At 47.9% G+C, this 277135-nt stretch overlaps 12 protein-coding genes, 2 long non-coding RNA genes and 1 other non-coding gene across 30 annotated transcripts in view; 9 read left to right on the top strand and 6 right to left on the bottom strand.

Moving 5' to 3' along the window:
- Mmy (UDP-N-acetylglucosamine pyrophosphorylase mmy) overlaps window positions 1-15384 on the bottom strand; it is a 78543-nt gene extending 63159 nt beyond the window's left edge. The window contains exons 1-2 of the mRNA XM_077694186.1: window positions 15245-15384; window positions 3745-4156 (exon numbers count right to left, since the gene is read on the bottom strand). Coding sequence (XP_077550312.1) covers window positions 3745-3803 — 59 coding nt within the window. The 5' untranslated portion in view covers window positions 3804-4156; window positions 15245-15384. The remainder of the gene's footprint in view (window positions 1-3744; window positions 4157-15244) is intronic.
- The window catches only part of Cdc50 (cell cycle control protein 50A), a 50879-nt gene extending 20248 nt beyond the window's left edge, over window positions 1-30631 (top strand). For 2 of the 3 annotated variants that reach the window (XM_077694189.1, XM_077694191.1), the window contains exons 2-9: window positions 15265-15485; window positions 15904-16037; window positions 16124-16258; window positions 18597-18789; window positions 21711-21839; window positions 23068-23274; window positions 24924-25089; window positions 29124-30631. In XM_077694189.1, coding sequence (XP_077550315.1) covers window positions 15265-15485; window positions 15904-16037; window positions 16124-16258; window positions 18597-18789; window positions 21711-21839; window positions 23068-23274; window positions 24924-25089; window positions 29124-29166 — 1228 coding nt within the window. In that variant the 3' untranslated portion in view covers window positions 29167-30631. Of the gene's footprint in view, window positions 1-8267; window positions 8354-15264; window positions 15486-15903; window positions 16038-16123; window positions 16259-18596; window positions 18790-21710; window positions 21840-23067; window positions 23275-24923; window positions 25090-29123 lie in introns of those variants that run through there. The other variant, XM_077694190.1, reaches the window with a different exon arrangement.
- A 5352-nt stretch (window positions 30632-35983) lies between these two features.
- Window positions 35984-39493, top strand: LOC144161787 (uncharacterized). Its single transcript, XM_077692388.1, has 2 exons — window positions 35984-36441; window positions 38639-39493. Exons 1-2 carry the CDS (start codon window positions 36175-36177, stop codon window positions 39491-39493), a joined length of 1122 nt encoding a protein of 373 aa, XP_077548514.1. The 5' UTR covers window positions 35984-36174.
- Window positions 39494-41178: 1685 nt separating this feature from the next.
- LOC144163287 (uncharacterized) lies at window positions 41179-59690 on the top strand. Its single transcript, XR_013320877.1, has 6 exons — window positions 41179-41567; window positions 43789-44023; window positions 47748-47815; window positions 52548-52710; window positions 56733-56856; window positions 59533-59690. It is a non-coding gene; the product is annotated as an uncharacterized LOC144163287 (long non-coding RNA).
- Window positions 59691-65302: 5612 nt separating this feature from the next.
- LOC144163283 (uncharacterized) lies at window positions 65303-107304 on the top strand. 3 transcript variants are annotated; one of them, XM_077694181.1, is made up of 21 exons: window positions 65303-65406; window positions 66425-66696; window positions 69983-70059; window positions 70335-70383; window positions 70512-70566; window positions 71691-72245; window positions 73895-74233; window positions 76815-77141; window positions 77239-77511; window positions 79484-79729; window positions 81591-82412; window positions 89035-89268; window positions 90764-90982; window positions 91811-92524; window positions 94738-94995; window positions 96536-96652; window positions 96762-96880; window positions 97727-97875; window positions 97973-98067; window positions 105807-105909; window positions 106277-107304. In XM_077694181.1, exons 3-21 carry the CDS (start codon window positions 70047-70049, stop codon window positions 107032-107034), a joined length of 5445 nt encoding a protein of 1814 aa, XP_077550307.1. In that variant the 5' UTR covers window positions 65303-65406; window positions 66425-66696; window positions 69983-70046; the 3' UTR covers window positions 107035-107304. The 3 variants fall into 3 exon arrangements, with proteins under 3 accessions (XP_077550307.1, XP_077550308.1, XP_077550309.1); XM_077694182.1 differs by lacking the exon at window positions 69983-70059; XM_077694183.1 differs by lacking the exon at window positions 91811-92524.
- Window positions 107305-114477: 7173 nt separating this feature from the next.
- On the bottom strand, window positions 114478-128332 carry LOC144163286 (RING finger protein 11-like). Its single transcript, XM_077694192.1, has 4 exons — window positions 127683-128332; window positions 121680-121834; window positions 118155-118390; window positions 114478-117157 (listed from the first exon to the last, which is right to left on the bottom strand). Exons 1-3 carry the CDS (start codon window positions 127791-127793, stop codon window positions 118219-118221), a joined length of 438 nt encoding a protein of 145 aa, XP_077550318.1. The 5' UTR covers window positions 127794-128332; the 3' UTR covers window positions 114478-117157; window positions 118155-118218.
- A 1529-nt stretch (window positions 128333-129861) lies between these two features.
- On the top strand, window positions 129862-141367 carry LOC144163282 (uncharacterized). Of its 6 annotated transcripts, none has more exons than XM_077694177.1 (3): window positions 129862-130128; window positions 132317-132927; window positions 137701-141367. In XM_077694177.1, exons 2-3 carry the CDS (start codon window positions 132813-132815, stop codon window positions 138030-138032), a joined length of 447 nt encoding a protein of 148 aa, XP_077550303.1. In that variant the 5' UTR covers window positions 129862-130128; window positions 132317-132812; the 3' UTR covers window positions 138033-141367. The 6 variants fall into 6 exon arrangements, with proteins under 6 accessions (XP_077550303.1, XP_077550302.1, XP_077550306.1 ...); XM_077694176.1 differs by having other exon boundaries at window positions 129862-130147; XM_077694180.1 differs by having other exon boundaries at window positions 129862-130206; window positions 132317-132629.
- Window positions 141368-142795: 1428 nt separating this feature from the next.
- Brm (ATP-dependent helicase brm) lies at window positions 142796-175623 on the bottom strand. 4 transcript variants are annotated; one of them, XM_077694170.1, is made up of 23 exons: window positions 175466-175623; window positions 174863-175026; window positions 172780-173065; window positions 171122-171313; window positions 169542-169874; window positions 165462-165835; window positions 161948-162163; window positions 161025-161198; window positions 159455-160831; window positions 158963-159076; window positions 158732-158845; window positions 157804-157911; window positions 156675-156808; window positions 155982-156124; window positions 153680-153867; window positions 153363-153593; window positions 152111-152188; window positions 149796-149903; window positions 149599-149709; window positions 146450-146748; window positions 145969-146074; window positions 144777-145040; window positions 142796-143751 (listed from the first exon to the last, which is right to left on the bottom strand). In XM_077694170.1, exons 2-23 carry the CDS (start codon window positions 175004-175006, stop codon window positions 143692-143694), a joined length of 5154 nt encoding a protein of 1717 aa, XP_077550296.1. In that variant the 5' UTR covers window positions 175007-175026; window positions 175466-175623; the 3' UTR covers window positions 142796-143691. The 4 variants fall into 4 exon arrangements, with proteins under 4 accessions (XP_077550296.1, XP_077550294.1, XP_077550295.1 ...); XM_077694168.1 differs by having other exon boundaries at window positions 142796-143362; XM_077694169.1 differs by lacking the exon at window positions 175466-175623 and adding an exon at window positions 175154-175329 and having other exon boundaries at window positions 142796-143362.
- Window positions 175624-175841: 218 nt separating this feature from the next.
- On the top strand, window positions 175842-176842 carry LOC144163281 (phosphopantothenoylcysteine decarboxylase-like). Its single transcript, XM_077694173.1, has one exon. The coding sequence runs from the start codon at window positions 176157-176159 to the stop codon at window positions 176760-176762; it is 606 nt and encodes a 201-aa protein (XP_077550299.1). The 5' UTR covers window positions 175842-176156; the 3' UTR covers window positions 176763-176842.
- LOC144163280 (prolyl 3-hydroxylase OGFOD1-like) lies at window positions 176843-203787 on the bottom strand. Its single transcript, XM_077694172.1, has 11 exons — window positions 203502-203787; window positions 201876-202024; window positions 201752-201798; window positions 201537-201637; window positions 198743-198902; window positions 198068-198245; window positions 190893-191006; window positions 189708-189787; window positions 188124-188440; window positions 180885-180943; window positions 176843-177092 (listed from the first exon to the last, which is right to left on the bottom strand). The coding sequence occupies exons 1-11, from the start codon at window positions 203665-203667 to the stop codon at window positions 176940-176942; spliced, it is 1524 nt and encodes a 507-aa protein (XP_077550298.1). The 5' UTR covers window positions 203668-203787; the 3' UTR covers window positions 176843-176939.
- Window positions 203788-206738: 2951 nt separating this feature from the next.
- Window positions 206739-251883, bottom strand: LOC144163275 (uncharacterized). Of its 4 annotated transcripts, none has more exons than XM_077694162.1 (11): window positions 251706-251883; window positions 237448-237511; window positions 219114-219211; window positions 216646-216712; window positions 213829-213938; window positions 213138-213204; window positions 212655-212762; window positions 212331-212428; window positions 211891-211951; window positions 210219-210395; window positions 206739-207639 (listed from the first exon to the last, which is right to left on the bottom strand). In XM_077694162.1, exons 1-11 carry the CDS (start codon window positions 251724-251726, stop codon window positions 207569-207571), a joined length of 942 nt encoding a protein of 313 aa, XP_077550288.1. In that variant the 5' UTR covers window positions 251727-251883; the 3' UTR covers window positions 206739-207568. The 4 variants fall into 4 exon arrangements, with proteins under 4 accessions (XP_077550288.1, XP_077550290.1, XP_077550291.1 ...); XM_077694164.1 differs by having other exon boundaries at window positions 251684-251879; XM_077694165.1 differs by lacking the exons at window positions 237448-237511; window positions 251706-251883 and adding an exon at window positions 234688-234825.
- On the top strand, window positions 220264-229585 carry LOC144163277 (uncharacterized). The gene is made up of 8 exons (XM_077694166.1): window positions 220264-220438; window positions 223377-223446; window positions 225293-225510; window positions 225609-225638; window positions 227212-227280; window positions 229033-229098; window positions 229238-229309; window positions 229405-229585. Exons 3-8 carry the CDS (start codon window positions 225426-225428, stop codon window positions 229569-229571), a joined length of 489 nt encoding a protein of 162 aa, XP_077550292.1. The 5' UTR covers window positions 220264-220438; window positions 223377-223446; window positions 225293-225425; the 3' UTR covers window positions 229572-229585.
- LOC144163278 (uncharacterized) lies at window positions 230196-233095 on the top strand. Its single transcript, XR_013320876.1, has 3 exons — window positions 230196-230478; window positions 230574-230702; window positions 230809-233095. It is a non-coding gene; the product is annotated as an uncharacterized LOC144163278 (long non-coding RNA).
- On the top strand, window positions 235323-248030 carry LOC144163274 (GPI alpha-1,2-mannosyltransferase 3-like). The gene is made up of 7 exons (XM_077694161.1): window positions 235323-235499; window positions 235568-235709; window positions 237585-237702; window positions 238617-238849; window positions 241295-241441; window positions 244459-244716; window positions 247311-248030. The coding sequence occupies exons 1-7, from the start codon at window positions 235475-235477 to the stop codon at window positions 247873-247875; spliced, it is 1488 nt and encodes a 495-aa protein (XP_077550287.1). The 5' UTR covers window positions 235323-235474; the 3' UTR covers window positions 247876-248030.
- Window positions 251777-251900, bottom strand: LOC144163440 (U4atac minor spliceosomal RNA). Its single transcript, XR_013320940.1, has one exon. It is a non-coding gene; the product is annotated as a U4atac minor spliceosomal RNA (small nuclear RNA).
- Between the last annotated feature and the right edge of the window lie 25235 nt (window positions 251901-277135).

Raw genomic sequence — 277135 nt, 5'->3', positions numbered from 1 at the left:
CTCGGGTAATACGGAAGGAGCGTGGCGTACTTCCGTAAACTTACGGGTGTAAATTCGGTTCTGTATTATAGCGGTCGTTTGGTCCGTAATATGTCTGTAAAATTACGAATTGTTTTTTACAGTGCTGCTTATCGGTGGTCGATTCGTTCTTCTGCGTCGGAATAACTCCAACTTGTAACAACGAGACCGCGAATGAACAGAACGGTCCGATATTCTCATACAGCAATTGAATACTATAACTTCGTAGAATTTCGCAGAATCATAGTGTAGTTAGCTGTCCGCTCTCGAGTTACGCCTGATAGCTTGAAAACTTTGGAAGAAGATGTTGAACCCGATGAAAAGCAAGTCTTTCGTATACCAACCAGGCAGCGCACGTGTGTGTATATGCGCGAATGTGAATAACCGTGACGATTGTATACTCGCAGGCTCAAAACATATTCGCTATTTTCACGCACGGAAACTTCCTGGTTCCTGACAGCACACATTCAGAACGCGCGTGTACGCCTTCTATTTTTTAAAGGGGATTTCCATCTGTGTATTTCGCACACAAAACTTCCGCTTTCGAACCGACACACTTTGAACGCACGCTATACAGACCGCTCAGTCGTGATCGCAACGTGTACACGAACTATTTATATATTCCTCACTTAACCGCAAGATATCTTGCCTGAGCTTTTTTGTCGTTCTAACACCAAGGACAACACCTGGTCTATTAGGAATTAAATCAAAATACGCTGTCACAATTATATTTCGTTGACTCTCATCAAGGCGAGAAGCACAATTTCAATGAAACAATCTATATTTTATCGGGAACAAGCAAGCCCGACCTCTGACGGAAATAACAAAAAAAGTTACATTACGAATTTATCACATGTTTAACTTTTTTTAAGACCGTCATAACCCAATTCTACACATATAGGTACAACTTCCCGGCTCATTGCAGATCAGATCTTTCTAGAGTGGCTAATACTGAGGACGAAAGTTTGCTTTTTACGCAGTTTTAAGTTGAGAACGTTGCTCTACCAGGTCCTAGGGCAACGGAAACTTTCCCATTGAAATATATGGGCAATGATTTTTGGCAGCGAATTACACGAAAACTATTGATATTTCTGCAAAACTTATTTGTTTACATCCAAGTCGACTCCCTGTCCTGTGGAAAATACTTTTCTGCTACGGTTTTGCCAGGTTCCTGAGCGGTGGGCTTTTTGAGCGGGAAAGTTGGGATCGCTTTAATGCTTTCAACCAGAGTCACCGATTAAACTACAGTACTGTTAACGTTGCAACGCGCGGCCCCTCTGACGCACGAGCCAGTTTTTGTCACCCCGCCCACTATTGCACTGTTTCTCGGTTTCCTTGCCACTGCTGACAGCTGTCACAACTCGGCGTTCATATACACACAGAACACAAATAAGCCGGAATGGGAGTAAATGGCTTGTGTCATAACTCAGTACCAATTCGGAGTTTTCAAAACTCCTTCCAATGGGAGTTTCGCATTACTCCCATTATTTCGGCAGTTTTTTCAGTAGCATATGGGAGTTTCATTTTACTGCCACTACAATGGGAGTTTCCAGGGGTACCATTGGGAGTGTATTGTTTCCTCCAACTGGGAGTTTTCAGGGGGCGCATTGGGAGCAGTGTTGACCTGCATCCGAGGTTTTTTTGTGTGTGTTTTTGTGCGCTTCATATATATGCGCTGCAGTGGAATGTATTACTGCATTTGGGAGTTCTTAATAAGGGCACAGGCCGCATTTTTATTTTTCGTTGGGGATCACGTAATTTCTAGTCTTTTTCCGCTTCAAACGTTGAATGGCGAAACGTGAAAAGTTTGTTTTCTGCACAGTCAATTTATTGCATAAAAATTACATGAATACGATATACGTGCGAACACGTTAATAAGACAATAAAAACACAGAATCAACAAAACACCTACATCGAGAACACATGGTATCTTGGAAAGAGCTTTATCTACTACAACACTCCTCAACGAAACAAATTTAAGCCATTTGCAAACAATGAGGTCAGCATGTCGTCGATGCGCTGTTTGCTTGCACCAGCCTCCCAAACGCTGACGTTGCCGCACCCCCTCGCGAATTCCCCTGGAAGCCACAGCAGCACATTCCTTAGAGGGATAGCAAAACGCTTTAAATCTGCGGTAACAAATACAGAGGCATATTGGGCATCTGACCTGAAAAAAAAAAAAAGAAACGGCACTGTAAAGACGCTGCACTTGTCACTCTTGTGTCCAACTTTCCGAATGTCTGAATGTTTGTTTAAAGCTACGCGAAATTGCACTTCTGTCCGAGACACCTGCGCGCTCACTAGTTCGTCAAAACGAAGTGTTCTGCTGTTCAAAAAGGTGCGCGACCCTTGTGGCGACCAACTTCTCAAAATGCTTCCTTTCCCTCTTTTCCTTGCGTGTAGTGTTCTGGGAACGAGCTTCAGGTTTTACCCCCCGCACTGCCCCTCTCTCCCCTCACCGAAAGTTAAGGAAAAATTTCGGTCGGTGTGACACCTGCGCGTGCCCCCCTTCAAAAAAAAAAATAAATAAAATAAGCAGTCGTCTGTCGACTCTACAGAATGCTCCCTCGAATGGCGTTTGCTGGTTATAGTTACACGCGCCTAGCGTACGGAGAGCTCCCACGGGGCCCCGACCTTCTCCCTTTCCAGTGAATGCAATTAATCGCCGGCGGCACGCGGCAGTCACCCTCCTCGTAGCAGGCGAGGCTGGCACCACACCTACTTCTCAGGAAAAGCGGCCGCCCTGCGACGTTTGACCGGCCAACTTCACCCTCGCTTGCCAGTAAGCCACAGACACAGCCTAACAAAAACACCTAACAGCCGTCCAGAGTTCGGACAGTTTTCATTCTGCTTGCAAGTGTGAATGAGTGAGTGTTCTGCTCGAGACCCGCGCAAATACGCATTGCGTTCACACCGTTCGGCCTCCCCAAAGACGGCACCATGACGTTCCGGGCATGGTGCCGTCTTTCAAGCACAACGCTCACCTCGAGTGGCGGAGAATCGCCCGTGCAGTGGCGCGGGAAACACGTTGAGTTTATTTGACGCTAGAAGGGGCACAAGTCTCCCAAAATGTTGCGTACAATAAAAAACGTAAAAATCTTACCTTCAACCACCTCGCAGAGTCACAACCGCGTTGTTTTTAACGAGCCACTCTCAGCGATCACTGAATTTAGGCCTCGCGTCGGCTCGCTGGCGTATTCCGTCGGCTCGAAGGTCGGTGACTCGGAGGCGACGTTGCAGTCCGTCGCACGTCAGTCCAGGCTGGTTCCACAATGTTCGCAACGAGCTTCGGTTGTTGGGAAGCACTTCACATCCGTTCGTCCGGCCGCAAGTTCACACTGGCAATAAATGTTCGGGGACGCTGGAGCTCACACGACACACGACACCAACTGGCAGCCATTTTGTAAGGACGCGTAGAGGAGGAAGGGGTGAAGGAGGAGGAGAAGGAAATGGAGGTGGCGTGGGAGTTTTTAATACTCCCATTAGGACAAACGCAGTAATCACAGCCAGATACTGCGTTTTGTGAAGAGGTACAACCGTAGTAAATGCGCTTATTTACGACGGCTTGTGGCCCCCGGTGTAAACTGGCAGTTTTTCCACCATCATACTACCACACGTGGGAGCAGGCCGCCTGTCGTGAGGAGTTTAAAAGACGTATCCCAGGCAAGAAACTCCCATTCAGGCTAACTTGTGTTTTGTGTGATAGTGGCCACGAAAGCAACTCACCTTTGCTCCGTGTCGGCGTGGCGTTTGACGGGCTCCAGTCGAGTCTGCGTCGTCGGCATGTTCTCGTTCGCCTCGGCGAAGAAGCACCGCCGCCGTTTTTTCGTCCGACACGGTTCGAGTTCGAACACTATTTCGACGCCGTCGTGGACAGGAGGGCGTCAATTCTCGGATCGACGCCGAGTTTCACCGAGATGTGATGGCAGCAGACGACACACAGCGGGTCGTCACCAGCCGTCGTTGATCGCACCACGTAGCAGACGACGCAGGCATGTAGGGTCGGTGCGCGCGCGCGCAGGCGGCATCGGCAGACGACCGAACACGTCGACGCAGAAGGAAATAAAACGAAGCGACCCCAGCGCCGCGCACGTCACGGCGCGCTGTCGGCGGTTCGCGACGCCGTATCGTCAGCCATCTGCAGAAAGATAACGGTGAGAGATATAAAAGGTGTGAAATTACGTCGGCACTCGACTTTCCTTAAACATGTCTAACAAGGTGCACTTAGCAGACGCAGAAGATATGAAAAAAATTTAGGTAGACGTTCGGGGCCGAATTTTTTTTCAGCTACGAAGTTTCCTTTGTCATGTCATCTGGGTGTCAAAACCGCAGAAGTTTATTCCTCCTCGATAATTTCCCATAAATCTGGTCAACTGGAGGAAAATAAGTTCCCAGAAGACACTGCCTACAAAGCGCCGCTCCATCTTTATAATGACACAAACAAAACGTTTGCTCGAGTTTCGCCCGAAGATCCGATTCCATTGTCTACTTTTTCTCTAAAAATTCAATGTCGACGGACGTACTTACCTGGATATTTCGCAAACGAATGAAAGGCCGTGTACACCGCGCAGGGGGCCGAGCTAACGGGATTGACCTCTTGTTGCATGTCAAGTTGATGCCAAGTAAGCTCGTGATTGTTGCTGAACAAAGTGGACCATGATGACCATGAAATGCGGTCTCCGTGCGAAATTTGAGCGCGAATGATCCAGTGATTGTCCGACGCCTACAAACAGTTTAGAGAACAGCTGTTCAATGTGGTTGAACTGCTCTCGCAGGGGCTTTATAAAATTGCCTAAACCACTTGTTCGCTCCCATTAAAATGCTGCACAAAAGACTGTTCTCATATATTTTTTTTTAATTCTGGATTTTATGTTCGGCCACAACACCTGCTTCCTTTTTTCAAATAAAGGGTCTCGCGGAGAAAAAATCTGCCGATCGGATTTACAGCAACAGGCGTTCTATTATAAAGTCGAGCTGAGGTTGTTGATTTAACATTCGAAAAAAAATGGGATACAAGATCAAGACGGACAGATGGGAAAGACGTCCGCCCTGATTTTTAGCGCATTTTAACAGCAAAGCTGTTTAAGCTTTTAGTTCCGCCATGTAGCGTTACCAGAAAACTCAGCCCAGACGAGCGCACGTAAGGGTGCGCCCCGTGAGGAGCGCCCGGCATCGGCCAGCTCGACCTTCGAGAACACTCTGCCCAGCGTTCGCGGCGTGATCTCCCGCGTGCTGTTCTCTTCGCCAGTTCACGTGCGTTAGCGCCTGAAGTGGGGAGTACAGACGCCGAGAAGCCGGTTGCCGCCGGTTCTAGCGCGTGGTAACGCGGTCCACTTTGGGAGAGATGAGAAAGGCTGCGGACAAAAAGTTCCGGGTCTGCCAGTCATGGAGAACTTTCAGCGGCAAGTTGGGAAATACATGTGAGGTGCAACATCCGGGTCTCCGACGAAGGGAGCTGGGCCGCCAGCTCTGCTGTTTCTCCAGCCTTGCACTACCAGTGCAAGCTGCACCATTTTTTTTTTTTTACTTACTGTAAAGTTGACTTTGCAATCCTTCGTAAGCTATAAATCTACGGAAAAGTTGCGCTGAATTTCGTTCTTAGCTCCGGTCAGCAATCCCTCTTAAAACCACCAGAAACTGTTTTTCCACCTGAGGCTGCAGAGTATTTTAAACTTTATATATTCTGCGGCGAAAATAAGAGCACGAAGTGCAGACGGGGCACGACGCCGTTTCCAGTCTACTTCGCGAGTCCTCTGCCCTCTTATTTCCGGCCTGATCGACCAACTCGTCCAAGAAACCGCACTTACATTCTGCGCACGTCAATAATTTTCAACGGTTCACTCGATTTATCTGTTCAGTTCGGACATTTTTCAGAGTAGAGCCTCCCTCTTATTCTCTCCCATCGAACTGTGTGACAAATTATAGTTCATTATTTCGCAGATCAGAATATACTTTCTTTGGTAGCAATTACCTTTTTTTGTCTGCTTAAGTCGTTTCGTTGTCCTGCTGTTTTCCTAGTATATGTTTTTCGTACTCATTTTGCCACGTTAAGCTTTGTTGCGCGCACGCTATACACGTTCGTCTGCATACAGTCAGCATATGTTATTCATCTGTATGTTATTTTTATTGTTGAATCGTAACGCTTTGGTTCACGTTTCATGACTTAGTCCATGCATTGTTCGTGTTAAAAGTCTGTCGTAATCAGGGCCGTAGCTATAAATTTTTTTCGGGGGGGGGGGGGGGGTTATGAATTTTGGGAAGGGGGTAGTTTTGCTGAAAGCAACAGTAAGCATTGTTTACGTGCTGCCTGGAAAAGATTTCGGGAGGGGTTCGAACCCCCAAACCCCCCCTCTGGGTACGGCCCTGGTCGTAATGTTTTCGATTATTTGCGCACCCAAACAAAGGCTTATTGGATGTCCCTGGACCAGTTAATAAACTATCGATTATTGTTATTATTATTGCTATTATTATTACTATTATCTGTAGACTTCAGAGTTTTGCGTCAGCTAATTTCCTTGCGTTTTTCAACTTTATTCCGATACACCTTTAATCCCTTCCGCGAGTTCATGTGCATGTTTTTGTGTTTCTCGCTTCATCGCGAGTTTGTTGCTTGCGACCATTTATTGTACCAAAATGTGCGCCAGCGTTAAGATCTTCTGGTTGTTCCTGGCCTCTATAATAAGTACTTATTGATTGATTGATTGATTGATTGATTGATTGATTGATTGATTGATTGATTGATTGATTGATTGATTGATTGATTGATTGATTGTGCTCATGTCCCTGACTACTCCCGATCCAGCTTCCAAAATGCCCCCTCTGTAAACTTTTCATTTTTCTTGAAAAGAAATGTTCTGCCCGTGTCCAGCCCTATAAGTTTCCCCTTCCGTGACCTCTCACGTAAAAGAAAAAAGAAAAGAACAAGTGGCACTGGGCGCAACGCCGAAATCAAGACTAATACACAACCGAAAATGGAAGATGAGTGTAATATTACCCAGCGATAAAAAAACAACAAGAGTGCTTCAGCCTGAAACAAAAACTAACAAGAAAAGTCCGCCCTAGGACGCTCGGCCGACTCGTCATCGCAATCACTTTAGTTGGGAAGCGCGTCACATGTGGGCCTGTCCGTAGCATTCCTTCCGCCCAGTCAATTCTGCTCTGACCCGAAGACACAGATGAACATCATAGCCCGGGCTACAAAGCTCACCGCACAGCTCCGGCTGCACCCCCCCCCCCCTCCTAATCGGTCGTCTCCAATTGTTTTTTTTTTTCGCTCTATGAACGAAGAATTTACAGGTACACGGTGTATGGAAAGAAGGGTATACTTGCCCGCAATATGAGACGTCGACATACCGTGAGATAAATGGCGTATCAAACGACATTTTTGTACTTTAGTCACTCCGGCAATCATATTGCTTGGGGACCCCTAAAATCAGAAGCCCGCGGCTGTAGTTCCCCTCAGCCCACACCTTAATCTAGCACTGAGAGTGACAAAGTAACGGATTTTCAGGGAAAAATAAAATATGTTCGGTTGCCACACGTTCGGAGCACGTAATTTTCAAGGACCTTGATTCTGCAGTCAGCGGACGCCCACCAGCCGATGCCGATAACGTCGTTTCGGCTTTCCTGTCACACCACAGCGCATTCCCTTTCTTTGTTTTTTCCCCACACCGCGTGTCCAGAAATGCTTGGCAGCTGGAAAATAAAATAGCGGGAGACGGCGAGCAAAACCAACCCATACAACTGAACGAGAACTTGCGTGGTCGCCATACCCAATGGCCTTCTGCTCGCCCCCCATCTTCATTAGCTTTGTTTCTGCGGGTCGACCTCGGCAACGATCGGTTCCTTTTGTGTGTGTGCGCGCGCGTGCACGCGCGCAACAAATAGAACGCGATACAGTTCACGCTCCGATGAACGCGGCAGAAGCTTCGTGATCTCTTGGCAACGGCGTTCTCCCCACGACCCTCCTGCTTCGACGCAGGCATTGTAACAGAGTCCGTAGGAACTTACAACAAAACACCCTCGACACCCCTCGGCGCGATAAGTATTCGCACTGCATTTTCATTAACGATCTAAACAGCAGGGAGCGCAGAGGTGCACCAGTTTTCAGCATACATATCTCGCCCTTCAGTCTGTGCGGTTATGGCGTTTCACGAGGGCGTATTCACGCTCGGAGGTACATTTTGTTCCACGACCACGTGTGCACCCCTTCGCACGTGTTCGGGTCGCTCCAATGAGCGGGGCACAGTAGTAGATCAGCCGGCATGCAAACAGGACACACCGGATTCGCTTGCAAAGCGCTGGAACATGCAGAGGGACTGCGTAGGAAAATCGTGTGAGTTCTAAGCTCTCTACCGTTACAGTTAGTTTTAAAAATGAAGTTTGAGTACTTGACGGCTCACCCTAACAGTTATAATCATGACGGGTATGATGCAGCGCCTCTAATGGTTGCCGACGGGCGTCGAGTGTACTGTGGAGGCAACGCGGAGCAAACGTTACATTTTTACCGGCCGAATTTGTCAAAAAAAATGCGATAGCATTTCCGTGTGACGCGAGGTGTCCGCAGTTGTATGGCGAGGGAGAAGTGCGAGGAGTGGAAAGGGAAAGTGTCGCGCTCAACGACGCTTTGCAGGCAGGAAGGAGAGCACGGTCTGGCCTGGCCGCTGCTTTTCAGTCCAAATGAACAAGATTTCATTCACTCGTTTTCCCTGTTTTTTTTTTTGTTTATCTCCGCCGTTAAAAAAAGTGAAACGCTCATCGTCTGTCCAACTACGACGGAGGCGGAGGAAGAAGAAATAAGTTAAATAATGGGTCCAATTAGATGTTCCATTTGCAGGTGGTGGGACTGAAGCTGAGCAGTGCGAAAACGAATTGGTTCTATCAAAGCCTTTCAGAAAAGTCCGATCGCGCAATGCAGTCGGGCTATCCGACCGGATATTCCATGGTTGATTCAAAGGGGATTCCCACACTAACAGCCCACGCGGTTCCACACGTCACGCTGTTCAAATTCGGCGAATTCCTGACACACCTGACCTAGTGTCACTAAGTGACACTAACCTGACCCTACAAGCGAGGTCGAATTAGGAACACTGGCTCCCATCCATGTACTACCAGCAAAAAGTAAGTGTTACAGTAACAGTTCCCAAAGTAAAAAAAGTAACCGTTACAGTTACAGTTACAGAATTTCTAAATGTAACTTGTTACAGTTACTGTGGAAAAGTAGCGTCGTTACTTTTCCGTAACCGTATAAAATTAATAGATCGCAAAACAAATGATGGAGTTTATTTAGTGTTAACGTACGAAGGGGTCCGGGTAGTCAAAAGAAGTGCACGTGGCAAAACCCCAGACGAACGGAACCTAAAAGGGGCTGTTAGGATCGGCCAACACGGGCCTGGGAAAAATTCCTCGCAAGCTCTCTGGCAGGGGGTACGTGGATGAATTACCCATGGACGGGCACGAGGCGGCAAGAACCGCTGGCGCCAACGGCGGCGGCGGTGGTTTCAAGTGGCGGCTTCCCTCCGTTCGCCGGACGCTGCGGGCCACTTCTTTCCTTCATACCCGTATGATAGAAGGGTCCACCGGTTGAAGGATGCTGCGGTTTCAAGTGCCCAAGCTCTTCGGTTTCCAACCGTCGGCGAGAGACCCGTCTTCACGTGCTGGGAGACGAGTTGAAATTCCGTTCTCACGGGGCCTCCAAAATCAAGACTTGCGCAAAGTGGTGCAACTCCGGCACAAGACATGATCGATGACGTGGACGTTCACCATTTCCATCGACCGAGTGGCCCGTGTGCATCAGCCCCGCCTCATTCGTGGGCGGTACAACAAGTGTCGTCAACTGCCCACCTGATTGGACCACTTGTGTGAAGCTGAATTCCCTAGCTGCAGGGATCTGGGGAATACGAACTCTATTTAAAGGGACACTGAAGTGAATTTGTCAAGCTCCCGTTTTTGCTTGCACTGCGTAGACTGGCTCAAATTAGCACACTTTTCATCGTTTATTCGGTTGACAAATCGGTAATTATTTTACAAAGCGCGAAAGAAGAAAAACTACCATGCGCGGTTTGCGGCGGCCGCACCAACTAAAGCTGTGACGTTAGGAGGAGCCGCACCGTGATTGGACGATGCCCAAGGTGAGCAACCAAACAAGTTTCGGTTTCGGTTCTGTAAAACACAACCATTGGCGTTGTATATGGGCATTCTCAAAAACTCAGTAATCATCGTACCGCGCTTCTGCCATGTTGTCAGCTGTAAAAATGCATAAAGATAAGCCTCCTAGGACGGATTGGAATCGTAGCATTCACTAGCCGAAACCTACGCAGTGCATGAACGCCCTCCGCGTACCCGCAGACGCCCAAATGTCATGCGCTTTTCCCCCATATTTGGAGCTTGCCTCCCTCATGCCTGTGTCGTAAAAAGCGTGTTCGCACCAGGCCAATGGTCTGTTCATTCTGGCCTGTGCCCACTGCCTGCAAGCAGTCGGTGCTTATGGCAACAGCACGCCAACGAGAACTCGCTAGCCCGCCAGTGCCAGCCTGCGCGCGTTTTGTGAACTAGTTCGTGGAGCCATGAACGTTGCGGCGCAAAAAAAGGTGAACTCAATATAGAAAACATCGGCGGAAAACGAAAAAGTTAACTTACAAAAAAAAAAAAAAAAGCACGTACCCGCGGGGATTCGAACTCGTGACTTGCAAAATACTTGCGGCGGCACACCTAGCAACTCAGACCGCTCGGCCACGAAGCTGGCTCGGCTGGCACCGGTAATATAGGGTATATATTGTACAACCAGTTTACACTTTTCTTTAGTTTTGACATTTCAAGCAGCTTAGGTGACTATTTGTTGTATTGCGCTCGTGCAGTAAGCGTCGCCCGAGTTTCCACAATAGCTCACGTCTAGCAATTGCATTTCGTAGACGGAAAAGCGTTCGCAGATGTGTAGTCGTGCTGCTGACCGCTGTGCTTGTTCGCCCAGCGCAAAAAAGTGCTTCCCGCACCCTAGTTTTACGCTGTACGGTAAAAATATCAGTTGATTTTATTTCCTTAGTACCTATATTGACTTCGCTGACTCTTCTCCCGCCTTCAAGAGGCCTTATATTTTCCTACTGGCGTACCAGTCAGCGAAGCGTCGCATGTGCGCTTGTGCAGCGCTTGTGTGAAGCGACCTTGACTTGGAGCTAGATACAGTGTACAAACTAACAAGTAAAGAAAGGCAAATTCTACCATTCACAAACGTGTCCTGGCTTCGTTTCAACTGAGCAAACGAATTGCGACGACCCGTCGGCGGCCGGCGGACGAAACGCTGGACCGACTGACTCTGTCTGAAGGCCGGGGAGCCGTGCAGTAGCGCGGCCAATTGTCAGCTTATCCCCTCCTGACGTCACACGAAAACGCCGCAGAAAATGGGCGAGCGTAAAGAGAGGAGGACAGCATTTTCGAATTAATTTTTCTACTAAATAAAATCGCGTAAACGCGCCCAGGGTGGTCGAAACATGGCCTGGGGACTCCGGACTACAATTTGCGCTAGTAATCCCGCAATGTTTACATATCACTTCAGTGTCCCTTTAAACGATGTGTTATTCTTGTTCTCCTGTCTTGACTGTCACCACGTAGAATAAACCTACTGTACAGTTTCCTCCTAAGCAGCCATCTCGAGTTTCCAGTCCGACACCATGCCGAGCCGGGACCTGCGGGCCTGAACGAATCGGACAACCCAAGGGCCCCTCATCTCAGGGCGCACTCCAGCCCAACACCAACAATCGTTCTGCACGCCTCATTTTGTTGCATCAACCTCTTTTGCTTATGCGCCCTTGGGGTCGGGGAATATTTTGTGCAAAACTCACTCTAACTTAGGATGAGTTCTCTATCAAAGTTGGCACCCGAGAGCTCCCCTCTTTTCAGAGGTCTACTTTCCAGTTTTCTTTCCTTGTTTTTGGTCGCTCAAGAGGAAGGAATAGTTTTGGACATCCCCTCTAAGACCGACCTCCGACCACGGTCTTCTGCAGGAAAGATAATCCATCCTCGTAGTGACCTCTGCTAGGAAAAGTGAAAGGTGGAGAGAAAAAAGTCCGAAAAAGGAGCACGCGCAGTCTGTACGCCGGCCTTTATATGTCTACCTAATGGATTCTATAAAAAAAGTAACTGTAACGGTATTTCCAGTTACGTTACTCTGTAAAAAGTAACAAAGTTACAGTTACAATTTCCTCTAATTAAAAGCCACTACTTACAGTTTACAAGTTACTGAAAAAAGTAACCGGTTACCGGTAACGCGTTACTAGTAACTAGTCACTGCCCAAGACTGGTAAAGATCTTATTTACGTCGTGAAAGTCTGCTTTGGACAAGTCGCCAATAAATGTCCCCCCTGGGGTTTTCCTCACTTCGCATGGTGCGTAAATTTCGCCAAACCTGAAAATGATGAAATGCACTAAAGTGGCTATTTTGTGCTTGTAGGTTGAACATACTTGGGTACAACAGCGCAGCTTGCATGAACACGGACAGAAAGGAAGAGATATAGACACACACGAGCGCTGGGTGTGTGTCTATATCTCTTCCCTTCTGTCCGAGTTCCATCTGCGGTGTCGTCCCCTGAAATTGATACTGTTAATTAAGCAGAACTGAAACTGGCCTTCACATATGCTGAAAATTCTTATCTTATTCATTCAGCTTTGCAATTTATCACGCTCGATCCACCGGAGGACTTAGCTGAGCTATAAAGCGTTAAACAACGTCAATGACCCGCTCACCTGGAACCGTTACATGCTTGGGTGGATATCAAGATTCTTCTCGACGATTATTGAACCAGCAGCATTTTTTGCCCTGTTCCGCGTAGAATGTTACTATGAACATCGAGCACAGTGCGTGATATGCATCCTGATGTTGATGGGGGGGGGGGGGGGGGGGGTAATGAGAGGGTTAGGGGGATACCGACACCAGCTCTTCGGGCGTGTCCACCAGAGAAAGAGGGTGCACACTTTGTCGCTTTAGCAGAGCTGGCCCTTGTTGTGGTTATCCAGGTTAACGGTAATCCAGGCGCCGTTATTAACCGACAAAGCTTGAGTTAAACACAACAAAAACGGCAAAAAAATTAGCGGTGGCTTTGCTCGGCTATGCCAGGATATACGTAGCGTGAGCTAAGGTTCAGCTGGTTATTCTTAGCGTTCCTGGTTGTCCAGAATTAGCTTGATTATCATGCTTACTGCTGCTAAAACGATTTGCAATCCAATACAATCCAATCCAATCGCGGCGGCGGCTCCGGCGCGCCAGCTGCGCGCCGTGAAACGTCACTGCTCCTCGCGCATGCGCAGCACGGCTCTCCAGGAGCCACCCGAAACTGCTCAAAAAATAGACAGGCCTTTGGCACCATTCTAATTGCGTGGCGAGGGAGTTTGCGTTCACAGCACTTAGCCCTCGAAATTGGAATTCCCCCTCCCACCCCCCTCCCCTCACTACCTCTCCCCTTTCTAGATCCCTCTAAAGCGCGGATACATTGTGTGACGGCTGAGTACGGGAACCATTTGGGAAAGCAGGGAAGAGAGGGATTGGGAAAGCAGGGAAGAGAGGGAACAATAAGAAATATAAAAGTGGGGAGAAGGAAATAAATGAAGTACGCTCGCACTAATTACTCATGGAGCGTTTGAAGCGGTGCTGCGGTGCTTGGTGTGGTGCTTCAAATCTAACGTCCCCACGAACACTTGAAGGTAGCGAAGCTGTGCGCAACCTTCACGACCACGATCAGTGCATCCGATTTGCTTCTTCGCTGCCGCAACTACCTTTTTTTTTTTTTTTTTTTGGAAATGATAATCATTGGACATTACCTTGGAGGGACGTACGCTTTGACGTGTCTTTCTCGTTTCGAGCAAGTGTTGCCACGACTACGACGAACTCTGTTTTTTTTTTTTTTTTTCAATCTTGGCCAATCTCCCTACGTAGGTATGCTTGGCTTGACAAACGTGCGCGGGGGACGCTGGGCTGTTGGTGCGAGGAACGTACATACGAGCGCTCGGCATTTTCTTGGTATTTTCAACTGCGGACACCATACAGTAACGATTTGCTCAATAGCTTCGTTGTTAAAGGCAGTTTTTAAAACAATGGATCAAGAATTAAAATGTGAAAGAATCTTCAGATTGCGTAGACCCATGCAGTCCCCGAGACCTCCTGATTGCTTTTTTTTTCTATTGTTGAAACCTGGGTGGATACCTGCCGATACAAAAAATATTTATCGGCAGTAGCATTTTGGCGATACGCAAGTTCAGTAAACCAGTGCTCCACTACCCTCCCCCTCCCCCTCCCCTCCCCTCCCCTCTCTCTCTCTCTCTCTCTCTCTCTCTCTCTCTCTCTCTCTCTCTCTCTCTCTCTCTCTCTCTCTCTCTCTCTCTCCGTCTTTTGCGCATGCCAATGACGGTTATTTACAGTAAGTTTCGCTTTGCCTCGCTGTGGTTAAATACGCAGTCCCTTTCCGTAATTTTAAGGTAACTCGAACGCTTATATTACTCTCCTAATGAGTCCAGTGTGGCATAACCGAGCACGGGTACTATACGCGTGCACTCTGGTTGCAGGCATCAAGAAAAAAAAGGTTTGCCGCGGAATTCCGCTCGCTAATAAACCGGCAGTTTTACCATACTGACGCTGGTACATACAGTACATATCCAGAAAATGTATATAAAACAATCTTTCCCAGAATGTGTGCTCGCAGCCAACACGAGTGAAATACCTGCTTGTGACATAGGCGAAAGCCGGTCGTGGTCTAAATTAAATGAAGAGCCCTGTGACGATACCGCGAAACAAAATCTAAAATTTAAACGTTTTTTTTTTCGCCATAGAGGTTGTTCGCCAGGAATTATTTCATTTATTTCCACCTCAAGGGCACTGAGGGCATTACATAACCATAATTATTATGCAATTGAAGCTTTGCCTTCCCAGATGAAAATTGAGAACGTCATTCATGTTTAAATGTGCGGAGCGCTAACCTTTTCGTGTCACTTGCTTAATTACTTGCTTTTGAGTTAATACTAAGACAGATCTAAGTAGTGCTTATAAAAAACCACGCACTGGGACGTAATTCAACGCTGACACTGAGGTTAGTTGCCGGCGGTCGACCAGCCGGCGAGAATTAAAGCACCCCAACCCTGCCCGCCGGTTAGCTGGAACGGCCATCAATCCCGCGCGACTGCTTGGAGTCACTGCCACTGCGGAACAATTGGCGATAATCGCGGCAGGAACTGAAACACCCACCTATTCCGTTTCTCGTGTAGAACCCGTCAGACGACGCCTTCCTTTCCATTGGGGCCTCCGCAAAAAGCCACGCTCGCCGCGGCAGACGAGCTCTCCGAAGGGACGCCCGCCGCCGCCGGAAGCTGTCACGACCCGTTCTTGTCACGTGGTCCCCTTGACGTCACCATCAACACGGTCAACATCCGGCGCCGTGGAGGGAGGAAGATGTCGAACCCCGAGCGCAAAAGCAAGAAACCTTCGAGTGAGCTTATTTATTTGTCTTTTCGGTGTGATTGATCGACTCATTATCAGATGCTCGTCGTAAAAGACCTGCCTTGAAACATGGGTACCAAAGAGATACCTTTTGTAGCTTCAAAGCGGTTCCGCTAACTTCGTGTACGGTTGACCTGGGCGTGAATTCCCGTTTTCCGCAAGCGAGATAGCTGCGTTTGCGTTAAGGTTTGCATGCCTCGATTGCAACAGAAAAGAACAACTCACTTATCCTGCATTACCGGAAGCACGGTTAACAGCGGAGACGTGTGAAGTATAGTAAGCGGCGACAAAAATTGTTGCAACGGTTCTAACAACCTTATCGGCCATACGTGCCTTATTTGTGGCTTTGATACAGTTTCGCCGATCAGTATACTTACAGGTATGTTTACGCGCGTTTCTTATTTCAGGCAGCGCTTTCAAGCAGCAGCGGTTATCAGCATGGCAGCCGATTCTGACGGCTGGCACCGTGCTGCCGACTTTTTTCGTCATAGGCCTTGCATTCGTCCCCATAGGAATCGGTCTTCTAGTTTCGTCCAACGAGGTAATGGTCGCAGCGTTTGAGCTTCGAGTAGCCGCTACGCTGCCACGGTCTTATGCCTAATGCCGATTCGTGGAACCGTCTTACAGGTTCAGGAGTTCCAGTTTGATTACACAGAGTGCAAGGAGAAGGGCAAGAACGTCACTTGCGCATCCGTCATCCAGGCCGACATCAGGAAGACGTGCACCTGCTTGGAGAGAATAACACTGCCCGAAGATTTCAAGGTCAGAGCCCGAGACAAAGCATTTCTAGTTTGGTACTAATTTAATGACAGCGTAGTCATGTCGCATAAATATTTTTATAGGACGCCCCTGTCCCAATTATTTTTTTTTCTGGTGGATAATTACGTACAACTTGAAACAGTAGCTTGTAGTTACCATTCCGTCCCACATCGACTATTTCCTATCATAATTGCATAACATATTGAAAAAAAAAACATCGTCATTAGACTTTATGACAAACAACTCGTTTTACTGTTAATTAGTTCGCATAATATCGTTTTTATTGGCATCTTCGAGGGGGAGTTGGTGGACATTTATTAATCAAAAGTAACTCAGTTCAGGTGTTGTTTCAGTGCAGGTTTTGAACTCGAATATAATGTTGTCATCGACTATTTGCTGTAGAGCCAAAATCACTTTAAGCGCTCCCAGTAACGATGCTGTATTGGGTCTGCCAGTCTCAGTGAATGAGACACTGGAGTGATTTCGCAGCCAAGGGGTGACAACTAAGGTTGAACCTAAATGTGCCAAAAGCATCTGTACATGTCTTGAATGCAACAAAATGCGATCTTGAATGTGACAGGTGTACATTCAGTGCCACCGTACAGATTTGAAAGATTTGAATGTGTGTGCAGCACCACAACCAATGCCAAGAAATCGACGAGGACATTGGTGTGTGGGAAATAGCACCTTTGAACTTCTCACATGCTGAAATGCATGAAAACTTCCTGAAAAAAAAAATGTTAACATTATAGTTTGGTGATGTCAGCGGCTCCCATTTGTGCCTTTTTAAACACTGCAGTCAAAATACAAGTTGCTGTAAATCGATAGATTAGCTTGCCGGGAACACGAATATGCCACTCTCACGCGTAGCTTTTTTTTTAAATGAGGTAGAAAATTGCAAAAACGTGAAGACAGGTGCCGCCGCCACTGGCTATACCGTGAAACTTGAATCGTCTGGCGTGTGCAACGTCTTTCGTGGCGCTACTTGATGCATCTACTCGTCCATATTTGGGGTGGCGGTACTGCTTTTCGAGTAAAGCGTGCAAGCTACACAAGAGAGCGGTTAGTTTGACGCCAGCATTCGTGTGGCCTCAAAGGGACAATATCTTTTCCTTCAACAAAGCGTCACAGGCCCCATGAAGGAACGTTCTGCGTAGTGGCCCAGAGCTGCGAAGGACGTGGGAGTTGGGAAAGCACAACTGATTTGACCCAAAACTGACCAAACCGCTCGATACATGGTAGCGTTGTGTTCTGTTGCTCCTATACTGCTATACGTCACTGCTGTCTCACTTCCTTCCAGTTTATTGCAACACAAACAGTGACTGCAGTCGCTGTTTGTATCGTTTGATTAGCGATTTCTCAGCAATTAAGGCATTTTTTGGCACAGAATCAATACTAAAATGACTATGGGAAGGTCAGGTTTTATTTTGAAACCAACTTGCTGGTTGCCTTCAGTGCATCTTTAAAGGGGCCATGCAGACAAAATACAAGTTTGTTTTATTCGAAAGATTTCGTGTTTTATAGTTCCCCCAGCACTTGTCCGGCAGCAAATGATGCCGTATTCACTAAGAAATTAATCAGTTTAGGTTAGAATTTTGATTTCCCACAAAATTGTGTGTTTTCGTGACATCAGCAATGAAAGCATAGGTGCACGTATACAAACGAACTTCCACTGCGTCATTTGGGTTTTGCAGCCTTGTTTGCTGTCAGTCGTCCCAGATGGCACTACCATACTCGTCCACGGACTGTTGTTTGCTTTTGCTTTGTTTTTGACCGTATTTGCACCTGGATTGGTTTTGTTACTGCGGAAACATGAAACGTGGGGTATCCACGACAAACATGGCCACGTAAGACGTCACTTATGCCAATCGGCCAGTGTCGTGTGAGACAACTCCGAAGCGGCGGGCTGCTGTGCAGCTAAAACAAGCATAGTGTGCCCAGTACCAACAGCAGTGCGCATCGGCACTTCTATGCTTACGTGTTTTTTCATAACTTTCACTGTTTACCACACCATTCTTACTGCTGTAAAATGAATATGCATTACATATCAGTGTCAATATCTCGTTCGGCAAGCTTATAAGCTCTGCCTAATTTGCGTTTGCTTTTGCCGGCCTCAGCCAATCGCACAGCTGGGCACGTATGACATCATAGTTTCTGTTGCGGGAAATGAGCTAGTGGGTCACATGGCCATTCCCTTTTTTCTTAATGATATAGCTTATTTGAGCGGAGTGTCCATTAAAACTAGTGTCAGTATGATTCTAACGAGGCAATCTTTCGAATGAACCAGACTTGTGTTTTGTCTGCATGGTCTATTTAAACCACGCTCATGTTTGCACCGCAGTCGGAGGTCTACGTGTACTACGGCCTGACGAACTTCTACCAGAACCACCGGAGGTACGTGAAGTCCCGGGACGACACTCAGCTTCTGGGCAAGCCCCTCCAGACGAACCTCGACTGCGAGCCTTTTGCGCAAGATCCCAAGACAGGCTTGGTCATCGCACCTTGCGGTGCCATTGCGAACAGCATCTTCAATGGTTGGTGGTTCTTCCCATTCAGTTAATTACTTCTTTTTTAAGTTAACCGTGACGAAAGTTGTGGCACAACCTGTTGTGTTCTTGCTCTCTCCAGCCATTTCCAGTCTCAAGAAGTCGACATATCCACCGTAAGCCTACAAAAATCAACACCACCCATGTCAGTGTACCAAGCATAGAAATATGCCGCTTTCATTCAGATGTGTGCAGTGTAACTCTGCGTTAAGCTGAAGTTGATGAAAAACTGTCTTGTCTTATTTTACTTGTTGGAGACAATCTGCATACCTGTCAGGTTTTCCAAATCATCCGGGAGACTCTTGAATCATCCGGGAGACTCCCGAATTCTAATAGTTTTGTATGATTGTACGACCAAAACAAAAATCATCCAGAAACGCACCCATGTTTGGCCTAATTTCTCTCCCAGTCGGACGAGATTGTGCCAGAGCGACTTGACAATGAAATCCAATCCTACACCAATTGACATAGTTATCAGCGAAGACCTTAGAAAGTAGTCGGTGATGCACCGATGTTGAACCGGTCGGTACTACAACAAAGCTGAATGCGAGAGGCAGTTCAGCATAGTAAAAAAAAATCGCACCCAGTTGCAAGTATTCCTTGTCACAATCCTCAGTCACGTTCTTTTGGTGAGGGGGGCAAATATTGTTCCGCTCGACAGCATTCCCAGGACTTCCTGAAATGAGCGGTGTCAGCCACATCGCAGATTTAGCAACTTACCAGTGGTGCAGCTTATTAGTAGCTTGGACGAAACATTTCAGTTCCTACTCTGTTGTAACTAAACTAAAAATGGGTGTAACATATTCCCTTCTGTTGCTACTATTTGTTTTTCTACCCCCCCCCCCCCCCCCCCCCCCCCGTCAACGGATCTCCCCGTTGCCATCTCAGCGAACCTGGCAGGTATGAATCTGCAATTAGGAAGTTTAATTGCTGGTTGCAGGCTTTAAAAAATTAGTGGTAGCTTCCCTGATAACTGAGGGAAAAACAAGACATTTATTCCCTCTTCGTTTTAGCCTGCTTTCTTGAATGCTTTAGTAAGGTAATGCTACATTTGAAACCGCTGTTTATCCCGTACTCTCCACAGGGCTGCTTTAGAGTCATTGTACCTGGCCAATTCTCACTTGGAATCATTTGTATAGTTATGCAGAGCATATGCTAGCACTTCTACATAACTTTAATTCTTTTAGTTTCGGTTGTCCGGGTGGGGAAGCATCGAATAAATAGAATAACATGTCTAGAAATGCCTTTAATAGGAGTGCAACAAAATGGAGAAATGAAACAACACTTTTTCACTGTGTCGGCAAGGAGGATAGTGCCAGTGTCTTTTTATTGCTTTGCAGCAACGTTATTATTGCAGAGCGGCAGTTGATATCGTAAGTATCGCAATTAATCTTAGCAAAAAAGCATTGGTCTGATATTCAACGCTGTTGTCTCAGCGCGTACATTTGTTTGCCCATCCAAAGTTCAAGCATGCTGGCTGCTTGCGTTCCTTTGCACTTTTGCAGTGTAGCAGAATGACATATAGGTAGCTAGAAAATAAAAAAATGAAACGAAATTTGGGGAAATCTGAAAAAAAGATAGACTGAAATCAAATTTCATTAGCACTCAGTCACTTTAGGCAATAGCTGAGGTACAAAAATTAACACTTACATCAAACCCTTAGCAAGGCTTCTACATTCTAGTTTTGTCTGAAAGCCGAAACTATCTGCTGTTGTCGGCCAATGGCACATGGGCAAACCACTGTAGGCAGTGATGGTCATTCTACTCTCTATTAACGACACTAAAGTTGACAAAAAGCAGGTTCACTCCTTTTCAGTCCTTGCCTCGGGTTAGTAAGGAGTGGATGAAAACACTGCTGAACTTGCGGCTAACTTGTATGTGTGGTTGGTGACATTAGTGCTAATTTCACCAGGATCACATCCCCTGGTGAAAGTGGCACCGAGAGCTTTGCTGTCAAACAAGCTGTTCTCCTAGCATTTCGTCTGACTGTTTCGGTGTCATTTAAACGGGCAACTTTTGCATTCTCGTGCAGCTGTGTCACTGATGCACCCAAATGTTTTCCCTCTTTATGGGAAAATGCTTTTGTAGAGGGGAGAAAATGAACACCTGTCACCCCCGGTCAAATGCAACTGTGGAGAGGTAGAAAAAATTGGCCGCGTGTCTGCTCCTTTCGTTGCAAGTTTTGTCGCAAAACGATAGTCGACTGGCGCCCTCGGCAAGCAAATGCCTCCCTTCTCTTTCCCGCTCACCTCTCATGCTGTTCATCTCCCCTCTCATTCCTCCCAAGATAACACGCTAGAGGTTTGCTCAAGTCAATTTAAATTTACCACGTTCTACTGCTCCAAGTCGGGTGCCTCGATGCCAGCGCTGCCGTATGGCGGAGACGCGTTAATCGAGGAACCCGACTACAACGTTTATAGAACCCTGTTGCCCTACTCCACGAGCGTTCTAGACGGAACACGAAACCTATCTAGAGGAACCTTTCGTTGCTATTGCCATTTGATTTTTTAAAATGCTGCCAGGTAGCGCGGGCAACGGCAGAGAACGGTTTTCTGCAGTTGATGTAGTCTTTCATTTGCTATCGCAAAAACCAAGCAACCATGAATTGTTTTAATAAAGGAACACTGCAAATATCACTCATGTATTGATTTTCTGCTTTACATTTGTACAATGTCTTGTTCTTGTTCAACAATGTTGGCAAGTATGAACATTAACACCGGACTTAGACGTTTAGATTTTGCAGTGAGTATATGACTATTGAGCAGCTTATATTTTACTTTGGCCAGGTGGCTGAATCACGTCACAGACAGACAGACCAAAATTTCTGCGTTTAAGTAGCCCAAGAAAGGCTGTCGTCTTTAAAACTGGGACAACTCCCGAGTAGTGAGCCGTGGTGTCGCGCTTTGCAGACACGCTGACCCTGAGGTACCGGCACCAGCCGGAGCCGGGCCCTGTTGAGGACCCCACCACGGTGCAGCTGCTGTTCGACAAGATCGCCTGGCCCACCGACCGCAGGGTCAAGTTCAAGAACCCCCCAGGTGTGTGAGGTCAAAGGTCGCCAGGCCGGCTTTGTCCTAAAGTACGGCACTCTGTTTCCCCAGTGCTCCAACAGCACAGCTATCTGACACTTGCCAGACACATCCGAGTTTGCGCTATGTGTGGTTGCTTCAGCACTGCGTACCAGCCGGTACAGAGCTTCTGATTTGTCAGCGGTACTCTGAAAACTTTCTTTTAGTGAACTCTATGTTTGGTAGGAGTCTCTCCAACTTTGCTACGCCTTCACGTATCGTCACTAAGCAGGACGTAAGAGGGACAACAATGCATAGAGTGGGGCTTAAAGTCATGTTTCGGCATTCAGAATATATTCTCTGCAGAACACAGCAGGATGGTGACTAGTGACTTGTTCTAGGGTAACGTAACTCGTGTCACGTTGAAGATTTGTCACTGCAGTTTGCTCAGCTTTATAGTTCAGAATACGTGACTGTCTGCAACAACCTGCGGCAAAATGAACACCTGTTTACTCCTGGTAGCAGTGAGTTCAAACGAATCAAACACTCTCACTGAGTTCTTTAAAAGGCTTCAATTTTGTTTTATACCTGCGTGAGGAGTAGAGGTGAAGAGCAGTGGATGGAGACCACACAGCTGCAAAGCAACGTCTGCTATTTGTAGGAGTGGAGGGGCAGGCTCAGACATGAGTTGTCAGAATTTTTGTCCGCACTTTGAGAATGGAAAAAAAAAATGGCAGCATCTCCACTCCCTGGATGTAGGTGAGGGTGTGGAGTACGGGGACTCGAAATGACATCGAAGTTGCGCCCCGAGTGACATTCGATTTGAGCCGTGAGTTGCACCTTGATTAATCGAAAATTAAACTGCATCACGGCTCAAATCGAATTTCGCTTGATTTTTGCTTGATGGTGGTGTGCGCACGGATGGATGCGGACCGACATTGCGGGGCCCTAAGGTACTCCGCACTGTTACAGGCGAGGGAGTAAGCCGTTTCACTCTCGGGCACTAGCTCACGGTCGTAGCCCAATGGGTAAGACGACTGACACTAACTCTGTCTGTTCTACCAGACACAAGCTCCAATCCTGCCGGCGCTTGTGTGATTTTTTGCGATTGTAAATGCTATGCGCACGGATGCGGACGGAAATTGTGCGGTCCTAAGGTACCCTGCACCTAAAAAAAAGAAAGTTTCGTAAGTTTGTGCTCATGCTGGTTGCCCGAGCCTTGCGTGTTGATTGGACCCCTGTTCCCCCCTGGCGGCAGGCATGAACTTCAACGGGACCACCAAGCCCCCGAACTGGCCCCTGCCGGTGGAGCAGGTGGGCGGCTTCGAGAACGAGTCCCTGATCGTGTGGATGCGCACGGCCGCTCTGCCCACCTTCCGCAAGCTGTACGGGCGCGTGGACCACTCACGCGAGTTCTTCGTCAGCTCCCTGCCCAAGGGCGACTACGACCTGGAGATCCAGTACCGTATCCTTGGCTGCGTCGCTTCGATGCGAGCATCGCTTCGGTGCTGTCACCCACCGTCCTGGCCACACTCTCAGTTGTTGGGGCCCTGTACACCCTCGAATTACTTTTAATCGCATCACTTCTGTCCCCGTGATTGCAATGCCGTTTTTAGTATCATCTGCCGTTACCACCTTCGTCCTTTAATGTGCCCACAAATAACTTTGAAATTGCATCACGTCCAACTCGTGATATGTAGCTGCGTAACCGTCCATTAGTTTGACCTATTATCTTTGAAAATTGCATTCTTTGTCCTTTGCTGCCCCTTGCACTACAAAACACAAATATGCACACAATTACTAGGAAGGCAGCTTCCATTTCGGGCTTTACGGTCTCGGCCGTGAAACAGTGCCTGGATTACTGCACTCATGGTGGGCACCGTTAGCGGAAAAATGGGTGTATTGGCCCAGTTTACAGGTAGGTATGGATCAGTGCACGGCCCGTGTGAAGGTATGGCCCATGCATAGGTATGGCCTACCCAGGGGTGTGGCCCAGTGTACGAGTACACATAGGTAGAGCAGGACGTACGCACAGAGATAGACTGCCCCATTGAACCAGCTAATCAAACAAGTGATATCAGTTGATTGCAAGCTGTCATCTCAATCAATCACTTTTAATCAATAACCAACTCTAGCTGATGCTGAAATTCACAGCACCCATATTGTTGACTCTAATATTTTTGAGAGAAAAAAGTTCTTTTCAAGGAAATTGAACATGCTAGAGTAAAATGTAAGGTTTCTTGCTTGTGTTGGACATGGAGGTTGCTACTCGACAAAACTGAACATGCAATAAGAGCTCTGTTCACGGCACCAGTAATAAAAATGTGGTGCTTGTCCTGTAAGAAAGCAAGTTCTCATTTACGGCTGTGTTTTTAACCTACAGTGGGTGTGTGCTGCAGGTGGAGAGAAGAAGGCTCATTTTATGTTTCCTGAGCACTTCTGAGGAGCTAGCATTGTAGCTGTGTTTATGTTTGCGTGTTTACAGTGGCGTGTTTAAGCACTGTGCATTAAGTATATTGTTCATCGTTGGTGTGCCCTAAGAAAGGCGAGAAATTGCTTAATTTTAAAACACAGTTTATTATTTTCATCTCGCAGTTGTGGGAAAAAAACCATGCCAGTCAAGGCAGCGCAAGTTCATTCAAAGCAATGTAGCCTTGGCACATTAAATGTTTAATTGTAGTGGGGCGGCCACTACTGGCAAGCAGGAACGATGCAGTAAAGAGATTACTGCGGTGCAATAGAAAATCGCTCACTGGTGATTAGAGTCGTGAAAAATCACTCACTGGTGATTTCACACAATAATCGTAGCTATAGCCTGGCACTGCTACGACGTGCAACACGCAAAATTTAATTTTGGCATGCCATTAATAGCTGCGCTAGGCTTAAACATTGGTGGATTCTTTTGAGAGACGACACACGTCATCGCCGTGCTACAAAGGGGATACCGCTAACAATCGATCAGTTGTAATTACTCGGTACTTCACAGTTCACATACCTTTAGAAGCCATCCGCAAGTTTAGCGTGCTTCTGCGAGCCTGTCTCGCGACGCAAAGGCACGTCAGGAGTGCCTTTTCCTGCGGACAGCGGCCCTTTTCCTGAGCGCCTGTTGCCCAGGCTACCCCGTGCTGCCGTTCAAGGGCAGCAAGCGCATCATCCTGTCCAACACGTCGTGGCTGGGCGGCCGAAACCCCTTCCTGGGCATCGCCTACATCGCCGTGGGAAGCCTGTGCCTGGCGCTGGCCTTCGTCTTCCTCGTCATCCACAACAAGTTTGGAAAGAAGTGCGTCTGCACCATCTCCTCCCCCCCTCTGTCGCCCTGCTGCTGCTGCGCTCTCTCTGGTGGTGGAACTTTCGAGCCGAGCCTTCCGCATGCTCCCATGCCTAAAACGGCCTCGCTCGACTTTAGCTTCGTGCCTTCTCCTCCTCCTCCTCCTGAGCTGTGCGCATGTGCCTGCACGTGTGCTCTTGGTAAGCGGCTGTGTGTTGCACATGCTCCTTTTCCGTCTGCACTGCTTCCTGCTTGCTTTTCTGGGCTGCCTGTAACCCTTTTCGGTTTGCTTTTGGTTGCTGTGCTTTGTCAGTGATGAGCGCACTTCGATTTTTATGTCTTGCACTGTTTCTAGTGATGCCTGCGCGCGGTGGTTCAGTGGCTAAGGTGTTGCGCTGCTGAGCCCAAAGACGCTGGTTCGATTCTTGGCCGCAGTGGCCGCTTTTCAAGATGGAGGCGAAAAGCGAAAACGCCTGTGTGTTTCGAGATTTCAGCGCACGTTAAAGATCCCCAGGTGGTCGAAATGACAGAGGGTTCAGGTTTTGTGACTTATGCCAAGGGATGTAAGCTTCCATACTGTGCCGTTGCCTCCGCCTGATGTACAAGAAATCTAACTAAGCCTGCTGAATTTGCGCTGTCATACTAGGCACACGGATAGCTTGCTTTTTAACTGGTGATAGAATGCAGGCTCAGGGATTCATAATGTACGCACGAGGGTAAAAATCAAAGCTTTTCGTTAATTTGCACCGGTGTGCTACCCAGATGTGCTACCTAGTCGTTTCATTAGGCTTACATCTATTTATATGAACTATGCATTAATGCAAACATTGCCTCACTTACAAAAGTGACAATTTGGGCTAGTTGGTACAACGTTTTCAATGAGAAAGTAGCGCTGACACAGACAAGGACAAACCATGTGCACACCCCTCGCTTCGTCCTTGTCTTTTTCATTGCAATGCTTTAGCTCAGACATTTTTCTTTCTTCTTTCTTTTTCTTTTTTTCTTCTTTTTTTTCTAATGCTTATCTAACAGCTCAATCTCTCGTACTTCGTAAGTTTGGATTGCTACCTGCATACCGTGTGATGTGCATACCAGTTGTTGCTTCACACCCGTTCTTTTTTTGTGTGTGTGACAGAAAATAGCGAGGATAAACATGAAAGAAAGAAAAACTTGTGTTGGGTGAGGCCAAGTTTAGCCCGATTTTACAAGGCCATTCCGGTCAGTCCCCGCCACCGGCAGCTGATCCCGGAGGGAAGAAGCTAGGACAACCCCCAGCTCCGCTGTTTCTCCAGCCTTGCGCCACCAGTGCGCCACCAGTGCAGCACCAGTGCAGGGCTGCCCTTTGAAATGGCATAGTAAGGGGTGCACATATGCCCTTTGTGCTCACACTCGAGCAGGTGTAAAAGCTGGCTTCGCTGTTATAATACCCTATCTGCGGTGGTGCACCCTTTACATACGGCGCAGATTTCTTTCTTCTTCTTTGCTAACACTATCGCACCAAGCTGAAGCTTAAGAAGGCTCGGCTGTTAAAAGCCAGCTTGTAGTACTACAGCATGCATCCACAGAGTCACTCAGGGTCGCCTCCTCGTGGCTGTGTGCTGCTGCTGTGCCGATATCTGTGCATCTAATGTGTCTTGCACCCTCGTTGCATGGCAAGTGGCACTCCCTTGTGTGCACATCGCTCTCACTGGCCGTTCCATGCGAGTCGCTCTCCCCTGTCATGTGGTTTCTTTCTGCCACCTGTTTTCCCCCACCACTCTCTTGGGAACAACCTGACAAGCAGTCTTCGGGTGTCTGAGCCATAGCACCTAAGCAGTGACCAAAAGACACATCACATGGGCTAAGTAAGGCATAAGCTAGGGAGTGGTGATGATATGACTTTGGGATGACTTGTTGCATTGTCATATATGGGTGCATTGGCCGTTTGTGTGGGCTCATGGAGCCAATTCGTTAGAGCCCTTGCATGTCCCATCTCCTGTCGGCAGCTGGCTTGGAGACAACTAAGTTGCTTCTGTGCAAATATTTTTGCGTCTGTGATGCGATCATTTGTTGTATATGATAGTTGTACGTTCCGCATCTGTATCGGACACAATGGGGTCGATCTTCATTGGTCTCTGTGGCAGTGGTGGATTTAATGGGGAATAAGGGGGGATTGCCCCTCCTCCCTCCCAAAGCCACTAATTCACCCCCTCCCCCCTTCTAAACCACTCGACCCTGATTTTTGCGCACGTGTAATTTTTTAGACCGCGGCAAGCAAAGCTCCCCTAACTTCCAACTCGTTAGGCTCACTGTTGGCTAACGCAACCTCTGCCTTAGTGGGAGCATGCTACTAATCGCTTTTTCCTCACAGCGGCAATTTTTCCCCTTCGAGGAGTATTGGCGTGGCAGTGAGGAGGGAGCCTTTTTTAAACTGGTGACACGGTTGTCTGCAAGATGTTGATGAAAGAACCACTTGGTGTGCAAATGAGAACAAATCATGGCGTTTTGGTTGGTTGTGCCCCTGTTCGGTAGCATGAATTCGTGAAGTGACATCTCCATTGCGGCACACCCGAAGGAGCGCAAATGATTGGCATTGATTGGTACTGACATTTCTTTTCAGAACTTTCATTATTACTGTCTGTATACAGCTTACTCGATAGCTCAGGCCTTAACCCTTTAACTACCACTACTGAGACAACTCGTGAAACCACCCACGCGCACCCCCTGCTACTCCCGAGTATACTCGTATTGCTTTTTAAACTCGCTCCCTGCCACTCCAGAGACAACTCTTGCGGAAAAAAAATTGCGGTCATGTCCCGTTATCTATGGAGAGGTCACCTAAACACATAGAACTTTAAAATCAAATTTTAGACAACAGATGGAGCGCACGTTTTTGCACCCGCGTCGCTTCGTCTCGGCAGAGCGCAGCTATGGCGAGTCAGCGCACCACGTCGTCCGCGCTTTGACGGATGAAGAAATTCAAGAACTCCTGATGAATTCTGACTCAGATGTAGTATCATCTTGGGGAACAGCGCGAACTAACAGGGACACAATAAGAAAGAAGTGGACAGGACTAGCGCTGACTTTCAACTCAATTTATTGGAAAAGACGTGACTACTTATACATACACAGAATCCTCCTCCCCCACACCACGGGGGAGGAGGATTCTGTGTATGTATAAGTAGTCACGTCTTTTCCAATAAATTGAGTTGAAAGTCAGCGCTAGTCCTGTCCACTGCTTTCTTATTGTGTCCCTGTTAGTTCGCGCTGTTCCCCAAGGTGCAAGTACACCAACTCGCCCAACTCGCCACCCTGCTTCAGATGTAGTAGTATCATGTTGCATTACTAGCATAAAATTTCCGCACAACCGGCATGAAAAAAAAAAATACCCGGCAGGGGGTGAGGAGCAGTCAGATAAAAACCCGGCAGTGAAAGGGTTAAGGTGACTAGCTAGTTTTATACGTAAAATCTCCCCCGTCGACATAGATTTTGAAAATACTTCTATATTTATTTTTCAATTATTTCTTTGCACTTCCTTGAGTGAATGACTACTTCCTTTTTGATGGCAGACTTTGCAGGACATTTCACAGCACCTGTTTTCACGGAAGGGAAGTAACCATAAGAGTCATAGTAATTATTCCCGAGTAATTATAGAAGGGAGCTTCATCGCGCACGTAGCAGATGTTCATCAATGCTTTCAACATTGTTTGCTGATGTGCTTGGTCGGGCCAATCGTCGCCACGCTAAGCTGCAACTTCCACGGCATTACAAGTGGCGCAGAAAAGGAAAGAGATGCGCCCTGTTCGACTGTGCTAACTTCGTTATTACTGATGGCAATAACAAAATTCTTGCTGGGGAATGTTGCTTGAACTAAGCATTGGAGGAGGGGACTTCAGGACAACTTTTTAACTCTTACGCACTACAGCCGATGGTTTGTAGATACCTGCTGGGGTTCTGGGAGGCGCGAGTACTTTCAGAACAGGGAACATCATCTTCTTTCTCCGGGGAGCGGTGTGGTGGCTTTGCCGGAATGCATCTTGCTGACCGTGTTGCAATTCACCTTCCAGCACACACGACCTGGTGAACATAACCCAGAGAACACCCTACTGATGGAGACAACGTGAAGCCGTCAGCGTGTCCACGCATTCCACAGCTCTGGTCGAGGGCTCCAGGCCCTTTCGCAGCGAAAGCGACACCGGACTACCACTCTGCATTTTACTGCCTATTCTCGATTCAAGCCCCCCTCCTCCCCTTCGACGGTGATGTGTGGCTACCTTTCATGTCTTTCGTGATGTTTGTACGAAGAAGTATGATGAATGTGGGGTTCCGCCATCGCAACACTATCAGGGCGCATCTGCGTGGCTTTTACGGACCGCCTGCTTTTTTCAGGGAAGTAACTTTTGAAGTCTACTCTGTTGTTTTGATAGAGAAACGCGACAAAACGATCGACGCAGTCCTTGGACCGGTAATCAAAACTGCCACCGTAATCCTCTCAAGGCTGCACCCGAAACTTTTAGGTACTAGCGGAGCAGAAGAATAAGTTTGCTGTATATGGCTAACCTTCCCGTTGATCCGGTGATTGTCATCTATGTTTGAGTGTTTTGTTACTCTTCTAAAGCAGAGTGAAGGTGTGGCACAGAAGATTGTTGCTCTGCACTGGTGCTTTGTTCTAGTATGAGTGGTACACCAATTTTAAGCATGGTGTACTAGTTTGATTATTAAGGTACAATTAGCGTTACACGATGTGCCGAAGCACGTCAGGTTAATTTGAATGTTTGATGTCTTCTTGTGTGCTTGATGGAGACAAATGCTGGTGGAGAGATTTGGCACCACTATTTGTGCTAACCTTTAGCCTAACATCGAAGCAGTGCAAACCAGCAGAAATTCGGTGTAAGAGAACGCATTTCTTTGTGGCCTATTGCAACGGAAATATTCCAATCTCTCTTTCTTTTTCATTTTAGCTCGTTTTGTGTTGCTGTAGCAGCGGAATATCCGAAACTGCACTGCTGTTCCTTGTTATTGTGGCCTATAGGTTGAGATTGACGCTCATGTGATTGCCTTCAAAAATTGCTGTCAAGTGTGTTAGTATGTTTCCAGTAGTTTGCGAATTGTGTAACGGTATGTGCGCACAAAAGCTTAGTTGGCCTTGGCTTAGCTTCGTGTGATATTTTTAAATATCTAGTAAGAGCAGAGAGAAGCGTGTGACAATGGCCAAGCATCGGTTCTCTGTTGCCTCTCGGTCGGAATCGCAAGGAGTGAATTTAGTTGCACAACTCGCACGCTTTTGGTGTGCTTTGTCGAGAGAGTGGTGGCAGCAACCTCTAGTCACGTGTTTTGGCAATCCATCTTTTTTTTTTCCACTGTGCATGCAGGCATAAAGTACTTCACGTGGGTTTTGCATAGAGTCGAGTTTTTCTACTGCTTGTACTACCGGGAGTTCAGTGTGCAGAGGTTAGTTACGGCTTGATGCAATTTCGTTGTTAAAGTTGCTTTTCTTTTTTTGTACTTGTTGATTCTTGTAAATACCCTGTAATTTATTTCGCAGACACAATAAACGGCCTGTTTCTTTACAGAACTTGTGCTTGTTCTTCGGTGCGTTCTCTGTTTTCTTTCAATGCGGGCTTTCCAAGTGAAACAAAAAATTTTACAGGCAGAGGAAAACCATATAGATTCACAAGCATGACACCAGACATAAAAAGCTAGAGTAAGGATTCATGTTGCAAATGGGTGCTAATTGGTCAAGAGTGCTTAGTACAGTTGAACCTGGTTATAACAAACACTGATTTAGCGAATTATGGGCTATAGCGAACTAAATACAAACTTTGGTTGGCCCCACTTCATTTCAATGACACTTATTCTTTTATAGCGAAAGTGAAACTGTGAAAGTCGCGCGCACTATCGGATATAATGAAGAAATATTTGACCAGTAGGCTGAGAGCTACTTGGAACAACCCCCGGCATCCAAAACGGCAGTAGTAGAAAAGGCCGCTTTGTTCGTGGACACTGGGAAACTACATCCTGCTCAGTGCTGTGAGTAGCCACCAGACAAAGATCACATCCTTCCCCCCCCAAAAAAGGAATGCAGGCCTGTCTTGTTTAAATGATGTTTGTTCTGTTGCAATATCCAGTTTCGTGTTCTGGTTCATTGAGCTTGAAGTGCCACAAGGAGAAAGATATGGGTTACGTTGTTTATAGTAGGTTAAAAGATTAAAATAACGCGTTTTTGTATCGAGGATTTTTTGCGGGCAACAGATTGCCGATTGGTTTGAACCGATTTTTAGCGATACTGTTACAACGAATATTGGATATAACAAACTAAATTACTGTCCCAATACTACTTTGTTATAACAAGGTTTGACTGTAACAAAAAAGGTATTAATAAAAGCTCCTGGCATGCAGACAAACCTTGTTTCTGTTCAACAAACGTACGTTACTAGACAGTTCCTACTAGTGAGTAATGAACTACTAATTAATACGATCAAGCACCTACCATTTAAACGAGGCTCGCTGCTGCTAAGTACAGGGGTGAGACAGCTGCGCATATTGCGCAGTTTTGATACAAATTGGTTTTGCTGCGCCAGGCTGCTCCAAAAGCTTGAAAATTGCAAAAATTGCGCCAAACTGCTCCAAAACAGCCCGAGAGCCAAGGATTTTAAAGGGACAGACAACCGATTTTTGTCGAGTATATATTCTCTATCCCAAATGAAAGGGAATCACTTAAAGCACCTTGACGAGAAACGGTTTTGCTGATAACGCCCTAGAACTTTTTAAATAGAATTTTTTTATCTACGAACCGTATGTGTCCCTCCCAAAACTAATGCTGGCAACCATGACATGGAGTAGCTCGGCAACATACTTTTGTCTGTATGCGAAATAAAAAACACTATTTAAAAACTTGTTCCCAGCTAAAAAAGTTTGAATCGCAGGCTTTCCTGTTCCTTTATGTGTCTTTTTAATGCAACAGTCTATTTTGCACGAATGCGCCATCTGTTGGGATAGACGATAGGTAGAATCTGGCTTCACGTTGTGGAGGCGGGAAGTTCGATTCTCCCCGGGCGCGACGTTTTTTTTTTTTTTTTTTTTTTAAGCTGCCGTTGGGCCGTTGGCGTATTTGGAAAGTGAAATCAAATATTTTGGCAGAAAAAACGCCTCTGCCTCAGGCAGAATCGTCAAAGCTCCTTCACTGGGTCTGTTTACTGAACGCTGCCGTTGATTCTGGGAATGGAGACTCAGTTAGCCACACTGAGAGCAACCCAGCGGCGGCGGGCGGCGTGTTTAAAAAAATTTCAAAATAATGCTAAAAAATACATATACAATTTAAGTTTGTACAAATACTTGTGTTAAAAGGTTTCCAATACGTAAATAAACATTTAGGCAGTTACAGTAGCTGCTAGGTTTGCAGGTCACGTGACAGGGACACATATTGTAGTGCCAAGTTTCGACACTACGAACCGCCACCCTTCCGTTTTCAGGAAGTTTGCTGCCAAATTAAAATTATTTCCGCCAGTTTGTTTAGAAATTGCTTGTGGTTACCGGGCTATATAAAACGCCTGCTTTAATATGAGCTAGAGAACATATACGCGGCAAAAATCGGTTGTCTGTCCCTTTAACGCTCCCGTCAGTTTCAGTGGGGAAAAATGCTTTCTGACGGCATAATTTTTCAGGAGCCCCAAGGTGACGCTGTTTGTAAAGGTTTAATTGATTGATTATTCAATAAAAAACCCGCATAAAATTGTCCCCGAGACAATTTTTTCAAAAATGACCATGTCGGGTTGCACATGTTATATTTTGTGAGTTTTTAATGTTTTCCCATCGAAAGCCATTGCAAATTCCTGCAGAAAAATTACTTCTGTGTACGGAGGCGACAAACTGCTTGTGCAAGTTGATGAAAAAACAGCAATTTTCGGAGCGCCGTATCTCCGGAACGGCATAACTGGGCGCCGCCATCTTGGTGTGGTGAAGATTGGAAAACATGGCCGCCGGGCGAAGAAGTTGCTCGGGGTTCAGGCAGAGTGCTCTTCGTAGATTTCTGCCGTGATTTTGGTTATGGGGGTGGCTGGGTTTGCATTTAGTCGTTTGAGTTGTTGGGGGAAGTTGCGCGACTGGAAAGACGGGAGTTCATCAAAAACAACGTGATGCCCGCGAATTCGCCATGTTTCGGCCTTGAGTGTGAGGAGCAGTGCGTGCTTGAAATGAAATTTCGGACTCATTGCAGTGTTACAAAACGCTGAGTTATTGCTGCCTTTGACAGCGAGCTCGTGAGCCGCGGGAATGGGGCGATCGACACTGCCGAAGTGGTGGAGGCTACATCGCCGCAAAATGTTCAAGCAGTGTCCGATAGCGGGACGAGATATTATTGCACGTTAGAGGTAATGGTTCATCTATCTGAAGTGAAATAATACCAAAAGAAAGGTGGCTAAACATACCACCGTTACTGAAATTACGATCGTAGTGAACGTGCACCTTGGGGATTGAAATGGGAGGGCTGGTGGGGTGCGACGACTGCCAGTGACCCTCGCTTTGCGCAACTTTTGCCGGGGCTCTCTACTCTTGTGCATAAGGGCGAGTATGGGATTACAAAAATATTAATTTCGGGATCCACATGATAATAAAAATGCCTTACGATTGCTTAGGTTTTCAATCCAATATCTTCGACGGCACTCTATGCTGTCTATGCGCAGAGTCTAAGAAGTAAAAAAAAAATGGTTTGTAAAAAGGTAGTGCAGTTCGTACCTTGTGATGCTCCGGTAGAAAAAACTTTATTGAAAGGCTGTTTCAGTGTTATGCACGTTCGAAACCGATTAAAAAGTGCAGTTTTCCCCTTCAAGTTGCCAAAAATTCGATATTTTAGGCTCCTAAGGTGACATAATAAATGTCGTTCTTCTGCTCCAAATCAAGGTTCTTCTGCTACAAAATCGAAATTTCGCTGCTCCAAAAACTGCTCCCAAAACAGATTTAGCTGTCTCACCCCTGTAAGTAACAACTTATGTTAATTACCAATAAGTGCGACACTCAAAAGGTGGAGAAATATGCCTGGTGCTTTCACTTTTCCTCGTATCGAGATAGATAAAATCAGATATTGCCCCATCTTGGCCCCTTCCATTTGTAAAACCGGAAGCTAGCTTCACTGAGTGAGCAGACGTGGTGCTTGGGCACGTCCACCATCCACCTTGGCCACCAAAGCCAGGCATTTGGGACAGGTTCCTGGATCTTCTGGTGTAAGTCCCCGAGTCTTCGGTGATTGATCATGTGCAGGCCACCCCAGCCTGAAGCTTCCGGGGAGGGGAGCAGACACATGAGGGAATTTGGGCATGTGTGTCTCATTTGATGAGCGGCTTATGACAGAAGCAAGCATAAGGTGCTAATGTCTGTATTACAGACCCTAAGGGACGAACGGCCTGTGTAGTTCCATTGGGTGTAATACCTGTTCTTCACAGTGGCAGCAGATTAAGGGTTCTCTAGCAAGCAGTTTTTTTTTCACCTGTTTTGTTGGACGTACTGACGGGCGTTCCTATGCATTCACGTGGCCACGTGTTTATGCTGATTTTACTGTTGTAGAAAGGAGCCGTGGACTTGGTATGCTGTGACCTCCTACGTTTATTTCTGGTGCGTAAACCCAGCAATACAGGGCGGCGATGACAAGCCCAGATGCACGGTTGTGTTTCATCTCTGATGTCACATGGCACCGCTGAAGCTCATAATGTTGCCGCCACTACATTGTGAAACGTCCTTACTTGCTCTACAATTTTGTGGTGCACAGAACCTGGTGACTCATCCTCTGTATCGACGGTCTAAAAAACCTTTTCTTCCCCTGGTCGGTTTCGAATCATGAATTCTTGATCATCAAGCAAGCACACTAACCGCTGGGCCACAGAAGCCATATTTTTTGTGAACACCAAGAGCCGGAGGCGACAGCTGCGCTTCACTGTGGATGCTGCTGTTGCTAGAAAACACTAAAGAATGAGTGAATAATTTAGAATCTCTCCAGTTAAATGTGTGCAGCGCTGCTCTAGACCCCATTGCCGCCAGGTGATGTACGCACGGTGCACACTATTGTGGACACTGTGGTTGCTAAGGCACATTGCAGGCTAGGGGCTGAGTGCGTAATTTGCTTGGATGGAATTGGACTGCATCAGAGTTGACCGTCAAGCTAGCTTGCTAGCCACTGTGTCACCGAAACGGTCAATTTCCCTCCATTTTTGCTTATGGTCAATGCTTTAACTGTGGGTATGGGTTACAGATGAAGAAAAGAACACAAATGGTGCTGGCAAATGGAAGATCCGATTTGCTAATTGAGTTTGGACCAAATTTCTCCTTGGCAAATCCTCCTAGTGTGCCATTTTGTGTGGGCCATCATCATCCAGAGACAGCAGGGCACAGAGAGAGAAGCACATTTTTATGATGAAAGGAATGACAGAGAGGAGGTTGTCCTGAGGAGATCCACTGTCCAGCTGCTCTTTTATAGCCTTTTGCCTCAGAAGACTGTTAATACATCCCCTTTCCTGCCTCTAGCTCAGTCCACATATACGTGGTACCGTCAGCACATTGGTCCACAGGCTGATCCGTTAAGACATCTTTAGAAGTGCAAGAAGACCTAACCATTAACTTATGATTTGCCATTTTGGACTGCCCAGAAGTGCTTTAGAGCAGCTTCGTACGGTTTTGCTAGAGTTCCCACTGCTAAAGCAGTCCTGGACTGCCCACTGGATTGGGACAAGAGAGACTATATTGTCACGCACGTGAAATGTAGTTCGGCTAATCTCGTAACTCCATCCTCCAAGCTGAAGAAGAAGAAGAAGAACGGGGGCGTTCGAGAAAGAGAAGAAAGAAGCTGGTTTGAACAATCGGCGCACCAGTTTTCCCTCCGCCTCCAGAGCCAACGTTGTGCAAATAAAATAATCCCGGACGTGTCACACGCCCACCTCACTGGCGGCCGGCCGTCCCCTCACTGCATGCCCTTCACCCTTTGGCGATGAACATCGTCATCACTTTGGAATGCGCGCGCCGCTCGCGCCGTGGCCGGCGGCAGCCCCTCGAGGCGACCAGCAGCAGCGGCGGGCCGAACCCCGCATGCAGCCGAGCTCCTGCGCTCCGCTCTGCCCGTGAGGGCGGCGGGGCATGGTGTTGTGGCCGCCGTCGCTGCTTGCTTGTACCATAGTGCTGCGCCTCGCGCTCGCCGCCGCGGTAGGCATGTCTCGCCGGCGCCTCCAGCAGTCGTCGTCGGCCCGCGATGACGAGGATGGAGTCGCTGCCTCCCCGCCGGGGTCCCTGCATCTGCCCGAGCTGCTCGGCCGCATGCTGAAGGACGCCGCCGCGGCTGAAGACGAGGGCGCCTTTCGACTCGACGACGGCTCCGTCTGGAAGCCCCTCCGGGAGTCTGACCAGGTAAGCAGCTGGTCCGCCAACCTCGTCGAGCTGCGCGCTTTGGCTACGCAAAGCTCGCTGTTCCCGTGCGTAAACCCGGCGGCGTAAGTTTCCAGGACGCGATTTCGATAACCTAAGATGACGATGACGAAGATGAGATGATGATGTCTCGACGCGTGGAGGAAAGAAAGCTCCGAAGCCTCGCTGACGAATACAAAACTAATAAAGCGCTGAGCCATCAGGCAGCAAGAGGTTGACTTTGACCGTTGAACTTACGGCCTAGAAACTTTTGTCGCTGGGTGTAAGCAGCTCAAACTCTTTTGACGGTGTGGCTGTTACTGTATATGCCCCCATAGGGAGTTTGTACGTGCAGTAACTCTAGCTGGAGTTACTACATGGTCATACTCCCTACGGGAGCATATGCAGTAACTCTCAGCATGATCAGGTTCCAAGGATCCTCGAAGAGTTTCGAGGCCACGTTCCGAGCTGAAACATCACTGAGAATGAGCTCTCTAATCAGTGCCCAGTGTCGCATCTAGAAAGCTAACCCGCCCCAGCCGTCCACCACATGCCTAAAAAAACGCAGCTGCACTGTTAAAAGACGACAGTCGATTACACGAACGTTTAGCAATTACTCATGCGATAGCTTTTCTTGCAGCCGAATTCTGCGCCCGCCATGTTTTGCTATACGCTTCAGCGTAGCAGCCAACGTACCTTAGCTTCCCTAGCCAATTAAACTATTTTGATATTGTCGCACGGCGGCAGAATGAAGATGAGACGAACCATGGTAGACGAGGTGGTGATTTAATGGCATCCATGATAGCACGAACGAACACCGAGCTCGGTCTTGCCACACTCAGAATATCGTCGTTTTCTGTCGGCCTCCGCAGTGTGCCACTGCCCACTTCTTTATTGTCTCGTAACAATACCTTCAGCGTAGCATAGGTGTACATGCAAACCTCGTTTCCGATGATGACGATGAAAATGGCACGGACTTTGAGGTCATCTAAATTACGGTGCAAGTTCCGAAAAAAGTGTGGACGACAAGCATATGCCGTACAACGCATTCCGAACAGGTCTGCCCTGTCAATCGACACGCTGACCGTCGCTGAATGAATGATTGATTGATTGATTGTGGCGCCGAAACTACACAGGTAATGAGGCGTGCCGTACTGGAGCGCTCCGGATTAATTTTGACGACTTCGGGATCTTTAACGTGCGCCGAAATCTCGAACACACGGGCGTTTTCGCTTTTCGCCTCCATCAGAAAAGCGGCCGGGAATCGAACCCGCGTCCTCATGCTCAGTAGCGCAACGCCTTAGGCACCGTGGCGGGTTAATTTAAAACTGACCAGCATGGCTGGTGTTTTCCACGAAAAAGCGATTCGGTAATGAACAACGGGTGCTTTTAACTTCTTGCCTATATGCCATCCTGGAACGGACGCAGCAAAATGAGCCACCGCGGCGGGTGGCCGTCGCTGAATCACTATACGCAACAAACCACGCTATCTTGTTCTTCAGTGTGAGTGCAGAATTCAGCAATAGACTGAACTGCAGCCGCTCATTACCCTCTAGAATGCGCGGACAGGTAAGCATGCTTTTGGGGGTGGCTTTTCGTGGCGGCCGAATTCGGTGGAGTTAAGGCCCGTTCACACTTGCGACGAAGCGACGCGATTTCTGTAGCGGCGACAAATAAATAAGGTACTCCGCGCACCTAAAATGAATCGCTCAAGGATGTGACTTCAAAAGAGGCAGCACGAAAAATTGGCTATGCATGGTAGGTGCCACACCCCTTTCATGTAGCCAATCTCCTTCTCAGATAGGGCCACGGACGGTCGGCGTGCTATCTCAGCCGCCTCAATGATTTCTCCTGACTTATGATTGGCGTGCCCAGCAATGACGGCACAACACTCAGAGGGGCGTTAACAGCCATCATCGCGGCAATGAATGCCCAAGTGGCCTTTGACTTTGATTGTGACTTTGTGTCTGCCCCACAGACCAGCTAGAATAGACCAAACCCCAAACTCTGCTAAGACTTTCCTGTAACGTTCGAGTGCGAATGAAAAAGCGGATTTATCAGAAGGAAGTATAGCGCTGCAGACCAACCCCCGTGTCTAGTTTCAGTTTCACTAAACTTTATTCCTCTCTCCTCTTTGCTCGCCCACATCGAAACTCGAGCGCGTTGTGCAGCGAGTTACTGGACCGTTGTAATCCCGCAGGTCAGGGCTGCCGGCGAACGCGTGGGAGACCTCCCGGAGGTGAAGAACGAACTCGGAGCCATCGACCGCGCAGCCTCGGCCATCGAGAACGAGCTCGTGCATCGGCAGTCAACGTTAGACGGGGAGCATCGGCTTATAGGTGCTGTCAACGAGGGCGTCGGATACATCCCCATGGCCGTTGATCCATCCGACCTTCCTGCGGGCGCGGTCCAAGGAACTGAAGCCAGCGGCCACAACAAGGGCCTGGCTCGCCCGCGCAGCCAGACAAGCCTCAGTCCAGCGGCGAAAGGCGGAAACTACAAGGAACTGGAGCGTCCAAACCTCGTGCCAAGCCAGGCGCGCCTGGAACAGAAGACTGAGGCCGACGACCGGAAGAATTCGGGCCCATCCGCCATTCCCGCCGAGGTCGACATGCTCGAACCGACCGGAGCTTCGGAGAGCAACTCCAAGTCGACTCAAACCGTGACTGTGGCGGCAGATGCGAGCGCGCAGACGAAGGCTGAGGAGCCAGAGTCGAAGCTAGAAGCCAAGCCATCTGTGGACCGGTCGGTGCAGACGAGTCGCAAAGCTTCCCGCGACAGGCAGTCGCAGACGACAGGTGCGGTGCTCATGTCCATGGGGACACAGACGGACATTGACGCCGCGCCCTGGTACCTCTTTCGCACGTCTGTCCAGAAAAAAAAGCTCGCCGCTGCCATATCGGTCTTCTTCATACTCGTGTACTTCGTCCTCTGCTACGGCGTGTTCGCCTGGGTGCGAGACTTCTACGAGGTCGAGCTTATCGAAGAGTTCGAACCTTTCGAATTCCTAAACGGACTCGCCGCTCGGGTCCGTGGACAGAATGCACCCGTGTAACACTGCCTGCATTCGAGTGAACGCTAGGTGGAACAGCAGAAGCTGTCCGCATACGGACATTTGTCAGTGCATCTGCCCATTTGCACAGACAGAAAATTTTATCCAACGCACCATGCATATATAAGAATACCTTCGGCTGCAACAAAGTTGACGTCGATGCGCTCATGAATGCAACATTTGCCGCACTGTGTTCTGCGGCAGGTTGCAACATCTGAATAAAATTTGCCAATGTGCGCGCGAGCGCAAAAATCTTGGTTGGATCGCCAATTTCGGTTATATACGCTTGCTATATTTACTTGCAGGTGCCGGAGGGGTCAAGGTGTGTTGTTTGCCCTAAGCATAAGTAGGGTTAAATGCAAAGTAGCACTTATTACGCATATTCGAAAAGGGGCGTGTTCTGGCAAGCCGTGTTCTATCGCACGCACAATGGTGGTCTTGTAACGTCTGCCGGCCCTTACTTCTTCCGTTATTTCGTACTTTTCCATACTGACAGGAGGACAGTTCGTTGCACAGATTGCCGACAACGATCCATACGGTCAACAATGCACCTTGAGACCCGCGAGTGGGCAAGATTTTGACGGAATATAACCGGTGGACCACCAGGGTATATACAGAGGGACGGGTCTAGAAAAAGCGGAAGGCCAGTAACTCCATAGAGGGACGAAATAGGGAAATTTGAGGGTAAAGAATGGACTCGAGCCATTGGAGGTCAATGGGAGAGGCCTTCGTCCTGAGGGACGAAATAGGGAAATTTGAGGGTAAAGAATGGACTCGAGCCATTGGAGGTCAATGGGAGAGGCCTTCGTCCTGCAAATATTTCTAGGGACCATAGTCCTGCAGTGGACCCAAATGGTATAATAGGCTGATGATGATGATGATGTTTCGCTGCAGGGCCTCTTTCGAACTGATCCTAGCATGCACTGTCCAAACCACGCCACCAAACGTCCCCGTCTCATTCCTCTGGCGATTTGTTTCTGTAAAAAGCAAGGTAGAAACACGAATAAATGGAGGGAAAATTGGAATCGAAAATGTCGTTACAGACGTACAGATTTGATGTCGGGAAGAAAAATGCATATTTTTTTGCTGCGTCATTGCGCATCAAAACCAGGCTTTCTAACGCGTGGATTGTGAAAATAGAGTTTTAGCATAGCGTTACCGTGTATACCGTGTTTGTGGGAGTCGACTGCGCAGCGCGAGAGTTACCGCGAACGGTAACTTACCGGCACAGGCTTCACCGTCGCCAGCGGCTTCCGGTAACACGGAAAACGGTAACGCAAACACGGTAACGATATGCTAAAACTGCCTAATGTGGCTGCACTAAGCGTACGTGTTGCAAACCTCGCTCAAGCTTGTAAATTCGTGCGCATCGCGTGCGATAAAGTGTGCGCGCGCGTGTATATATCGGAAAAGGAATGGTATATAGAAGTAACGCTTATAGAGATGGGGGAAAAAATAGCTGTGGCTTAGCTCGGCTATGCCAGGGTATACGTAGCGTGAGCTAAGGTTCAGCTGGCTATTCTTAGCTTTCCTGGTTGTCCAGAATTAGCTTGATTTCATGCTTACTCTGCTTCAATGTCACACACACACTGTTAGAAAAAACCGTAAAATTACAGCGAACTTTACGCCACTGGAGCCGTAAACGCGCCGTAGGCGCTGCGAAACCGTACGTTCCCACTTACGGTACCTGTACCGTATTTTCAAAATACGGACGTTCAGGCCTTCCGGCCCCTTATTTCTGCTTCATTCAATTATTAGCAGACATTTCCATAGCGTATAAGCAACGTACCCAGCATTTTCACTTTATTTCGGCAACATTCTCATCAAATTTCTCGTCTCTACGTTTCTTCTCGGCGCAACGTGACCGGAGCACCAAGCGGGAACCACGCGGCTGATCGCGGAGCGAGACACGCATGCGCAGACAGCCCAACGAAAATTTTTTTCGCGCCGTCCGTGCCGTTCGGAAGCTTGCGGGCTCCATGACAGCGAGGTTCGTCAACGGCGTATAGTTTCGAGATTTGTTTGACCGCTGCCAACGCTGGAACAACGAGACTGCTTCCACGAGACTGCTTCCACGGTAAGAAGTCTCCCGTGAATGTGGATGATTTAGAATTGTTTGGCTGGTGTAAGTTGTCCATGTCGCGAGCGTTTTAACGCCGCCGAACGGTTGACTGAAGGTCGCGAGCTAACCCTCGCGCAGGCAGCTTGGAGATGCGAGATTAGACTACATGTGGTCGCATCGCGTCCCTTGAGATAAGGAGCTGGGCGTTATAGTAAATAAGGTATACGCGGTCGCATTGCGTCTCTTGAGATAAAGAGCACGGTGTTACTGTAAATAAGGTATACGCAGCGTGTAAACAGCCAGTTGGCAACGAACAAAAGGCAGCTTAGTTTACTCGCGAGTGTAGCCTCTACGAGGCGAAATTAATTTAAAAATTGCGTTGTGGGCAGTTCTGATGCAGTAGTATGATATAGCGCATTCTGTATTGCAGAAATATGCCATGCACTTTACGCAAGCTGCACGTTTTGTTCCCCCTGCTGCGTCCTGACTCAGCCTTCACCGCTAGGCATCTAGTTTATGCGGGAAAGCTGTAGCTGGGTTTGACGCAACGAAAAATGAGAGCGTAGGATGTTATGGGGCTTTTTTTTTTTTTTTGCCTGGTTTTTAAGATGAAGTTAAACTACGCAATTTTTATCTAGACCAACTTCACGAAATAGATGTAACTTCAAAAAAATCTTTCTGAAAAATTTTTGAACAATGTCATTTCTGCTGGTAAGTATAGTAGTGTTGGATAACATAATATGTATGATAATTTTATTACAGTGCTTGTTTTTCAGTGTTGGCTTTATGATTTTTATCATGCATAATTGTTTTATGGAACATGTAATTCTACTCAGGAGCCAAGACGTTCGCCGCGTCGCTTTATTTGTTCTAGGGGCGCAGCTCTTTTTGGGATGGAAGTGTGGAATAAAAATACCTGTCTTGAAATCTCGCTCACGTTAAAGATCCCCACCCCAATCATTAATTTGCTGCCCTCTATTACTATGCACCCATAGATTAGTTACTTCAACGTATTCAATCTCAACAATGAAACCTAATTACGTAAAAAGCAAATAGGATATCTTATGTAAAGCTTAATGCGACTTTGCAATTTATAAATGGGCAAGTTATGTTTGCAGTTCAGAATATGTTTGTAAGGATGGTTTGTGACGACAGATGGTTTGTGACGACAGCGTGACGACAGATGGGGACAAGTGGAAAGACAAAAAGCATGCTATTATGTCTATTTATGATTTTATTTTATTGTAAAAATCCCACAACCAGAATGTAGCTGGCCACTAAAAAAAAAATCTAGAAACCCAGGCCTGCTTCAGAGCAATGTTAATCTGCATCGCGATCCCAAGCCGCATATTTCCTGATGACAACATAACATTTTGGTTCTTTTAAGGCAAAATGCAAGGAGCACTTATTCATTTGTTATTGTCTATCTCAGTTTATTTCTGAAGCATGCTTGGGTTTCTAAGTTACATATTATTTTCCTGTGACAGTGCATGTGCTAAAAACACGATCTCTGAAATATATATACGTGTGTGATCTTTTTATGATAACATTTTCAAGTCAGACCGTGTTCATGGTTGAAATACGCAGCGCATGAAGATTGAGATGGCGTTAAAGAGACCTCTTTCACTGAGCCTTTGTCATTTTTCTGCATATTTCATTCATTTGACCCCTTGCCCCCGGGTGGGGAACAGGGGGATCGCCGTGTGTTTCGTGGGTCTAAAGAAGGGAAGTTTCCCGGTGCCGGAAAAGAAGTTTTGGAGTGCCTTGATAGCACGCAAGACGGTGCGCTGTGGGCCGACAGCAAATGTGAGGCGGCAAGCAACTTTACTAAGGAGGGTATAGCTCCATGGCGAGTACGAACCCACTAGCATGTTGCGAATAAAAAAGAAATTTGATTACATAATTACCTACGTGTTTCCACGAAAATGGCAAGGCTCTGACAGTGCTTCTCTGAGCAACTTTATTGTATGAAATTTCGACCTTTAAAACTGTGGCAATTTTGTCCTGCATAATCAACCCTCCCCCCAAATTCACGCCGAATTTTCTGGAAAAAAAGTGGGTTCATTACGCGAGTAAGTACAGTATGCTCAATCACCTAAGAACAAAGGTTTTGTATAGTTCGAGTGGGTAAGCTCAAGCTAGGCATAAATGCCTTGCGTGTGAAAGAAAACTCCAATGGTAAATGCAATTTTGTGTTATTGAATGTTGATGCCATGTTATTATATGAACTCTTTAGGCTCACAGGTGTCAGCCTCAGGGGGAAGCTCTGCGGCGTGCCAAAAGAGGAAGTGGCCGAGCTGGTGTTGTTCATTCGGTCCTCCTCCAAGAGCGAGTGCGTTCTGGAGTGGGCCCTGAAGATGGAACAGCCTGGAACTAAGCTTGGCAAGGAAAATGCTGATTCAATCTGCCTGATCCCACTGCTGGTGTCCTACTTTGGTGACGACCTGGAGAAGATAATGCAGCTGCACGAGGTAAGAGTGCTCCCATGTCTTGTATTGTAGCTGTATATCTGTGCGCAGTGATGGTTCAGCTATACAAAACAAAGAAGGCAATGCATAGTACTTTTTTAAGTGTAACCTTTTAATGATATTTATCTGTTACAGCTAAAAGAGGGTGGAAGTGAGATGGGAGAAATTTCTTCTCCCAACTTTGGGTGTGAGGATTCCAATTAGCACAGCCGTTAAATAGTGGTACCTTCTGCTGCACCCTCCACGACAATCGAGAAAATTTTAATAAGTGCCAATCCATCAGGAATGCTTGGTAATTGTTTTAAGTAAATGAGTAAAACATTCTTTGCAGTAGAGCACTCTTTGTTTTCAGATCCACATTCATTCAGAGAGGTAAAAGTTGTTTTTTCTAACCAGTTTGCGGGCATTCTTTTTGCTCACCAAAATGGATGGGAAGGTGGGAATTGGGATTTCGGAGCTTCAGTTCCTTAGCCAATAACTGCACTTCGATATTGAAGCACTTGGGGTGATATATACCAAGTACAAATATTGTTATTGGTTCCTGTTGCATTGACGCAAGGCAAAAGTTCCTTGAATACTCTTCAGCTTGTTTTCTCCTGCATGCACAGAAAAATGCTGTTACACTAATAAAAAAAAGATTTTCCATGTTTCTGTGTTAATACTGTCAGATAACTTTTGAAGTTTGTGAAATGCTGCAGCCAAGATGGTGTGGCAGAAATTCATTTCAACATGGGTGTTGTAGATTCTACACTCTGGCATTCACCCAGGCTCGTAGCAGCATCTGACAGGTTGGCTTTAAGCAAAATGCTATGTGTTGCTGACGTCGTGCCATAAAACACCTCCCACTTTCTTTTCTGTCATGCTGTGCACTAGTGGCGTAGGTAGACCAATATTTCAGAGGTGTTATACACCAACAGGAAAAAAAAAGGTGTGACTGCTCTGGTTGCCCAAACAATATACGTCATTTTTCTCTATGCATAAATTTTGGGGGGTATTCTGACATCACAACAGCTGCACCCCCCCCCCCCCCCCCCCCCAGGCTACACCCCTACTGGGCACTGTTTTAGATGAAACAGAAAAATGTGGGGGCTGATATCATGTAAGAAGTATAGGCATGTCTTAAAAAGCTGGGATGACTGAAATGCACCAGTCCTTGGGCACAAAAGTGAGATGCAGAGAAGAGAAGAATAATTCTGGTACAAGAAGGAGTGGTTGATAAACGTTAAGAAGCCTTCGAATGTTTGGAATGTGGCTAGCTGAATCCTCCAATGACCACATGTGGGCCTTTTCTTCACCAATCCCAAAACTTCAAGACTCCAGTAACACTAAAGAGAGGCCATGCGTTTCCACCTTAGCCAGGACCTAGGAACTGTTTCTTGGCTGCATGAAACCTCAGTACGACCATTGCTTACCTGTCCACCATTAGGACATTTGAGCTGACTCGGTCACTAGCAATAACCAACAACCTTGACCAGGCAACACTCTCACTCCAGGCCCTCATCTAAGCTTGCACCATGTACATCCCACAGATTGTGTAGTGGGAACTGTTAAAAGCTTTAGTCTAACTTGTTATTCGACATTTTAGGATGAAAGCTTTAGATATCTCTGTACCAAGCGCACACGGCGTGGAGTGCCAAAAAGTAATGGTACAAAAAAGTGGAAGCTGTGGGCAGAGCAAGTGCATGCTGGTGATCACATACCAGAAAAGGGAAATAGCAGCGCAGGAGGAGGTTTGAAGGAGGGCTGGGAGAAGGAGGAATTGAACGCGCCTCAAGAAAGTGGAACACCAAAGGAGTGTGGGGGGGCTGCCACACGTTATATACAAGCCGCCTTGAAGGGTAAATGTATGGACGGGGACTAACAAGGACGCTCCTGGCAATAGAGAGCGAGTGGAACGAGCTTTTGAAGATGCAATATATGTGACAGGGTGCAGCCACAAATTTCAACAAGAGTTCAACAAAAGGCCCAAGTAGGCTTTCACATTCTTAAAAAGTTCACCCAATAATTTTTTCTGTTGCTTGTGAGGAATTCGTGTAGTTCGGCTCTCCCAATGCGTGGCTACTGCATTGCAGTCATATACAGTTACAAGTAGCGAGGACTTTCCTGCAGGACAGGGGCTATAACGTGTCACCGAAACATTATGCACAGGGATTGTAATTTTTCTGCTTCCGGATGGCCTAACATCAACGTTGCGTGAAATGTGACGTGTGCGTTCTCACCTCTTACATGCATGACAATTAGTGGACCACCTGGAGTAAATTATAAGATGTCTGCATATCACCCAAGCTTTTGGCAGTGCTACACATGCTGCCTGCAATAATGCGTACATAAATATACAGGTACATACAGTCTATGCTCGTTACAACGGATCCGGCAACAACAGACTTTCGGTTACAACAGTCCATTTCTGTTGCTTTGTCTGGTCCCCATGCATTTTAAATGGAGTCCACTTTGCTCATAATGGACCCGGCTAGAGCAGACTATCGGCTACAATAGACTAAATTTTAGGCGAAATTTTTCGACTGAATGTTTAAATCGGGCTTCCGCAGGGTCGGCATGCTTTTTCTTTGTTTAATTTGGCGAGAAAACCTATGTCTGGCAACATTGTTGGCAGCCGGGTAGTTGGCGTAGCGAAGTTAAACCAGTGCCAGTAGACTTGTCTTTTTTTTGTGTGTTTGCGACCAGCGGCATGAGTGGCAGGGTAGCTGATTTCACTGTCGGATAAATTAAGCCCATTTTAGCGCTGTCAAACATTGGGAAAAACAGGCCAACATCACGAGAAGTACAGGCCTGTCTAAGCAGACGGTCCGCTCGACCATCAAGAATGAGGCCGCTGCCGATAAACGCGACTCTGGTGAGATTGAACAACAGTGCTACGAGTGCGCGAAGTGGTGCACCTGGAGTTAAGTCTTCCCTTCGTCACAGTTTTTTTTATGTAATTAAGAACCCGGGTTCAGTGAAGGTCAGTATTTATTATTCCCGTGCATGCATCAATCCCGTTTCGTTCGGTGAAAAAGGTAAGAAAGGCCTCAGGGGGGTTGGTTCCCGTACATTGTATGCAATCTGCCGGTGGCCGTGCGCAGTCCAAATGGTCTAACTTTCTATTTCACAGCTGTCCATCATCAGATTATTTCATTACAGCTGTTTCAATGACCTGACTAAAATCATAAAAACTGTGGAAGCTGCTTTGGGGGAACGTCAGGCAGCGATTGGATTTGTCTGACGAATGGTTTCTGGAATTCTGCCTTGTCACGAAGGGATTCAAAGCGCCCAGCTAATTCTGATGGGCGCAACTGATTTTTGTAGCTGGTTAATAATTGCTCCTAGTTATATTCTTGCTTCATTTGTTCTGCTTATCATGCATCTTTACAGACTTGACCGCATGCAGTAGGCCTTTTCCAAGTGCTGGTGCTAAGCTTTGGAAATGATGTTTAGGCGATTCTTTGCCCGTGGGCAAACACTGAGGTGCTGCAGGCGTGTAAAAACAACAGTGTTTGTACTATGTATATGCAATATCGGTCAAAGTACCCAATTTTGCACTCATAACCCCTCCCCTTCCCCTCCCGTGTCTGATACTGCATACTTCGGCTACAGCAGACGTTTTTCTGAGGATTAAGAAGGTCCGTTGTACCTGTAAAACAACAGAATAGATGAAAGGCCTCTAGATATTTGGAGACATCTTTAAAATTTGTTCTTATTGCCCTTCTATTTTTTCATTGTGTATTAGGCATCAACAGAACTTACAGAAGAATTCCGGACCAGACTTCCTTGAATTGCCAATTATTGGAGCGCTGGGTAAGCTTTCCCAATTCATTTCCTTTTATCCCCTTTATTTTTTTGAAGGGTTTTGATAATTAGCTTTAAACTTGTTGAAACTTTGTATAAAATGTGATACATTTCAAGCCTCCAAGTTTGGCACAGGAAATTGCGGCATTAAAAATGGCTGGCATGAATTACATATATTGGCCAAGCATATATTCTGTTGGGTTGTAGGTTAGCCACCCATCAATCAAAAAGAGGTTCAGGTAAATATTATGGCCACCTTGATTGTTAAGAGTATCGTATCGTGATCATCAATTTCAAAAAGAGCAATGTGGGCATGCAGCACCATTGTTTTCATTGATTCAACTGGTGTTTGTATTCTGCCAGAAAAACGTCTTTTCTCTTTGCCAGATTACTCATTAAATTTTTTTTTGTGTGTAGTAATACAATACTGATTTTCTGATAAAACACCATATTTCCCCACGCATATAACCCGCCCCTGCATATAATCTGCACCTCCACTTTGAGATGCCGAAAAAGATAAAAAATATCCTCGCGTATTTCCCGGACATTTGATTCCCGGACTACTCAAGAAAACGCGTATATTTAGCAAGTACAATACACTGACTGCAAACCGAAAGTCACAATTCGCCATCCTTGTGTTTTCTTCCTTGTATGTTTCGTGTAATCGAAGGCTTAGCCTGTGTTACACCACGCACATTGCCGTGAACCTGCACTAAAGGGAGAACCCCATGCATTATCTGCACCCTACTTTGCCACTAGAATTTGGGCATTTTTGGTGCGGGTTATACGTGCGAAAGAACGGTATCTATTTCAAATGTATTCTTTGCTTCCATCTGTTTTTGCTCTGTAAGGTAACCTACACATTAAGGTAAAAGAAAAAAGCTTATGCGCACCTTTTCTCAAACTTTTCTAGGCCAATCCTAAGCCCTCTCGACCACAAAGGACTCAAAGAATCGGCTTTACCTTTAAATGTGACAAAAATATTTTATAACAGTAAGAAAGAAAGGTGTCTTGTCTATATATCCGACATAAAATATTTCAGCCTCGCCCGGTACACAAGCTTGTAAATTTTTTTGCAGCGTGTACACTTTTGGCTTGGCCTAGAAAATTTTGACAAAGACTGTGTGCTTCTGTTCTGTGAAATCTGCCCGACATTTGCTTTGCGCTGCACAATGCGGACATGTATGAGCCATGGTAGCAGTTCTAGTAGTTTTGAACGGTCTGGCCTATATATATATATATATATATATTTATATATATATATATATATATATATATATAGTAAGGAAATGAGGGGCTCGTTGAGGAAATACAGAAAGATACGTCAGCAGTCTACAACGCCAAAGGAGGCATAGGGGTGTGGTTAGGCTCTTTTCTTTTTTACTATGGTTAATGAAAATAAACTTTTTTTTTTAAATATACAAGAGAAAGAAAGAAAGAAAAACACGCGCCCAGAGTGGGGACCGAACCCAAAAGGCGTGGGTTCGGTCCCCACTCTGGGCGCGTTTTTCTTTCTTTCTTTCTCTTGTATATTTAAAAAAAAATGTTTATTTTCATTAACCATAGTAAAAAAGAAAAGAGCCTAACCACACCCCTATGCCTCCTTTGGCATTGTAGACTGCTGACCTATCTTTCTGTATATATATATATATATATATATATATATATGTATGTTAAAGCAAAGCATTTTTCCACCCGGTTTGTATTCTTCGATCCCTTAAGGCGCGGTCACACTTGGCTGACACGGCAGTGATGACAATGCGACGGCAACGTTTACGAGTCGCTGAACCATTGGCCAACTGCTCAGTTGCCAGACTACGTTGTTATACTACGCTGACGGTGACATAAACATGTTGGCCGATGGAAAGTGCGGGTAGTGTAGCTGGCTTGCCGACCGAAGGCGCCAGCAAAACCGTTAGCCCGACCAGTCGCCTGACGCGTCGTCGAGAATAGACCGAGAAGCGAAAACTGCGCCCCTACAACATTCGTGCCACAATGAATGCAGCTCTGTTTGGTTAGTTTCTGGAGTGTAATAAACTCAGTAACGTCCATGAAGCTCATGCAACTCAACACTAGCGCTAATGCGATCCGTAGTTTGGCTTTAGATGCTTCGGCCGTGTTCTTCGGCAACACCGCTCTCCCGAACTGCAAACTGCACATGTGTGTGCTATCGGCTCGCCTGTACAAAAAAAAAAAATCAGTTTCATGCAGAAAAAAAGTTACGTAGGGTAATTTGGGTAATAACGGATAAATATCGGCCAAGGTTTTTATCGTAAAACGCAAAACCAAAGTACGGCAAGCACTATCCCTGCAGTGTGAAATCGCAGTCGCAGCCGGGCACACATATTTTCGCAAGCGCTTTCGCGAAGCAGTGGAGTTGATGCCGATAAGCTATTGTGGGGGCTTCGGGGAACATTGCTTTCAGTTTACCAGCCAGGAGTTCTGTAAACCAGCTAGTAAACACCGATGTACTATACGAAGGATGGACCTCCATCTAGTACACAGGCTAATTGGCAGCTGGTCGGCATTTGTGTTGGGGCACAGTGGTGTCATGCGTCGCGCCGCTCGCTCGCTCGCTCGACGTTGCGGGTTCAATTCCTGGCGGGGTGGGTTTTTTTTTTTTTTTTTTGCGGTTTTTAAAGGAGCATGGTCTGTGTATCCAATTTTCGAATCATTTTCTGCGTGATTTTGAGAAGCAACTACCTTTGTTATGGAAAATTTCCTTCGAAACAGCGAGTGGCGTCTGGAGCCACAATTAAGCTTACTTTTCTTGCACCGCGTTTCTCAAAAATGCGGTACCATGGTGCACTGTAAAGCCTTCTCTATTAGAGGAGGTTAAATTTCCGCTGACGTACGTACTAATTTAGATGCATATTCTACGTGCTACAGAGGTCTTTTTGCCGGGGTTCATCCATAAAATCCGTATTATTACTGCCACGGCAGCAGCGAACACAGCTCTTTTATCTTTGTTTGTGATCTAACAAGAAGTTGAGAAGTACACACAGTACAAGCAGCGCACACGCGAGTACACACAAACGGCTTATGTCGCGGCAGTCGTGACACGATACTCTAAGTTTGACTAAAGAAAGAAAGAGATCCCCAGTGGAGAGGGTCGCCGTGCGGTCGTCGGCGTGGTGTGACAAGCGCGTCGGCCGACATCGTGCAGACACCGAGGCCCCGCCGATTTCTCGCTGACGCAGACGATTGGCCAACGGTCGGTGTCAACGTGGTGTGACATGGCTGCCGACAGCTCGCCGACACGGTGTTGGCCGATCAAATCGTCCGATGGTCAGGCTAGTGTGACTGCGCCTTTAACCATTTTGTTTGTTGCCAGTGTGGCAGTTTTCAACCTACCGAGTTAAAAAATGCTTTCACATTAAAACAAGACAACTCCGAGTGCACTCGACTCTTTTACAGTCTGTGAAGACAGATCAACCAGAGAGCTAGCTTGTCTTTAGCACCTGATGGCAACAGAAACAGTAATGCTTTATTTGTGTGCTTAGCAAATTAGCATCCTAGAATAAGCATGGAGAGGACAAGGATTTGTACTGGCACCTTGTTTTGCTATTACAACTCTGAGCCCGGAACTCTGATTCAGCGGATTTTGTTTTTTTTTTTCTTTCAAAGTTCTCCATTATGATAAATGAAGTGGGAAGAGACTGCTCTACCACAAAAAAAGTGTAGAATGCTTGGGTCATGTTTTCAGTTTTTCAACTGATTTACATGCAATTTTAGCAGAAGTGTATGCTAAAGTGCCACTTCCCTTGCACAATCCTCTGAAATCGTTCTCACATTGGCTCGGACAACATGTTAGCAAGCCTGTATGGCTGAGTATGGCCAACTAGTTTTTACCTTTTGAAACTGTGCATAAAATAGCACGAACAGAGTACAGAACTTGGTTTTAGGAAGCAGATGCGACAGATACAAGTGCCAAATTGACAATACCTGTTTACCTTATCAGAAAACAAGATATCCTGGTGTAAGTGTTTTTGCCACGGCATGCTCAAGAGTGTGTCGATTGACTTGACCACCCCTTTTCTGGCTGCCTGAGGCAGTTCACTCCTCCTATTGTCCTTGCAGCCCGCGATGCTTCATTTATCCTCCTTCCTTCTGTTTCAAAGCAAGTCTGCCTGGCTGTCGTGGCACTGGGCTAGCTCAGCTCAGAACAATTGGAACCTTGAGAAATGGTTTTCCATGTCCACCTAATTTCAATAATTAAAATCAAATTAGATTCTTGAGTGTATAGTTAACTTCACATTCGCAAGGAAAATCTAACTAGGTGCATGAATCACGTACGTCATGGTGGCATAGAAGGAGCCGAAACGTTTATTGAGAAAAAAAAAAGAAAACACATCATATAAATGCCTGTAACATATACAGTAGACTCTCGTTGAGACGAACTTGGTTATGACGAATTTTATGGGTAAAATGTCCACCTCTTTTGCTCTCTTGCCACATGCACAAAATTAGGCAAGCGTCTGCTTAAGACAAATTTTTAATAATATGAACAAATATTCATGGTTCCTTCGAATTCGCCTAAATGGGAGTTTGCTGGATATCGGGGGACCGTCTGAATTGTAATGTAGCATTTGGTATTCAGATGTATTCTAATAACACTTGTCTGGGGGATGTTCATTGAGACTATCTAAGCGATTTAAACAAAAGAAAAAAGCAGCTGCTTCAAGCACTTTTGTATTATATATTTCCAGTTGTACAATTATGACTTCTTTGTCTTTCTCAGGCCAGACACTCTTTAACTGCAGCTGCCACGTGTTTGTCGACCGGGCACTTGTCGTGGAAAATATAAGCTTCCTGCTTGGGGTGGAGCTTCTTTTGGCTTTGTACTTCTGCCTGAACATCAAGTATCCCAGAGGGGTTGCTTCGACAATGGAGTTCATTCAAAGGTAGGTTGTTTTCTGTTTAGTTTAATACTCTGCTTATTGTTGGTGTAGTAGCTTCTGGTGGATCTGCCTTGCAGATAACAGCTGTATTTTGTTAAACTTGGCATCCTCATAAGCAGTGGTGCTGAGCAACATAGTCGTGATACCACCTACTTATACATCTGATGCGGCCAATCAAGTTAAACTGTGAAGACAAAATGCAACTGTGGGGAATTCAAATTATGTACTGCATTGACCCAATCACTACGAGGCCAATTTTAATGCAAACTTCCAACAACTAAGCTGAATAATAATGGCAAGAGATGTAGTAGTGGTATGTCACCTGCCACTTTCTTGCCGAGTCCATATGTCTCTCCACTAGCGGCTGGAGTCTAAAGCCATTGCCATGAAGCATGACTGTGGGATAGTAGTTGTGCGTCAGTTGTGTTGCAAGACATAATTCGAGTTGTAATGTGCAATTAGCACGCCATTACCTCAATTTATAGTATTACTGCTACTATTACATCACTTCTGTGGTTTGTAACCGGAAATTTTAAGATCTTTCACTATTTTTGTCATTCTTCAGTTTAAAAAAAACATCTTTCAAGCATGGAATGTAGTTGAGCGAGCTACCTAAGGCTAGTTCTTTCTGACCCCTTTAAGCAGCACTGTAGAGGGGCATGCGGTGTCTGAATGAAATATTTTATGCCACAAAATCAAGGAGAAAGTCAGTTCATTGCAGCAACTTGAAGAGAAGAAATGACAACTGCAGAATAAAAGTGCAGATTCAGCAGGTGTGTCTGTTACCGTATTATGCGGAATAGAGATCGAACTGGAATATAAGTCGACCTCCTGACCTTGTAGCCGAAAAATGCAAAAAAAAGAATTAGTACACGCTATTGGTTTATTGAGGCTACAACCTGTTTCGTCTGAGATTACTCTTTGGGGTTGTCATCCATGGTGCAGACCAGGGAATTGCTTATGCAGCACTTTTTAAACACTCACAAGACCGTCTCATCGTGAAGCAAGCGCAAAGCATGGGAAAATCGTGTGCACACCGTACTGATAGCCAGTCTGTGCAGGTGGCTAGCAAGCATCTCAGGGTATCCATTCATAGAGATGTCACACGGCGCTTGCAGACAAAAGTCGCCAATTTGTACAGAAGCACAAGTGCGCATAGCAGCGCTCGTGAAACAAGGTCTTACGAGCATTGCATACAAAGAACTGCCCTTCAGCTAACACCAGTAGCACACTGTAGATGGCCTTCAGCGACACCAAACTGGCGCAAGCCAGACACATCATGAAAAACTTCCAAATTTTCGTTTAATTGCTGCTGTGAAATGGCACCACGTGCTTAAACTTATTTTGAGCGAGAAGGAAATGTATGCACACATTCACTGACAGCGAGAGAAGCAAGAAAACAAAGATTGTGGTGCGTCCGAGTTGTTGAAGAAAAGTACTGTAGAAGTGCAGCTTGCTGGGCCAGTTGGTGCATATCGAAAGAACGGGAACCAGCGAAAAAGACGCAAAACACGGGGAGGGACGAGACAACACAACGCCGGACTAGCAACTGAAATTTAATGAAGAAACCGACACACTCTCTGAACAACCAAGTCAACGCATGCGCCAACACGTACGTGTGAAACGAATGAAGATGCTGTTGTTACTAACTACCTCTACTTTCGTATCAACACCACTCAAGCTTGAACGAAGCCAATTCCTTTATCGCTGAGGATGATAGACGGTGCACTAATGCAGTTGCCTTCCTGCTGTTGTCTTATGAAGAACGCCTCCAGTATTTCCCTCTCATTCTTAGTCCTGCCTTTTCCAAGGATCGTTACACTATCAAATAATGGTTCGCACTTGCACTGTCGACAGTGAAAGGCAAGGTGTCCAGCTCCTTGAGAACTAACTAATGCACAATGCTCCTCCAGCCGCTCATTGACACATCGGCCGGTTTGGCCGATGTAAACCTTCCCACACCTCAGCAGAATTTTATAGATGACACTGTGCTCACACTTAACGAATTTCTTGGCATGGTTTGTCTTACACGCGCATTTCTCTTTTCCCATATTTTCAAAGCACGCGCACAGTCTGGAGAGTTTACACGGCGCGGAAAAGACCACTTGAACCCCGTGCTGTGAAGCAATTTTCTTTATGTTGTGCAACACTTTATGTATATACGGCATTACTTCAACCTTCCTTTTTTTCCTTCTTTTCATCTGGTCCCTGTGACTAAGAATTAGAGGGAAGTACTGCAGGACTAAGAATTAGAGGACTAAGAATTAGAGGGAAGTACTGGAGGCGTTCTTCATAAGACAACAGCAGGAAGGCAACTGCATTAGCGCACCTGCATCTATCACCCTCAGCGACAAAGAAATCAGCTTCCTTCAAACTTGAGAGGTGTCGATACGAAAGTGGAGGTAGTTAGTAACAATAGCATTTTCATTCGTTCACGCGTACGTGTTGGCGCATACGTTGACTTGGCTGTTCACAGAGTGTGTTGGTTTCTTCAATTAAATTTCAGCTGCTAGTCCAGCGTTGTGTTGTCTCGTCTCTCCTCGTGTTTTTCGTCCTTTTTCGCTGGTTTCCGTTCCTTCGTTGAAGAAAACCACCGGTAGTATAAAAAAATTAGAATATACAATTTGTAGGGAAACATTTCAAAACGCGCCCTAGAAAAAATGTCGACTTGCGTGGAGCAGTTTGTCAGATATATAAAAAAATTTTAGTTTGCATTGTGCTCTTGCCATGCAGTGAAGCCCAACCTAAATTTCAAAATGTGCAATTTCTGGCGGTTCCCTGGAAGAAATCTGGTGGTTTGACATTAGCAGCGGCAGCAATTTGCCCCCACGTAACATAAAAACATCTTGTCAATGACCGACTTAGCATTTCCGGCCAGCAGAGTATTTGGGGCAAGCGCGCAATGCGGAAAAACATGCATGATGTTGAAAACAAAATGAAGTTGATGCTTGTTGACGCTCACCGTCAGTTATGATGTTCTGACTCGCTAATGTAGCCTTGCTTGCAGCAGTGAGGTGCAATGCGCTAGAATCGTGCCCTGCAAACTTTTGCTGTTGTGTGATAAAAAAAGATCAGCATTACCAGCCTCCAGTGCCACCTAAAATTTTTGAAAAGAAACAGTACAAAACGTATTGGAGACTGTCCGAATAGAGGGTTCAACTAAGAAACAACACTACACTCTGAAGATAGCCTCGTATGAAAACGAAACTGGCAGGCGGTGTGTAAGGTGGTTTGAAGCACTCTCCTCGTCGAAACTGATATCTGGTGACTGGGTGCTATCGTTTGACTTGCCTGGGAAGTTCTCATCACAGAAATTGGGTTAGGGTGGGTGAAATCAGGAACGGCAGGCTTTTTTCAAGGATTAGTAGCGGATGCTCAAGGCTTGAAGTTGGGTAACTGCGTGGTAGCGCCTATATGAATTTCGCCATGCAGAAATGAAAACGAAACAGTTGTAAACTGTTCGTTAATGGTCCTGTGGTAAGTGAAACTACAACACACCTTAGAACAACATACGCAGAGGGAATAAAACTACCTAAGCAGACACTGCTTGACATTTTCCGCCAATTTCTGAGATTATTACTGTCAGAGTGCAAGCCTGACGATGGAAAATCGGCTTCTGATTCACCATTATAAAGAAAAACAAACGCTGATGCAGACTAATTACCAGTGGCACGTATTCTTCTTCAGTAGCGTTGACCACGCCCCTTTTCCACACCCAGGTAATGCAAACGCTTCTCAAAAATCACATTTTCATTGCAAAAATGAAAACGAAATGGATTTTGAAAGGGCATTTTCTGAGCTAACTCCAGATCGTTCCAGAAACGGCTGGAATGCTGTGAAAAGGGGCTCCCAAGGTATCTTTGAAATTGAACGGTTTTGAATAGGTGCGGTAAAGAAAGAATTAAGTCGCTGTGGTTAAGTCACTTAAGAAAGAGGCGTCACTGTGGTAATAAAAGAACAGGCTAAGCCAGCAAGGAATTTAATGTGTTGGCTGGACTGACTGTTATCTGTTTATTTTGTTTTAGGTACCTAGTTGGCATCACACCAAGTGAAGGTACCAAACAGGAGGAAGCGCGGCCCAAAGGAGCGGAGTCAAAGGCCATGAAAGCCGCCGCAGAGCTTGAGACATTCAAGAAGAAATGGAGCAATGTGAGTTGCAGGCCTTTATAAGTTGTGTGGTGAACTGTATGCGTCTGTTCTGGAACTTATACCCCCCCCCTCCAAAAAAAAAAAAAGAAAGACTCCACAACCACGAGAACCCCACCCAGGGGGATATACACAGCCTCCCAAGAGGATACACAATATGGGGGGTTGTCGTTCTCCCCAGGAGGACGACAACCCCCTCAGGAGGATTTCGACACCCCCTCAAAATCAAAATTCTGGATTAACCCCTGCGTCTGTTCATATGACTGAAAGTACTACACCCAATAAGTATTCTTTTAATCTGGGTATATTTTAAAGGAGCCATGAAGAGAAAACACAAGTTTGGTTCATTCAAAAGATTGCCTCGTTAGAATCATACTGACACCACTGCTAACGTAAACTTCGCTCAAATAAGCTATATATTTAGGAAAAAAAGGGAATGGCCATGCGACCCACTAGCTCATTTCCCGCAGCAGAACCTATGACGTCACGTTACAGTTCTGGGATTTGCGGAGGGCGGCAAAAGCAAACGCAAATTAGGCAGAGCTTACAAGCTTGCCGAACGAGCTATTTGTGCTTAAATGTAGGGCAAATTCTTTTCAAAGCCGTAAGAATGGTGAGACAAACAGTGGAAGTTTCGGAAGCACACGTAAACAGAAGTGCCGATGTGTACTGCTGTTGGTACTGCGCGCGCTATGCTTGGTTTAGCTGCACAGGACTGCAGGGCTTTGGGGTTGTCTCAGACTACGCTTGCCGACTGACGCAAGGAATGGTGTTTTACGTGAGCATATTTGTAGAGCGAGCACTATGTTTCACGAAGCAATTATTTTCTTCCTGAAGAAAACCAAGCCAGGTTTAAATACGGTCAAATACAAACCAAAGGCCACGGAGAAAGAAATTCTTGCTCCGCGCCAAAGGCAGAAAACGGTATGCTACGGTATGGTGGCGCCATCGAGGTTCACTAACGGCAAACAAGGCCTCCCAATTGGCTGGAGAGCTATGGTCCCTAGAAATATCTTTCTAGGGACCATAGAAGAGCGCTCAATTCCTGTGAAGTCATTGCGGACCACGAGAACACTCGATTTAGTGGGAAAATTAAAATTTTAACTTAAATTAATCAATTTCTCAGTGAATAAAACATTGTTTGCATTTGGACAAGCGCTGGGGGCACTATAAAACATTAAATCTTTCGAATAACACAAACTTGTATTTTGTCTTCATGGCTCCTTAAAGGGGAGACATGGATGGATCCTAAAACTATTCCTTTTATTTTTAAGTAAACTCTGTTAAACTTGTCACTCTTGCTGCTTCTTTTCCACTGATTTCAAATATTCCGTTATTTTTTTAGTTTGTCAATTAGTTCCCGAGATAATTAGAGGCAATTAACCATTTTTGGAGGAACAAGGGACAAAGCAGTGTTGGTCATAAAACTGTAATCTTTACATTTTCCAACATTATGAACCCTGGTGAGTGCAATAAGAGAATCAGTTTTTTGATGCATCGCTTGGAACTAATTTTAAAGCCCATTAAACTTCAGTGTTTGAAATGGGCACTCAAAATGGTTCCTTGCCACTGGTGCCACCAAGGTGTAAAGAAATCAGTGGGGGAAAGCACCAAGTCTTAAAAATTTCACAAAGTTTACTTAAAAATTAAAAATTTTTTTTAAGAGCAGTGTCCCCCCTTAAAGATATATCCTGTACTGTACTAATCTGACTTGTCATGACTTACTTATCATGACTTTGACTTACCCGTACGTTCTTACAGGTAAATCTGGCATATAATTTGAAATTCCACTTGCTTTTTGCCCCAGTCATTTGGGCCTAACTTGCTTTCCCTTGGTTTAGAATTGCTCCTTAGGGTGTTTTACTCCACATAGTAATGAGCAATTCTTGCCATTTTCAGCAAACTGCATACAAATTACAGTATCCCTTTTCACAATGTAACATGTCACAGTGTAACATGGCACACTGATAATGGAAAAGATGAAAGCAGCTGGTACTGTCATTATTTGGATATATTACAAGACACGAATACATTGATAAGAACGGCCATTGAAGAATCTCAAAGGCGAATGTCAAAGGTGATTCTCAAAGGCAAGACAGGCACACTCAAGTTAATCTTTATACCATAATTACATGGTATAAAGATGCTGCACCCTTACAAGTGAGAATCTTCTTTCCCTGCTTCCTCTGTCACCTCCGCGTGCCGTCATGCCGAGGTTCTCATTCTTATGCACGCGCTATCTCCCGCAGACGGGCGGCAATTTCAGTACATTTCGAAAACAGAGCAAAATGTACTCATACAATTATTAGCCCAAGCCGTTCACGAGGTAGTGTCTACTTTTCTGTGAGAGACTAATCAATCCTTTTTGGTGGTAATGATGGTAAATTACTGGAAGCTATCGTTTGTAAGTACGGTGGCCTCTGCACTAAAAAAATGCAGACACGTCTGGTAGCTTGTTATAATCAAAGGTATGTTTTAAAGGTATATCAGCTTTTTTTGGCCTTATTTTTTATGTACCATTTCATGGTCGTCCTCAAATATACAAAATAGGTCTACGGCATGCATTTTCACCCAGTTTTAATGAAGTATGAAATTAATATTTTATTGGTAATGGCTTTGGTAATTGTCCAGGCTTTGGTAATCTCCCAAATAAAAATACTTTCTTGTTTTTGTTTTCAGCTGCTCTGCTAAACTAGTTTCTGGACCGTCCACTGGACAACTGGACAATCTGATCCAGAAATGTTCGTCATGCAAGCCCGTCAAGTGATACGAGACAAGTTGCAAGTTGCAAGTCCAGAATGATGTATTATACAGTTCTCAATATAGCCTCAAAAGTACCCTTGTTGCTGTCAGTCTTGCCAATCTATGTCGATTTGTGTCATAAACAACACAAATTCTGTACACCAAATATGTTTCATTGCAGCAAAGTGGTGGGTGGAAATTGTTAACAGATTCAGTGCGCATGCTTGAAGTTACATGCTAACTGCAGAATTTCTTCTCTTCTCTATTGTGTTTTAGTAGCGTATTCAAAAATAGTACCACATGTGCCTCTTAAGAGTTAATTGCACTGAGAAAGCTAAATGAATCTGGAACAAAGTCAAACGGGTCAAGAAAATACAGTATTTATTAAGGGTACCAGTGATTGTGATTAAACTTCAAACCATTAATGAAATACTAAACAGATTAACGATGATAAATGAGCATCTCTTTAAAAGTTTTTTCTGAACTTCTGCACTGCTGTGCTTGTGCTCTAAGTTTACGCAAAGGTCACATTATGTAGTCTATCTTGTTTGACAGTAAGAATGCCAGTGGTACCTGCTTATTTAGAAAATGAAACAATTTTGCCTATGAGAAACTGTAGCCATTTCAAATGGCCGTGGCCAACTAGTGACATTCCCAAAGGCAAATTTTTTTTCTTTTCTATATAAGCAGGTTTTGTGTCAAACAGAATAGACCGCATAATGTGACTATCGCGTAAGGTTAGAGTGCAAATGCAGAAGTGGTTTGTTCAAAAAAACTTTTATAGGCGCTCATTTTTTGCCGTAACCCTGCTACTGCTGCGACAGTTGCGATACAGTTAGCATGCTTTACGGTTCAAATTCATCCGGTAAATGCCGTATTGATCTTTTACAGTTACACTCTTGTGAAAGTGCATGACAGCGTCAAACCGTAATGGAAAATAATGGTTTGTTTTCCATAAAAATGCAGTACGGTTTTGCATCATCAAACAAAACTTACGGTTTCTGCACTGCACAAGTGTGCTACAGTTCCTGTTCCGTTGAACAGAACTTACGGTTTCTGCACTGCACAAGTGTGCTACAGTTTCTGTTCCGTTGAACACAACTTACGGTTTCTGCACTGCACAAGTGTGCTACAGTTCCTGTTCCGTTGGACAAAACTTACGGTTTCTGCACTGCAGAAGTGTGCTACAGTTCCTGTTCCGTTGGACAAAACTTACGGTTTCTGCACTGCACAAGTGTGCTACAGTTCCTGTTTCGTTGGACAAAATTACGGTTTCTGTTGCGTATTCTGGGCTAACAGTGAAAATGCCGTAAAAGGAAGGAACGGTTAAATTAGCGCAACGCATAAATACGAATACATGCCGGCATCAAGAGTTAGCGGTCATTATTACCGTAGATTTACGGGAAAATTTTTAACAGTGCAGGGTGTACGCATTATGTGACATGTATATTTATCAAGCGACTCCGGGGCAGCGTCACCAATCGCCCCAGAGCTAAGCTGGTTCCACAGGCGCACGCCGGTATTGCTGCGACGCACGAGCCATCAGTTGCACACCCGGCCACCCTGGCCACCCCTCGCATGATCATCAAGTGGACCGGGCCGCCACGTGCGGAACGGAGGTCGGCGAAGACGCCCGGCAGCGAGCAACGTTCAGTGCGCCGTGTGACGTCACTGCTCCCCGCGCATGCGCAGCACGGCTCTCCAGGAACCACGCGAAACTGCTCAACCTCGGCCAGTGTAGCTCACGTTACAAAAGCGCCTTGGATTAGAGGGCGAAGTCGGGCAGACGATATAAAGCAGTGCGGTTGTGATGGAGATGTAATTGGAGCACCATACTTACGGAGTGGGGAGCGTGGTCACCGCGAGGAGGGGAAGTAGGAGCATAGCAACAAATCGATAGAAGAATGAGACGGGGACATTGATTTGGTGGCATGATTCGTACAGTGCAGGCCAAGATCAGTTGGAATAAGGCCCTGCAGCAAAACATCATCATCATCAATAGCCTACCCACCGTATTTACTCGATTGTAAGCATCCCCCCCCCCTTTTTTTTACGATTGTGGTGCCCAAAGTGAGGGGCGTGCTTAGAATTGAAAGACCTAAATTACCCTCCTCCGCCACTTTTTTCGCCGCCGTATGTAGACGAGACCGGCGCGAAGAATATTGTTTGATTTCGCCAATCTTAAAAAAAAAAAATGGTGCAGACACTGAACCAGCCGTTTACGTGTGGTGCTCAGTTACCCTCATCACTTCCAGCTGAGCACGAGGACGCGGGTTCGATTCCCGGGCGCAGCGGCCGCTTTTCCGATGCAGGCGAAAAGCAAAAAACGCCCGTGTGTACGAGATTTCGGCGCACGTTCAAGATCCCCAGGTGGGCAAAATCCGGAGCCCCCCACTACGGCGCGCCTCATCGCCTGCGTTGCGTCGGCGCGTTAAACCCTACTATCAATCAATCAATACCCTCACTTCCGTTCGAGTCCGTTGCGCCGCTTGGGCCGCCGCTTTCAGTATTATCCCCCCCAGCAGGTCGTCTTCTGTTCCGATGAAGTGGTTTGTAATTGAAAACTTCATAAAGGACTTAGCCACAATGTCATCTTGGGCCCTCTTCCACAGGTCTGAAAGCCGCCTTGCGATGGTTGCTTAGAAAAGGGGGGTGTACAGGTACGCATGCTAGCAATTTTTTTTTCCAAGATTTTCCCCCCAAAGTAGGGAGGGGGCTTAGAATCGCAAAAAAATACGGTTTACTGTTTAGGTCTACTGCAGGACGAAGGCCTCCCCCACTGACATCCAACCGCTCCTGTCTGCAGCTAGAGTCCATTCTTCGGCCCCGAATGCTCTTGTTTCGTCCCTCCCCTTCTAGCATCGCCTCTCGGTATCCAACTCTGTTACCCTGGAGGCTCCACCGGCTGTCATTTAAATTTCCAGTCCCGGCATACTCCGTCAAAACCTTGGCCACTTGCGGGTCTCAAGGCGCGTTGTTGACATTCATCGTTGCTGGCCGTCCGTGCAACGAACTGCCCTCCTGTCTGTCTGGGAGGCAGAGGAGCGAAATAATGGCAGAAGTAAATGCCAGCAGACTTTCCGAGACCGCCATTGTGCGAGAAGACAGCTTGCTGTTCGTTGTTAAAGGCAGCGCAGGTGTCAGCGACACCTCGATTGTGTTGTTCACACATGCATTTTCGATGTCATGACACGAAGTGCATGCTCCTTAGTTTTTATTTTCGTTGTTTTTAACCTTCCGTTCTACGCCCTTTTCGCATACTTTCCCCCACCCCGCGTGGGCGAGGCATAGCAAGAGTAGGATAACTGAAATTAACTTTAATTTTAGGTACTGCATGTTCTTTTGTGTGTCCTCACTCATGCCGACATAAACATTAGTTGCGCTTCATACTGTTAAACTTAACTAACAAAATGTGGAAATTGTTTTTAACCTTTTGTGTGCGTGATTTGTGTGGACATACTTTGCGTACGCGCCCTCGGAGATAAGTCACTGCAATAACTCATGCTGTTCATCTCTATTTTCCAGCATTATAAACCAATAACTTACACTAATACCAGCCAATGCTATTCGAGGCACAAAGCTGTCGTCCTGTTTTCGCGACTTCGTTGAGGAATGACATGAAAAGAGGGTGCCCGCCATTTAAGAGCTAAAGTTTTACTCGCCAAGACTTGCACGAACATGATACCGCCCACAGCAGTTCTGGGGTAATTTTTAACAATCCTGGAATTGTACAATTATGGTCGAAGGTCTGGTTTTTGTTCGAACTTCAGTTGCGCTATGAAGTTTCGTAAAAAGAAAAAAAGTGGTTGTGCGGTGGATAAACGTTTATGCTGACCACTGGATCCAGCTGAAGTAGACTTCAGCGCAAGGGGTGGAACGCAAATTGAGGGGGTTCGGTACATAGAAAAAAATTACTGATCATTTTCATCCCAGGGTAGAAAAAGAAAGACTGCGAAGAAAAGGCGGGAAAGTACTTCTCGTTGGAAAATTTCTTAAAAGTCAAAAGCAACTTTCATCCCAGAGACGCCACTGGTTTTTCTCGGGAACAGTGGACGGACGAGCAAATGCGGCGGCTCGGTATACTTGGATCTTGAAACTGTGGTCGTAAAATGAAGACCACTGCCCATGCAGGCGAGGGTAGAGAACGAAGTGTCTGAACATTTCATGCCATAACAGCCCCTCGCGGAGTCTTTAAGGAAATGGAACGGGAGCAATCTCTCCGGAAGGACTTCCGGTAGGTCGACGATGACAGTCTGGACAATTCGACGGCTTTCGCTCACCGGCCTTCTTCGGTTGAGACGGCTTTGGTAATTTCGGAAAGCAGTCCGACAATGCTGTCCTCAGCAGGTACAACTCGCACTTCTACTGTGCGAAAAACACGCCATCGGCACCTTTTGAAGCAGAACTCGGCGATACCGAACCCGACGCACAAATTTCGGCTCAACTTGGCGACCAACGTCGTCGGCTCGGTGCCTTCGGCAGAAGACCGGCAGTGGCTGCGAGCTGTACGGCAGATCCCTGCAAGCACTGGCCGTACTACTACAGCCCTGCCCGAAGGCAAGCCGCCCGGGATTCCGAAACGACAGGACGACGGCGGAAAGGGAAGCCAGTCACCACCGAAACTGTAAGAGGGGGCGGGGTCGGCTCATGTGGACATTACGCCGATCTCGCAACATTTCTAGCGTCTTCCTGGTATGTGTATGTTGTTGTTGGTGGCGAGGGGTTGGCAGATGCGAGGGAAGGGGGGAAGGCAGACGCTGGAGACGGAGAAGGAAGTTCCCTTCCCTCAGGAGGGCTGGCGCACTGTCTAGCGCGAGGCGGAGCCAAGGTTTTTTGGGACCGGCGCTGGGCTTGGCTTGCTTGTTTGCTTCATCGTGGGAGAGGGCTGCACAGCGCCTGGGAGAGGGAACAGAAAAGATACAGAGGGCGAAAGAAGAGCCAGCGCCGGCAACAAACAAAGAGCACAGAACTGGCGGAACCTCGAGCAGGGTTCAACGCCGCTCCTCTGCCCGCGCACTGCACTGTGAAGGCAAGAACGGTTCACTAGCATACGCGCTAGGCAAAAATACCCCGCCCACCTTGGCGAAGTAGCGCGCTAACTGCAACTCGCACTTCAAGCAACGTCTAGGCAACGTAGACGTAATATGGTTAGAATAAACTTTCAAAGTACTCTTTGATAAAGAGAGCACCGATTGTCAGCGTCGTCGACCAGACGTGTACGACAACGACGTTCGAGAGAGAGAGAGAGAACGGAAATAAAACAAACATACTGACGACGGTCGCCGACACGAGAGTCGAATCGGGCTCCACACAGCAGCAAACACTTCGGCCAAGAATTGGCACGGACGACACGTTCCAACCGCAAAAGCAGCTTCGGTCGAGGTAGCACGTCGCCAGCGAAATCCGTGGAAGCTTCCACCCGCCGTTCACTCACGACGCCATCTGAATCCCGTGGGAGAGCCCGAGGCGCAAAAATATGTGACGTCACGCATTTTAGCCAACAGTGCACTGAAAACCCGAAATGGCGCCACGCAAGGGGTTAATTTTTTTTTCTGGAGTCATTTCAGAGCCAAATTGCGACCGGTTAAATTTACAAAACCGTTAATGGGCCCCAACGCTGCTCGAAAACGTTCTGACGCTCTCGCCAGGCCCCGCCACGAGAGCCTTCCAGAAGCCCACGTTACGCAAATGCCCGCGTGACGTCACACGCCTTCCAGCCAACCGCGTGCCCTCAAAGCTTCACCACAGGGTGAAGCTTTCTCTGCGCCAGCCAATGAGAACACGGTCGGATATTGGCATGTTACATGACGGGTGAGTGTGTTTCTGAATATTATTTTGCTGATAAAATTTTCGGGGGGAAAACATCGCGTACCCGAACCAGCCGAGCCTCGGTTTAGAAGGGTTGTCTCGCGATCCTAGCGTGCCGGGCGGCGCGCAGACGACGCGTTCGCGCGAGTGCCCGAGCCCGACGACCATCCCGTGGCGTTTTCCTCGAATCGCGCCCGAGCGCGGAGAGAAGGAGGGAGAAAAAGAAAGCTCGCGCTGAGATCGGGGGGGTCACGGGCCAAATCAAACCAACAGCCCTCAGCCTGCCCTTGTCCCCTAGCGCACCTCCCACGGCCGATTGCCACGGCTCGAATAGCGGCCAGGCCAATGGGGCTCGCGTCACTGGCAGCCCTCGAGCTCCCGTGCGCGGAAGCCAGTCTGCAATGGCGATCGGCCGACAGGCCTCGCCGTCAAGGGCGCCCCGCGCCTCCCCTCGACACCCGATCGTTCACGCGATCCGGGCTTCGCGCACGCCGTTCAGGCGCCCATCTGCGTCTCACACTCGGGGCTTCTTCCTCGCGCTCCGCACGCGATCATTTTATTGCCGTACGTGACGGTCGTCCATTCACGGCGTACAACTCGCACGCCCGCCCGCGCCGAGCGGCTAGCCGCCGCGGCGCCCTGGTTGTCAAGAAAGTGTGGCTCGTTCGGACGTTGAACCGCGATAGCCCCGCAGAAACGGTAGTCACCCTTAATCCATCAATGAGGCAGCTGCAGCGCTTTTTGCTCTCCGCATAAAACACCCCGCACTCTCTCACCCACCACAAAACGTATCGCCAGGTTTCGGACTACGGCGGCTCGGGACCGCCACGGCGGTCGCACGCCCTGTATACAAACGATTAAAGCGTTAAAACGGGAGTGTGTTCGTGTGCGATTGCAATAATTTGTGTCCGATTCGATGCCCACCTTTTCCCCTTCGCTTCCCCCATTTTTTTTTTTCCTCAACACCTCCCCCCCTTCTGCCACCAACCCGACGGCCGTCGCGACCTCGTTTGGTTCGCAGACGGACGCAATGGCCAACGGTGGCAGCAGATGCGTAGCAGCATAACAAACATGGCGGCCACCTCGGCGGAGGACTGCTCGGGCAGGGCTGGCGCTCGCCGTCGGCGCTGGTGCGGCTTCGGCTCGTTCGCCAAAGTGTCTCCGGAGTGACGTGACTGCTTCTGCGGAAAGGTGCCCGCCGCTACGCCCGGGAACGCCGTCGAGCCGCGGCTGCGCGTCTCGGATGGCCCGAGACGTCGGCTCAGTGTAGCGCCCCAGTCTCTACCAACGGAGGTAAACGCAGCCACGCCGCGTTCCTATTCACGCGCGCGCGCGCTTATGTGTCGAAAGACAAACCACCTTGTTGCGCCTGGACCCCCATCGCCCGCCCAAAAATAAATCGCGGTTCCCCCCCGCCGACCTTCGTGTGGCGGGATCGCGTAAAAAAGAGCGCGCTCCCCGACATTGAGGGGAGGAAAACCGATTTCGGAGGCTCGAGCTGTTGGTTTTAGCGCGGTAGATGTACTCGCACACGATTTGGGACCAGCGTGGGGGCCGTCCTGGAATCAAGGGCGCCAACAGCGTCGCGTACGAGCCGTCTGTCTGCCCGACGCGGTGTCGGCAGGCAGCATGGCTTCGGCGATCAGCTGCTTGGCCGATCATCGGTGGCCGGATGGCTTGCTGCTCTGAGTTGAACGTTTAACCTCACGCGGGAGGGAGTGTATTAACATTTGTACAATCCGCACCTATCCGTACAGCGTTTCGTAGCGCCACCCGTCTTGATTACGCGTCCGCGCGCTGAGTTACAAATCGTGTGCTTTCGAGGTCTTGCATAGCGGCGCATAGTTTCTTGCTAATGAAGCCAGCGACCACTGGCCACCTACCTATTGGCCAAACAGTGCAGATTGCAAAGTATGCGGAACTTGTTAACTTGTAATCTTCGATCTTGAATGAAGATTCGTGTTCTTCATTCCCTGCCTAGCCGAAGAATATTTAAATGGCTAAGGCGGGTGTAGTTTGGTCGTTTAACTACCCTAACTGAGCGTGATGTAAGTGTGGTAAGATCTGTTGCCCAAGATGCAAACAAAACAAACTGCACTAGTTCATTTTCTTTGCCAGTGCAGGAAAGTTGCAGCTCTGCTGAGCCGTACTGGCAAGAGCTGCTTTATGTCACAGCGTTATGACCAGCCTTGCACTGGCCTGCACAAGTTTGCGGTAATAAACGTAGCTGTTCCACCATGGTGACCACTCAATGCTAAACCTCCGCAACGCTTATTGTTCTGGAGTATTCGCTACACCCAGAGCAGCAGCAGTAGCCATGTTATCGCTTACAGCACTGGCTGTTGTGCAGCCAAGCTTCTGAAAAGTTATTTTTACAAGGACAGGTTAATCTTGTGAGTGCCGTAATAAAAAGAGTGGATGTTCCCATCGCTAAACCAGCATGCGGTATCTGCTAAACACAGTCGATATATTACACTTTCCCGCTGCAAATTGTTTGTAATTGCATATACGGAATCTCTGTGGGCTTATGCAAAGAAATACCGGGCTGGCAATGCATTTTCTAAGGGATTACAGTAGAACCTCGCTAATAGGTTTAAAAAAAAAAAAGAAAACGCGTGGCAGAAACGTACTACCTGGGAAGAAACGTAATGGGGGCATTTTTAGCATTCACAATTGGGAGCGTAGTGGCTGGGAAATTGCATGAACCGGAAACCTATCAAAGGGGTTCTAGTGTGTTTGTATTCGGTGCCGTTGTAGAAATACCTTAGAAATACGTTGTAGTAATTTGTAGAAATACCTTAAGCATCCGTATCACGTGAGAGGTCGTCAATACCAATGCACATTCAAACATGTCTTTTCGGGATCGGAATAATAGGGATGCGTGGTAAACAACTTTACAGGTTGATGCATTGCGGAACTACCTCAGCAGCATAGAAAGTGCTTGCTGTAACATGCAGGTCAGGTTCGGGGATTCCTGTATTGCATTTCTAGTACACAATCAGCTCCTGCTTTGCCTGACTTGTGATATAAAACAACTAAAGCAACAAGTAGTTTGAATTAGTCGAATGCAATCAATCTATTTCGTTCAGTAATCACCTCAGTTGACATGGAGATTTGTGGCTCTACTGCGTGTTCACTTGTAAAATCTTTTAAACTGCAAGTACACTTGATTCGCAAAAAACATTTCAGGATTCACAGGAAACATTGAATTGCATGCTATTGATTTAGAATTGAAACCCGTTGGCTGCCTGTCCTGTTAACGTGTTATTTGTTGTGGTTTGTCTTGAGTTTTGCATGGTTACGTCTGCCATACAGTTAGCTGGGAATATGAAGCATAGCACAAACACTTTGGAATTATTTCAGCATTACTGAGCTCACACTAGCTGTGCAGGCTCGTGATTTTTTTAAAGCAAGCCGGAAACAACAGCCACTGTTCATATTTCAAATAATACAAACAATAGGTGTAAAGTATGTTGTGTTCTTTTTATTTGCACTTAATATGAATGATTGCTCATGTCACTGGCTACCCTTTATACGTACGTGTTTCATATGAATGGTCACATTATTAAATGGTTGCCCTTTGTGTGCAGTTTCCATGAATGATTCCCTTGTAGAAATGATGGCTTTTTATGTACATTTCCTTTATTTTTTTCTTTTTTTTTTTCACACCTCGTGTCTGTTTATATTCTGTCACCCAGTTTTGAGTAGCAAGCAAGAAAGAAGAATGCAGTCTTCCATTCGACGTGTATAGAGGACCGCCTCAACAATCTCAATGGTCGTTTATTTGAAGTATGACAAATAGCAAGTTGAAAGACACTGGCTCTTGTTTACAGTAGAGACCAGAAAGATGATAGGCCTCTATTTTTAGCAAGCAAAAAAACCCGTACAGTTGCTGACCGATTTTTTGGACCTGCCTGAATATCCGGACGCTGCCGTGGCACCGTCACGTACTCCATACAGTTAATGTATGACACTGACCAAAATTTTGGGCATTTAAAACCCGTCTCGTTTGATTTTTCTGGGCTTTTTCTTTCGATAGCAAGACAGAAGCTACCAAAAATGGAAACAAAATCGCTGCCATCTTATTTTTCTGCAGCCGCGAACCCGCGTTGTATGCATACAGAAGCTTCAAAGTGAGGAATTTGAAGCATCGCCATTATCAGGCAGATGCAAAATGGCTGGTTGTAAGCAGACATCTCAAACCAATTTGTAATCTCGAAGCAGACAATCTCAGGTACCTAAATAACAAGGTGAGGAGTCTATAAAGAGTTGGGAAGTCATCCAGATCCAGAAACAGGTTGAGCTTTTCAAAACAGCTGCTCGATAAATAAAACTACTTTTTGTTTTTTTGTAAATTAATTTTTTCGGACTGCCCAATTTCGCAAACGCTATCTCGGCCCCTTCAGGGTCCGAAAAATCAGCCGGCGACTGTGTAACTTTTTTGACCTTGTGTGTGCTATTTTTGTGGGGCCAGAACGCAAGCTCAAGCAGTGGCTCAGTGTACAACCAGCCGCAGGTTGTTTTGTCCCCATGTCAATGTTCGTTTCCCCCTTGTTTTTCCCCCTCCCTTTTTCCCCAGGCCCACAACCAATTCACCCCAGTAGCAAATCACAGTTCTGCATGGCCTATTCCATGTTTTCGGAATGTTCAACCCAGGTGATTTTTTTCCCCTTTCATTTGAAGTCCTCCCTTTTGTTTCCCACCGCGAACCCTTTTCTCTTCGGCGACTCTGCGTGCCTGACGTCACGCCGCAAGTCTTCGCAGCTCGGTCGTGTCGACGTTTTTCGCCTGCCTGCACCGGCTGCAACTAACCGCACTGAATGCAACTGTGCTCTTCTCTACCTCCACGGTCTCAAAACTAACACTAGTTTGTTTTGTTAAGATCACTCGTGCTTTCTGCTCCTGACAGTGGGTTCTGTTGGCTGTTCCAGGCACCTTTGCAATGGATGATGGGGGCCGATGTCTGCTTGACGTAATAAAGTGAGTACTGCGCTACGGGAAACATCCTTGCATTACCACAGTTTTCATTCCTGACCTAAGGGAGTCGTGTGAGCGTTCCTTGTGGCTGCAGCTTGCTGAAGTTTATTTTCCCCTTCTGCTTTTTGCAGCGACCCCCTACTGCTTCAGTCGTTCCTCGAAGACAAGGACGAAGAGAGTGCAAAGGTGGGCGATTTTTAAAACCCTCTCGGTGGCGTTGTGTGTGCAGCAAAATAACTTGGACTTCTTGCTCTTTCCACGCGCAGCAGAGTTCAATGTGTGCGTCAGCTCCAAGTTTGTGTGTTGCTTTGTACGGCTGCTTTCTCCACTGTTGATAGTTTCACTGACACACTCGGCCGCGCTTGTGGCTGTTGCGATTCAGGTTCAATTGGTGAATCTTTCTTTTTCTTTGTTAGAACGCGCGTGATAACAGCAGTCGTTAAGCCAATTAGTTGGAGGAACGAGTTAAAAAGAGCTGTGGACATCAACTTATTACAGCGTATGAGGAAATGTGCATCGTGTATCTGTAGTGTTTACTTGAAATATCTTTGGAAGTGTGTATTTGTGAGCAACGAACACAGACGCTCCTTTATTGGAGTTGGTCCACCGACTGCGAGAATAACATTGTGAGGAAGTTTTAGTGAAGCGCTGAGGCTTCTTACTTTGCCCAAAAGTATGAGTGTGCTGATTTTTTTTTTTAAAGCGAAAACTTTCTTAGTATGACCGATGGCGCCGTGTCGAAAAACTAATGCATTTCCCCATAGACTGGTTGTCCGTCAAAAAGCTCCGATAAGATCTGTGGACAAATGGCGTGTGTGAAACCAGCTTCTGTCAAAACAGTTACTTGGATACTGCAACAGAGGAATGGTTCTCGATGAGACAAATCACGCATTGATCATGAAGGAGGAGTACAATAGTATACCTTTATCTCATAAACCATGTATCGGTATTCATTGAGGTCGTTCGTAGACGTGTTTACTTAGTGCGCAAAAAATCTTCGCATGGATTCATTCTTCCTTCTCAGATTGGGGTCTTTGAAGGTTTGAGGATCGATTGAACGCACTTTCAGGGAAAATTGGAAGCACTTTTAGCTTTCGCGCTTCTCTAGACTTTCTTGAGGAAGGGATGGCAATTATTTCCTTTAAAAAGTTTATTTTATGAATTAAGTCAGGTTGTGAGTGTGGCACTCGGGACTTGCTGCGACTGTAGGCCTTCTCGAGTTGCACACGGCAGTGGAGTGCCCGATTGTGCATTGGACGTGGTTCGGCTCGGGAGCTGTCCGTGAGGTGGGGGACACTTCTCCCGTGCAGGAGTTTGGCCATTCCCTGTCGACGGCCGCGCTGGAGAATGCCCTTCTCGGGCAGCAGGACCAAGTGAGCAGCACGACCACCGGCCTGGTGCCCCGCCAGTCGCCGGACTCCATGGGCTACGGCTGCTCGAGCGCCGCCGCCGACAAACCCGTGGCCGCCCTCGCCTCCGCCAGCTCCGACCTCGTCTCGGCCGCCCCCTCGCCCCACCAGCTGCTGGTCAGCTCCACGGTGCCCCCTCCTTGCTCTGCAGCCAGCAATGGACTGCCGGGCGCCACGCCACATTCCACTCGCTCCTCCCCAGCCGCCACCGGCCGCCCGCACTCGGCGTCCCCACGCCCCGCCCCCGCCTCCTCCACCGCCACCTCCTCCTCCGCCTGGTCCTCCTCCTCCTCATCCTCCACCTCCTCAGTCGGGGGTCCCACCACCACCCCCGCGCGCAGCCAGTCGCTGCCCTCAGCCTCCTCGGCCACGCCCACCACCAAGGCGACTGCCACCGTCGCACCTCTGCCCGCGGCACCCCAGCAGGCTCCACCTTCGCGCCCCAGTGTGGTCCAGGTACGCCGTTCTTTCTTCTTCTTCTTCTTCTCCTCTTTTTTTTTTTCTTCTTTAAATGCCTCTATGCTGACCCTCACAAGGCACCAGCGTATCATAGTTAGAAGGTAACTTTGATATGGAACACGCAAGCCGTGATGCTGTGAGAGGGACTAATGAAATTTATGGGCTGTAATCTTCTCATCCCACATATGCAATGTTCAACTTGAACTCGATCTACTTCCATTTACGCATCGAGAAACTGGTAAATACCAGCCAATCTTCTGTGTATACCCCCCCCCTCTAGTGCTGGTGTTAAACACTTGATTTGTAAATACATACGGACTGTTCGGCTTTACTCTTGTTTTTCATTTGCCACCCTCTTGTGGAAAGTGGGTCACACTTATGGCTGTGATTCCCCTACCTGTCTTGTCTCGCATCATTCCACCCCTGGCATTGAAAGTTGGTAGTGTCGCGCTGCTTCTACAATGAGATTTTTGCTGTGTGGGAACAGCTGTGCATCGTGCGTACCTGCCAGGTTTCCCGCCTTGCCTGGGAGACTCCCACATTTTGGTGGTTTTGACGATCGTACAACCTAAACAAAAAAGTCTCCTGAAAATGTACCCGCGTTTGGCTAAATCTGTCTCCCAATCTGGACACATTGCGCCGGAGCTACCTGACAATTCAATCCAATCTTTACCACTTGACATCGTTATCAGTGAAGAGCTTAAAAAAGCATCGTGGGCAATGCAAACAGGTTGCATTGCCAACTAAAATCGCACCCAGTTTGGAGAATCCGTGTCTGACAGCCCTCGGTCAATGTGTTCTTTTGGTGAAGTGTCGTAGGGGCAAACATAGTTACGCTCGACAGTATTCCCAGGACTTCCTGCTCAGGGCGGCGTCAGCCACGTTGAAGGTTTAGCAAATGACCAGTGGTGTAGCTTGTCAGTAGTTTGGACGAGACAGTTCAGTTCCTGCTCTGTTGTAGCTAAAATTAAAAGGCATGTAGAATATTACATGCCTGCCGAATGCATTCGGCAGGCACTCTCAGATGATGAATGGCAGCCTACCATTGTCCCTGAAGAAGAAAGTGTATGACAGCTGCATCTTACTGGTACTCACCTACGGGGCACAAACTTGGAGGCTCACTAAGAGGGCTCAACTTAAATTGAGGCCGACTCAGTGAGCAATGGAATGGAAGATGACAGGGGTAACATTAAGGGACAAGAAGAGAGCGGAGTGGGTCAGGGAACAAGCGCGTGTCAAGGACATATTAGTAAAAATTAAGAAATGGACGTGGGCAGGGCATGTAATGCGAAGGCAAGATAACCGTTGGTCATGAAGGGTAACAGAGTGGATCCCTAGAGAGGGCAAGCCTTGCAGTGGGCGGCAGAAAGTTAGATCGGCAGATGAGATCAAGAAATTTGCGGGGATAAATTGGTCGCAGTTCGCACAGGACTGGGATAATTGGAGAATAATGGGAGAGGCCTTTGCCCTGCAGTGGGCATAGATAGGCTGGTGGTGATGATGATGATGAAAATACTACATTCTGTTGCGACCAGTTCCCCTCCCCCCCAATAAATCTCCCTAATGCCGTCCTGTTGAACCTGGGAGGTGTGGTCGTGTCCCGCGATAGCGCAAAATCTCATCCTCTCCCCCGCTGCTGCGCCCAGGTGGTGTCGGCCAACCCGACGACGCGCACGACCGGTGCCCCGCGCCTCATCCAGCCCAAGCAGCAGCCGCAGCTGCTGCCCAAGCTGTCGAGCGGCAGCGGCAGCATGGCCTCGCCCGCAGCCACCCCGGGCGGGGGCTCGAGCCGGTCGCAGTCCCCGCGGGCCGCCCCGCACAAGGCCGCACCGCAGCCCTCGCCTGTGCCTCCGCAGCAGCAGCAGCCCACTGCCGCCGCGACGGTGCAGCGAGGGGCCGCGATGGGGCTCAACGCGGGAAGCCCCCTGCTCATCGGGAACCCCGCCGCCGGACAGCCGGGCATGTTCCCCGCCGGACCAGCCCAGGTAACGGCCCGCCTCCTCCGGGCAGCGGAATGTCGGACAAGATGCGGCGAACGACGGCCGGCAGTGGCCGCTGAGCCACCAGCGTCGTAAAAACGGCTGTTTGCCGGCGACCTGCATGGGCTACAGTATTTACTTGAATCTAACGCGCACCTTTTTTTCCGGAAAAGTAGGTCCCAAAATCACATGCGCGTTACAATCAAGTATGACTCAAAACTGCGGCACCGTATCGCCGTCGACGTTTCAAGATAGCTGCTTGACTACTGAACGCGTAGCCAGCGCTTCGTAGTCGGCGCTTGTTTGCCTTTGTTGTCTGCGTAGTCTTTTTTCGCGTTTCTCTGTTCTTTACGCTATAGAATTTCTCACTGCGAAGACGCGGCGGGTTCACCATGATGCTGCGTTTAAGAAGAAAGTAATCTTGTGCGCGGAAAGCTATGGAAATCGGGCTGAGTCACGTGTGTTCAGTGTTCCGGACACTTGCGTGCGGGACTGCCGCAAACAGAAAGAGAAAATTTTCGCAAGCAAGGTGACACGGAAAGGGTTCAGCGGATCAAAGAGGGGGCGATATCCCTAAATAGAAGACCCGCAGGCGGAGTACGTGCAGCAGCAGTGAGCGGCTGAGAGACTTGTAACGATAGAGCTCATGGAGATTGTCTTGCCATGAATAACTGCCACATTTCATTTTGGGCCACCTTTGGAATAAGCCTTGCTTGTTCCAAATGAGAAAAAGTTGCATTTCTGTATTAAATAATGAAAGTCCAAAGCGCGTTACAATCTAGGACATTGCGTTTTTTCTTCTTCTTCGGACCGCAAAAAACGGGTGCGCGTTGCAATCGAGGGCGCGTTAGATTCGAGTCAATACGGTACATTTCAGACAAGCGGCAGTGAATGTGACCGGAAGCGGCAAAGTGTATTTTGAAGCTGCAGCCAATCACGACTTTCTTGTCTGCGCACTCAGCAACCAAAAAGCAGACGCTCCTTTTGCACCTTTTTCCTGTGTACAGCCCTTTTCTCGTGAACACCACCACGTCCAGAAAACTGCCACAGTACCGCAGTGGGTGTGTGGCCGAAATGGAAAAAATGATGGTCGTGTAGCGAAGTTCAGCTCATCGAACTGAAAAGTGGCTGCAAAGCTAGCAAGCAGGCGAACAGTGCAAACAGTTTCACCCATTGTTGCCATGTGGTAATGCTTCTGTGCTAATTATGACGCCCAATTTAAAAAAACACCGCTCTCACAATAAACAAGTACAGTGGAATCTCGATGATACGATTCTGGGTGATATGGATTACGAATTTCTCATTAGTCCCGGCGAAATTGCATCGTTTGCAATGGGAAAAATTTTGGCTCTTGCGAGCGGACCTGCATGTGGCGATTGATACAAACGGGTTGGCAAGGCGCCTGACTGTCAAGCGAGCAAGCGACAGTGACGTACGGCCAGCCGGCTGTCTTGAGCGCTTCGAAAATGCCGCCATGAGGCGCACGCCTCCCCATTGGCGAAGTAGTCAGGCTCCTCCCACTGTTCTGCGCGTCGTGCGCCATTTACTGACCGAGGCACAGGCGGCAACGCCGACTTCACAAATTGCATGCAACAGCGCGCCATGCTGTTCATTTGTTGACTGTTGCGGCATGTAGTGAGCTTGGGCACTACAAGTGAGGAGACGAAAGTCGGACTGGTCGGCAACGTGGAGGTTTAAAAAAAAGCAGAAAAATGTCACTGGTTTCTTCATGTGAAAGTAAGAAAAAAAATAAATGGAAACTTTTTTTAGTGCTCAATTTTTCGGTCTGTGTTGGTTGATACGAATTTCGGATGATATGAGTATTTCTCGCAGTCCCGCGAGATTCGTATCATCAAAATTCTACTGTAAATGTTATTCAGGTCGTTTATATCAAGTTACACTTTGTTGGAGACAACTTATAAGCAGGGTTATATTTACGCGCTTCTTGTTTCGGATTTTACACCTGGTGACCTGATGCAAGCAGCTCGCTGGTCGGCGGCATTTGTTGCTTCGTGTTGTATGGAGGTTGAAGTTGATGTAAACTGCGTGGCGAGTCGATCATGGGTGGCCGTCAAATTTCGCTGCATGGAGGTTGGCCTTAAGGACGCCACTGGGGTCTTGAGGCAAGACGTAGCGGGAACTGAGAAATTAAGTTCATCATGAAACATGCATGTCGCCCAGGTCAGGCGCTCGATGCTGGACTGCGCAAGGGGCAAGCCTCATGTCGTGAGAAGCGAGCTCCAAGTGCGAGCTGTGAGCTCAGCCTCTCTCTCACAACCAGCTGGCTGTCTTTCTCATAATCTTCAAGTTCCAAAGAAACATGGCAATGATAGTTTCCACGGGGGGAAGGAAGCTCTAAGGCACGGCTGGAACATGGGAGTGGGCTGTGCCAATACTTCTGGGGCATTGGATGGGCAACAGGCGGGAACCATACGAGTAAATGGTTGGGAGACGGGATAAGCCGAGCGAGCCACATTCGTAGGGGGTGGTGGTGATGATGATGATGACTCCATTCTGCTTGGTACCTGACGCGAGAGCAGAACGACCAGCGAATGTCCCTCTCTCTCTCCCCCCTCCTCCCTCGCAGGGCACGTTCCTGCTGAACCAGTACATTCCGGGGCTGGGCCAGAGCCCAATCCTGATCCAGGGCTCCCTGGGCCAGATCCAGGGGTCCCTGGGGCAGATCCAGGGCGTTCAGCTGGCGCTTCGGCCACCCCAGGCGGGGCTCACCCTCGGGCACCACCAGGCACCCAAGCACCACGGTGGCCACCCCGGCCACCCCACCCTGGTCATACCCGGGCCCCGGCCCAACATCATCCTGGCCCCGCGCATGGTCTCGTCGCCGCTGTCGTTCGCCATCGCCCCCGGACAGCCGCTGACCCTGCAGCAGCTGCAGGCCATGCTGCCCCCGCAGGCGAGTAGTCCAGCCCCACATTGGCTTGGCTCGGCTCGTTGAGCGAGAGAGAGCCCGTGGCCAATCCACCCCTTCAACCCCCCCCTCCCTTTTGCAGACCATGCTGGCCCAGCCGACCTTGGGCGCGTTCCAGACGGACCAGCACCACCAGCCCCTGATGCAGATCCCCACCTTCACCCAGCCGCAGATCTTGACGCACGACCACCACCATCACCACCACCACCACCATGGCGCCCTGTCGGGGCCCCTCATCTCGGCGGCTGGCACCGTAGTGTCCTCGGCGGCTGCCAACCTGGTCACCCACCACCCGGTCATGACCACAAACACCACCGTGCTCCACCCAGTGCCAATGCAGCAGCCCATGGCTGTGGTGGGTGCTCGATTGAGGAACTGTTCCATTTCAGGCCTGGCTGTGGCTGCAAACTTTCTTCTTCGAGCGGAATTTTGTAAAATCAAATTTGAAGTAATTTTATGTGCTTAGAGGTATATGGAAGCCCTTTTGAGTTTTATGTTTGTCACTTCAAAGCTACTCGGTGAAGTGCGTGGGTCTATCTGGCACCACAGCTTGTACTTTTTTTTTATTTTTTTATTTTGCTTGTATTTTTAGCTTGTACCGGGAAACATAACTACGTACATTAAAGCTGATCTAGGGAAGATATATTCACTTATAATTAGGGGTGTGCGAATATCAATTTTTTAATTTCGAAGCGAATTCGAATAATAAAAACAGTTCGAATCGAATCGAATATTTTTCTAATATTTTTCGAATTCGAATACTTATTGTTTTTTGTAAAATTAATGTTTTCACCATCTAGAGACACAAAAACTGCAACTTTATTGCACAACAAATCACACAAAGTAAAATTAGGAATTACACAATACCATTGCACTCAACAGGTTAAGGTCTGCACTCACTTAAATGTTAACATGGAGAAAGTTTAACTGCTTGACATGTTCGGGGAGCAGTGACAACCTTCTGCTCGTTACCACTTTACCAGATACCGAAAACAGCCGCTCACTTGAAGTAGCTGGCATGCCTGAGCCCGTGCACATTGCCGCGCGCTGATACAGTAAAATCTTGATGATACTAATCTCGCGGGACTGCGAAAAATATTCGTATCATCCGAAATTCGTATGAACCAACACAGAACAAAAAATTGAGCGCTGAAAAAAGTTTTCGTTTATTTCTTTTCTTACTTTCGCGTGAAAAATTCGTGATTTTTTCTGCTTTTTTTAACACCCATGTCGCAAAGCAGTCCTTTCTGGAGCACGTAAAGCTTCGCGCTTGTCTCCTCACTCGCTGTGCCCAAGCTCGCCACACGCCGCAACAGTCAAGCGTGAACCGCATATGGTGCGTTTTTGCACGCGATTCGCTCGCCTCGGCTCTGCGAGCGCTGTATTTTCACGCCCGCATCGACGATTTCGCGCCCGCGGTAGCGCCTACCTCTGTCAGAAAATGACGCACGACGCGCGCGGCAGAATGGAAGAGCCTGACTACTTGCGATGAGATCGAGACAGCCGGCTTGGCTCCTCCGGAGATGGTTAGGCTTAGCACCACGGCAAATATTTTATGGGCGCTTTCACTAGCGGCGCGGATGATCTTTTATAGTACCGTTTTCGCATGCATCATCAGCTCCTTTACCGCACAAGCAACTTCATGTCTCCCTTGAGCCGCATTTTAAAGAGCGGTTAGAAGCGGTCGCACGAGCGCCCGCGCCACTTCGCGGCTGGAGCCGACGCCATGTTGACGCCGCCGGCCGCGCCGCGCGCAGCGTGGGGGTGGTTTCCCAGCGGTGTCAGCGCGTTGGGCGTGCGCAGAGCGTTTTCGCGAGCAGAAAACAACAGCCCGGCCGTTTCTGTAGAAAGAGTGACAAACAGGAGAGCGAGAGCCGTCACTTGCTCGTTCGGCAGTCGGGTGCCTCGCCGGCTCGTTCGTATCTTTCGCCGGGCCGCGCAGGTCCGTTCGTAACAGCCGAAATTTTTCCCATTGCAAACGATGCGATTTAGCCGGGACTTTTCGGAAATTCGTATCATCCAGAAATTCGCACCCCCAGAATCGTATCATCGAGAGTCCACTGTAAATAAACACCGATACAAACACGCTCTGAATTTTTTTTTTTTTTTTTTTAGTTTTGGGTGGTTCGAATATTTCGAACAATAAAAGTGTCGTTCGAATCGAATCGAATACCAAGAAATTCGAATCGAATATTCGAAGTTTCGAATATTCGCACACCCCTACTTATAATTGCTGCTGGTGCCAAGTCAATTGAGAAAACAAATGTTTTGCTCTTTCCCCCCCCCCCCATTTTCCCCCCCACTGAATTACCCTTTCTGCATTGCAGCCTGTCTCGACGCCCATGACGTCGGCAGCAGTATTGCACCAGCCGCAGCCAGCTACAACGTCGGCACCCGCCCCGCCCCCTGAGAAGCCGGTGAGGGTGGCGCCCACGGTCAATCTGGCTGAGCTGCTGAAGGAACACGGGATCATGCCGGAGTCCACACCTCCGCCCTCTCCGACGTCCAACCAGGAAGGCACCATCTCGGTTGAAGTCCCCGTTACACCAGCCCCGGTTACAGAAAACGTCCAGGTGAGGGTTACAGTCGGCACCACTAGGGTCGATACGGAGCATGAAAGAATTCAAGGTTGATTCTCGGCTATGCACTGCCAAAAGCTGTTAGCAGGGCAAAATATGCGCGTTTGATAGCGAAGAGAGCGCCTAATGAAGCACCGGCTTTAACCCTTAGAGGGTCGAATTTTTTAAGAAAAACTTTCCCATGTGGTCAAATTACTTTACAGTGATAAATTACGGAGATAAACAAGTAAGGAGCAGCGCCAATGTAGATGGAAATCAGTGCCGATACAGATAAAAATCATTTTGCGCGCATCCGTTGCGTTTGCGTGGCGAAACTAAAACCACGAAAGGGCGTTGACACAGACCACCTGATGCGCTGAAGCTAGGGAGTTCTGTTTGTCTCCGCTAGAAGGTAGCACAATCAAATTTCAAACGCTTCTTGCAAGTCATAGGAGGAGGCAGCTAGTAAGCATGCATCGTGATTATGGCGCGACATTTCAAACGGAGTGTCAAAGCCGTACCTTTATGGCAAAGACCTGTGGTACGGAAAACTGCTGCCGTACATATATGGCAAAAACCCTCAAAGAGTTAGTATTCGAGACCACGCGAGTGCGTGGCAATAGTGCCGATGTGCACCCTGGAGGCCTGGCACGTGTTGTCGAGACTGTCCCGGCGCTCGCTATCTCGCTTCCTGCAGTGGTGTAATGGTCACTGAAGCACCGCATAGCAACACCTTTGTAGCATTCCCTCCATCCCGATGGCATATTTGCGGCCTAATGTGACGAATTAGCCGGCTTTGGCGCCAGTGCTCCTCGCATCCTGGAAAATACTTACGCGGATTGTTTTGTTTTTGATTTTCCAGTTTTGTGCCTTATCGTTCATACACGATGAGACTAGCGGCTTGCAAACGGCGTCGCCAAATGAACTGAACTTATCTTTCAGCTCGCTTTCCACTGCCAATAAAGCAGGCGAATTTGACGAATGCTGACGTGCGGAATGTTGACATGCCATTTAGAATGTATGCCGACGTGCAGAGCGAACAGAATTTATATGAGTATGGCTATGGATCATTTTTTTAAAATAAGGAAGTAGGCAGTAAAAAGAAAGAGAATTTCTTTAAATAACCTTAAAAATTGCCCACTGAAGAGAGCTGAAAGATAGGTTCAGTGGTCAAGGGGTATACAAAATAAACAAGATGAATACAGGTTCGCGATTCATCTTGCTGGCATTTTGGTGTCGATAGCGCAACACTCTGTGATTGTGCTTCACACACGCAGTGGAAAGAGAGCTGAAAGATAGGTTCAGTGGTCAAGGGGTATACAAAATAAACAAGATGAATACAGGTTCGCGATTCATCTTGCTGGCATTTTGGTGTCGATAGCGCAACACTCTGTGATTGTGCTTCACACACGCTTCGTTCGCAAGCCGCTACTCTCATCGTATATAAACGATAAGGCACAAAATTGGAAAATACCAAACAAAACATTGTGCGTAAGTATTCATCACGACACTTGGAGCACTTGTGCCATCGGGATGGAGGGAGTGTTACAAAAGCGTTGCTTTGCAGTGCTTCAGTGACCGTCACAACACCACTGCCGGAAGCGAGAAAATTGCATGCCTGCTAGTAAAAAAGGACGCGCATGCGCGCCGGTCTCAACAAGGGGCACTGGGTCTCCAGGGAGCGCATTGGAGGTTTCTGACATGCACTAGCGTGGTCCAGAATATTAAGTCTCCGCCTGTACCTAGCAATCCACGCAGTTACTAATACTCTCACTCGTGCAATCACGTCATGGCCGGCTTGGTTACAACTTCTGTAAATTGTGACGTTTATGTCTTGTGGGGAATTTGCAAACTGACGGGTGTTTCTTCCGCGCAGGTGGTGGTGAGCAAGTCGCCACAGACCGTGGCGGTGTCGCCGCAGCAGCGGGTGCAGCTCTCGCTCGCCCACGATGGCAGCGTGGTGCTGCACCCGCCGGGCGGCATGTCCTCGGTTCCCGCGCCGGTGCAGTCACCGGGGCTGACGGTCACCCCCACGTCGACGAGTGCGTCCGGGGCGACTGCTCTCTCGCGGACCCACTCGGCCCTCCTGGAGCGTCTCTCCGCGGCACCGCCCGTCAGCGTGCCGGACCTCGCCTCCCTGACGGCGCCGCGTGTGACCGTGACGGCGCCGACCGTCGTGGCACCGTCCCTCGTCGCACCCTCGGTCGTCACGCACCCGCACCAGCTCACCCTGCACACGGTCAACAACGGGCTGGTGTCGGCGCAGCAGCTGGGGCAGCAGTCGTTTGTGACGTTACACGGGTCCGCCGTGGCGAACATGCTGTGTCACGGAGCGAACAATGCGCGCATCAACCACATCGTCGTCAGCCCGTCACCGATGGGGCATCATCACCAGCAGCAGCAGCAAGCGCACCACCAGCCGCAGGCTTTGCATCACACGTGTCACGCCGTGACGAACACCGTGGTTAGCTCAGTGGCGAGTTCTGTGGTGCCGACCACCACGATGACGACTGCGGTGATGGCGCCCATGGGCCGGACAGCAGTGCCGCACACGGTAGTGAGTGTGGCGGCGAGCCCCGTGGTCACGACTGTGACGCCCACAGTGACGGTCACAGCGTCGAACAGTGGTAGTGTCGCACCGCACACCAGCGGGCACAGTGCGAAGTGTACAGCGCCCATGAACTCTCAGAACCAACAGGTGAGAGGAACGTTTTGCTTGCCTTGGGGGCCTTGCCTTTTTGCGGGCCGTTGAGAGTGGTTTGACCTCTTCTCCCAAAATCCCATTGTATAATGCAAGTTGTGTGTCAGCACGGTCGTCTCAGGCGCATTTTCTTTCTGTCACTTTTCTCGATTCAAAGAGTTTGGCCTCCTTTGTAAGTGCAAATAAATTATCTTGCCAAACTGAGTGAAACTTTTGCTTGGCCTTAAGGCATTTTGTTTTGGAGGAGCTACTCCTTTGTTTTTATGTATGGTTTTGATTAAATTTGTATTGTGCTGTACACTACTAAGCTAGCTGGCAATTTTAGACTGCTTACAACTGCTTATTGCCTCCGTTACTGAGCATGAGAGTAGAGTAGTGTTGTGGCCGGCTTATGCGATCTTTGCTACGTGCCTTATGATATTCAAATAAATGTCACATTAAATGGGTGCCTATGGAAGCATACGGTCAGCTCTTGGTAGTTTGACTCTCTGCTTAGATTAATTAGATTGTCTGCTAAGTTGTGCCAAATATTAGGAGTCACAACAGGGACAAAGTAATAGAGTCAACTGTACATGCACTTTTTTTTTTTTTCTTTTTATTATGCCGACGCATGTGAAGTTTGATGACGTTGCAGCAAATTGATGGTATCGCAAACGCCGAACGATATCACAGTCACATTAAAGGGACACTGAAGTGATATGTAAACATTGCGGGATTACTTGCGCAAATTGTAGTCCGGGGTCCCCAGGCCATGTTACGACCACTCTGGGCGCGTTTACGCGCTTTTATTTAGTAGAAAACTTAATTCGAAAATGCTGTCCTCCTCTCTTTACGCTCGCCCATTTTCTGCGGCGTTTTTGTGTGACGTCGAGAGGAGCCGTGCTCGCAATTGGCTGCGCTATCTGCACGGCTCCCCGGCCTTCAGACAGAGTCAGTCGGCCCAGCGTTTCGTCCGCCGGACGCTGACGGGTCGTCGCAATTCGTTCGCTCAGTTGAAACGAAGCCAGGACATGTTTGTGAATGGAAGAATGGGCCTTTCTTTACTTGGTTAGTTTGTACACTGTATCTAGCTCCAAGTCAAGGTCGCTTCACACAAGCTCTGCACAAGCGCACATGCGACGCTTCGCTGACTGGTACGCCCGTAGGAAAATATAAGGCCTCTTGAAGGCGGGAGAAGAGTCAGCGAAGTCAATATAGGTACTAAGGAAATAAAATCAACTGATATTTTTACCGTACAGCGTAAAAATAGGGCGCGGGAAGCACTTTTTTGCGCTGGGCGAACAAGCACAGCGGTCAGCAGCACGACTACGCATCTGCGAACGCTTTTCCGTCTACGAAATGCAATTGCTAGACGTGAGCTATTGCGGAAACTCGGGGGACACTTACTGCACGAGCACAATACAACAAATAGTCACCTAAGCTGCTTGAAATGCCAAAACTAAATAAAATGTAAACTTATTGTACAATATATACCTTATATTACCAGGGTCAGCGCAGCCCGTCTCGTGGCCGAGTTGTCTAAGGCTGCAGGTATGTCGCCGCCTAGTGTTTTGCAAGTCACGAGTTCGAATCCTCGCGGGTACGTGCTTTTTTTTTTTTTTTTTTGTAAGTTAACTTTTTTGTTTTCTGCCAATGTTTTCTACATTGAGTTCACCTTTGTTTGGGCCGCAACGTTCATGGCTCCACGAACTAGTTCACAGAACGCGCGCAGGCTGGCACTGGCGCGCTAGCGAGTTCTCGTTGGCGTGCTGTCCATAAGCACCGACTGCTTGCGGGCAGTGGGCACAGGCCAGAATGAACAGACCCTTGGCCTGGTGCGAACACGCATTTTACGGTACAGGCATGAGTGAGGCAAGCTCCAAATAGGGGGGGAAAAGCGCATGACATTTGTGCGTCTGCGGGTACGCGGAGGGCGTCCATGCACTGCGTAGACCTCGGCTAGTGAATGCTACGATTCCAAGCCGTCCTGGGAGGCTTATCTTTATGCATTTTTACAGCTGACAACATGGCAGAAGCGCGGTACGATGATTACTGAGTTATTGAGAATGCCCATCCAACAACGCCACAGGTTGTGTTTTACAGAACCGAAACCGAAACCGAAACTTGCTTGGTTGCTCACCTTGGGCATCGTCCAATCACGGTCCCGCTCCTCCCAACGTCACAGCTTTAGTTGGTGCGGCCGCCGCAAACCGCGCATGGTAGTTTTTCTTCTTTGGCGCTTTGTAAAATAATTACCGATTTGTCAACCGGATAAACGATGAAAAGTGGGCTAATTTGAGCCAGTCTATGCAGTGCAAGCAAAAACGGGAGCTTGACAAATTCACTTCAGTGTCCCTTTAACTCTTATGTTAAGTAAAAGCATGCTACGGTTTTAGGGTTGCCATTGTCTGCTTGAAGAAATGGGTTCAATCATCCGTTAACGAAAAGAGTGGCAAAGTTGAAACTCTGGATAAAAGAGGAAGCACATTGATTCAACACAGTGAACTGAGAGCTCAGGTTCATAAAGAACCACTTGCTATGCCCTAGCTTCTGTATTCCCAAATTGTGTAAAAACAAGTGCAGACCCAAGCAAGTTCTAGGTAGTGACGTGCTGCCAAAAGAGCCACTGTGAATATTGGGTAAATCTTTAGTGCAAGAGCAGTTGTACCCGTACCTTTCTGGGTTTGGTGGATGTAAGGTAAAGCCTTCCACTGTTGCCAAGGGGCCAGCCAAGCTGCTCCAAGAGGCGGTATGTGCCATTGACACAAGGCCTAACGTTGCACTTTGATGCGTAACGTTGTCGAACAGTACCTGCAAGTTGACGTGCAGCGGCTTTGGTGTGACTTGGCCAGCCACTAAACTTACCATTAGGGCTGCCAGACGTTAAGCCTAATCGTTGGCCTAACAAGGATATCTGCTGGAGAACGGTTACTGAGAACGAGGAAATAACTCAAGGAGGAGGGCCGCATCTTAAGCCATACAAGTGTAGATCTCTTCTGCAGCTCAAATCAAGCTTGCCAAAAGTGGCTTATACCTGGAGAGGTGCATTGAACCACTTTATAAAATGCCTAATCAACTCAATCATTTCAAAGAAGTTCAATCAATCAATCACTTTGAGCGCAAGCACTAGAAGGGTCCACCACAAGAAACCGTCTCGTTTTTTTAATGCTTCACTCTTATCTGTCGTAACGTAGCGTTACAGGCACTTTTAGTGCCCCATTTCGATGCATCAATAAAATGCTCACAGCGCTCTATTTTTGTACAAGTTGTAGCAGCAAAATACGGCGTAATGCAAAAAGGAAAGGGACTGCAGGAAGACACTTCCTCATGGTGTAAGCAAGTTGAACTTTTCACAGGGTGCCAAACGCGCAACCTGTTTGGAAGTCTTCAGTGCTTGTACCAAGAAGATGCTTACAAAGTAGCCCGAGAATAAAGTTTGGAGGGCAGTAATTTGCGGTCACGTGGGTATTCAGTTGCCTATTCTTTGTTTGCCGTTTTCGATGGCATCTTGAGGCATTCGGTGCATTGTGAGAAGTGATGCCTGTAGTACCGCTTTAAAGATTTCCGAGTCTTGGTGTTGCACCTGCAAAATATCCTTGCGTAAGATTATGTTTGAGCACAGTGGTGAGTTGTGGTATGCTACCCCTACCACTGCATGGAACAGAGGTCCCCCTTGTATTGGAGGTACTGCGCTCAACATAATCTAAAAAAACTACAGTGGGCACTTAAGTCTGCCATCGTACTTTGAATGAAAGAGAGCATTGTGGCAGCAGCAATTGGAGAATCAACCGTAAGCCTTTGATTGAAGCTGTCATCTTCACTGGCCAATCCCCCAAAGTGGTTTGGTAGTATTTGTCGGTGGGTATGCTAACATCGCAGCCAAGCGAGAATTGGTTAATCAGCTGCAAGCAATTGATGGCAGCTGTCAGTCATTAGCCAGTCCCCCTCAGTGGGTATGTGACCAGTCCCAAGATCATTCAGAACTCCGTACTGAAAATGTACGAATGTGTAATGTGGTAGCTTGATGAAAACAGCATGACGCACACACAACGAAGTGGTAAACTATCGCCAGGAAAGCCATAATGCTTTCGCAGTCGGGGCGCGTTGAAGTGTACCTCAAAAGCCGTGTTTTCTGTGGCATCTAACCATCGCCTTCTGTATTTTTACAATGCCAAACGCATCGCGCGCTTCCCAGTGGTAATAAGTGGTGCGCCTGCAGTGCCCATATGTCGCGAGGTGGGGCTCCGAGCTGAACCGGGATCACGCAACCGTAACCGACTTTGAGAGCGGCTTGTGCCTGGTTGCCAAGGCAACCGTTGGTTGAGATTGTCAAAGAAATGGCGCTCGCGCCAGCGCTAGAAAGCTCAGAGCCGCAGCGGAGCATGTTTTGCCTACGCTGCCGCTCTCCACCATGCATCGCCCCAAGCTGATCTGGTCACATGATTGAAGCACTGGGAAGGCTACGGATTGGGGAAGAGTGGCCGGAGTAGAAGGAGAGGGCTTGGTTGGCCGGTCTGGGCTGATGCGTTTGGCATTGTAAAAATACAGGAGGCGATAACGTTGAGGTCTAACATTGTCAAACGATACCCGCAATTGGACATACAGTAAGTTTGGTATTACTTGGCAGGCCATTAAACTTACCATAATGGCTGCCAAATGTTTTGGTATTACTTGGCAGGCCACTAAACTTACCATTAGAGCTGCCAGATGTTAAGCCTAATCATACGCCTCGCCTCTCGGACCTCGCTTCCCCGGCACCTTGTTTTCCACCCATAAGAGTAGTGGTTAATTAACTTTACTGTCACCACATGTTCCTGTGTTCAGTTCTTGTTCTTGCCAGGTTTTTTTTTTTTTTTTTTTAAGTCGAAAATGCATAAAATTTTGGGACCAGCTGCTGCTAACAATGCCCAGTTTTTCATTGCTTGTGATACATAACGTGTTCAAATTAAAATGCCGCGTTAAAGGTAAGGGTCTAGCACAGTTGCCATACGTGCAAGGTGGAAATTGTACCGACTATAATACCCCTGTTTTGGCATTTAAGGCCCGTGTGACGTGTTTGCATAGTGCTTGTATAGTTTCCCCAGGGTAATTCAATACATTGAAACATCAGTTTTAAAGCATAGATTACTGACGACTTCAAAAAAAAAAAGATGGAGAGGGAAAGTACTAGAACACCTCTTTCATGCAGCATCCATTCATTTTTTTGGTGAGGTGATAACATGTAAAATGGAGCATGGGGACCAGCCTAGTCACCATGTCTATGGCCAGCATGCTCGTAATTCCTACACCAGGTGAAATTGGCTATGCTCAATATTAAGCTTAGCATTTGTTTGCGGCCCCTACATCGTTCTCTAAACTGTTGCTACCGCAACAGTGCCTCAATCACCTACTCTAGGCCCGCATTTTAGTGTTCTCTCGCACGATTAGTTGCACAATGTATCAGTGTTCCTTTTGGGTGCGAAAGCCTCTGAAGCCTCCTGTATTTCCAGTTTTATAACTTGCTTGTACAAAATTTCATGGGTGGTAGAGAGAGGGACCGATGCAGGTATACGACGGCCCAATGTTAGGCCTAACATCACGTTCTGACGCCTGTCATCAACTGATAGCTGCAACGCAGCATGCAATGAGTACGACGTCGATTGACATGACGTAAGGCTCAAAGTGAGGCTTACTTAAGGTTAAGTCTAACGGCATGCTTTCAGGTTTGACATTGTCAACCAGTACCAATTGGAAAGACACATTGTCCTCGTTTTACTTCATCAAGGTGCAGGTGTGGATTAATGTAAAACCTCAGAGCGAAACATTAGGCCTAAGCTCTGGCGTTTCAGCACACAATAGGCTGTTGATGCTGTTATTCTAGCAAAGTGATACATGCCCATAGTTGGGTATTATTGGGTGATTATTTATAAAATGCAGGCTGCTACAGGTGCTACTGGCGCGTGCATCAAGCAATGAGTAATCAATCAATCAATCAATTACTTACAGCGTAAGCATTCATAGGGTCAACCACGAGAAATCTGGGCCCGTGCTCTTACTTCTATATGTGTAGTCACAACCATGGCAAAGCATACCTGCTTTGGTTTGCTGGACACCGCTTTATAGGCGGAAATGTATGCTAGTTCCACTTGATATTCTGTGACCAGTGCAGCCAAATTGCCTGTCCATTTTTTAAGTGCAATGCACTTCTTAAGCGACCCTGAACCTGCGTCCACCGGCGATGTCCGCATCACATACCCACGTTGGGGATTGGCCAGGAATCTCCTCGTCTTCCTTGGCACTGGGGGGAGATGGGCGCGCGCTGCCTGGCCGCTGACATGGCACATACCCACGTGGGGGATTGGCCAGGAATCGGGCGTGAGAAGGGCTAATGCACCCGCTTAAATGCATCTTTCTTTTTTTGTAGTTGTGTGTGTGTGTGTGATCTCTCTTTCGCGAACATTACCGAACCGCGCAAATTCAACTCGTGCATTCGCACTTTCACATTCTTCCCCTCGGGGAAATGCGGGGAATTTTTTTAACCTTGATTCCTCGCACTGCCAAGGTGGCACCTAAGCCCCCGTGCTCTTTCCTCGTGGTATCAGCACTTGCACCCATCAATAAATGCCTATTCTCTCTCTCTTGCGCTCCCCTATACTTGCAGCTGTACGAGCAGCTGCAGACTCAGATCACCTACCTGAACTCCCTCAAGAAGCCCACGCCACAGCAGAAGCTGCTGCTGCAGCAGATGATTTCCATCGAGGAGAAGCTGCGGGAGTCCAACAAGCCGCAAGTGAGCTCCTCGTCGAACGACAACACGGCCACCGTTGCACCCTTGCCACACCAGCACAGCATGCAACGGCACGAACCACCGGCCAAGCAGCAGACCGTCATCTCGGTGAGCCGTTTGGAAGAATGCGCCACACCCAATGCCTAGGCACTCAATCAATCAATTCAATCAGAAAATCTTTATTCCAGAAACAAACTGGAAAATCTTCCAGGGCTAAAAGCTGCGTTGCGCAGCTTGACGGGGCCCCAGAAGCCATTACAAGACATGTAGGCGACACTGGACATTGATATATCATGGAACACGGCAGTTAATATTGACACTGCAGTTAATATTGACACTGCAGTTGAACCAAACACTTACATTGTAGCAATACAAAACATGTTGAAAGCAATAACAATTTTACACGAGTAAGCATACACACGATCTATTTGTACAAACAGGACAGCACAGGTCTCAACGAATGGAGTCCTCCAAGTTCACAAAGCATTCGCGCAGACGCCCAAGTGTGAAATTATCAGCGCACCTGTACTGAAGCATTTGTAATTTATAGTTTGTTCGAAAGCGAGGTATCATCCAGAAATCTGTGTTTCGTGTGTGTACAGGATGAGTGTGTTGTTTTAAGGATGCCACAGTTGGTACAAAATCCCTCGCAGTGGCTGTTTGAAGACCGCGGCAGGGACACTGTGAAAAGCAGAAGGAACACTACACTAGGGACGGAAACGAATTACCCTGTCATTTTCATCCATTCATTTAGAAGTTCCGCCCATAAGTTTGCATTAATAAGGACACTGAATGTCTTGTAGTTTGAACTGAAGTATAACACCTGTCGGCTTGTGTTGGGTGGCAACTGATGCTTTGTTTGTTTATAAGTATATGACGTTAGCCATATTTTTCTCATCCCCAGTGAATAGATAAATAAAGCTGGCTATACCCGAGCCCAGCAGCAGTCAATAACGCTGGCTGCTGAACAAGTTGCACGTCCGGTGTGCCTGCGATTTCTGACTTGTGGCGCTGGTTTTTGCGTGTTTAGATGGCAGGAAAAAAAAAAGGACGGTAGCTGTCGTGTTCGCCTGTGCAAATCTTCTGACTGTACTTGCTCAAAACACTCGACAAAGTGCAGCAGGACAAAACACATGATGGAAATGGGGATTCAAATGAACTTATTGCTAGTAGTAGGGGGGGGGGGACTGGTCTCTTGGATTTACCAGCTCAAAAAAGTTCTGTATAGTTCGCGGGCAGTGTAAGGACTGCACTCGCAGTAAGACCCCGTAGGCACAAAAATGAAAAAAGAAGAAAAAGCCACTTTTGGGTGGTTTTTGGGTAGTCCAAAGTGACAAATTGAGGAGACATAATGTTTGAAAGCTAGAGTTTGCCTTTTTATGACCCTGAGCTCAGCAGAAGCCGCCATATACATTTGCACATTCCTGCCTTTTTGGTATAGGGGTGCTGAATTCACAAAAAGAGAGAGGGCAGAGACAGGGTTTTAAGGGAGCAGTTTTGTTCTGCTAGGGTGGTGAAACCTTTCTACCTGCTCGCCGTGCCGTGCTTCTCATATATCCCCACTTTGGTGGTTGTCCTCCTTCCCTCCATATTTTACAAGCAGCAGCCCATCTCCGTAGCAGCAACCATCATTACGGCAAAACCGTCGGTAGTGACCTCGGTGCAAGCGCCCACCGTTGCTGTAGCCACAACAACGAGAACCACCAGTCGCTCGCATCACAAGGCCAACCACCACGCGGATGTCAAGCCCAAGGCTTCCATCTTGCACCACGGGAACGCCACCTCGATAGTCGCCACGCCCAAGATGAGCACCCCGCATTCCGTGAGTCCCCCTCTTTTCTGAGTATACTACACTCAGCTGCCGCATCCACCGACTCCAAGAGCAGTATTTCATGCTTATGGGTGGCGTGACTGACGTCGGCGTAGCTGCCGTGTCTGTGGCCCACAAGCATGGCACCAGGCTGTGCACTTATCTGATGCTCTTATCTTTGGGAGCGCTGAAAAAGCTTGTGGTGTGGTCATGGGCAAGCTATGTATATGTGTGGGCACATTCAGAGGTAAAGAGAATTTAAAGCTTTCCCCTCCATCGACACATTCCCACCGCTGTTTCATTTCCCCACTGAGGAGAATCCACAAGGTGTGTGTATGATATGCCACTCTTGCAAATGCCTAATCTAACGAGTGTGAGCGTGTCTGTCAGGTGCTGGCTGTTAAGAGCGGTATTCTCAAATTTGATATGCATTGGGAGTCGGTGTCATTTTTGTAGCTACCCATTTGATGAATAAATTCAGTAGCACAGCACATGGCTATGGCAAGGCCTGCTCAGTGCTCACCAGTCTTGCATGTGGTGAGCCTGTTGACATGCTTCTTGGGGCAGCGGGAGCCACTCTGGAGAATTCTCCCCCGCCATCGCACCCCCTTGCGAGGGCGCCATTTTTCCATTGACCTGTGGGTGGTAGAGGAGAGCTTGAAGCTTCGCTGGCATTCTCTGTTAACTGCGGGATCGCTGCTACTGCCGCTATCGCTGTGCCCAACTGGTGTAATAATCTGCTGCTGGGCTTGGTGGTGTCGCCTGCTTTTCTAACGCCCTGCTCCTTTGCTCTCCCCTTCCCTTTTTGCCTCCTCCCCCTTGCTGGCTTGCCCACTACAGCAGGGGCCGGCGCGAATCATAGCTGCCACCACCACCACCACCACCAGCGTTGCTTGCGCCTCCTCTTCCGCCTGCTCCTCCGCTCCTCGCTCCTCCACACCGGTGCTGGTATCAACGGCCCCACCGCTATCCTCGAGCGTGCCGCTGGTCCCGGCTCCGCCGCTGGTATCGTGCGTGCAACCGGTGTCGGCCGCACCACTGGTGTCATCTGCGCCTCGCGTACCGTTGGTGTCGAGCGCGCCACTGGTGGTGTCAGCTGCGCTGCATGCACCACTGGTGTCATGCGCACCATTAACATCAACTCCGGCGCTGGTGTCAAGCACACCGCTGGTGTCAGCAGCACCCCCGGTGTCGTGCGCACCAATGGTATCCTGCGGGGCACAAGCGTTGAGCGCGCCACTGGTGTCAGCTGCGCCGCTTATGTCGACTGCGCCACTAATGCCAACTGCATCGCTGGTTTCGAGCACACCCTTGGTGTCCAGTGCGCCGCTGGTGTCCACCACACCCCTGGTATCCACCACGCCACTGGTGTCGACCACACCACTGGTGTCCACCACGCCCCTGGTGTCTACGACACCTTCAGTAACAAACATGCCTGTGGTGTCTAGTGTGCCCCTAATGTCACCGACTTCTCACGTGACGGCAAGCACAGCTGAGATGACCATGCCGTCGGTCCCACATCACCCTGTTGTCACAGTGGCCTCTCACATTCGTGTAAGTCACCGGTTCTGCCATAAAAGTAGATGATTCAAAACATGCCGCCCCTCAATCAGGGCCCTGTGGCATGCTCAGTTAAGTTTGTGGATGTTCAGTCTCAGCCCGCGACACTTAACTCTTTTGCGACCGCAAAAAAATGGCCGATTTTGAGTGCTTCCAGAAAACATTTTTTCCCTCTTGAGCTACTGGACACATTTAGCATTGCTATGCATGAAATTGTAGCTTATAGATTTCTCTTTCAAACACATAACTAACAGCAATTTTGTGAAATTGTAATTATTGAGAGTTTATTGGGCAAAAAAACAAAAAAATGCGCAAAAGAAAAGTATACACAAAACACAAATAGGCAATTTTACTGAACCTAAAAATTAATTTGGAAATTCTAAGATATGCGAAAAGTTTCTACATTCCTAAGCTATCATTCAATATATACATCAACGCTGTACACCAAGTTTGGATTTTTGCGGGCCCGCCAACCTAACGGCCCTGACGGCTGTGCCACTCCGTGAAGCCACTCGAGAGTCAGTCGGTCTCTCTAAAATATGCATCTAAGCATACCTGTTTGCGTTCTGACACAAAATCATTGTCACTTCAGCGGTTAAAAAAAAAAGTGCTCTTAAGAAGCAGCGTGCATAGCTCGGCAGGGCTAATTTTACACGAGCGCAGGCTATCTTAAAGGTATAACGCGATATGGCGCAGTGCATTTGGCAAAATATCCCTGCCGCACGTTGTCCAGACCCTACACATGAAAGTAACACCGCAATCGTCAGATGTTAGGCACACTTTGTAGCGCGAAGTCAAAAGTAAACCTTCCCTGGCAGCACCTGCCGAAGTCTGAGCCTGTTGAATGGGAGAATCTTCATCAGAACTAAAATCTGAAGAATCCACGTCGTCGCTGGAGTCATCACTGCTGCTGGGGTAAAAAAAAATCAACAGCAGCAGTGGCCGAAGTCCCTGATACCGCTGTCCGCCTTTCCAGAGTGCGCAGTGAAACGGTGCCATTTTCACCCAACTCGCTGCTCTTGGGTTCAAATTTCACTTGCGACAGCCTCTACCCACGTGAAATGTAAACAAACGGCAACGAAACTGGAAAAAGGGTTTCCGGTGAACACTCCAGATGGCGTCAGTTGCCCGAATAGCGTCGTTTTTAGTTCTTGTGGGAAGTTCGAAAATCATCGTTTCACCCCTGAACAGTGGCCTATGGCGCGGTCGCAAAAGAGTTAAGCCGTCTTGCCTAACCAATCCACTACCTGTTGCATCATCTGTTTAAGCATTTTGTGGTTGTTTCGTTGCACTCTAGCCCTGTGATTGTAGCACAAGCCACTGAAATGTTGCGAGCACAAACGCAGGGCAATCAGCGTGATGTGTCACAGCGAGGAGAGAGAATCATCGGCAGTGTGCAAAGCATCCACACGCCTGTTTATTTTCAATAGCACCAATCATGATAACCACTTCTGATTTGTAGAACATTAAGTTTGCTGCGAGGCTCGAGGGAGAGTCTCATTGTATTGAACTATTCCCAGTGGGAGCTTCAAAGCGAAAGGAGGGAGTTCTGGGCTGTTTGAGCACTTTCTTTGCTAATTATACCTAACTGCTTGCCAGTAGCTGGTAAAATCTCTGAAGGTTAGCTGAAATATTTTGTTTGTTTTACTATATTTGTTGCAGCTGCATTACAGCAATAATGTAGTAGGTGTAACTGATGACTGTCAATGTTGTCAATCAAAGGCAGTGGTTGTTGTCAGCTGAAAGCCTAAGTATGTCTGTGTTTTGAAGCTCGGTACAATGTATACGGACAGGCCAGAAATTTTCAGCTGAAAGCTTAACTATGTCGGTGTTTTGAAGCTTGGTACAATGCATACAGACAGGCCAGAAAGTAACTCGAGTTCACAACCGCCTATTGAAGGTGTATTACACGACAGCCCGAAAACTCCCGCATATTGTCAGGCGATTCTTCTTTCCTCAAGGAATCTCGTACCCGCTTACAGGAGCAGCATACTAATGCTACAGCAATTCACCTTCGTCTAAGGATTCCGTGTTACGTTCACCTTTTTGTAGCAAGTGTGCCTTAGGTGAAGAGACCCAAGGGCTCGCCCTGGTACCCATCATGTTCGAAATTTTCCCCTGTTCATTCTGTAAGCCTTGTGCACCGCTGTTGAGCGTTTGCTCAAGGTGTGGTGCCAGCCTTGCTCACCGACTCCCGCATTGCGCAGGCTCCCCCGAGCCAGGCTGGGAGCAAGTTTGTGCCGCAGCTGCACAACACCGTGCACCACCACCACCACCTCCACCTGCACCACCTGCACCCCCCGACGGGTGCCGGGGTGTCGCCCGTGAACCAGCGCTCGCCGCCCCAGCCCCGGCAGCAGCCGCCGCCCGTGGTGGTCCGGCTGCAGCACCCGAGCAACCACATCCTCTCGCCCACGCCCACCAAGCAGATCCTCGTGCAGGTGCCTTCAGTCATCAACAAGCCGGTGCGTACCGGCCGGCCGGTTGGCCAAAGATCGAGTTCCGCACTGACGACAAGAGCCTCAATTTATCAGGGAGCAGTGTTTGCAGAATAACAACTGTTAAAGCAAAGATTTCTATGTCTGACCGATGGCGTATGTCACGTTAAAAAAACACACCGCAGGAAAGCGAACTTTCTCTGATGATGATAATGATCGTGGGTGAAAGAAAAATCGCTTGTGGTCGGAATTGAACCTGGGTATTTCGCGTTAGGAAGCCAACGTCTATCCGATTACGCCAATCCGACACGCTCAAAGCAGTTTGGATTTGGAGAGGGGTGGGGTGCTTGGATGTGCAAAATTAGACTGAAAAATCGTGCACCCCTCGATCTAACGACGACGATGGTTGAACGCGAAGCTTTCTTGGTGTGAAATCAAATGGCGAAGGTAGTCGAAGCTCAATGAGTCGAAGTTAGAGCCGTCTGCGTGTCCAAACTCGGACGACATCCAAGGGATCCCTCACGAGAAAGCTTTGTGTTTAACTGTTGTCCTTAGCCGGAGGGGTGCATGATTTTCGATTTGATTTGATTGTAGGGTTTAACGCGCCAACGCAATGCAGGCGATGAGGCGCGCCGTAGTGGAGGGCTCCGGATTTATTTTGACCACCTGGGGATCTTTAACGTGTGCCGAAATCTCGTACACACGGGCGTTTTTGCTTTTCGCCTCCATCAGAAAAGCGGCCGCCGCAGCCGGGAATCGAACCCGCGACCTCGGGCTCAGCAGCGCAACGCCTTAGCCACTGGGCCACCGCGGCGGGTCGGTGCATGATTTTTCCCCATCATCTGCCTGTGTTGTGCCACAAGCAGCCATTGGTAACTGCTGCGGACTAGGACAGTAGTAGCGCCACTTCGCTGGTGAGATGAACCTGTTAAGGTCGCGGTGACAATGCAAGCCTTGGTGCGTTGCCAGGTAGGCACCGTTGACAGAGGCAAAACTACTTATTCCTCGCTCACCTATCGCTTTCCATTGATAGAAAATGCGCCTCTGGTTGGCAGCTGTTGTAAGGAAGGCGCCATCCGAGTAGCAGCGACCCAAGTAAAAGAAAACCGATAGGAGGGCGAAAGTGCTTTAGCGTAAGAGTGAGGGGAAAGCGATGCAAAATCTGGACATGTGTCGTTTGAGTGACCTCTGGGGCCCAAAGTGAATGCATTGCCAGGGGTGTGAGCACCTCATTGACTCGAGGTCAACGCCAGCCTTCTGGCATTTCTTGCATTAAGCTACATTTGTCCGGGTACCAACTCGTACAGTGTTGAGGGCTCGTCTCTTTTCGTGTGTGACACAGACATAGAGTTGAAGGAGTGCCTGGCATTGCGGCTAGCTGTGGGATTTTCGGTCCTTGGTTTCGCTGTTTCTACCTGATCCTTTAAAGGCAGAAGAAATGAAATGTGCATATATTTATTTATTTTTTTCCTTCCAGTGTTTTGTTAGTGTTGCTTCACACTTGTTGGCCTGATAATATTAGCGCAGCTCGACGTTCTTCACTGACGACGACCGTGATTGCTTCCAGCCCTCAAGTAAAAGCTCCGGCAGCGGTGGTGGCCACTCATCCAAGTCTGCCGCGTCCTCCTTGCCGTGCAAGGCGGAGCCCATCCCACCCAAGCCCTGTTTACCGCCTCCAGAACAAGTGAGTGGGAGCCCGGTGCTCGCGACACGCTATTTGGGGAGTCTGGCAAAAGCTGCTGGCCACTTCATTTCCCCTCATCTAATGTATGCCCTCTTGTTCCTTCTTGCAGCCTCCCAAACCACCGCCAGCACCAGCGCCACCGCCACCACCTCCCCTCCCACCTCCACCTGCGCCCAAGCCGGTCGTTGTTAAGCCTAAAGTTCCTGACCGTGTACAGAAGATGCACATGTAAGTCTACAGCAGCAGGAGCGAGCCCAGCTTCACACTGTATTACCCACGCCAGTTCTTCTACAAGCACGTTACAAAACTACTCTTCAATGTTTTAGGTGCGGAGAACCTTAGGACCGCACAATGTCCCTTTGCGTCCGTGCGCATAGCATTTACAATCGCAAAAAATCACCCAGGCACCGGCAGGATTCGAGCCTGTGTCTGGTAGACCAGACAGAGTTTGTGTCAGTCGTCGTACCCATTGGGCTACGACCGTGAATCAGTACCCGAGAGTCAAACAGCCTACCCCCTCGCCTGTAATGGCGCGGAGTACCTTAGGACTTCACAACATCCGTCCGCATCCATCCGTGCGCACACCACCATCAAGCGGAAATCAAGCGAAATTCAATTTGAGCCGTGATGCAGTTTCATTTAGGGATTAATCAAGGTGCAACCACGACTCAAATCGAATATCACTCGGGGCGCAACTTTGATGTCATTTCGAGTCCCCGTACTCCGCACCCTCGCCATCATCCATAGAGTGGAGATGCTGCCATTTTTTACTTGCATTTGAGAATGCTAGTTTTTGCATGTTGTGTCAGTGGGCAGTGTCTGTTGAACAAAGCCCTCCGCTGATGTGCCATACGTGACCATGTGATGCTTATGTGCAAGATTTTGGAAACATTGGGTGGTGTTAGTAATCTGCAGCCTGCAGTTATGGTCTGCTGCATGCGTGAGGTTTCTCTGCAGCGCTTCAAGCGCCGAAATTTCGGTTATTGCAAAAACATTACGCAATGCAAAAAACGTCAGCAAATTGACGGGGGGGCTTTGTGAAACCCAGTGACGGTGTGTTGTCTCCGACACCAGGTTTCATCAACGACTTTCGGAAGACCAAAATGGTGCTACAGCCCCGGATTGCAAAAGCGCCTTCACCTCGCCGCACGACGCCTGCCAAAGGTTGTTGCGGTACCACGTCTACAACTCGAGGCTACCGAGGGAAGAAGACCTGCAGAAGAGTACGCTCTTTTCAACCACCACTCTCGCTTGTCCTCTGCCCAGCTAGTCGTTTCTGGAGAAGTGATGCCTGACTGCCTGGTATGTTGTGCGTTTCAGCGGACGAGCTGTTTGCAGACGTCTCGGAGCGCTTGCTGGAGGAACAAAAGAAGCTGTACCAGAAGTATCACTACCTCATGCTGTTAGAAGGAATGGTGAGTCGTGCTTTCGTTGGTGGAATGTTTGTTTGTTTGTCACTGCCAGCATATACCGTGTGGACCTAAAAGGTGATATGGGATGTTTCACAACGCACATATGGATTAAAAGGCTTAGTTACTTATCTATAGAGTATATACAGTGGAACCCCCGATAATACGACTTTCAAGGGACCGCGGGAAAGCATTGTATGACCGGGGTGTCGTATGAACGGGGTACGACGTAATGCCGGCGTGTTAGACAGTCTCACGTGACATGTCATCAGCAAAGAACTCTTTCGTTACCACGCCTATTCAAATCGATCACCGGTGATCGATGATTTATATTGCCTATTTCGACATGTTGTAGTCATTTCTCGTACACCTAATGCGGTCAGTAGTTAGTCTAGGCACTGCCCTTTTAGAATCAGTTTAAATTTTCCCGCTCCGGCGACATTGAGATTTTTGGCGGCGTTTTTTGCGAGCTGAGGTGCGTGTGTTTTTGGGGAAGGGGGCATGGCAGCTGCACTTGAGAAAAAAGGATGCAGGTCGTGGTTAGGCTGCATTACCATAATATTTTTTTTTGTCAAAAGGCTCCTGGCAAGTCAAATACCAAATAATGGGGTCAGCTTTGTAATCCGACAGCGTTAAGAGGTGATAATTACTTGAAAATGGCCCCAGCTATTCACTAATGATCTTTGGTTTGGACAAAGGGCAGCTTTAGTCTCCCAAAGTTTATTTCTGATGGTCCCCCGCATGTCCAGCAAGTGTGCCTGACATTTTCAACCAGTTTCCAGCAGTTTCGGTTTCGTTTTCGCATTGCGAAATTTATATTTGGCGCTACTACGCAGTTACCCAACTACAAGCTCATTTGCCATGGCGCCTCCGTTGCCCGCTACTGCTCCTCAAAACAAGCATGCCGCTCGCGCTTCCACTTTATCTACGCCTTGCTTCTGCGATAAGAGCTTCCGCTGAAAGTCAAACGATAACGCCAAGTCGTCGGGTATCAATTCAGACGAGGAGAACGCTTCCAATTGGCCTTGAACACCGCCAGCTGTTCACCGGCAAGTTTCGGTTTCATATGAGGGTATTTCCGGAGGTCTAGTGTCGTTTCTTAGTAGTACTGTCTATTCTGACAAAGTCTCCAACAGCCTTGTATTTGTTTCTTTTCGAAATTGTTAGGTGGCGCTGCAATGTAGTAGGCTCGTAGTGCTGAGCTCGATTCACAGCCCGACGGTGGCTTGGTGAAAGCTTGCTGGGCATGATTCTAGAGCATCGTACCTTAGTCCTGCAAGGAGGGCTACCATGTGTGAGTCAGAACATGATAATAAACCACAAATGAAAATTATGACTGATAAGTGATCATCAGAACGTCAACAAGCATCCACCAAAAAGTTTGGTTCTCAACTCCAAGCGGATTTTTTCACATCAATTGCTTGCCTTCAATATTGTGCCAGTCATAATCATTGACAAAGTGTTTTTACATCACGTGGAGGCTTGATTAATAATGTCAAACCACCAGATTTCTTCTAAAGAACTATCCAAAATAGCAAAACTTGAAATAGAGGTTGGGCTTCACCACATGGCACGGGCACCATGTGGGCTAACATTTTCTTTTATATCTGACAAATTGTACTGCGCAACTCAATTTTTTTTTGTAGGACGGGTTTTTGAAATGTGTACCTACAAAATGTATATTCTAAATTTTTTCTACTACTAGTGGTTTATTACACACAACTTACCTTTTTTTATTTTCTTCGACGCGTGGACAAAAATTTCGAATTCGATAATTTTTTTCGGAATCATTATTTAGGAAAACATTATTAAAACTGGTGTCGTCGGAAAGCACGTGGAATAATCTGCATGTTGTGTCACTGCAATGTCTGACTAACCAATATGTATAGCACAAAAAAATGTTTTGTTAGACCCTTCAAAATTGGTCAATTTCCCGCGGTAACGAAAGAGTTAAAGGGGTCCTGACACAAAATTTTGAAGGCGAGATAACTTTGGAGATAGATTGGTGTGAGCACACATACATCATCTGCAAAATATCAGCGGCTAATACAGCCTAGAACATATTTAAAATCAATTTTAAAGTGTGCGAAACGCAACCGAGCAGCCAGCAGAGGACCTCGCGCAATCGATATCCCCTAGATATTTTGTAAATAAACATCCAAACACGTCGGGAGTTTGTGTTGGCCGCTTCCGCACTGCCGGCGTTTTCCGCCGGCTCGCCGCTTTAATTGGAGGTCGGAGCTTCCGCTATTTGAGAATGATCGTTGGCGGCGGAGGCGCAGTGATTTCGTCGGCTCATCGGGCAGCTGGCTGTGACCAAAGTTCTACAGCGATTCCAGGCACTCTATTTTAATTACTTTTTGTTTACAATGGACGCGAAAACGCGTCGGGGACATGAAAAGCACACTGAGCGAGCCGCAAGGTCGCTGTGCAGGCAGCGGTCACGGCCGCGAAGGGGTGCAAACCGGTGCAGGTAGCTTGAGCCAATGCCTCCTGAGGCGTTGCTCGAGCGATAGCTTGTTACCGCTGCACGAAATTGTACCCAAGTCCCAACCGGCAGCTTATATGAGAAAGGAGTTAATGATGCGATAGCGGGTTGCATTAAAAATTGTCATCTGCATCGCTTACGAGAGCGGCAATTGAATATCCGCCGCAGTTCTAAGCCGAACACATCTGTAGGCGGACCTGTAGGCAGACGGGCCGGCTGCTCACAGCGCGCGTCTTGACACCCACTGTCTCGAGCGTCACGCGTCGTTTTTTTAGCCGCGGTAGCATTTGCACTCGCAGCGCCTGCGTCACGTCCACAGTCGCTTTTTAATTAAGCGGCTCACAAGATCAGTACGTGGGGGCGTTCGCAGAAACTGGCAGCGATGCGGATTCAACAGTGCTATGGCAGCTCTGCTCTGATATCCCTTCGACGGTCACGTGGTCAGCTTTGTTCGCACAGAATCCATCGTTTCGCGGCCCCCGCTGAAACCGAAACTGCGACTGGCTGCATTGAAAATGCCTCTAATTAAACAACCTTCGCACGTTGAAGCAAATGAGGTTTCCACAGGTCACTAGCTACTTATTGCCAAAAAAAAAAAAAAAAAAAAAAAAAAAAAAAAAACAAGATGCGAACTTTTTGTGTTAGTGCCCCTTTATTTAGCGTGTCCCCGCGTAATTTGCGAACCCCTAACTGAAACTTTAAGTTTCTAAAAGTAATACGTCTATTTTGTGCCCCCCTTCCCTCCACGGCGTCTGCGCTAGCCTGGTGGCCATCTCCGTGCAGTATGCGATCCCCGTACCGTCCAACGCTATTTATAGCCTGCCAGCTTTGTGCCTCGCGCGCGCAAGATAAGCCAACGTGGTTGAGGAAATTGGGAGGGGAAACGGTGAGAGTGTGAAACTCCAAGGCCAAGTAAAACGAACGATAGTACGAGGCAACGACAGAAAAAAAGCGGCAAAGAAAGAAGCAAGGGGATAACGTGGCGTTGAAAGACGCTAATAAGCAGGGATAGGGGGAGAGAGAGTGTCGTGAAAGGAAGAAACTTGGATCGAGTGGGCGAGAAAAACGGGTGTTTCATGTTCGTTGGCTCCTTGGGGGTTGTCGGCTCAACGGTAGCTCCAAATTCGCAGTTCGCCGACCACCTGGACCTTGACTTTTTGTGGCTGGGGTGTTGGCACGTTGGCGTTCTGCTGCCGCGTGAGCCGTCAGAGGTTAACTCTTTCGCTACCGCAGAAAATTGACCAATTTTTAGGGGTCCAAGAAAACATTTTTTTTCCTGCTAAAAAATTGGTTAGGCACTAATTGCAGGAGCACAAAATGCAGATTATTTAACGGCCTTTCCAATAACACCAGTTTTTTTAAAGGTTTTCATATATCATAGTTGTGAAAAAAAATGATAAAAAAGGAGTTGTGTATATCAAACCACCGGTAGTAGAAAAAAATTACAATATACATTTTGTAGGGAAACATTTCAAAAACACACCCTAAAAAAAATGTCGACTTGTGCGAAACAGTTTTTCAGATATAAAAAAAAATGTTAGCACGCACGGTGCTCGTGTCATGCGGTGAAGCCCAACCTCTAATTCAAAATGTGCAATTTCGTTTGGTTCCCTAGAATAAATCTGGCGGTTTGACGTTATCAGAAGCACCAATTTGCCCCCACATAACGTAAAAACATCTTGTCAATGGCTGACTTTGCATTTACAGCGAGCACAATATTTGGAACAAGCACGCGATGCGGAAAAAAACATGCATGAAGTTGAAAACGGAACGCCGTGGCTGATGCGTGTTGTCGTTCACGGTCAGTTATCGCTCAAAACATAAAGCTGAGCTTTATTATCATCTTCTTACTCGCAGTTGTAGCCTTGCTCGCAAAAATGAGGTACGATGAGCTAGAATCGTGCCCTGCGATCTTTGGCCGAGTAGCAGTTGCGTGATGAAAAAGTTCAGCACAACGAGCCTCCTCTATTGCAGCGCCACCTAACATTTTTGAAATGAAACAGTACAAAAACTTATCAGAGACTCCGTCTGGATAGACAGTTTAACTAAGCAGCAACATTAGACACTCGGATATACCCTCGCATGGAAACGAAACTGGAAGGCGAACAGCTGGCAGTGTAAGGCCGGTTTGAAGCTCTGTCTTCGGCGGAACAGATATCTGGCGACTGGGTGTGACCTTTTGACTTGCATCTGAAGTTCTTATCGCAGAAATCGGGTTAGGGTGGGGGGAAATGAGGAGCGCCGTGCTTTGTTCGAGGATCAGTCGCGGACGCTTCAGGCGCCATGGCAGGTAGCCTTGAAGTTGGGTAACTGCGTAGTAGCGCTAAATATGAATTTCGCGATGCAGAAACGAAACCGAAACTGTTGTAAACTGTTTGCGAATGCTCCTGGGGTAAGTAGAACTACCACAGTACTTAGAACAACTTGCGCAAAGGCAATAAAACTGCCTAAAATCATAAATTGGCTTTGCAACCAGGCACTGCTTGACATTTTCAGCCGATTTCTGGGATTATTACTGTCAGAGCACGAACCTGACGATTGAAAATAATTTGCTAGTTCCCCATTCACGCCCTCATAGCAAAAAAACAAGCGCTGGTGCAGAGTAATTACGAGTTGCACGCATTCTTCGTTGGTAGCCGTGACGCGCGATGACCACGCCGCTTTTCCACACCCAGGTGATTCAAAAGCGTGTCAAAAATCACGTTTGCGTTGCAGAAATGAAAACAAAACTGATTTTGAAAGGCCATTTTCTGATCTAACTCCGAACAGCTTTACTTGTTCGAGAAACGCCTGGAACGCTATGAAAAGGCTCTCCAAAATGTATCGATCAAATTGATCGATTTTGATAGGCGCGGTAGCGAAAGAGTTAACTCCAACCCGCCAGTACCCGCCTGCTTGCTTGCGTCTGTTCAGCAAGTGGTCTGGCCCGCCTGGACCTTTGCTCATCAAGCAGCGTTAAATGTGGGTTAAGAATAAAGAAAGGTAGAGACGAGGCAGCGAAGTGGCGTCAAAGACGGGAAGAACACCGGTTTATTTCCGTCAAGGTCCATCGTGAGAACCGGACCACGTGCACCTGGGCACTGTACCATCAGGGTTTTTAATGCCGGGACCGCGGCGGGTCGTCGTAAGTCTGGGGGACGTATCAGCAGGGTTCCCCTGGACTAAAATCCACAGGCACAGCAAGTTGCGCAATAGTAGCCGCACTACTTTCAATTGGCAGGCTGTTACGCCAACTCAAGCGCCCGCCCCTTTAAAATTTATGGACAATTTTGATTAAACAGCAAGGAGGCACCCAATTTCCACTGCAACAAAAGTTGTAGCCAAAATGTAGCTGAAGTTATGCGCTCTGTTGCCTGCTTCACAAAGTGTCTATTTACTGCACTTTTCAATAGCTTTCTCTCAACCTATGATGGCGTTTGTGACTGCCCCAGTCTAAAAACAATTTGGAAGCAGTGAACGTAACAGTTTGCTCCTCTTTTAGCATAGGTACTGAAACGCAGAATGAGATATTAAAATACTTGGCATATTTTTCAGAATGAATACATCGCAACTGCATGATATAGGCCGGTTAAAAAGTGATGGGTGGAAGCACGGAGCAAGATATAAAGAGGAGCGCCGACTGTGGCCCAGAAAAAATGTTTTGCTCTGATATGTTTTATTCTCTATGTTTTATTCTGACATTATGAAGACCCGCTAAAAATATTGTACTAACCCAGCAGATGTAAGACGCAACTGAACGACGACGACTTCAGAAGCACCAAAGAATGAGCAAGTGTAATATGGAACGCCACAACATACATTCTAGTGTGATTCTGCTTGCGACAAATCGATGCAGCGCAAAAATTACCCTCTATTATTAGCCCGGTCTCCGGCCGTGTGCTTAATTATTTATGCTGCTTCTGCACACGAACAACGCTTACAAGGGTCGCCCGGAGTCTCCATCAGCAAAGGGCAATGATGCGCATTTCTGCGCCAATAACTGAATTGGACGGCTGCCCTGTTGTATTAAGTGTACAAAAACACTGTCAGCTTGATAAGGCACCCAAAAATATCAAACGCAATCTTCATTTTAACTCATGCCGCAACTTACCGCCCGATGTTCACTATCGCTCTAAGGTCGTGTTCTCTCGTCGATAATGCTGCGGACTCCAAATAAAATGCTGCGATTTGTATGGCTGCAATTTTGGGCCTACCAGGGTTTCCGGCGTTTTTTTTTTTCTTTAAGTGGCTGACCGGAAAAACAACCCGCTTGTTAAACCTTTCCTTTCGGCCAGTCATCACCACAGAGATATAGGGTCCGGATGAATTCAAATATCGCGAAATCAAGGCCTGTGAAAAGACCGCACTGTCACGGCCTTGATCTTGAGCAGATTGCTACGTCGCCGGCAGTCGCGGGTGATGTTATCGCATTTCTGTTCTTTTCTGATGAGCGTGTGAGTGCCGGTCCGTGTTCTAGGCACACTCTGTTTTGGACGTACGTTGGAGAACTGCGAGAAAGCTGCGGAAACTTTTATAATCGCTATTGATCAAAACCAGTTGCTCCTTCGCCTTTTGTAAAACCTGTTAAAACACAGCCGGATTGGTGTTCACAAATTTACAAAACGGAGTCGCATTTTCGGCAAGCACTGCGCAATAGGTAGTGTTTGTATAGCAGCGATATGTCTATATGTGGTCTCTACATTTTGTTTTCCCGCCATGCAAACCAATCCTTAACGCATCATTGCTTGGGTTCCGGGTTACCCAGAAGGTGCTGTCGAACAAGTTAATCAATCCGTGCGAAGGAGGAGCGAAGTGAACGCGAAGCAGCCCCAAAGCACTCCGTGCCCAAAACTACCGTCGCCGAAGCAGACGACAAAAGCCGACAGAATGCGTTCCGCCAACGCGCCCGCCGGCGCACGGGGAACGCCGGCCACTTAGCCGGCGGCCCTTTCGCTGCGCCATCTACATTGTGCTCCGCGAGTGATGGACATTACGGGCCCGCCGGAGAGAGTGAAGTCGGCGCTCCTGTTTATCTTGCTCCGTGGGTGGAAGTGAATGTCGATGATCTTGTTGTGAGACAGGGATCTGGATTTTCCGTAACATGAGAATGAAGTCTAGCTTGAACTGTCTTTTTCCTTTGTGATTTTATTATGTTTATTAATTTATTTTATCAAGAACTGCTGACAGAAGTGACATTTGCAAGCTGGGCCAACGGTTTGCAATGTCTTCAAGATGTGCTGCTGCTGACAGTCAACATTTTCTTTGCGCCGTCTCGCAGAGACACTGCTCGACAGCCGAACAGATCATGGTGGAGAAGCTCTTTCTTGAACACGAGACCGAAGCGCTGGCCGATGAAAAACGGATGGTCGAAGAAAGGCAGTGTAAGACCTCCCTCACTTTTTCTCTTTTTTTGCCTTCGCTCACTCCTGTTTCCATGCCTTCAAGGGAGATTTCCTTAATTTGGAATGTTGCTGCATTGTGCTCCCTACTGAAAGCAAGAGCTGTTTTGCGCAAAAACAGCGCATGCCTTCAAATTGGCCATTTGAGCATGTTCCTATGGGGTCTATCTCTTCAGTTCGTGACATTCATTAAATTCAGTTCGTGACACCAGGAATGTGGCTGAAAGAGAATGCTGAATTGTAACCTGTGTTTATTGCAGCCGTGTTTACAGCTGGAGTGGGATGATGACTGTCTCGCTATTTACATGTTCGCCCGTTTGCTAAATCGATTCCTCTCTCCGTCACGCAGACACCAGTCCCGAACCGGTGCAACTTCCGCCGGTGCCGGAAAACACGTGGTCGTTCGAGTCCACCCTGCCACCCCTGGGCATCCGTCCGGTGAAGAAGGAGCCACCCGACTCGTGGCTCGACGACCGGTCCGACTTGGAGCCGGCCGCGAAGAGGCGTTCCATCAAGGAAGAGCACGAGACGGACACGAGCATGGAAGAGGTGTTGGAGGACGACCTTGGGTTCGGCATTCGCAAGGACCTCAGCGCGTCTCCTCCGCCCGAGAATCTCGGTGAGGACGACGACGAGTTTGCCCACAAGCTCGTCGCCGACTTTGAGCTGCCAGTGCCCCGGTTCCTGTCGGGCGCCGAGCTGAAGCGGCCGCAACCGCGGTTCGACGGCGCCGCGGCGCCCCCAGTGGTGCCCGACTGGACTTGCAGCAAGAGTGCGGATCCAGAGCCGCGTGCCCCAGAGCTGGACTTGTCCGGTATCGAGGGCCTCGACGACGACAGCAGTGGCGCGGACGCGCTCGGTCGGACTCACTACTTCGGTGACGACGACGACGACGAGGACAAGGACTCGGTGGAGCTGCACGACCAGGTCCAAAGTGCCATTAACAGCATCTTGGACTTCCGGAGAGGCGGTGCGGACGACGGCCTCTGTGCGGACTCTAAGGGGGGCCTGCGCGGCGGACCCGAGCCGATGGACTTTGACGATGCGACGGGAGACGCGCAGCCCGATTCGGTTTTGGACGAGGCGGTCCGGAGCATTTTGTTGTGACCTCAGCGGTGTTGTTGTTTGCGTGACTCCCTGTGCTGCTGCGAAACGCCCCAGAAAGACTGTTTCTTCTTTTTTTTTTTTTTCTTGCACTGGCCCCTGTGCTTGTGGACGCGTGCACGTGGTATGCGCTGAAGTGAGAGCATGGTGATATTTGTGGTGCCCCTCCCTCTCTTTCCGTGCACCCCTCTCTTCGTTTTGTACGTGAAACCAATGGCACAACTTTTGTCTACGAAGCTCGTGCCTCCCCGTTTTTTTTTTTTTTTTTTTTTTTTTTTTAACGAAAGGGAAGCCCGCACATTGCCTTCTCCTGTGGTCCAGTTTGTGTTGATCTTGCCGTTAAGTCGTGTTTATTGAATGTTTTTAAAGACATTTCCCGCAGGCTCTGAGATACCGGCTCAACTAGGTGTTGCCTGCTTTCGACGTAACCTCCAACTTAGTCCCCCCCCATATGTGGCTTCCGACGAGGCATTCTGTGCTTTCAGCTTACCCGTATGTGTGTGTATGTGTGTGTCGCACAGTTGTGATTTCGCACAGACTTTACGTTTATTATTTTGCGTGCCTGGTTTCTCCTTTTTGTGCTGTGCAAACTCTGGGGGGGGCCTAGCGCACATCTTTTGGCACGGCTGCCTCTCCTACCTTTCCCACCCTCTTGTGGACTGTTGTGCAGCATTGTACTAGGTAAATATGCAAATTTTTGCCAGGCCCAGCCACACATGCAAATTGGAGGCCCCTCCTCGTGCTGCCTCCGACCCTACTTAAATGTAAAGAAACGTCTCGGTGTGTCTGGGGAAATGCAGTATCAGGGAAAGACAGAAACGAGTTTTCTTTCGTTTTTTTTTTTCTTTCTTTTCTTTAGTGCCTCGGCATAAAAGAGGGAGGGGAACATCCCCCCTCCTTCCCCTCCAGTTTTTGTTTTGGGCTGCGAGTGTTGTAAAAAAGAGAGAATAAGCAGGCCAATGTAAGAACACATTTTCCCATGTATAGGTGTAAATACAACCAGTCGCACATATTTATACGCAAGCACATCTACGACCGAAATGAAATATAGGTTCACTGCTCAAAACAAGGTGACGAACATTTGATGTAAAAATGGTAAGAGGAAGAAAAAGAGCGTTTTTCAGGCCTGGCTATGCGTCTGTGGGATGACAGCACTGCCCTAGTGATTCAACTAGCCGGCCGAGCAGTGGTGAAGAGTTGCGGACCCTGGCTGAGAGTTCTTGGGGTGCTGCGGAAAAGCCAATTAGGGCGGCTGTGTACGCTTGCACTGCCCCGATACGACACTGTCTTGTCAAACTTGAGCAACGATGCAGGTATTAAAACCTCCCCTACCTCTCAGTTTTGTTTTGTTTTGTTTGCAATTTGGCGAACTGCAAATTCGTGATTTGTTCAGAAATTGTGCTAGCTTGTATTAAGCCAGCTTTCCAAATGGTCTCCAAGAAGCCTGAAAACATGGCTCACTGAATCTTTGCTATAATGGTCTAGTTCATATGTAGGTAACCGTCAATTCAAATACACTCAGTTTAAGTAGATTGAAGCACAAACATTCTATACCTATGCTTTTAAGGGCTAATATGATGATTTGACTCACCTCTATAAATGATTTGATTTTTCAGATTTCAGAATTTATTTGGTTCACCTGCATGCAAGAAAGCCAAACGTCTGACAGTGTGCATGCATGCTACTGAATTACACTATGCATTGTAAACGTTGCGAGCCGGAAGGAAGTTGGAAAGTTGGAAACCCTTTAACGCAGTGCATGTGCTGTGAACAGGTCTTGGTAAAACATTTATCCAAAGCCTGTCAGCCAGGTTTTGTCTTAGAAATGTAATTTAACTAGTGCAGTCTCCTAAGGTTTGAGCTGAAACACCTTTTTTAACAACTCAAAGGTCCTGCACGATCCAGCTGCAATAATGTTGCATCTAAGTGGGTAAAGCATCCAAACTAGACGTTGATTGTCACCCTCAAGTTAGTGTGCTTTACAACAACTTTATTAACTATATTGTGGTGGCAGAATCGCCACCATGAATCTTTCGGCTGTTTGTCAGGTGTTTCGGCTTAAACTGTGCAAGACTACGTTTGATCAGCACTGGAAGCAGACTGGGTTCTGTAAGCAATATCAATAATGTAGAACTTTGTTGGCAGTGAGGACGCACTGATCTGAAAAAAATTGAAAGTGGAAAAAGGAGTTGGCGCTTGTAAAAAAAAAAGGGTCCGCAGTTCTTCACCATTTGGAGCTTTGTGCGAATTGGGTGCTGCCGTGACCGTCGGCTGCTGTTTCCCCGTAGGCAGCCTGACCACCTTTTGGATTTGTTTTGCCCCTGTTTTTTTTTTCCGAGCAACTTGTGTATGCAATGAATGCAACAAAATGCTGGAGAAACAAAAAAGCCACGCGCAGGGACGTTATCAGAAGCTCAGGGTCCGACAGTCACGTGCACGCGCTCGCAGGCATACCGCAAGGAACACTGTGTACAGAGTTGACATTTTTTTTCACAAAAGAAAGAAAATGCTATGGCGAGTAAAAAAAAAAACTAAAGTGTAAATATTTTATTAAAAGACCTTTCAAAAATTGACAATGTGTGGTTGTGCATTATGGGTCATTACTTGACCGTGTGTTGTGCGGTCGGTTGGGTAACAAACCTTTCCGGTGTTTATCTGCAGTGTGGCTGGAGGCCTACCGCCGATCTCTGCACTGCAGGCTGTGGTCCACCTAGTAGTATTTCTATTTGTATAATGCCAGCTACAAGAGTCATGACCCAGGAAACCTTAGTGTTCTCACCGCTTAACCCACCACCCTGCCTAACTCCTACCACATGACTGGTATCCGAGAGGCATGTCCTAGAACATGCTGATCTCTGCACCACACATATACTTCCTCAACATTTTATCGTGATCATTGGAGGCAGATGAACTGGTGGGGAGTGAGTGGTAGGTATGACACTGAAGTACACCATCAATCACCCAACAAGTGTGGAGGATATAGAAGGCATATGTGCTTTGCAGTATACCAGTCCGCCCCACTCTGCTTTGGTTGCTTAGCTAGTGCATCAACTGGATGGCGAAGTTGGCAGAAGTAGCCACGCAGCCGCATGTTATATACTCAATGTCGCACATAATTTCAAGTTGACACGAATTTTCCATAACCGTTAGATTCGTTAGTGTTATTTTCTTTAGTTGTAAGCGTACGATAGGCTTGGTCAGGTTAGTTTCGAAGGGAGAGTAGACCCCCTCCCCCACACTCAAACTCTTCCCCTTCAATACGCCAGTGGGGCTGTCTGATTATCAGTGCGGACTCCGATGCGCATCATGGGAATGCGGAAAACTGAATTTCATTTTCGACAGTCTACAGCCAGTGCAGGGCTTATAATTGAAGATACCCGCTGGTAGCAGCTGCCACGAAATATTACTTGCCTGCTCAGTACCTCAGCGAGTCTTTCCAACCAGCCTTCAAAAAATGTATTTCTAATTGCTGGCCACGTGTTAGCCTTATTTCACTTTTCAGCCAATCAGCGGCGACTCTGCCTCGTCCCCACCTAGACATAGAGTTTCATAAAATAATATTGTATGAAACTATGGGGTGCGCCTCCTCGCCCCTCCGCACGCGCAGGCGCAGTCGGGTCCCGGTCAACACGGTAACTACGTACACGACGGAGCAGACAGACTGCCAAAACTCTAATATGCGTCGACCTGCGGGTGGGTCAACGCGTTATCACCGTAGGAATGCGGCGAAACGACAGTTCGCAAGCGCAGAACGGTCCCGTCAGTGCAACCATCGCCTGCAAGGCTGTTACCAACAATCGTGACACAAGCAATTCCCGCTGGTAATCAACCGGCTATCTTCATTGCCGGCTATATTCAAGACGCACGATTTCTCGTGCGTCTTGTTCACGGCTTTGAAGATGCATGCGGTTGATTACAAGCGTAAAGGGGTTGTATCGCGCTTGCGGGAACATCCTAGCAGATAACCCTGGTGGCCTCGTTCTGCGCATGCGAGCTGTGCAATCTATTCTCGCTCGTTTCGCCGCTTTCTACGGTGATAACGCGCTGGCCCACCCGCCGGTCGACGCTTTCGCGATATTAAAAAAAATTCGGCGGCTGTACATTCAGGGCCGCGCGCTTTTATACCTCCCCCCGTCCCAGAAGGATTTCTACAACCCCCCAAAAAGATAACACAACCACGAGCACCCCGCCCAGCGTAGAGTTAACACTACTGGGATTTATATACCTCCCAGGGATTAATCCCCGTCCCAAATCGAAATTATGGATTTCGTTGGAACTTAATAATTGGTGCGACCACTTACCTATCGCGTGCCCGTGCCGCGCCGACGACTGCACGAAGGAAAACGCATGCGCACCGCCGCTATGTCGCCTAAATGTCTGGCGAGCGTGCTTGTTTGCTGCGCAGCGATTCGAAGCTACACAATCGTAATGACGCAGCGCCAATCACCCGGACGACGCGCGTTCACCGTCGCTTGGGAGAAGGCGTTCGCAGGGCGTAGTTATCTAGTTCGGTGAATGTCAGCATTTCCCCGAGGGATGAATTGCAGAAACGAATGGTTGTTTATGAACCCTTTCGAGAAACTATATCTGCTTTTTTTTTTTTTAGTTTTTTACCGCCTGCAATACGCGCGCTGGCGAACTCCGGCTGCCGAGAGCAGACGACACACTTAGCGTGGCCGAGTGGGTGCTGACGTTTCATTGATTTCATCCGCACCTCAGCCAATACTTTCAACAGCGGCGCTGTTAAAGCTTGTGTTCTTATTATTCCAGCCGTGCTGAGCGTCGCTCAAATATCGGTGCAGCTAAGTGGAGAAAAAGGAAAACGCTAGGCCAAGAAGTGTGAGGGCAGCCGTAGAGTGCGCGCGGCGCAGATGCTAGGGTGGGGAGCCGTGCCGGGCGTCGCTCAAAACTCGGCGCAGCAAAGTGGACAGGAGGAAAATGCTAGGCCAAGAAGTGCGCGGGGAAGTGGCGAGAAGGCAAGGAGCCGACGCGCAGGTGTGGAGTGCGCGCACGCCGCGGCGCAGATGCTCGGGTGGGGAGGCGCGCGTCGGGGATAGGCTGCGCCTATAGTGATGCCAACTTAAAGCTACAGAAAAAGCCAAATGAAAGCTAGTGAAAACCACCAGCTCTGCTGTTACCCCAATTTTCAGATCTCTACTGCAAAGGTGGCCGAATTTTTTCTCGCTCTTCGAACGTTCCCATGCGTTTCTTAAATGCCAAGAACATATACGCCTGTTCCCGGCACGTACATTAATTTTGCGTTTATTGGATGTTGCATAATTTATTTGGGATTTTGACACACATCTTTCATCGTACTGTCAGACCATAGTTCCGGACCACATAGCCCTAAGCCACCACATAATCTTTTACGTTTTTGTGCTGCCCGTTGTGGAGACAATTTCATGGCAACCGAATCTGCAGGGCAACACAAAAACAGTCTCCAGAAGAATTCCAGACAGGACACTTGGTAGTGGTGGTGGTGGTAGTGGTAATGATGTTGAAATTGAATGGACCTAGCCTTGCATGGTATGCCAGCAACTGCTCCCCCGCTCCAACACCTTTTTGCCGCTTAGCGCGGGAAATCACCAGGAGTCACTGAAAGCAACTCGTGGTATTGCAATGGAAAGATAAAGCAGCGGGCACCACAGCAGTTTTCAAGGGTATCCAGAAGATACGAATAAGAGTGATAGGCTCTGTTACAGCTGTTCCCATCAGTCTGATGGTTTATTTTTTTATGCGGCTTCAGCTCGTAGCCTTGCTAAAAAGCTCGTCTTATCATTTAATGTTATGTGAGGATGCGGAATTCATAAGTCCGCTGTCTAGATGATGATGTTCTTCAGATAGGCACATATCCATTCAGGGCATTGCCAAATCATTAATGGTTAGGGAAAAGCCTAAAACTACAGGGTGCTTCTGACGATCACAAGAAGCGGCTGGAAGAATTTAGAAGTCAGATTGGAGAGGAAAAAAGTTTGGAATCGGAAAAATGATCAGAAATTTTTTAAGTTGTGAGAGTAAACGATTTTATAGTCTTTTGAATGAAGCTCAGAAAGGCAGAGCAAATACCGCAGCGGCAGAAGAACTGATGTCAGAGCCTTAAAAATCATCAACAGGATAACAGGTAGCGATCAATACACCGCGAAACTTAATCCTAGCCTTTAATTTATTTTGTCTCGTTTTCGCTCACAGCTGTAACTTCACCTACCAAAATCTTAATGCACAGATGCAGCCTGTGGGACCTCACAGCAGGGTTATACTGTATTGTTACAGGAATCTTTATACTGCATTGCACCCGTCCTGTACCTGGAGGGGCAATGTCCTAATGATGCAAGAGCCAACTTTTTTTTTTGAAGCAAGATTGAATTAAGAACTGGGACTTCTTTGCACCCAAGCCGGAACTTGTCAATGCGCACGCAGAGGGAGGTGGAGGCCATGCTGCCTTAAGTGAAATGAATCAGCTTTTTGGGGATCACAAACGAGCTTAGACACTCAAGTGATGCAAATACTGGAAAGGCAGACATTTCAGTACATCGTGATCAACTTGTGTACGATTTGCCTTCAAGCACAGGGGGACTTGACGTGGGTGATTATTTATCTCCATCACCAGCACATTTTTGTGCACATGCAGTAGTTGCTGCTTCGTCTGGTGTTTTTCAGTAGCCCCATCTTGCGTGCAAAGTGCGACACTTTGTGGAACCTAACACTTGTTCACCCAATTCAAAGACCAGGTGGCAAGGCGACATTGTTTTTTCTATTGTAAAATTATTTCCAGCACACACATGCCTCCATGAGGTTAAAAAAAAGAAAACAGTCACGCCACGCTTCGTGCCATATATTTTTGCCATGCTCCAACCTCATCATGCTCACTGCATTTTCATCACGCAATGCGGGCTTCTCAGAAAACTAGTGCTTTCTGCATCTCACAATACTGTCAACAGCCATTAGCACTTCTTTTAATTGGCATTTTTAAAAAAAGGCATTTTTATGTTTACAGATAAATACGCAGAGTAGAAGTCAGTGATTTTTGCTGGTTTTGTTCAACAAGAGTTGTTCTGATCGTTCAAATTCTATGTCTGTGACACTGTCACCTACTGCAATTTTCTTCCAATGAATGCTCCCCGAAGTAACAGCAAAATTTATAAAAGACCCCATAATCATTGTTCATATTACGATATACTGGTGGTATAGCAAAAAAGCTATACCACCAGCGCAATGTTTTTGAAATGCCCATTCAAACTACTATTACCAAAATTTACACACAGTACAACTATAAACAGACAACACATGATTGATACTTGCATGTATTTGGGCCAGGGTAAGCCATAATCATGGTTATAGACCACCATGTCTTCTTAAACAAAAAGGACTGAAGTGCGGCAGAAGCAAAAAACACAAAGAACATGCAAGCAAAATAGGACGCCTTAGTCAACGAACAGCAGGACAACATTTTGTCAAGCATATATTTATTATTTACACATCTGAGAGAGGAAATGAAGATCGCACCAAACGTTCCATCACTGCTAATGACTAGGCCAAGGTATTACTCTGCACAATGAAAGGCTCTCTGCTGTTTTGTCTAAGCTTAAAAAACTCAACGCTCTCCGTAAAGCTTACCAAAGCTTCCAGAGCTCAAACAAGGATTGTGCGTTCTAAAAAGTGGGCAATCTTCCCCACATACTAAACCGGCGCACAAGGAAACATTTTTGAAATCACGCTCACAGTCCCAAATGCTGCAGCTTTTTTGTTCAGCACGAAACCAACCACGGCAAAACACAGCTTCCAGACAACACAGATCGGCATACTCACTCCTACTCATCTGAGCTCAATACTCTCGAGCGCACATTCAAACTTGTCAGCATTCCGCATACTCATACGCAAGAATATTTATACTAATGAGTATGCGTCGATGACCATGTGTACGTACTCATATTCGTGAGCATGAACTCGCGCTCATTCAGTGCATACCAACAAGTACGAGTACTCGTGAGAACACACGCACAAGTTTGCACTCTCGAGTGATCCCTCACTCATGCAGCTGCTATCACCGGGCTCACATTTTTTGTCCTACCAGTTCCTACCGAACGCCCGTCTTTATCCTGGGCTGGTTATCAACCATCGCATGAGAGTTTGGGTACAAATGAATACGAGTGACTACGCCGACTGGTGCACGGAAATTTCTTTCGCGAAATGACAAACGCAAACAGCAGACTGGCTGGTGGGTGACAAAAAAAAAAGGGGGGGGGGGGGGGAGTGTATGAATTCAACAACAGTAAGTACAGATGTGACGTTCCGACACCACTACGTCCCGAGCTAAAAATAAAGTGTGCGTTTATTATATGAAAGGCGGTGCCCGCGTGCTTTGCGCAGTGATCGAACGAGGTTACATGACAGCCACGAATGTGGAGGAGGGGAGCGTTTTTCAGCCGGTACCAAACGCGTACAGCAGCGCTTCCTCACTTGCAATGCCTACAACAAAAAAACCTCGACAGCCGTAAAATGTACGGAGTAGCGCTAACACGAGACAGGTTTTTATAGATGTGCTAGCTGCCCGTCTCACTGCACCGGCTCCACGAGACAGTTCATTAAAATCAAGTCGCTGTGACCATACAACCCAGAAACTTTTGGGCCTATCGAAGCTGCTACAAGCGAGCCATTACTCCTGTTAAGCAGTAAACACTCCGCTTGTGGAAAGCAGTTTGTCTCTAGCACAGCTAGGAATCAGGCTCAAAAACGGAACCCAGCCATATCCCTGTGTTTCATTTCTATCTAGCCAGAAGCCTAATTTGAGGCATGAATTTGCCTGGTCGCAGATAAAGCCTACCTGCCTGCATCTATTGTAGCATTCACATCCTCATAACATTTAACTTTCACTGCGTCGCTAACCGGGGTTTGAGAACGCTGTGCGCGCTGCCGTGAGTACAATACCGCACCTGCTTTATGCAACAAGTTAAGCTTAGTGGTACTTGCACACTGACCTGATAAGACTCGGTCCGACAGGCCGTAAGACAGGTACCCCTAATCACCTCCTACACACTGAATCAAGCAAGCCAACTGCCCCCACAGGGGGTTGCTGGATGCACCTAAATCAATTTTGCCACATCCAAAAGAGTACCATAACGGTTACGTAATTATTTTCCTAACAGCTCAAAACTAGACCCAAATTTAGGCATAACATTCGAATGCATCACAGCCAGCATTACCCTCGCAACCCGCAAGAACAGTCAATACTACAGCTCCAGGCTCGATGCTATCATCGCCGCCACTTCGTTCACTTCACCTCCCACTCCCTCCCAGCTCCAACTTTACGGAACATTGTTCGTACCATTTGCTCTTTCTCGCAATGTTGATCAAGAGGCAGATGCGCATCAGGCACCGCACCGGCATTACTTCGTCTTGGAAAGCAGGGAAATCTTCACTTCTAGCATGAATGGTACCGATTCAATCAAGGACACGGCAAGGGCACAAAAACAACTCCCTGCCAGCAAACTTGGCAACACCTCAACACCTCCCACATCATAGCTTGCTATTCTCTACAGGGCAGAGAAAAGTGATGCAGTTAGCAAGGGTGCAGAAACAGCCAAACCGCTAAAAACTGCCCAATATACCAAAAAAAGGCTGAAATTTGCCGTTCCAATGCAAAGTCATACCAGTGCTAGACCCGCTACGGAAATGCCACGCCCCAACGGTACACAGAGGCACCAAGAGAATACGGAGAGCCTTTCATTATAATCAAGCGTCAGTGCTCTACGGCTAAAACACCCTCTATTTACATATCCACACAGGCTCAAGAAAGCCGAAGCCAGCGCCAGCAGTCCCCAAGCCAAAGCTTGTTTCGGCGCACGTCTTGGCCGGATACTGTTACAGACATCACACTCGACATGTCGTAGTATTGTGTGCGCTTACTCCTTACTTTCTTTTGTTCCGCTCGACGGCGAGTTACCACGGCCGGGGACTGGAAAATGTTGACGGCCCCGACGCGGGGAATTTCACTTTGGCCTCCGCCAGGCCAGGGACGACAAATTTTTCCTCTGTGCTGAAGCAGAAATTTGTTCCTTCACACACACACACGGGGACACAGTTTAGACGAGCTGGCCAACCGCCCGGTGTTTTCCACATCAACGCAGACCTGAGCAGGGAAGAAGAAAAAGGCAACACTCAGTCACTGTCCCTATTCGTCGGACATTGTCGATTGTTGGACTACCATGGTAACAAGTGCAATGAACAGATTGTAAATAGAGGGAAAGAAAGGCCTAAATGTTAAATGACTGGATTATCTATTGATAAATCATACACCCCTCTGTCTAACGACAACAATGGTTGAACGCGAAGCTTCCTCATGATGAATCCTTTGGTTGGCTAATACCACACTGCGAGTATATGCTACTCTGGAGGTACGCCCCACTTTTCTGGAATACCCACAGCAACTCCCAGGTGTGCACTCCGTAGGCCTACCGTTTCGGTTTAGGGTTTATGGCGTGAACAGGTACCCGTGTCTGAGTGGGTGCCAGATTGAGGTGTTAAGCAACAAGACGTGACGTTAGGCCTAATGTTCTATACCTCAATATGGGAAGTTAGGCCTGACGTCTTGTGGATAACAGACAGGCAGAGCAACGCCATCCTCATCTTACGTCAATCTGTGGGTAATGGCTGTCGATGTTCACCTCACACAACAATAGGCCTATGCATTTCGCGCTGTCGTACACCTACCTCACCTCCTCCCTCTGCTGCCCATCAAGGTTTAGCGGAGGGGGCATAACGGAGCTGTCACCAAGCTTCGGAGGGAAGCGTTTTTAATTTTGCTACACTTCACCCACAATCATAATCATCGCCAGAGAAAGTTGGCTTTCCTGCAGGGCGTATTCGCGTTATGCACCCTGTCAGTGAGAACACTGAAGCTTTGCTTTAAAACCAATCCGCACACATTCCAAAATTAGCCACACACAGGAAACTGGCACGAAAAGCTGTCCTCCTCCTACGAACAACATAATCCAAGATGGGACAGGAGCCCGCATTCGTGTTGCCTCACTTGCACTAAGTCTGTGAAAACTTGGGTGCACCCACGCAAACACAGCTCTCCCCAACCTCCTATGACTAAACCGGCATGTTTGTGAACGCATGCTCACCAGGGAGAAGGGGAGGCGTCCGCAAAGGAGGGGCCGTGCCGTGGCCCCCGCGGTGAGCCGCCCCTCAGTTGGTCTGGTAGGTGGTCAACAGGGCGGCGTCCACGGGCTCCATGCACGAGGGGCAGGTGAAGGAGCGCATGAGCCAGTCGTCGATGCAGTCCGTGTGGTAGATGTGCATGCAGGGCAGGAACCGCACCGCGTCGCCCATCGCAAACTCCCCCATGCAGATCACGCACCTGCAATCAACGGGAGAGGGCGATTCCGCACCTTCTTACTGATCCTCGCAAAGTGAGAATTATATTCACCAAACCATGCTGGTGGATGGAGGCTGAAGTGCACCCAGAGCATGGTGGAGCTCCAGGGATGCAGAGCTCCCTTAACTTTCTTTCCAGCAGCTGCTTTTACACCGTTGAGGTGTCTATGTTTTGCAAATAGTACTGCCTGGCATGTGGGATGGAGTGGAAGTCCACCAGCGTATGCTTTTAGGCTCGAGTTTGAAGCTTAAATACCGTATTGGCTCGGTTTAAGCACCCCCTTTTTGTCGTGATCACAATGCCCAAAGTGCAGGGGAGTGCTTAGATTTGAAACATCTGAAATGACCTCCCACCACACAAGCACACACGTTTTCCAGCAGTAGCAAGATAAAAGGAATATTGTTTTATACGGCAAATATTTAAAAAAAGTAGACACAGACAGCGAACTCACTACTTAGGTCTGATACTCACTCACTCTCACTACTACTCGAGTGTGTAGCACCGCTTGAGCCGCTGCTCTGAGTATCTCGCAACAGGTTCTCTTTTGTTTCATCAAACATTTCTTTGAAATGGCTCAAGTGCAGTGAAAGGCTCAAGAACAGAGCAAGAAAGCACGGTTGGTGGCCTGGGCCGTAGAAACTCTATAGCCTGGGCAAGGCACGCTATTTTGCAGAAAAGGGGGTGCTAGGTTCGCATGCAAACTTTTTTCCGATTTTTTTTTCCCTGAAAGTAGGGGGGGGGGGGGGTGTGCTTATAATTGCGAAAATACGGTATGTGGCTTGAACTTCCTGGAAAAGCTAAAAGGCACAAAATAGCTGCGCCGTAAGCAGTGCTTCTTGAGCCTATTGTGGCGGTGTTTCCACGTGCTCCACTTGATATTTTCATTCCTTTTTTGCCTCTTGGGCAAGGTGTTAGCTTTCTAGAGTTCTTGAGGGGTATCAGCTAAATGGGGATGATAAGGACAATTTCAATTACTCAGACAGAGGCAATAAAATGGATACGTCTGACTGTAGTTGTACACAAAAATTTCGCCCACTAATAACCTTACAAACTTGTTGATTACAAAGTGTGTCCATGGCAAGGACACACTCTGTGTAAACATGGCATTGTTTGTGCCGCTGCTTTCGATGATGAAGTCCTCGCTAAAAAACCTCGTCCCAGGACTTCACAACCTCTGCCACGTGGAGCGTAAAATTCCCGCCAGATAAAACACAGCTGGAGCTGTCGCGTATGAGTGCCTTTCTGTATGGCGACGAGATGGCTGCACATGAAGCTAGCAAGGCCTTCACCGGGCCGCTACGCAACAGTGGTGCTGTCGCCTGAGTCAAGCTCTGGCTGTAAACAGGGACCTCAGGATAGTGCACAAAGCCAGGCTTTCAGTGAAAAAATAAATAAATAAATAAAACAGCTCAGCGACATGCGTTATTGGCTTTTTCCTTAGCACATCACCGCAACAAGGTGCATTTGCACAGTACAAATAACAAATCCGCATGCTTCATTTTGTGAGGGCTCTTTTCATAGCCCAAACTTGGAAATGAATATTTTAGAGCGACCCAAAGCAGTAGCCGGCGAGTCCACACAAAACGATAAACTCAAGCCCACACTCAAGCTTCTTACCGTAAACATTAGGTCTGAAGTCATATATGTTTCTTTTGTGTGCTATCATTTTGCTGCGACAGGTCGGTAAAACAAAACACAATAGAGGGGAAAAAATGGCGTTTAACACTACAAAACCTACTTATCGCAAGCAAAATCAAAGTCGATGCACACAGCGTTTCGTGAAAGTTTGCCTTCGTTTGAGATTTCGTAACCTGCTGTCTAGCCAAACCTACTGGATGATTGGATTTGGTCTTTCCTTTGCACTGAACGGTGCACACAGACAGCCCAGCCGGAGCACCACTGATGGTGAGATTGAGGAACTAGGCACCAGAAAAAAGCCCTTTCGTGTGTGTGCATCACGTGTTTCTCTAGTCAACTCCGTCAGCGCAGAGTTTTCATTTTTCTGTTGTTAAAGGGACCCTGCAACTCTTTGAGCAGTGCAAGTAAGCCTATGCGACATTTAGATTACACTGCCAGGAATACCTGAGCCAAATATTACACGTGCACGTAAAGCAGTGAGTGCGCAAACCGCTGTGAAAGATGCGGTAAAACCAACCGCGCTCTCTTCAATTTTCTGCATTATGCACCCCCTGGCATGGCCTAAACAATGTTCGTAGCATTTCGGCTGGCGTACCCACAAATTTTCACGCCATTTTTTCGCGTGCCTACCATGGTTGCCAGACCAGGAAAGCCCTCCCCGCTAAAAGCGGGGAGGGCTTAGTGAATGGCGTGCTCAGGCAGGCTTCAAACGCCCGTGTATTCCGCGCGGCGAGTCGGGCGGAGAGGAATCAGCAGCGACGGGACGACAGAAAGAAATGGAGAGGGAGGGACGGCGGGGGGGACGAGAAAGCGAACGAAGAGGAGAAAAAAAGAAAAAAAAAAAGCTGGTGTACATTAGGCAAAGGTGTCACATAAACTGGCGCCCACCTGCCGCCGCTTTTAGCGGGGAGGCATTCCTGGTCTGACAACCATGGTAGCCCCGCAATAAAATGGCGGGAAAATTTGCGGGTTTGCCAGCCGAAATGCTACCACGATGTCATTGCAGCCATGGCTGTCTTATTGGCTGTTGCTGGTCAACTTCGCGGCTTATTTCTCGCATTTCCTGTGACGATCCACTGTCATCACCACAGTGTACCAACCCCTTCGATGCCTGAACCTGTACGCACCGTTTTGGCGTTTCTTTTGTGTTTTGAGTGCGCGCAGAGTTTGAGCGATGAGCTCAATACTCCCCTTTTAACAAGACCACTCGACAACAAACGTTTACTGCTTCAAAAATGCCCTACCAGCCCGCGCGTGTGCTTGCGAGCAAGCAGCCATGCCTGCATTTTTGTGGGGAGAGCGCGCGCAGCTTTCATTGCGTTGTCCGCGGTCAAGTTGAGAGGAAACAATTATGTGCTATTTCTCATCGCGCTTGCGGGAGAAGATTGCTGGGACAATAGACTTTAACCCAAAATGCATTCCAAGTAATCGATGGTAAGTGCTGCAGGGCCCCTTTAAACGCTTCCCTCATCACGTGGTTCTCTTGCGCTGCTGCTTGGGGATAAGGCACGGGCAAAGCAGCCGTTTCACCCTCGTCTAGTTGCGTGGTACTGCAGCGGCAAAGATCTAAGCAGGAAAACCGACAAGATGAATGACCTTGAGAGATACAGCGCAGCAGGGCTTTCACACTCACTCTCGGTTCTTCTTGCTGCCATCGTAGAGGCCCGTGGGCAGGTGCTGGATGAGCCCCATCCGCTGCGCAATCACCACCTGCTCTTCCTCGGTCAGCTGGCATGCTGGACGGCTCACGTTCGGCGACGGGTAGTACACCGGCATGGACACCGTCTCCTGGGGTTGGGGGTTGGAGAGGAGGCCATCAATGAATGACCTGCTCGGCTCATCTTAAAGCGACCATGAACACAAAGCTGTTTTGCTTAGAAAAGCTGCCCTTCAATAACTCGCTCCACTCCGTCCCATCCTCTGAAGGACATGGTTTTCGCCAGAAAAAGATCTACAATACCGGAAAACTTTCATATTTCCCCACTGTGAAGTTCCAGTAGTGACAAAAAAAAAAAAAAAAAAAAAACCCACCCAGTAGTGAGAGCATTAACTGCATGCCAGAATTTAGGTGGTGCTACCAAACAGAACCAGTCGTACCTCTACAATACACAATTTGCAGAAGATGCTAACAGCAGCATCCGTGTTGACATTACAAGGGCAGCGTGAGAACGTGGTTGACTAGGCAATCTCCGCTCATTCATGTAATTTCTTTGCCTAGCTTAGCCTCTTGAAGTTTGGGTAAAATTGGCACAACTGTTATTTTGACGTGGCGACCTTTCAGATGAACTAAACTCGCATTTCATCTCCGTGGTCCTTCAACCTTCATCTCGATAAGTGTGGCATGCTAGGCCAGTCTGAGTTTAGCAACAGCAATACAGCCATCAAGAAATACAGTTGAAAACACCTACTCTGGTTGTCAAGGGAACAATATTTCGAAGCGTTACAGCTACGGCAACCTCGACCAACCTCAACTACCAAACCTTTCAGCCGCCGAGAGGAATCCACAATTTTACCCGCAGCAAATTGGTCTGGCTACTGTCCCCTCATGTGTTGGTACATCTCTACTCCAGAGCCCTTTTATTATGTGGTACAGCTTTACAGAAATGCACAAAAATATACATACAAATAAAATTAAATAAAAAGCCTTGCCAAGTGGCTCATGATAATAACTTTATTTTATCCCAGGTCGCACCTTCCCTGAATTCTGTGAAACAAGAGCCAAGCATTGAGCATCGCAATACCCCCAAAAATGTCGCAACCAAGGGAGGAAAAACAGCAGACGCCACATGTTATTTTCGCAACCTGCACATTTTTTCATTGATAGCGATTGATTGATGTTTATTGTGCCGACACTTCACAGGCGATGAGGAGCACCGTAGTGGAGGGCTTCAGATTAATTTCGACCACCTGGGGATCTTTAACATGCGCCGAAATCTCGAACACATGGGCGTTTTCGTTTCTCACCTCCATCAGAGAAGTGGCCGTTGCGGCCAGGAATCTAACCCGCGTCCTTGGGATCAGCAGCACAACGTCACAGCCACTAAGCCATCATGGCGGGTGCACGTTTACTTCGTTTAATTGGGTGGTAAAGACCAATTTGCAATATTCAAGTGTAGTGATTAAGCATAAATTCAGCTTTCCATGAGTTCTCGGTTATTCTGTAAGTACACAGTTAAGTAGAAATTAACTATTAGACACACGACGCATTGTAGTAAGTAGTAATTTACTATTAGATACACGACACATTGTAGTAGTATCTGTTTGTTTTATGGTGCAAGGGCAACGATGGCCAAAGAGCGCCAATACAATGGTTGATAATTTTGAATGATGTTTTCGTAAAATGGTGCTGTAAATGTGACGAGATTAAAAGTGGTTAGTAGCCCCTCATTTAAAACAACATTAAAATTGGGGAAATGGGGATGGCAGGGCAAGAATGCAAAGAATGAATGGACACTCATAGCTTCCCCACACACTGAGGGGTCCTGAGGTTACACGTGGTACGATATGCGGTTTAAAAAGCAAATGTCTCCCTCGTAAGCGAAAAGGCGTTTACTTAGAATTAAATGTTGATCAGCTAAAAACATCGAGGGATGAAGTGGAATCATGTGGGTGTAGAGTTCCCGAAAGTGCCTTTTCCTTGCTTTGTGCAAGTACCCACACTCAACGACACACAACGCATTGTATACACAACACAAAAGTGTAGGCTTCCTTTGCATTCTTTTTTTTTTTTTCAGACGCCTTAGAAAACTGCCACGATTCTCCTTGAAAGCGCGAACTTACGCTGCAGACAACAGCAAGACGACGACGACACAGAGCCCTTTGTGTCATTGCCCTTTTGCCCTTCTCCATTTAAGTTTGCACTTTCCAAGTAGGATCACGTCATACCAATTCACTCAAGCAACTATCCTTACAATTGCCACCTATCCCAAACTTCCAGTGTCAAGGAGCACAGTCAAACGCCATCGCAGTCAACTGACCTAGCTGATAAAAAGCAACACGCATAATGACCGGCTTGTAAGAGTTGAGGTCCCAAAGCCATTCTAGGACAGCTGGCGTAGAAATGTCTCGGTTAAAGTGTACCAGCATTCAGACCTCAAAGGAAGTTCATCTGACTGAAATGATATTTACAGTTGTCATTTGTCTTGCCTGGATTAAAAGACTCCCTGCTGTAACCCCACTGTGCATACAAAATTTTTGTGAACTGTATGTCAATGCAAAATTATTTCCCTTTGTAAAGCCCTTTCTTGAAGACGAAACTTTTCCTTAAGATAGTTTTACAAGGCACACAGTGCGTAGCTTGTACTGATATACATCCCTTCACTCGTGCTTCCACCTTTTTTTTATTTCCGCTTGTTCCCAAGGTGAAAATGGTGCACACACACAATTGTGCTTATGAATGACTGGTGCAGCTTTATTATAATGGGCAATAAATATGGTTGCTAGAGGGTGCTCACATGTGCCTGTTCCTTCCTTTGTTTTCAAAATTAAGATTTTTTTGGTGCCAAAACAATGCCCCTCCCCCGCTCCAAGTTTTTCTGACCCCTCCTCATTTCTTTTGTCATGCGGTTAATGCTTTCATGCCCAGTGGTGCTCAGGAGCAACAACTCAAGCAATGTATTTTTCTCTCGCACTTGGCGTTTTTTTTTTTTTTTTACATTTAACACCACCTATCGACAGACAAAGGATCCCGGACCTTCAAAAGTTTAAAGAAAGGGTAACAAGTACTTCCGTGTGCAGAAAAAAAAAAAAATACTGTTTACGCGTGTCAACTCGCATCGAGCCCGGGTGCCTCAAAGGGAGTGACAGGTAGCCGAAACTGTGCAATTCCCTTATTATTACAAATGATAGCAATAAAAACTTCACGTTATCGTCTTCACTTGAACCATAAATCATGTTTATCAAGGTAGCTCTCTTGTTCAAGCGATATATGTTCAGCCAGTGCCCATGTTAATGAACCAAATTTTTTTTCTCACTTCATATTTATGATGTCAGAAGTTCTTTTAGATCACAAAAAACTTCTCGCATGCTTAAGCATAATAATAAAGATTTAAAAATTAGATTTAAAAAATGGGAATAAAATGATGTTTCGGCTTTTCTCGCTGGCAGCGTATACAGGCTATCTTTCCTTCTAGGCTTTTCTTGCCGGCAGCGTATACTATGTCCCAAAAAAATATTTCTGGCTACACCACTGATAGCCAACGTCAGTGAACATGAGTGTTTATGCCCACACATAAACTTGGCAAAGCCTTCCTCAGCCCTTTTTTTTTTGTATTTGTCAATACCTTTAGGGGTAGTAGACAATAAAAAAGAAAAATAAGAAAAATGGCAGCAATTACCATTACAAAAAAAGGAGAATCCAAGCTAGCTGAAGCACAGTAAAAAAAAAAAAAAAAAGTAACACAGTTGTAAATAGTTCTAGAGGCGCGGCCATGTAATCTATATTAAATCAATTCGGTGCCCACAAATGACATTCTCAGAGCAATGAGCTACATTGCCCATGCAGATAACGCCTGATGGTGATCGGTTGGGTTTGCTGGTGCAAGACCAACTGTAGCCTATGTCGGGTAAGCACGGCTAACAGATGCTAGCGGCAAAGGTCGAGAGGGAGGAAGACATCTTTAGTTGCAATGAAATGACCTGTTTCTCGCACGTTTATATTCTTGTTTTTACTGCTCAAAGTACGGGCAAATTTCGTGGGTTTTCAAATTTCAGCACGGTCTGAAATTACTGCATACGACGCAACGTCGATGTTGCAAAACCCAACTCACTGGGCAGTTAAACAGAGGATAAAAAAAAAGGAAGTGGATATATAGCCGGAAGCAGGCACTTTATCCGGTAGGGATATTTTGCCCGCACTGTCTTCTGATTGGCTGTTTCAGGCTTACTTCATTGTGACTGGTATGTCTGCGTCTGCTAGGCTACCGTAGAGGCGCCACTGGTTGGCTTAGTGCAGTGGTCGCACCTTAGGTTTCTGATTGCGGAGTTGCACGTTCGAACCCGCATTCTTCCATATTGTTTTTTTGTTCCTTTAGATTTTTTCGCATTAATCACTGTTCAAAAACTCGTTTTTTTTCTTGCGGAATTATGTTTTTATTATGTGTTGGGTTGGGCTATAGGTTAGGTTGGGGTAGGACCTGCCTTTACAGGTTTGGTAAGGTAAGATTGGTTGAATTAGATATTACTTAAAATACATACATCAATAAACGCGCATAAGAGCAAATGCATCTGCGGGGGAGACAGTAAAATGCCGACATTTTAACATAAACTCATGACCAGCCAATGACGGCGTAAAATGTTGTGTCCGTTGTTTTTTGAGCACATTAATCACTAAATGCAATACAGCCAGCACAATACCTGGGACAGATAAATTGCCAGCTGCGGGCACAATATCAGGGAAAGGTAAAATGTCGTCCGCCGGCACAATATCCACAGCCTAAAAAAAATGAACAAATACACAATGATTCTTCTTGCGCGGGCGAGAATTCTCTATACTAAGCTCCTGTACGTCCCGCTGCTGGCTTTGCGTTCTCTTTAAGCTTCAGGAAATCGTCTGTCCTTGGCATTTCTTTTTAAAGCCAGTACGTTGACGTCGGTAGGCAGTTGCATGGGGTCTGGCGTCATTCACTTTTTCCGCGTCGTTTCCGGGTTCCTTTCCGGTGCCCCCTACATGAACGACGCAGCAAAGGCGGGGGGGGGGGGGGGGCAAGCAGCCGTCGGCTCTGGTGTATTTCACCTTCAACAGCTGCACGCAAGTTTATGACTCACCGCTTATTTGTGTACGGCTGTACAACGTGCATCGGCTGTACAACGTGCATCGGCTACACGCTCGCTTTTCTCGGACAACGACGCACACAAGCGATACAAACCAGCGATCGCGGCAATCCAAAAGGCAGCAATGAACCACTCACTTCACCTCAAGCTAAACTAACTCGCTTCTGGCGAAAGAAAAGAGGAAAAAAACGCGCAAGGAAACACTAGAATCCGTGCTGCGCGGAAGCGAAACCGCATGGCAACACGGTTGCGTAAAAATCCGCGTCTCATATCAAACGGCGTAGCGTGACGTCAAACGCTCGAGACAAAGCCCCCTGGGGCAGGCAACCAGCCGAAACAAGAAAGCGCTCGGCGATAAAGACGCGAGCCTTTATCCACCCGACTTTAGGATTGCACTTGGACCTCCGGCCGCTTTTGGTGGTGTTTCTACGATTCTGGGTCAACCACAAATAGCGCTTGCTTTGCGATTCAAACGGTCGCGTTTATCCTTCTGCGTATCAGCAGACGCGACTCGGCAAAAATCACGAGATAACGCCGTGTACTCGGCCTCGGCGCAAATTCACTATGCGAGGTCCGTGGTGGGACTGTGACCTGCAAAATATATCAGGGCACCAAGCAGCTGTCGCAGCGACAAAAAGCGCCCGACGAACAAAGCAATCAGGCGCCCGTGACGGCGGATGACTCGACAACCAGTTTCAACCGAGACGGGGCCCGTCCGGGCACTGGACACGTTACCCGTAGGGTCAAATTAAATTAGACAGAGGCAGCGAAAAAAGTGCTGCCAAAAACGAGGAGTACGCTCAACGCGGTTGCTGAGAGCAACTAATACAAAGAGAAAAAATGCGGGCGGCGAGAGAGCGCCCACCTGGTACGGCGGCGGGGGTCCAAGCTGATCAGCTGATGAGTCTCTTGTGCCTTGATTATCCCTCAGGAGGGAGATGTCATCGGACGACATCGACTTGAGACAATTTCCCATGGCGGATTGGCGTTCGGGGCACGGCGCCTCAGAAGATCACAAGTCGGCGACGAGCGACGGCTCTCGGAAAAACCATGATAATCCGGGAATAAACGCACCGCGGCCGCCGAAGTCGTCAGCACGTCTGGTGGCAGTAGGCTTAACGTCGAGACGTGACATGCCCGAGGTACTGTTCGTCGGAGTGGCAGGAAACGGGCACTTTTGGCTAATTTGGCACTCCCTTCTGCTTGGAAACGATCCGCAGATGCATCGCAAGATGCGGGAGACGAATTTTGACGGCGTTTGCCTCGCTAGTAGCTTCGCGCTGCCAGGGCGCTGATTTTGTTTCGACGCTCACACTCTTGCTCCTCCGAAGCCCTTGGGTCGCCTTTGTTTGTCACTCATAGAATAGCCCAGACCGCGTGACGCCTTTTGTGTCGGTTCGCCGGGGCTGGTGTCGGCGGAACCGTGGACCACATCGCTCTGCGTTGTCGATCACTGTTTGAACCACAGCAAACGTATTGCCTGGCGCATATTCTGGCAGCGGAAAATAACAGTAAACAGACGACCGACTGCGCTCAACGAGCGACCACTGCGCCTCCTCGCGGCACCACACTCTTTTGTGCGAAAGTAAGTTTTTGTTATTTATGTTTTTAAATTCAATATTATGTATTCGTGTAAAAAATAAACAACTCAGTATAAAAAAACTTAATTTATGCTATTTTTTGTTTAAAATGACAGATTATGAAGCCTGGAACTGCCAGAACTGCGCACTTGGCTGGAGCAGACGACAGGTTTTGCAGCAAGCAGTTCCCAACAGCTCGTAAGCGCGGCAAGTGTTACTCAGCTGCTCCATTTTCGTTTATATTTCGCAACTGAACGTTGAGAAACGATGCAGAGGGCAAATGGAAAAGACGTCCGGTGGAGACACCCTTCTATGCGACAAACAACGCTGCCGTACGGAGGAAGACCGGCGCCTACCCCTCGGGCGCAGGGACAGCCGCCGTACCAGCCGTACCGTGTCCCTCAAGGACCAACTCGCGCGCAGAGTCAGCAGCCTCCGTACCAACCATATCGCAACCCTCAAGGACCACGTCAGGCAGCTCCGGCAGCTATGGGCCAAGGGCCAGCTGCGAGAGGACCGAGACCCGGTATCCTAAAGAAGCCGGCGCCCAAGTTACAGCAACAGCCCATCCGTTACCCTGGCCCATCGCTTCCGTCATGGCGATACACTGCACCTAGGACTCAGGTCACCTTCACCTTACCGCCGACTCAGCAGCAGCCTATGCTCGAAAACAGCGGTGGTAGGCGCCAACCCCCTGCACGGCAGAAGACATGTACCGCCCCTGTTTACGCAAACCCTCCGCCCGTTCCTGCCGTAGCAGGGTCCATCGACGCGAACGCGTCACAGAGCGAAAGCAGCAACTTCCGCATTCTTAGCGTTGGAGCTGCCGCCGTGAAAGGCACTCATGGAATACATGAAGTCTTCGGAGTCCTGGACTGTGCCCCTACTGCAAACCGCCAAGGACTGATGAAGCATTTCACACTGCGACAGGACAAGTCCAGCGTTAGCTGCATTTTCTACCAGATAGACAGAGTCCTGGGAGCACTGCAGAAGGGCAGCCTGCTCCGTTGCGTCGGCTTCATGAACCGAGCCGGCCAGCTTTCTGTGGTCTCGGCGCGCCTGGCCACGGAAGACGAAAAAAGAGCCCTCAATGTGCTGACAGCAGTTGCTGCAGTTTGAACTGTTCCCGCTGTATCAATATATTTATTTCACTCGCAGTCTCCAAGCCGATGGCGTCTGTACGTTCTAAGAGGAGTTGTGTTCTAGTTAAAGCGTTAAAGTTTTATTTATTGTACCCGTTGATTCAGACGGAGGATATTGCTACCACACGACTGTCACTGTTCTTTCACTTGTTTGCTTTGTGTTGTGTTCAAAATAAAAGAAACAAAAATACACTTTTGTCTTGGCTTTTTTTATAAAGCTATTGAGTATAACAATTAACGACAAATGATTTACAGCTGGGAAAACAATATAAACGAAATTCCACTAGCGCCACTAGACTGCGGTGTCGTAAAACTCCCGCAATGAAAAGAAAGATGGCAGCCGGCATTGAGTTTCAAACTCGTTCGCCGCAGGTGCCGATTTTGACGCTGCACAAATGCAGTGGCTTAAAATCGCTAAACAACGTGCATTTAGTGCTTTGAGGGTTTAAAATTCAGTGAGGTGGATGGTCCTGACCGTCGATATACCTTCAGTTTCCTGCACGATGCGAGAAAGTTTCCAACAAAAGAAAAGCTACGGAGTGTGTTTATTCGACCGGCTGAAAGACTGGCGTTCTTCCAAGCGCATTAAGTGCTTCTGCCTTTCTCTTGTAATCACGGATGTGACTTCGTTCAAGCGGATGCGAGTGCTTGAATTGTGTAGTGCAGTGTAAATGCGAAAATTCACTGTGATTGGAACCCCGTGTCTCGTATTGTGGCGTATTTTCGGCGTTATGTACTGCGTTATGTTTTGCTTTGAGCTCTTGTGGACACCGTCAGCAGACAACGCGTAACCGTCGCAATGTCTTTGCTGTATTCAGCTTCTGGTTAAGACTTTTAAGTAGTACTAATCCCGTTTCAACGCTGTAGCGTTATGTGCGCTAAGCAGTTAAATACGCATTTAAAATTTGGTGCGCCAAGGACAACAAATTTGCGTTTTTTTTTTCATTAATTAGGATCCCATCAGCGAAATATTTCTTTAAACAAATTCTGCAGCTAAAGGCATCTGTTAATGAAGAGGGCGAGTACTACAAAATAAGAGTCTGATGTAGCCATATTTATACTTTGTTTTGTCTATAATAGCCGGTACCTTTGTCTTTTACAAAAGCTATGCATACGTGTCTGCATAACGCAGGGTTCCCAAGTCCAAGTTTAAGTATGGCTTTATTTTGGCAAGTGGCTTTGCTGCGCAAACATGTTAAAACGTATAGTGCTTAAGTGTTTGAGACAAACACAGAAAAAGGGACAAATGGAACGGTTGATGCTGTGCAAAATTTTGGCTGGAACTCACGTCTTTATTGTTTGATGTGTTCAGTTTGAAAAAAGACAAAAAAGAAAATACGATGACGATCACCCATTCGTTTTATCCAACCATACATACACGTCTTCGATTTGGTCTGCACTCCCTGAACCAATCCGTTATAAGCAGGATTGCATAACCAGTACTGCACTTTTTTTGTCTGCTTCTGCACCCCCTTTATGCACAAATTTGAATAGATTTGTGCAGAACCTTTTGCACAAATTTTTCAAAAGAAAAAAAGGGCAGGTACCGCACGTCGCTTTTAGAAATTGACGAGGCGAGTGCTGCAATGCCTGAATTAGTTCAGCAAGCACAGCAAATCTGAATTTCCACATCTGAACTTGTCATTGGTTGTTTATTTTAAACTGCTTCTGAAACTGCCCTGACACGATCCCAAGTTATGTTGAAATGGTCAGTTTAAATGAGCAGTTGCAAATTTTGGGAGTCAAATAAGAAACATAAGTAATGACAACATTTGGAGCTTTTTTATGTGCCCAAGGTTTATGTGCTTGCATGACCATACTAATCTGGCATTTCATACCAAACAAGTGCAGTGACTTTACACTTGTATCAGTTTTGTATTACACAAGTGCTGTACTAATGCTGAGTTAATTTTTTTGCGTTCACTAATGAGCTTGCACTTCAAAATCTGTAAAAAAAAAAAAGAACTGGTAATTACGATAATCTTTTAAGAAAGTGAATGAGACGAGGCACAGTGACATAATTGGATATTTTGTCTCATAAAGTCACCAAACGTCAAATGTAAATTGAATGCGGAATTTGGTGTTTGACATGTCTTGTCTGCTGGTGCTTTTCTTTTTTAAAAGCAGAACTAACATTTTTTAGGTACAATTCAAAAAAAGAAAAACCTGTTTTGTTAAAGGAGCACTGAAGTGAATTCTCCAGTCTTACTTGTGGCTGAAAACACACTATAACCCATTTTGTGCGTATTTATTTTTAGCATTCTCTTAGATTTAGCCTCGCCCACAGTGTGTCGTCATAGTTGATGTCACTGAATCGGAGTGGAGGATAGCGCAGGAGAAAAACATTTTCAAATACACTGTTTCCTATAAAAATGTGTAAATTGATTGAAATAACTCGTAACCATGTGTTTTGGACTGGAAAGGTAGCTAGACAATGTGTGCAACTAACTTCAGTGTCCCTTTAAGCGATAGTTAGCTGGCATTGTCTTAGTTCTGTGATTCAGTCTGCATTTGCACAATGCAATCAACGTAATGCCATTTAACAACTAGCCCATAACAGTGGTGTGCCATCGAGCCCGCAAACATCACACGAACTAGCCCATGAACAAGTACCGTTTCGTTTGTGCATTTGGGCAGCATACTGATTGGTGTGTGGCCTTTGGCGTACCAACTAGTTTACGTACGAACAATTACTGTTAATGCATTTAGGCAGTTTTAGAAATAAGCTGCTGCGTGCAAGGAGGCACACCTAACTGCGGCTCTCCGTCTTTGCGCAGACGTTGGTGACCTCATGGCGGCCTGTTCCGTGCTGCAAGGTGCAGAGGTCTTGCTCGAGGAAGAGGCCAGGATCCAGTGCCCGCATTGCGACTACAACTGCAGGAACCGTGCCTACCTGCGGCGTCACATCCGGGTGCACACGGGCGAACGGCCGTACCACTGCACCTTCTGCCCGAGCAAGTTCAAGGACCGCAGCAACCTGAACCGGCACCGGCGGTGCCATACCGGGGAGCGCCCCTACGAGTGCTCTCACTGCGGCGCCCGTTTCAATCAGACCAGTTCCCTCAAGACTCACGTGCTTGGACAACATCGGTAGCACTGTGTGTTTGCGGAACCACCTTTTTTTTTATTTTTTGTGGGATCTCTGTGTTTGTTCAGCACCAAGTGCAGGTTTGTACTTTTCCCTGTAAAACAACAGTTCCTCACCGTTGGCTCAGACCTCAAGTTGTTGGTGGTTTGCACTAACCTTTTCACTTTTGATTGGGAAGGAAAGGTATGAAAAAGAAGGTAATCCTCCCAGCACCAGTTTATCATCCCCCGTTCATCTTTCGTGGTCTGTGGAACATTTTTGAAGCCAAGATCTTTGATGGCTGCACCCCGCGTTGCTCTTGTGAGCATCTGAACTGCCATTGAATCTGCTTGCGGATTTCCTAGAATCATAGCAGTGACTGGCATTCGGTGAAAGAATGCAACTTTATTTGCCATGAGCTTATGGCTAGAACCCTAGTCTAGGTTTCCTTGAGCACCTGTACATAAGGGACTTGTGCTGGGAAATGCACATTGGGTGTTCGTTGTCGCCATTGTTGTCAACTCCTCTCTGTCCTTTTAATAAGCTTAGCTATCGTGACTAAGTTTTCTGACAGGTTTTCTATCAAAGTCAGCAGCAAGACCACAAATTCCTGTACCACAAGTGGATGTTGGAAGTATGCGTTGGTTTTAGGCTGTGTCTAATCTCACGGCAGCCATGAGAATTACCTTTGCCTCTGGGAAATTCTCACGGCAGTTTCCATAAAAGCTGGCTGGATGAAAATTTGCTGAATAATATTATGTCCCAACGTAACCTAGCATAACATAACCTCACCGAAGCTAGTGTAACCTAACTTAGCGCGTCATAACCTTCCCAAATCCAGCCAAACTGATCAAACCTAATCTAACCCACCCCAACGACACAGAACACAACCTATCTTAAATGTAATTCAACCCATTCTAGAAGTCCTGTGCGTCGAACTCTTGATATAGTAAAAACCAGAGTAAAAAAAAGTATTAACGAAATTACAATGACCGAAAAATTTCGAAAGCTAAAAAAAGAGAAAAAGATCTCAATGTCGGACTCGAACCTGAGCCTTCTCGTTTAAATCCAAGTACTATACCAAAGCGCTACAGGAGCAGCTGCAAACACGGCTTTGTAGGGAATATTTGTCCCGTAGAATCTCCGGGTAGCGTGCTTAGCCATTGAGAGGCGACTGCCGTGAGAAATTTCTGACGGTAAGTCTCACGGTTGCCAGGATAATAGACACTACCTTGGTTTTACACTGCGTTTTAGTGACAGCATAATCTGCTCAGTGTTCAAAAGCACGTCCTGAATGCACTCCACCCAGCATTATCCTCACACCCAACTTATTCCTCACCGTTTGTATAGGCACTGGGGCTTGTCCAATGTGATATTTGTTAGTCACCTCCAGCATTTTATTACGCAGTCTCTAGGGGCGCCTCACTGATTGGCTGCTTAACATTACTTTTACTTTCATATTTATTTTGGAGCACGTGACGTAGCTTTTCTTGCGTCATTGGGTATCACAACATTGCAAACTTTTGATGTGTTATTAACTGCACAGTAGCGCATGTATGTACAGTATTTGTCAAAATTTTCTAGGCTACACTAAACGTTTTGAGCCACAAAGAATTCAAAGCAAAAGCTGAATGCTTAACTGTAGTCAAAATATTTCTTAACAAAAATGTGTTTTCTCCAGCTTCCTGGCATAAAACATTTCATCCTTGCTTGAGAGGTAAGCTTGTGCTTTGAATTTTTTTTTTGCCTATGCATTTATGGCTTGGCCTGGAAAATTTTAAGACTGTATATCATGCACCAATGCAGTTCTCCTGCATAGTACAAGCTGGGGCCAGATTCTGGAGATTTATACCTTGTGGTCAGAATTCTTGCCAAAGCGGCGTCCTCGCTTATTGCTGCTATACTTTGGAAGGCCTTCTAACTTGGAGGAATCTCTTGAGAATCTTGTCCATGGTATGGCATCCTGAGGTAGTTTTTTATCTTGTGAATTTGACTTCCTATTTGGGAACCTTGCGATCTTTTGTTGCACAGATGGGTATCTTTTAGTTTGTGGCATTGTGTACGGCCGAGATTGTGATATGTAAACCTAAAAATCTCACCAGCTTTGTTCCACTCGTGAAAATGAGGGTGATCCTTAAAACACACTATCAATCATTCAGTCTTTTACATTTTCTTGTGAAGACTGCAAAAATTCCAGGACATACACGTTTCCTTTGCTATGAATGCCCAACCTGCAGCAATGCAATTTGCATAATGGGCAATTCAAAACACAGGAATGAAGGGTGCAGACACCTTCACATATCCATTTTATGCTTAACTTTGCCACGCACAGATCTGCATATTTCAAAATGCCGCACTAAGTAGCACCAGGCAAATCTTCCGTAAATTAATTGAACATCTTGAATCCATCTTGAAACATTGCAATTCACACCTTGTTAACAGTAGGCTGCATTTGGTGAATTGTAGAAAAACTCTAAGCCAACAAAGTTCTTGTGGCTGGCGCGCTGAAAATGGGAAATAAATAATGCATGCTCGCTGTTTCAGAATGTGCAATGAATTTGTGAGCTTTGGTGAAATGAAGGTAAAAAAAAAAGCACTTGCAAATACGTCCTGTAGTGTGCCAAGCAGCAACACATTGTATGTCTTTGACAGCCATCTACAAGAGGTCCAATGATTTTTTTTATTGTAGGGTTTAACGCACCGACACAATGCGGGCGACGAGGCATGCCGTAGTGGAGGGCTCCGGATTAATTTTGACCACCTGGGGATCTTTAACGTGCGCCTAAATTTCGTGCACAAGGGGCGTTTTTGCTTTTCCCCTCCATCAGAATACAAGAGGGCCAACAAGAGAAACCTATTGTATGTAAGTTTATCGTTGAACAAGGAGCACATTTGTAGAGGGTGCATTTCATCATAATAGATGTAAACCAGTGCACAACTGTCCCTTTTGAAAACGTCCCTTTTGTGTCCCTTTCATCGTGACGTAACTTGCGGTTAAGAGGTGGACGTTGGCAGCATGGAGGAAGTTTGGCAGTAGGATTGCCGCGGTTGCGTTACGTCACTTCCGGTTGTTGGCTTTTAGCCAATCAGGACTCGCCAAAAGGGACACTTTTGAAAGAGACGCAAAAGGGACAAAACTCGAGAATACCGCCCCAGAACTGTGAAATGATATTTGAACCATTTTCTTGAAAGGTACGATTCAGGAAGCTGTACGGCACAGATCCGCCTTGTCACATTTGTCACGCGGCAAAGTTGTTGTGAATGGGGTTTGAAACAGCACCGTGGCGTCCATGCACTGTTCAGGAGGCAACGTTTCAAGTTGGTTACTGTTGACCATATGCTGCGCAGTTTGATGCAACAATTGTCTTTGGATCAATTGGAACCAACTGCACTTACAATTTTCCCACTGGTGTTTTGGACTGGGTCAAGCGGACCTCCAATGGTCTTTTTCTACTAGGGAGAAGACTTGAAACACAAGCCAAGCTTGTCCATTGGATGTAGCCTGGAGCTAATTGCACTATTTTAATTTTATGCATGCATGCCCTGTCCCTGAATATAGCTAGGCCTCTGCTTCAACGTTTTATCTCCACGAAGTCAGATCCTATAGTGGTGTCACTGTGTCATGTTGTCTACCTGTGCCTGGAGTAATGCTTCCTGACCAGACAGAATATAGACGTCTACTAAGAGGAATGGAGAAAATTAACAAAAGCCTGACCAGGGCTAGTAGGTTCAACATACTGAATAAATTTGAGGCGCTAAACAACGTGGACCAGGAGAAACACGTTGGCACAGACAAGGCGCCGCTTAGTGGTGCCTTGTCTAAGTGGTGCCTTGTCTCTGTCTACGTGTTTCTCCTGGTCCCCGTTGTTTAGCGCCTCAAATTTATTCAGAGAAAAGAGTGGCAGCTGCCAAATTGTACGCATAAAAGCGGAGACTGCTTCTGTATTTGTTCTTTGTGCCTTCCTATGGTTATTGACTACGACTCCCAAAGAATTAGTTAGTGGGCTGTATTGTATGTGTGCCTCCTTCATGTATAGGTGTCGGTTACGACTGGAACCCCAAATGGAATTGTGCCACTCTGTCCAAGTTTTGGTCGCGTAGACTTTGTTAATTCAGTGCCAACAGAGGAGTAAGTTTGTTCTGCATAAACAAAACAGAATCGTGTATTTGGTTTTCTCCCAACATTTTGTATCGCTGTGTTGCTCAGATGCGTTCAGCTCTAAAAGCTGCTCAAGCGAAGCTTTTGCATATCATGCTAGCGTTCCCTCAGCGGTGTGGATCTTCCTCCTCCCAGCTGAACTGAATGCTGGCAACAAGAGTTGTTGTGAACATGGAGTTCCGTCTGGCAAAATATCGCTTTGCAGCCCAGCTCCCCTTCCACCGCAACATGGGGGGTGTAGAGAGGCATGTTGGTTCAGCCGTTGTATTCAGCAATGCCACAAATAGCATAGCATGGAAAGTAGTGTTTCATTTTTTGGATTTTTCGGCAATGCTGTTCTTAAAAGGCGGAAAAATTTGAGGGAGGACCGAGCATGTTGCGAATTTCAGTATCAGCTAGAGAAGTCATAGATGGAAATTGACTGAAATTTCTTTATAACCTGGCCAGTTACCACTTTGTTGAAAGTATCACGTACCACTTGAGTACGTGATACTTTGTAGGCACATTCGAGAAACCACATAGGGGCGCTCGGAATTTGTGGTACAAGTGAAGTTGATAACAAAATTATTGGTTGGTTGTATGTAATATTTATTTCTTTATAACCTGGCCAGTTACCCCCTCTGCGAGTACCTGATACTTCGTAGGCACTTCAGAGAAATCACATAGGGCACTCGGAATTATGTGGTACAAGTTGGCAACAAAATTATTGGTCTATTGTAATATTTGGTCAGAGATCTTATTAACCTTTGGCCATTTTGGCCCATGTGCTCACTGCAGCGTGCCAAAATAGGCCATACATCAACTTCACGTTTGCAAATTTCACACCACATGAATGCAGAAATCTCGAACCCTACAGCTGACCCTGAAAAAGCAGCTGTGCGAAATCTGTCCACAGAGGAGAGTGAGCAATCAGTTGAATTGCTACCACCTCGCAGGCATGCTGATCCCCTGGACGCCTCTGCGGTCCACTGCGGCGGCGGCGACCAGCAACAGCGATGGCGGCCGGCGGCTGGCGCAGTGCGACCAGTGTGGCTACCGGTGCAGCAGCCGCAGCTACATGCGCATCCACGCACGGGTGCACACAGGCGAGCGGCCCTTCCGGTGCGACCAGTGCCCCAGCGCCTTCACCGACCCCAGCAACCTCAACCGGCACAAGCGCTGCCACACGGGCGAGCGGCCCTTCGCGTGCAGGCACTGCAAGCAGCACTTCAGCCAGAGCAGCAGCCTGCGCACGCACATGCTCTACCAACACGGCGACCTGGGCTGAGAGCGCCGTGAAATGATTTACGCCGTAAAAAGGAGTTTTCACTGTCCATAACACCCTATCAAAAATCAGAGAACACTTTTTAAGGGTGTTTGTCCATTGTAACACCCTTACATGCCATAGCAGAAACACAGTACACCCTTCTAAGGGTTTTATAATTTATTACACCCTTTCAAAGGGTGTTTTTCTTTGTTTTTTGGTGGGGAGTAAGAATGTGTTATAGACGGATCATTTTACAGTGAGCTGCCAACTGCAGCACGGCTGTGCACTGTAAAATAATTTACACCCTTAGCAATTTCTACTGACTATAACACCATGCCAAAAAACAGAAGGAAACACATTAAAGGGTTTACAGTGTAACACATCCCTATCAAAAACACCAGAAAAACACCCGTTTAGGGTGTTTTGTCATTTGTTACACCCTTTCAAAGGTTATATTTGTTATGTTTTGCTGGGGGTGTAAATCATTTTACAGTGTGAACGGCTGTTGTATTTTTGCCGCACAACAGGCTCGACTGCCGCGCTTTGGTCACAGTGCTAACATGCACCCCGACTGGTCTTCCTTGGTATGTTTATATTGCCTGGTTATACCCTGGCCAAGGTGTGAGCGAGCGAGGAATGTGTTGCCTGGACAGGCAAGGCTGGCAATGCAGGTTGGCTGCTTATCATGTTGCATGCCCAGTAAATTTCATACACTAAAGCCCTTTTTGCCCATACCTAATGCCCTTACAGTACCCTATCAGAAAATGAAGGAAACGCCCTTTGTAAGGGTGTAATTAACAATAAAACACCCCATAAAAAGGGTTATTGTCTTTACTAGAGTGCAAGGGTGTTCATTATAGACAGTGAAAAACACCCTTAAAGGGACACTGCAGGATTACTAGCACAAATTGTAGTCCGAGTTTCTAAGCAATGTTTCGACTACACTCGCTGCGTTTATGCGACTTTATTCCGTAGCAGAATCAATCCGAAAGTGCTGTCCTCTCTGCATCCTCATTGCCAATTTCCTATGACGTCAAGCAAGATGGCTTGGCTTTACTGCCCTACTGGCACGGCTCGCGGACCCTCCAACAGAATCAGTCGGCCGGCCACTGGCGGGTCCTAGCAGTTTGCTCAGTTGAAATTATGCCACAACACGTGTGGGCCTGGAAGAATGTGCCTTTAGTTTGTTAGTTTGTAGACCGTATCAAGCTCAAAGTCGTCGCTCCACACAAGCGACGCTTCACTGACTGGTACACTAGTAGAATAACCTAAGGCCAATCGAAGGCGGGAGAAGAGTCAGCGAAGTTAGTATAGTTACTAAGCAACTAAAATCAACCGAAACTTTTATTGTACAGCGTAATACCAAGGTGCGGGAAGCACATCTTGCCCTGGGTGAACTACTGCAGCGGTCAGCAGCACAACCACACATCTGCGAATGCTTTTCCGCCTAAGGAATGCAGTCGCTAGAGGAGAGATATTTGTGGGACGCTTCCTAAAACTAAATAAAACTGTAAAAACTGAAAACTTGCTTAAACTAATAAAAATGTAGACTGGCCATACATTATATACCTTATATTTCCGTTCATAACAGTGTTGGCTTATCGCCAAGTGGTGTAAAGCCTTAGGTCCGTGTTTTTGCAATTCACAAATTTGAATCCCCAACAGCGTTTTTTTTTTTAAGTTTATTCGCTTTTTTTGGGGCAATGTTTTCTCTACTGAATTCAACATTTTTGTTCTGTAACGTTACTTGCTCCGCGAGCAAGTTCGCACGACGCGTGCACAGTGACACTGACACACTGGCGAGTTCTCGTTGGTGTGGGGTTGCCACAAGCACCGACTGCTTGTGGGCACAGTGCCGAATCGGCCGACCCTTTTCCTGGTGCGAACACGCCTCTTACGATACAAGCATGAGCCAGGCAAGCTCCAAAAAAAGGGGGGAAATGCGCATCGCATTTGAGCGGGTCCGGTGACACGGAGGGCATTCATCCCATGCGTACACCTCGGCTATTAATCGTTACGACTACAAGCTGCGCTAGAAGGCTTATCCGACACACTTTACAGCTGGCAGCATGGCAGAAGTGTGGTACGCCGCTTACTGAGATACATATAGAGAAATCGAGAAAATGCCCAGCCAACAATAACATTGGATGCCAAGCATGTTTCACAGAACTGAAAACAAAACTGGCTTGAATTTTAATCTTGTACACCGTCCAGTCACATCGCACCTCCTATCGACATCACTCTTTAGTTGGTGCGGCCGCCACAGACTGCACGTGGCAGATTTTTCTTCTTCTTTTGGGCTTTATAAAATAAATGTCGCCCTATTAACCAAATAAATGATGAAAAGCGTATTTGATCCAGTCTACGCAATGCAAGCGACAATATAAGCTTGACAAATTCACTTCAGTGTCCCTTTAGGAGTGTAAATCATTTTCAGTGTAGGAATATTCAGCGTAGCTTTACTCGGCCTCACGATCACACCTCCAGCCGAGAGAAATTAATTGAAATGACGCACAATGTCCAGGCTACCTCATTGTCGGGTCGTAAAATAAACAATCGAAAAAATACTGTGCTGAGGTGTCCTGTGGACAATTCAGTGCCCACATCGTTGTGATAAAAAAAAAAAAAAAACACTTTGCAAGTGCACACTTTTGCCTCCTTCCACAAGTAATGTAGTTAATTTCGGGTAACAACATGCAAGGAAAGGCAGCTTATTGGCCACAACAATGGTGATCTTGGCGCAAACTGTCTGCGGTGTGACAAAGTTGGGACTCCTGTTAAAGAGGCCATGCAGACAATACCGAAATTCGGTTCATTCAAAAGATTGCCTCGTTAGAATTTACTGACGCCACTTGACGAAAACTTCACTCAAATCAGCTATATAATTATGAAAGGGAATGGCCATGCAAACCACTAGCTCATTTCCCGCAACAAAACCTATGATGTCATAAGCACTGCTGTGCGATTGGCTGAGGCCGGCAAAAGCAAAGGCAAATTAGGCAGGGCTTATAAGCTTGCTGAACGAGCTATTTGCACTTAAATTTAGGACACATTCTTTTTATAGCAGTAAGAATGGTGGGGTAAACAATTAGAGTTACAAATGAACCCGTAAACACCGAAGCAGTTAGTGCGGCACTCTGCCTAACGCAGCTGTTGGACGCGTTGGACTTGTCTGACACAACTCACCAACTGACATAACTGGCATGGCCACTTGCATGACCATGTTTGTCGAGTCATAGCTTACGTTTTAGGATACGATTGAAACTACAACAGGTATAGAAGTTCGGCCAGAAGCAAAGTGTAAACACTGGCACTTCAGCGGTATTGCAGCGCCATCTATGAGAGTGGGCGAAAACCAAGATAACCAAACAGCAGTCTGTGAGATGGTAGCAGCCCTCGTCAGCAGGCTATCTTTAGTTTTAAGGCCCTGCTCTGGATACGCCGTCAACGTCGCAAAAACACGATTTAACAGGATTGAAATTGTGGGTTAAAATGTTTAATTTCTCAGTAAAAAGAGCAATGTTTGCGGCCATACAAGTGCTGAGGTCACTATAAAACACTAAACCTTCTGAAAAAAAAAAAAAAAAAAAAAAAAAGAGGAGTATTTTGACTGCATTGCCCTTTGAGGCAAAGCTTGCACTGTAGGGCCGGATGCCAAACAGCATACCTTCCTCCCGACCTGCTACAAAAAACTGCTTTGGTTAGGCCTTAACTGGCAAGCTGAAGCACTCTCTTTGCAAAAGCTAGCCACACACCTAAACTGCCAGGCAAAACGGTCACAATTTTCGCAAGCTCCGAGCGCCTTCCAACACCAAAGAAATAAACTTGCCAAGGAGTAAAACTTGGCCTTGCAAAGCTTAAAATGTCCGTGCGCTTAGTTTTGTGCTAGTTGTTTCCAAGGCCATAGCTTTGCTTGCAATGCACTACGCAATTTCTGTCAGCCAAGTACGACCATGCTGCAGTATTTTTCTTCCAGCGTCCATTTTTTTTTCATTCTAATCTATGGAAGACGAGATGAAGAAGTCAGCCAAAGAAGCATCTTTGTCATTTTTCCGACAACAGTGCTTATGAGAGGAGTCGCAGTCAGTCCCATCATCAGTGCACGAAAAAACGGTAGAAAAGCGTAATAAAAGATGTGGTAGCATCGAGCAGCTCTCATTTCGTGTGTGCAGAAGGGGGTTCGCTGTAAGGGCACATTTGCTCAGTGAAGCTGTTCAAGTTGTGTGCAAAGTGAATGTGTACAAGTGAACATGTACAGCCATAATGAAGTTCCTAAAAGAAAGCAAATAAAATTTGTTTTGTACCTCGTAGAAGTGTCATTCATGCAACCTCTTGCATATGTAGACCACATTGTGTTGGTGAGCATATCTGTGCGCTGAAAACTGCGTGCAAGCTGGCAAGATATATTTTAGTGCGTGTCAAGCTAAAGTCGGGCACAATAACTTGCACCATGAATGATCAAAGGCAGCTTGTAAAGAATTAGCATTTGCGTAAGGCAAGCTGATCACACGTGCACACTGAGGATTCGCAAGAAAGGTAAACTATACTTGACAAATAAATTGTGCTTTAAAACACCACAATTCAAAATTGCCAATTCAAATAGACCATGTGGTTAGAAATACCAAACTGCAGCACCTGTGAGGGGAAAAGCAGCATATCTTGCTGCGTGTGCTTAAATCCTTACGATGCCTCAAAGCCAAATGCAGGTCGGGTACACCTCTTGAGGACGAAGCTTGCGCAGCCTCTCAACTCTCGGAATAGACTGTAGAAATCAAGAAAACTGATCAGACTGACATGCTTGCTTTTAATACAATTCTCGTGCTTCGTAATTCCAACTCAAATTCAGGATAGAATTTGTCTTGAAGCAGTCATCTCCAAGATGTGCGAATGACATCAGTGAAACTGATGGGAAGCCTACGATATATACTTACAACAACTTCAGGCGTGCGAGAGGAACTTTTAGGAGAATTGCCACAAGGTGACAGTGCTTCCATTTTGGATAGCAGCCATTTATTCCTCACACAACAGAGAGAGAGAGAGAGAGAGAAAGACAATATGAAGACTGGCAATTGCGTCACAGCGATTTCGGACTAGACAGGAAAAGGAGGAAAAGAAAAAAAGGACTATGAAACAAGGGGAAACAGACAAACAAACAAAGAGAGGCAACCAAAGAAACAACAGTGGCGGAATAGTGGCGTCGTCGGTGAGATGCTATGGACGATCGACGTAGTACAAATGGAGAGGGGGGTGTGGAGGGGTGGCGGCGATCACAATCAGTCGCTCTCTTCCGTGTCGTCATCGTCGCTGATGTACCGTCGCACGTGGCGACTCTTGCGCTTTTTCGTCTTTTCCTGTAAACATCCGACAGAGACAGGCTTCTGTCAGAAAAACGGGGCCCGGGGAAGCAACGATAAGAGCTCACTTTCTCGGCAGAGACGGAAGAAGGCGCCACTCACACAGTGTTGTCCGTACACGTGGAATGCGAATCGAACGTCGTTTGTGGACGAACACTGAGCATGCATACACAGGCAGAACAGATTAGGGGAAAAAAAAAAAGCGCAATCTAACCAACCGGGTAAGCACGGGGCACTAGATGCTCTCGCCAACACATGGGGAACTACACTGCGGCAAGTCTTCCACACACACGCGCGCTCCAAGCATTAGTCCAGGCTGTTAGTTGTTAGGGTGGCAGGGCAGGCAGCATTCCGGCTTGTGCAACGAAGCTGTTGTTATTCAAACACTGCAAGACAAGGCACAGAAAATGCTTGCAAACACAGTCGTTGCGAACTTCACAGCAATGTCACAGCTAGCGAAAGAAAGAGAAAAAAAAAAAAAAAAACTTTTACTGTGCTGATCTCGCAACTGAAGCAATGCTACTAATTTTCATCGTATGCAATGATAGAGGCTGCAACAAGGTCAAGACGGCAATTAGGTTTAGCATAGCTGCAGTGAAAGCTCCGTTAGCATGTACAAATGATACTAATGCTCGAGCAGCAGTGGTTTGCACACGCTTCCCAGGGCATATGCAACCAGATCTCGTCAAAGCAGTAACCTGTAGTGTGGCTGGTGAGTTTTCTGTGCAATTTGTGTTTGGTCTTACTATACAGAGTTGAAGTAACTTCATTCAGTTACAACCTCCCACTGTACTCGTGGCTTAGCGCATTATGGCCACCTCACAAACCTTCTGATGCCCCCAATACCTTATCACTTCTGCCCAAACTGCTCTTTGCAGATTGGAAGTGCAAGGCATGCAAGGGTAGACGAAAACAATCGCCAAGAAAAACGGCATTAACCTCAACCTAATTCAGCGTGAGAACTGCCGGGGAGCCAAAATGCCACAACTAGGTTGCTGCGACTGCCTCCGCATGCAAATTACTCATGCCAACTATCAAAGAATGTCCACACTTGTTTCGTCGCAAACTCATTTGTTACAAGTTTCCCATAAAAAATAAAGAAAAAATCAGTGTTATGTGCAAAAGGCCAGTGCAGAACAGAAACTATGGACACCACATTCCACAAAAATGAAAACAGTTCCAAGGCAGCCAAGAGTTGATGAGGAGGAAATCGAGTTTATCATGAAAAATTACAGCGCATTGCCGCCAAAGGATGCACAATATGTTACAGGCGACCGAGTGTGCATTCGCAGGCGCAGAGACGGAGGAGAGGAGAAGGTGACGGTTGTTAGGGGGGTGTTGTTACTCCGTGTGAGTGAGCGAGCGAGGAGGAGGAGGGAGGATGAGGGACGGGGGGAGGAGAAGGCCCCACCTCGGCGCCGCCGTGTGATCCTCCGCCTCCTCCCTCGGCAGCGGGGGCGACGTCCTGGTCGGTGTCCTGGTCGTCGGTGCCCAGGGCCAGGTCGCCGTCCTTCTCGAGGCGCTCGCGGGCGCTGGTGAACACCGACTGGAGCACGATGGAGTCCTCGTAGATGAGCGAGCCCTCCACGTTGTACGTCTGGGCGTTGATGCACAGCAGCATGAAGTCGTCCTCCAGGTCGTCCAGGGTGCGGTACCGGTGCTCCCGGATCCGGGCCTGTGCCAAGGAAGAGGGAACTGAGGACGTTCGTTCTCTGCTGCAAACGTCACTGCTCTTTGTGTTGCCAACCGAGAGAGGTGAAACTGCAGAACTGCTGTGGGATAGTGTTTATGCAGCCAGATAAAATATCAATTAACAGGCAGGGAGCTTATTTTTTGTGTGTCTGTGTGGGTGTATGAAGATGGTCTTCAAAAAAAAAAAAAAAGTCAATGCCCTTTCCACTCTGTTAAGAAGGATGACCACTGAAGCTGGGCGCAGCCCAAGGCCATTAATGCCCACAACACCAACCCCGTTGCCTGCTGTTGTCGCTTGCGCCACTGCACTTCACGCAGTAGCTCCGCCTGCACTCGGCTGTCAGTGAGACTCATTTTTGCTCCCTCCAATGCGATAACAGACACCCAAACACGCACGCTTCTGAATCCCTTTGTGCTCCTCATTCAACTTCCATAAGCATAGGGGATCATCAAAACACCGAAGGGGGATAGCAGCAGTCATCCACCCGACTGTGAACTCCCCTTTGCCACTTCCACTCTTATTGGTGGGACTGACCCCTACTCCTTGCTCTGCTACTTGTGAGTTCATGTGAGTAGCGGGCTACTCTGCTACTGTCCCTTAAGATTGTGGTCTTTTGTTATATACCCAGACTGTGACGAGGGCATCGAAGCAGGCATACACACAAGCCAACCGATTTCTGCTTCGAGCCGGGCGTACTTCATATCCTATGATGAACGGCCGCTCGGGGGATGTTTTCCTAGGCATTAAAATCTTTGCTCAGAATCACGAGGGCCAGAATGAGAGCTAAAGGTAAGGTAAAATTTCAAATGTCCTTGCCAATACTGGCGACGACAAATGCAGAAACCGGGCTGAAGACTGCCTATCGCACACTCTCTCCCGCTGCTCCACTGGGAGCGGGGCCCTCCCTTACCCTGATTTTCTTCAGATCAACGGGTTTCTTGATGACGTCGTAGTAGTCGGGAAGTTCCCGCTTCGAAGGTAGCTGCAGAAAGGCCTCACTCAGCACACGGCCATCGCTGCAAAAGAAAGAGCACAGCCAGAGCCTGTGGTTACAACCACCTCTCTGCTCGCATTACTGCCACTCCATCCACAACTGACTGCGCACGTGCCACGAATCAAGCCCAGCAGATTTAAAGTGAAAGAAAAACCCCACCCATATGAAAAGGGTGGAACAAGGGGACAAGATGCAGCTACGAAAAAAGAATCAATGGTGGGTCCATCACGTTCGCCTCGAGCCCCTCCATCGTTTCCAACTCCTTTCTTCCTCCCCTCCCACTGGCCGGGATGCAAAGTCTTTCACTCGAAAGTCAAGTTTACTTTTCGTGAGATGCTTTGCAAGACACCAAAGTTGACATTAGCGGCGAATAAGAGGGATGGAGAGACGCTCCCACCTGTCCTTGTAGTTGATGACAATGTCGATGAGCTTGCGCATCTGCTTGGTGAGGGAGGGCGGGTTGGGCGAGGCCTTCTCCAGGGGCGGCCGGCCCCGGCGCTTCTTCACCACGGGCTGGTCCTCGTCCACCTGCTGCCGCGAGGGCCCCCCCTTGCGCTTGCCGCCCCGCTCCCCCCCGCCCGAGCTCGACGAGGGCCCCCCGTTGTTGCCCCCCCCGCTGCTCCCGCCACCGCCACCGCCCGACTTGCGTGACCGCTTGCGCGTCTCCATCTCGTCCAGGTTGCCGTCCTCGATGGCCTGCAGCACCGGGAGAGAGCAAGGACCAACCGGTTGGTTTCCCCAGGCTTGAGAAGCCACAATATAACTACTGGGTAAGCAGAACAGTGAGAAGCGCAGATGCCCCAATTTCACTGTGGCTCCCACTGCAACCGCGTGGTATATCACGAAAGTTTGAGGAGGAGAGGGAGATTATTCTCTCTCTCTCTCTCTCTCAAACTTTTGAGACTTGATGAGAAAGCTTTAATGGGTTGCAAGTTTCGTGGGTTGCAGCCAGATGACTGTATTCTACGATGAGCGAACAAAAAAAAAAGGTGCAAGCTTTATAGCCTGCTAGCTTGGCGGCCTCTCTGGTGTAGGCATTTCGCACTGGTCTGCTTTACACGCAGCCCTGGCTGAGTGAGTCCGCAATGAGAGGTGAAGTTGCGCCACATACAAGCAGGCCTCTTCCAGAAGAGGGGTGCTTCCTGGGAATCAAATCTCTCTATAGAACTCCTTCCCCACTTCCAATGAAAATAGCATTAGTGACCACACACTCCCTTCTGAAGTTTAGTTAACCAACCAAATGAGTTTAAATACTGCTGAACGAGTGGAGACATGCCAAGTTGCAGCATTCACAACCATTTGTGAATGCAAATGCAAACTTTGCATTGCAAACAGAAGCAATGTTCACCAAATGAGTCCCGCTCTCAGGCACTAATCCCAGTGCCCGCAACTACCCGATATCCGACAGACAGCACAGCACAATGTCCAACAATCACACAGCACAATGTCCAACAATCACACCTGGATTTAAAATTTTAGCAGGTTGATTCCGACAGGCCTATAGCAGGATTACCAATAGAAAGAAGGCACGATAACAGTAAAACCTCGTTAGGACTTAACTGCTTAAGATGCACCTAATAGTTTTAAAAGCTAGTCATGTCGGGCCCCAAAGCCCAGATATCCAGCTCTTTGTGCACGTTACTGTACACCTGTACTGAACACTGTACACTGTATTACTGTACACTGATCTTAAAACAGCTTCCTTCAATTTTAAGTAAACTGTGTGAAACTTGTCAGTCTTGCCGCTTTTTTTCCCACTGATTTAGAATATGGCATTATTTTTTGAGTCCGTCAATTAGCAAAATATTAGAGGTAATTAGTCATTTCTGGAGGAACAATACACAGAACGGTGTTAGTCATAAAACTGCAATCTTTATATTTTCCAATACTACGAACCCTGGTGCGTGCAATAAGAGAATCAGTTTTTTGGTTTCAAGCTGTGCATCAAAAAACTGATTCTCTTATTGCACTCAGAAGGGTTCATGGTGTTAGAAAATATAACGATTGCAGTTTTACGGCTAACACTGTTTTGTCTACTGTTCCTCCAAAAATGACTAATTATATCTAATTATTTTGCTAATTGACGGGCTCAAAAAATAATGCCATATTCTAAATCAGTGGGAAAAAAAGCGGCAAGTCTGACAAATTTCACAGAGTTTACTTAAGGGGGCACATGGGTCTTTGATCAAAAACTTTATTCTTGCAGTTATGATGATAAAAATCACGATACATATGTTGTTTTTCATTCTCATTGTAGATATTTATATTTGTTTTTTGACAACCCTTGTAAATGAACCGCTGGAGGGATGCAGCTGAACAATGTACCAGTGAACTGTGCACAAATCAAGGAGTGCAATAAGACTAACAGTATCATTCTATCTGGTCTGTAGCAGAAGTTATGACCGCTTGAAGTTTAAGCTTGAAAAGCGGCAACCAGAAAAAAACAGTTTTACCTTCCAGGCCCTAAGTTCGAATGGTCGTAACTTCTGCTACAGACAAAATAGAATGTTGTTAGTCACACTGCACTCCTTGGTTTGTGTACAGTTCACTAGTACCTTCTTCAGCTGCATCCCTCCAGCAGTTTTTTTTTACAAAGGCTGTCAAAAGTCGAATATAAAAATGCAAATACCGTATTTACTCGCATAATCCTCGCACTTTTTTTTCGGAAAAGTCAATGCAAAGTTTGGGGTGCGAGAATTCTGCGGGAAAAAAAAATCCGGTGCACAGTGTTGCCAATTTGCCCTATGCCAGTCCCGCTAAATCTAGCGGTCGTTTTTTGTATATGTAAGTCAGTGTTGCCAACAGCAGCTATTTCTTTTTATTTTATTACTTACAACGTAAACAGTATCCCGTCGATCAGCAATCATGAAATTGCCGCCTTTGCTTCCGGTCGCGTTCGCCGCCGCGCGTTCGGCATCTAGCTCGCGTAGATCGCCGGAGAACAGCCGTATTTTCGACGCCGGCGGCGGAGCGGCCGCCGCCGGGCGACGTTCGCCGCCTTTTCGCCTACATTTCGCTGCATGGAGGTTGTAGCTAAGGTCCCTGAAATTACTTTTAGGGACCTTAGTAGTAGCCATGCAGGTTGTTAGGGCGCCTTGATGGCCTTGGATACACAGCGCTCTCCGCCGAACGGAGAGGCGGCGGGGGAGGGCGCGCGTTGGAGAGCGCGTGCACCATGCGGGTTTCGCGAGCAGGCAACTTTCGCCGCTGCAAAGTTGGGGGTGCGAGGATTATGCGGGGAACCAAAAAATCCAAGTTTTGGTGGCTCACATTAGGGGTGCGAGGATTACGCGAGTGCGAGGATTACGCGAGTAAATACGGTAAAACTGAGTATAGTCATTTTACGCAAAAACAAAATTCATATCTAGAATCTGAATGAAGGACTACATATGTCCCCTAGCTGTCATCATAACTGTAAGAATAAGCTTTTTTGGTTGAAGACCAGTGAGCCCCCTTAAAAAATTAAAAGAAATCCTTTTAAGAGCCATGTCCCCCTTGATGAAGTTCTACAGTAGCGCCACAGTTGGCAACCAGCGCGACACTTGCCCGCAGCCACTCCTTGTCGGTCAGGGCGTCCGAGTAGTCGATCTCCTTCCGCTGCCGGTTCCCTCGGCCAAACAGCTTGTCCTCTTCTTCCTCGTTGGTCAGACGCTCCACCTGGCAGAACGACAATGAGGAACGCGTAAGGAACACTGCATCGACGTTTGCAAGCAAGCCCTGGCGACACCGAGCGAGGCACGTACCTCCGCGTCGTCCTTTAGCAGCCACTTGGGAAGCTCATCTTCCTCCATGAGCCGGGGTTTCCGCTTGACACTCCGAGCTTCCTCTCTTCTCCTGTCAATGTCCATTTTCTACACCAGGTGGAGAGATGAGTGGGTTGGTTAGATCTTCATGCTGCCCCTACAAGGCGGACTTTTATGCCTGCACCCACATCAACATCTTTGAATTAAAGGTGTCGCGCCACCAAATTTGTTGCTTATGCATTCTTTGTTGCAAACGTTTTATATTTAGAAAGCATGATACATGCTCTCACATGCACATTTTCTGAGTCAAAAATTTATTATCGCCCGATTCGTGTGAACAGGATTCAGTTTCGGCTTCAGGGCGCCGATTCAAGCAGTGACGTCAGTGTTGCGAGGACGCTCTGCCATGTGTGTCTACCATGTGGCGCTGCGGTACGCTGTGACTTTACTGCGGTGTCTGCTCCCGCACACACGTGCTTCACCATGGAAGGGAACACGCCGACTCGTCAGGTCAAACTGTGAGAGCTCCGACACTGGCTCTTTGTCTGCCATAGAAATGCAATTGGATATGCAAACCATGCCCCTCAAAAAACCGCTAAAAAAAATAAAATAATAAAAAAAATAAAATAAAAGAGCTCTCCTTGCCGCGATTCGAACCCATAACGTTGACGGAGCGGGTGCGACGCGCGAGACCACTGCGCCACCGCACAATGGCGATGCACTGCGTAATAGCCGGTGTACTAGACGGAAGCCCATCCTTCGAGCCGTACGTCGGTGTTTACTAGGTAGTTTACAGAATTCCTGGCTGGTAAACTGAAATTTCTTAAATAGCGCTTGCGCAGCAAAGTTCCGTGAAGCCCCCGCAATAGCTTATCGCCATCAACTCTGCTCCTTCGCGAAAGCGCTAGCAAAAATAAGTGTGCCCGGCTGCGACTGCGATGTTGCACTGTAGGGATAGTGCTTGCCGTACTTTGGTTTTACGTTTTACGTTAAAAACCTTGGCCGATATTGATCTCTTATTACCCAAATTACCCTACATAACTCTTCTTCTGCACGAAACTGACCTTATATTTTCTACAGGCAAGCCGATCGCACACGCATTACAGCTTCGGGGTAGCGGCGTCGCCAAAGAGCACGACTGAAGCGTCGTACGCCAAAATACGGATCGCATTAGCGCTAGTGTTAAGTTGTATGGGCTTCATGAACCTTACTAAGTTTATTACACTCCCGAAACTAACAAAATAGAGCCGCATTCATTGCTGCACGAATGTTGTCGGGCGCAGTTTTCGCTTCTCGGTCAATTTCCGACGACGCGTCGGGCAACCGGTTTTGTTGGCGTTTTCGGTCAGCGAGTCAGTCACACTACGACGACTTTCCATCGGCCGACGTGTTTGTGTCGCCATCGGCGTAGCTGGCCGATGGTTCGGCCGAGTTTGGCGACCCGTCGGCGTCGCCGTCGTGTCGGCCTAGTGTGTAGGCGACCAAACAAACTGTGGTAACTGGAGTTCACGTTGACGTCGCCCAAGTCGCTAACGCGGTATGACGTCACAAACTTTGTTATACTGGCAATTCACTGACGTCATGGTTAGTGGTGCTAGCGATGGGTCCCAATCTCCAGAAGAGCATTTAGGTACTTTTTAGAAGCGAATTAAAATATATATTAGGCGCTTGCTGTACCCAGCACTTCGTGTTGAGGGTCCTTGCATACAGAGAAAGCCTACAGCAGGCTTTTTACAGACTTAAAATTTGGTGGCACAACACCTTTAATTAATCAACCAAATCATTCTCCTGAAGCTTTAATGCATTATGAAAAATGATACAAACAAGGAGGTCGTGCTGATTGTAGGGTTTAACACGCCGACGCAACACGTGCGATTAGGTGCACTAGTGGAGGGCTCTGGATTAATTTTGACCACCTGGGGATCTTTAACGAGCACCGAAATCTCGTACACACGGGCGTTTTTGCTTTTCGCCTCCAACAGAAAAGCGGCTGCCGCGGCCAGGAGTCCAACCCGCGACCTCGTGTACAGCAGCACAACGGCTTAGCCACTGAGCCACCGTGGCGGGTACAAACAAGGAGGTCGTACATCCCAGGAATAAAACAGGACCTTTGAACCGATACATAGGTCTCTTTGCAAAAGATAGCATACAATAGCTACGTGCAGGCCCCAAAATGAGTCGACAACTTCAGTGCCAGCGTTCAAGGCATGGAACAAAGGATGGAATTTGGAGAATTTCTTTGGCCATGGCCAAGAACAAACTGGTAACCCACACTTGAACAAGTGAAAAGCCATGAACGGCACAAGCCTACGTACCTGGAAAAGCTCCAGTTCTTCCTCATTCCTGGCGATCATTTCGTTGATGGTCTCGTCATCCGGCACCTCGTTCTCCTCCTGCGGTCAAGCAAACAGGACAGTGGAGTGGCAACAGGAAAAGGCAGCTCACAGGTAAAAGGATGAAACTGAAGGATAGAAGAGAGTTCCTAGAATTGATTCAGTGTCAGCTTTTGGTTTCCCTCTCAATTCTGGTAGTGTGCGACAGGCCTGCCAACCCTGTGCTAATAAATAGCTGCTGGTAACCCGTAACTCATTGCATGCTGCCAAGGGCTATACAACTCTCAGCTCTGCTGGCTGTTCAAACCACCACTGTCCATACACATCCTTTCTGTTCAACAGTTCTGCTCCAGATATTAAACTTAAAGTATACACCACTTTTGTTCGTCCAAATCTAGAGTACGCTAGTATAATTTGGGACCCACATCAGCAATACATAATAGATAGATTAGAACGAATTCAGCGAATGGCGGTCAGGTTTATTTTTTCTGACTACGATAAAACACACTCGGTAACCACTATGATTGGGAGGGCTGGTCTTACCACATTGGCCGTGCGTAGGAAAATTGCACGCCTTAAATTTTTATATCAACTTTATAACAATAAGCTAAACTTGAGCCCCAGTTTGTACCTAAAGCCTCCTGGAAGAGTTTCGCCGCGAACTAGTCATGCTTATGCCATTATGCCTTACGTGCCTAGAGTGGATGTCTTTAAACACTCCTTCATTGTCAAAACAATCGTTGAGTGGAACAACTTAAACTCATGTGTATTTCCTATCAACAACACGGTTGACGCTTTTGTGCAAAATTTGAATGCACTGTTTGTGTGAACCTTGCATTGTATTCCCACCCTGTAACAGCCCGGAAGGGCTCACAGTATTGAAAAATAAATAAAATAAATAAACAGTGGCGCTGACTATGATGACAATGACAGAGCCTCGTTCTTGTGCTTTCCTACCCATTTCCCCACCACGCAAAGCCAGACAAGAAGGCAGTGCCCAAGTTCAAAAACAAAACAACAAAAACAAAAAGCAGCCTGTCAATCAAATTTCAGTAATAAAAGAAAGCAACAAAAACGTCCTTTTTTCTAAGAGGGATGGGAAAGAACGCACACTGTGAAGCTAAGGTGTTTTGACACCAGTGTGCGTGCAAAACTGCCCCTCACGAGGACTAGAGCATGATCCTGTGCCCCCCCCCTCCATCTCTCCCTCACTTTGTAATCCCTCCCAACCTACCTCCTCGTCGTTCTCGTCCTGGGTGAGGATGGCCTGGAGGAACTGCTTGCGCTCGGTGCCCGTGGACTTCTGGTCGAACATGCCGGCCTGGATGACCTTCTCGTCCAGGTTGAGCTTGTACTTGGCTGCCGCCAGGATGCGCTCCTCCACCGAGTTCACCGTCACCAGCCGAAGTACTCGCACCTCGTTCTTCTGGCCAATGCGATGCGCACGGTCCTGAGCTTGCAGGTCCTGTTAGAAGGAGGGACAGAAAGGAGGAGAGTCATCCCCAGATCCCTAGACACATCCCTAGGGGCGTCCCTAGACCATCCCTATACCTGGTGCGGGTTCCAGTCCGAGTCGAAGATGATGACGGTGTCTGCCGCCTGCAGGTTGAGACCCAGGCCGCCGGCGCGGGTGCTCAGCAGAAAGATAAAGTAGGGTGAATCCTTGGCATTGAACATTTCCAGCAGCTGACCACGGTCTTCCGCCTTGGTTGTACCGTCGAGACGTAGGTACCGGTACCCTGCGGGGGCATGGGAGAGGATTGGAGTACTTCACAGATATCATACATGCACTTGCATGGGAACGCATATAACCTACAGAATGTGCATGGAGGCATTTACTGAATGCTCTTAATTGCTTGTCCCACTTGCAGCCCTTCATTTTCTGGGTTGATCGCTTTTGAAATTCAGCGGATATAGATGCGACTTGAAGGTCGCTGGCAGGGAAAATCAGGTTTTTATTACCTCCTTTCTGAAATTCAGATTTCATTTCAATAAATCAGAAAATATTATTCCACCCCCATCCCTAGATTTCAAGATACGCCGGATTTTTGAGGGGGGAGGGGGGGGGGAAATGTGTTGCACTGCGGGGGAAAGGCAGAGAGAGGGTGGGGGAAGGGGCAATTGCGCTGGTGTGGCTTTGGGGGGTGAGGGTGGTGGTGGCAAGGGCCCTTTTTGCACCTCCCCTGCCGACACCCATTAATCGAGGTAACGCGTACCAAAAAATTACACCCTCTCCCCGAAGGGAACTATGTGGTGATGCAAAGCGTGCCGAAGCGGCTTTGCTTTCTCGCAGTGTGGGATCCGCTGCTCGACGCTGGCGTTTCGAAGCGGCTTCACTTTCTCGAAGTTTGGCATCCGCTGCTCGACGTCGACGTTTCGAAGCGGCGTCGCGTTGCCGAACGCCATCTGGATCCGCTGCTCGGCGTCGACGTTTGCGTTCTGCATCTCGAGCTCTCCTCTGCGCAGCCTTGTCTTCAGAGATGCTCGTGGTTCTGGGAGTGAGCTGGCTGGCGCTGGTTGAAGGTGTGCCAGCCAGTTCACTGACAGAATTGTTGGCGTCCATTCAGTTCATCGGACAAGCAGCAACTGAGGGAGCGGCGCGTGGAGAGGAGGAGTAGCAAGCGCGCTATCGCACAGCTGGTGGGAAGAGGGTGAGGAGGAGCAGCGCGCGCGCTATCGCACAGCTGGCGTAGAGAGAGGGAGAGGGGGAGAGGTGCGGACCGACGCCGACGGACATAGCCCCGAGCAAGAGATGCTTTGCATCTAAACCTAGCACCAGCACAAAAATGAGGTTGTCGAACTCGGACAGTCTCTGGATGCTTTTGGTACAAGTAGCTGCCTTTGACTGAAAGCCGCTTCAACTTGCTATAAAATTAATGTCAGTGGGGCATTTGTTGTAGGCTGGTGCCTACGAGACTTCTAATGATTGTCTTAGGTCCGTACTCGTGCTCTAAAAAAAGCCTTAGAGCATGGTAACAGCTGGAACTTACCCTTTGTGGTTTTTCCATTGCAGCAGAAATAGTTTTCAAAGATGAAGTGAACCACTGCGGTCACATTTTTAGTGTTCGCTATGAATTACAGCTTAGTTTCACCTATTCAATGCAATTTTACTTTGCCAAAAGCATTTAATGTCAGACAAGGCCAATTCAAGTATGGGCCCATTTTGATGAACATTATTCATACTGGGCATCAACAGGTTTTACCCAGAATGGAAGGACTTTAAATAAACCTTGTTTTTATTTCTGAAGTGCCTTCTGGAAAAGCAAGATCAAATGGCTGTTGAAATCGTTACTTAGGTCTGTAATGAATGGTTTATCACATGAGTTGCATGTAAATGCCATTAAATTACTATGCATGCCCGATTTTTCTGTACTGTTCAGCGACCTTCGCTCACGTGATTGTTTTGTGATACCGAGGGTTCGTACTAAGTACGGTGAGAGGTTGCGCACTTTTTACGTACCTTCTGTTCTTAACTCTTCCTCTGAGATGGTTTTCAGTTAGTAGCGGTGCACCAATCAGAACCTCTGTTTCTGAACTACGTGGTTGACATATATGTTTCCGAATGTATTTTCTGGTACTCTTTTTTTCCCGACTTTCTCCTTTTTCTGCTCATTGTTTCTCTCTCTCGTTTACTTCAATTGATTGACGGGGAAGTTCGATAAAAAAGTTTGACGGGCCAGTTTGACGGGCCAGTTTGACGGGCCAGTTTGACGGGCCAGTTTGACGGGTCAGTTTGACGGGTCAGTTTGACGGGTCAGTTTGACGGGTCAGTTTGAGTGCACGCCTTCGCGCGTTTTAAGCTGGAGAGCCAGCTATAAAAAGAGGTGCAGGGAGAGCCCAGTAACCAACTCACCCCTGTAGGAGAGGTAGTCCTCCATGATGGTCATCAGGGTGGTCATCTGGCAGAAGAGAAGCACCCGGTGCTGCTTTGACCGCAGCTTGGGGAGGATGCGGTCCAGCAGCTCAAACTTGCCAGACACGCGGTACAGGTCGGGTCTGCACAGCACCCCACCACACAGCTTCGTCACAGACGAGAAGGGACAGGGCGAAGAATCGCACTTTCTTCCACCGAGACGTCCCACGGCCAAGGCTCGACTTAGGGTGAAAGAACGATTTCTACCTTTCTCTACGAGCCTGAAGCTTCGAGGTACTGCTGCTTCTTATGAGCTTACAGTGCTCAGCCACACAACAGTAGTATCACGAGGAAACTAAGCCCACAGATAACCTTCTTGCTCTAGGCGCCACACTTTCATTTCCCATCTTAGTTAACACGTGTCGGGACCCTTTAAAATCCATTTGCCAGGCACGCAATTTTCTTCTAGTGCTTGGTTGACCAAGTATACTAGAACCTTATTAAAACAAAGTGGGAATAAAAGTAAAAAAATTTATTATAATTACTGCCAGCATCTATCGCCAACGTTGCAGATGGGAATTAGAACACAGCTAATTTCCTTAGGATAAGGTTAAGAGTCCTTCAAGGTACAAGTGATATGTCCAGGATGCCTGCCCATGTGTCGACAACACAAGCGGGGCTTTGAGAGCTCACCCTTGCACAATGCTCCCGGTGCAACCAATGTGCTCGGCGTAAGCCTCCTCAATGTGTTGGAACATGAACGGGTGGTTGCAGATCTTGCGCAGTTGCATGATGGTGTTCATCAGCGTCTTGGTTCCACCCTTGCCCTGCGAAAAAGGGGGAGGGGTCGGTCAGCCAGCCAGTCACTGCCGGAGTGGGGTGGGTGTGTACACATTTGAGAAGTTGGCGGCCAGATGTTTTAGTGGCGCCCCCTGGCTCCTGCCGTCAGCTTTGGGACTCCCGTCGCTGTTGTCTGCACTCTGCTTGTGAGGGGCAGCTGTACCCGTGCTGGAAATCACTTGTTTTGATGCTTTAGTACATTAAAAAGAGTCTTTTCCAGTAATTCAGTTGTTTTGTCAGCTTTGGACACCTCTGGATAATTTCCAACCTGTATACTGCACAATTTTGCAAAGTACTAAACCTCCATACTGGTCTGCAGCCCGGTATAAAACAAGCAGTAGATTATTTGGAACTCAACCTACATTTTTTGCGCCCCATAGCACATGTCAGCATACTCTCATGCCATGACAATGTAAAGTGATGCGATACCATACTTTTGAGCATTTGGCAAGGCCACAAAACTGTTTTACCATCTCCTTACATATGATTACAAAGAATTGTAATGCCTTCTGCCAAAACCGACAAAAGGCCTGTAATTTGTTTTCTTCTTGCATTTTCGCGGTTGCTGCTTATTAGCAGCTGGCTGTTCCTTTTGTTCAAAAAATTGCTTCATACAGAAGCTGATGCTCAGCTCTTCGCGCTCCGCACAGGACCGGCTTGGCAAGGACTGGCACGACGCCGGAAATGTTTCTTCCAGAGCGGCATCAAAAACTATACTTTAAATCACACCCTGAGGTAGTGTATGCGGTTTTCAGTCTCTTATTATGACAAAAAGTTACGCGCGCGCAAAATCTTGTGCGGACAACAATCAGACGTCAACCGAGCGCAATGAAACAGCAGGGAGAGCGAGCCCGAGTGAAGGAGACGACAAATGCGGGAATCCCTAAGCCGACGTCACGGAGGCGCGCTTTGCAGCGCCGCCCGTGGTCGTGCTCACCGCCAATAACAAAGCACAGCAACGGCTGCTGAGCTGGTGGCTCACCTTCTTGTCCTTTTCGGATCCATCTGTGAGAAGAACACCCTTGGTCTGCATGTGCCTGTAGAGAAGCCTCTGCAGTGCCGACATGTCACACTTCACCACGTACTCCACCTGTGGTGCGGTAGGGGGGGAGAGAGAAAGACAACAACTGTGAGAAATCACGAAGGGTTTTAAAATTTTTGAAAAAGAAATAAAATAAAAGAAAAGGAATGCGTGCGGCAGACTAACAAAACACTGTCATCCATATTTCAGATTGCGTTCAAAAATGTGAATTAGAGCCAATATGTAGTCAACAGTTGAGAATCTTTATCACTCATACAAGAACATCTTATGGTGGAGAACCCCTATTAAAGTGGCTGAAAAGAGAAAATGCATTTGCCTTTGCTTAATTTTATCTGCTTGAACAACTTTTCAAGAACATAAATCTGAAATATTTTCAAAATTCGTTGCTTCTGGAATTTAGAAGACGCCTTTGAAATGCTCGTTTTGAGGTGCATTGCAAGCGACGACCATGAAATATCATCGGTCAGCAGCGCAACTGGCAGTGATGTCATGTTAAGAACATTCAAGAGTTAAACGCTTTTTCTGTACATTGTTTTGTAAAGCTGTAAACCCAATACTTTAAAAATACTGTATCCTTTGTTAGTTGCCAAAAAAGCTTTTTTTTATCGCCATGACCAGTGGCGCCACTGCTTCAATTTGAGCCACACTAGCTTCAAGGACTTCAGGCAACCATTATAGCAAAACTCGGACCTACGGGCTGTTTGTTTGTATGGGCTATTTCCCTGCTGAAATTCACGTTATTTTGCAAAATTCTCTTTGGAATCTTACTTTTCTTTCCTATCAAACTGCACAAAAACTTTTGCTCAAAGGCGAGAGAGAGAGAGAGAGAGAGAGAGAGAGAGAGAGAGAGAGAGAGAGAGTTACGTACCTTTTCGGGGAGTTGAGACTCCACTTCTTTCTTGAGTCGCCTCAGCAAGAATGGTCGCAGGACCTTGTGGAGACGACGGATGATCAGGATGGTCTCTTCCTCGTTGAGCTCCACCTGCGGGTTCGACGACAAACCTCATTTTCCTCTCTGCTATTTTGCAGGGTGTATACGCGGACGTTACTCCAAATTCAGTGCAAGAGCGATAACGATCTGGAACCCCCGTGAGCTCACTTTTTCGCCGGTGGTCGCGAAGGGAGCGTTGAACCACTGTTCAAACGTGTTGCAGCTCTTGAAGATGCTGGGCAGGAGGAAGTTCAGCAGTGCCCAGAGCTCGGGCAGCTTGTTCTGCAAATAGCAAAAAGAAAAAGCGTTACCGAAACCTTCGTAACATCTCAATATTAGCAAGTGGAATGGAATGGTGGAGCTTGACTCTTTTCGAGGATGGACAACTTGACGAAATGCCTCAACTCAAAGCTGGCGAGCTCGATTCTGTTCCTTCATTCTGAGCCAGAGAGATTCGGTTTGATGCTATAATTCATAGAATTCTTGATTCACAGCTGGACAGGAAGGTCAACGGACGTTGAAACTGCTATTCTTTTTCTTCCCAATAAACAAGCGCTGATAGGAAAGAACAGCTGCATAGAGCCAACAACCGAGGGAGTCAAAATTTCCCACCTCAGAACACCCCTGCCACACAGCAGCCGACCGACAGCGTGCACCCACCTGTAGCGGTGTTCCAGTGAGCAGCAGGCGGTGGGGGGCGCTGTAGTGCGTGTTCAGGATCTGGGTGAGCTTGCAGTGGTGGTTCTTCATACGGTGGCCCTCGTCTATGATCATGTACTTCCAGCGGAGCTTGGCCAGCACTGCCTTGTCCTTGATGACGTACTCGTAGGTGGTGATGAGCACGTTGAACTTGCTGCTCCGCAGCTGCTGCGACAGCTGCCGCCGCAGGTTGGGCGAGCCCTTGTAGGCCACCTTGACCACCGAGGGCGCCCACCGGTCGAACTCCAGCATCCAGTTGGACAGCGTCGAGAGCGGCACGATGATCAGGTACGGCCCGTTGATGCGCTTCTTCTCCATCAGGTACGTGATCACCGCGATGGTCTGGATCGTCTTGCCCAGCCCCATCTCGTCCGCCAGGATGCCGTTCAGGTTGTTGTTGTACAGCGACACGAGCCACTCGAGGCCCTTCACCTGGTACTCCTTGAGCGAGCCGTTGACCATGAGCGACGACTGCTCATGCACCTCCTCGCGAATGGCGTGCGCAATGTTGTAGTAGTTCTGGTAGCCGCCCGCCTTGTACTCGTCGTCCTCGGCCGCCGCCGCCTGGATCACCGTCTTGACGTGGTCGTCGGACGACCCGCCCGCCTTGGACGGCGAGGAGGAGGGCGGTGGCGGCTGCTGCGGCTGGGGCTCCGGCTGCTGCTGCTTCCGCTCCGAACTCTCGTCGCCTTCTTCCTCGGACTCCGTAGAGTCGTCAGTCTCGCCCTCTTCCTCGTCCTCGCTGGCTTCTCTCGGCGCCACCTCGTATCCTGGGTGCGTTTCGAGCCACGTCTCCAGCTGGCTCGCAAGCGGGGCGTCCTTGCCGTCGACGACCTTGCCGGTGGCCGTCTCGATGACGTTGACCCGGAGGTCGCTGTGCTGCGAGCTCTCGTCCACCATTGCGTCGAGGGGGGCGCCTCCCCCGCCCTCCCCTCCTGCGCCCCCTGCTGCTCCCGCTTCTTGCTGCTGTGTGGAGGGGGGCGTGCCCGTCTTTTTCTTCTTCTTCTTCTTCTTTTCGCGGAGCTTGCGGCGCTGCTCGGCCTTGTGCTGGCGCACCATCTCGGTGAGGTTGTGGATGTACTCGTCCGTCTGGGAGAGCAGGAAGGCCAGGCGGCGATCCTTCTTCTGGTCGATGAGCTTGCGGTATCCCTCCTCGTCCTCGGCCATGAGGCGCCGCATGCGCTCCTTCTCGACCCGCTCCTGCTCCTTCTTCTGCTCCCGCTCCGTGTTGGCGTGGTACGTGGCCACCGCCTTGTTCGTCTTGGCCACCTTGGCCTGCACTCCCCGGTGGAACTCCCGGAAGTCCTTGCCGTGCTGGAGCACCGCCGCCAGGTACTCCTAAGCGCCGCAACAGAAGGGAAAAAAGCTTTCATCGGGCATGGACCACCACTATCCTACAGACAAGCCAAGCCAAGCCAAGCCTCGCTTCTTGGCAAGGCTTGCCACTTTTGAGAGACCTCAAACACTGACGACTTTCCGCCAATAATGACATAGCCCGGTGTAGAAGCAGCAGGGAGCCCAGCGCACGCACCTGGTGCTTTTGTCGGCGCTTCCTCTCCTGCTCCAGCTTCTGCTGCTTCTCGAGCTTCTCGGTGAGGCGCGCCTCGCGGAGGCTCTGCCGCTTGGTGCGCTTGTACAGCTTGGGGTTCAGCGAGGTCTCCAGCGTCGTGTCCCGCCGCATGCACTGCACCACCTCTGCCCGCAGCTGCAGGGGGGGGGGGATCTCAAATACCCCTATCTTAGGTTTTCTGACGTTGGATCAACAAAATGTGACCTGGCAATTAAGTGGCTCTGAACCGAGCGAGCTACATGGTTCACAAATTAACTCGTCGCCTCAGACAACCAGTGAAGATGGTGTCTCGATTAGGTGGCTGACACGCTAGGGCTCAATTCTACACAAGCTGCTACACAGACATTGCACTCAAAGGTAAGAAAAACAGTTTTAGTAAATCTTGAAGTTCTCATACACAGACCATTGCAAGCATGGTATAGTGTTCACATAGAACAAAACCATTTTTAAGGGGTCAGGAAGCAGGCACCATGGCCCAGAAGTTTTAGGGAAGAGGGGCAGACATTCAAGAGATAGTTGTCTTTAGCCAAATGATGGGGCGGTATTACATACAGCATTGCTATTGGCAGTATTTTACTCAATAAAAATTTAGACGAGCTGCAAGCGATGCACGTGGATAAAGCTATCCTATAATATGAAACACCACATAAGAGGGGTTGCTGAGTTCCTCAACAGCCCGCTTTCTTTCATGCAATTACAGAACGACAAGTTCAACGGGCTAGCGTCGTCTCTTAAAACACAGGAAGGTCAGTTTCATATAGGTGTGGCACAGATTACGCAACGCGATATAGCAGGGAATGCCGTGCAGTTTGGTGTGTGCACTGCACATCCCCGTCACAGTGCAGTTCACACAAGGACGCAACAGCCCACAGAGGACCCCTGACCTGTCGCTGGAAGTTGAGCAGGCGCAGGGCGCGCAGCTCAATCATGGCCTTGATGCGCAGGTCCTCAGGCAGGTTGGCGGGCAGCTTGGAGAGCTCCTCGATGCGGTGCGCGATGCGGCTGGTCAGCCGGTTCTCCTTCTCCTTCAGGATCTCGATGGGGTCGATGCCCTGCGGCTTGGCCACGGGCGTGATGCGGTTCTGCTTCTGCTGCTGCATCTGTTAGCAAAGGGGAAGCAGGCAGCAAAACGTAGGCTGTGAGAAAAGCATGAGATAACAAATGTGGCCAACAGGAGAAAGCCATGGGATAGCCAAGCAAACAGCTTATCCGAGCTATCAAAAGTGCTAATGCTGGGGACAGTTCGCTGAGCACCTTGTTTTACACACCAAGGGATGGAACGAATGAAACCTGGGTGAAACTTGGGTGATGAAACAAACAGACAGAGATGCAGCATGAACGTGCAACTTTGTTTTTTGTGCCTCCCAGGCATGAAGTCGGTAAAGCGAAAAATGTGATTTCCCAATAAAACAAAAGAAGCAATGAAACAACCGGTAAAACTACTTAATTTTTTGCTTTAGCCAACAACCGGGAAGATTGCAACGACTGCTAATGATGACGCATACGTGCGGTGAAACTGCACTTAGGGGCAAAGTTTGCACATTGCCTGTACCACGCCGCTACTACTTGGAGACCAGGAAATTGTGACGAGTGACTCAGAGCGTTAGTTTTTTTAGGGAGCTGGTTTCAGCAGGCCACGTCGTGAATGACAGCCGAACAAATGAGCCCCAACTGCTCCCTGCACAATATGACTGGCACTGAACACCTTACAATTACTTCACAATTCGAGGCACCGCTTGGGAGCAGTTTTGGAGCACGATGATGCAGGAAAAGCGGATTGGCGCAGCATGGTGCCCTGCTTCCACACCTGAGTGTTCTATTTCTACTTTGCGTGGCCCAGCAACAAGCACACAAGTTGCCTGCTGACAAAACTGTAATTCTTGTTCTTAAAAGACCACTTCAACCTATGCTGGTATCATAAACGTACCACTAATAAGAAATTTTTTAAATCAGACATTTAAAAAGCTTCCTGCAGCTTAAGGGGGGAGGCTACCCTTGAAGGCTAAGTTTTTTGTTTCTTGAGGTATCTGAATGAAATTTTCAGGGTATTGTTATAGCATCAACATTAGAAAAAGTGCAAAGTTTCATCGAGCTACGGAGGTTAGTTCTCAAGTTATGAGGAAATACCACGGTGGTTTGTATGGGCTTCTTATCCCAGTCCTGGAGAATTAGCCAAGCGTGCTGCGACTATGAAATTCACTATGGTTATTCCTGAATATGTACCTCAGGGCAAGACAGAGCCCTTTTTCTAAATTTTTCACCGGAAAATTTTAGCACAGCACTAAAATTAGTGTTTCTGATCAAACATGCAAACATGATTTTGTTTTGATTTTTTACAAAATCAAGAAACAAAAATTTTCAGAAAACGGGCTTGTCTTGCCCTAAAAAATTTATTAAGGAACAGAATAAAAAAAACGGGATGCAAATCTGACAAGCACTTCTTGAGATATCACTGGGATAAGCAGTCACAAAAGGGAAAAAGTTCATTTTGAGAAAACGGCCTTCAAAGTTTGTGCACTCATTTTCACTTCTAAAAGGACCCCGCAGCATAGCTAGAGGGGTCTTGGTGCACTGTCTTCCTCCTATGTTGCTTTTCCATCTTCTGCTGCTTTCGTTTGCTGGCTTTGTTCATGCGCAGGGCGTTTTTTCAGCAGCTCGCTGGAGGGCTAGATGGCCTGGTGTGATGAGCCCCACAGACGCGGATATTTCTCGAGAAGCCCTGTAGCAGCCCGCATTGTACCTCAGCATAGCTTCATGCTGTGCTGTCTCGACAGCAATCAATGAAACATGCTGCTCCATGGGCATCAGGGACCACAGGACTATTTGCATTTGCGCTAAGCGAAACTTCCCACCTTCACCTGTAACGATGGCAGGCACAGGGTAGGGCTCCGTGGCTTGTAACTTCCTCTGGGTCGCCGGCACAGCACCAAGTTCGTTTTGAACAGCAGCACGTTGTCTGTTCGCTGCCTAGACCTCCTCGCATGTCAGGAAATGTGTCTCCAAGTGAACTGTACGCGACACGTTCCCACTTGTCGAGGTTGATGCGAGACCGGAGACGGAGGCCGCGGTCGCAGAGGTCGATGCGCTCGAGACGCCGGACACACTCGCAGCATCGAAGTCTTGCACAGACAGGGCAGGAGATCGTCGTTGGAAGCGCGGACACTATCGTTGGCGATGCTCAGCGCAACCTTCTTCTTGGCCATGCGAACGAGCTTCATGGAACGCTTCCGCGCACCGAACGCGTGTAATAATTCATTGTAGGGTTTAACGCGCCGACGCAACGCAGGCGATGAGGCGCGCCGTAGTGGAGGGCTCCGGATTAATTTTGACCACCTGGGGATCTTTAACGTGCGCTGAAATCTCGTACACACGGGCGTTTTTGCTTTTCGCCTCCATCAGAAAAGCGGCCGCCGCGGCCGGGAATCGAACCCGCGACCTCGTGCTCAGCAGCACAACGCCTTAGCCACTGAGCCACCGCGGCGGGTACCGAACGCGTGTAGCGTCCTGAACTTCACTCCGCGCATCGTGTCCGATCACGTACACGATCTGGCAGGCTACTCCAAACTATTGAAGTACGTCAGCGATCGTAAGCACGGCAAAAAACTAAGTAGAATGAGCGGACTAGCGAAAGAAAAGGTGATAAACAGTGAGGCAGACCAAAGGAGCAGCGAAAAGCAGACGATGGCGCAGGGTATCTGGTGGATGCGAGTGGCGCAGGCCGCCGGCCGGGGGAAGCGTGCGTCATCACGCACAGCAGCCAATAGCGTTCGCGCGTCAGCTCGCTTGCCCGGGCAGCGGGCGCACGGTCCATTTGTAGCTTCACACGCGGGACGCGGGAAACTCGAAAGCGCTGCAAGTCCCCCAATCACAAGCGTAACACGCCTCGGCCACGCCTCGGCCGCCAGCAGTAAAGGCGGCAAAAAAAAGCGCAAGAATCCACAAACAAAACAAGATAAAAATGGCGGCTCTACGGCAAGCGGCATGGCGGCTGTGTTCGCGCGAAATTTGGGTCCGTTTTGCATTTGCTCACTCCTCGGGAGATGCCGTGGCTGGTTATATATTCGATTTTTGACATTTTTACGGTGAATTAGGAGCTGATAATTTCAGAGAAGCTAGTTTATGACATATATAACCCAAATACATGGTTTTCCAAAAATCACTTATTTCACGATTTTTCGGTTTTCAAAGGCCGCGTCCCCCCTTAAACAATAAGAAAAAAATGTTACTCCCTTGTCACCAGGAGTCACAAGTACGCATGTTGCAAGCAAGGCTAAGGAAGGAACGCATGCAGCTCCAACGGTGGCTCCAACGATAGCACGTGACCACAGCGACAGATTTCCCTCTAGCGTACAGTAGTAAGAAACTCACCGCACGTCCCACCCGGTGCCGCACACTCACCTGCATCATAGCCGGCATGGAAGAGGCCGGGCCCGTGCCGGGGCTTCCCCGTGCGCCCTGCTGCTGCGGGGCCTGGCAGCCCGGCCGTGGCCCCTGCTGGGGAGGCACGCCCCCGCCCGGGGGTCTGCCCGCGCCCTGCGGGGGCGGCGTGGGGGCCCCTCCCCCCTGCGAGCCCATCATGGGGTGTGGCTGCCCGTGGGGGGCAGCGGGGACGCCGGGCACCACCCCTCCCGAGGCCGGTGCCACGGGCCCGTACTGGGGGCCCATGGACGCTGCCCCGCCCTGGCCGGACGGCCCCCCGTACTGCTGCGGGGGACCTGCCCCCATGGGTGGCGCCGGCTGCGGCGACGGCCTCATCGATGGCGAGGGGGCCCCTGCACCACAGTGGGGGCACACAGAGTGAGACAGGAGCGCTACTATATCTTCGCGCGTATAACCCGCCCCTGCATATAACCCGCACCCCCACTTTCCGTCAACGAGTAAAAAAATCCCCACCTATTGCCCGCATAATTTACACGTAAACGGATGGACCAAAGCTACTACTCAAGCAACATTATACATCCGTTTATGCAAAAGAACTTACCTAGCAGACTACGTAACTATTAACTTGCCTATACATTTTTTAGATGCGAAGCACCTCATGCTCGGGGCTGTGTCCCCCCCTCCCTTGTTGTTGTCCGCCGTCCGCACTCTACTACGCATGCGTGTCTCTTCAGCCCCGTCAGCGTATGGCCTGACGTCAGCGCAGTTCACTATAAATAAAAGAAATTGTTAAGCAGCGCCCAGTTTCGAACCCACGACTCTCTGGCCGCAACGGGAGGTTCGTGGCGCTCTTTCCACTGCGCTACAAACCGAGACGGGAGCATGTGCTACGAACGCGCCTTATGTCCTTGACTCATTCAAACTACGTCAAGAAGGTACTGATACAACGAAGGCACGCGAAGCTGAACATCAACGGAAACGACGAACTGAAAACTTTATAGAGGAGGATGATAAATTTCCCGTGGGAAAGCTGTGGCGGGAAGCACCACGCGCCTTGCAGCTCAACCAGAGAAGAGGACGAAGAGGGCGGGCAGCGGGGTAGGAGTGTGAGCACGCAATAAAGAAAGACGAGAACCAGGAGGTGTTCGATCAGGCAACGTGGGTGTCGGTCTCTTCACTGTCTTTACATTTCTCTGTCTCTACATGGGGGTTCACACTACGTTCCCATTCGTGCTCCGATAAATGAAACAACATAACGGCAACACAATTGAACCTACACGGAACCCCCATGGTGCTTCGCATCCTCCTCATGGTTCCCCACGGGAAGATGGTGTAATTTTTTTAGGTTGGTATACTGTTGAGCTGTGTGTGCAAAATAAGCACTGTCAAAGGGATAACAGTGGCTTAGCCGCTATTTCTGCTGTAGGGGCATCGCGGCCCAACGCGCATTGCAGTGAAGCTGCACCAAAGGAAATACCTGGCATATAATCCGCACCTCTACTTCACCCCTGAATTTTTTTCATTTTTGGTGCATGTTATACGCGAGAAAATACGGTACTTTGACCATGCAACAGTGCTCCTGCACAACTGTGGCAATGAGCCCAAGCACGTAGACATTTCGCAGCCATCGCAGGCTTGGCTCTCCTGCCCCATACACCCACTCCGCATTTTCAAACCAAAGAAGGCGGCTGCAGGCCTTCACTGCCAGAATGACTGCAGATGTGGATGCGCTGCAACTGAAAGGGTCATCTGCGACTGCATGCAGCATCCTTTTTGATACAGCCAAACCCAGATGTATTGAATTATTGCGCATATCGAACAGTCTGAATGTCCCTTTGGAAATCCCATGCAAAGGTATAGCGCTGCTGTATGCATGTATCGAACTCCCAATCACGAGCATATTCGATACATCGAACCCCGCGCCACAAGTGCGCTTCTCCTGATGGGAAGGAGGCGATATGATGACGACTGCTCTAGAGCGCTGCCACGCTTGGTGAGGAGGCGGTGGCGTCGTGTTGCTTCTATGGCCTTCAACACCTGCGTGCACACTAGGTGGGGGGCAGCCACATGGCAGCGAGAACAAGGAGACTGACTGTGTGCGAGAGGCAATAAAGGAGGAGGGGAAACCAACTGGAGGTGCTTGGTGCCTGTGCTCGAGCTGTTACCAGTGGTGGATCGTGGCTCACACAGGGGGACCAATGCAGCATGGTGCATGTCTTTGTCCGCGGCACGCGTTTCAGAGTAACGAAGGCGGACATCATTCGGCAGGTACAGGCCGATGAAAAGATATCCGTCGCAGATGTATTCAAAATTCCTCGCAGTATTTTTGACCACGATTCTTCGCATCAAACCTGATGTAAAGGTGAAGGCAGCTCAGCCCAGCCTGGCCATTCCGGAGCGTGTCGTGTGCAAAGTGGCTTCGTTGCGCAGCTCCAGGTGGGAGGTGTTCGGATATTGAAGACAACGGTTCTGAGTGCCTCACGAGTGAATTGAGAGCACTGTCAGCATTCCCATGCGTCAAACCGAATGACACAACAGCACACGAGTTCGTTAAGTGCTGATGATGATGGCGGACATCACCGATGTTGAAGATGCAGACCCTACTAGTGGCCCTGACGACGTTCCGAACCGCCTACTGCAGCCGAGCTTGCGTCAGCGTTTTTTGCCACTGTTGCAGCACAGTGGACAGCGCTGGATTTCCTCATCCGTACCGCGTTGCCCATCTTAAAGACAGTTTGGTGAACTTTATGACGCAGAAAAAGAAGCAAACGAAGCTCCAAGACCCTTCCATGCTAAATAAAGTGCATGCAATGGTCGTTGCTCTGTGGTTCCAATTTCCCATGCTTTGAGGAACAAATTGGTAAGCTGCCCCTTGTCACTATCTCGGAAAGCTTTTAGTGATGTGCAATGGCCTATACACCTATCTTCAGATAGGTGTGTTTTATATTTCGAATTATCGATATATCGATCTATTTTGTGACAACCTTTGGAGTTTGATACATATGGGTTCAACTGCATTATCTTGCCTCTGCTTTGCAGTGTCTTTTGTTCCCTTATAAATGTTTTCATTATTTTATGCAGTCACACTGATGCCAGTGCCACGGAATTCTTGGAACACCATGCTACCCTTCCCCTTGCACTGCCTGCTCATTTCTCCTAGCAGTTGCCAAGGATACAGCACGTCCCCGTCAATAATGAAAACAATGGCAGCAAGATGGGAAAGAGAAAAAAATTGGGCGAGACTCTTACAACCATTATAACGCAATTTCCGCTCTCTTTGAAGCACCCATGCTATCAACAGAGTTGCTGTGAATGCCCATCTTACTTCCCAATAAGAAGCTTTGCACAAGGCACAATAAAAAAAAAAATTAAATTATAGAGAAAAAGCTTTGTAGCAAAGCAACAAAAGATCAATTTGTGCGGAACTTCCATGTCCCATGAGACAAGCTACACCGCATCGTGGCAAAAAACACCAGCAACGGACGTTACACATAGATGCCCCTTCTGAAGGCGAAAACGTAGCCTGACGCTAAACTGCACAGCTCCCTTATAACAACACTCCTCATGACCAAATATCTGTATCACTAATTTGGCCCCCCACAACAGTGAATTTGTGCTGGGTTCTTCACTAAAGCTTGCACCATGCTCTACATAAAAAAAAGAGAGCAACTTTAGAACACCATTGACCTTTTCACACATTTCCCACAAACATTGACTTGACACTCCTTTCGAGTGCCTAGAGTATGCCATGTAACTTCATTGCGAGCTCACGAATAAAGCTGGAAAAGATGCAAGGCAACGATGATACGTGTCTAAATTTACTGCCACTTTGTTTTGTACGAGCAACGTGTGGCCACCCTTAAAACTAGGCAAGTGTTGTCTACCAATAAGAAGTACTTAACTAGCTTCCCAGTCACCAGTGTGGCTTTTCGGTCTACCGTACTCAGACCCACTGGAGACTACCCAAGAAGCAGTTCGGCATTCGTTTTTGCCCTGTATCCCTACGCTGTGCAGATTCCCAGGACTCAACGCGGACTATCCAAAAGTGCAAATCGAAGAGCGCTAGTGCCTCCTGGAGGCGAGACGAGCGAGGCTCACCGGGCGGCCTGTGCATGTAGGGCGGCCCCGGCTGTGGGGAGCCCTGCGGGGTGCCCTGCTGGGAGGAGGAGGAGGCTGAGGGGGAGGAGCCCGTGCCCTGGGCGGCCAGGCTGATGTGGTCCGGCACGGGCTGGTTGCGCGCCAGCAGCTTGTACGCCATGATCTGCGCTCGCAGCTGGGTCAGCTGCGGGGGGCTCAGCAGCGAGGGCTTCGACGAGGACGACGAGCCGCCGCCCTCGGACGAGGGGCCACCCCCCGGGGGAGCGGCGCTGCCTGCCCCCGAGCCGTTGGACGGCGGCGGTCCTCCGCCCGGCGGCCCCCCACTGCCGTACCCTGCGGGTAAAGACAAGAAGTTGAGGGTTTTTCGGAGGACGTGGCAAGATTGTAGGACACGACAGCAGGTCACGAATGCATTCACAACACCCTACATCTCGCTTTACTGCCTCCACATTCTCCACTCTTTCTCTATTCTATCCCTCGTGTTCCGCTCCTAAGCAACTTTCAAACCAGAGGAGCACAACGAACTGCTGCTCACTCTCACGAGGAGTGGGAGTGCAATCCTACTCTAAGCAACGCCCCCCCCCCCCCCCCACACACACTAACACGATAAGTAGGTTACAACAGTGACGACGTACTGAACCTCAAAACTGTTAACCTAAAAGTAATCCAGTTCCACGTGTGGGTATCGCAGAAGCGAGAGGGGAAGGTCCCTCTCTTCCTGCCAGCGGCTGAAGTGCCACGGCATCCGATGTTTCCAGGAAGATTGAGTTGTCAAACTGCATGTAGTCAACTCGTAATGCATGGCAAGGAAGTCGGTGCGCAGCCCAGTTTATGGTTCGCGGAAAAAAAAAAAAAAAAAAACCATCAGGTGGATACCGGATAGATCAAGGCGCAATGAAATGGATAATCAAACAATTTCAGTGACTCAATTAGAATCAGTAGATCGTCTTCAATCATTAATAACTTCAGCTCACAGCGAAAGTCATAATACTTCTGAACCCCTGCCCCCCAAAATATTTCAGTCTAGCATGCATTCATTGCCCTCTCAAAAAATTCCATCCTGCACTAGCAAAAAAAAAAAAAAAAAGGATATAAATTGCAATTCAGACAGGGCAGCCAATGGTTCCAGTTAGGGGCATCCAGCCCCAAGACATCTGCTATAAAACAAAACAGCTTCAAACACAAAAGTGTGCTGTGCGGGGGGGAAAGCAATGGAGAGCGCAGGTCCCTTTTGCAATGAAAAAATTGTATGGAGTGCAGACGTTTCCCAGAGAGCTCCTGTGGCAGCCACCGCCACCTATACGTTTTTAAATCAAACTAAGCAGTTATTTGACGGGTTTTATAAAACTTTCTATCATGAAATAAAGAAATAAGACTATTTAGGGCAATAACTAAGGATTAATTTAACAAACAAACTTCTGAAACCAACTGGCAAGCAGTGTCCGCCAGGGGGGCCGCTCCCAACAGGAGTTCCTCAGCAGAAATTTTCATCCCGGATGACACACTTCTCTCTTCTAGTACACTCTACCCGCCGCAAGCCTTTAAAAAGAAAATATCCTCCGTCAACGCTGGTGGCTCACCTTGCGAGGGTCCGTCAGGTGGTTCCGACCCAGCGGGCGGGTGGTGCGGGTGTGGGCCCGACTGGTGAGGCGGGGGATTGCCCGCAGCTGCTCCCTGCTGCGGAGGGTACGGCTGTTGCTGGTAGGGGCTGGCACCCCCTCCGTAGCTGCCGGGCTGTTGTGGACCCATGCTGTACCCGTGGGGTCCCGACCCTGGAGCAACAAAGTTGGCATTTCAACTCCCCCTTTAAAAATGTAAAAAAGAATAAGCGCAGAACGCGACAACAGGTGATGGATGAGTCCAAGCATCTACAAGCACACCACGCTCCCCAATCCAATTCCCCACTGACATAGCAAGCAGACACTATGTCTTTCTTGGGGAGGTGAATCAAAATTCCAATCCCCATTCCACTTGGTTACTAATTACCGTCCCTTCCCACTGTTCCCCTCATTAAAGCTAAAATGAATCATCACAGCCTTAAAGGAACAGGTTGTGATCCCAGTCATCATAAAAGAGTGGCTCACGATGAGGGTGTGCGTTATGTACATACGAACAGACAAATTACTGCTTGGTACTGGGCAGACATATTCTGAGGCAAAACACACGCGACAGCAATCGCCACAGAGGCAAAGAATGCTTGTGTAACCAACACACGGCAGCAAATGCAGGGCCAGCATTGCAATGTTCACCCTTCCTGTTTGCAGCACAAACAACATAGGGGAGACAATTGTGCTCTGCCTTTAGTCCTTATCAAGCCCTCAGGTCCTATCCAATGAGACAGCAACCACCGGTTGCCAAATCAGCTCTGATAACCACAACTGGATTCAACTTATTCAATTGCAATCACTTACTTATCGCTGCCTTATAATAACCACGACAATGAAAATACTCCGCCAAGCTCCTCGCACTATTTTCATTTGTTGAACACTGGGGGAATATGGTGATGGAAAAATTCCAACGAGCTGTTCTGCATTATAATCGTTTACCGAAAATGAGGCCCTAGCTCCACTTGTAAAAAAATTTCCCCCCTCCTCTCTGTAGCACATTTATTGAGAGCAAAAACTGTACAACTTAAAAGACCCAAATTACAAACAAAGCCTTCCTTGTATGCACCTACGAACGGTGTTAATGCATACCAATACGTGGTTAATGAGATATTAAAGGTATACTTTGTACCCCTTCATGATCTATGTCTGTATTGTCTCATCTGGAAGAACCACCGCGGTAGCTCAGTGGATAAGGCGTTGTGCTGCTGAGCACGAAAGTGCGGGTTCGATTCCCAGCCGTGGCGGTCGCCTTTCTGATGAAGGTGAAAAGCAAAAATGCCCATGCATTACAGATTTCTGCACACGTTAAAGATCCTCAGGTGGTCAAAAGTAATACGTAGCCCTCCACTATGGCGTGCCTCATCACCTGCGTTGTGTCGGCACGTTAAACCTTACAATCAATTAATCAGTCTCATACAGAAGCGTTCCTTTTTTTGCGATTTCAAGTAACCATTTTGACACAACGTAAGCCAGGTTTCAAGCCCGCGCTGAATGTCCAGAGATTTTATCGGAGCTTTTCGCTTGACCAACTGGTATATCGGGAAATGCATTAGTTTTTTGACAGGCTGCCATTGGTTCCACTGAGAAAGCTTTCTACGCTTTAATAAACAAATGAGTAAACACTTCCTTACCGGGCCCCATGTGTTGTGGTGGCGGTGGACCCTGTGGGGGCGGTGGCCCGTAGCCGTGGTGCGGTGGGGGTGGCCCCTCGTGGGTGGGTGGGCCGCCCATGGGCCCCGCCCCCTGCGGGGGCACGGGGGGAGGTCCCATGATGGGGCTGGGGGCACCCGACCCACTCCCGCTGCCCCCACCGCCCCCGGGCGGCTTGCCCCCTCGGCTGCCCGGCATGCCCAGCATCTGCGGGTAGCGGGGGTCGTCCGGAGCCAGCCCTTTCTCCGACTCCATGTTGTTGATGGCCTGCCTCGGGACAAAGCACAGAGGGAAACAGCGGCTGACATTGCCGAAGCTTTCCATCACCAGCAAACCACCAAACTGGAAGATTCACAAAGCTTCCTCCTTCGACATTGCCTTCTAAACTGCTTCCAACAGGAGTGCCCGTATTTCGTGACTGTACTCGATGCTTTACTGTCGTGTGTTGTGTAATTTGTGCTGTGAGTGGATGGGGTTGAGTGTAATGGCCCGCTTTTAACGTTACAAGCTTGCACTGACGTCGCTGTAGCTGCCATGTTGGAACCCTGCGTGCACGCTGGAAGGCTGTGACGTTTTCTGCTGTGCCCTTATCTCAAGTAGCGCTGGGGAAGCAGGGAGCAGTGCACCACAAAGGGTGGTGGTGAAGTCGTGCAAGGCTTGTCCAAGCGGCTGTAGCTACTTTTCACAAGCTGAACCTTCTTCGAAGCAGCAAAGTGCTACGTCATTTAATTACACTGCCCCTTCCCCTAGTGTATTCAAGAGACTCGATCATTCCATTATACTATTACAATGGTGGATAACTATTTAGCACTTTTTGCTTGAGTAGGTCTAAGCAGTTCTTCAGAGAAAATTGCTGCACTTGAAGGGTTAACAAAAAATAACTTGCACACTTTTCCTCAAAACGGTCGGTATTCAGGTGCATAAAAAATGGCAGCCTCTTGTTAATATCCCGATTTTGTCAAACAAAGGTTGCCCTTCCCTTACAAGTTCAAGTAGAAAGCAATTTAAGCAGCTAAGCTCGTGAAACAAGCCTTCAAGTACAAGTCTTAATGGTCACCTTCACAGAGGCCCTGCAGTGCTTTTTGAAGAGTTGGGGTCCAACACTTGAGCTGACGGTGTGTGGGTAGAACTTGTCTGCTGCGAGTCCTGTTGTGTCTCTCGTGGAAATAGACGCAAGACGAGCTAACGGAATTGGTTCGCACAAATGAGACAGTCGCCGATCATAGAAAGTTCAAAACATGAGCAGGCAAACATGAAACTACATTATGTCCCAGCCTGAACTTGATACAGCCCTCACGCAGTGTGTTGTTAATTTCTGACACCTACTAACCACTGCGACAGTTAGTGCTCAAGTTGTGTCACTGCTATTATGAGGTTGCTCAGTTCGGGGTGTGAGACACTGTTGCCCAGAAAACACCCTCTCTGTAAAGCAGCATTGGGGCCATGCAATTGCAGAAAAATGCACAGGAATTAGTGTCTGTTGTCTAAATTGTATGCAACTGTTCTACCACACTGGTACACACATGAATCACGAATCCACCTTTGTTAATTACCCGCACCCCCACTGATCTTTTTGGTTCATGTCAGTCCGCTTTCTGTCGTCGCAGCTCCAAGCTGTATGAATACTGGCAGAATGAATGACACAGGACAAGATCCTAATGTTCTGTTGAAAAAGAAAAGCTTGAGAGGACGTGTAGCGGTAGCAAAATTCATAACTGAGCAACAAAGGACGTCATTCCAACTCCACTGGATTGCTCTTCAAAGCTGCATTATTTGCAACACACACGAGGCACAGACAAGTTCAAGGGACATGAACTAGTTGTGTAATCGCTGCGCAAAGCGAAAGATCCTACCTTCCAAGTCTAATTTCCATCCTGTCGATACGTGTTCGCCAATGACAAGAACTGAACACCCAAGCGCCAAGGAGAACGAACACAAGACACGGCATGAACGCTTAGCTGACAGCCCGTAGCAACCGAAAACCGCAATGGCGGCCGCATATCCAATGCGCGAAGGTGCGCTGCTTTCTAGAATCAAACATTCGCTTCCAAACGAGACACTCACCCGCTGTAGCATGTGGATGTTATCGGACGGGTAGCCCTGCTGCATGTGGCTGTCGCTTGGGTGCGGGCCGCCGGGCTGGGGCGGCGGACCCCCTTGAGATTGCGGCCCCGGCGAAGCGGACATCATTTCTTCGCCTGACGCCATAGGCGAAGCCGCCGCTCCGCCTGACGTCGAAGAGCACCGCAGGGGGAGGGGATCGGTTAGACGCAGATCGACACTGCACCACTCTACGTAGAAAACACAAACGCACAAGAACTGCCGCGTCCGCGAACACGGTCAGAAACCACCTGCCTAAATGAGGCTCGTTAGGCGAAACCCAGCGACGCCAGCGGCGCCGCAGACAATGCCTGGGGCTTTTCCACAACTTGCTGCTTCGCCAGCGAAATTGAGACGGCTTCTAGTGCGAAGCTTTCTTCCGAGCTCGCATCACCGAGACGTATGGAACGCGCCACCGATCCCCATTCATAACAAGAGATTTGTATCCAAGCGAACAGTGAACGGTGCGAACGTTGTGAACGTAGGGTTTCCACTCTCTCTCTCTCTCTCCACCGTAGGTTATCCGGCTTTGGCACGCGACAAGCACAACATCGCGGGCGTCCTTACCAGAGCTTAGGTTGTCAGCAGGCTCTCAGATTATTCACCGAGAGGCGCGACGGCCATCCGGCGTGCTTAATTCCGCATTACAGCGGTTAAAGGGCTCGACGAACACCGCGTACAAAGGGAAGCCGACAATGGCGTATTCTCGTTGCGAAGTGAGAGGGGGATCGGACAGCACAATAGTGACAATAGCAAACAACTCAATAAAAACCTAAAAACAAAACGCACCAACCTTTTGTTGATAAAATGTGGTACAGAACTTTAATGGGAACTTCAATCGTTTATTCAACAAATATGAAAGCGCACCACAAAACTCAGGAGCTCTCCGCACTGCGGATGGCGGCGGATGGCAGCCCTTTCAGTCTATTTGAGTACTATCCATAGCCAATCCATAACGAACGCTCCGAAACGGTCTGCTGCAAGAGCTTTTCGGAGCGAAAGTGGCGCTAATAAACCTTTTTAGAACAAAAGAAATTATTAACAAAGAAGGAGTCTGAGCGGGAGTGATACCTCTGTTCTGTTGCAGCAGGCCGATTGAAAAATGTTCTCATTCAAACTGAGGTGCTGCTTTTTTACGCCCAGAAAATGCCAGCGCCGGTCTGCGTAAACTGCGCAGAGGAAAGCAGCTCCTAAAGGAAGAAACGCGGCACCTCGCTAATAATTCTGACGCGACGACTGGTGACGACGTGCAGGGAACATGAGCAGCGAAGTCTCAACTTCGACGAAAACGCTGAAGATTCTGATCGGCTGCACCGGTAGCGTAGCCTCCGTGAAGATACCCGTGCTGGTTCAACAGCTGATGCAGCAACGGTTCGCAGGCTATGTTGCCACGGAGCTAAAGATAGTTGCGACGGACAAGGCGCTGCACTTCTTCGACCGCTCCCTCATTCCACGCTCGGTGCCGCTGCTCGTCGACGCGGACGAGTGGATGACTTGGCGAAAGATGTCCGACCCCGTGCTTCACATCGAGCTGCGGCGCTGGGCCGACATCATGGTGATCGCACCGTTGGACGCCAATACCATGGCGAAGATTGCCTGCGGTCTGTGCGACAACCTGCTCACCTGCGTGGTCAGGGCGTGGGATTTGCAGAAGCCGCTGCTGTTCTGCCCAGCCATGAACACCCACATGTGGTGTCACCCCATAACGGCCAAGCATGTTGTGACTCTGAAAGACCTCGGCTACATCGAGGTGCCGTGCGTTGATAAGAAGCTTGCGTGCGGAGACAGGGGCTACGGCGGCATGGCCGAGGTTCCGACCATTGTGAGCTACATCGTCGCTGCCGCACAAGAGGTCAAGAGCTAGCCGCACAGTGATTTGCTGCAACACTGTTACTTTGTTACTCCTTTTGCAAACTAAAATGGTACACTGAGTGGGAATTCGAATGACGCTGTTGTGAAATTTCTTTACTCCGCCTATCAACGAACGACATTCACGGGGTCCATTTTATGGCCACTGCTATCAGAAACGTATTGCATAACTTCACTCGTAGTACACAAATGACATGTCGTGGAAGCAAGCATCTTCTCTCGACCGCTTGGTCACACGATGATTTACGTGCTTCACGAATCTGAAGAGTCCTTCATCCCTGTAGACCAATGCGAGAGAGTTTCGAGTAGGGGTGAGGGTCAGCACCTATAAAACACAAAGAAGGCACGAAATGAATGACAATCTGTTCGGTCGTCACAAGGGGTCCAGATGCACACAAGCAATGAGCTGTTATTGTTTCACTAATGGTAGCACTGCGATCTCGTAGTGCAAGGGCTTTCTTTCAAACGCACATTGCCCTCCCGCTGAAGTGAACCTTTGTGTCCGTCTATGAGTCAGAGCCCTATTCTCGACTCCATGAATTCTTTGTGAATTTGCCCTGCTTTATGCAGGCAAAATGTGAGCAATCGGTGACGTGTGCAAATATAGCTCTGACGATATGCGGTGTAATTTGATGCACTGCTTACAAAGATCACTACCAAACCATCACACATTCCAGACAAAAGATGCAGATACACTTGCTATGTATTCTAAAAATTAAGACTGCAAATACAATTTCGTTTAATTTGACACAACTAGGATTCAGTATCTCACTCAGCTCCATTTCAGCCAGAAAAGATGTTTTTTTAACGAAAAAAAAAGCAAGAATTATTTAAAAGCTTTCAAATTTTGCGCCACAGTGACGTGTTATGAGCAAGAATGACGTCATACGGGCCAACAATAAAACATAATTTCCAGTGCGTTAACTGCACGTTAGCATTCAGGTGATGCGGTCAAATGGAACTACAGGCCCCATTACAGACGTCCAATCATGTGTCGTCGCGACAGGTCAGTTAGGCGGCCGCCAATCGCACAAACAAGGTTCCGTGACGTCGTAGAAAAGTTGTGGGAAATTGGCTAGGGGGTCGCGACTGCTTCACACGTTTTCTTTCATATCTCCGTTATTTGTTCGAAGATTGCGATGACATTGGTATCATTGTTATCGGGACTAAGCAGTCTTTCTAATAAACCCAACTTGTATTTTGTCTTCATGGCTCTTTCAAGGTTAAAATGGACCTTTTTCCACTAGCAATATGCGCATGCATACGCTGCCCGTCCACCATTCTGTCAGGTTGCTCCAGGCAAAATAAACACCTGGTGCGTTCTCACCTTGCTGCTTGGAGATGAGCTACTACTTTCTAGGGCTGCACACTTTTATCCATGCCCGCTTTTTCGACTGTTCGTGGTGAGTTTGTACGTTCACTCAAAGGAAAGAATAGCTTGAAAAGGAAAGAAAGGCTGCCCACGCAGCGAGTACATGGCTACCAGTGTGGGAGTCAAAGAGAGAGAGAGAAGGAAAGTGGTACTTCCCCCACTGCAGGCTAGTCTTGGTAATGTGCACCTGCTTCTGTGGCTTTCATGTCAAAGGGACAAAAGACGAGAGGGGGGGAGAGATTGGGCGAGGAGGGTGTTTTGTGCACAAGTTTCCTTACAGCGAGATCTTTCCTGCCCTGACTTTATTTCACCGTGTTGGCCGCTAGGAGGGCCAGTACTGGAAAAAAGGTCCACTGGCAAGAACACCACAGGGCGATCAATTAATGTTGATCCCAGAGCGAGTGAAAGGTGTGTGTTAGGCTAAAGAAGATCACACAGTTTTTCTTCCCATATCTATCTATTCCTTTCAATTGCTTTTAGTAGCATAGCTGAGCTGTCTGCTTCAATGTTAACTTGCAAGCTTTTTGGCCGGTCACTGCCGCCATGCCATCGTCTGCTGCTACGTTACAAGTTTATGGCGTGACCACAGAAAAAGATGGCTGTGACCATCGGTTGTATGACGTGGTAAGGACAGGGAAATGCTACGCCTGATAATGGCAGAGCATACTGATGCCGCCGATTCACTCATTCGTCAAGCTCGATCTTGGATTCGATTATGTTGACTCACCAGCTTGCTGGGAGGACTGCGGACAAATGCAATGCGTTGGGTTCTTTGTAATAGAGAAACTAGTACGGCCCTCTCGTGTTGCTGTTACGCCAAACAAACAACTGCTATGTTATTGCCAAAAGTAAAAAACAAAATACAGGACATTACATTTATGCTCCGTTATTGCTTACTTGGAAACAGTCAAAATTATTATTATTTTTTTTTGCTAGAAAACACTTAAAACTGCACGCGGTGTGAAACTACGCCCTTGCAAATTCATGGGACTTTCACAGGGCCGAAAGTCGGGTGAAATTTTTTGCCCTATTTTACAGCAACGGCACCCGCCGTTCCCAAGCTGCTACGTAAACACACGTGACATTTACGCAGGCTGAAGTTGCCATTGTATGTATACATTCCTGCCAACTGTTGATATTACGTCATGCCTTCTCAGCCAATTGTGGAGAGGGCGTGGTGTACAAGCCATACTGTTATTGAAAAGCAAAAACAGGCCTACGTCGTCAAATCTGCTCCATGCAGGCCAAAAATTGTGCCCCTTCCGTAGCGAGAAAAAAAGCAAACTTTAGAAGTGGTGCCAGTAAACGCCATGAAGCGTCAAAATGATAAAAATGATGAATGCACACATAGCCACTTTGTCAGCTGGAAGCACGTGACCAAAACTGAAAGCCAATCAGACGAAGCTTCCGGCGAATTCACACGGTTGAGAATAGGGCCCTCAGTTTTGTAAAAGCCTTAGTCATTTCACTGAGCATATGTGGCCACAAAACAGTAGAAAACACCATTTATGTAGAATCGGAAGGGAAAAGGTTCGGGCGTGTGGGTTCAGAGCTTTGTCGTCTGCTTATTGCTGTTTATTACTGCGCTCATTTTCTGTGTGGCGATGTAGATATGGTAGGCTTCAAAAGCTAGTCATTGGTTCCAATGGTGGTACACCCACTGTACACCGAGTACATCACCAGAGTACACTGGGATGTACGCTGGGTACATCAACCTGTATGAGCACACTACCCACAGGGCACATTGCCCAGGCCTAAGTGCGCACATAACCCTTTTGCACTCACTCACGTACCGGTAAATTTTCGCATTTCCCCTCTACAGTGTTACTGACGTACCGGTATGTTCACCACTGTGCGTTCGAAAATCCGCGCCATAGCGCAAAGTGGGCGCGTCTGGACTATGTATTAGCGCCATCAGTCGAATCTTTTTAGCAACTCATATTTTCACTCGCTAGCTCTTTGCTAGTGTATATTGAAGAGTACAGAGCGACTGCGTCCACCCTTCGTTGCTGGGGGGCTTGGTTGGTCACTCCGTGCACTGTACTCTGTCGGGATGAGTGACCATGCGGCACGCGTGAGATGACAGGTGCAAGGGTTGTTGTGCCATCCGCAACAGGTTTCTAGGGTTTTTTTTATTCTGTTCCCACGTCCGCTACGGCGCGCCAGGTTATCCCAGTGCGCCGTTGCCTCTCCAATAGACCGACACTTGACTCAATCGCGGCTTTCACTCGCTCATTTCTGTGTGTTTTGCGGGTTGCTGAAAGTGCTCCCTCCATGCATGCGGTTACTTTCGGACGGCTGATTGTGCGGGGCCTTCGAGTGCGGACAGGAGCGATGGTTCTTCGATTCCGATTCGAATACGAGCTGAGCTCGGATTCTCCTTCTGAGAGTTTCTCATCCGAGGAAGGGGTGCGAGTTCCACAGTGTCAGATTCTGATGTTGAAACGGTGGGGTCGTCATCCCGGAAGCATGCATGGAAAACTGAAAGTATCTGGAAGAAATGCAACTTCCCACCCACGCTATTTCCTTTCGACGCATTACGTTCCGGACGCTACCATAGTCAAATAAATCATTATGTTCCTTCCCTCATTATTCGGAAACCAAGCTGACACAGGGGTGCATCATGGCCAGAAACACCTGACAGTGAAAGAATAAAGTGTTGTTGTTCCTCTGTTAATGCTGCATACCCAATCAGGGGATTGGCCAAGCATCAGTGGTTGGAGAAAAAAAGGAAATGGAACTCACTTCCTCCTCAACACCCTTTGCGATGTATGTTGTGAAGCCTCCATATTCATCTTCCCAATCTGAAAGAAAAAAAAAAGTAATGTAAAAGGAAAGGCATCACTGAACAGACAGGAAGGTAGCTTGCTGTGTCTTTCCCCTTTAATTCTCACGTGTTCCCTGCACAAAATAACTACCGCTGCAAGCTGGCAGAGAGCCAGCTTCATTCAGCACCTGTGTAGGATATCACGCCCCAGTCTGATCGAGCCCAAGAAACAAAAAGCATGTAAAGCAGCGACCCTCATACGCTGCAGAGAATTCAGCATACAAAATTTGCGCCCCAGTCTGATCGAGCCCGAGAAACAAAAAGCACGTAAAGCAGCGACCCTCATACGCTGCAGAGAATTCAGCATACAAAATTTGCGCCCCAGTCTGATTGAGCCCGAGAAACAAAAAGCACGTAAAGCAGCGACCCTCATACGCTGCAGAGAATTCAGCATACAAAATTTGCGCCCCAGTCTGATCGAGCCCGAGAAACAAAAAGCACGTAAAGCAGCGACCCTCATACGCTGCAGAGAATTCAGCATACAAAATTTGCGCCCCAGTCTGATCGAGCCCGAGAAACAAAAAGCACGTAAAGCAGCGACCCTCATACGCTGCAGAGAATTCAGCATACAAAATTTGCGCCCCAGTCTGATCGAGCCCGAGAAACAAAAAGCACGTAAAGCAGCGACCCTCATACGCTGCAGAGAATTCAGCATACAAAATTTGCGCCCCAGTCTGATCGAGCCCAAGAAACAAAAAGCATGTAAAGCAGCGACCCTCATACGCTGCAGAGAATTCAGCATACAAAATTTGCGCCCCAGTCTGATCGAGCCCGAGAAACAAAAAGCACGTAAAGCAGCGACCCTCATACGCTGCAGAGAATTCAGCATACAAAATTTGCGCCCCAGTCTGATCGAGCCCGAGAAACAAAAAGCACGTAAAGCAGCGACCCTCATACGCTGCAGAGAATTCAGCATACAAAATTTGCGCCCCAGTCTGATCGAGCCCAAGAAACAAAAAGCATGTAAAGCAGCGACCCTCATACGCTGCAGAGAATTCAGCATACAAAATTTGCGCCCCAGTCTGATCGAGCCCGAGAAACAAAAAGCACGTAAAGCAGCGACCCTCATACGCTGCAGAGAATTCAGCATACAAAATTTGCGCCCCAGTCTGATCGAGCCCAAGAAACAAAAAGCACGTAAAGCAGCGACCCTCATACGCTGCAGAGAATTCAGCATACAAAATTTGCGCCCCAGTCTGATCGAGCCCGAGAAACAAAAAGCACGTAAAGCAGCGACCCTCATACGCTGCAGAGAATTCAGCATACAAAATTTGCGCCCCAGTCTGATCGAGCCCGAGAAACAAAAAGCACGTAAAGCAGCGACCCTCATACGCTGCAGAGAATTCAGCATACAAAATTTGCGCCCCAGTCTGATCGAGCCCAAGAAACAAAAAGCATGTAAAGCAGCGACCCTCATACGCTGCAGAGAATTCAGCATACAAAATTTGCGCCCCAGTCTGATCGAGCCCGAGAAACAAAAAGCACGTAAAGCAGCGACCCTCATACGCTGCAGAGAATTCAGCATACAAAATTTGCGCCCCAGTCTGATCGAGCCCGAGAAACAAAAAGCACGTAAAGCAGCGACCCTCATACGCTGCAGAGAATTCAGCATACAAAATTTGCGCCCCAGTCTGATCGAGCCCAAGAAACAAAAAGCATGTAAAGCAGCGACCCTCATACGCTGCAGAGAATTCAGCATACAAAATTTGCGCCCCAGTCTGATCGAGCCCGAGAAACAAAAAGCACGTAAAGCAGCGACCCTCATACGCTGCAGAGAATTCAGCATACAAAATTTGCGCCCCAGTCTGATTGAGCCCGAGAAACAAAAAGCACGTAAAGCAGCGACCCTCATACGCTGCAGAGAATTCAGCATACAAAATTTGCGCCCCAGTCTGATCGAGCCCAAGAAACAAAAAGCATGTAAAGCAGCGACCCTCATACGCTGCAGAGAATTCAGCATACAAAATTTGCGCCCCAGTCTGATCGAGCCCGAGAAACAAAAAGCACGTAAAGCAGCGACCCTCATACGCTGCAGAGAATTCAGCATACAAAATTTGCGCCCCAGTCTGATTGAGCCCGAGAAACAAAAAGCACGTAAAGCAGCGACCCTCATACGCTGCAGAGAATTCAGCATACAAAATTTGCGCCCCAGTCTGATCGAGCCCAAGAAACAAAAAGCATGTAAAGCAGCGACCCTCATACGCTGCAGAGAATTCAGCATACAAAATTTGCGCCCCAGTCTGATCGAGCCCGAGAAACAAAAAGCACGTAAAGCAGCGACCCTCATACGCTGCAGAGAATTCAGCATACAAAATTTGCGCCCCAGTCTGATTGAGCCCGAGAAACAAAAAGCACGTAAAGCAGCGACCCTCATACGCTGCAGAGAATTCAGCATACAAAATTTGCGCCCCAGTCTGATCGAGCCCGAGAAACAAAAAGCACGTAAAGCAGCGACCCTCATACGCTGCAGAGAATTCAGCATACAAAATTTGCGCCCCAGTCTGATTGAGCCCGAGAAACAAAAAGCACGTAAAGCAGCGACCCTCATACGCTGCAGAGAATTCAGCATACAAAATTTGCGCCCCAGTCTGATCGAGCCCGAGAAACAAAAAGCACGTAAAGCAGCGACCCTCATACGCTGCAGAGAATTCAGCATACAAAATTTGCGCCCCAGTCTGATTGAGCCCGAGAAACAAAAAGCACGTAAAGCAGCGACCCTCATACGCTGCAGAGAATTCAGCATACAAAATTTGCGCCCCAGTCTGATCGAGCCCGAGAAACAAAAAGCACGTAAAGCAGCGACCCTCATACGCTGCAGAGAATTCAGCATACAAAATTTGCGCCCCAGTCTGATTGAGCCCGAGAAACAAAAAGCACGTAAAGCAGCGACCCTCATACGCTGCAGAGAATTCAGCATACAAAATTTGCGCCCCAGTCTGATCGAGCCCAAGAAACAAAAAGCATGTAAAGCAGCGACCCTCATACGCTGCAGAGAATTCAGCATACAAAATTTGCGCCCCAGTCTGATCGAGCCCGAGAAACAAAAAGCACGTAAAGCAGCGACCCTCATACGCTGCAGAGAATTCAGCATACAAAATTTGCGCCCCAGTCTGATTGAGCCCGAGAAACAAAAAGCACGTAAAGCAGCGACCCTCATACGCTGCAGAGAATTCAGCATACAAAATTTGCGCCCCAGTCTGATCGAGCCCGAGAAACAAAAAGCACGTAAAGCAGCGACCCTCATACGCTGCAGAGAATTCAGCATACAAAATTTGCGCCCCAGTCTGATTGAGCCCGAGAAACAAAAAGCACGTAAAGCAGCGACCCTCATACGCTGCAGAGAATTCAGCATACAAAATTTGCGCCCCAGTCTGATCGAGCCCGAGAAACAAAAAGCACGTAAAGCAGCGACCCTCATACGCTGCAGAGAATTCAGCATACAAAATTTGCGCCCCAGTCTGATTGAGCCCGAGAAACAAAAAGCACGTAAAGCAGCGACCCTCATACGCTGCAGAGAATTCAGCATACAAAATTTGCGCCCCAGTCTGATCGAGCCCGAGAAACAAAAAGCACGTAAAGCAGCGACCCTCATACGCTGCAGAGAATTCAGCATACAAAATTTGCGCCCCAGTCTGATTGAGCCCGAGAAACAAAAAGCACGTAAAGCAGCGACCCTCATACGCTGCAGAGAATTCAGCATACAAAATTTGCGCCCCAGTCTGATCGAGCCCGAGAAACAAAAAGCACGTAAAGCAGCGACCCTCATACGCTGCAGAGAATTCAGCATACAAAATTTGCGCCCCAGTCTGATTGAGCCCGAGAAACAAAAAGCACGTAAAGCAGCGACCCTCATACGCTGCAGAGAATTCAGCATACAAAATTTGCGCCCCAGTCTGATCGAGCCCGAGAAACAAAAAGCACGTAAAGCAGCGACCCTCATACGCTGCAGAGAATTCAGCATACAAAATTTGCGCCCCAGTCTGATTGAGCCCGAGAAACAAAAAGCACGTAAAGCAGCGACCCTCATACGCTGCAGAGAATTCAGCATACAAAATTTGCGCCCCAGTCTGATCGAGCCCGAGAAACAAAAAGCACGTAAAGCAGCGACCCTCATACGCTGCAGAGAATTCAGCATACAAAATTTGCGCCCCAGTCTGATTGAGCCCGAGAAACAAAAAGCACGTAAAGCAGCGACCCTCATACGCTGCAGAGAATTCAGCATACAAAATTTGCGCCCCAGTCTGATTGAGCCCGAGAAACAAAAAGCACGTAAAGCAGCGACCCTCATACGCTGCAGAGAATTCAGCATACAAAATTTGCGCCCCAGTCTGATCGAGCCCGAGAAACAAAAAGCACGTAAAGCAGCGACCCTCATACGCTGCAGAGAATTCAGCATACAAAATTTGCGCCCCAGTCTGATTGAGCCCGAGAAACAAAAAGCACGTAAAGCAGCGACCCTCATACGCTGCAGAGAATTCAGCATACAAAATTTGCGCCCCAGTCTGATCGAGCCCGAGAAACAAAAAGCACGTAAAGCAGCGACCCTCATACGCTGCAGAGAATTCAGCATACAAAATTTGCGCCCCAGTCTGATTGAGCCCGAGAAACAAAAAGCACGTAAAGCAGCGACCCTCATACGCTGCAGAGAATTCAGCATACAAAATTTGCGCCCCAGTCTGATCGAGCCCGAGAAACAAAAAGCACGTAAAGCAGCGACCCTCATACGCTGCAGAGAATTCAGCATACAAAATTTGCGCCCCAGTCTGATTGAGCCCGAGAAACAAAAAGCACGTAAAGCAGCGACCCTCATACGCTGCAGAGAATTCAGCATACAAAATTTGCGCCCCAGTCTGATCGAGCCCGAGAAACAAAAAGCACGTAAAGCAGCGACCCTCATACGCTGCAGAGAATTCAGCATACAAAATTTGCGCCCCAGTCTGATTGAGCCCGAGAAACAAAAAGCACGTAAAGCAGCGACCCTCATACGCTGCAGAGAATTCAGCATACAAAATTTGCGCCCCAGTCTGATCGAGCCCGAGAAACAAAAAGCACGTAAAGCAGCGACCCTCATACGCTGCAGAGAATTCAGCATACAAAATTTGCGCCCCAGTCTGATTGAGCCCGAGAAACAAAAAGCACGTAAAGCAGCGACCCTCATACGCTGCAGAGAATTCAGCATACAAAATTTCCTCTCAAGCGAGACTAAGTTTTTTGCAAGAATGCTGACAAAAGCACTCTCCAATATTACTGTCACTGAATAAATCTTTCACGCTAGAAGGATAAGCTTTTGATTTGTATTTTTTGTGGCCCAGAAACTAATGGCGTCATCAAGAAACTTAGCCCAGTGTTTGACGGAATACTATCTGGTCAGGTAAGAGCATGTTTGCAATGGTGAAACAGAGGTCACTGACCAAGTCAAAAAAGCAGTTTGACATTTCGGTACCCCTATGGGTACCTTGTTCATGTAGGGTTGCCACCTGCCCGGTTTTGGACCGGCCCTACCGTTTTTTTTAACGGGCCGATTGCCGGTCCATACTTGAAACCAGCCGTCATTGGCCCGTTTTTTGGCCCTCGTGCCGTGATTATGTCCGTTTTGGCAATTTATAAGCGTCAATTCAGCAACTAAGACGACAAATATGTGTCGACAAGCTGCACAAAGACACGCGAGCAGAAAAAATACGTGGGCGAGCGCGCTGCCTGAGATGGAGGGGGACCTAAGGGAGGAACAAAACAACGAAATGCTTCTGCCACGGTCTGCAATTGCGAATAATTTGCACTGAAGCACATACAGAGCAATAACCAAGCTCTCAATCACTTTCAGTACAAATGTTACGTTGATTTCGGTGTTTCTCTAAGAAAACGCTACAATAAATGGCACTGCATGTCCAAAAGATGACGTCTTTTTTTCAACACAAATTAAACATTCTACAGTCAAACCTGGTTATAGCGAACTGCAATATGCGGCACGATTAGTTTGATATATCCAATAGTTCGATATATCCGAACCCGCCTATAACGAGTTTATTGTTACGAGTTCGCAATACGCGGGAATCCCCTTGCCATCCCTGCATGCAGAAACGAACAAAATAAAATATGTCAGTACCATACACAAAACAATCGATTTATTGCAAATAATAAAGCTACTTTCCGCTTTAACGCCTCAAGTACGCCTACTTGCAAAAAAAAGCGGTAATTTTTGTTTTCCCTTTTCGTTTTGGCAGCGTCGACTAGCACAGCATTATTTACACGCGACATTGTTTGCACCAGTTCGAGTCCGTGTCCTTCAATATCGAAGAAACATTGGCGGAGGACATCAACTGCAGAAAGCACTTCATTAAGCGTCGGACAGCTTTCACTCGCGACATCCTCTGCCTCCTCGGTGCTTTTCATCAGCATTACGACGGTGCTGCTGACGGTTCCCGCGTCCGAGGGGCTTACAGAGACGCAACGTCGCCGTCGACACTCAGGAAATCTTCTTAGGACACTCCTTCCGGCACAGCATCGGGAAGGTTGGCGAGTTGCTGTCTTGGTCCGGACTCACTGACTGGGCGGGTTCCGTCGTGAGTTCCGCGCGTCGGAAACAGTTACGGAAAGTGTCGGGCGTCATGTCGCTCCATACGAGGCGCAATGTCTGAGTCGCAGCCTTTGCTCAGTGGTCGCAGCTAGCGTCACTAAATAAGCCTTTATTTAGTGACGCTAGTCGCAGCCAATCAACATCTCAATCGCTGGTCCGAGACCATGCATTTTGGTGGCCATTCTAGGCACGCCGAGTTCGATATATCAAATGTGAAGTTCGTTATACGGAATATATTTCGCGTGCATTTCCATAAATGATTTATTTTTGTTCAATACATAGCATAATTCGCTCTATCCGGGTTCGTTATAGTCGGGTTTGACTGTATATACCATGCACCCCCCCAACTTCCCAAATAACTTTTTTTTTTTTTTTTTTTTTTTCGGGGAAAGGTGGCAACCCTATGTTCATGGGTGCCTTGTTCACAAGCTTTCATATACTTGAAACGTCAAACTGCATTTCTGACTTGGTCAGTGACCTCCGTTTCATCGTTGCAAACAACCGCAAAACTTTTAACAAAGAGTGCCTATACTTTACGGGTGGTAGGCACATAATGCTCGATGGCAAAATGCACAGGCCTTACCCTTGCAGTTGAGGTAGAGGACCGCTTCGAGTGCACACTCTTCCGACCGCAGGTCATGGTCGTAGGCCAGCGTGTACGTCCCGTGGCTCCATTTATGGACCGCCTGGGTGCAGCGGGGCCCGTTGGAGCTTTTTGCGGTGGGCCGGTCGGGAGCCTGGCTGCCGCCGGCCTCATCTTCCGAGCTCGAGCCCTCGGCCAGCTCGTGGAGCTTGAGCCCCGTCAGGTTGGACAGCACCAGGAACATGGCCTCAGACCCGAACACCCGCAGGCATTCTTCCACTATGGGGGGCATCGGGGTCGGTTGTTCCAGCGTCCACCTGGCCGAGGGAAGCACGCCAGATGCGATAAGAGAGCGATATTCCGTTCCAAGAGAGGTACAGCCTTGGTCAAAATTTTGTCGGCCGCGGCCACCGTGGCCGCAGCAGGTGTGCGGCCAAGCAGGGGCGCTGCGGTTGCCGCTGTCGGCTGGTTGCCGCTGTCGGCTGGTTGCGCGGCTAAAGAGAGCCAGCGGAACTTCAGGGGCGGTATTCTCGTATTTGTCCATTATGAAAACGTCCATTTTGCGTCCATTTATTCTGACGTACTTTCAGTTGTAGGCGGGCTTTGGGTTGACTTTTACACAACTGTTCTTGTAAACACATTTTAAACGGAGAAATTTATTTTATTACAATTTTTTACTGTGTGTTTATTGCTCCGCCAGCGAACCAACAACAAGGCGACGAAAAATCGTCTGCTCCTAATCATCTGCTCCGAGAAGCCGCTGCTCATAGCTCCGCCGTGCTTGCATGACGTCACACCCGGGTGTTCGCTTTTAGCCAGGGCTAGCTCAAAACGGACACTTTCAAAACGGACAAAACATGAGAATACCGTCCCTGTTCTTGCTTTCGTGGCTGGCGCAACAAATGCGGTGTGAAGTGCCTGTGCTGAAGCGAAGCGCCTGCTCTGAGAAAGTGGCCGTGCATTGTCCTTACTGTGTCAGCCACACCAGGAAAGCAAGAGCAAAAGCTCCCCTCGCTCTCTTTAGTAGCGCAATAAGGCTACAGCTGCAACCGCATCACCCTTGCTTGGCCGCGCACCTTCTCTGGAAACGGTAGCCGCAACCTACAAAACTTTGACAAAGACTGTACCTTTGGTGAAATGCAGAATGTTAATAAACGCGCTCATAAGCGGCGCCTTGCCCCTAAACTGACCAAGAAAATACCAAACCACCCTTCTTTATGAAAAGAATGTGTAGTATTGCACTAAGAGTACATTTTACAGTAAAATAAAACAAACGAAGAAAGATTACGGGTCTTGGGAAAAAAAATTTAGCATTTCTGGGGCTCGAACCCAGGCCGTTTACTCTGAAAGCCACAATTCTACCCCTAGGCTACGAAGGCCGAACAGCGGAGTCCTTCTAGCAGTTATTCGAAAGACATGTTCCAGGTGAACCAGTAGATGGTGCTGGTTTGCTTGTACCTATCTGAGAAAGGAATGTTGCGATAAGAAAGTCTGGGGTGAAATAATGGATGCAGATGATGAAGGCGATGATAATGATTAGGAGAAAGAAAGAACGCGCCTTGTTGGACAGCAACGTGCACGCACCTATGGTTGCGAGGACCACGCTGGCTCCAAAGCACTTCGGGGCCCGTAAGTGCCTCCTCCAGGGCTTTGCACTTGTCTGGCTGAAAGTGGCAAGCAGTGAACATTTCATTCCCTAACAGTGCTTCGAAGCATCACTTAAAACGTGCAAAAGCCCTTGGATACAACATCGCGGTTACATTCATGAAGCAGGCGCAGAGAATGAAATTCAGGAATATCTTCTAACGAGGCTGCGAAAATGAAGCCAGGATTCTTCTCCACTGTGTTTATTGCCTATCAAGGCAGATGAGTCTGCAGGGCAATATGTTGAAACACACGTGCGCAAAGGGAGACTACCGTAGATGCTTACAAAAAAAGAAAAAACAACAACACCAAACAAATGTACCGTTGTACTGCTAGAAGCAATTTAATATTTCAACCAGTGACAGAATTGGAGGGGGGTGTTTCCGCTTCCCCTTCCCCACGGCTGTTCTCTTGGGTGTCAGCACCCGCACCTCGAACGAATGTTTGGAGGAATCAATCTGGAGGTGCCTCTGGTTGAAATTCACCCAACTGAAAAACATGCCTGCTCACTTCTGTGTTGAAATACAAACGTTTCATATCTAACACCCAGGCCTGATGCATACAACCTGCTCTAATTCCACACTTTCGTTAATTTATCGAACTGCCACATTACTTGATTAGAGATTAATTATCACCACCTTTCTAAGTTCTCCCACAAAACATGTAGCTCAAACTACATGGTACCAAGATGAGAACTGTGATGTCCAGGCCAACCAGAAACTAGGGAAGGACCTCCTAGCTTCAGCTGACGATTCCGCAAGTAATGGGAACCTGACCTTTGTCCTTAAGCTAGTTCTAAAGATGATAAAATGGTTAAAAACAAGAACGTCTCTTCCTTTTCATTGTCCTGGCCTCTAACGTGTACAAGGTCATTCTGCTGCGACTGCCAGTGCCACAAAGTGACAGAGCACAGGAAGATGGCCCTCGACTCTCTTCTCTACTAGTACGTTCAAGAAGCCCGCATAGAGGACCACACTTAGTCCAAACACTCACCCCTGCCCCCTTTTCCATCTCCCCTCCCCCACCTTCCCTTACAGCAGTGACTAAGTTCAATAAACGCATATCACAACAACACATTCTCCGTGTACGGCCAACATCCAATGCCGGGAACGGAATTTAACGCACCCTGAGGAAGTCGTCGAGGTGGATCTCCGAATCATCCTGGAACTGACTCTGGATCTGAACGACGATGCTGTCCGCCAGGTAGGTGGGGTTGATCCAGGACCTGAACAGCTGCTCCTGTGGGCGAACAATCATCACCATAATAATCATCATCATCAACAACTGCTGGATAAACACTCCACCTAACTAGTGGAAACTTGAAAATACTAGTGTTGCGTCTGCAGAGCCGTGGATGGCTGCCGATGATTTATTAAAGCTCAAGAGAAAGGAACAGAGGCAGTAGCTCGGGCGTACGCTACGTGGAGACTCAGCACCAAGAAGCATTTGATCAACATAGGAAATTGCTTCTCAGGAACACCGTACTAGCCCACTACGACGAACAGAAGGAGCTTCTTGTCTCATGCGACGCTTCGCCATACGCCAAAGGAGCGGTACTGCCTCAACGTGATGGCCAAAATAGAGAGGCACCAATGACTTTTGCATCTAGAACACTACGGCCGGCAGAACGAAATTATGCTCAGTTGGACAGAGAAGGCCTTGCTGTAGTGCTTGCAGCTCACAAGTTCCACAAATACATTGCAGGAAGAAAGGTAACTTTCGTCACGGATCATCAACCGCTGCTCCCATACTGGGACCAGGGAAACCAACGGCTTAAAGGGGTCCTGAAATACCTTCCACCGATGCGTGGATGTACATGTAACCAAATAAAGCAATGTATTAGCAATTTCCTCCCGCAAGAATTTTGTTGAAGCGATGAGTATTAGCTGAGAAATCGTAAATCAAAAACCGCGCATTATCGTCGCGCCGCGTTTCCTCCTCCATTCAACTTACTCTCCGCTGTTGACAGCGAGCGAGCCTTCCCTCCCATGATGCTGCGCTCCTCCGCGGTGACGTACTTCCGCTACTGCGCTGCTCACACAGCCGTCTGCTACGGGCAAGCTTTGTTGACACCATGAATCCCGCACTCCGTTCAAGGCTTGAAAAGCGAACGAAAAATCTGGTCCCATGTGTGCGGCGGCCTGGCCTTGCCCTTTCGCGGTGTATACGTTGCTGCAGAACTTTGCTATCGGCGGCACGCGACTTTTTATCGGCGGCGAACTCGCAGCCGCACGGGGAGGATCCTGCGCTCGCTCCCTTGGATGCACAGCGCACTGTTTATCCAAAAAGCGCCGTATCAGATGTGGCCCCGCTGGTGCCGGGTCTTATTTTGTGGCGGTGGTAATTCCTGCCGGCGGCATGTGAAAAAGACATTTTAAACCGATAAAGAACCCGTGCACAAAACGCCAGTTCAGCTTGGGGCGACGCGTGGTGGAGAGCGGCAACGTTGGCAAAACATGCTCTGCCGCGGCTCTGAGCTTTCTAGCGCTGGAGTGAGCACCATTTCTTTCACAATATCAAACATCGGTTGCCCTGGCAACAAGGCACAAACCGCTCTGGAAGTCAGTTACGGTTCGTTATCCCGGTTCAGCTTGGGGCCCCACCTCGCGGCATATGGGCACTGCAGGCATACTACTCACTCCCATTTGGAAGTGCGAGATGCGTTTGGCATTACAGGAGGCGATGGTGTGTGTGTTGTGGACGCCTTTGTTTCGCGATGATATGTGACGTTGTGCTTCTGCGGGTGGATAGTGCTTTCCATGGTCTGGATTATCTTTCTCAAGCGGCGTATAACTCAACCTCGCATGGGGTATGTGCAGTGTGCGTGGCTAGAAGCCATCTCAGCTTGTGCGCCAGAGTTAAGTGACTTGCTGTTCGTCCCCGCAAACCGCGCGCGAGGTGAGTGCCGAATTTACGAGGGGCAGGAGGAGGCAACCCATCGTCTGTCAATCGCGGTTCGGACTTGCAACGCATGTTGTGACGTTGTGTTCGTTCGAAACGCATCTCTGGATTGTTTGGAAGTTGAATAAAATGTATGCGTCAAACCCGGGCATTCGGCTCAGGGCGTTCTCTGCGATTGCACGAAAGAAGTGCCACGGGGCTTCAACGCTTTCTTTATGGAACGTACTCAGGTAAGAGAATATCCATGTCGTGTTATGGCCCTGTTGCATTCAATACAAACGGTTAAGCGTTTGTTTACACTTGTTTCGTTTGTCGTAAAATGTCCAAGCACTCCAGCACTCCGCTGGCAGATCAGCCGGCGAGCCGACGCTGAGCAGACGACTCATCTCTTTGCCGGAAGTGCGGGAAAAAGCCGCCCAATAGCACGATGTCTAGCTCATGACGAACATCTGGGAATTGATGACGTAGACATGTGAAGATGGCGGCGTCCAAAAACACGAAGGGAAGGGTGAGAAAAAAGCGACAAACTTTGCAACAAAAGTGTGAGCTTTCCGCTGCGCGTAAAAGAGTAATACTTGGCACAGATAATGTTGACGACCCAATCTAACGATTGCGCTAGTCAATTTAGTGTGCTCAAAACGCCTTTCAGGGCCCTTTTAAGTCCTCTCACCACGCATGGCCAGAAGGCGCATCAGGTTATCGGCATATGGCTGCGATATTGTGTACAGGCATGGCAAGAACAACCAGAACGCAGACGCGCTGAGCCGACTACCCCTGCCAGAACGCATCGACGAATCATGGCCACCAGGCGACCTGCTGTTGTTCGAAGCGGTGTTGCGACCTCCGTTTACCGCTACAGAGATAGCCCGTCTGATGCAGCAAGGCAACACCTCGTGAAAGCTGTACAAATCAGTGTCAGTGCAGGATGGCACAGTGGAAAAACTCATTAGAGATGAGTTCGTTCCTGACCAACGAAGAGTGGCCGCACTGGCATCTCATCGTGAGTGTCTCGGATCATGGGTGATCATACCAAGCTCGGCACGATCTCAGGTTCTGGCACTTCTGCATGCTGGTCATTGAGGCATGGTAGCCATGAAGGAGTGTGCAGGGAGTTTTGTATGGTTGCCCAGAATTGACAAGATGATTGAAGAAACACTGAGACAATGCTCTGAATGCCAATCAACGCAGGAGAGCCCACCAAAAGCTCCCATTCTCGCGTGGGACCGTCTCCAGACACCATGGCACGCCCTGCATGTTGACTTCGCGGAACACTACTTGGGCGCACCTACTTGGTTGTTGTGGACGCGTACACCAAGTGGGTGAAAGTCCGTCACCAAGACAACATCCGCAGTTGTCCCTGACGTACTCCGGAGTCTCTTCGTTACATTCGGCATTCCATGAAAAGTCGTCTTGAACAACGAAAAAGCCTTTATTTCAAGCGAAATAAAGCAGTACAATGCGTCGAATGGCGTACAGGCTACGACGTCACCAGCATATCACCCTGCAACAAGCGGGCAAGCAGAACGATACATGGCTGAAGTGAAGTGAGCACTCTTCATGGATAAACACTGCTCTATACAGTGCCGACTTGCAAGGTTCCCGTATCAACAGCACACGACGGTGCACACAGATACAGGAATGACACCTGTGAGCGCGATGTTTGGTCGTGAACTTTTATGTCCCCTCGATCTGTTCAAGTCAGAGAAGGAAACGCAGACCTCTGATAACCAGCAGACACTTAAACAATTACGTCGTTTCACAGAAGAGGAAAGGGTGCTTATACGGCAGTTCTTGAGAAAGCCACAGTTGCATAGAAGGCAAACTTCTGCGCTGTGTCGGACCCCGATCCTGGCTGGTACAAAGCGCCCTTGAAAAGGTTTGTAGCCATCTCAACCACATCAGGAAAGTGAGCCAGAGCAGGACGCCAATGGGCTGGAACACAGCAGACGATTTCACTGACATTACGCGAGAGACGACGTCAAGTTCTGCTGTTCCACTGCTACCGGACTCGCTGCATACTCAATACACTTTCTTCCAACCATCCACCTCGACGTCTCAAGAAAAAACCACCCAGAAAGTGCGACCACCTGAGGCTAGGCGGCCTCCAAACCGCTATAGATACCTCATTTCAAGTTGCTTCATCGAAAGGGGGAAAAATTAATATGTCGCCAGAAGACGACAATGATGATGTGCGCGTGAAAAAAGCACTGGCTGTGTGGCACGAGTGCGCCTCACGCGTCGAATGCTGGCCACTGCTCTCTCCGACACCCGAGCCACTGCCCATGTTCCTATCTCTTGAGCTTTAATAAATCATCGGCAGCCATCCACGGCTCTGCAGACGCAACAAATAGAAAGACGGGGCAGAGCGGGAGAATGAAGCTACAAACGCACTCTAGTCCCATTTAGGCTCAAAAACTCCCACCTCCCCTCGCGGGAACCCCTGTGTAGATGCGACGCATAGGCGGAGCGGCGAAGGGACCGCGTTTTAGAGCGCGCATAACGTTGAGGGGACTGCGTAAGCCGGTCCCAGTCGATGACGACGTTGGTGTACTTGTAAAGCGGCGTGAACTCTAGGTGTTTGAGACAAGCGTGGATGTTGCTTCGCCGGAGAACGGCACACCGGTTATATGCGCAGCGCGCCCGAAGGAGAGGAAACCGCGGAAGAGAGAGCACTGCACATGCGCCGGCCCCAGCGCGTCTGCCGCGGCTATGACGCAACATGCCGCGGCTATGACGCAACACAATCCACTTTAATCCAATCCAAGCCAATCCAATCCAATGCCCCTCGCGAGAGAGTGTTCGCTATCGGAGAGGAGAGGGGGTGAGCGGCGGAGAGCGCAGCTGCCGCGGCGAGGAGAATGGGGGAGGGGTGGACAACGCCGACAACGACGACGACGCCAGAGGGACAAGGCGAGTGAATCAGATGCTCTGCATCTAAAAAGCACAATGGGCATGTTCCAACATGGGAACATTTGTTGATGAACACCCCCAACATCGCTACCCATGCACAACTGCCACAACTAGAAGAGTGGTGGTTGCAGTTCTATGCTGAAGCTGCCTTAGCAAAGCAAACGTCAAGTAAAAGGAAAGGGCACGTTCTCCCTCCCATCAGCAAATTATGAACAAAATAAGAATTACCCATCACGAGAAGACCTAAGCACATCATAAAAACAAACTTTTCTGTGCAACCGTAATGACAGCACCAGTTTTTTCCGGTCAGGGGCTAAGGAAGAGTGCACAAGGATATGTCATGCAACCACACGCCACGGTGGCTCAGTGGCCAAGGCATTGCGCTGCTGAGCGCAAGGTCGCGGGTTCGATTCCCGGCCGTAGCGGCCGCTTTCCTGATGGAGGCGAAAAGCAAAAACGCCCGTGTGTACGAGATTTCGGCGCACGTTAAAGATCCCCAGGTGGTCAAAATTAATCCGGAGCCCTCCGCTACGGCGCGCCCCATCGCCTGCGTTGCGTCTGCACGTTAAAGGAGCCATAAAGAGAAAATGCAAGTTTGTTTTATTCGAAAGATTTCGTGTTTTATAGTGCCTCCAGCGCTTGTCCGGACACAAACGATGCTTTATTCACTGAGAAATTATTTTTTAGGTGAAAATTTTGATTCTCCCGCTAAATCGTTTGTTTTCGGGGTCTGCAATGACATCACAGGAACAGCCTAGAGTACCACCATTCACGCATCCGCCATACAGGGTAGAGACACGTACCGTATTTACTCGCGTAATGAACGCACTCGCATAATGAACGCACCCCAATATTTAGTTGACAAAATTAGGTTTTGTTTTCCCTCGCGTAATAAACGCACTCACAACTTTCCAACCCTACAGTCCAACGAATGGCCGCACTGCAGCTTTCCCACTTTACTCGCTCCCGCTGATGATGATCACTTATGCAGCCTAGAGCCATCTTTCGGAGTAAAAACGGCGTCGTTGGAAGGCCAATCGCAACGACGCTCAGTCGGCTCAGTCCGCTGAGCGTCTCAGCCCTACTTTTATTCGTGATTGCTTTTCTGCTCGTGTTCCACTTTTCAGTCGGCGATGGGCCGAAATGTCAGTTACATGGCCAGTCGTACGTCAAAGGTTGTGGAGTACGCTGTTGAGCATGCTAACCGTCCTGCCGGTAGATATTTCGGAATTGACGAAGGAAGCTTTGACAAACACAGGCGAGTGTAGTTGAATAAAAACGCTGTGTGTTTTCCCTTTGTGTACGCGTATATTTACTGCGAAACCTAGGTTATCTAATGCATTATTTTGTTTCGTGGTGGCCTTCTTTCGTCACTCCTGAAAAGTTTCGGGAAAATTACCCCGCATAATAAACGCACCCCCAACTTTGCTTCTGTTTTACGGGAAGAAAAGTGCGTTCATTACGCGAGTAAATACGGTATACGCTAGCGCCGCCATTTTGGGTCGCTCGCTCACCGGCGAAGCAAGTCATTGTGTCAAAACTGCGCTAAAATTATTGCAGCAACGCGGTTTACTGGCGAAGTTTGAATCATATTATCTGTTTCGTGTTGCTAGGTCTTGTAAAAAACGAAAAGAACGAGTTGAGCATGTTGGCCCAATTGTGGCGGCATGGGACCGTTCAAAGGGTGTCTTCACCCTGTACAGCGGTGCTGGTACGTTCCCGCGTTTCTTTACGTTACCTGAACCTAGATGGCGCCACCATACCGTGGCAAGCCTTTGGTTTGTTGTTGACCGTATTTACACCTGGTTTGTTTTTGTTCTGGGACAAAATAATCGTTCCCTGAAACAGTGCTCGCTCGACAAATATGGTCACGTAAGACACCGTTGCTTGCGTCAATCAGCCAGTGTCGCCTGAGACAACCCCAAGTCCCGTAGTGCTGTGCAGCTAAACCAAGCATGTTGTGCGCAGTACGAACAGCAGTACGCATCAGTACTTCTATGTTTACATGTGATTTCGTAACTTCCACTGTTTGTCCCATCATTCTTATTGCTTTGTAAAGAATGTGCAGTAAATTTAAGCGCAAATCGCTCGTTCGGCTAGCTTCTAAGCTCTACCTAATTTGCGTCTGCTTGTGCCGGCCTCCCCCAATCGCAGAGCTGGCTCGAATGACATCATAGGTTCTGTTGCGGAAAATGAGCTGGTGGGTCGCATGGCCATTCCCTTTTTTCCTAATTATGTAGCTTATTTGAGCGAAGTTTACGTTAAAAGTTGTGTCAGTATAATTCTAACGAGGCAATCTTTTGAATGAACCAAACTTGTGTTTTCTCTTCATGGCTCCTTTAAACCCTACAATCAATCAATCACTATGTCATGCAGCCTGCCCATCTGTTAGAGATACCATATATTCCTAGATGGCCACTGCCTGCTTACTGTCGAGTTAGCTAGTTTAGCAGGATGCTTGGAAGAAACGGCTCGTGGTTGGCACTTGCCTCGACACTGCAGCAGGGTAGGCGTTCTGGCAGAGGCTCTATATACGGCTCCGGCCGCTTGATGGGTGGCCCGTGGAACCACCCGCCCACGGAAAGCCGAACCTTGTCTTCCGATAGCACCTCTGCCACCTGGTGGAAGGACACCGGACTCACCTCGAAGAACGCAAAGCCGTTGCACCTGCATCGGGACAGAGCAAGGAGAAAAAATTTCAAGGGATGACCGTACAGGATGACCGCACTGAAACTGGCTATATGACTGGTTGAAACTATTGAATAACCACAAATGACTGAATGAAATTATTTATTATGCTAAGAGGTCTGTCTTGATGTTGTTTAAAAAACAAATGAGTAACTTCAAATCATGCACTGGTTTTTATTGGATTGGATTGCACTGGATTTTACTGGATTGCATTGCACTGAATTGGATTTTGGCCCGCAGGCTAAAATAGAAAGATAAGGCGAAAAACAGAACAGGCAAAACGGACCACTGTGCAGGCAAGGCATTCCTAGAAATCCGTGGAATGAGAGCAGTGGCTAGGAAAATACCTTTTGCACAACAATACCTTGGCTGCCAATGTGTTTCACGACCCATATGCTTTTTCCTCAGCAGGCACTGGCCACAGCAGCACGAATGAGAGGAGAAAAGTGTAAGAAACTGTCCCGTATTCAACATACCTTGGCACTAAAGAATGAATGATGTCTCTCGGCTGACCATTGCTGTCCACATCAAACAAGTCCAGCGTCCCACCGTCTTCAAGCATCCAACCAGGTGTCAAGTACAGGATGAACGCTATCCGTCGCCCTTCCAGTTCGTCGTCGTGACACAGTAGCACGTCTGCAGGTGTACAAAGTGAGGTGATGAAAAGGAGTAACATACTAGAACCACGCAGCAAGAACAGTTTTAGGTGAAACTGCCATCGGTGCACTGTGGTTAGAAGTCACTGAAGAGATCGTGTGTCGAGTTGACAGATGCAGACGGATCGGCAGAGCCATGTGACACGTGTAATGCAAGCTGCTCAGTCTCTTCGTGAAAACTAGAAAACGAAATGAACCATAAAAGTTTGCAAATGACACCACAAAACTAATGTAAGGGTTCTGCCAGGGATTACCAAATATGCTTTGAGGAAAGACAAATTCTAAGCAAAAGATAAGGAATAGACAAAAAATGGGGGAAGCAAGTATGCATTTCAGAGCCGTAGTCAAATGTCACCCTTATCATCATTAATGTCCTTTCAACAACATGGCTCATACACACAGTGCATGCAGCAGCTTCTTAATTAGTTCAAACTGCTAAGGGCCATGCATTTCTGTCTCAATAATCAGATATTCATTCAAACAATGCACAGTAAAATTGGATAAGATCGTTTGGATTTAGCTTATTCTTCCCCATATCATTAGCCCTGCAGGCCATAGTAAGCACTAGGCCATGACATATAGATCAAAGCTATGATGGCTTTAAAGCCAGGCCATTATTCCCACCCTACTGAATTTCGTCAATAGCAGCCAGTTTATTTTTTCCTTGCGGGGTATGTTTTGTAACTATCTTGCGGAGTTAAAGTTGAAAGGAACCATGCACGAACCAATCGACCTAGTTTGAGTAAATAGCGTGGCAGCTGATTGATTTGATTTGATTGATTGCAAGGTTAAACGTGCCGATGCAACTCGGGTGATGAGGCACGCCGTAGTGGAGGGTTCCGGATTAATTTTGACCACCTGGGGATCTTTAACGTGCGCTGAAATCTTGTACACAAGGGCGTTTTTGTCTTTCACCTCCATCAGAAAAGCGGCCGCCGCGGCCAGAAATTGAACCCGCGACCTCATGCTCAGCAGTGCAACGCCTTAGCCACTGAACCACCGCGGCGGGTGAATAGCACGGCAGCTACAGCATAGAATGCTGCCATCACAATTGAAAGCAGCCCTTTGAGGCCATCAAACCAGCATTGTAGGCCCTTTTGGAACCCAAATGCCTTCGTTCTATGACCCCACTCTTTGTTGATCTGATGAGCTTTAGTGACTGTAAAATCTGTCCTTATCCAAAAACTGTCCTGCCACAAATGGCATAGCCAGAAATATTGTTTGGGGGGTGTTATACCCCGCCAGTTAAAAGAAAAAAAAAGATCAATGTGCTTAAACAACACCTTATTTTAGTTTTCTGATATCTTAATTTTATTTTTACATTTAAATTTATGGAAGATTTCTGTAAAAAGCATGTGCAGAAAAAAGGCCAATGGAAGGGGGGGATGCACCACTCAGAAACTTTTGGGGGGTGTTCTGACACCGAAACACCACCCCTGGCTACACCCTTGCCTGCCACCCCAAAAAAAGAAAATACGGATCGACTGACGTTCCTACACCATTACTTTTCCTTCGACATAACTTTGCACAACCGTAAGTATCAAGTCAGCTTTAGACGCTTTTCTATTTAAATTCTGCAGAGGGGATGTTTTGTCTAAAGGCTGTGTTTAGCGTTCCGTCCAGACGGAACGGCAGCTGTCACTAAAGTTCTGTCCAGAGGAAACACAACTCGCGTTGAGAGCAGTCTCTCTTGATTTTTACCCAACCGGCCAAACCGCTACCGCTCACTGACTAGCCAAAATCACTGATAATTATTAATCATTATTAATAATTACAGATGGTCGGACTAACTCTAGCTCTGTCCGAATGGGTCTCCAAGCCGCCACCCGACGCCCGCTTCGCAATATTTCAGTGAGAGCAGTCGGTCTTGATTTTTACCTAAACGGCCAAACCGCTTCCGTTCACTGACTAGCCAGAGTCACTGTTAATTATTAATCACTGGTAATAATTACAGATCGGGCGTAACTGGCGATGGCCACGTCGGCCTTGGCTCCAGTGAGCGGGAGCGGTTCGGCCGCTTGAGTAAAAAACCAAGACCGACTGCTCTCACCATGTGAATTGTAAAGCGGGCGTGAAGTTTTGCTGTTACAAAACGCTAACCATGCGGCCACACACACACACACACACACACACACACACACACGCACACGTGTACGCACGCACGCACAAAAAAAAACGTGGTGCGAGAATCGAACCACGGACTACAACGTCCGTAATCAGCGGCAGAACCACTACACCAAATCCCAGAACGAGAAATTTATTTTATTTATTTATTGTGAATACTGCAAGCCAGATTTTCTGGCCCAAGCAGGAGGGGCAACTGGCAATACACAATCATTTATACAAGGATCAAACTTTTTTTTTAAAGTAAGCAAACAAACAAACAAAAAAATAAAGCACATCGGTAAAGGCATCGGTAAAGGCTAATCGGCTGGTTTTGATTTGGCGTTCAGTCTGGACGGAACTTTAGCAGTTTTTAGCGTTCCGTCTGGACGGAACGATAGACACTTCCTTGTCTAAAACAAATAAACAATAAAACAACAATCATCGTAATCTCACAGATTTTGCTTTTTTTTAGCGAGAGATGGTTAAAGAATCCATGTCCTTTGCTCACCTGTATAAACGTATTTGGAAGAGGTTAGGCTGATCGTGCCGTCCAAAGGTATCCTTGTGACTTCACGAAGCCATGGCACCATCGTCTCCTCGAGACACTTTCTGGGTTTGTTTGCAAACAAGAACTTTTTTAATGCTCACGCAGAGACGAAAAAAAAAGTGACCATGTTGCAAGGAAAACTAATTCGCAAACGGCAGGCAACAACTGAAGCTTACCTGAAACCACTTATATACGGTGAGTCAAACTTGCTCAAATCATCCGACTGTAAAATGAAGGGGCAGTTTTGTTTGGAAAATGGTCTGAGCTAGTAAAAAGTATGCGGCGGCATGAAAGGCTCACCTGTGAAAACTTGTAGAGGTCGTTGTTCTTGGCATTAAATGGGATGCCAAGTAGTTCGTCCCTCAATCCATTGATGGCGCCATCGTCTGCCAACAGGTTCTGAAGAACGCAGACATTGAAGGGTTCTGTGATCATCTCAGCCACAGTGCCTAGCGAATGAAGGAGAGACCACTGCTCAGTATAACGCAATGCAAAACAGTTGGTTTGGTTTAACAATCGATGCACAAACTTTATAGACATTCAAAAATGCTCTTGGTGAAGAAAATTCGCTCAGAATACAAACTCCCTCAACTGTGTAACAGCTAGAGACCATATTCCAGGAAAAGTTCACGGGGTAATCACATGCAGCAACAGCGACACGAAGAAAGTAACTCAATGTGTGCAGTGAACAGGTAGTGTGGGTGACAGTGACAGGTGAAAAAAATCAATACACAGGCAGCCGAAAGTGACAACAGTGACGCGCTGTCGCTCGCGTTGGCCGGCCAGAAGCAGCCTACAGCGAGTGACAGCGACGGAGGTCCCCATGACAGTGAATAGATTTTTTTGCTCATTGCTGTCGCCCACGCTGTTTGCTGTACGCACTGAGTTAAGTTTTTTAAATCGCTCGTTGCTGCATGTGGTTACCCCTTAACTGTCCGTTTCAACCTTAGTGAGTGCTTACTTGCTATACAAACATAAATTATGGGCCCCAAAGCAATTTAACCACACGTTTGCTGTGCCTACATATGCCTGTTTTGGTGCTCTGGCCCACGTCAGGCATAGCCGACCTATCTTCAAATTTGCAGGTGCCAAAAAAATGGCGAACCTCACAAATATATACTTGATTTCTTGCCCGTTGGATTCTATCGTGAGAGCAACATCAGAATCTGCATCTTTTAAGTCAAAATAACTACACGTAAATTGTTCTCGAAGTATTCATCCAAACCTGCTACACTTCCTGAACGAGTAACGATCGACTGCAGTTAAAACAGCTAGACCAGAATGCGCGCCTTTCCTGAGCTTTTATCGCTTCCTTTTCTCCTGCCCTCTCTTTATCCCCCCCCCCCCCCCCCTTCCCCGCCTTCCGTGAAGGGTAGCCGTCTGTCTCCTCCCCCTCCTCCTCCTGATTGAGTGAGCTCAACGCCACCTAGAGAGGGTTTCAACCTTCGTTGGTGAGCTTCGTCTTTTGACACGGGAGCAATACTACCGACATCTTTCTGTGCTGTTTATGGATTTCAAGAACAAGCTGACTTGCAGGTGTTCACAGATGCCGTTTAGGCAATCAATGTGTAGAAGCATGTAGGAATATCTCGGGATTACAATCGCGGATCACGCCCATTCAAACGCACATGTCATAGAACTATATATATTGACTTTTTTAGGCGCCGCACAGTCCGGAACAAAACATCGCGAAAATATGCCTTTGGGTTACCAATGTGCGCGTACTAATACGCTTTTGAACATTGTTCTCGCACGCTTTTTTGTGTGTATGTAAGTGTTTTCAATGGCAATCAGTGGCCCCCGGGGAAACCCATTTTATTCGAACGCTCTAAGCGCAGAGAATTCCAGTTCACAAGGCAGCGCTCACACCCTCAACAAATTTGCTTAGCCTACGATTGAGTTTGGTTCAGCGCAACTTTTACTTACCAATGCGACCGGCTTTTTTCATGGCAAACGCCGATTTGACATCCCCTTTAGTTGAGCCTGCAAGAATCTCGGGGTTCACTTGCAAGCTGACGGCGTCCTTAAAGCGTTTCGAGGTACTTCGGCCGCCGCCGCTTCCTTTACTGGAGCGCTTCACGGGAGGAGCCATTGTCGTGCACGTAATACTAAAACCGCATCACCTAACAGAACTAGAAAACTCGCATCACCGCATTCCCCCGAACACGTGTTTACTGTTGCCTCACAGAACTCAGACTAGAAAAGCGGAAGCTGTAGTAGTTTCAGTTTCGCAATTGGTGACGTCACCTGCTACAGTTTTTTTACATTTGTCTTAGCGGATTTTTTTTTACAGTACCTTGGTTAGTTTAAAAAATGAAAAGTGTTTTGAAGCACCTGAATACTTAGCATCCAAAAGTCAGGTAAATTGTTTTGTTTTTTTCTTCGAACCTGAAACCAAAACTAAAGCAACAGCTTGAGCTATGTTCTTTTATTTCAAAGAGGTATAATATTTTATCCCGTCTTTCTGTGCCATTTAGATTGCGTTTCTTTTTTAACAGCGGGCTTGAGTTCCATCTACACCTGGCGTCGCTCGAAACTCGGCGCAGCAAGTGGAGAGAAGGAAACTGCTTGGCCATGAAGTGTGGGGGGAAGTGCAAGGAGGCAAGGAGCCGACGAGCACGTGTGGGGAGTGCGTTACGGCCAATGTTCGGGTGGGGGGCCATGGCAGCCGTCGCTCAAAAATCGGCGCAGCAAGTGGATCCAGGAAATGATAGACCAAGAAGCGCGACAGGAGGTGGCGAGGAGGCAAGGGGCCGACGAGCAGGTGTAAGGAGTTTTTTTTTTTTTTTTTTTAATTGCGGCAGTATGCCCTTTGGCATAAGTTCCTACAGGTACAAGTTTGCACCCGTTTCCCGGATGAAGTCCAGAAGACAGCGGTGCGCGTCGTGGCGCATGTTTTCGGGTGGGGAGGCGCGCGTCGGGGATTGACTGACGGCGTGTGCTCGGCAGGGTCACTGCCCGATCTCGCTCGCGCAATCGCTTTCATGTGGCTGCCTCAGCGAGCGATTGGGACAAGCGATTGCGGATCCCTGCCGCATCACTCGCAAAAATCGCTCCATGTGGTTACTGCTTAAGAAAAGCCAAGTTAAAGCTAGTGAAGACCACCAGTTTCACCGTTTCTTCAGTCTTCGCATCTGAGTTGTGAAGGTGGCCGAAATTTTTTTAGTGGTTTCATGTAGTGCTTAAAAGATGGCAAGACAGGTGCAAACACATTGTCTAGCATTGTGTCCGACGGAATCCAAAACAAAAATTAAAGGTTACGTCCGTGACATATAGTTGATGCCCGTGGCAACAATCGCATCCACCACGAAGCAAGGCCACACACCTGGGAGGCGATACTTGAAACGGGAACGGCGTGCACAACATTGACCTTGACACAATGGGCGTTACAGGTTGCTTCGGCCATCTGGGCCGAGGCCACCCCTCCCCCCCCCCAACCTGAACCTATATGGTGTCTCAACAATGAAGTGTTTTCTCTCTCTCCCTGGCAAGCTCTTGCTGGCGCCTCCCTGGCTGCATTCCCTCGTGCAGTAAACAGTATGGAAGGAAAAGGCGGTCAGTGGTGAACCGTTCTCTCCACTTCAGGCAGTCTGAGCTTGACAAGCTTACAGTGAAGAAGTCTTTGTGTGCCAACTTGAATAAACTACCGGCCACATATTACGGCTGTGCGAACACTACAGTCCGACGGAACATTAACTAAATGTTTTGATTTACGTCACACATAAAATTAGTTACGTCCGATAGAACTTTACCCAAATGCTTTCAGTTACGTCCGATGTAACCTGGAAATGAAATTTAAGTTGCGTCCGGCTTATTCCAAAGGTGTACTACATTTGAGTGCTAAGAGTGCTACATTTCAAAAGTGTACTGGCTATGTCGCATGGCATAACTACCAGCATACACTAAAGACAGACAAAAAACCTCAGAGTGCTGCCATGCAAATACAAACTGCTTCTTGCATCCCCGCAAATTGTGTGCACCTATTAGATACAACAATAAACAAAGTACAAATATCTCCTGTTGCAACTGTACTTCACTCATAACCCCAACATACTGCTTACCTTTGAACGGTTTGTTTCGGTACTTTGTTTCATGATGGTCATGCTTGTGAAGTGTCTGCAGCTTTTAAATTTTAAAGATCACATGTTCAGCTCATCTGTTAACTATAAAAAAAGCAATGACTCCCCATCCATAGAGTTTGAGCCACATTTAAAAACGAGAATTTTAGGCTGGAAGAAAAAATTGCCAGCCGAGTGCCTATTACATTCAGCTACATATTGCAAATGTTACATGGTTGGCTATTTCTTGATCCACAATGCTGTTAATTGTTCGTTCGTTTGCCTGCGCATGTCTTATTTGTGGCCCTAATTAACTGAAAGCCCAATAATTGCCGTTTAGCACCCGACTGTCAGTGCTTTAAAACTACATGTTCTTTAATATTAATAGCACTGGTACGTGAACCAAGGTGGCTGCAGCGCTCAATCAAGCGAGAAGAATGGGGACACGTAAATGGTGAATGGGAGCGACATACAATTGTCCTCCAGGCCGCCATTTGCATAAGGTTATCGATACTATTGAGAATTTGTACCCAGAACTCACTGTTAGAGCGCGTCAACGAATAATTTACTATTCATGCAATGGCTGCAATTTTTTGTCCGGTGCTTTGATGCGCTGGAATCCAAACTAGTTCAAAATGATTCCATTAAAAGAAATACAAGAAGCGAGCATAGCGCTGTGGTGTTAAATGGCAATTGTAGGACTTTCAGTTAATTAGGACCACAAGTTACATATGCAGGCAAATGAACAACCAATTAACAGCATTGTGGACCAAAGAATAGCCAACCATGTAACATTTGCAATATGTAGCTGAATGTAATAGGTGCTAGGCTGGCAATTTTTTCTTCCAGCCTAAAATAAACAAATGTGGCTCAGAAACTATGGATGGGGAGTCATTACTTTTTTTTTATAGTTAACTTACCAAGGATTCCGTACTCGCGAGCCAGTGTGCATAAATTCTTGCAGTTGAACAACGACCGAGGTGATATACATACAATGCTTACAAATTGAGATTGAAGCAAAAAAAAATCGCAAATTCTTTGGTGTGTAATAATGAATCCTACACTTACCTGGCCTACTGCCTATCACGTCAATCAACCAAGCAGATCGGATTCGCCCATAAAAACATTTAATTAGCACAGATATTTCACAGGGAGAGATGGGACAATTAACGGCATGCTGACCTAAAATGTCTTTAGAGCTACACAGTTCACAGAATATAGTTCTTATAGATAGTAGTCTTGCACATTCGCGGTCGTAGTTGGATTCCTAGTCGTCTCAGTAGTGCCGATGTAGACATGAATCAGGCCATGTGGACATTTGGCATCGAGAGACCAGCCGTCGCCGCCAGAAGCCAGGGGTGCGTTTCGGAACTGCTGTCAGTGCAAAGCCCGAGCGTCTCAGCCCGGTATCCCAGCTGGTCTTCGTTCCATATTCTGGAGCCGTTGATGGTGCGTTGGCGTGGATTGTAGCCTTACTCCAAAGTTGTAGCATGGAACTGATGTCTTGAAGCGCCAGATTCTGCCCAGGGTCTGACAAAGCTGGGCCCCGTTCCAGAAGTGTAGCCTTACTACACATCAATGTTCGCATACTTTGAAACGCGCTCCTTCGAAGGGGGGGGGGGGTTGCTTATCACACCATCACGCAGTTGCCGAATTCAACCGTTACCTAGCCAGCCCTTAAAACGTCAAGATAAAAAGAAGCATGCTTGCAGAATAAAAATTACAACCCTGGCTGTGAATTTAAAAACTTAACGAAAAAAAAAAAAAAAAAAAAACAGCGGGATTTTTTTTTTGAGAAAATGGAAAGAAAAAAATTAGAATGATGTGGCCTAAGAAGAGGATTGCCAGGCAGGCTGCTGTGCTGTGTGGCAGTCAATGCACACTTTTGTTCTTTTTTCACAAACAACGTGCAAATGTAGGTTGTGTGGGGGGTGTTCACTCAAGCGGCACAAGTTCCAGGGGTCCCCCGATTGGCTTTTCCAAGCTCTCCAAGTACACGTAGTCCTCTGGAAAAAGAATAAAAAAGACAATTTTTTTTTGTTGCACAACAGGACTTAGAAGAACTGAAAGTTGGGCGTGTTCGTGTACGTCCATGATTATTCCAACAGGCAGACCAGCCACAAAGCACACGGCAGCTTCGATCCCCACAGCCACAGCTCTCCTCTGCGCGCACCTGTTCTAGTCCTCTGCCACCGCGTTCACCTGTCAGGAGGCACGCACTTGGCACCTACTCTGGTGACCTGTGTTCACATCTCACATGAACCCAAATGCCATTTTATTAGATGCAAAGCATCTCTCAGTCAACCCTCTGTCATCCGGCGTCTGCACCTCTCCTCTCCACAACAGCTGTGATAACGCCGCTCTCTCTCCCCTCCTCCTCTCCACACCACCTGTGCGCTAGCGCGCGCTGCTCCTCCTCTTCTCCACTCCCTCTGCTTTGCAAATAAACCCGTCCGCGCTCCGCTCAGTTGCTTCTTCGGTACTGCGCCGTCTGATGACTGCAAATGGACGCCAACGATTCCGCCAGCGAACTGGCTGGCACACCTTCAACTAGTGCCAGCCAGCACATTGTCAGAACCATGAGCACCTCCGAAGACAGGGCTGCGCAGAGGAGAGCTCGCGACGCCGAACGTAAACGGCAGCGTCGAGCAGCGGATTCCTCCCTTCAAGAACGAGAAGCTGTTTTGAAACGCCAGCGTCGAACAGCGGATTCATCGCTTCGAGAACGAGAAGCCGCAAAACGTTCCCCACTACTCGATAAATAAAGAAGACATTTAATACGCTACTACACGTGTCTTTACTCCAACAACCAATTAACACGCTACTACTCCACGGCTTTGCATCCCCTCAGGGTTCCCACGTGGGAAGATGGTGTAATTTTTTTTATTAAAGTAAAAGCTTTCTTAGTAAGACCAATGGTGTTCTGTCAGAAAACTAATGCTAAAAACTAATTTCCCCATTGACCGGCTGAAAAGCTCCGATAAGGTCTCTGTACACACAACGTGTGCGTGGAACCGGGCTTCCATTCTGTCAGAACGGTTACTTGCAAATCACGAAAAAGGAACGATTCTAGATGAGACAGTGTGCGGATAGATCATGAAAGAGTGCAATTGTATGCCTTTATCTCATAGTTGCCACATATCGGTATAAACATTTAGATAGACTTGTTCACTTAGTGCACAAAAAAATGGCTGACAATTACCGTATTTTTGTGGTTCTGAGCACCCCCTTTTTTGCAAGATCGCAATGCCCAAAGTGCTTAGATTCGAAAAGACTAAATTTGCATTTGCAATTTGGGTCTTTGAAGGCTTGATGGTCAGTTGGAAGAACTTTTAGCGAACGTGTTGATCCACTTTTGACGTTAGAAAGCTTTCGTGCTTCTCTCAACTTTCTTTGGGAAGGTACGATAGATTTTTTTTCTCTTCACAGCGACAGCCATTTCGGTGCCATTTATGTTGATGCTGATGATGGCACTTATTTTCTCGTTTTTGAAGACACATCTAAGGCTTTTGTCTTAAGTGCTGTGCGTGTTGGTGAGAGGTAGAACAGGCAGTGCGGTGCAAAGTAGTGGCAATGCGGGTGTGAACAGGGGAGAAGGTTGTTGCATTTATAGGGAACAGGGAACCCCAGTGGGGTTCCCTGTTTCCTACGATGAAAAAGAGCCAACAGCATGAGAAGAACGTCTGTGCTTGGCATGGTGCATCCCATTAGTTTGCACCCCACTCAGGCACATGCAAACCACAGGCCCCGAAACTTTGTTTTAGTTAATGAGGGACATGTCTGTGGTAAACTAAGTGCACGATAAGCATCGAGTAAGACCTATACCATCTGCAAGCTATGAATCCCACGGAAAATCTTATTAAGTCTCACTGACCTAACCAATAATGGGTCCTACTCACGGAGCAAAAATAAGACGGGAGGGGAAACGAGGCTTTCTAGCGCGGCCAGATAATGTCACAAGAGATCTTTATAGGCTAAGCTAGCGGCATCTGCCGCGGGTGAAGAAACTGCGTGACCACCGCGATTGGCATTTCACTGTGCAGCCACGAAATGAATTGCAGCCGCTATTATTTCGTCCCATCAGGTGCCGCTACCCTCTCTTTCGCCGCCGCAGCAGCTATGAAGCTTTGCAGTCCGCCTTGGTTTCCGTTGTGAAATTATCTGGTTAGCTCGCCCGCGCTTGCTGCAATGGGCTGTTTCACCTCCTATATATTCTTGCTCCATGGTCCTACTCATCAAGTGCTACCCTATCTCTTGCACGGGCCTAGTTACTCATTGTCTGACACTGGATAACGATGTGTCCAAATGAAACATCTCACCTGCTTGCAGCCAATATTCTGAACATGCCTTTCAAAAAGGACGTCCTCACTTGTGGAGTTTCATTTATCCATGTTTAGCGATTCTGCTTACAGAGCTAACCGAAACAACACTAAACATTGCTGGGCCTTGTTTCATTTCATGCTTCCCGATTTGCAGTAGCCAAAGAGCCCACTGCTTACTAAGCAATGCAAGTAGGAGGAGTGTAATGGATGAATGGTGACAGCTTACACAGCGAGGCCACCGTATTTTCAAAACGGAAGCTTACCCATCACAAGGTAGTCAGCAATGGTCGGGACGATGGGCAGTGCAAATTCTGGAGGCGTGGATGGGGTAGCGGGAGCTGCCTCGTGCTTCTGGTGCCAGGCGACACCACAAACGTCCCTTAGGATGGCCAGGTGCTTGTCGTCGAGCTTGAACTCGTCGGGGATGTCAAAGAGGTTCTCTGAACATGGCGAGGGGGAAATTGAAAGCAACTACAGCCAATGACGATGACCTAATGGAACAAGGCCAACTAAGGGCAAAGAGCACCAAAAGGTAAAAAAAGCAACCGCTCACAATATGGTGTGGAGTAGAAGTACACATAATATCCCTGCCACACTAATGTCCGAATGTCATTTGACCCAAATGCCAAGTTGTGCTGCTCCACTGGGTTTTGAAATGCCATTCGGCTCAAATGACATTCGAGCCAAATGAGCACCCAGCGAGACATATGGGGCTCTCAAATGCCATTTCGAACACTCGCGCGCTGCGTTCCAAGTCAGCATAAACACATACATTACTGGTGTACTTAAAACGGACAAAATATTCTTATTTGTGGGGCTTAGTTTCCTTCTCATTCTTAAATCATGATATCAAGATGTAATAATTCCATACTCTCAGCAGCAGTGCGAGCAAAGCAACAAACCACTGTGGCCAGACGGCACAAAAAAAAAAAAAAAAAAAAAAAAAAAAAAAAAAAAAAAAAAAAACTCGATTGAGATTCAGAAATAAGCAAAAACCATGTCAAAGCTTACCTTATTGATAATTTGATATCATTTTAATGCTAAAGACTGCCGATAAATTGGATTGTTGCATTATTGTGTAAAAACAGAACTCGACAGCAGCAGCGCCACACAGCACGGTGAGCGACTGTTAAAGCTTTCAAATGCCATCGAAATTGTAGTGGAGCACGGCGGATTCTGAATGGCATTCGAAGCACCCAATTTGAGTCAAATGACATTTAGTTTAAATGACATCCGGACCCAAGTGTAGCTGGGGTTTAAGACGGCTGGTGTGTTATAGGGCCAGGTCGTGATTACGTGCGATAGGAAACATGAGCTGTAAAAAGTTGATCTATGCCAAAAGCTTAAAAACACGTTCAAATGGAATCCTGGGATTGTCAGCAAAAAGGAATGGTGGGTATAGTGAAATACTGTCGGTAAAGTTCAAGAAAATGTTTGCATTGCATGTGTGCAGTGTAATTAGAGCATTAAGTACAGACAGGCCCTCTCCACACCTGGTACACGGGGGTCTTGCAAATTGTGACCAATGCAGCAGATGACACATTATTTGTAATGCAAAAATGCAACAGAAGCAGCGACAGAGTTTATTAGCCACATTTGCAATGTGCATCAGGACGTTTTGCAGGCAAGACCTCATGAATGCAGAAGAGGTGAATTGCAAGAGGGTAGCAGGGTACAAGAATTTTAAGCATGACAACCAGCCCAGACTGCGTCAGAAAGGGGGAAGCACTGAAACACTTATGCATTTCAATTGCTTTTACAATGGTGAGAAGGAATAATTTTCATGAATTTTGGCCATGCAATGCCTAAAGCTTCAGGATTGCTTAGACAATGTTCATAACATCAACCTCAAATGAACATGAACAGCAACATATCAGAAGGGTCAACATGTTCTTGGCTCGAGCAGAATATGCCCATTACAAAGAATGCACTCACCATCGTCGTCGTGTGGGTGCATTTTTTCTATGTCCGACACGTTGGCAGCATCTTCCTCATCCTGTGAGAACAGAGAAGGCATCACTTGGCGTCAATGTGACTGGTTGCGTCATAGGCACGAGGAGAAATGGCAGTTGTCAGCAGAAAAACATCCGGGGTCGCAACTTGATTTTTTTTTAAACATGGTGAGCAAGGTGCGCATCGAGAGAAATTCTCAACATTTTTAGCCTCTCACGATGGCAGAAAAAAGATGAAAGGAATGGAACCAGAGTTGTGTAGACAAAACAGAGCCAGGTACTTACCCAATCTTTCTAACTGCCTTAAATTTTACCCTAACCTCAAGTTGCCAAACTGAATGTTTAGAGCAAAAACAGCAATGTCATGAAAACCTTTTTCCTGGCTGCTTCCCAAACGACTGTATCGACATCAAGGGCACTCACAGTCAGCTCCAAGTCCGAGACGGCCGCTTCGGGTGTCAATTCACGCCACTCAGGGGTGCTTATCAGCTCAACCCTGTCCATGCCCGCTCCCGCCAAACCTGAAAACCAGCATAGGAAAAAAGAAAAAAAGAAAGGCCTACTTGTGTGGGACAGGTAGTGTGAACAAAGTGTAGTCTCGCTACATTCCTTGGCATCCTGCCCCTTTCCCCCGTCCACAGCTGCTTTAAAGATTCCCTTGCAGCGCTTATGATCAGTACTGAACACCCATGGACAATGTGGTCAAACAGGCAAACAGTTTTTCGTTGAAGAAGAAAGGTGGCTTGCCTGGGCTGAAATCCTCCGCCCCAGGTGCACTCGGCGGAGACAAACTGTGGTTGGAGCAGTCATCAATGGCGCCCAAGCTGTCTTCCTCCGGAAGCACATACGAGTCCTCTGTTAAGGAGGAAAAAGAAAAGCCGCAATTGAGCACACACAAAAGTGAGTGACCAGGCCCCTGGTTGGTGTGCCTTGATAAGAACAGAGGGAGTTGCGATAAACTGGATGCAACCCACACGCACATAGGCACATCTCACTAACTGCTGCAGTGCTCAAAGGACTAGTGCTCACTAACAGGCACCCGAGAGGTGCACACCCAGGTTTCACTTCAGTCAGCCGAAGCAGCAAAGGACTTGCTGCATTGAACGAGGCAGCAATCGTTACATTGAGGGAGGCAGGAATTTGTCTACGCATGCGAGATGTGCGCAGAAGGTGGTCCAACATTTTGCCAGTGCCCTTATTGAGTCCTCCCAGGCAAGAGATTGTGCTTACCTGAGCAGTCGAGTGGAAGATGCATGGCTTCGATTGACGTGTGCAGAAGAGCCTTTTCGTCGGGACTCTGCAACAAAGGGGACAGCTTGGAGCACAGTCCTCGCGCAGAAGTGGTGGCCTGGCTACAAAGATGCCGTTGCACGGAGTGTGCAGATAGGGTCATCACACTACATTTGCACACCCAAGATGATTTGTTGCACGTGTGCGATTAAGAAAGGACAGGAGTTGGCAAATTTTACGCACATGCAGGGGTGCAGGTAGGAGGAGGGCAAGTACAACCAACTAACAGCCACCCGTAATCCCAAATACGAACAGCTGTGTAGCATGTGCTCACAATTGTGACTGAGCAAAGCGCTAGATTCAGGGGCCACTGTTTCGGCACAATTACGAGTACCGTCACACTCCTTCGGGTGTACTTTTGGTCTCACAAATGTTGAACAAATGTGCGAAATAAAGTACCGCTCAACATGCAGACAGTGCTCTTTCTGGAAAACTGGCAGTAAGATTACATTGCAAGTGTTCACGGAAAGTTTGCGTGCCTTTAAGAGGACAGGAAGCTGGAACCTCTGTCACAAAGTATGAAGCCCGGAGTAGACTTGAGCACTGCTGAATGCAGCCCGCTCCCAACCACAGCCCACGCAAGAAACTGCTGGGTTTGTAAGCAGTTGGCGTGCAACTAATTGACACCCACCTCAGTAACACTGCTCAGAACAGGCACGCCACATTCTGGCGACGACTTGTGGAGGCAGGTGCTTGCGACAGCATTGTGCGCTGCCATGACTCCTCGCAGCTCCACCCCATCTGGGCACACAAGGAGGCATCGAGAGCGAGGTAAATGATTTGCTACTGAACAATTAAGGGGGCACATGGCTCTTGAAACAATTTCTTTTAATTTTCAAGTAGTCTGGCTGCTTTTTCCCCCACTGATTTCAAATACAGTAATTCCTCGTTATAACGAACTCGCTTTACCCGAAATAGCGCTTTATTAGAAATTTCTTATGGTCCCAATCCAAATGCATGCATTTTAGACCGCATCACTCGAAGTGCACGAAGAGCTGGACCCGCTTAGAGCGAAGTGCGGTGAGCGGAGGCGTCCCCGGCCGGCGGCGACCCAGCGGCAAGTCATATGGTCAACATGGTGGGTCAACAAGCTGGTGTTTCCCGTGCAATTTTCTCGAGCCGGTCCCGCTCTATTCGCCATCCGACTTCAGAGAAATGGCCCAAAAGCGTGGTAGGGTGATTAAACTTTGTTCCTAGACATTGGTCAATAGGGTGGATGTGACAGGTGGATGTGACTGACACTCGAAGCGCAGAATTAGCAGTGTCATCGACAGCAGGGAGAGGAAAAACTTCTAAGCTGCACACCTCAAGAAAAAATTGCCCAGTGATCATGCAAGGCCCCTAGTGCAAAACCGGTCAGTTTTCATGATTGCGTTGTGTACCCACAATGAGCAGTTAATCGTTTTTTGAGCTCAACAAACACAACCTCCGACTCCGGCCACGGTATTTATGGTGCTTTCCCGTGCGAAACTCTGGTAGCGTTCCGTGACGCCCGCACCTGCCCCCTATAAAAGTGGACACTGTCTTTCCCTCCTGATGCGCTTAGCAGTCTGGGAGGCGTTTGGATACCAGTCAGTGCTTGGGCCAATTAGAGCAGGGGTTCCTCGCGCCCGGCAAAAACGTGAAACAGCTAAAGCTCACTGCCTTTTTTGCACCTGAGTAAAGTTTTGCTTCACTGAATACATTGGGTTTTTATTCTGCGCACTTGAGGCGCAGTTCAATCTCCACTACTATAAAGCTTTTCTCGAGTGGTCGCTTATATCAAAATACCGCTTATAACGAAATTTTTCGCGGTCCCCCCGACTTTGTTATAACGAGGGATTACTGTATATGTCATTACTTTTTCAGCTGGTCAAGTAGTTCCCAAGATAATCAGAGATAATTAGTCATTTTTGGAGGAACAACAGACAACAGTGTTAGCCATAAAACTGTAATCTTTATCAAGTTGAGGGTTTGACGGCATACCGTCTGATCAGGAAACATACTTGAAATGGTTTACTGGTCACTGACCAAAGTCAAAATATCCAATGACTTTATATTTTCCAATGCTAAGAACCCTGGTGAATGCAGTAAGGGAATAGTTTTTTTGATGCACCGCTTGGAACTAATTTTAGAGTTCATTCGTTGTTTGAAATGGGCACTCGAAATGGTTCCTTGCCACTGGTGCCACCAAAGTTTACTGAGCTGTAAAATTAGTTCCAAGCAGCGCATCAAAAAACTGCTCCTCTGATTGCATTCACCAGGGTTCGTAGTATTGGAAAATTAAACATTGCGGTTTTATGACTAACACTGTTTTGTCTATTGTTCCTCCAAAAAAACTCCCACCTCCCCTCGCGGGAACCCCTGTGTAGATGCAACGCATAGGCGGAGCAGCGAAGGGACCGCGTTTTATAGCGCACATAACGTTGAGGGGACTGCGTAAGCCGGTCCCAGTCGATGACGACGTTGGTGTACTTGTAAAGCGGCGTGGACTCTAGGTGTTTGAGCCAAGCATGGATGTTGCTTCGCCGGAGAACGGCACACCGGTTATATGCGCAGCGCGCCCGAAGGAGAGGAAACCGCGGAAGAGAGAGTACTGCACATGCGCCGGCCCCAGCACGTCTGCCGCGGCTATGACTCAACGTGCCGCGGCTATGACGCAACACAATCCAACATAATCCACTTTAATCCAATCGAATCCAATGCCCCTCGCGAGAGAGTGTTCGCTATCGGAGAGGAGAGGGGGTGAGCGGTGGAGGGCGCAGCTGGCGCGGCAAGGAGAATGGGGGAGGGGCGGACAACGCCGCCGCCGCCGCCGGAGGGACAAGGCGAGTGAATCAGATGCTCTGCATCTAAAATGACAAATTATCTCTAATTATCTTGGGAACTGATTGGCTGACTCAAAGAATAATGGCATATTTTAAATCAGTAGTAAAAAAGTCACAAGACTGACAAGTTTCACAGAGTTTACTTGAAAATTAGAAGAAGCTGTTTTAAGAGCACCCATGCATAGCATGCAAAATTCATTGCCTAGTTAATGTGGCCTGTGTGCCGATTGTGGGTCTTAATAACGCAAGGCCAGCCGAAGGCAAACGGAGCCAAAGACTGAACCGTTAAATAGGAGTAGCGCGAGGTGCAACTAAAATAAATGAAATGAATACAGAATAATTCCATAAGAAATAGTAAGCACAAGCCTCGCTTGTAGCGCAAACGAGAGGCAAGTGCAAGCTGAGGGGGATTTCACAAAATGCACGGCTGTCCCTACAGCTTGCATGTAGAACTGTCCCTACAGTTCTACAGCTTGCATGCAGGTTGTGCTGCATTTAAAAAAAATAATACGCCAGTGGGGCTAAGCAAACAGATGGTAGAACATCAGCAGAAATTTGTACTAGGACATTATCCAGTGTCACATACTGCTGAAATGGAAGTCCCTTCTCAAGGGCAACTGCCTTCCCAGCATGCAACTCACCACTCGACACGGCCCGCTGTAGAGAGGACGCACAGGGCTCGGCCGACTGAAGCTTGCTGCCAAGGACCTGCAGATGGGGATTCACTAAGTGCCCTTCCATTGACCCATTGCTAAAAAAAATTTTACGTAACTGGGAAATTTTCACAGAGCACAAACAGAAGTGTTTGCACACAGGCAGCGTTTGAAAATTTCTTTGACACGAGGAAATGCCTCGACTTGAGCTAGTCGCCAACTAGAGCAACAAGATATATGTAGGCTCACGCAGCACTACATCCCCTGTTCTCCCTTCTGTCTTTGGTGCTGTTTCTTCAGACCATCACAGCACTGACACCGAAGGTTTGCAGCCCGCTTTGCATCCACACTCCCAAAGAGCACTTCTGTCGGAGGTTTTAAATTCAGTGTTGTGACCAGGGTGACGTCTACTCATGTATGTACGTTTGTTTCCTGGTGCAAGGGCAACACAGGCCAAAAAGCACCAACACAATGGTTTAGTCATTTCAGGTGCACTATTTTCAGAGAAAGTGTTATAGATGTGATGGGTTTTTAAAAACTGGTCAGTGTGGGGGGTGTATACAACCCTTCATTTAAAACACAAACGTGGAAGTTGAACAAACGATCATGAGGGTAGAGTAAAAAATGAAGGTTCACTCAGAGCTCCCCTCCTCTCCGAAATCATGTGCAGTATCATCGCCGGTTTAAATATCCAATGTCTCAATATCCAGTGTAAAGGAGTAGATGCAGGATCTGGCTCCTTTTGCCGTGCACCCCTGAGTGTGCCAATCGTGTATGCTACGCGTGTCAATGGCAGTGGCAATGTATGCTGTATGCGTAAATATAGATGCAGGGCCTTTCACTTCGCTGCTTACTGTGCCCACAGGTGGGGGGGGGGGGGACAGTGCATCAGGAGTAGAAAGCAAGCTATCTCCAGCCACGGTGCTCGCCGACACCTCAGCTGCAGTGGAGTCCACAGACTGTGGGGCAACTTTCCAGGCAGCCGAAGTCAGCCTAGCAGAGGGTGGGAGTTGGACCAGGTCAGCATTGCTGCACTGGGTAGCCACCGAAACATGACTCCACCCCACCCCCCAGTGAGCAGCGTCAGCATAGCTTCCTGATAGAAGCATTTAATGTCTTCTTCAATCTTCTAGATAAGACAGGCTTGGGTTCTTTATAAATTCTCATCTTCGAATTTTTTGCAAGAACGGGAACAAACAGGGTGGGGTTCACCACAGTTGCAACACCTGAATTGTGTGGTACTGCACTCGTCTGCCTGGTGGTCATGCTTTGAGCACTTTGCACATGCCTTGCCCTCTACAGTTGTTTCTACTATGCCCACACCTTTAACATTTGAAGCCACGTCGCAGGTTTGGGATGTATGCTTATACCCGACAGTGAAAGAAGCCTGCTTTAACCGATCCTGGGGGTGTACTGCGATCAGATTTCAAGATATATGTTTGGTTTCAATTTCACTTCCATCATGCCACATAGTGATGCATCTAATGGCAGTTACTCCTTGCTCAAGCAAGCCTTTAACAATATCTGCCTCAGTTTCGTTTATAAGCTCAGTTTCCGAGATGGCGCCTTGGCAGCTCGGTGAGGTGTTAGTGATTTATAGGACTTAGTGTTAGTGATTTATAGAAGAGTCTACAGTGGACTGCAACTTGTGGCCTCCTGCCATAAGCAGAGAGGGTTTCGCGCACTCTTCCGAGTCCACACTGATGCCTCTGTACGGTACGCAAGCACAGCTCAGGCCCATCATAAATTGCAGTCCACTGGCAGTATTTCAGCATTACATTGCGCTTATCCTCAACTGCAAATCTGTTAACATCCATTTTTCAGAGCCCTGGGCCGTGGCACAGCAACTCATAACAAGAGGTTATATTAAAAGAAATGCGAACTCAGCTTCTGACACATGACGCACCGTCTGGTTGCACTGTCAGTAAACTGCGCACATGCGCAGTTCTTTCAAAGCGTTTGAGAGTGTGGCCTTCATTTATGGGAAATGCTTGATTTTGAAGCGACGCCAATCATTTATTTTGGGGCGCCTCTTCACGCTGCGTCGCCACTGAGCAGGATGATCCTTGAAGGGCATCATACTAGTTGCAATCAGCCTGCTATGCGCTTGGCTCCCGAATGCAGTAGATAACAGGATGCTCAGTGTCGACAGAGCATAAAAAGACCCCGCAAAATAAACGACCGGCGTCGCTTCTTTTAACAGTAGGCCACACTCTCAGACGTTTTGCAAGAACTACGCATGCGCGCAGTTTACTTACGGTGCAACCAGACGGAGCGGCATGCGTCGGAGGCTGTGTGCTCCGTTGTTCGTATTTCTTTTAATCCCCCTGTACAGTCGGCGTACCATTTGAGCAGGCCCGACTCCAAGCTTGCAGCAGTCAGTCACTGAACGAAGCTCGCACATGGCAACCTGCCCCTCGGAATGGACACTGAAATGGATGGACGTCGTCACTGACCCTGGCGCCAGGAAGCGGAGTGCTGTTCAGGTCCGACAGGGCCTGGCGTCCAACGTGACTGAGCACCGACTTGGGAATCGGATGCGGCATCTCCAGCCCTGCGCAGAAAAAGCATACTACAGGGGTAACTAGCTGCTCGCAGCAAGCTAGGCTATGAGCAGGTCTTTTGTCGACTGATTCACAATCACGTTCGCGTCTCGCACGAGCTGGTGTGGCAGCCCTACTCAATAGACTGGGACTGCATTTTGCGAAAGCTTCCCAAAGTGCGGGCACTGACTCTTAGCAAAACAAAAATTACAAGGTCGGGTCGAACTACAGGACTAGCGTCACTAAATAAAGGCTTATTTAGTGATACAAACCAGAACAATCCTGGTGGCGGGAAGTCACAAACATGGCCTCACCCAAGCAGCACAGGACAAAAGGAAATTACAAGCTTCGTTCGGAATAAAATTGCAACGAACACAGAAATGGTTTGAGACGCAGACTAAAGTTCCTACAGTCCGTAAAAGGCCAGGAGTCGGACGCCTGTCGCACGAAACCAGCGAAAACTTACCGGTGTTTGAAGAGTTGTCCGCGCGCGCCTTCGAGCGCACCGGGTTACCGAGGCTTGCTGTTCGCATCGGGGCATTCATGGCGCAAAGGTAGTGGGCCCTGGTTAGGGGCAGCCTCTGGGACAGCACAGTTCTGCAGGACCACTGACAATGCGTATTACAACGACGACTACGCCTGTCAGGTGGGCGTGAAAGCCGAGGCCACACACGAGCACGCTCCGACAAAGTGGACCGAATCCACCGCCGCGCCGCCGCCACTCTTTCAAACCAGGGCTCGCAAGCTTGGACGTTCCCTGGTTTCCCTATAGGCGGCGTAAAAATCGACGCCCCAGTGACCAACCTAATGCGCTGTTTTCGACCATCAAGTCCACCAGACGACGCAAGCGAAAGGTTACTTTTGGTATAGAATACAAAACATTCATTCCGTGACTCAAAGAGCCCACACAGTTCGCTTACAATGTGTTATTTAAAAATATTATTAACAAGTTTCGCATCAACAATTTGTTTAGAAAAAATGTACACAACTTTTCACAGACGACTGGTGCACCACGTCGTATCTGAATTTCATACCACGAAGCCAGTGACCGGTAACCGCCCACTTCAAATGAGTTAACGGTAATAATGATTTTCCGTGGTGCTTTAGCGGCAGTGTTATATGTACCACTTCTGTGTAAGCTGTATTAATTTTCGCTAGCTTCTAAAGCTTTTAATTTTAGCGCATGGAGTGGATGCGTAACGGCTGTTGAAACGGGATTCGACGCTTTCGCAACTCGTGTAAGCACTGTACCATTCTTTCCTTATTTGAAAATGCGCTCAAATGAAATGGGTGAAATCTCTAGAACCTAGTACGACGCAATTTGTTCAGTTGCTTCTTTTTGGAAGCTGCTTCGCACGAACGTCGCGTTCTTCGTAATCGCGTTTTTGCTTTCAGCAGTTTGAACAAAAAAAAAAAAGAATTGAATTTATTTTTCCGTAAGATTAATTTTTGTCAGGAGTTTCAATTACTGACAGTTCTATGCATATAAAGGGATCAAAATGAACATGTAAACGCAGTACACGGACGGAGACATGCTGCTCAGGGCTCGTTTTTGTTTGCGAAAAAAATGCACATGAGCATGCATTGCAGCAACGCGTTCCGACCGTGAAAAGTGCGAACGTTTATCTTCGTGGTCGGGGTAGCCGCGTGCTGTTCGTGTGGTCCACTGGTCATATTTCTTTTATCTCGGCGATATATGCATGCAACGCATTATAGCTGCCGCATTTTTTTTTTTTTTTTTTCGCCTAAGAGCGGAACTGCTCGCATTCCCGTGTGAGACCGTGCACAGCTAGAGAACGTGTAAAGTGTGCACGACTCGTGGGAAGCAGATATCTCTCCTGAATTTACTGCCAAAACTTGTCCACGCAATTAAAAACGAAATGAACAGTTTGGGTGCCTGTAATTGCATGCGCCTTGAGGCTGCGTGATGTGCTCCACCTGAAAGCTCGGGGTACTCAGCTTGGTATTTTGCTTGCATGCCATGGTGCTACATTTGCTGCACTTAATGATCCAAGATGATATCGTCTGGTGTGTGTGCATGGGTGCCTGCCCGCGAGCGCCTGTGCTTTTTTTTTTTTTTTCATAGGGTCATGGTACTAAAACAATTGGCATTAGCGGCTATATATTGTGGTGACCACCTGAGAGCGGTTAATTTTTCCGTTGCGAAAGAAATTCACGACTCCAGTGAACAATTAACTGTGCGGCCTTTGTTCCCTAGTCATGAACTCCTTGCGCTCGTATGCTTTCGCGCTCCGAATACCTGGGTAAGTGTAACATATGTTCATGGTGCAATTTGAATTCGGAAAGTCACTGTGCCCTTTTATTTATGGTTAATAAAACTTAAATTAATAAAGTCAATAAAACACATGTGATCCCGGCTGCGGCGGCGTTTTTTCTGACGGAGACAAAAGACAAAAACGCCCGTGTGTCGAGATTTCGGCCTACGTTAAAGCTTCGGCGCGGAAAACCCCCCCATTTTTTTTTTTCAAATAAAGGCATGTACGAGTATAGGTCTACCCGTCAAATATGCGATGGCGCACGTATGATAAGCAAAGTTGCAACACAGTTTGCTCAGGATAATTTCGAATAGGATGGCTTGCGAAGGTCTCTGCCTTGTCAGCTTGACGCGCGCACCTCAAAATTCGAGGTTTCCCACGGGAATGGTTTCCCCAAAATTGATAAGCCATGCATTCTGCGTATACCTCTGCAGCACCCGAGCGGGCAGCCAAATTACGGCGTTTCCTTGGACGGACGGACGACACATGGCAGGAAAAATGAAAAAAAGCGGAAGCAAAATTAACGCACTCTGCGCGGGTGGTCCCAAGCAATGGCCAATGTTTGTTTCTACTTCACTCCTTTACAGTCTACGGTACAGAACCACTGATTTAAAAATTGTGGGTTGGGAACAGGCGGTAATGAATTGTTCGTGGAACTACAAGGCTTCTCTGCTTCTTGATGTTGTGCGGTGAAGGACAAGGTTAGGCGGGAGCATCCGGAGAGGAAACAGGTGGAACATGTTAGGGAACACGGCCTGCCCTGCGCAGTATATAGTTTCCGGCGGGCCCCAAGCTTGTTATTTAATTACCGGCTTCGTGCGCCGCGCGACGCAAGGTCGACCCGTTCAAAATCGGTGACTAGGTAAGCGCGGGGCAAGGCTTCCCGGCTTCTCGATGTTATACGGTGAAGGACATGCAAGGTTAGGCGGGAGCATCGAGAGAGGAAACCGGTGGAACATATTAGGGAACGCGGCCTGCCCTGCGCAGTATATAGTTTCCGGCGGGCCCCCTTTTTATTTAATTACCTGCTTCGTGCACTGTACCACACAAGGTACGTTGACTCGTTCAAAACCAGTGACGAGGTAAGCTCAGCCAAGGTTTTGGAAATCTGATATCAATCTCATGCTCGGAACTTCCCGCGGTCTGCGGAGTGAGGAGTAAGGAAAGGAGCGTGTGTGGCATTGGCACGTAATGCATTCGCCGAAATCGTTGGTTGGGGCACCTGACGAGCAAGGAAGGTCAAGGCAGATGAGGCCGACTTCCTGCGAGAGCACCGTGCGAGCATGTCTTCGTGAGACACGGGAAGTACAATCGGGAAAGGATGTACTTCGTAGGCAGCAACCACACACACACGCATACACATGAACCAGAAAAAGATAAAAAAAAAAAAACCCTTTGCGACGAAAAATTTCACTCTCAGAGTAAGAACACTGTGCACGTGTGCTGTGTCAAGATAAGTGCAAGCACATGAGGACTGGCTTCACCCGATGGTAGTGGAAAGAAGGATCAGCTGTCTTGATTCGAGGAATAAACGCAGCAGAGCAAACATTTTTCGCATTTTTTTTTTTTTTTTTGCTTCCACCGGACGCACCGTTGCAAAGTAGGAAAGGCTGCGATGGCAAGGGTCGAGGACGATAGCTGCAGTGTTTGTGGCACAGTGGGTTTACCACTGCCACACCACCACCAAAAATGAACTGGCCCCTATATAAGCTCAGGTCTTCCGACAAGAATTCCCACATGCACAGCTTCGACCGCGTTCACGTACAATTAGTTCTTCGCGCTCGTTTTCAGAGCGATTTTTATAAACATTAGGCTATTTTCTTAATGCCAGACATGTAGACAATTACGCACTTTGAAATCGCTTTCAACACCCGAGTGATGCCTGGAAATCGTTGCGCAGCAAAGTGGTGCCGCAAGTCTTCGGTCAACTACGCCAACCTTACCTTCTACAGATTCCCCACCGATGACAGGTGAGTACGGATTTTTAGTTCATCATTTCTAGCGTTTGCTCTTTTTAACCGCAACCGCGAACTGTGCCTTTGGAAAACCGGATTCACTTGCCTCGCGATTTGCTTTGATAGCTGTAATGTACGTCTGCAGCGCTAATCTAAACCGCTAAAATGATTTTAACTTTTTTTTTTTGTACCGAAAAATCATTTACCACTGAAAATCCGTGCTTCCGATGGTGCTGCACAATCCATAAGTGTTACCTCTTCGCGCTAAGAATTTTTCGCCCTTCTCAGGCACGGGCGAGCGGGTCTAACCAAAATGCATTTTTTTTTTCTTCCTGTTCAAAAAGCGGCTCGAGTCAAAATGAATTTCCCCCTGTACCGGTGCAGCTATTGCCGCGTTATGACAATATTCAGAATTGCAACGTGAACTTAGATTAAATCAGAATACATGTCCTCTAAAAAATTAAAAAAAGAAAGCCCCGTTTAAACGCGCGAGTGGGCGGGGCTCAATTGCGGCCGCAAATGCGCTCGGATGCGCGCGCGGCTCCACGCACGATTTTCTCGTGCGCCTTGTGCTCATGCTTGACCAAGCGCTTACTCGTTTTTTTTTGTTTTTTTTTTTTGACGCTTGAAAGCTAGTAGCTCTGTCATGTTTGCCAAGAGAATAAGTGATGCGGAAAGGTCAGCGCACGCACTAAAGCCAACAAAATTTAGCTTGTCCCCGCGTACCCTTCCCTATCCTTCATTGTTTAGGCATTAAACTTTGTAAAATGCCGCCAAGTGTTAAAATTACTTGCATTTAACTGAACATTTATATGCGTGCATAATCGAATATAATAACTAGCAATAAAATTCGTGCATCCCACAATCATTTTGATTCAAGCCAATCATATTACGTATATCCATTTAACTATAAAGAAAAATACCGCGATTTCATCTCCAAACTCTTTAGCGTGCCGTACGTTATCGCCTTTACTGAAGGCGCCACTAACCCAATTCCGTTCATTTTGCTAGAACTTGCATGCACGTTTCCAGTTTCCATGCACGGCAGCAGTGGGGAAAAAAAAAAAAAAAAAACGACGCGTGGTATTTGCATGGTCGCCACGATTTGGCAAGAATTAGAGCTCAGGAGGAGATGACATTTACAACAAAGTGCTGTGTGCAAGAGTCATGTCCAGAGTGACCGTTCCTTGAGGGTGCATGGTGATAAGGTGGGGCAGATACATCAGAGCATAGCCTAGAGGGGAGTCAGGGGTGGTACATATATGCTCCCCTCTTCCCTTCAGGGTCGGCCAGTATTTCGCGCATTCTAAAAGGACCTAGCCCCACTTCAGAACAAATTTTTCAGCAGTTTATTATAGTTGAGGAAAGGGCTGCATTTCACTTTATGCAGTGTGCTGTATTAATTTTTTTAGCTTAAAAAGAAATATCGACAAATTGCAGCTGTTTTCTTCACTCAAGGGGAAGGCATTTTTGCCATGCTGAGATAACAAATTCCGTAAAGCGCTGTATGTGAAGTCTACGGCACGCATCGCAAGAGTAATTTACAGATCTGCAGATCCACTCATCTGTTTGTTTCGTATTTTCCCCACTGACACTGAAAACATGAGGGCATAAAAGTTACCTTTACTGTCGTGTGTACAAGCATGAGCCTCGGGAGTAGAAAAAATTCTTTTACAATTAGTGGTGCTGACACAGAAAAGTTGAGGTGAGGGTTTTGTATTTAACGTGCACACCTTTTATGCCTTCATTTTCAAAAACAGGTGCAGGATACTATTTGCATACATAGGCTATGTAAATGGGGTGCAGTTGAACCAATTATTAACTGTGCATACCTTAAATTTGTCTGTCTGTTTCTGTGCAGAGCGACAGCCTGGATAGAATATGCAAACTGTGCAGACCTCAACAACCTCTCCAGGGAGCAGCTCAGCAGAACTGCGAAGTTGTGTTCATGCCACTTCACACGAGATGCATTCAAGAAAAGTGGACCACGTTCCATGGGCCTTTACAGAAGGCTCAAAGAATCCGCTGTGCCAACCGTTCCGGTGTCTGATCCTGCACTGCGGATTTTTGTTCCGCCACGTAAGTGCTGTACTATCACTAAGCACTAATTATGCACTGTTATTGTCCATTTGACAAACATATCAACTGAAATGCTGATGGCACTCCCTTTATTTCAGGGTTTTATAATGGCCCAAGGCTACACGATGGTACGTATACATACAAGTTGACCAGGGGTCAGTTTGCACCACAGTGTCAAAAAAATGGGATGCATTTGTAGGACGCGGCTACTAAACCCATTCCTGCTTGGGTTTAGGTGCTACATACAGTCAAACCCGCTTATAGCGAACTGTAGTATGCACCGCAATTAGTTCGATATATCCAATAGTTCGATATAGCCGAACCCACCTATAAAGAATTTTTGTTACACAAGTATGCTAGAATCCCCCTCTCTCTCTCTCTCTTGTGTCTCCCCCTTCCCAGCAGAAAGGAATACAATAAAGTATGCCACTTACCATGCACGAAACAATCCATTTACTGCAAGCAATCAAGCTACTTCGCGAAAAAAGCCGATTTTTTGTTCGGACATTCTCGATTTTGCAACGTAAAGAAGCACAGCATTCTGCACATCAAATATTTTGGCGGCAGTTCTAGGTGTACGTAGTTTGATAGATCAAATGTGCAGTTCGTTGTAAGGAATATGTTTCACGTGTATTTTCGTTACCTGATTTGATTTGCTCAATATATAGCATAATTCGCTCTATCTGGGTTCGTTATTATCAGGTTAGATTGTATTTGCAACATTTGCAACCACACACAGTGTACTTCAAAATGGTTTTATCACACATATACTAACTTTAAAAGACGGGTGTTTCACACCCCAGGCAGTAGTATTATTTTCATACATTACTCGCTTGTAAGAATAAATTCTTGAAAGATTTAATTGAAGCAGCAGGCTGGCAGCCCTGGCTGGGAAGGTAATGAAGGTATGGGGTAAAGAGTTTTAGAAAGGTTGCACTGTCGCTGTAATGTCCGTAGAGTAGGGTAACATAATTCAAGCAGACGCTTGATAGTGTAATGTCGGTCACGCTTCTACTTAACAAAGACCACTTATGAGGGCATGAGGGAGGGAAGAAGGGGTCACCCCTGACCTGTGGTAGGTGGTCGGTTTCATTTTTTGGAGCATTACGCTCGGATAAGGGATGTTGCCTGCCAAGTGAGTAGTCTGGACATGACCATATTAAACCAAAACGATTATAAAGGGTATCCAATTGACAAAAAGAGGATTTGGGAGGAAGATTGTGGTGAGAATGGGTCCATTTGTAAATAATATCCCGTGTGCATGCTGAGTTGGCGTACACAGTGTGTGCGAAGACTTCTGGGAAAGCTTTTATTCGTCGACAGGAAGCCAGTAGGAGATGCTTCATTGAGACATTGTTGACTGAGTTTCTTGAATTGGCGCCGCTGCGACAATGAGGGCAGTTATGGGAGGTTTACAGGGAGACTACCGGGCAGCAGCATGCACCAAGTGGTTACCTTGCTTGTAAAGAAAATGTTTATAACTGTGTTAAGCTTCTCCTACTAAACGGGCCTCAAGGCAATCCTTGAAACTATGACTGCCTGTTTGTTTAGATGTGTTGATTCCAAATGCAAATACTTTTCTTCTAAGTGTAGGCTATAACACAATTTTAATGACTACTTTTTCCGTACATATCCCCATATTTACTACTTGAGCAATGGTTGCCATCAAAGTGTATGTTGAGAAGTTGCTGTTTCTTGCAGGGCCTGAAACTGTGCGGCCTTTGCCACCTCATCTGCTGTGCGAGCACAACTACTGCTCAAGTGAAAGCAGTAAGTAAATGGGGTAGGAAAGAGGTATCTCGGCCCGTACTGCTTGGAATATTATCACAACGCTGAGTTTAGACAAACTGCAAAAAAGCCACGTTCTATAGAAGGGCCTTGATAAATTTTTAGTCTTCACTCTTGCATGGGATTTACGAAGATGGCATTGATGATTTGCTGAAGAGCAGTCTTTGTTTTGGGAGCATTTGACAGCACTCCCAATTTTTTTTTAATTGGTTGCTGCTTTTGTCCTATATGAAGGCTATATTTTGTCCTACATTGTGCCTATTGTGGAGGTGTTTGCTGAAAAGTTGCCATTCTGTCTTGCTGGAGTTTAAACCATGCGTCTTGTCCCTCACGTGCTCTGTGATCATGACTATTGCACAACACAAAACAGTAAGTAGTTGGGGTTAAATAATTTGTTTTCCATGCGGTAGCTGCTTATAAGATATCTGGAAGGAAAACCAAAGAGCCCTGACACATAGGAGCATGCCTCATACTTTCCAGATCTCTCTCAGTAGGAGCATAAAAGGGCAAGTTATTATTTCAGAATACTGCAAGTAAATGCACTGGCCCAAGCAAGAGTGGGTACAATAAAGCAGTGCAGACAACACTGAAGCATTAACATAACAGTTAAGAAGGCGACGTTCCAAATTGGGAAGAAATTATTTGGACCAAATATATTGGAGGGCAGTGAAGTCAAATTTGGGAAAAAAGCTGGATTTGAAACGGTTTGATCGCACAAATATTGGGGTTAGTGAAAATTCATGACCACTATGTGAACGCCATATCGATAAACAGTTTTGCAGTGTGAGGGCCATCTATTTTTATATAACCAGACGTACAACTGCGAAGAAATGGAAGGGGACAGAATTCTCTGCGGGCTTCACAAGCTTGATTACAATGACTGCTTTGTCCCGATAACCATGATACCAATTTTATCGCAAACCTCAATAGTGGAGATACTGAGGGAAAACAGATAAAGCAGTGGCACCTCCCAGCCACTTTCCAGTGATTTCTCTGATGTTGCAGAATCTTTCTGTGAATCTTTCCCAGGAAAACTACTGCCAAAGACGATCATAGTGGGCCTCGTTCCGTTTGATTGTATCACTGCAATGCTAACGTGCAGTTAACACACTGATAACTGCGCTTGTAGTGCTGGCGCATATGCCATCACTGTTCCCTGTCACACGTCACTCTAGCGTGAAATTTGAACGTTTCGCATTATTTATTGCGTTTTTCCGGTTAAATATCTTTCGTGGCTGGAATGGAGCTGAGTGAGTTACCAAAAAGTTCTTTCAAACTTTTATTTTGTCTTCATAGCCCCTTTAACATCAATTACAAAGAAGTGGCCGCAGCACTTTCCTGTGGGATCCCAGACGAAACACTTTGATGAGGAATTATTAATTACCACATGGTGTCTATTCCAAAGATAAGTCGGAAACTACCTCTCCTAAGATAAGTCCAAAACTACCTGTGGCATTTTATCAAAGGCTTTCACATACGACGATCTAGAAACAGAACCTCAACAATAGGACGATAATTCTCAAACAGCAAGCCGATACGATTCCCCCGTAGCTAGTAAAAAAAATTAAAAAGAGGTTAGAAACCAGAACTTTTCTGTTAAAAAGGCATTAAGTGTACCGTCGGGCGCAGCAGATTTTTTAGGATCAAGTTTTAATAGCATGTGTCATACACCCTCCCTCGTTACTTCTAAACGGCACACAAATTTGACCACACCTTTTCTTTCCATTCTTCCAGTTGATAGCAGCCCATCAAGACCAGTCGACATTGAATCTGGGGCACCTTTAGAAACGAAATCACATTGTAAGTGCACGTTTCATTAAATTGGCTTTGAGCATGATGGATATAACACAAGCATTATGATGCTTGCAACAGTGTGTATTTGAGTATGCTGGTAAGCTTGCAGCTTTGTTTAATGGTCGGATGTTCTCTGCATTTTTAGCCAGCAGTGACCCATTCGAGTACCTGGCTGTGCCGTCCACGTCAACAGCCACGATGGCTGCACCACAAACATGTGAGTCTGTTCATCTTCCATTCAATTCCATGTATTTGAGTATGCTGGTAAGCTTGCAGCTTTGTTTAATGGTCGGATGTTCTCTGCATTTTTAGCAAGCAGTGGCCCGTTCGAGTACCTGGCCGTGCCGTCCACGTCAACAACCACGATGGCTGCACCACAAACATGTGAGTCTGTTCATCTTCCATTCAATTCCATGTATTTGAGTGTGCTGGTAAGCTTGCAGCTTTGTTTAATGGTCGGATGTTCTCTGCATTTTTAGCAAGCAGTGGCCCGTTCGAGTACCTGGCCGTGCCGTCCACGTCAACAACCACGATGGCTGCACCACAAACATGTGAGTCTGTTCATCTTCCATTCAATTCCATGTATTTGAGTGTGCTGGTAAGCTTGCAGCTTTGTTTAATGGTCGGATGTTCTCTGCATTTTTAGCAAGCAGTGGCCCGTTCGAGTACCTGGCCGTGCCGTCCACGTCAACAGCCACGATGGCTGCACCACAAACATGTGAGTCTGTTCATCTTCCATTCAATTCCATGTATTTGAGTGTGCTGGTAAGCTTGCAGCTTTGTTTAATGGTCGGATGTTCTCTGCATTTTTAGCAAGCAGTGGCCCGTTCGAGTACCTGGCCGTGCCGTCCACGTCAACAACCACGATGGCTGCACCACAAACATGTGAGTCTGTTCATCTTCCATTCAATTCCATGTATTTGAGTGTGCTGGTAAGCTTGCAGCTTTGTTTAATGGTCGGATGTTCTCTGCATTTTTAGCAAGCAGTGGCCCGTTCGAGTACCTGGCCGTGCCGTCCACGTCAACAACCACGATGGCTGCACCACAAACATGTGAGTCTGTTCATCTTCCATTCAATTCCATGTATTTGAGTGTGCTGGTAAGCTTGCAGCTTTGTTTAATGGTCGGATGTTCTCTGCATTTTTAGCAAGCAGTGGCCCGTTCGAGTACCTGGCCGTGCCGTCCACGTCAACAGCCACGATGGCTGCACCACAAACGTGTGAGTCTGTTCATCTTCCATTCCATTCCATGTATTTGAGTATGCTGGTAAGCTTGCAGCTTTGTTTAATGGTCGGATGTTCTCTGCATTTTTAGCAAGCAGTGGCCCGTTCGAGTACCTGGCCGTGCCGTCCACGTCAACAGCCACGATGGCTGCACCACAAACATGTGAGTCTGTTCATCTTCCATTCAATTCCATGTATTTGAGTGTGCTGGTAAGCTTGCAGCTTTGTTTAATGGTCGGATGTTCTCTGCATTTTTAGCAAGCAGTGGCCCGTTCGAGTACCTGGCCGTGCCGTCCACGTCGACCACCAGAGCTTCTCCATTCCCTTCCCACCACTTTGAAAGCAGCCATGTGCCTGCACCGGCAGCTACACTGGCATCCAGGCAGGGTACGTAACCATGTATGCTTGATCACTGCACCGAAATTTTCGCTCGTAGAAATACAACTGAATATTGTATAACGGTTCTCACAAACCCACATTTTTTTTTTTTTAGATACACCAGTCAAGAAGAGAAAAGGCAGGCCAAAAAAACAGACGACACCACGAACCAAAAGACAGCTTCACCACTACCGGATCGAGAACGCTCGGCTCCGTCGGACCCTGTCACGAATGAAGCCTGCAAGACCAGTACTGTCACGAGCACAGATCATTTCCGAGTCAGCCAGGTATCTCAACAAAGACTTCTTGGACATTCTGCGTGTACAGATGTACCTCCAGCCCTTAAACAAGTACGGAAGGCGCTGGCCTCCTGAGTTTCGGCAGTTTGCCCTCAACCTGTACTTCAGCAGCCCAAAGGCATATAGATATCTGGCTAAGGTCCTAAGCCTTCCAACAGTCACATCCCTGCGAACCTGGCTGTCGAGCATCACCATTAAACCTGGTGTGTTTCCACAAGTTCTTGAATTGTTAAAAGAAAAAACAAAGAATTGGGAAATGATCAACAGAGCCTGCACATTGATCTTTGACGAAATGTCACTGAAGCGAAATTTGCAGTATGACTCCAAGCAAGATATTGTCCATGGTTATGCGGACACCGGGTACGAAAGGAGGAAGAATGTGGCGAACACTGCCCTATTGGTCCTAGTGTCGGGCATTGCAAAGAAATGGATTCAGCCGGTTGCTTTCATGACTGGGGAGGCAGCTGTTCGCTCTGGGCCACTTTTGATCCTTCTTAAAAGATTGATCAGGGACTTAAAGGAGTCCGGTCTTTTCGTGAAGGCACTGATTTGTGATCAGGGAAGCAGCAATGGTGTTGTGGCAAAAACGCTAGGAATAAGCCCAGAAAAACCGTTCTTTACAATAGATGGCACGAAAGTATATTTCATTTTTGATCCCCCTCACCTTTTGAAATGCACAAGGAATAACCTGCGGAAGCATAACCTGAAGATTGGAACAAAAGTAGTCAGTTGGGAACACATTAAGCAGCTCTATGTGTCCACGCACCACTTGAAGTTGAAGTACGTGCCAAAATTGACCGATAGGCATATCTATGAGACTCCTTTTGGCAACATGAAGGTGAAGTATGCAGCACAGGTGTTCAGCAGGAGTGTGTACTTAGCAATGCAGGCATTCATCGCCTTTAATGAGTTGCTCCCCACGGCTGTGGATACAGCAGAGTTTGTAGAGCGGATGGATGATTTGTTCGACACCGTAAACAGCTCCTGTGTTCGAATCCGAGAGAGAAAAATGAGACATGCTATCTCTCCATCCACTGCGCATGTTCAGTTCTTGAATTCATGCTTCTCCTGGTTTCAGTCGTGGAAGTTCGAGTCCAGTTCTCAGCCTAGAACCATACGTGGTTGGCAGGTGACAGTCAGGGCCATTGTTTTGCTTTGGGCAGAGCTCCAAGCTTCCTTTGGGTTTCAGTTTCTACTGACACGTAACCTCAACCAGGACCCGCTTGAAAATTTGTTCGGAATTGTCAGGCAGCAGCACGGCTGCAATGAAACGCCAAATGCGTACCAATTTGCTGCTGGGCTCAAACATATTGTAGTCGGCAAGCTCTTCAAACTATCCGACAACAGCAACTGTGAGCAAGACAAATCTGTTCTGTTAACAGAGCTGAAAAGGCTACCGCTGTCAGATGTCGCAGGCCAGGGCCAGAGCCAGAGCACAGCCAGTACGAGTCTAGATGTTCCGGAACATCTCTCCGAAACTGACCTGCCTTCACTTGATGTTCTTGAAGCAAACATAGTTTGTTACGTGTCAGGATATCTGGTACACACGTTCCTAAAGAGTAAGGCTTGTGACTCGTGTAGACAACTTCTAAAGTCCCCGAGCCAAGACCTCACCTCGTCAAATCAAGTATTTATGATGTTCAAGGCAGTAGAAATAGAAGGCAGGACACTAGGTAACCTAGCTGTGCCAACTGAGATGGCCTTTCACCATGTGGCCAGGTTGGAGCAGCTGTTTTCTGTCGCAATAAATGACGTTGCACACAAAGAACGGGTATCGCACGAGCTAGTGAGCATCATGAGGGAGGCCGGTGAAGGACCATTTTGCAGCAAGGACTGCTGTGAGGCGTTCCTGAAGATGTTCGTTCGAATTCGCCTACTTTGGTACCTGAGGATGAGGAACAGAGACCTCAGCAAAATCAAAGAGTCGAAGTCATCAGCAAAGAGGAAGCTGAAAAAGCTCTAAACGAAACATTGGGGCCTTATAGGCAGCTTATGAGAACTGCTTTATTAATATCTATCTCTGGCTGATAGTTTATCTATGCAAGTGCTTCTGGGCAACACGAAAGTGCTCGGCAGGAGTGTGTACTTAATGGTTGATCTGCACCATGCTTCTTCTTTTTTTTTTTGGGGGGGGGGGGGGGGGGGGGTGACTGACGGTATTTTTATTTCTGTTCTTACTAACACTCAACCTCAACCATACCCTGCTTAAGCTGTACGGGCTTCACGATGTTACTGTCACAGCAGTGCTTTGATCCTGCAGGTGACTTTCGAATTCCCCCTATGTCGAGGTAGAACATGCCCCAGTGGGCTTGAATCGCATTGTTTCAACTTCGGCAGTGTACATGGTACACACTTTAATGAAGGCATATGAGTCTCGCAAAGAGCTCGTGGAGGATGAGAGCCACCAATTTCTGTACTGTCATGAGCACATGTAATTTCCACGTGTTCCAGGGACCCTGGTCCCTGGTAGCAGTTTTCCTGTGGCGTGTTTGTGTTGGTGTGCTGTTTTGTTGTAAACAGAGTGCCATTTTTTGCAATGTGGGAGGTAGAATGTGTGTGAATCAGTGTTTGATATAGCAGGAACCAGTGTTCGACATGCCATGACATTGTACCACTTGTATTGATCTTTTATTTTTATCTCATCATATATAATCGACATTACTGCGACTGAAATACACAATATCCTTCATTTTGCTCTACAAGTTTCTGATAAGCTGTGAATGGCAAGAATAACAAACAAGCATTCTATTTACTGCTTTTTGTTGCATCTTGATGTGCAATTGCTTCTTAGGTAACCGTGAAGAGAACACATCAAAGTCGGTGCCGGGCAGGTTTTTCATGTCGGGTTTGAGGTACCCAACATATTTGTGAATAGTTAGGAAACTCGGGGAAAATTAATTTGCAGTCATTTCCTCAATACCCTGGCGCGATCGAGTTGTCATCTTGCTACCTTCTAATGACCTCTGTTATTGTAAGGCCTTTGTTGCTTGTGAAGAAACTTTATGCACTGTTGTGTATCACCCGTTTTGTCCGCCCTCCCTGTAGTGGAAATAGTAGCTAGTAACAAGAATATAGTGGAACATTAACAAATGCATTCTTCATCGCTACTGTACTGCTGACATACCAGTGCTAAGGGCGTATTGCATGACACTTTTTTCTGTATGGAGTGAGCATTGAATGGCTTACAATGCAATAATCTTGTATATTGACGTTACCGTGAGCTCTACTTTCCGTTCACTAGGCAGTTTTAGCATATCGTTACCGTGTTTGCGTTACCGTTTACCGTGTTACCGGAGCGCTGGCGACGGTGAAGCCTGTGCCGGTAAGTTATCGTTCGCGGTAAGGCCCGTTCACACTGCGACGAAAGCGACCAGAATTCTGTCGCTTTGTCGCGCGCCGACAAAAATTGGTACCCACCATTCGCCAAAAACGGTCGTCACGCAACAAAGCGAGCTCGTTTTCGTCGCAAGTGTGAACGCGCTTTGAGTCTCGCGCTGCGCAAACTCCCGCAAACAGTAACGTGAACACGGTAACGATGCGCTAAAACTGCCTAGTAGTAAACTTTGTTTGTTCATATGTACAGTATCACATGTTAAAAGCTACATATTTGTTAGCTGCATGTATTTCTTTATCACATCCTATGTATTCGCATAAGTGTTTTCTTTTTATTCATGCAATAAACAGTCCAAGCTCACTTTGGTCTTTTTGCTTCGTGCCAGTCGAGGCGTCCCCGTCTCCTGGTACTGCATGCTTAGAACGCGATTAGCTGCAAGTAGCACACCATCCAGTGCTTTGTAAAGCGATCAGCCGGTCGTGGCCCGGCGTACACTGTGGGTTCCGCCATATTTAAAAGGCGTTCAAACGCCCACTGCAAAGAATCCGCCATGTTTACAAAGCCTTGTTTCAGCGCCACCAAGCGGGCTAACTGGGTAGTTCACGACGCCGCCGCTACGATTTTTCTGGCACTACAGGCAAAGCTAGACCTTTGCTTCTCTAAAATCCTCCCTGTTCTGTGTTTCAAACCGGCGTCGGCCACCGCCCTCTCAATAGTTGGGACAACAATTGAAAAAAAATGTTTGGTGCAATAAAATAAATAAAACTTAAAATAATTTGAAACGTCACGAAATAAAATTTTGTTTCTGAGGTAAAAAAACGGCAAGCGTTTTTGCTCGGCGCGGTGCTTGGCTGCTGCTTTGCGTCACGTCGTAACAATATTAGTTGTAATAATTGTGCGTAATATAGTGCAGAATAGAAATAATTCTTATTTTAACTAGAAAAGTATTTAAATACTAGAGGCTTTTTTTATTATCATGATCATCATCACAGCAGACGATCGCAGCGCCAGAATATTCCACCAGTTCACTCTAGTGCGGTCGTTCGAATCGTTCGTGAGCTCCGAGACGAGTCCCGTCGAACAAAAAATAGCACCGATCGCCTTCGGCGAAAACTTGTCGCTTGCCCTGATTTTGCGGCCGATCACAAATGACAAAGGAGCCGAAAAAAGATGGTATGCAGGAAGGGATTGACTGGGTGGCCTCGCTGATCGGCTGGTTATGTGCGATTGTGCTTTTGCAGAGATGGAGAAGGAGTACCCCAAGGTGTTTTTTCTGTTTATGTTCGTGCTGTTCCGGTTCGGAGGGACGTTCTTCGTGAGGACAGCGTTTGTCCCCGACGAGTACTGGCAGTCGCTCGAAGTGGCTCACAAGTTTGTTTTCGGGTAACTGCAACTTCCATTTCACATTTCACAGGAGGTTTAAAAAATAGGCTGTGGCTAGCGTTCCGTCCAGACGGAACGATATACAAGTGCTAAAGTTCCGTCCAGACGGAACAGAGCGCTGCGGGTTATCCTTCCGTCCAGACGGAATACAACTGACAGCTTAGCGTTCCGTCCAGACGGAGCTTAGCGTTCCGTCCAGACGGAGCCGGCGTGAAATTTGTACAGTTCCGTCCAGACGAAAGCAAAACTGGCTGATGAGGCCCCCCAGGCTCTGTTTTCGGATTTGGAGTTGGGGTTGCGCCTCAGATAATTGCACTAATGTACCGGGTTCGATTCCCCCCAGACTCGGGTTTTTTTTTTTTTTTTTTTTTTTTTTTTTTTTTTTTTTTTTTTTTACGTGGTTGTGCCACCGTTTTGTAACAGCTAACTTCGTGCCCAGTGTGCAGTTGACGCGGTGAGAGCAGTCGGTCTTGATTTTGCACTCAACCGGCCGCTCCGCTGACGCTCACTAGAGCCAAGGCCGACGTATCCATCGGCAGAGTTCCAGTCATCTGTAGTTCGTAATGGTGATTACTAATTAACGGTTATTCTGGCTAGTCAATGAGCGGAAGCGGTTCGTTCGGCTGGGTAAATATCAAGAAAGACTGCTCTCGCTGCTTGTTGTGAAGGGGGGCGATTCGTTTGACGGCCGATCATCTCATTGAGTGATGATTAATCAAACGTGACTCTGGCTAGTCAATGAGTGGAAGTGGTTTGACTGGTTGGGTAAAAATCAACAAAACTCAAGAAAGGCGATCGGACTAACTCTAACTCCTTCAAACGGAACTCCAAGCCACTACCTCAACCACGCCTACTTCACAACAAGCAGCGAGAGCAGTCTTTCTTGATATTTACCCAGCCGACATACCGCTTCCGCTCATTGACTAGCCAGAATAACCGTTAATTAGTAATCACCATTACGAACTACAGATGATCGGAACTCTGCCGATGGGTACGTCGGCCTTGGCTCTAGTGAGCGTCAGCGGAGCTGCCGGTTGAGTGCAAAATCAAGACCGACTGCTCTCACCGCGTCAACTGCACACTGGGCACGAAGTTAGCTGTTACAAAACGCTGGCACGACCACGCAAAAAAAAAAATCGAGTCTGGGGGGAATCGAACCCGGTACATTAGTGCAATTATCCGAGGCGCAACCTCTACACCAAATCCGAAGACAGAGCCTGTAGCGTCTAATCAGCCAGTTTTGCTTTCGTCTGGAATGAACTGTACAAATTTCATGCCGGCTCCGTCTGGACAGAACTTTAGCACTTGTATATCATTCTGTCTGGACGGAACGCTAGCCACAGCCTAAAAAATAAGGTTGCGTGTCACTCTAACTGGAACGGCGTAGCAGACGACGCTGCAAATTTGTTTACGGCGCTTGCGTGTACTGGCGCAAGTTTCGCCACCTTGACCAGGGTAGCACAGTGCTCTGTAATCAGTCGATGCTTGCCTGATATTGTTAGATTTTTAAGAGGCTGCGCCTGAATGGATACAAAAGGGGTTTTGTAGAAAAGATGTGGAATCGTGGAAAGTGACGGCGTAAGATAATTCTTTTCTCCACCAGCTTATGTCATGTCCAGGCCTGTTGAAATGTGCACTGTTCTTGCGCGCAGTGCCAGCGCACACGACCAAGGCTAATTTGTTCAAGTAACAATTCCAAGTTTTTTTTTGTTTACATAGATCGGAATATCGAGCTTACCTTTGTATTCTTGCACATTTTTCCCTCCAGCAAGGCAGACTGTTGCTTGAGATATTGGGACTTCCTGACAATGCAAAAAACATTTATTGCCACATTTTTTCTACGACATTGCATAAAGAACCGCGTGTTCCTTTCAGCTATGGCTACAAGACATGGGAGTGGAAACATGCCATCCGGAGCTCTGTGTACCCCTTGTTCATCTCGGCCCAGTATTACCTGCTCAAGGTGCTCAAAATCGACACCGTGTTCATGGTGGTGAGTCGCGCTGCTTTTGTAGCTGTTGTCAGCTGAGCAGGCGGACTGGGGTTTGACCACAAGCTTTCTTTTTATTCTTCAATCTCTTGACCGCAAACGGGACCAGAAGTACACCCAGTCGTCCTCCTAAGCCCGGAAATGAATTTGAAACTGCTTTTTAAGCAGCCTGTGACATTGAACTTAGTGTAAAGTCACAACGGTGTTATGTATACAACGAAAGGCGAAGACCGAAAGAAATTTTACTTCTTTCAACCATTACGCTGCTTGCATAAATAAACCTATTTATGAAAACAAAACCAAAGTGAGTTTATTTTGCGGCATCCATCGGCTAATACATGCAACAAGATTTGCCCTGGCTTGCAATGTATTACCCTCTGTTGTGCACCCGTAGTAGCTTGCACTTTTTGAAATACTACTATTAAGCAAATGTAATTCTCCCGAATCTTGGCTCCTTGCGAGATTTTAAGGCTGATCGTCGTTCAAGGTGTAACCACAAGCAGCGATTTTGCTGAACAACGCAAGGGGTGTAACTCAATGGGTACAGTAAACAGATATTGTTGACAACAGCGATAAGTGAAAAAATTAATACACTGCCGCTGGGGGTGATGACAGCGACAGCAACAAGCCATCGCTGTTGCTCTCGACCAGCCGGCCACAAGCAGGCTACAAGTGAGCAACGGAGGCCTGCCTCCGGCAATTATAATTTTTTCTGCTCGCCGCTGTCGCCCACACTGCCTGTTCACAACCACATTGAGTTGAGTTTTTCGCAATGCTCACCAAAATCGCCACATGTGGTTAGTCCTTCAATGTCATTTGTAGTTTCTTGCCATTGCAAAAGAGCTTACGTATGCTTGGCTGTGATGAAAATGGATGCCCATTGATGGTTGTTTTTTTTTTTCTCCCCGTTTTTGCAGACGATGGTCCCGCGCCTAGTGCAGGCGCTGATGTCGGCCCTGGGCGACTACTGGACGGTCGAGCTGGGTCGGAAGCTGTTTGGCTACGAGGGGGCCTGCTGGACGTCCTTCTCGCTGCTCTGCTCGTGGTTCCTGCACTACACGGCCTCTCGGACGCTGACCAATGTGGCCGAGCAGGTGTTCACGGCTGGAGCACTCTGCCTGTACCCCTGGAGGGGACAGAAGCTGCCAAGGTTCGTTCTGAGGGCTGCGTCTGCTGGTGCACACGCTTTCTCATAAACGGGTGCACCAACAGAGACTATACGGAGTGTGTACACGCACATAGTATGCATGGGCTATACTATACATACCAAGGCAGTTGTTTTCAATCAGCTGATTTGAGGGCGCCGCTTTACGATGTGGGTGGAAACACCATCACGTGGTATTTTTCATATTTCGCGGGGCTTCTTAATCAGCCAGAAAAAAATTAGTATGCAATTAGTACGTCGTAGAAAATACTGCAGTCATCGATGTACCTCGTGGGTGCCTGCAAGTGCCACATTGACACTTTAATGATTGGGACAATACTTCTCGAGTTCAATAATTAATCAAAATGACCTAATAAAATCTCATTAATGAAAAAATGACTGGTCGCTACTCTGCTGTACTGGATACATTTGCACTAAGTTTTCTTTGAGTAACCTCATTGCACTGTTTTCAAATTTTGGTGCATGATAGCTGGGCCACCCTGTATACGCATGCATATATACGCACATGTGTTACACACGTGTAATATGCATATGCAGAGACACATACGTTACGTATAGTACATATGTGTACGTATGTAATAAATGTATAGTGTACGTGCATGTGTGTGTGTGTGTGTGTGTGTGTGGATTGCAGTCTGCTATTAATATTGGCACTTGCAGCACTGACAAAGGGAGACAAAGGTGGACACATAAGGGCTCATGCAATCACCTTGTCTTTATCCTTTGGCGCTGCAAGTTTGAATCAGCAAGTTCTGTCAAGCATCTATTGTGAGGAGCAGGATCATGATCCTACTCCTAATTCCGCCACTCGTGTTGGGGTTAAGTGATTGTCCCCAGTTTAGCAAAAAGTCGTTTGGGATGATGGTGATTACGGCAATTTGAATGTCACGAAATGCACACACATGTACAGGCAGATTTTTAAGAAGAGCTTGCTGCTGGGCGAGTTGGAAGGAACTCTGCGACGTGGTTGAGGCACTGAAAATGGACGGACACAAGAACGATGACAGGATAGCGCTTGTCCTGTCATCTTTCTTGTGTCTGTCCATTTTGCACGCTTCAACCATGTAGCAAAGATACATTTTTGCTTGCTGCCTGGGGATACTAGGTACTATTGTGATAAAAAGCATAGATTGCCCACAGTTCTTGCACAGGTGCTGCTGTTGCTGTTCATAGATTATCATAGGTCATTTCGCAGTGCTCTGGTGAAAAATTTGGCTTGAGTCTGAACTCGGACACGTACAGGACGCAAAAAGAGAGGAGGCCGTAAAAGATGATCATTTGTGTTTTGCCAGCAAAAGTAATCTGTTTGCCAAATTTCTGTGTGCATACATTCTCGATAAACTTTCATATGATGTAGAATAAGGGCATCGTATAACGAGATGATTCAGTACTTTAACTCCTAAGGACAAGCATGAGTCATCCAAGGATGTTGCCCTGCTGTATAAATTTTCGAAAAATAATTTTTTTACCGGCGCGGGCATTACGAAAGTTGCTATCTGGATTTTTGGCAATTTATAATGAATGTTTCTAAATGACCTTAGACATTTAAATCTTTCATGAGAAGGCAGCTTGGTAGTACAAGCATTAATGGTTTATGTCAAGAACCTGTCCATTGGATGCAACACACAGAAAGGACCTGGTGTTATTGGGGCAATTGCAGTCCAGTCCCTTGAGTAGGGTGCACATTAGTAGACACGCTTCGCAATTTTGTGTGTTCGCAGGCACAGTGCAACGTCATTGACGTCCCTATGGGTACAGTAAAATCTCGTTAATTCGAACTCGAAGGGGACCATGAAATTGTTCGAATTAAGCAGAGTTTAAATTAGTGCGCGGGCCCTAGAAAGAATGGAAATTGCTCCACACTGTGCGGGCAAAACACAAAGAATCCACCTCTGGACTCGTTATCGCGAATTAGGCGCTATTACACATTTGTGGCAGGTGATTTCGTAAATAATGTTTAGTAAATAATAATGACTTGCACTGGTAGTGCGGCACCCCCTGTAGAACCGAAATAAGATGTTACAGGAGCGAGCGCGCACGCCACGCTGTTGTTTTTCAGTTTCGTTGTTTTGCATCTCTAGAAAATTTGGTTTGGTTTGGATCTGCAACACATTGTAATCACGCTGGTCCGACATCTTCTGCAGGAAGCGATGGAAACCAGGGGATGGCATAGTTCGAACGAACCGCTCTGGATACCGATGCGTTCGAATTATCGGGAGTTTTCCCCCTTTGAAATATACAGGGCTGTGCTGGGACCAGGGCGTCCGTTCGAATTAACAGAGTTCAAATTCACAAGCTTTTACTGTAGTATGCAGCTTTTGCACATTGACTGCTGCAAGATTGAATGTTGCTTATACTTGCTGCTTCTGTCAGACTTCAACGTGTTCTTCTCTTTCTCCCCCCCCCCCCCCCCCCCCCTTGCCATTTCAGGACTTCCTGGAGCTACTTGTGGCTTGTCGGTCTGTCGTGCATGATCCGACCCACGGCTCTGGTTCTGTGGCTGCCCCTGGTTGTGCTGCACCTTGTCCGAGAATCGCACTCAAAGATGTTCCTCGTCAGGAGGCTCATCTTCACCAGGTGTGTTTGGTGCTCGGCCCGTGCTCGCATTCCTCCGAGGCCTGTCCCGTCATGTTTTGTGGTGGCACGGGATCTTGCACTTGTATTAAGTCAAGCACTGTTCACTTCAGCCCTGATAAAACAGTTCCATGGGTGTATATATCGCAACGTTTTCTGCTACAAGCTTGCTTGACTGCGTTAAGCGCAGTGTTGTAAAAAGCTCTTGCTTGTTTCTCGTGATTTATCACACATATTTTAGTGCACAGGTCCCACAAAGAACAGTTCAAGGGATCTTCCTCTGCAAGAATTTTGTTCATCTAATTAGTATTCACGGAGTTATCAAAGTTATCTTTTTCTTCAAAGCTGCTTGTTGTGCTGTGAAAGGCAGTGGTGGCTCATTGGCTAAGGCGTTGTGCTGCTGAGCCCCAGGACACGGGGTCCATCCCAGTCGTGGTGGCTGCTCTTCAGATAGAGGCGAAAGATGAAAACGGCTGTGATTCGAGATGTCAGCACATGGTAAATGTAGTCATCGTTAATCTGGAGCCCTCCGCTACGATGTGTCTTAAGTCTTATTGCCCAGGTATGTGGAGCAAGATAATAGATAGGAGGCAAAACACCCATTACTACAAGAGAGCGACCAGGTAATGTCAAAATGAAAACTAACATGGACTGCGAATTTTCGCGATGACGAAAGGTATGATAGTGGCTTCTGATGGGTGAGATCATTGCAGCCACGCGGCGTCGGCACAGTTTCTCCTCCTCCAACAGATGCTGCTAGCTTGAGGGGGGATGTGGCAAGTAAAATGACTTTTTTTATTTGCAGACCAAATCTAATCAAATTAGGAGCATTTATGTAACTAACTATCCTAACAACAAAACTGAAATCAGATTAAGATACCTGCTATACTTTTTAGGTTACAAGACTAATTACCTGAAACCTGCATTAAGCATAATTAACTAACTAGGCAAGAACTCGACAAGATTTTTATGTCAGTGTGATCAGAAATGTCTGTTCTGTGCAAGGAAGCCATTAGATTATTGCATTATGTCCTTTAGGCATAAATAAATAACAAGAGAAGTTTCACCTTACTTTTGAAATCAGAAATAGTTTCATGTCAAACAGAAAGTGAAACTTCCGTCTTTCTTTTTAGATACCTAAAGAAAATAAATCACTAATCTAATAGCTTCCTTGCATAGAATAGATCTTCCTCACCATGCTGACATAAAGATCTTGCTAAGTTCTTGCCTAATTAGTTTTTTAATTTTGCGGTGACTTTGTGTAGGTAATTAGTCTTGTAACTGAAAAAGTATAGAAGATATTTTAAAGCTGATTTAAATTTTGATATTAGGATAGTTAACTGCATAAATGCTCCTAACTGAATTAGATATGGTCCACAAATAGCAAAAATAGTTTTACTTGCCAAGTCCACCCCTAACCTGCACCAATTGCTTGTTACGTTATCCAAACGCTTTGGGATGCAAAGTTTCACATCCTGTGTTCCTTACTCCAGCCCCAGGTATGGCTTCAGTGTTTTAAACTCCGAAAATATGATCTGTTTTTTTTTTTTTTTTTTGTGTGTGTGTGTGTGTGTGTGTGTGAAAGGTACCATCTTGGCTCGTGACGGTGACGAGACTAATTAATGTTGTGAACATTAGCAGTCAATGAACATTATCATGTCAACATCATATCTGAGGGTAGTGAACGTCTTCTCTAATTACACTCCATCTGGGTGCGCACAGCCTGGTTGTGTGATTAATGTGCACAGGAACGAATGTATGCTATTCTGAGCACCACTTGGGCTGAACTTTGCTGTTCCCGTGTTTCGCGTCAGCACCGTCCGGTATGGCTGTAGCAATCATTGCATCCATCATCACGGTGAACACGAAGTTTTTGAAATGGATTGCGTGTGTACAAAGGTAAAACGGAGGCGGCTGCCAGTAGCTGCTACTTGCTTTTTTGTAAACCTAATAGTGTTCTTTTGCCGTCATGCTGAAAGCGGTAAAAACTTGGTTTCCCCAAAGGCCGCTGTTGATGATTGACTGTGGGGTCTAATGTGCCAAAGCTACAATGAGGTGCGCCCTATTAAGGGCCCCGGATTAATTTTGACCCGCTGGGTATCTTTCTTGTGCGCCTAAATCTCGGCACACGGCGTTTTCACTTCCATCGGAAAAGCAGCCAACACGTGGGTACCAAAGGCCTCAGTACACGCGTTGCTCGATGAGATGCCTATCCATGTGCAGCTGCTTGCAAGCGAGATGATGTTGCTGTTTACCAGTGTACACAATGTCTTTCTACGAAGTACATGCATGGTCTTGTGACGAGGTATATGATAAGAAGCCTCATAAAATTATCAGCATAGGTGAACATAATAGCACTTAGGTGTGGAGCATACATCACTGATAACAGAAAGTGTTCGAGGTAGATTGGTAGCAGATGATAGGAGGACTGTGCTTGTGCTTTATTGGAAGTGCACAACAAAATGTGATCAGGGATCTACAAAGCTGTCGTCAGTGAAAGTGCAGATCGTGACGGAGCTCGGAGCTTTTTACTAATATGTGAGGGGAAGGATGATAATTGCATTTGGAGACAGCTGGAAGGAAGATGAGGGTGGAACGTGATGCACGCAAGGATTTGCTGGGAAGTCTGGCATGCATCATGCACTAGTGCATGGCTTAGGGTTGGTTGAATGCAGGGTTTAACGCGCCGACACAACGCAGGCGATGAGGCGCGCCGTAGTGGAGGGCTCTGGATTAATTTTGACCACCCGGGGATCTTTAACGTGCGCCGAAGTCTCGTACACATGGGCGGGTTTGCTTTTCGCCTCCATGAGCATGGCTTAGGAGCCGGTACAAAAGCGTTAAGAGAAGAATCGCACCTGCGTTCTGGGCAGCACAGTGTATGTATTTTTCTTCGTCTCAGTTTTAGCACTGTTTTTAAAAGTGGCATATTATTTTTCAGGTCAGCTTCAGTAGCTAGTTCAAAAAGAATTTGCTGAGCTAAGAGCTTTTAATGCGCCTCTTCTCGCCCCCCCGTTCAGCGCGTGCTGCTTCGGTGCCCTGATGCTGTGTGACCGGTGGTTCTACCGGCGCTGGGTGTGCACGCCGTGGAACTTCCTCAAGCTGAACCTGGTGGCGGACGTGGGCGCCCACTACGGCACGCACCCCTGGCACTGGTACTTCACCCAGGGCATGCCCGCCGTGCTCGCCGTGCAGCTGGTGCCCTTCGTGCTGGGCCTGCGGGTGGGGCGCTGCCGCCTGCTGGCCGCCATCGTCATCTGGCACATGCTAGTGCTCAGGTGGGGAAGGAAGTCCATTCGCTGGGGAGGTCTCTGGCAAACGTGCTCGACCAGGGTTGCCCAATCCTTGTCCGCTGAGGGGAAGAGGCTGGAGATCTGTGGGAGAGGCCTTCGTCCTGCAGTGGTGCAACCAGGCTTGTGGTTTCGATGACAGGGGAGGGAGGGAGATCAAGTCTTCGCAAAGACGCAGCAGGGCATCAGAAGATACTTCAAGCAGACAAGTTGCTTTGCATCATGTCACAAGCTGGTTGCGTGCCTTAGATTGTGCTTGGGCAGGATTAAAGACCCTTCCGGATCCAATTTCAGGAGATCATTAAAGTTGCCTCTGGGCCCTTTAGAAGGCTTAATGTCTGAGCACCTGCTTAAAGGGGCCATGCAGACAAAACACAAGTTTGTTTTATTTGAAAGATTTAGTGTTTTATAGGGCCCTGAGCGCTTGGTCGGCAGCAGAGGATGCTTTATTCATGGAGAAATTAAATGTTTTAAGTCAAAATTTCAATTCTCCCGCTTAAAACTAAATATAGCCTGCTGACCAGGGCTGCTCCCACCTCACAGGTGCCCATTTGATTATCTTGTTTATTGCCAACTTTCATAGATGGTGCTGCAGTACTGCTGAAAGTAGGGGCCTTAGCTGAAGGGCCAGTGTTTGGTTGTCTTGTTTGTCGCCCACTTTCATAGATGGTGCTGCAGTACTGCTGAAGTGGCGGTGTTTTCACTTTGCTTCTGGCTGGACTTCTACACCTGCTGTATTTTTATCATGTATTCATGCTAATCATTTCTAAAACTTAAGCTATGACTTGACAAACATGGGCACGTAAGTGACCGTGCCGCTTGTGTCAGTTGGTCAGTGTTGTTTCAGAGAAGTCCAGCGCATCCGACGGCTGTGTTAGCGGCGTCAGCCGGCAAAGTGCCGCTCTGACTGCTTCGATGTTTACGTGTTCACTTGTGACTTTAATTGATCACCCCACAATTCTTACTGCTATAAAAAGAATGTGCCCCAAACTTAAGCACAAATAGCTCACTCGGCAAGCTTATTAGCCGTGCCTAATTTGCTTTTGCTTTTGCCGGCCTCCGCCAATCGCAGAGCTGGCTGGTATGACATCATAGGTTCTGTTCCGGGAAATGAGCAGTGGGTCGCATGGCCATTTGCTTTTTTCCAAATTATACAGCTTATTTGAGCGAAGTTTACGTTAAAAGTGGTGTCAGCATGATTCTAACGAGGCAATCTTTTGAATGAACCAAACTTGCATTTTGTCTTCATGGCCCCTTTAATAACTCAGTGGTGCTAGAGTACCTGGTGCTGTGCACGAGTGCCCAGCCCTGCTATGCAATCCCAGCCATTATTGGACTTTAACTCTGCATGCAAGGCGAATGAGTTGGTGACATGCGGAGATTTTGTGGACGTTAAAGGTGGCGACATCTCGTCACTCGTATATTTCGGTGTCACACTCAAATTACCTCTTGAAAAGATGTTTTCAGATAGCGAATTTTCAAAGTCCTTTTCTTGGGGGGAGATGTGTGCTTGCATGGCATGGTCTTGGGCCATTTTTCTTTCATCCACACTATGGGAGATAGAGAAATTTGGCTGCTACTTCGTCCAGTTTGATGAGACCGCTCATGATTTTATTAGGAATCAAATAAAAGGAGTAATTTTCAGGAGCAAGGCAGTCGAAAAGATGCTTGGTCGAGGAGGATTTTGACAACATGAAAAAAATGAAGGCAAAGGTTGCAGCAACAATTGCTGGTTTTATATTTTCAGCTGATGCATCTGCTAACAAGGCAGAAGATACAAGTAAAATTAAACAGCCTGAGAAAAGCAGCAAAAACGAAGTCGGGGAAACTTTTAAACATCAACCAAGAAATAAATAAAAAAAGCTGAGGGAGCTTTTACGAACTCGTTAGCACCTATTTGAGTATTGTGCACTAATGTTCTTATGCTTTGTGCTAAAACAACTTCGATACAATGGTAAAAACATTGTTCTATTACAAATAATTCCAGATAAAGCATTAGATGGGGTGCTTGAAAATTCATTTTCTGGTCTTTGAAAGTCCTTGAAAACCCTTGAATTGTTGCTTTTGAAACCTGTGTGAACCCTGACTTTCCATGGCGTTAACATTCCTATTGGACTTGCAACTTCATGGCCAAGGGCTTAAAAACTGTCGTGTATCAATATGTGAAGTTTTACAATGTGCGCAGTGGCCTAGTTTGCTTGTTTTAGAAATATATCACTTATGTACTGATATGAAAAAATAAAACTCTCGCAAGTTTGACCACGAGTTTGACCACTAGCGCCATGTAATGAAAACTAGATGAACTAAAGGGCATTTCTTGTTTGTTTTTTATTTCAATAAAGATAGGCTATATCTCTAAGATTAAGGAGACTGGGCCGTTGGGAACATTTTCATGGATTTGTAAAACCTTTTGTATCAGTGCACGATGCTTTTTAATATACTGTAAGTCCCGCAGGAATGTAATCTGGGGAGTCCCCCTTAACCCCTGTCAGGTTTTTTTGTGGCACTATATTTCTCAAAATGATATTAACGTAACCCACAGCCCCCGTTCTCTCCAAATCCCTCCTGCCCCTGCGTCGCAGCCTGGTGAGCCACAAGGAGTTCCGCTTCCTGCTGCCGGTGTTTCCGCTGGCCATGTGCGTTTGCGGAGCGGGCATGACCCGGCTGCCGCGCAACTGGGCCCTGGTGCTGGCCAGCCTGCTGGCGCTGGCCTTCTTCCCGCCGGCCATGTACCTGGGCCTGTTCCACCAGAAGGGCACCCTGGAGGCCGTGGAGTACCTGGCGCGGGAGATCGAGCGCAGCCCGCAGCCCAAGAGCGTGGCCTTCCTCATGCCCTGCCACTCGGCGCCCTTCTACAGCCACATCCACCGCAAGGTCAAGATGAAGTTCCTCAAGTGCGAGCCCAACATCCGGGGCCGGAAGGGGCACGTGGACGAGGCGCGCGAGTTCTTCCAGGACCCCATCAACGGCCTCAAGCTGTTCGGCATCGGGGGCATGACCGACTACATCGTCATCTACAACAGCTTCTACAAGCACATGATGGACTTTGTCGTGGACAACGACCTGCAGTTTGTTAAGGGCTTCCTGCACACCCACTTTCCCAATGCCCAAGTGGGCCAGGAGGTGTGGATCTACAAGACTATCTGACACTGGCGGGGTCTCCGCTCGTGCGTTCTAGTCGTGCTCAGTGCTGTGTGGTTGTGCTGCGACCTGGAAAGACAGTGCGACTCTTCTGGAGTACTTTGCTGCAGCGGATGTCTGGTATGGGTTGAGAGGGAAATAAAGACATTGTGGGGGGTTGACATCGGGCCGTTCCCCTTCACTCTCTGCGGGATATTAAAGGAGTAGTGACACGAAATTTCAAAGCTGAGATAACTATCTAAAATACTTCCTTTTTATCAGGAGATATCTCCCAGCAAGTTTCAACAGTAGCCGTTCAGTATAACATATTTTAAATCCATTTCAATCTTCCCCCACGAAAAAGCCCACAACGGGCCAGCATGACATCATCTGCTACTTGCCCCGAACTGCTGACGTCGGGGCTCCTGTGACGTAGCTACCGCGCTTGCTGCGGTTGGCGCGCACTGCTACACTGTGTGTACACGTCGTGGTTTTGGGACTGACGTCAGGCTGCCCGGGCGCGTGGGGATGGCGAACACCTTGGCCGGTCTGGGCGAGCGCCTGCAGACCGGCAGCAGTGCGACAGGAATGGCGACGTCGGGTACTACCTCCTGTCATGGTGGCCGCTCGGCGTTAGTTTTGGCGAAACTGAAACTGGCACGAATAAATGACGCCATAAATGATTGTTTGCGCTGCGATCCAACGTTTAATGTGCCATTCTATGATTAGTGGGCTGGTAGGAACCCATAGCAGTGAAAAAAACGTAATACGAAAATTTTGTGTCAGGACTCCTTTAAGCAAAAAAATAAACTGAATTTTTGCTCGATGAAAATAGGTTTTAGTCTTGGGAGGTCTGTTAATGGCGTAGTTCGCAGGAAATCAAAGTGGACTGGTAAGAGAGAGAGAGAGAACACACTTTATTGTCTCAGGACCTAAGTCCAGGCCCTAATTTCATTTTTCAATTCACCAGGTCCACGAGATACTGCAGAATGTTTGCGTGACTGGAAAGAGGAAGAGGCCACCCAATCTCCATGTTATAAGGTGACAGTGCTATAAGTGAAGGCTGTCGTTGAATCCACTTGAATGTGGACACGGAGCAAGAGAGAGAGAGAGAGAGAGAAAAACATCTTTATTTGCCCTTCTATAAAGGCTTCTGCGTTGCTGGGGTTACCAGTCGCCCCCAAGAACTGCTTCAATGTGTTGGAGGAGAGCCTCCCAGTGCTCCTCTTCTGTCAGTTGTAATGAAAAGGCAGTCAATTGTCGGACTGAGAGTGGGTACCGGCCGGCGCTTTTCATGCGCTTGCAGAGAGCGAGTTTGAGCTGTTTTTGGGGATCCTCTGGGGGGTCAAGCCACACCGCCCAAGTGCCAGGAGAAGGGGAAAGGGAGTCTAATCTCTGACCAGGCCCACATGTAGTGCTGGATGTTAGGGTACCCGGAGCAAGAATAAGATACGAGGCGAAACTAGGCTCCCTAGCGCGGCCAGATAATGTCGCAAGCGCTCGTCATTCGTTAAGCTAGCGGCATCTGCCACGGTTGAGGAAACTGCACTACCACCGCGATTGGCATTTCACTGTGCAGCCACGGAATGAGTTGTGGCCGCTATCATTTCGTCCATCAGGTGCCGCCACCCTCTCCTTCGCCGTCGCAGCTACGAAGCTTTGCAGTCCGCCTTGCTTTTCACTGTGACATTATCTGGTCGCTCGCCCGCACTTCCCGCAATGGGCCGTTTCGCCTCCTATGTATTCTTGTTCCGTGAATGTGGATACAAGTGCAATTCAGTGTCGTGATCATAAGTGTGGAAGCTGGTACAAGGAAATGTTATAGCAATGCATAAGTTCATTGCTGTCTAGTACAGTGTGCCTGTGACAAAGATATGGGCATTGAACATGAATATGCAGGAATGAGATACTGCTTTTGTAATGTCATTCCATGTTGCATAAGCCTTGGTATCCTTACTGTTCAACATGGGACAGCTCTATACAATTATGAATAGATAACATCACTGGAAAAAGCTACAAGAACTTCACTGCATGCTGAGCACGAGATTACTAGCCGCGGCGGCCGCTTCTCTGATGGAGGCGAAAAGCAAAAACGCCCGTGTGTACGAGATTTCGGCGCACGTTAAAGATCCCCAGGTCGTCAAAGTTAATCCGGAGCCCTCCACTACGGCGCACCTCATCGCCTGCGTTGCATCGGCGCGTTAAACCATACAATCAAATCGCTTCACTGCAGCCATGTTTTATCTTTTTAGTACTTAGTTTTGCCCCTCTCCATGCTTCAGTATAGCAAAGGCAACGTTGCAACACATGCCAGGCATATTGCTGTGTACAGGCCATCCATACTGCTGCATAGGTGTAGTGTAGTGGCAAGAGAAAGAGAGAAATAGATAGATACAACTTTATTTGAGCCTTGAAGTCACCGTTGAGGCGGCCTCCGACGGGGTGGTCCCTTATTCACAGGGCCCAATTTTAAAAGTGCATTGGGTGACCGGCAGTTGACCGTGACAGCTCGTTCCGTGACACTCTTCCGAGTCTGCGAGTCCGAGCGGTCCCGCACCTCCTCCCAGAGTTTGACTGAGGGCATGCCCATATAAAATGGACAATGGTGTTTTTTGTACCACATGCGGGGCTATTAGACGGCTCCACACTTGTATACTTAACAAATTTACCTTGGTCAGTTTGGTATGGGATTAAGGTACGGCAGGGAGTATGGAATACGGCTCACCACAAATGCTTGGATAAGTCTGATTCTTTCGGCTTCTTTAAGTCCGTTATTCCGGGCTGCTACACGTCCTATTAGCCCAATTGTTTGGTTCGCTTGAGACGTTAGTTGTGCCATAAAGTGGGTGTTCGCTTGAGTGCTTTGGATAGTTAATCCCAATATTTTTATGCTAGGTACAGTCGGTACATCTGTTTCGCCAATACGTATTATGTTTGAGGGTGGCTAGGAGACTTTCTTGGATATGGAAATATGAGAAATTCGGACTTAGCTGGGGGGCATTCTAAACCTGCCATACTGGCCTCATCAATGACAATTTTGGCTCGTCTCTGTAGGGTGCTTTCTATTTGAGCATTACTGCCTCTCGACGTCCAAGGCTGTGTTGCAGGTTTGGAACCTGATCCTGGTCCAATTTGTGTGGGATACTAAGCATAGCAAGGTTAAATAGTGGTGGGGAGAGGACTGCTCCCTGGGGGTTACCTCCGATGTGATGTCACCTATTTGATGTACGGCCGTATGGGAGGTTGCAAAGCTTCTCGCGTACTTATATGCATGTTGGCCAGGAGATATGGATTCCATATGGCCGTATGGTACACTCTATCGAATGCCTTCGTAAGGTCTGGTGCGAGAATAGCTGCCACGTCTACCTTTGAGGGTGGTGTAATGATATCACGGAATAACTGCAGGTAGATAGCCCTGCCTGGAAGCCTATCATGGTATGAAGGAGGGCACCTGTCTGGGCCAGATACTTGGTCAATTGTGCGTGGATGACATGCCCTAAGTACTTTCCCCATACACGAGGTAAGGAAATGGGTCGGAGGTGGTCGTGGCCTGGTTAACGAGAGAAATTTTCGCATGCTTCAACGATGGGTTACGTAAGGCTCCAGTAGTGCAAAAAGTCGAAATACGGAGCGACTGCGGAAATTGGTTTTGCCACCCATACCTGGTTCCGTCTGTGGGCGGAAATGAACAAGGGGCGCTCGAACCTCCGCTTCCATTATACCCTTCGCTATGTAAAACGTTTTGGTCCACTCGACTAGCTGTTGTTTCATTCTGGGCAGATCTACGTAAAACCTGCCTATTCCAATTTTGCGATAGTTGAGAACAAAATCTCACGGAAATCGTTTTGCAACACCACCTTGCGCGCCGGCGTACACATTGGGAAATTTAGATTTCTTATTTTGGTTTATCATTGACTTCCCCACCAAGGGGTCCAAAAATTGCACCAGCGTAGCAGAGCTACACGGCGCGTGCGTGTTGTTTCACGGTGTCAGCAAGGCCGGCCTCACTTTACGATCCTCGGCGCGACCAAGCTCCCCATGATAAAGACGGTTACCTGGAAACGTTAGGACTAACTAAGGCTTGTTTTACGGCCATGCAACAAGCGTTAGGTACCAGCCACACTTTTAACAGTGTTTTCAATTGTTATAAACGGAACACAAAGTTACACTAACCATTTCAAATCCAAACCTAAGTTTACAAATTGTTTTTAGTATATGTAAGGGAATTAAAAAGTATCACGCACGCATTTGCAAATAACTAACCGAAGCCTTAATTCAAAATGGCACTGGAGAGGCAAGCGTTATAGTGGCGGCGGGCATTTTAAAGGAGGCTTTCCGCTTAAACAGTACCGTGCGGGAGCACAGAAGCACGATTCACCGCAAAAAATGAGTCGGGACTCGCGAATACGACCATGAGTTTGTCTTCGCTTCCTTCAGACTTTGTTTCTTCATAATTCAACTCGCCGAGCCCAGACTTCCAACCTTATTTTCGCTAGGGCAGTTCTCTTTTCCGTTGCACAGTTCATAACACACGTTGCGTCGCCGTTGCTCGGAGCTTTAAACTCCAAGTAAGGTGGCTAGCCACCTTAACTCCAAGCCAAACAAGCGGTCAAGTTCAAATGCTTGAATGACTGACCGAAAAGTAAATGCTCACATTGCAAAACAGACAAAACACAAGACAGATGCTCCACGGAGGCTTCGGCGTGGAAGCGACAACACAGATGACGCCACATGTACTGTTCGTGGAACTCTAAAGCAAAGGCGCGAAGCTTGAATCACGACTCTTCCATTATCTTCTATAGTGCCGCTGTAGTCATCAGCAGAAGGATACAAGACAGCGTATTTTGGTCATATGGAAAACAAAACCACGGTTCCAACGAGCCCTGGCAACGATGGATTGCGACTGCGTCGCATGCTGGTACAGGAGCACCGCGGAATTTGTACAATGGCTGAATGACTGCACGAGCACTGTTGAAGATCATAGAACAACTTTCAAGTAGTCGTCGCACGTGCAGGGGATCTGAAAGCTAGCTGTGGCTGGTAGTCAGTAAATTAGGCGTTAGGATAAATGGGTCACCAGCGTATTGTACAACCAGTAGTTGTCTCGTGAGATGTCATTGTGAGAAAAAAGTACGGCTCAGAACAGAGCCTTGGGGTATGTCAGATGGAATTCGCATGTATACGCCCAGGAAGTTGGAAGGCAGCTAGCTAAAGAGAGGACACTAAATGCCAGCCGCGTGCATCTTTTGTAAGGGAATGCTAATATTGAAGTTGGGTATAGCTGTTGTTGGTCCGTTTGAACGCGGCTGAGGTGATCACTAATGAAGTGAGTCAACGGACCGAACGCACTCAGTTGTGATAAAAGCCGTGTTGCCATCTGGATAAGTATTTAACTAAGTATAATTTGCAAGGTAATAGTCTACTATTAAGCTTAAAATATAGTCCAATCTCATCCACGATATCTTGCTTTACCTCCCACGCGGCTAGCTGCTGCTAGGCTGTGTAACAACGGAACGCCCCGGAACGAGCCGGCCACAGGTGGTCTTTCACACTCTCTATTGTCATGGTGGTAAGTAAAGTGGTTAGGTTTGAATGAAGGAGGATGGAAGTGCGTCGGAAGCTCCTTACATTCAACTCAAAGCAGGGACGGGGGAGAGATTTGGATAGGGTAGAGTAAAGGAAAGGGCAGAAAGGAAAGAAAAAATTCCCCGCATTTCCCCGAGGGGAAGAATGTTAAAGTGCGAATGCACGAGTTGAATTTGCGCGGTTCGGTAATGTTCGCGAAAGAGAGATCACACACACACACACACAACTACAAAGAAAGAAAGATGCATTTATTCACAGACACCTATTTGTGTTGTCGTTGTACTTGATTGCTAGAGCGGATCTCAGCTTTGAAATTTCGTGTCAGTACTCCTTTAAGCAGGTGCATTAGCCCTTCTCACGCCCGATTCATGGCCAATCCCCCACGTGGGTATGTGCCATGTCAGCGGCCAGGCAGCGCGCGCCCATCTCCCCCCGTTGCCAAGGAAGACGAGGAGATTCCTGGCCAATCCCCCACGTGGGTATGTGCCATGTCAGCGGCCAGGCTGCGCGCGCCCATCTCCACGTGCGCGGACATCGCCGGTGGACGCAGGTTCAGGGTCGCTTAAGAAGTGCATTAGCACTTAAAAGGGCAAAAGAGGGTTCGCCACCGCGGTTGGAATCGCTGCGCACAGAGCACGTCCCAAACACTGGTCTGGCGTCGTGCTGCGTCCGGGAGACGGGACTTGCCAAGAACAGTGAAGTGACCAGGCGAGCTTGGGATTAGTAGTGGGCCGTCCACGACGGTTACAAACCTTTGAATTTGCAGGCCAAACACTTAAGCATATGAGCGGGCACTGGCGAGCGGGAGCTTAAGCTCGACAGCCCCACGCAACAGAGCGCCCATCGCAAGAGGTCAGAGCCCAGTGGTGCGGCCGCCGGCCGCGTGGCCGGTAAGGACCGCAGATCCGAAGCCGCGAGCGAGCGAATCGTAAACATGTCCGCAAACGGTAAACCTTGGCGAAGATTGACCGAATTTCATGCTCGGGGTCTTCATCAGACAGCACATTGGCCCGTGGAGTACGCAGGGTTCCGTTTGGGGCGGGGGGGTCTTCAACTGGAGAAAAAGTAAAAAGTAACGACGAGAAGTAAAACAAAACAAAAACAGAAATCAATCAAAGCATAAAAATAACTTCGAGGTGCCATGCATGGGTATATGCTTTAAGTGATCTTCCGGTTGTGTCGTTCATTCTTCTTTTTCGGCAAAGGTGCTGCAAAGTGGCTGATTGTTGCGGGGAGAGCCGAAGTCGCATGAGCTTGGTGCGTAGTCTGAGAGAGAGAAGGGAGAGAAAGAAAATAATATATATATATATATATATATATATATATATATATATATAGAGAGAGAGAGAGAGAGAGAGAGAGAGAGAGAAGAAAAACTTCGAACAAGGTAAAAGCACGATTGTGGCCTACGTTTCAGCAAAGAGAACTTGCTTTCCTCAGGGCAATCTCTCGCCTGGCAGGCACGGTTTATATAGGGGTAGGACCCCAGGTGAAAGGAGAGGGAAAGATGGAAGGGAAATTGAGCAAGCTGATTGGTTTCGGAGTGTGTCGGGGGAGAGATTGAGGGGCCAAGAAGGTTGTCTAGTTTAAGCCGCGAAGTAGGTCACACGGAAGTCAGCTGGTGGTTGATATTCGTGGAATTTTTGGACAGAAAGGATGAGAGGGTGCTTATTGACCCGCCGCGGGGTATAGGAAAAGGATCTCAGAACCGCCGGAAGCAGACCAGGCGGTGAGGGTGGGGTCCTTATCAGAAACTATCTGCAAGCCTCAGGTCAAAAGAAAAGATAGAGACGGGGGAAAACTAACAAGGTCAAGAAAAAAATAAAAAAGGAGAAAAAAAACAGGGAGGGAAACCACATGAACCCACACACAAAAGAAAAAGCAATGGCCTGGCAACTGAAATGGCACGTGTCACCCACGGCAACATTCCTGGTACAGGCCTGTCCTGAAACTTAAAAACGAAAAGATAAAGTTAGAGTGACGTACGGGGCACAAGACCACGCGGAGTAAAAAAAAAAAAGAGAGAGAGAAATTAAATAAATAAAATTGAATTCCAAAAGCAAAGGTTGGAGGCATGAGGGCGAGTATTAAGCTAGACACTAAGGAATGAAAAAAAAAAGAAAGAAATTAGGTGACCAGGTACAGAGCAGAGTGAACGGTCATAGTCTTTGGATGAGGTATATGCACGAAAATGCCTAATGCTGTATTCCCGGTGAATATCGCAAGGATTCCAAGTTGCCCTTAGACGCATTAATTCCAGCAGGTTCCATGGAGTTGAATTTGTGAATTAAGTAGGATTCTCGGTATTTCCTGTCCCTAGGGGACTTAAAATTTGACTGAAGTATATATAACTTAAGGTCATCAAAATTGTGGCCTGGTTGGTTAAAATGCTGCGCTAGAGCTATGGAGGATTTGCTAAGAGTATCTGCCCGGTGACCATTAAGTCGTAGGCTCATAGGTTGGCTCGTTTCGCCTATATACTGTTTGTGGCACATTGAGCATTCCAACATATACACAATGTTGGATGAAGTGCACGTAAAACTTGAATTAATCTTGTGGACATAATTACTGGCTGTGCTTTTTACAACGCAGTCTGTTTGCAGGTGCCTACAAGTCTTGCATCTGGGGCGGGAGCAGCTGGCTATGACTGGTTGCTTTGAAGGCCCTGTTTTAGCATGCACTAAAATATCTTTTAGATTCCTGTTTCTCCGGTACCGACTTAAAAAGACTTTCCCGGAAGCACCAAGGGTTACCTACCGGAGAAACAGGAATCTAAAAGATATTTTAGTGCATGCTAAAACAGGGCCTTCAAAGCAACCAGTCATAGCCAGCTGCTCCCGCCCCAGATGCAAGACTTGTAGGCACCTGCAAACAGACTGCGTTGTAAAAAGCACAGCCAGTAATTATGTCCACAAGATTAATTCAAGTTTTACGTGCACTTCATCCAACATTGTGTATATGTTGGAATGCTCAATGTGCCACAAACAGTATACAGGCGAAACGAGCCAACCTATGAGCCTACGACTTAATGGTCACCGGGCAGATACTCTTAGCAAATCCTCCATAGCTGTAGCGCAGCATTTCAACCAACCAGGCCACAATTTTGATGACCTTAAGTTATATATACTTCAGTCAAATTTTAAGTCCCCTAGGGACAGGAAATACCGAGAATCCTACTTAATTCACAAATTCAACTCCATGGAACCTGCTGGAATTAATGCGTCTAAGGGCAACTTGGAATCCTTGCGATATTCACCGGGAATACAGCATTAGGCATTTTCGTGCATATACCTCATCCAAAGACTATGACCGTTCACTCTGCTCTGTACCTGGTCACCTAATTTCTTTCTTTTTTTTTTCATTCCTTAGTGTCTAGCTTAATACTCGCCCTCATGCCTCCAACCTTTGCTTTTGGAATTCAATTTTATTTATTTAATTTCTCTCTTTTTTTTTTTTTTTACTCCGCGTGGTCTTGTGCCCCGTACGTCACTCTAACTTTATCTTTTCGTTTTTAAGTTTCAGGACAGGCCTGTACCAGGAATGTTGCCGTGGGTGACACGTGCCATTTCAGTTGCCAGGCCATTGCTTTTTCTTTTGTGTGTGGGTTCATGTGGTTTCCCTCCCTGTTTTTTTCTCCTTTTTTATTTTTTCTTGACCTTGTTAGTTTTCCCCCGTCTCTATCTTTTCTTTTGACCTGAGGCTTGCAGATAGTTTCTGATAAGGACCCCACCCTCACCGCCTGGTCTGCTTCCGGCGGTTCTGAGATCCTTTTCCTATACCCCGCGGCGGGTCAATAAGCACCCTCTCATCCTTTCTGTCCAAAAATTCCACGAATATCAACCACCAGCTGACTTCCGTGTGACCTACTTCGCGGCTTAAACTAGACAACCTTCTTGGCCCCTCAATCTCTCCCCCGACACACTCCGAAACCAATCAGCTTGTTCAATTTCCCTTCCATCTTTCCCTCTCCTTTCACCTGGGGTCCTACCCCTATATAAACCCTGCCTGCCAGGCGAGAGATTGCCCTGAGGAAAGCAAGTTCTCTTTGCTGAAACGTAGGCCACAATCGTGCTTTTACCTTGTTCGAAGTTTTTCTTCTCTTATATATATATATATATATATATATATATATATATATATATATATATATATATATATATATATATATATATATATATACACCAGCCGGAGTCAAGGCATCCCGAACTAGGGACCACGGGGCGAGGCCCACACATCAGCCTCTGCTGATGTGTGGGCAGAGGCTGATGTGTGGGCCTCGCCCCGTGGTCCCTAGTCCGGGATGCCTTGACTCCGGCTGGCCGTCCGTGCTCGGGTCATCAGTTTGAGCTGGATATCCGTGTCTGGGCTGGGCAGGGAAGCCCTCCACTGCTCAAAGGTGGGGATGGGAAGTGGGGGCAAGTCTGGAGTACGTTGGAACTCCCATATTATATGAAAGAGGGTGCCAGGCTGGGGACAGTAAGCACAGAGGGAAGGTTGTTGGGTGGGGAAGATGAGGTGAAGGCGGGTGGGATGTGGGTAGGTATTCAGTCAGAGAGAGAGAGAGAGAGAGAAAACATCTTTATTTGTCCTGCAACTTGGACGCTGCCTTACGTCGTGTCGGAGTGCCGCTCGTTGTCAGTCACCTACTCATGCAACGCCTCCGGTGGAGACAGCACTTTCGGGGCGCTGACGTTTGAGGGCGTCCAACACTTGCTGGACGGCCATATGTTGTGTTTCGTAGTCCTCGCTCATACCCGCACTTGTTAGGTGCGGCGGGAACGTCTCGGCTGTACTAGCTTCACTTGGATATACTCTGCAGTCCCACAGGATATGGGCTGCCGTGGCCCTATCCTTCTTGCACAGCACACATAATTCGGGAACACCTCTGGGCAAATGTGTTTAGCTAACACCGGAGTCATTAGCGCATTAGTCTGTAGCTGTCTAAGCATAACTGCTTCCTGCTCGTCAGATTAGGGTGGGATGGTGGGAAAGTCCGGCGGTTGGTCCGGTACCATTCTAAGGTGTCCTTGTAAGCGGTGAGTGGCATCGCCTCGTTGGGCTCTTGCGCCGCAAGTTGGGGGCTCGGGCTCGCGCCGCGGCTGGTGAGCGCGTGCGCTGCCCGGTCCGCCTCCTCATTGCGGTTTTCGCCCGTGCTCAGCGGGCCAGCGTGCGCCGGGAACCACTTTATAGTCACCGATGTTCTTCTGAGATGTAGGGCCCCGCACACCCTCACAGCACCGGGGGAGACACAATTGGTGGCATAATGTGTGATCGCTGTTCGTGAGTCACTGATCTCAGTGGTGCATTTCGGATTTGTGAGTGCCAGCGCGATCGCTATTTCTTCGGCGTGGTCCGTGTTCTTGGCCTTGACGCTGCCTGCCGTGTACAGTGCTCCAGAGTTAGCGGCTATTACGGCTGCGGCATATATTGTATTCGGTTGGTCCGGGTATTTGGCCACGTCCACGTAGTATGCTCCGGTGTCTGAAGCATGCGTTGCCGTGAGTGCCTTCGCTCTGACGAGCCTACGTTCTTGGTTGTGTTCAGGGTGCATGTGGCGAGGGATTAGTGGCACGTGGAGGTTATGGACCAGGTCCCGTGGGAGCGAGGCCCGTTCTTTGCTGTGTTGTAGTTCTTGACCTTGATATCCAAGCCGTTGTAGGATGGAACGTCCCGTTCTTGTCTGCGATAGTCTTGCGAGCTGCGCAATGCGCTGAGCTTCAGCTATTTCGTTTAGTGTGTTATGAACTCCCAATTCGAAGAGCTTGTCTGTGCTGGTATGTATATACAGCCAGAGTGCCGCTTTGTATGCCTTGCGGATGATTGCGTCGTGCTTTTGGCGTTCAGTCGCTTTCCACTTGTGAAAAGCCGCAACATAAGCGATGTGGCTGATTGCAAATGACTGAAGTCGGAGGAGGCTTGCCTCTTTCATGTCTGCATGTCGGGTGGACACCCTTCGTATTAGTCGGATGGCAGTCGCTACCTTGGTTTCCAACTTACTGATGGTGAGTTCATTATGCCTGAGCGCGTCTATGTGGAGGCCGAGGACACGCAGAGTTTTGACGTGTGGGATAACTGTACCGTCCCTCGTCCGAAGGGTGATGCTTGAGGTGGTAGGGGTACTTTTGCGTCTTCCATGGGGTGTTATGACTCACTGGCGCCATGTTTGCGCGGGTCAGTCGCCTGCCGGTCGACCACCCCACCGCTTGTCGACGGAAACGAAAGGAGGCCGACACGACGCCGCGGCGGCCACTGATTGACAGCGGCTTTTGAGCGGCGTTGAGTGTTGTCGCCCCAAAATGGATTAAGGAGCCGCCGGTATTCCCCCGGCCTGAGCAACTGAACGCGTGTGCGCGTGAAAGCCCAGACGGCGACGACCGGACAATGGGACCCCGTGGCGGCGGCAGCACAGCGAAGAAGGCAGTGGCAATGGTCAAGCCATTAACCCTTCCCGGAGTGATTCCACGAACCTTGTTAATCTGTGCTGTTAGGCTCCCTGGGAACGCAGCGCGCGGCAGACACCAAAAGAATACGCGGCGCCGCGCGGGTCCTGACGAGTGGCAAGGGTGTGTGTGTGTGCGTGTGCTGTGCATCTGCCGACATACCTGAAAGGCGTGCCCCTACCCGAGGGCGGTGCTTCACAGCGAGGAACGTACACATCACCATTGGTCCGCATTGTTTTGTATGGGGATCCCTAACCTAGGGAACTAGGGATCGGGGGTCAACAAAAAGGGCGTGCTGCGGCCCGCCAAGATCTGTCTTCTGTCTTCATCTCGACAACTCACTGTAAAAATGTAAATAAACCCGTTGAGTTTGCTCTAAGCTCTCCCCTAGTCCTGGCTCGACGAGGCGACGGCGACCGGCCCCGCTACCAGCAGACTGCGGTCGCTACAACTCGCTACAAGACGCAACAACTGGATGGCAAGCGGTTGGATCTGAGCCTGGAGGACGGAGAATGATCAACACGCCGAGATCACGGAGACTGACAGCTGTGAACTGGTGAGTGCTGGCTTTGGTTTTTTCGGTTGCCAGGCTGATAAGGTAGAAGTGCAATCTTTTCGCTGGTAGAGGCTACCACAGAAGCAGTTTTTCCGGAACTTCTGGGTAGAGAGTGAGCCGCACCACACTAGTTCTCTGTCATGGATTGGAAGCGTTTGTTGAAGAATCAGATGCTGATTCTGGGGGAGGAGCTAGGAGCAGAAGTAGATTCGGGGATGAAGAAAGACGCAATTGTTCACGCTATCGAGGGCTTGAATCTGAGCAGTGAAGATATCAAAGAAACATGGAACGAGATTCAAAAGCAACAGGAACAGGAGCGTGAGAACAGGCGTGAGCAACAGGAGTGCCAGCTAAAGCAAAAGGAACTGGAAGTAGAACGGCTGCGCCTGGAGGTGGAAGTGAGGAAGATGGCTGAGGTTCAAGGAGTAGAGGTAGCAGGAAGACAAAATCTTTGTGATTTATCTAAGCTAATGCAACCCTTCAAAGTAGGGCAAGATGTGGGCCTCTTTCTCGTGAACTTCGAGAGAACCTGTGAAAAAGCGAAGCTTGACCGTAGCACATGGGCTCGAAACTTGCTAAGTTTGCTGCCATGTGAAGCAGCGGATGTGATCGCGCGGCTTCCGATAGAGGATGCGGACGATTATGACAAAGTGAAGGATAGCCTTCTAAAGAGGTTCCGACTTTCGTCAGATGCGTTCCGGCAGCGGTTTCGCAATCTCAGCAAGAAGCAGGGCAGCACGTATTCTGAGTTTGCCTACGAGTTGAAGGTCAACTTGGTAGAATGGATGAAGGGAGCCAGCGCTTTTGGGAACTTCGAAAAGGCTCTTGAAGTAGTGGCTCTCGAACAGTTTTTTTCTAAGCTTTCAGAGCCAATGAAGCTCTGGATCCAAGACAGGGCCGGAGTAGTAACAGTGCAGGCAGCTGCCGACTTGGCTAATGAGTACGCGTCACGCCGGGGAGAAAGGGACGAGGTTCCTCCAGCAAAAGCGGGAGATAGAGGAAAACCTTGGACGGGAAAGCAGGGGGCTGGCGCAGGTATGACGGCACAGAAAAAGGCGGACTTCGCTGCAAGTAGTCAAGGATCACAAAAGAAACAGGAGGGAAAGGTTTCGGAGAGTTCTCCCAAAAAGAGTCCGTTTGACGCTAGGCAACCACCTACCTGCTACAAATGCAAGGAGGTCGGTCACATTGCCATAGGCTGTCGTAGGCCCAGACCAGCGCTTTCGTATACTTGTGACTCTGCCACTAGCGAGGAGCTTCTCAGTCCGTACCTTTTTAACCTAACAGTGAACGGAAAGCCATGCCGCGTCTTACGAGACAGTGGGGCAACCATTGATCTGGTGCACCCGGACTATGTGGCACAAGCAGATTACAACGGCAAGTGCGCATGGATTAAACCGGTTTTGCAGGAGGGAAGCATTTGTCTCCCGGTAGCTCGAGTAGTCATCACTGGGCCGTTCGGAGAAGTGGAGACGGAAGCGGCGGTGTCAGACAAGCTGCCCTCGCAGTACTCCTACTTGTTCTCGAATCAGACCGACCGTCTGCTTGGAGAACAAGGGAAAAGTTTTCACGAGGGAACACTCCAAGCCTGGAAAAGAGCTAAAGCACGCGCGCTAGCGGCCGAACTAGAGCGGAAAGAACCGAGTTTCACCGGAAGTACAGCAACACCAGCTGGAGTCGGCACAGCGGAGCCTACTATCCCGTCACCTGCTGAAAAAGAGAGAGAGGGATCAGAGGAGGAGACTAGCGCTGATATAGCTGAAGGGGAAACGGAAGAGGGGCTGCTCGTGTTGCCTGTATCAAAATCACTAGACAATGTACGGGAGAAAGTGACAAGAGACGAGCTCATCGAGCAGCAGAAAAGCGATCCTAGCCTTAAGGAGGTTTGGAACACAGTCAGAGAAGGGGTGGCGAGGAAGAATGTCAGTTTTCCCGTCAAAAACGGCATCTTGTACCGCCACTACCAGGATGCAAAAGGTCGCACGTTTGACCAGATTGTAGTTCCGACTAAGTATCGGCATGACATTGTTGATCTCTGTCACGGAGTTGGTCGGTTGGGGCATTTAGGAGCTCGGAAGAGCAAAGATAGGCTCCTAAAGGAGTTTTATTGGCCAGGATGCTTCACCGAGGTTGAGAACCACGTAAGAGCGTGTGAAACCTGTCAGAGAGTGGGAAAACCGCACGAGAAGGGAAAGGCGCCACTTGAGCTCCTTCCGCTCATTTCAGGGCTCTTTCGCCGGCTGGTAATAGACGTTGTGGGACCACTCCCAGCGACAAAATCAGGCTACCGGTATTTGCTTACCGCTGTTTGTCCACCAGCCAAATTTCCAGAGGCGATACCAATGAAGGAGCAGAGCTCGGTAGAAGTAGTCAACGCACTACTGTCTATTTTTTCTAGAGTGGCCTTACCTAAGGAGATGCAGTGCTACCAGGGTTCAGTGTTCAGCAGCGTTCTGACTGCGGGCTTCCTGGAGAAGTGCGGGATAAGGCTGATGAACCGAGTTCTGCAGGGGGCTGAAGAATACGCTGTTCCCAACTTCCCTACTTAGTCGACCTTGCTATGTACTACAATACATGGGAAGACCACCTGTGCCATCTGAACGATGTCCTTAGACGTTTGACGCACGCTGGACTGACAGCGAAGCCGGCTAAGTGCCAGCTAGCTCGCGCCGAAGTACGGTACCTAGGGCACGTGGCAGGGCAGGGCAGGAGGCGACCTGACGAGTTGAAAGTAGAGGCGGTTAGCGAGTTCCCGCAACCAGAAACCAAGACTGCTATCCGCTCCTTTTTGGGACTGACGGGGTATTATCAGCGCTACATTCCTCAGTACTCGGAAGTAGACGCTCCGTTAACGGATGCACTGCGCAAGAAGGCCCCAGAAAAGGTAGTTTGGAGCCCGGAAATGGAGTGTGCATTCCAAGGCCTCAAAGCGGCTCTTGTTAGCTCGCCCGTACGGCATGCACCGAACTATGATCGTCCCTTTATTGTGCAGTGCGATGCCAGCAACAGAGGCTTAGGAGTAATACTCTGCCAGGAGGATGAGAACGGGAACGAGCACCCAGTGCTATACGCCAGCAGGAAACTCTCAGTTCGCGAGGAAGCCTACAGTGCGTCAGAAAAAGAATGTGCCTGCATTGTGTGGGCCACCCAAAAATTGGCCTGCTACCTTTACGGAACTTCTTTTGTCTTCGTCACTGACCACGTTGCCCACTGACGTGGCTGTCGCAAATGTCGGGAAAGAATCCGCGACTACTACGCCGGAGCCTTGCGCTTCAGGAGCTTAACTTCACTGTGAAGTATAAGAAGGGTTCCGCCAACGCCAATGTTGACACATTAAGCAGAGCCTTTTAGCTTTTTCGCTTTTGCTTTCTTTTGTTTTCAGTTGAGGAACGTTTTTCTGTAGTGATTTTGAGTAGTGTTTTAAGTAATTCAGTCTAAGTTTTTAGCTGTGAGCAAGAGTATTAGTGTGGTTGCCACATGTAAAAAAAAAAAAAGCGTAGGTGCATTGTAGCACCTTTGAAAGAGCAGCCTGGTTGCTGAAAACTCATTGCCGGCGCTTGCTGGTTCGGGGAGGTTGGTCTTTGTGGTTTCAATGGTGCTGGAAGAATGCTGCTACTGTGATCTCTCCCGTCGAGCAGCTGATACTACACGACGTCCGAGATCTTCCCGTCGGCGGAGGAGCTGTTATGACTCACTGGCGCCATGTTTGCGCGGGTCAGTCGCCTGCCGGTCGACCACCCCACCGCTTGTCGACGGAAACGAAAGGAGGCCGACACGACGCCGCGGCGGCCACTGATTGACAGCGGCTTTTGAGCGGCGTTGAGTGTTGTCGCCCCAAAAGGGATTAAGGAGCCGCCGGTATTCCCCCGGCCTGAGCAACTGAACGCGTGTGCGCGTGAAAGCCCAGACGGCGACGACCGGACAATGGGACCCCGTGGCGGCGGCAGCACAGCGAAGAAGGCAGTGGCAATGGTCAAGTCATTAACCCTTCCCGGAGTGATTCCACGAACCTTGTTAATCTGTGTTGTTAGGCTCCCTGGGAACGCAGCGCGCGGCAGACACCAAAAGAATACGCGGCGCCGCGCGGGTCCTGACGAGTGGCAAGGGTGTGTGTGTGTGCGTGTGCTGTGCATCTGCCGACATACCTGAAAGGCGTGCCCCTACCCGAGGGCGGTGCTTCACAGCGAGGAACGTACACATCACCATTGGTCCGTATTGTTTTGTATGGGGATCCCTAACCTAGGGAACTAGGGATCGGGGGTCAACAAAAAGGGCGTGCTGCGGCCCGCCAAGATCTGTCTTCTGTCTTCATCTCGACAACTCACTGTAAAAATGTAAATAAACCCGTTGAGTTTGCTCTAAGCTCTCCCCTAGTCCTGGCTCGACGAGGCGACGGCGACCGGCCCCGCTACCAGCAGACTGCGGTCGCTACAACTCGCTACAAGACGCAACAGGGGTGGTAGGATGAGAAGCTCCGACTTTGTAGGAGAGCAGATTAGTCCCGTTCCCTGCAGTTGGTCCTCGATTGCTTCGATCGCGTGGTCTCAATGTGGCCATCGCTGCCTTCCGTCATCCACAGAGTAATATCGTCAGCGTAGATGGTGTGCTTGACGTCCGGGAGGCTGGCGAGCTTGTTGGCCACATCGATCATTATCAAGTTAAACAGCATGGGGGATATCACCGATCCCCGCGGTGTCCCCATGCCGCCCAATGAGTTGGTGGGGAGTTGTATGTCTGCGACGTTGATCGTTGTCGATCGGTCGGTAAGGAAGTCTTTGATATACGTAAAGGTTCTCTGTCCCATATTGAGGCGGGATACTTGTTTGACAATGGCTGAATGATTGACTCGGTCGAAGCACTCTGCAGGTCTAGCCCAGAACCGCTCGGTTGTCTAGGGAGTTACCGTAAAAACCCGCGTATAATACGAGGTTTTTTCCCAAATTTTACTATCTAAAATTTGGGCCTCGTATTATATGTGGATCCCAAAGCTTTCAGCCTAAAATTTGCACTTTCGGTTTCAGCGGAGGGTGCGCCATCTTGCGGTGGCGTTAGCTGGCTGCTGCTTCTCTCAGCCGGCGCGATTTTGATTGTTTTGACCACGCGAAGGATCTCGGCACGTTCACCGCAAGTCTATCGCGATGTTGGGTGCACCAAAACAGTATTCGGCTGCAATTAAAAGAGAAGTTATTTTATGCGCCGAGACCATCAGGAATTGCGCCGCAGGACGGCAGTTCGGCGTCACCGAAGGCAGCATTCGTGGGTGGAGAAAGGAACTGGTGCATGACTGGATAAAGTCTGTGCGGTGTCGGCGGCCTGGAGCACTGTTGGGGATTCCCGTCAGTGCTCGTGTTGGACGCCTAACGCTGCCACCTGGCCGATTCCGTGAAGAAGTTGTAGCGCGAACGCCGCACCGAACTCATTGTCATTCCAGGAGGAATGACATCCCAGCTGCAACCACCAGACGTTTGCATCAACAAGACTTTCAAAGACTGCATCAAGTCCTGCTACCAAGAGTGGATGAGGTGAGGAGACCCGTAAGTGACAGCTACCGAATGGCTGACGCGGGTTTCTCCAGCGGTGCTTTGTGGCTGGATCGCGGATGCGTGGGCCAGCATCCCAGAGGAGCTCGTCAGTCGCTCTTTTAAAAAATGCGGCATCTCGAACGCCCTTGATGGCACTGAGGACCACTTTCTGGGGGAAGACATTTCCGACAAGGCGACTTCAGGAGACAGCGGCAGCGAACCTGACTATGACTGAACGGACGTCGGGAGATAGTACCACCGAAAACTGACAATGACTGAACGGAAACTGCAGTGCAAATAAATGTTTTCTGTGCTCTTTACCTCGCATTATATGCGGATGAAAACTTTTTTTCTGATTTTGATGTCCCCGAATTACACCTCGTATTATACGCGGGTCCGTATTATACGCGGGTTTTTACGGTAGTTGTCTGGTCAATTATTCTTGTTTGAGTAGCAGCATGGCGTCTTGGGTGCTTAGCTTTGCTCGGAAACCCAGGATCGTGTTTGGGTATAGCTACTCATCCTCAAGGTATGATTGCCACCGGTTGAACAGTACATGCTCTAGGACTTTGCCCACGCAGGATGTGGGTGAGATTGGGCGTAAATTGTCGATGTGTGTGTGTGTGGGGGGGGGGGGGGGGGCTTATCAGGCTTGGGGATGAGCACCGTTTTCGCCTCCTTCCAGCGCTTGGGTAACCGGCCGCAGCGCCAGCACTCGTTGTAGAATCATGTGAGGGCGGAAATGGCCGCGTCGTCCAGGTTACGAATTGCTTTATTCGTCGTTTTGTCAGGCCCTGCCACCGATCTTCAGTTGATCGTCTGTAGCACCGCCCTAACCTCCCATTCCTCAATGTCTCTGTCGAGATGGGTGTTGACCGCTCCTGTGTAGTTTGGAAGGGGTCAGGGGGAGTATAGGGCAGGTATCTTTCGTTCAGACGTCGGCGGACTTCTGTCTCGCCAAGTTCCTGCTGGGCTTTGTGTAGGGTGCAGGCAATGATGTGGCGTTGCGTCCCCTTGGCTTTAGTTTCGTCAAGTAAGAGGCGGAGTAGCTGCCAGGTGCGGCTCTTATGTATCTGCCCATGGGCCTCTTGGCAAGCCGCATGCCACTGTTGGCGGCAGAGGACGACGCAGTGCTTCTCTATCTCTCGATTGAGCAGCGCCACTTTCTTGCGAAGCTTTCGGTTGTTGCGTTGTTTCCTCCATCTGTTCTGTATGGAGTTCCTTGCTTCAAGGAGATGCGCGAGTCGACTGTCGGCTTGAGGGGTGGAGTCATCTAGCTCAACTTCGGTAGTGGCTGATCGGGCTGCCTCGTTGAGGGCTTGCGTCCATTTCTCGATGTCTTATATGTGCTCTGGGATCTCCTCTTAGGGTCTTACGGTTGGCGTTCCAGTCTGTTATGTCTTGCGTTCTAGGTGTCGGCGCCTTGGATCGTAATGGGTGATTTCCAGGATGCAGTGGTCACTGCCGAGCGTCTCGCCGGTGTTTCTCCATTGTGTCCCGGCCCCGTTGCCGGCCGCTCTACAGAAGGTTAGATCGGGGTTTGTGTCACGTTGTACGGACGAGCCATGTCGGGTGTATGCTGCTGGATCGTTGAGCAGTTGGTAGCCAGCGTCCGTGGCGTCCTCGAGTAGGCTGCGTCCTTTGACAATTGTTTTGGGGTAACCCCAGTCAGTGTGGGGAGCGTTGAAGTCGCCACATAGGAGTGTAGTGTTATCCTTGACCAGTTGGTTCGTCTTATGTATGAGGGTTCTGAATTTGAGCCCACTATCAGAACCTCATACATAAGTATGAGGTTCTGAGCCCACCAGAACCTCATACTTATGTATGAGGTTCTGGTGAGCCCACTACCATCCTCGCGGATGGTAGTGGGCTCACCATATTGGTCGTGGTGGAGGCTCGCTGACGAAGGCGTCTGTTGGCGGCTTGCCAACCTTCGGTGTCCGTCGGTAGGAGTTCGGTGCCTCGGACTGCAACGGTCGTGCGCCCGGTGTTGTGGTCAACTTGCACGTTCGAGGTTTGAGGGTCTTCTCCGTTGATTGGGGTACTGCCGGTGTCCATGGCAGCGGTTTCGATGGTAGCGTCGGGTGCTTGGTTCATCGTGGGGTAGTGGAAGCTTGCGTCAGGGACGAGGAGCTGCGACTGGACCGGCTCGTGGAGCTTTTGGGCAGCCGCAGCTTGCCGAGAAGAGCTCGCGCTGCTGCTCATGCACGTGGTGCGAGCATGGGCCACTGGCTCCTCGAGGCGCTCCTCCGCCGGCCTTGGAACGTTCTCTCGTGAGGCTTAGCCTGATGCGATATTTTAACTGCTTGAAATCGTGGCGTAAAATGCACTCACCACGGCAAACGTAGCAACAGGAGATTCCTTGTGACTTGCCGGTGTTCTTGACGCACAACTGAGAAAGGTGAATGGCCTTTTTCCGCATGAAAAGCCGCAAAAGCGAGAGCTCGTGTGAAGCAGGTTATGACTCCATAGCCCCCTGGTGGTGACCCCCAGTCTGAGAGAGAAAATTTATCTGTAGCTTTTATTTTACGATAGCCAGAGTTAGTGGTCTCATCCATAGCCACCTCCCCCACTCCCCCTAGGCCGACTCCTCTGAGGTGCATGGACGAAGACCATGAGGCAGCTAACCTCGCCAGCTAACCTTGCCAGGCTGACCTCACCAGTACCATTAAAGACTATTCTCTCTCTCTCACCGCGAGCCCATATAGAAATAATTTCTTTCTCTATGGCGAGCCTCTCTCTCCCCCCTTCTTCAGCATAATCCCGATGGTGATGATGATGATGATGATGATGATTCCCTCGATGTGTTTGGCACGTACCCACAAGCGGTATTGGTCAGGCTAGGGCGTCGAGAGCTTAAAGGTATAATTTATTTTCCGGAGAAGGAATTAGTGGGGTCGACTTGTAAGTGGATTTGCTTATTTTTACACACTCAAAGGGCTTCAGAGAACACATGATAAGTTAAACGACAGACGGATCGTGAATAAAAAAAGCAAAAAATTACATGCTACGTTTTCATAGCTACTGTTTTGATAATAATATCTTTTCTGTAAGAATTTTCGCCGTGTTTTTTTTTTTTGGGGGGGGGGGGGTAGCGGTACTTACACTTTTGCCTTCGTTACTCTCAGCAGTTTTCTCACCCTACTGGCGGCACATTTCTTTTAGTACGTCAGTTTTGTTTGTGTCAGGATATGTTAATTTTCCTCATAACTGTTATCCTTCCAATGTATCATTGTTATTTTTTATTCAATCCATGCTAGCGTTTACGGTGCAATGTGTGAGAAGCGCATACTGCCTAGTCAGTCTTACCTTCCAGCCCCTCACCACGGTTTCCTTTTTACGATATAGTTTCACTTTCAAGTTGTTGATGATGATGATGCGCATTGCATTGTGAGAACAAGCGATCCGTACATCAAGCACCGGTCAATCCCTCGCATGCATGCGCCAAATGCTGCTCGCGACAAAAAGGAAAACGAAGGCTCTTCTGGAGGGTGCGAGACGCAGGCGCAGCGGGGTTGAAGACCCCCCACCTTGATCCGTAAGTGCACGTATACGACCCGCTGCATGCTGTTGTTTTTGTTCAAGCAGTCCTTGTCCTCCGTCGCGCACTCCAAGGGCTAGAAGGGCTCCACAAACCCTCTAGCAGACACATATACAAGGAGCTGAGTTTGGAACCCAACGTAAAGAAAAGAGTCCTCCCGGCTGGTAAACGAATTGGTCGCACTCGTCCCACAGATTGCCTCAGAATCTTAATCATCCTCAACGTCTATGTGTAGTGCGGAGCAGGTATTCTTCCAGAACTAAAAAATACCGGCCGTCAGCGCTGGTGACAAACGTTGGCAACAACGCACAATGCAATAGTTCCAAGGCATGTCGTCGTTCCTGCCAGTGAGGGCGTGCAGACGGCGCGCTGATGTCGCGGAGAAACATGATTGCTGGTGCATAAAATCCCCTCTGCGTCGGTTCCCTTCATTGGCCGAAGTTCGTTCACGGAAGTACCAGAGAGGTTGTGGCTGAGGGGGGATCTGGACAGGGGACGGCTTAAAATTGTGGCGGGAAAATTGTTACATGTTTGAGGAGCCCGCTTCGAAAAATAACAATCTGTTTCCCGCATCACCCATTTTGATGCAGTGTTCCTCAGCGTCGGCAGCGGTTGTTTTGACTCCCCTTAGAGGATACGGCGAGCGCAGTCATGTCTGTCGAAGAACAGGATGCCATCAGTAAGTATGCCAGAAGTGCTGGTTGGGATAGATTGCCGACGTCCTCCCAAGAACTCGATGCTTATTCACTTGAAGTTCTAGTTAAGACCGTCACTTTTCACATCATGCTGTCGGCTCAGTGTCTTTATACCCGTGGCGATGGCTTGGCGCCTGTAATAATGCCACCCTTGCAATTAGCGACGGATTACGGAGAACAGCTTCAATGAAACGTACAGTCTTTGGAAAAATTCTGTGGGCCAAGCCGGAAACGTGCAGGCTGCAAAAAATTCAATGTACAAGCTTATACGTCCCGAGCGAGGCTGAAACTTTTTATGCAGCAAAGCTAGAAAAAACGCTTTTTTTTTCTTGCTGCGATAAAATATTTTTGTCTCATTTAAAGGCAAAGCCGATTCTTTGAATTCTTTGTGGTCGAGAAGGCTTAGGATTGGCCAACAAAATTTTGACAAAGGGAGTACGTTATGAAGCGAGGCAGGTATACTTACCTTAGTACTATGTCTTAGTAATAGGCAAGGGCGTCCGCAGAACTTTTTGCAAGGGGGGGCATCCATTAGCAGGGGGTGGGGGTACGGTTGGATAGCACCAAAAAGGCGCTATTTGTGGTTACAAAAAGTGCAAAGAGTGAATTAGAACCAGACCTGGAGGATACACATTGGCTTTTATTACCTAACAAATGAATAAAGTTAATGAAGAAAATGCGAAAAGTTACTGTCACTTTGTAAAGAGTGGCCAGTCTCGCTGCATGAGGATTCCCGACTCACGCCAACTGATCACTAGCACACAGCACACAGTACAATACATTCACATAGATAGAACTGCGCTCCGTCAATCTTCCTTGAATAGCAGCTGCAGACGCCTCGGGTTTTTCTGGGCAAATTGCGAGATGCCATGTGTGATGAAGTCTGTTTAAATGGCTCACGCAATAAAGATACTACTCGCCTCCCTGGCTTTCAATGCAGTACAGGCGTACAAGCGTTTTGAGTTGCTGATTTATAGGTTTTGTTTCGGGGCTTGAGTGTTGCCGACATTTCGCAATTTCGAAGGAAAGGGTGTACAAAGTGATGGAACGGCACGGGAGGATGGTACACTCTCCCTACTAGGTGTAGCGGTGAAGATTTTTTGCAAGATATAGCTGCAACTTTTTCCGAAAACTGAAGTTCTTGGGGAAAGACTGCATAAATCTAGAGTTTATTTTAAAAAAAAACGTCAAACCTTTCAGAACTGTTCGCTATCTTCAATAGCCAGCACAGGCAGTCTGTTTCACTGCCATCACATGACCGGCAATGTTAGTCAGTGTCTAAAGTGCAATGTTGACCGCAGTTTTGAAGGGCGTTTCATACGGATACTTAGGACCTGAGTGTGCTAATCATTTGAGTAGCGTGGATTGTTGCGCTAGTTGGTTCACGTACATCATTGAAAAACTTTGCGCTAAAGGATGGGACAGAGAGAACGTCGGTGTCGTTCTCTCCTCTCTTCCGTCCTTCAGGGCAAAGTTATTTTAATTATGAGCCAACCAAGCTGTGCACTTTTTTTGTACAGCATAACAATGTCCAAACTTCCAAGGGGGGGCAGTTGCCCCCCCTTGCCCCCCCTTCCGGACGCCCATGGTAATGGGTTAGATCCTTAATACTTTCAATATGTCTTAGTACTAGGTTAGGTACTTAATACTTTGAATATCTGAATGTTTTTGTTCGTACGGCTGCTCCTCTGAGGATGCTCTAGTTTCCGCGTGGACGTCTTTTACAACTGCAAGGCTTGGGCGGGTTGATGCATCTTGCCAAAGAGCGTGAGACAACGCTTAACGAAACAAGTCGATGTTTCTGGACCTTGAACTAGCCTTTAAACAGTGCTTTTCCTGCGCAGCGTCTGACTTATCAAAGTCAGGACCAATTTATGGCACCCGCCGCGGTAAGTCAGTGGCTAAGGCGTTCTGCTGCTGAGCACGAGGTCGCGGGTTCGATTCCCGGCCGCGGCGGCCGCTTTTCTGATGGAGGCGAAAAGCAAAAACGCCCGTGTGGACGAGATTTCGGCGCACGTTAAAGATCCCCAGGTGGTCAAAATTAATCCGGAGCCCTCCACTACGGCGCGCCTCATCGCCTGCGTTGCGTCGGCGAGTTAGGCACTAAAATCAATCAAAATCAATTTGATGGCGATCGCGGGAGCGTCGTCTAATGGTGGGCCTTTGAAGCGGCCTATTTCAGAACTTTGGATGTGAAGATAGCCCTGCCTTCTTCCCCTCGTAGTCTCTTACATGATACAAGTATGATACACGGCGCTGCTGCTTGTTTTTTCGCCACTCGGCGATCACCTTCAAATTGATCGCGACTTTCTTACGTAGAAAACAGGCTGCCGTGCGACAGCCCTCTGCTGCAGTTATATGCATTTCGCTTCTGGCTTTGTTTTCGCCCGTTGCCCGGTACAGCTTTCAGGGGACGATTTCGCGCAAACCACCAAAAAACCACATTTCCCGCATGGGGTCCTCACGGTGTCGTGCTCTTCTCTTTGGGAAAATAAACTAAGCCACCGCTCGGTGCCAAATTTGGGATCTTCTGTGCAGTATCGTTTGACTCTGGATTGAAGTTTACAGCTCTACAGGAACCGCCTAATTTTTCAACTTTACCTCCTGCTTCGAAGGTTTCTTAGTCAAACCCTTTTTTATTGGTCAGTTCGGACTGCACAGAACTGCTCCGAAACAGCACCGCATTTTATTGGCCCACAGAATTTTTATTTATTTATTTATTTATTTATTTATTTATTTATTTATTTACATATACTGCTGTCTCGATACGCGAGACATAGCAGGAGTGGGTACATCAGGAAAAGAAAAGAACATACATTAGGCTACACCACATAAACATACAAAACATTTAAAACATATTACAAAATATGGTTAGGCAGTTCTTCCAAAAACAGTTCAATTAGTTTTTCGCGTAGGGAACCATCTAGGTTACTTCTCTAGCAGTTTGGGCTGCCCGTGAACTGCTCAAAACTGCTCTGGGCAGGCAAGTAAAAAATACCGCATATGTACGAATGTGGCGACGGGGAGTATGCAACGTCGCTTCTACAAGAGGCCCTTGCTCACATGTGAATGCGCCGTGATGGTGAAGCCCTATAGCTTTGAGGTTGACGAGGAGTGCCGTCAGTATCCCTTCAATATATCGTTCTTCTGTTCATTATTTTCTCTGAAGAGGTGGCGATGGACGCCGCCGCTCTGCCCGTAGACATGCCCTGGGACAAAAGCGCAGGCGACTTCAAGATGCCGCCGAAGCTTCGGCGGCGGCATCTGCGAGAAATTCGCCAGGTGAATCCGCAGAAAGTCTACTGGTGCCTCCACTGTGACTTCGTCACATTTAAGTGGTAAGCACAGTTACTTCTCTTGTCACGTTGGGGTTGAGCTTTGGCCGTAAGAACAACGCCTGTACGGTACTTCAGCTTGCTAAATTATTTCTAGTGCCAGTCATTCACACGCTCCTCTTTTACACGCACAGAAGTATGCAAAGGTAGAAAGTTATGAACGACATTTTTAGTGGGCAACAGGTGTTGTTGTTAGGGCATCCACCCGTTGGTAGGGATCCATAGGAGCTCAAGCTGGGTCGTAGGGTCCTTGTTGGTCAACTGCGCCGTCTACTGTTGCAGATCAGGTGTTTGTTGTCATTGCCATAGCTCATGAAACATAACGTGCTTAATATTGACTTGGACAGGTAGCATGGAGGGCGATATATATGGTGCGGCACAGACATCTGAAGTTGTCTGAGGGCGAGGGACAGAAAGGAGGATGCCTGGCTGAAGATGCGACATCCCAGAAGGAATGCTGTATAGAGTGATTTGATTACGATTTGTGTAACGAATAAATCTGAAATATTCGTTGACTCTAAAGGCTATGACACAGTTACGCAGAAAAGTTCCCCAAATTCCAAAAAAATGACAGCATTTTGTACTTTGTTTCCATTAGAGGGAGATCCATGGCGGTGTTTGGGCCGCACTGAAGCGCGCTTTTTTATACTCTAATTTCTGATGTCTATTTCCAATATTCATTTCATGGCTGGCATAAACAGAAAAAAGACATTATTCCTGTTCCTTATTTACCATTATTTGCTGATGCATGACGTTATTAGTCTGACCCGTGCACAGACGGCGCCAAAATCTATCGTACAGTATTTGCCAAAAGTTTGCAGGCCACAAAGCCTCCAACATACGAGCCTACCTTACGTGCGAGACTGCAATGTTGTATGCCAGCAACCTGGCCAAAGCATGTTCCTTTCATACTTTCACAAAATAATTCCATCGCAAACGAGCGCTAAGCTCTTGCTGTGTATTACATTTGTAATCCAGAAACTTTCGTCGTGCCTAGAAACTTTTGAGAAAGGCTGCTCATCATTAATTATCAGCGCACAGAAAATGAGGCGCAAAAGGGAGTGACGGAGAAACGGGAAACAAAAGGGAGTAAAATAAGACGCAAAAAATGACGGAGAAACGTACAGGACACAAAAGGAATTACTCCCTTTTGTGTCCCATTTCTCCGTCACTCCATTTTGCGCCTCATTTTCTGTGCGCTAATCATTAATGATGAGCAGTCTCTGTCAAAAGTTTCTAGGCCAAAGGGGAGTGACAGAGAAACAAAACACAAAAGGGAGTAACGAGGTTACTCCCTTTTGTGTCGCTTTTTCTTTTGGCAAAGGCTTATACGCGTTTATCTTCTCCGTGATCAATCCAGGCCCACATACGTGAGCCACGTGGTGGGCCACACCAACCGAAAGTCGTACTCGTGCGAACAGTGCCAGAAGTCGTTCCGGCGCCGAGAGTACCTGGACAACCACCTGAAGACCCACAACAGCACGGAGCGGCCCTTGCAGTGCTCGGACTGCGGCCTCAGCTTCAGCAAGCGCGCCAACCTGAACCGCCACCTCAAGTCCCAGCATCGGGCCGCCGCCGGCGACGACGAGGCCAAGGGGAACGAGTGCGCGACCTGCGGCAAGCACTTCGCCCGCGCCGACAGCCTGGCGCGGCACGCGGTGGTCCACACGGGCGAACGCCGCTTCGAGTGCGCCACGTGCCGCAAGAAGTTCAGCTATGCGACCAGCCTCCGCGAACACGAGAAGAACATGCACGCCGCCCCCGTGCCGTCGTCGTCCCAGGAGCCTGACCATGTCCCTCCGGCCGGCGATGGGTGAATATGCTTGTTTGCACGCGGCGAAAGCGTCGGCTGGGCACCAGGCACTGGGCGCTGCATAACCGCCTACGGTACCAGTGGCCGAATCAAGTTGGAATGCTTTCCGGGGTTAAGGCGAAGTTGAGGAAAATAAGGAATAAAATAAATCAAGCTGACCTTCGCACGAGGCGTTTCATTATTGTTATGCGAACGAGTAGAGCAGCGGAAAAGCGTGAACGTTACCCAGGGTGAGTACCATGGTGAGTACACCGAGGTACTCACTGTGCGAGCTACCTGCTGGACGGACGGACGACGGGCGGATGGACGGACACACCTACACACACGCAGGCACGCACAGAGAGAGAGAGAGAGAGAGAGAGAGAGAGAGAGAGAGAGAGAGAGAGAGAGAGAGAGAGAGAGAGAGAGAGAGAGAGAGAGAGAGAGAGAGACGGGCTGCCGAAGATGGGGTCCCGCCGGGATTCCGATACTCCACAGGATTGCCTCACTAACGGCAGCTTCACAGCAATAATAAGACATGCCATGGTGCACCATTTACAGGCAAGAAATAAAGCTATATGGATTGCTGTAGCAGACAGCCAGGCAGATATTGTCGAGAGAGTGAAGTAGCGAGAAAACATTTCGGATTAAAAAAATGCTGTCTAGAGTGACGCCTGACGCTGCTACAAGTGCTTTACTAAAGTGACGCTCCGCGGCATTTCACAAGAAACCTCTCAAGATCACTGCAACTTAAGGTAGGTTAGTTTCCAGTGTTCTATTCGTTAGCTACCACCACCACCAAAGCTGCAATTCAAACTACAACTATTGGACCTTTGGGTCCACCAAACGGCGGCGCCATGATCAGAGAGTAGAGCAAGACGTCGTGTCAATGGAATGTGCTAGAAAAGGGGAGAGCCGGCGCAGCCACGAGAGCATGCGACAGCTCGTGAAGAGCAGAATGATTAGTGTCGTCTGCTACATGGGGCGACGAAGAGGAACTCACAACTGTATATATATATATAAAAAAAACTACTGGCAAAATCCGGACTCGAACCAATGTCCTTCATATACCACGTATATACCTTCGTGTATCACGTATACCTCTACACTACTATGACAGTCGCCTTGTTCGATGGTAGTGCAGTGTACCTACTAGTAATGGTAGCGCAGCCTTGAAAATTCTTTTTTTCTCCCTTGTATTTAATTCATATATTAAGAACGATATGCACAAAACAACTATTTACAAATCATAGCACTTATAGGGGGGGGGGGGGGTCAAAATAATTTTCATAAGGAGCATCTCATAAAACAAGCAGTACTCTTCTTTTTGGTCATTACGGGATAGAGCCCATTTTTTAGGTGACAAGGAGGGAAAAATGTATCCTGACATGGCCAGTTTTTATTTTGACCTTGTGGGGATCTTAATTGGGACTACTCCCAATTACGCGAGCCCGTAGCCCGCGATCCCCTCTCCCCGAGGGGCGAGGATAGTCCCTCGCGCCCTCTCCCTGCAAGGGGGTGCGGGCTGACCAATGCGCGCCGGTCCGTGGGCCACGTGGGGCGTGACGTAGTGGCCCCGCCGAGGGGCTCGCGGCGGCGGGCGCGCGCTTCGGTCGGACCCAGGAGAGATTGGCTGGGTGCCGACTCCGACAGGTACTTCGTGCTTGCACGCTGCTCGCCTCGCTTCGGCCTGAGCGACCGCCGTTCTCTCACTTCCGTGAGGTCGGCGAACGTACCGGGAGTTGGATTTCTCAGCCAGTCTGGTAGTCGGTTCCGGTCATTGCCGGGCCCATCACCCGCAGCGTTTCGGTGGCTTACGC

Source organism: Haemaphysalis longicornis, unplaced genomic scaffold (genome assembly GCF_048455015.1).
Source record: "Haemaphysalis longicornis isolate Haplotype H1 unplaced genomic scaffold, Haemaphysalis longicornis Haplotype H1 scaffold_12, whole genome shotgun sequence".
In the NCBI taxonomy this organism is placed as follows: Eukaryota; Metazoa; Arthropoda; class Arachnida; order Ixodida; family Ixodidae; genus Haemaphysalis; species Haemaphysalis longicornis.
Note: the sequence above shows the minus strand (reverse complement) of the source record. Positions and strands in the feature narration are given on the sequence as shown.

What these genes read in the sequence shown, in the direction of transcription:
- LOC144161787 (XM_077692388.1), top strand. Translation starts at nt 36,175, where the DNA reads ATGGTGTTGTGGCCGCCGTCGCTGCTTGCTTGTACCATAGTGCTGCGC. An exon ending in CCCTCCGGGAGTCTGACCAG is followed by an intron (nt 36,442 to 38,638) that starts GTAAGCAGCTGG and finishes GTAATCCCGCAG; the next exon opens with GTCAGGGCTGCCGGCGAACG.
- LOC144163283 (XM_077694181.1), top strand. An exon ending in CGGTTACAGAAAACGTCCAG is followed by an intron (nt 79,730 to 81,590) that starts GTGAGGGTTACA and finishes TCTTCCGCGCAG; the next exon opens with GTGGTGGTGAGCAAGTCGCC. An exon ending in TGAACTCTCAGAACCAACAG is followed by an intron (nt 82,413 to 89,034) that starts GTGAGAGGAACG and finishes CTATACTTGCAG; the next exon opens with CTGTACGAGCAGCTGCAGAC.
- LOC144163286 (XM_077694192.1), bottom strand. Translation starts at nt 127,793, where the DNA reads ATGGGAAATTGTCTCAAGTCGATGTCGTCCGATGACATCTCCCTCCTG. An exon ending in GACCCCCGCCGCCGTACCAG is followed by an intron (nt 121,835 to 127,682) that starts GTGGGCGCTCTC and finishes CCCCAACCCCAG; the next exon opens with GAGACGGTGTCCATGCCGGT. An exon ending in GGCAGCAAGAAGAACCGAGA is followed by an intron (nt 118,391 to 121,679) that starts GTGAGTGTGAAA and finishes CGTTGATTGCAG; the next exon opens with GTGCGTGATCTGCATGGGGG.
- LOC144163282 (XM_077694177.1), top strand. Translation starts at nt 132,813, where the DNA reads ATGAAAAAGAAGGTAATCCTCCCAGCACCAGTTTATCATCCCCCGTTC. An exon ending in CTGCACCCCGCGTTGCTCTT is followed by an intron (nt 132,928 to 137,700) that starts GTGAGCATCTGA and finishes ACCACCTCGCAG; the next exon opens with GCATGCTGATCCCCTGGACG.
- Brm (XM_077694168.1), bottom strand. Translation starts at nt 175,006, where the DNA reads ATGGCGTCAGGCGAAGAAATGATGTCCGCTTCGCCGGGGCCGCAATCT. An exon ending in TGCTCAACTTCCAGCGACAG is followed by an intron (nt 161,199 to 161,947) that starts GTCAGGGGTCCT and finishes CCCCCCCTGCAG; the next exon opens with CTGCGGGCAGAGGTGGTGCA. An exon ending in GGACTACCTCTCCTACAGGG is followed by an intron (nt 153,868 to 155,981) that starts GTGAGTTGGTTA and finishes ATGCCCCCGCAG; the next exon opens with GGTACCGGTACCTACGTCTC.
- LOC144163281 (XM_077694173.1), top strand. Translation starts at nt 176,157, where the DNA reads ATGAGCAGCGAAGTCTCAACTTCGACGAAAACGCTGAAGATTCTGATC.
- LOC144163280 (XM_077694172.1), bottom strand. Translation starts at nt 203,667, where the DNA reads ATGGCTCCTCCCGTGAAGCGCTCCAGTAAAGGAAGCGGCGGCGGCCGA. An exon ending in ACCTCTACAAGTTTTCACAG is followed by an intron (nt 201,799 to 201,875) that starts GTGAGCCTTTCA and finishes TTCATTTTACAG; the next exon opens with TCGGATGATTTGAGCAAGTT. An exon ending in CAAAGGGTGTTGAGGAGGAA is followed by an intron (nt 177,093 to 180,884) that starts GTGAGTTCCATT and finishes TGTGTTTTATAG; the next exon opens with GTGCTGACCCTCACCCCTAC.
- LOC144163277 (XM_077694166.1), top strand. Translation starts at nt 225,426, where the DNA reads ATGGGCCTTTACAGAAGGCTCAAAGAATCCGCTGTGCCAACCGTTCCG. An exon ending in TGGCCCAAGGCTACACGATG is followed by an intron (nt 225,639 to 227,211) that starts GTACGTATACAT and finishes TGTTTCTTGCAG; the next exon opens with GGCCTGAAACTGTGCGGCCT. An exon ending in TTTAGAAACGAAATCACATT is followed by an intron (nt 229,099 to 229,237) that starts GTAAGTGCACGT and finishes CTGCATTTTTAG; the next exon opens with CCAGCAGTGACCCATTCGAG.
- LOC144163274 (XM_077694161.1), top strand. Translation starts at nt 235,475, where the DNA reads ATGACAAAGGAGCCGAAAAAAGATG. An exon ending in AGGGGACAGAAGCTGCCAAG is followed by an intron (nt 238,850 to 241,294) that starts GTTCGTTCTGAG and finishes TTGCCATTTCAG; the next exon opens with GACTTCCTGGAGCTACTTGT. An exon ending in AGGAGGCTCATCTTCACCAG is followed by an intron (nt 241,442 to 244,458) that starts GTGTGTTTGGTG and finishes CCCCCCGTTCAG; the next exon opens with CGCGTGCTGCTTCGGTGCCC.
- LOC144163275 (XM_077694162.1), bottom strand. Translation starts at nt 251,726, where the DNA reads ATGTGTACGCCGGCGCGCAAG. An exon ending in AAATGTGCAAGAATACAAAG is followed by an intron (nt 219,212 to 237,447) that starts GTAAGCTCGATA and finishes TTTTCTGCGCAG; the next exon opens with GGCTGGAGATGCCGCATCCG. An exon ending in TTCTGAGCAGTGTTACTGAG is followed by an intron (nt 213,205 to 213,828) that starts GTGGGTGTCAAT and finishes CCTTTGTTGCAG; the next exon opens with AGTCCCGACGAAAAGGCTCT.